General features: G+C 44.3%; 1 long non-coding RNA gene across 2 annotated transcripts; it reads left to right on the forward strand.

Moving 5' to 3' along the window:
- Positions 1 to 94,288: 94,288 nt before the first annotated feature.
- On the forward strand, positions 94,289 to 199,779 carry LOC144827790 (uncharacterized). Of its 2 annotated transcripts, XR_013610372.1 has the most exons (4): positions 94,289 to 94,367; positions 94,745 to 94,805; positions 180,260 to 180,366; positions 199,453 to 199,779. It is a non-coding gene; the product is annotated as an uncharacterized LOC144827790 (long non-coding RNA). The 2 variants fall into 2 exon arrangements; XR_013610373.1 differs by lacking the exon at positions 94,745 to 94,805 and having other exon boundaries at positions 94,311 to 94,367.
- The last annotated feature ends 88,579 nt before the right edge of the window (positions 199,780 to 288,358 follow it).

Consider the following 288,358-nt stretch of genomic DNA (forward strand, 5'->3'; position numbering starts at 1 on the left):
TAGGCTCAGTGGGAGGGTGTTCCATGTCTTGGCGGTGAGGTGAGAAATGGATCTCCCGCCGGTGGTTGTTCTTTGGATGCGTGGGATGGTGGCGAGTGAGAGGTCGGCGGAGCAGAGCTGGCGGTTGGGGGTGTAGAAGGAGAGCCTTCTGTTGAGGTAGGCTGGGCCGGTCTTGTGGAGTGCCTTGTGTGCGTGGATGAGGAGCTTGAAGGATATCCTCTTGTTGACGGGGAGCCAGTGTAGGTTTCTCAGGTGGGGGGGTGATGTGGCCGTGTCATGGTACTTTGAGGATCAGTCGTGCCGAGGCATTTTGGATGTGTTGTAGTCGATTAATGAGCTTGTTCGGGGCTCCCGCGTAGAGGGCATTTCCATAGTCGAGTCTGTTGCTGACGAGGCCGCTGCAATGCGGCATTGGGATTGATCCTTGGTGCCGGGACGAGGCGTTCGGGCAGGGGCTGGAGGTGTGGGCATGTTCTCCATGCAGGCTGTAATGCAGCCTGCATCGCAAACAGGACAGAGCGCATGGCAGATTTGTGTGGCCTGAATGGGCCGACCAAACAGTCACTGCACACTTGACTGGCCAGGCCACTCAGCCCCTGCCCTGCTCCGTGAGTGGAGCAGCCCTACCCACACTCCTGCCCACAAAGGAAACATGGCACGATTACATCAGGAAGTTATCATCAAGTGATGATTGTTCCTCTTCTTACACTGCTTGAAAGCAGTGGGGCGACGCTCTTCCGCTATAGCGGATGAGCCGACACTGGGAGTGCGTCATCTACAGGTGCTAGACCTGGGCCACTCAACCCCCGGGCCTCCTTCGCTACGTGTGCCACCTTCTCCTTACCTGGACATTGACACTGTGGTGCAATCGCTAAACTCTCACCAAATCTGTGACTCAGCCAGCAGGAGCCTCAGCCAGGTGGGATTACACAAGCCTGCCAAGTCCACTGGTAAACCTCCTGATGCAGTTGATGCAGCAGGGCCCCCAGCAGGGCCCCCTTAGGCATGAACTTGCAGCACTCCTGCAGGACAAGTTTGTCGCAGCTCAGGAGCCTCACCCTCCACAGCGTCCAGCCAGCGCAACCTTATCCTGCCTGTGATGCAGCGAGGTGCCGTCCACAATTGGTAATCCCCTCCATACACCCCGGTGTAGTGGTGGATTGTGGTATGCGATGCAGACCTCCCTACATTGGTGCGCAGGAGAGCCTTTACCATTCACAACTCCAAGGCGGTCTTTTTATACAGGTCAGCAATGTGTCTCCATGCGACCGGCCAGATTACGATCTCCGCACCTCAATGTCTACCGCCACGGCTCATCAACTCCACAGCTCCTCCGTATCCCACTCCTGGCTCCAGGCGCAGGTCCAGTGAGGCATCCAGGCTCCAAACGCAGATCCAGTGAGGCCTCCATGCTCCAGACACAGGTCCAGTGATGCATCCAGGCTCCAGACACAGGTCCAGTGATGCATCCAGGCTCCAGACACAGGTCCAGTGAGGCATCCAGGCTCCAGAGGCAGGTCCAGCAAGGCATCCAGGCTCTAGACACAGGTCCAGAGAGGCATCAAGGTTCCAGAAGCACGTTCAGCAACGCATACAGGCTCCAGATGCAGGTCCAGCGAGGCATCCAGGCTCCAGGCGCCGGTCCTGTGAGGCATCCAGGCTCTCATCCAGGTCATCCTGGATGATGGGTGACTTGAGGGAGTTATTGATGTGTATTGCACTTGGCCCTGGTTGCTCCATTCTGCATTTCATTGTTTTATTTGCATATTTTTTATTGGAGGTCGGCTGATGGGCTATTTTTTCCAATAGATGCAAAAAAACTCATGTTGGGCTGACTAACTTGCTTTTTTTTGCCGCTAATGGGCCTTTCGTTGGTTTTTGCCCGCTAACGCCGGAATTGTAATTGCCATCACGCTAATGTTAGCAGCAGTTTTCACAGCTGATCCATGAAGCTCTCACCATGTAGCAACGTCTTGTACATACGTTTCTAATGAGGCAATAGTTTTCAGCGGTACACAGCGGTAAGAAAACTGCTGCTAACTAGCGTTAGCAGTAGTTTTCGCCAGTCCTTGTACATATGGCCCTATGCATGCCAATCAGATGTAGGCCAATTTTACTGTGTTAAGGAGAGAGCACAATCACTTTAGCACTGGTTAACAGTGATAAAGTACACGGAGTCCGAATGCCAACAAAAATGAATTTGGAAAAATAGGGTTGAAGGTGAAAAGTTTCGGGGAATACCAAGTCAAAGATGCCAGGTCTAACAAATGCTCAGTATTATTTGATGTTAACTCTGGTAACCAGAATATCTTACTCCAAGCATCACTTTTGTAGGACTTGATATTTGGGGGTGTAGACTAGCCATCAAGGTGTAAGTAAGTGTTTGCTGTGAGCTACAGAGCTCCGGCCACAGAATAATTAAAAAACCCACTGATTGCACCATTATACTGCCGCAGTGCACTGCAGTCATCTTCATTGAGCTCTGTCCCAAGTAATGACAGCATTTCCCATTGCTGATGCTCTAGGCTCAACTACCGGTGAGTGGGTTGCCCAAAGCTGTCTCAGTCTGCGAGGCTGGAGAGAGGTGCGAGGAGACACCTGCAGTGCAAAGTCAATGCGCTCCCCTCTGCTGTACTGCGGTGGTGACCAGCTTTGGGTCTGTTGCCCAGCGCTGCTGCGTGTGGCGATACTAATACTATGGGATTCACTAAGGAGGCCCGGTGGATCTGCAGAGGAGGCCTCGATTGGGGCATGGGTTGCACTTTGGCACCTTGAACCAGAGGTGAGCGTACCCGCGACATATGCTGGCCTAAGAGAGGCAAGCCCACCTGGACTCGAAGCCTCTCTTTCTGCTCCCCTACTAAAAGTTGACGCCCCCGTTCAGGGACAAACAAGCAAATGCGCCTGATTAATTGTTGTGTAGGCGGGGCGCCCTTACAACCTGGTGCACACAGACATGGCAGGGGCTCCTCCGGGATGGCGCGACCCACTATGCAACCCAAGGAACACACCAAGTGGACAGGGGGCAAGATGGGGATTGGACCTAGGGCCCCATCAGCACAAGACACCTGACCAGCAGTAGTGGGGACATCATTAGTGCCACCCTCTGGCTTCCTGGGAGAGGCATATCCTCCCCTTTGAAGGTGACTGACTGTGAGGCTGGTGTGGTGGGGCATCGGGGTTATGCCACCCAATGACTGCTCCCTGTGTTTAAGAAATGTAAACAGGGAGCAAGCATCAGCTAAATTGCCTCTTCCATGGGATATGCACCTTGTGCCTCCCTTCCATGGTGGCCCTGGCTCAGCGAGTTTTTCACGTTCGGCAGCGGTGACCATGGTGACAGGCAAAGGACAGTGGGGGGTGGTGGCCGAGTACCAAATAGACAAATGCACCTGCCTGCTAAAGCAAATGGACCCTCATGTGAGATTGAAAGCCAGAATGTAATTGCCCCTATGCTGATAGATGTACTGAAGAGGTCCAAGATACCAGGGCTTCACTAGAGCATAAAGTGGACTTGTTGGAAATAAACTTGAACCTGGTAAGGGCAGACCTATGCAAAGTCGCCGATCGGGTTGCTCAGATGGAACAGCAGATTACTAAAATGTCCAGGGAACAGCGACATAAAAAGGATCACTGCGGAACTGCAACACAGAACGACACTGTTGGAATCCTGTGCCGAGGACTCGGAGGGGATAATTTGCATTAAATGGAATTGCTGGAATGTTAAGAGGGCAAGAGTCTGGAACTCTACTTCGAGAAATGGATCCTAAGGCACTGGCAGCCCAAAGGCCTCGCCCAATACTTTTCAATAAAAAGAGCCCACATAATGCCATCCAATGCGGCCCAGCAAAAAACTCTCACACTCAGTTTTAAAGACCAAAATATGCTACAGGTGCTGCAACACAGTGGAGAACCCCACATTGGGGAGGCATGGATTATGCTGTTCTTGTATTATGGGCAGCAGATTAAAAAACTCTGGTGCTCTTTTGAGGCAGTAATAAGCCGTTGTAGGGAACTAAACATGAAGTACATGATGTTTTACCGGGATCACTGATACAACTCTCTTAACATCGAACTACAAAATTATCGAGTCAACAATACCAAAAACTAAAATATCAACACACAATACACAAAAAAGAAATAACACTAATACCGTTAAAAAAATCTCGATTACAAAAATATTGACGACAAAAATATACAGCACAAAAATATTGATAACATTAAAATAGATTGAAACACATCACAAATATCAATGCAAACAATATTGACAACACAAACATCGATACAATACATATTAACTACATTGAAAATAAAATTTTAACAAAAAAATATACTATTTAAGAAAATAAATAAAATAAAATATACTAATTAAATTAAACAAACAATAAAATGAATAACAGATTAACCACATTAATTTAAACAAATAAATTAAATGTACAAAAACAAATTAATAAACAAACAATATACCATAAAAATAAATCAAAAGTAACGAAAATAAACAAACATAAATATATATAATATATTGCAAAATATAAAACATTTATCTAAATATAAAATTAAATAACAACAATAAACAAATTGAAAACAAACAATAAATAATCATAATACACATTAAATTACAAGGCAGCCTGCCACGTAGTGCTGTGAAATGCACAACATGGCATTTTAATATCACTGTCAGCAGCACCAACCGCAATGTTAAACTGCAGAATGCGTCCACCATGGTGGTGGACGCATCCTGATTTGTGGTGCGGGACTGCCGCGTGTATCGCGGATGGTCCCAGTTTACACCAGGATCAGTCCGCCATCCTAATAAACCCCTAAATGCATTACCAAAGCTTGAAAAATAATATATTAGAATTTCCTTAATATATAACAGTTTCAACATCACTAAAATTGCATCAAGAAAATTCAACACAAAGATTTACGTGCACAACAACAACACAATATAACACAAAGTAACTATATGACTAAACTGAATAAAATAGAAAAACATAGCTAACAAATGCTCTTTTATTTTTAACAGCTTCTCCAAAAATCAAGAAAACCAAAACATCTACCAAAGACACTCCATCAACTAAAAAGAGTAAGTATATTTATTTAATTACAAATGAATAAATATATACTCTTAATAATATAAATAATCATATTAACTAAAATTACAATGCAATGTTTCATTTTTCACTGATTATAATTCACAACAACTCCACTCAAAAACCCCAAAACAAACATTAGGGGGCTCATTAGGATGGCGGACGGACCTGCGTCTGTCCGCCACCCTAGAGGAGGAGGGACCGTCCGCAGGGGCAGCGGCGGTCCCTCCAGTGCAATTAGGATGTGACCGCCAGCCTGGCGGTCACATCCTCAATATTTAACATTGCGGCTGGTGCTGCTTGAAGCAGCACCCACCGCAAGGTTAAATATGCATGCTTAGCATTTGCATGCACAAAGCGGCAGGCACCGTGCGGTGCCTGCCGCTTCCTGCACGCAAATGCAGGGGGGTACCATAGGTACCCCCCATGTGCACCCCCCACCCCCCCAATCACCCTGGGGGCCTGCAATGGGCCCCCAAAGAAATCACCGTATGCCTTTCCACGGTGGAGAATCCACCACGGAAAGGCATCTGTTTTCCACCATCCTAATATGGCTGGCGGTGTCTGATAGACACCGCCAGCCATGTTAGAGCTTTTCCGCCGCGGTCGGAAGGCGACCGCGGCGGAAAAGCTGCGAACCGATTTTGAGACCCACCGCCATCCTAATTTGGCGGTGGGTCTTTTGTGCCTCCCCAGCGGTTTTCCCGCATCCTCCGGGCCGGCGGTGGCTTCCGCCGGCCCGGAGGATGCGGGAAAACCGCGATCCTAATGAGCCCCTAGGTTTGAAAAAAAATACAAATTCCAAATAATAGAAATGTGTAATACAAAGTAAGTATATAAAATAACCAACAATAAGACCTAACTATTAAAAAAAGAAAGATTTTGTAAAAAACAACGTATTACTAACTAATACTTTTCTCTTAACAGATTCTACAAAATTCACAAAAAACGACATCAGCGAAAGAAACTTCACCAACTGCATTCAGTAAGTATTTTTATTTCTCCAATAAAATAAATAGACTAAAAAAGCAAAACAAACAAATAAACTAAAACTATAATCTTCTATTTTATATTTCACAGATCACACTTCAGTAAAAGTCCACCTTGAAACAACAAAGCAAAAATTAACTTCAAAATCGGAAACAAAACCAATATTACAGAAAAGGATAAAATTAAGTAAGTATATAAATTAACTAAAAAAATACAACTAATTAACAATATTAAAATAAATTAAAAAGCAAATATAACTAACAAATATTTTTCCCTTGCCAGCTTCTACAAATTCCAACCTACAACAAATTCATCCCCTATAACTTAACAACCCGCTCCTAAAACTTCATTAAAGAAAAAAAACGTTTAAACATATATTTTTTTACCTATAAAACATATAATAAATAATAATAAATTCATAATAATAAAATACTAACACTAAAGAAAATCAAAATCGATATTATTCACAACAGTATTTTTGACATTGAAATTTACAAAATTTATATTTTTGCATGTTCTTCATGGAACCCACCCAGGCATGGAACTGGCTGGAACAGGATTGTCCTGCTCTACGGCGGGCCAAACAGGCATGGAGACACCCCACTACCTGTGGACCTAACACACTGGAGGCTGAGAACTCACAATAGGACCAGCCAACCTAAGTCGCCACGATCCCTCCAGATGCTGAGGAGCAAAACTGTTTAATGTTAATACCACAAGCTGGCAGGACATCAGTAGGGAGCAGTTGGACATGGCATCACCACTTTGAGACTTGCGGAGGTGCGCCTTGCTTCCCTCAACATGTTGAAGGCTTGTCTCTTGTGGCGCAACTTCATATTAAAGCCCACACACCCTGGATAGGCAAGTCACAATAAGCATAAAAGTTATTCACTTGATAGTAGTGCTTGCTATTGTACTTTGTGCAACAGATACATGGACCACTGCTTTATATTTGTTCAGTATATTGTTACTGTTACTATTTTTGTTGTTAATGACACCATCCACAGTAGCATCTATGGGAAGGAGTGGAAGACATTCTTAATAACCTTGCAGTAGAGGCTTGGGAATCAAAATGTGTGCCTCCTGCTGGCAACATGAGAAACGACACACAGAACAAACACATGGCAGCACGATGCATCTGACTACAGGGGCACATAGCATGGGACTTAGGAAGCTGCACCCATAAAGACACAGATCATGGGGGTGATTAAAATGTTTTCATGGAACATATGGGGTCTTAATTATGTGAAGCATGCTTTGGTTGAAGCATACCTATGCATACCTATGCAGGTATGACATATGAACCACACTTTCTGCTATCAGAGTCCACAAAGCTCGAGCATAATGGGTCAGTCGCTTTTACAATGCGAGCTACGGTACACACGTGAGAGGGCTCAGACCAGCATTGGTTCCCTACTTTGGCAGCCCAATGCTACAAATGGGCAATCTAAACTGCTCATTTAAATGGCAGTGTGATTGGGTCCCCCACACCTTACATACAAACAGAAAATGGCAACCTTCCTACGTCAAGTGATTGCAGAATTGGAGCTATTGAATTTTTGTAGAGAGGGGAATCCTAGCAGGCAGGAATTCACATAGTATGCACCCACATCTACTCCAGGATAGACTATATCCTGGTGGACAAGAAAGACTCAGGTGCAATATGTGTTGACAGTGACTCACTTGAGCAGGACATTGTCTGATCATTCACCGGTAAAAATAGATCACTTGATTTTGAAGAACAGTGCTGTTGTAAACACACAAGATGAAATCAACGCAGTCTTTTTTCATATTACAAGACCCTCTATAGAGACACACAACCTATCATGGGCATATTGCATTACCCAATACTAGCAGTGTAGGAACGGTGATGACTGATGCAGGACCAGTGCAATCAGCTGGAAGAACCACTGACTGTAGACAATTGAAGAAACCATAAAAGACCTGAACATGAAAACAAAACTTCAGGGCCAGATACCCTTCTGGTGGAAATGATACTGAGCTTATAATGATCGATTAGCGGAGGAACTGCTGCAGGTCTACCAAGAGGCACTTCAAGAGAGTCCATAGCTGTGAGAGTTAGGGGGAACCTGGTAACAATATATGTGGATGACATGCTCCTTTACCAGAGCAGACAAGAAGAGGCACTTCTGTGCAACCTCAAAATCCTTGACAGTTTTGGACAACAGTCTGACTCATGGATAAACAAGCACAAGTAGTTACTGTGTCCTATTGTGGAACTATCACACGTGCCAAAACAGCTACTACCCAATGTGGAGATACCGTGGAAAAGGGAGACCTTTTATTATTTGTGAGTCATGGCGACCTCCTCAATGCAGATATAGCATGCCCTGAATACTGACAGACTCATAAAAAATATCAAGGTATCAAAAAACCTTTGGAACTCTTTGCCCTAGTCGCTGGCCTACTGAATGGCAATTTGTTCATTTATTTGAGTATATATAGCGCAAAGGTGATCCAGTGGTATCCGAGCAATTACAGAGTAAGCACCACAACAAAAATGATAGCGCGTACTTGACCCAAAGGTATCATATCGCCTCGCAGAGTAAGCATGGGAACATGACATGAGGTACATATAGAAAAGATTAAATATAAAGTAATGGTAACCAGTGGGATATGTCAGTAAATAGTAGCAAATAGCCAAGTTACATAAAGCGTAAATAAAAATACCAAACGTGTAGAGGGAAAGTACAGAGGTAGTTAAGTTGGGGAGTTGCCATGGTGGGGAGAGTAGGTTCATAGTTCATAGGCTAGTACTCAAGAGGTACAGATGTACCCAGAATAATAATATATTGGAAAAATAATATAGAGGAAAAATCCAATCGAAACATAAAAAAATATTCATATGAACGTAACACGATGTAAAACTAATAGTAGAAATAGGACTATCAATGGGTCAAATTCAACCCATCATAAAATATAGTATTTCGATAGAAATAAATGCCGCATATGCTATGACACATGGGAAGTACTGTGCGATTGTGTAATAAAACATATTGCCTCTAAATTAGCATCTTAAGACTACACATATAACTAAAAGGATAATAGGTACCCAGATCAGACCAATATTACCACCTTACCCCATGGGTGAGTGATAGAAAATTACTGTGCAATAATCATGAATGCTACAAAGACTACAAGAGGGACCAAGCACTATGCTGTAAAAGACATAAGATATTCCAGTCAATGCTTGGTCATGAAATTTGACCCATTTCAATGGGAAATATGAAATATTAACCGTGAAGCCTGCTGATTCAATGCTCAAGAGCTGGAATCCTAAAGTGCAATAAAGTGCAACATCTGTGCACTACCCGTCACCAGTGATATAAAAATTGCTATACTGAAGATCAAAGTACTGTGTTGTTATGTTTACAGGATAAGTGTTAAAAACAAAAAACATCACATCACCATTATAGAAAACAACTCATATCTAAACAGTCATTTAAACCTGTGGGAATCATGGTGTTCAAGAACTTGATCCAATAAATTTCACCCCGCAGTAGTTTCTTTGTATTGTCAATCCCTGGTTGGGATATCACCTTTTCAACTATCTGAAACCTAAGTTGTGACATGGTATGCTTTGCCTTATGCCAATGGACTGCCAAAGTGGAACCGGAGCTTTTAGTTCTAATTTTACTTTTGCGCTCTGTAATCCGTAACTTTATTTTACGCTCCATCTTCCCTACATAAGAGTACTGCAAGGGCACTTAATACAGTAGACCACATTGTTTGTGTTTCTATCACCGGTGTGTCATAATTGCACCTTTTTACCCATACATGGATGTGTTAAATCATTGCCAGTGATGACATTGTTGCAATGTATGCAGGTATTGCATTTTTTAGTACCTTGAGTTGTCTCCATGTTAACTGTTTGTTCCGGTGTAGATAAACTGTGCGTAAGTTTCTGCCCCGGGTGTAGGCATATAATGGTTTCTGTTGAAAAATACCATTAAAATCTTCTTCACTCTCCAAAAGTTCCCAGCTGTTGTTAATAATCTGAGCCATAAAGGTATTGACATACCATAAATGATTGTTCTGGCGACATCTGTACCTCTTGAGTACTAGCCTCAGTTCACATATTTTTGTTAAGATGGCGGCGATGGATTTTATCCCATAGTCCCATTTCTATTGTGATGATTATGAGGTTAAACTGCCTCATACACGTTACGGAGCTTCAACATTACACGGACTGGTGGCGTTCATCTACAGCGTGACTGTCTCATCAGTAAATTAATACAAAGCAGAGAGTTTTTGCCTTTAACCCGCTGCATATTAGGTTTAGATATGTTTACATTAGAACTTTTATTCTTAGTAGGAATTCTTTTTCTATACGCGTTGGTTATACGAGAACCACCTTCGTTTACGTTTTGAGGTAAGCGCGACTTACAGTGCATTAGCATCACTGCAGCAAGGTATACTGCCACATCAAAATACTCAGACAAGTTGTTCTTCGTGTTATAGGCACTGGTTCTAGCTAAATGGAAGGCGCAGCCAATTAATACTCATGATCTGCATTTCACTGAGAAGCTGAGTGTTGTTTGGGACAGTAAACTCATTGTCATATGAGCTTATAGAATATTATTATAAAATAGTTGCTTCTTTTTAGGATAAAGCAGCGATAGTTTGTTTGAGCATAACGATACCTACCAATCAGGTATTCACTTATTAATATTATAATCTTTAGTTTTGTTTTAGGGGCTAGGGGCCCGATTCACAGAACTAACTTAGGACAAAATCCTAAACTTGCTACTTTTGGTATTCACAGAAGTTAGGATTTTGTCTTAAGTTTGTCTTAAGACAGACTTAAGACAGACTTAAGTTAGGATTTTGTCTTAAATCTGTCTTAAGTCTGTCTTAAGACAAAATCCTAACTTCTGTGAATACCAAAAGTAGTAAGTTTAGGATTTTGTCTTAAGTTAGTTCTGTGAATCGGGCCCTAGGTGTCTATCCGTCGCACTGGGTGTTTCTGCACTTTTTTCTACCACGTCTTGAAAATGTGTTGCCACGCTACTAACTTGTTTAGTTTTTTATTAAACTCCAACAGTCAGTATAATCTTTTGGCCTGGGGATATAAGGATGCTCCATATTAATTTGTTTATGAATCAAAATATGAGCAACTGGGGATTGTAGCTAATGTGTGATCAGCAAAGTTGATGTTCTTGTAAGCATTTTATTATTTTTTGTTTCCTATTAGATTTTCCCCTGAGGAAGGGACTAAAATGTCCTGAAATGCATCAGACAACGATAAAATATGAATCTGATTTATAAACTGTGATGTCATTAGTAGAATTGTTAATATGGAAAACATAATCTTGTGGTAATTATATACCTATTGTTTGTGGTTATGTCATGGTTATGATTATGACCATGTTTTGACAATATGTTTAGACAATAAGAATATAATTGTTGAATGACAAATATTGTTGAACTATCTTTAAGGTTAAAACTTTGATAAAATTCAGGGGTTCGAATGAACCCAGTGTATAGTGCACAGTGCAATCAAGCTTTCATACTTGTTATAGTCCCTTCGAGGCAAAACATATTCAGTATGGTGTTGATGCAGGATATCATTTACATTACTGCACCATAAAAGAGGTGATGTACACATTTTGGGGTAACATGCGGTCACCCACCCAAGAGATCCACAATGCTGTAACTGCTGGTGCAAGCAGTCAATGGTTGGAACAGCAGAACTAGTCTATAAGTTGCTATTAGGGATGACACATGCAAACCACCACTGCATACCCATAAAAAGAGGGGGACGGATTGTAATCCAACCACGTTGGAGGAGGACTCGCCATTGCACACAAAAACTCTCTCCGCCTCTCCACCTCAAGAGACACCTCCCCTGCCGCAGAACACCTTCACTTCAAGGTCCAGACCAGCCTCAAATCCACACTCTGTACAGAACCCCTGGCCCCCATACTTCCTTTGCCTCCACCATCACTGACTTCATCGCACCCCATGCCATCGCCTCCATGGACTACATACTCATCGGAGACCTGAATTTCCACCTCGACAACCCCAGCAACCACAACTCCACTACCCTCCTTGATAACCTCACCAACATCGGACTGAAACAACTCGTCACCACACCCACTCACAAGGCAGGAGACACCCTTGACCCTATCTTCGCAGGGGGGAACAGAACCCACTTCAGCCACACCACGTAACCCCCATAGACTGACCACCACTGTGCACACTTCTTTGTCTACAAACCCAAGCCACCCAGATCTGCTCCGCGCGTACCGCGAAGAAACTGGAACAGAGTCACCGAGGAGAAACGCAATTCCACCCTCAACAGTCACACCCCCACTACCACAACCAACGCCAATGCCACAGCCAGGGGACTTCACACTTGTATCTCCAGCTGTGCAGACAAGCTCAGGCCACTACGCAACTCCGACAGACAGCACGACAGAAAAACCAACTGGTTCACCGCCGAGCTCCAAGAGATACCAAAGGGGATGATGGCCGGAACGCTAGAGCAAATCAAACACTGAACCCCAGTCAACTGATCCGGGTTTAATCCATCATCATTCTTTATCTCACTCCACCACTCCAGTCCAGACATGGCCATATGCAAATCAGTCTGACCCTGTGCCTCATGGGAACAGTCCAGCCCGAACTGCCAAGCCATGTCTTCCCTTGACCACAAACAAGCATCCTGGGACCGGTTTCGGGTTCATAACCCTCACCAGCCAGGCTATCTTGAATCCAGTGGCAAAGTGAGCAAGGGACCCACGTCCAGGCATACCATGCCAACTTAGGGTGAACAAAGTGATACCGAAGGGGATGATGGACAGAGCGCTTGAGCAAATCAAACACTCACCCCCAGTCAACTGATCTTGGTTTAATCCATCATCATTCTTTAGCTCACTCCACCACCCCAGTTCAGACATGGCCATATGGAAATCAATCTGACCCTGTGCCTCATGGGAACAGTCCAGCCCGAACTGCCAAGCCATGTCTTCCCTGGACCGGAAACAAGCATCCTGGGACCGGTTTTGGGTTCATAACCCTCATCAGCCAGGCTATCTTGAATCCAGTGGCAAAGTGAGCTAGGGACCCACGTCTGGGCATACCCTGCCAACTTATTGTGAACAAAGCGATACCAAAGGGGATGATGGACGGAGAGCTTGAGCAAATCACACTCAACCCCAGTGAACTGATCTGGGTTCAATCCATCATCATTCTTTAGCTCACTCCACCACCCCAGTTCAGACAAGGCCATATGCAAATCAGTCTGACCCTGTGCCTCATGGGAACAGTTCAACCCGAACTGCGAAGCCATGTTTTCCCTGGACCGGAAGCAAGCATCCCGAAACTGGTCCTAGGATGCCTGTTTCCAGTCCAGGGAGGAACTGGCTTGGCAGTTCGGGCTGGACTGTTCCCATGGGGCACAGGGTCAAGACTGATTTGCATATGGCTGGAGTCAAACTGGAATGGCATGGTGAGCAAATAAACGATGGATTTAGACCATGATCTCTGTACTGGAGTGAATGTATGACATTGTTCTGCATTCTGTCCATGAACTGTTGTTTTTGCATTGAGCTCCAAGAAGCAAGACGCTCAGGCAGATGCCTCAAGAAGAACCGGCGAAATAAAACGACACCGTAAAACAACACCACCTACAAAAACTCCATGTCGGAATACCACCAAGATATTAGAACGACCAAAAGAACCTTCATCCACAACAAAATCCTCGCCAACACCATTAAATCCAAGGATCTCTTCAGCATCATCCAGGAATTCACCAAACCCGTCAGCAAAACCACATTCATCACCCCCTCCCAGGACCTCTGCGACAAGCTCGGAATGTACTTCCACCTGAAAATCAACAACCTCTCCTACAACTTCAACAACAAAACACCTGACTCTGCAACCACAGTGCCCACTAGCAACACAACCAGCCCACCATCACCTACTAGACACCGGTCATGACCAAAGAGACTACCTCAACCATGAAAAGGATCCATTAGGGGCCCCCACAGACCCCTGCCCACCGCACATCTACCACAGAGCCACCACCACCATTGAACAAGAATTACGAATCACCTTCAACGCCACCTTCAGGACTGCCATCTTCCCCAATGACTGGAAACGAGCTGAAGTCAGACTCCTGCTTAAGAAACCCTCAGCAGATCCCAAGGACCTCAAGAACTACTGGCCCATCTCTCTCCTCCCCTTCACAGCCAGTCGCTGAGAAGACCGTCAACGCACAGCTAACAAACATTACTGAAGACAACTCCATCCATGACCCCTCCCAATCCAGATTCTGCAGCAATCACAGCACTGAGACTGCCCTATTCGCCGCCACAGCTGACATCGCATCCTCCTCGACCAAGGCCACACCGTAGCCCTGATACTACTCGAACTGTCAGCAACATTCAACACTGTCTCCCACCTCACATTTGCCACCAGACTACACGACGCCCGCATACAAGGCACCGAATCAGACCGTCACCCTTCCTCTCTGAACCAATGGAAATCAACTATGGAGTACCCATACCATTGTCAGATAGCACGGCCTCAGCATAGCATCCTACGCCGATAACACCAAACTCATCCTCTCCCTCACCAAGGACCCCATTACCACCAGACTCAACTTCCAGAAAGGAATGCAGGACGTTGCATCCTAGATGAGCAACAGCTGCCTGCAGCTCAACTCAGAGAAGACAGAAGTCCTCGTACTAGGAACCACCCCGTCAGCATGGAATACAGTCATACATGCACTCATAAGCAGCAGATTGGACGATGGAAACGCCCTCTATGCCGGCATCAACAAGTCTCTACTCCACAAGCTCCAGATGATACAGAACACCGCAGCCAGACTCATCCTCGTCATCCCCCGACAAAAACACATCCACAAACACCTACAGAAGCTCCACTGGCTTCCTGTCAAGAAAAGAGTTGGTTTCAAGATACTCACCCATGCCTGCAAATGCCACCACAACACAGGACCCCAATACCTCAACCAGAGAATCACTTTCTACGTACCCAAAAGAAACCTCTGCTCCACCAACCTCACTCTCGCCGAAATCCTGCGCATCCGCAGAGACAGACTAGGGGGAAGAACCTTCTCCTACATCAGAGCCAAGACCTGGAACGAGCTCCCTATCGACATCAGACGCGCCCCCTCCCTGAACACCTTCAGGAAACCCCTCAAGACCTGGCTCTTCGGCTGAACTGAGCTGCTACCCACCACCCAGTGCCTTGAGACCCTCACATGATTGATTGATTGATTGAGTATTACAGATACACAGTGGAAACAAACACTATTGTTAATTGAATAAGCCTCTAGTAATGCCAGATTCAGACTGCTACATTTTAATTATGTCCACAACACATATATGACACCCGCAATGTTGCACTACATAAACAGCAATAACCTGGGGCATTTCCCCAAACTCATAGACCTGGAGGTCGCATACTATCGCCTGGTATGGGTCTGCCCAAGTGTAGCAGCATACTGGAGGGAGGTGGTGGACCAATACTCGTCACATACATCACTCAAGGTGCAATTGACATCGTATACTTCTTTACTGGGTATTGATGTCAAAACCACAAAGCACAAAATTAAGAGAAAGTCTGTAGATTGCACTCTTGCTGGCACAAATATGATTAGTCGTATACTCGCCGAGCAAAAGATAGTCAGAGACACAACAATGGATTCCAGATGTGTTGGAATGGATGCCAGCAGAAGAAATAAAAATCCAACCCACTAAAACCGACAACAAACTGCAAAATGGTCTTGACCTGTGGAAAGCGCTGTCACACTCCCTGATCCACCCTCCAGATAATAGACCCCCTTGAAGGCCGTACACGCATAACGAACTATGCTTATGTTACATTGTGTATTTCTGTGTTCTCATAATTGCTGTCTATGGCAGTGTGTAACTTCCATCACCAACTTGCTGCAAGGACTAAGTGCACTCTAGTCACTGTATGTGCCAGATCTCCTCCCACAATGTTAGGCTGTGTAATACAAATACATTTTTAAAAACTTCGATAACATTTCATTAAAAATAGACTTGAAATTTCATATACTGTAGCAGTAACTGTAGTTGACGTGGGCTACTGAAATATTGTATTCATTCATCTGACTACCCTCAGTAATTATGTAACCCAAACATTCTACAGTAGTATTAACCCAATTAATCACTTCAACAAAAAAAGATGATATATTAGCCTTTGTAAAACTACCTTTAAGTGTTGCATGTGTGCATAAAGATTCACAATAACTCAAAATATACTCCAGACTATGTATAAAACATCCAAAAATTCTCTCATCACTATGTAAATTAACTATTTAAATGCGTTAGGAGCATTGCAGAGACCAGAATGTATGACACGATAGTGAAACAACCCAAACCTAGTGCACACACAGTTTCCACTTTGTCACCCTCTTCCTCCTTGTCTAAATTGTAGGCTACTTTAAGATTTCATTTAGTAAATAGTTTTAGCATTTCTGTTCTACTTTAATAAACCAGATAGCCATATCAACACATGTATATATACAGGAGAAAAACACCAGATAAAGACCAATGACAAATTATCCATGTCAAATATGAGCATTACACGCCTATTCATGGGAAAACAATCTGAAAGAACAGTGCGAAAGTCATTGTAAAAACCGTTAATGTATATAGCAAGTATTGAACAATGTTTCAAACCTAATTTATATTCACATTTTAGAAGAGAGCTATCATATTAACACATTGTGACTACATTTATTGTATACAAAACAAATTCCTTATCAAGTTTCTTTATAGAACAGAGCTTCTTGTAAATCTTCAAACATGCTATATTACAGGGCAAATTATGGCTGTTTCTTAAGACATTGACTAATATAACAACGATTATTCCGTTTAAAAGCAAGCTCGAGAGCAGAACACTCAGTGTACTAGCATCTGATCTAGTCTGTAAATACAGTGATTTTCAATTTAGAGAAGTATATATGATGCTCGTTTTTCTCTTCGTATGCATTTTTGACTAGGCTAAGATGGCCGCCAGTTTAATTAAGTAAGAGTCACGTTACGTGAGTGAATGTTAAGAGGACTTTAATACGCTCTATATATGATATCAGCTCGAACGTATGTATTATTCATATGGGGCTTTTATCTGACAACTCAAAGGGGTAGAAGTTTGGGATTATACCACGCTAATAAAATATGATTATTGATATAGGTTAGACTGTACGTGACATATATATGGCGTGATCTATGGGATAGACATATATTTTGGGGATAGATACATGCCCTAACTAACGACAAAAAAGCGGTTTGGGTAAATACCCCTTATGTTGTGCATAGACTTTATATAAATGACTGAGTATGTCTTGATACTATTATTTGCTGCTACCTAGGTAATCATGCCCTGCAACATTACATATATATGTTCTCTTTTGATTAAAGGCCTCGATAAATATATGCCAAACACACATCCATTTTTTGGGTTTCTTACTTCCCTTTTTCGTTTAGGCCTTTACTCTTCGGCCTGATTTATCAAAATTTGAAACCTTCGCGTCATGGGACCATGACTAGTGTCGTTCCGTGAAGTAAGTAATAGAAGTAGATATGCCTGTTATACATAATTTTGGTAATTTGAGATGGCTAGTTGCCAGTACTGACAGGCTAAACAAGTAGGCAATTGATATTCATTGACCAGGAGTTTTTTTATTAAGAAATTTAGAGGAAAGAAGACTTTTCACAGGCCATGTTTTTATGATTGCTGTCCAAACATTGGACCATACTGGGTTCCTCAGAATAATTCTGATTTGATAGTATGGGCTGTGACCAAATTGTCTTGGATATGATATAGGAAGGATTAATGTTTGATTTTTAAAGCAACTGCAAAATATATTGAAATATAAACCACATAAACGAAAGTGTCAATCATATATTGTCTTGCTTGCAGTTTACCTGAACTTCTGTGTTTGAAGATTTACAAGAAGCTCTGTTCTATAAAGAAACTTGATAAGGTATTTGTTTTGTATATGATAAATGTAGTCACAATGTGTTAATATGATAGCTCTCTTCTAAAATGTGAATATAAATTAGGTTTGAAACATTGCTCAATACTTGCTATACACATTAACGGTTTTTACAATGACTTTCGCACTGTTTTTTCAGATTGTTTTCCCATGAATAGGCGTGTAATGCTCATATTTGACATGGATAATGTGTCATTGGTCTTTATCTGGTGTTTTTCTTCTGTATATATACATGTGTTGATATGTGCACTGAATCTTTGTAAATAGCACAAAAATATCTATATAAAAATGTTTTATGTTTTGTATTTCTTATATAGCCCTGAAGAAGTCCGGTCACGGACGAAAAACTTGGCTATTGATTTTAATCATCTTTGTGAATATAAGAACCCTTTTCAAACTGAAGAACCTGACTTTGAAATTCTTGGGAGAACGTTCAGAAACATTATTGAAATTTGTAGAAAATATTGCTGAAATGGAACAAACATTGTAATAATAAGTGAAGGGTGCGGGGTCACTATTTGTGCAGTTTATTTGAAAGTTAAGTTTCTTAGCTTTCGACCAATGGAACCTAGGGGATTGTGTCCTAGACCATCTGCTCATTCAGGATACTAACTTTTAGGACTTTAAAACCAGTGCGGGCAGAGTAGCCTTAATGTCCTTTCTTGCTGTGATTACAGGTAGCAATATCTGCTGGCAATGCGTATTACAATGATTCCATTGAAACTTTTATATTCCATACATTTTTATACCTTATCTCCTTTCTTTGCATGAAAAAAGGAGGAGGAGAAGACAGGCTAATGTGAGAGCTTGATAAACCCATAAGCCAGACGGTCATCTAAATGCTGCTTATGAGATTCTGTTTCTGATTCAGTCAGTACTAACACTCTCCTATTAGGTACTCATTCACCAGGTTTTCAGATCAATTTTTCAATCATAACTTCTATGTGTAAATGACACATTTGTTTCATTTTTCTTTTCAAATACATCACTTAAAATGTCATAACAGTAAGGTAAAGAAGTTGCTGTAGACACAAATTTCCTGCTTGAACATTAGAATGACTTCTCTTAAAAGTTTCACCTGCTGTCAAACAACTCGTCTGACAATAGCTGGAATGCAATTGTACTGTTTTAGTTAATCAGGTCATCCTACAGTTTTGTAAAGTCAACTGAAGCATATACAATTCACGTTTACAGTAGAAGCATCTGTAAATGCCAAAGGTCAGCATAAGAAGTGCAATTGACACTGATTGAAAAATAATTCAATTTGCTTGCATCCAAATAAATCTCTCAGGAGGTGCTAAGCCATAAAAGAAATTACCACTGAAAAGGCAAGTGAAATAGACAATGTGTCTGGTACTGGAGATGGTCATGCCCAATAGTCTAATAACCCATCACTTTGCTGGTTGACAACGTGGGCTAGGCAATCTGCCACAAAGCACTAAACTTCCACTGTAAATCCAATGGCAGTGATGCACTATTCTGCCCCTCATCATAGCCACCATCAACCAAATACAAAAAGAATATGTTTGCCAATAGTACCTGGTGGGTACTGACATCTGGAGATTTAAAAAGAAATCCAAATGTATGATGAGACTTCATAATGTAGGGTAGTGCATCTAAGCTTAACAGTTAAAAATGATATACCTTCAGAGTAGTTCTATGTAGCAAACGCTCTGTACTTCGGTGTGAAGCTGGTGTTCAATAAACAGAGTCATTACAATATTTAAACACCTTTATATATTAACTAAACCTCTTTCTCTATTGAGAAGATAACTACCTTATGCCTTGTAAATATGCACTGCCCGATTCTGATAAGTTTGATATCTAGGTAATCTTTTGCGCCACTGAACTATAATAAAAACAATCTCTATTCTATAGTTCTTGGTATAAATACGTTTCCTAAATAGCACGTGCCACAACACATATGTGAACTTATCATGAACACTAAAAGTAAGCCCGGTACAACAGAAGTTAAAATGCATGTAATTTGGGTGTCTCTGAGGGCAGACAGGCATGGAAAATTGCATCTATCTGTTTATGTGTTACAAAACTGTGAGATTATTTTGCAGCAGCGAAGGAAGGAAACCGTCTGAAATAAAAGAGTAACCCCCCCACAAAACATTTAAATTGTATGCAAAGTTTAAGTATAAATATAATTTAATCCCCTAACATAATAAACTATTGTAAAAAATACCACAACACCTGACCCACCCCTTCCCTAACCCCAACCAGTCTCCAAAAAGTCAAAAGATAGAGTCCAAACAATGTCCCTGGTGTTGAATTCCGAATTTGTGCATAATAAATATTAAATATAAACCCCAACTTTTTCCCAACATAGCCCAATGCCCACCCACCAAAAAAAAAAAAAAAGGGGCAATCCTACAGGATCGCAGTCTATCGGCGTGCTCACTGTCTCTGAAGGATCTTCTTTAGTTGCTCCTCTAGGCGTGCAATTCGGAGGGGCACACAGCGCTTAAATGCTCAGCAATTGCATCCACGGGGGCAGCAGTGCTGGATGTAGTGTGGCAGGATGCTGCCAGACCATGGCACCGTACCACTCGAGGGCCAGGGGCCTGGCTGGGGCCCGGGGCAATGCAGGAGGCTGAAGCTTCTGCTGCCTCCTCCTCCGTCACAGCCAGCAGCCTCCGATACTCATTCCGAATGGCCTTGAGCTTCCGGCAACGGGCCATGGCTGCCAACTCCTTCCTGTCTCAACTTTTTGGTTGGGAAGGAGTACCTATATCAAAAGAGAAAGAAGACTATTGTAATACTGTTAGCAAAACAGTAACACAAAATTAAATCTACAAATAGTGGCACAGTAGCACTAGCAAGTACATGGCATAACATTTGTGTTAGTATGGACTCGAGTACACCAGTTTTCTTCTTTTCTGTTGCTTAGCTAAATTAAGTAACTTTGTTGCTGTCGGCATGCCAGCTCAGTCAGCTTGCGCTCAAGACAAACATTATACTCGTGACGCAGACTCACATTATTTGTATTTACTATTGTCTGCACTCTGCATGTGACAGAACTGACTAGACAATCATATTTCTTTTCTATTATGGGTGGCTCTGGCCATACTCTCTCTTACATTAAGGCAAGGGCAACTGCTCAATTTCACTTTCACCCTGCCTACTACAACAAGGCAGATGATATCATATCCAAATGATCACTGCTTATATATATGTAAGGGACGACATGAGGGACTTTGTTTTGATTGATTGGTTAGTAACCGATCCATGCAGCCTATAGGCCAGTGAAGGCCACCCATGGCAGGCTGAAACAGTCAAAAATAAATTCACACAGTGGGCATTGGAGTCGGAGGGAGGCGCTACATAACATACATACACAAAATATATGCTGTGCTTGCAAACTACTGTGAGTCAAGGGAGTATTCTGAACATACAACTTCTATTCTCCTTGGCTTTGCTTGCTACTCTGGCATGGTTCCTTTTACATTCTTTTCATAGACTCCTCATCCAGTGACTGTCTCCGCCTATGCTATGAATATGATGTGATGAATACCATCTAGCCATCATCTATTCAAAGTAAACATGTCTATCATTCTTCTTAACCTCTGAACAAACCTTAGTTTGTTTTAACAACAACAAACATTTTTTGTTAAACCACCACCCATGTCTCCTTCCTTCCTTGCTTGCCTTTGAGTTTGACCCATCAAACACCTCGGAGGATTCTTGCTATCACCCATACAGTTTCACCCACTCAGGCAGGCATCTTTTCTTGTTTTACCTTCCACCCATCCTTCAACCACCCATGCATCTGATTCCTTCCTATCAGCCACCTATGCATGCATCCCACATGGCACTTATCCTTCTCTGCCAGTCATATATATTTACATCTCTCTCATCCTTCTGCCTTCCATCCTCCTTTCCCTTTTCAATCACCCATCCAGATAGGTTGTCTGACTCTTAGTCTTCTCCATAAAACTTTCCCAGCTGAGTTGAAGTCAGATTAAAGAGGCCATTAGTTACTCAACTTTTCCCAATGCTAATGCTATTGCCCACCTCTAATGCTAAGTAAAGGGTGTCTTCTTCGTCAAACGTTGTTTACAACATACAGTGTACACCCTTGCAGCGAGTGTGTAACTATTGTCAATAAGTAAGGAATATAAGTATAACTTATCACCGCCCGGAAGTGCAGCTGCCCCAACCACCCCTGTGGCAGCTGCCGCATCCGCTGCTCCTTCCTGGCTGGCTTTGCCTGACCCGCCGCTGGCCCCTGCACTGGTGGTCGGTACGCCTTGAAAAAACATTACACATTTTTTAGATGCCATACACTCCTCCCCCTATTTATTCTTTTTCACTAGAAAGACTGAAAAAATAGTTAAAATACATCTGTATTCCACATACATCACCGGGTACTAGAGTAGAGAATGGACACTAGTAGGGGTATGTCCTATCCTAACAAACATAGTAAAATATCTTTTACAAAAAAGATTGGTGGTAGTGTTTCTCTAATAAAAGAGAAAACATCCGCACATAATGCTAGTACATATCTCAACAAGGACTGTTCTACGTGAAGTATGTTATACACTGTTATGTCAGTGTAATCCAACGAGGTGATATTATGGCCTGATGTACACCCACCACCTGGGGTGTCAAACAGCACAGAGTGCCAATATCAAGGAAAAGAGAAACAGGTCAATGCAGCACTACTCAAGGCCTATTATGTTAAATCTATTAGTATAGAATGTCATGGACTAGTATCGTGGATCTATCAATCAAAAATCATGTATTATGGATTAGTTCCCACTCATCGATATAAAATGTTCAATTATTAGCAGCAGACTCCAAATTATGGATCCAGACCAGGTATTGTACTTCCAATTCTTTATTTTCATAGACATAAAAAACTTTCCAGCTCACACCGCCGACACGTGTTTCGTCTCATGGAGACTGGATATTCAGGCTTCATGTAAGAAAAGGGAGTTCAATAATCTCCATTTTAGTAAGTGAAAAAGTATTACTGCGTGGAGGTTGTTCTGTTTAACTTCAATATTCCAGGACCCTGATAAGTTTCTCCTGATAAACCGACCGTCACGGACCTCCACTGCCTGAATATCCAGTAGGTGACTTGTGGTAGCCGGATTCGACTACAATATCTTCCTATAATTGTGGAAATCTACCTAGGAGGTTGATGAGACTACTGGAACCGATTCACTTATCATTGAGAGACACAGGTCGTCTGACCAGAATACCTAAGATCGCGTCTCCACAGCTAATACGTTTGCCTTGAAAAAGTCTCCATGAGACAAAACACGTGTCGGCGGTGTGAGCTGGAAAGTTTTTTATGTCTATGAAAATAAAGAATTGGAAGTACAATACCTGGTCTGGATCCATAATTTGGAGTCTGCAGCTAATAATTGAACATTTTATATCGATGAGTGGGAACTAATCCATAATACATGATTTTTGATTGATAGATCCACGATACTAGTCCAGGACATTCTATACTAATAGATTTAACATAATAGGCCTTGCGTAGTGCTGCATTGACCTGTTTCTCTTTTCCTTGATAGTAAAATATCTGTTTGGGCATTTTGTTGGTGGGATTTGTCAAAGCCTATCAAGATTAAGAAGACTAGAAGAGGACAAACCAAAGGACTGGACTAGAGCTATTGGTGAATCTGAGTTTTAATAAAACAAGAGAGGCCAACTGGGCAAGCTTAGCTACAGACAGACAAATAATAGTAGTTTTACAGAGAGTCATATTAGCAGAAGTGCTGCATGGACATGCGAAGCAGGGCCAGCATCAAGTACCGGGACATCAGGAGTGTGTCCTCCCAACTGCATTTATAATGGCCCGCATGAGCCTAATGTAGAGGAGGGCCCTGAAGAGAGCCTTACTGACCACCCGTGATTAGCTGGAGGAATTTGCATAGCAGAGAACTGTTAAGTGCATGAACTGCATTGACTGCATTATGTGTCTTGAAGTATGATGTAAGTGGTGAGAGAGATCTACCATCACATGTTGTTTGTCAACTTTCACTCTATGTGAGTAAATAAATAAATACCAGCATTTCTAAAGCGCACAGCTACCTCTGGAGAGGTGTCCCGGCACTGTGGGCCCTCAGAAAATTAAGTGACCTATTGCCCAGAGTCAGATGGTGCTGGGCTAACCTGCCGCTGATGCCGGTTATCGAATCGTGAACCCCATGGTCCGGAGTCAGACACTCTGGCTGCTGCGCTACACTTCTTCCAGTAATGGCTGCAATAATTATAAGGCCTAGGCATCAGTGGATTGCTGTTTTCTGAGGGCAATCTTGGACTTGTAGTGTTGAAAACACAGCTGGGTAGATTTCCATTACAGCTGCGTTTTTTAGATAAAATGCACTTGCATAATCATGACTAGTAAATTAAGGCCCTATAACTGTTGTATGATACAGTGACTGAAAGGCTTGGACAATGTCTATTATTGGTATGTGAGTTGTAGTGTGTTGCATGTTGTATCTGGTGTATCATGCATGATAGTTGGGTGTTTTGTTTGGCACCTTTCACTTTATCTTAGCAATGGCTACAATAGTTATAAGACCTAAGCATTAGTGGAGCTATTGAAATGCTGTTTCCTGGGGGCATTCTGGGACTTGTAGTGTTGGAAACACAGCTGGGTAGATTTCCATTAAAATTGCATTTTTGAGGTAAAATGCACTTGTATAATTTTTATAAATTGGGATTAGGGTCGGCAGACGTATGCACCCTGTCCAAGCAGGAACCGCATTCCTACCCAGGGTAAGTAAGCTACATACCCAAAATTAACCTGCACTTACCCTCTGGTGTCTTGGCACAGAGCTGTCAGACTTAACTTAAGAGGCCCAATTATGTTGATTCCCACCCTTTCAAAGGGGGAGCCAATGACAGGGAACAGTCTCCTGACTTGCTACTCAACTGGCAGATAGAAAAAGGACCTGATTAATGTATCTGCGGTATTTCTCATTTGAGCACAATAAAAGTAGGTGACAAGCCTGTCAAAGGTCTTGTTTTGCCCCAATTACCTGCCAGAGGTATATCATGAGCCAGCCCCAGTAGGAAGGTCCTGTAGCACTGGGGGACTACCAACAGATTGGTTGCACCTGGCTCAGGAGCCTTAGACTCATAATACAGCCGACCATTCTCCTAGTATATCAGTCCTCCCTGGTGGTACCCCTTCATGCTGCCAGTTGGCCAGCTCAGGCGTGTTCCCCAGTTTGGCCAAAACCTCCTCTGTAGGTTCCGCGGCATCCCCCTCAGGGTCAGCCCCCTTCCAGACCATGGGAGTTTCAGCAGAGGGTTGCCCGTGCCCCTTGTAGCTCCTTTCCAAGGCAGGCCCATGGGCCATTCTTCCAGGATCCAGTTCCTCTTGACTACCCAATCGAGCTGCCTTGGATCTAACATCTCCATGTGGGATCTGAGCTCCAACTCATTCCAAGCATATTGCTCCAGGTCATTGTCAAGCAAACAATCCAGAGGCATGGACATACTCACAGCTACCCTCAAGGAACCTGAGACCTCACCCCATTCAAAGGGAACCAGAGACACTGGGTAGTGACTCTGACAGTTGTCAGCTGCAACAACTTGGTGCAACACATAAGGGAATACTTGCTCTCCACTGATTGCACTTCCTAGCTTTACAAGGCATGTGGGTTTTCTGCATCATTTCTCTGTTACCCATGGATACTAGAGTAACCTCAACTCTATCCCCCACACTATCTGGGACCATCTCCTCTCAAAGCACTATGCTAGCAAACACCAGTGACTTCCCACGGGTAGGGGGCTGCGTCCGCTTGGGACATTTGGGATTTCCCTCGAAGTGCCCTTCCTGTTGGCATTCATACCACTTAGGGGTGCCTTCCCTGCAGACCTACTATCAGGGAAACATCTCCTTTTCTTTTTAGTAAGGGAAACGGAGTCCTGACCTGAAGTACTATTTGTTTTGCAAAAAGAATCAACACAATCCACCCAGGTCTGGAGGGATAGCTTCTGACTGTTCTTGAATTTCTGCCTATACGTCACTGGTGTCAAACCATACTTTTTGATCAGGGCTTCTTTCATGGGGTGATAACTCATCCTGTACTTCCTTTCTTGGGCCAGTAGGGTGTTCTTCACCTCATTAGGGACGTGCCTCCACAGACTTGCCCCCCCAAACTCCTTCAGGGATCTTGTGCACCTGTAGGGAATATTCATTAGCCTCAAACTGTCTATCTATGTCTCCCACCAGAAAGTCGGGCACAAGACCTTTGGGAATGTGGACCCTCTTGACAGAATGCACTGAAGAAATTCTGCCACCATCACTGCTGGACTCAGCCTGTCTGGCCTTAATATCCAACAAATCAACATTAGTTTCCTTTTCTCTATGGCCAATTTCTTTGTATTCTCCAGCAAGGCTTTCTCCTAGCTCCAAATTAAACTTCCTCTCTTCCTTCCTGTCTTCAGTTCCTCTAGGACAGACCGCTGGAAGATACTCTGCTCCTTGCCCTGAGAGAGATATCCAATCCACGTCGCAGTCCAAGCCCCTCCTGGGGCTCCTAGTCTAAATCTGCATCCTTCAGCTTCTCTTCATCATCAAACTCTTTCTCTTCATCTGCGTGGGTCTCGTGGGCATCTGCCTATGCTCTCAAGACTTTTTGGAGCTCTGCTTTTTTAGCTTTCCTCCTAGCAGGCAACCCCTTGTCCCAACAAAACCCCATATTGACCGTCTTAAACTCTACCTTTGTAGGTAAGGGTCACAAACACAACAGCCAGGTATAGTAAAAATGAAAAAGCAAAAAGGCCAATCAGGAAGAATTAACTTAAATTGGTCTTAGATGTGGAACTGTAGTGTACACTAAGTCACTTTATGGCACAGCACAAACACAGTTCTGATCCTAACCACTGATCACCAATGTTAAAAATTGGGATTCTGGTTGGAAGAGATAAGAACTCTGTCCAAGTAGGAACCACAATCCTAGTCAGGGTAAGTCAGATACAAACACCTAAATTAACCTGTTCTCACCCTCTGGTAGCTTGGCACAGAGAAGTCAGGCTTTACTGAAGCAGCAATGTGTAAAGTATTTGTGCAACACTTCATAGAGTAAAACAGTGGAAACACCACATAAAAGGATAACAAAACTAGTTAGAAAAAAAGAGCGTCATTTATGAATAAAAAAAGACCAGAACCACAAAAATCCAATAAGCATAAACGGAGTTATAAACTGTAGTGCTTAAAAGCATCAAACTCTAACTCGGGCTATCTGGTCACGGTAGAATGGGTCAAATCTAAATGTTCAGGCCGATTAGGATGGAGTGCACGTCGATTCAGGGTCCAGCCTTGGCCCACTCAAACTACCTTAGTTCACTGTTGCGTTGACATCGAGTACGAGGTATGAGGAGCAAAGAAGGATTCGCATTGCAGTAATTCTTAGGATGCAGTCGATGCGTTGGCTTCAATCTGCAAAAAGTTGGAAATGCGTCGGGATTGGAGGCGATGCACCACACCATCGACGATTCGATGTCCATGATCTTGCAGCAGTGGTGATGCATCGATAAAGGTGTGCTACACTCGATCCTTGCAGCAGCGGCGAGGCAACATCGTTGGACCTCACAGCAGCCGAGAAGCATCTCCTTAGAAGGAGACGTGCCAGTTCCAAATGGCGCAACAATATTGATGCGTGGGATTTTACTGGAGCAGAACTTTCTACCCATTTCAAAAGGTCCAGGAATGGGTTAGCACCATTTGGCAGGGCAAGAACTTCAGATGGCAGAGTCCAGGTGCTGTAGCAGGTGAATTGGAAGTCTTTTATCTCCTTGAGATTTCAGCCAGGAGACAAGCCAGCAAGCCTTTAGAGTAATTTTGGTTCTGGCTGGAGAGATGCACGTTCAGTACTTCACACTCCCAGGCAAAAGGTCAGCAGGTCAGCATATCAAAGCAGGAGTCCAGCAGAGTGGAAGTCCTTGTAGCAGCCCACCAGTCATTATTCCTTGCAGAGTATCCACAGGTCCAGAAGTTTAGTCAGTTGGTGGTGTCAGAGGTCCATTACTTATACCCAGTTGTGCCTTTAAAATGCACAGAGCCCATTCCCTTCCTGCCCTGATTCCAGGCTCACTACAGGTGGCTATGAAGCCCTCTGTGTGGGGACAAAACACAGTCTACTCTGGTGTGAGCTCCGCCCTCCTATCCTGCCTAGGATGTCCCATCAGGATGTGGATGGCCCATCAGTCAGACCTAAGCTCTGTTTGTGTGTGGCAGTCTAGGGGGAATCCAGAAACCCCCGCTGTCACCCACCCCATATGTGTATTCAGAGACTGGCAGGAAGTAAGTAAATGCCAAATTTCTAAAAGTGGCATTTTTATGATTACAATTTGAAATCTAACTTCACCATCAGTTAGGATTGTGGTTCCAGCAACAGCAAACATGGGATTCTCATCTCGTCCCAATTGGAAATTACACTTATAAGATGTAATAAGGTAATCTCAACTTTAGCCTATCGGAGAGATAGGCCTTGCACTAGTGAAAAATATATAATTTTTTATTATTCCAACACTCTTCCCACTCACGGCTGTCGCACACCAATCAGTCTCCCTCCTGGTGGAGGATGATGAACCCCTGGAGAATGGGACACTCAGGTGCCAAGACCCGATGATGATTCATCCCCTTGATCTAATAAGCCGAGATCCGAGATATACCACTGCCGTGACTGTGTAGCTGAGGGTCCTCATCATTTCCAAGAGACTCTGGAAAACGACCTAAGTGATTCATTCTTTTTGATTATTTAAGTACTGGCTTGGGAAGCTGAATGAATCTCTGCTTCTCTCCCCATCTTCCTGTTTTTTGGCATTACAGTGACAGCAAATCTACTTTTGGTTTCAAACCACACATTATTGGTTTGAAAGATCAAGGGAGTACAATGTCAGCACTTGTTTTATATTGTCTCAACTTTATTATATATTGTAAACCAACTACATAATGGTTTGTCTTGTTTTTCAGTAAACCGGGCTGGCAAAGAAACATCTGCACAAGACCTGGGGCAGAACAGGACATCCTCGGCTCTTTGGCGGGCATGTCCTCTGGACACCACCAGTGAAGAGGAGATTCAGGGAGAGCAACCAACAGGCAGTGGAAGAGCGCCCACCCGGACTGACCCATTACCAGCTACTTTCACAGCCCGGGTGGAGGCTGAGGAATCTGTAGAGTAGGGGTACATTGAGAGAGATACCACCAACCAGGGTAAAGATTAATGTGTGTCTCGCCCTGGCTAACAGGAAGTTAAAATGGAAATGGAGCTCCCTTGGCAGGCCCCAACATCATCAATCCCTCCCTAACTCTTGAGGTCCCATTCCATCAGGCATCCAGCTGCAGCCCCACCACTAATCCCCCTCCAAGTGCCTGCCCAGAAGAGCTGAGGGAGACATCTGCACCAATTCCCCACAGTCCTCATGTTCTACCCAAACCCGTCCATGTGGTGTTTCTCCTGTGGCTGCATCCCAGGAAGTGATGGTGCCAGCTAATGACTGAGGTCTCTCTGGGCTTTAAGGAGGTGTCGAATGAGTATAATATGTTCTGAGAGTCACAGTCAAGGCAATTAGAGAGCATTAATGCCTCCATCACTTCCTTAGGTGCAACCATATTGCCTGATTTGTCCCATAGACCCACCCAGACCACTGTTATTGTGTCTTCAATCCTGTCTTGCTTCTCTGCTTCCCCTGTTACCTCTTGTAACCCTCGTGTTATCCACTCCTGTGGACTTTCTGGTCCTACACCAGCAAGCCGCAGTGAGTCCACAGGTGCGGATGATTTGTACATTGTCATCAGGGAGGACAGCGAGGATGATGAAAGGCTGTGTTCCCCCAAGCCTGGACACACTTTTTTGTATTTGCTTTATTTAACAGAAATACCCAACATATTAAAGTTGTAAAAAAAAGACTGACAAGAAAAAATAGAGATAAACATTAGATGACAAAAACAATCTTGATGTGACAAAGTACATACTTCTGATAATCTTAATAAACAGAATGAGTACATATATCCAAACTGTAAAATGAATCTGGTTTCAAAAGCAGTATTAAATATTACAAGGTCCTTCTAATACTCACCCTAGTTATCACAATCAAAAAGGGTAAAGGTTCATATAGAAAACATTGCTAATGACCACTTGGAAATTAATACCAGCTCATCATATCTTTAGTGCAGCGATAAGCCTACAAGTAAAGCATGTGTAGTGATCAAAAACAATGGCATATTCATTAATCCATTAATCACCTCTAGGAGATTAACATTATCCCCATTTCATTTATGGCGAGAAAAAATTAAACTTGAAGCTTGTGTCATGATCCAATTCATTAGCAGTGAGCTGAATAAAAGTCCAACGGAGGCAAAACAAACATACCCTTCCGTCTTGATTGAATTTCAATTTCTTCATCATAATTTGAGAAAAATACAATAATAAAATCGGAGAGCATGACAAAATGTATGCCGCTGTATCCATTAATCTGTTAATTCTCCTTTGAAAATAAACATTAGCTCATTGTTATCGTTCATAAATGTAGTAAGCCTTGACAAATGTGCATGAAATGGACCTTATCATGAACAACCAACAAATAAAAAGTGCAAAGGTGCAACATTTTATAGAAGCAATGAAACAAAAAAATTCCAGGAGATACACCCTATCAAACGCAGCAGACCAATTTAAAATGCAAAGATGCAAATGTTAACATAACCTTTAGTGTATTGTGCAAAGACAGTTATCTGTTCATATGTTTTAGCATAAAGTCAAGCTAAAAATAAGAGAAGAAAATACCAGTGCCTTGTCCTAGATATAACTAAAAAATACCGGGTCCATGAGATAGCAGCATGTGTCTGGTTGACTAGAAAGTGCAAAACATTGCAAATATTATACATTTAGTCATTTATATCAAAAATAAGATTATCTTTATTTAAAAATGCCATATCCTAGATGTTTTTGAAGAGCTTTAATTGATGCCAAGTGGCTATGAACCTCTTGAGAATACCAACTCGTTTCGCACATACTTCTTCAAAAGTATTCACACTTTAAAAAAAATCACATCAACCTTGTATGGTTGGAATCTGCCATGATCTCCAATTTTGCAGAATTAATGAGCAGAGGCGATAGAGCTATCAAGATAAAATACTGCCCATGCTTATTTATTTGCCGGCTCTCTTTAGAGGCATTAAATAGCACTAAGCTCGCCACAGGAGCTACCTTGGTCTGAAAACCTTTACTAATGACTGTAAATAGCCCCTCCAAAAACTGGGAAAGTTTTGGGCATGTAATAGAATATGTGAAGCCAATCCCTCCTACTTTGCCTTTGACAACAAAAGCATTTGTCTTGAACAAATGGAAACATTTTATGGAGGGCTTTAGGAGTGTAATATGACATCTACCATGACAAATAGGACATTCTTTTAAAGTGTACCGCTCACAGCGATGTGTGGCTGAGCTCTGAGATAATCTGCCAGTCACCTTCACATATCCTGCATTGCGTCGTCGACCCCCTACATTCCCAAAAGCAAGTGATTACTTCCTGGGCCAACTGATTGCGTAATAGCCTAAACCAGTTACCAATACCTCTGAGCTTACTCGTAACAAGTGTAAGCATAACTAATTGGGCTTCGTGACTCATTGCCTGAATATTGGAGGCTATAAATTGAGTCATCTGCCTAAAGGTTACAAAAACAGGTTACTGGGCACTCCGTACAGTGAGATGAGCTCATCCCATTTGACGAGGTTGTCCCTTATTACAAATTCACCTAACCCTCAGAATTCCAGAATCTTATGACTGCTCTAGATAAATTCAGACCAACATAATTGCAATCCAGTACCTTCAGGTAGCTATACCCAACTGGGTTCTGTTATGATCTATACAGGACACCAATCTTATATCTGGTTTTCTTTAGCAATTTCATAGTTTTAATAAAGTTTGATAAATTAGTTTCAGATTCATGCACCATTTCACTTAAAACGAAAACATCTAATACTCCCCTGCCTTCCAATAATCTTGCCATAATATCCAACAATGTCGCCTGCTAATATGTCTACATATGGGGGAGCGCTAAACCATCCTGGGTCTTATCTAATTGCAGGATAGAGTATTTAATGGTGGGGACTTTCTTATTCCAAACGAAACTTCTGATGAGAAAATCACGTTCCTGAAAATAAAAGCTGCTTATTTGTATGCGTACATTGTTAAAAAATAAATACAAATAACGGTAAAATAGAATCAGTGCAACCCTTCCGAACAACATCACAGGAAGAAGAGACTATCTTTCCAACATCGCCTCAAATTTTCCACAGCATTGTCATGTAGTTTAATTGAAATAAATGAGAATAGTTATTAGACACATTTTTCCCCATATAACGTATTGGAATCTGTGAGCTGCTCTGTAGCTGAAGAGCCATGGGAAGATCACTAATAAATGCTTTAAAAAGCAAGAGCTCCATTTTAGTTTGATTGATCTTATAACTAAGGGGTTGATTACGATGGCGGTGAATCCGTATCCTCCGGGCCGGTGGAAGCCACCGCCGGCCCAGAGGATGCGGATTCACCGCCGCGGCATAGAAAACACCCACTACCAGATTATGATAGCGGTGGGATCAGCGGCGCACAGCAGGTCGATCCGCCGCTGATCCGCGGGGTGTGGACCGCAATATGGTGGCGGTGTCTGCAAGACACCGCCAGCCACATTAGGATGGGTGCGGAAACATGGTTTTCCGCGGCGGCTTTTCCGCCATGGAAAAGCATGTGGACCTTTGCTTCTGGGGGCCCCTTGCGGGCCGCCAGGGTGTAAGGGGGTGGGGGCCGCTTTGTGCATGCACTTTTATACAGGATGTGACCGCCAGGGTGGCGGTCACATCCTAATTGCAATGGAGGGAACGCCGCTGCCCCTGCGGACGGTCCCTCCACCTCGGTCCGTCCGTCCGCCATCGTAATCGACCCCTATGTTAGTGAATTCTTTCATCCATTCAAATGCCCTCATTATGTTTGCCTTATCCAGCTTCAGATACAAAATGATATAATCGGCAAATAACTTTATTGTAGGCATCCCCTCAACTAGGGTACAGATCCCTCCCATTGCGCGGATCTTTACTGCTAGAGGCTTAATGAAAAAAGTGAATAACATTGGGGAAAGGGGTACCCCTGCTGGGCGCCTCTTTTGATTTTCATCCTGCCCACGACTTTAGAGTTGACAATTATCTTGGCCTGTGCCCCTTGATATAGATTCATGAGCATAGTTATCCAAGAAAAGAGGACATGTAACAGCCTACTTGATGAAAATCTTCAAGACCGGCATCAATTGCTACCGGCCCCTCTCTAATTTTTTGAACAACAGGGCGTGTAGTGCCCCCTGCTTCATGTCTATGGGCCAGCTGTAGGTAGCCCTTTACGGGTCGGTAACGGCCGAAAATCGGTATTTTCGGCCGTTACCGACCGGTATTGAGCAATCGGGATGTAGGAGACCGAAAATCGTCCGATTCGGTAAATTTACCGAATCGGTAAAATACCGATTCGGATAATTTACCGAATCGGTAAATTTACCGAATCGCAACAGTTTGCGAATCGGTAAATTTACCGAATCGGTAAAGTTACCGAATCGGTATTTTACCGATTCGGTAAATAAGAAGTGGTAAAATTGAATATTGAGATGTAGGTAAGCTCTTAAATACCGAATTTGCATGAAATTCAGTATTTAAGAGTCAGTATTTACCATGGATTGAAATCAGGTGGTAACCAGGTGCAGCCTATAAAAAAGGACCCAAAATGCAATTCTTTTGGCACAATGGCGGCATTTTATGTCATTGCAAGACGGCTACGGCTACAGGAGGAAGGAGAGAGGGAATGGCAGAGAGAGGAGCAGGTCTACAGACAGAGGGTCACCTTGTTCATGCTCACAGAGGCAGAGATACTCCAGAGGTACAGGTTGGCCCCAGACACCATCTTGGACCTCATCAGGGACCTCCAACCACTGTTGGAGCACACCACCACAAGGGCACACGCTATTCCACCCCACGTGCAGGTGCTGTGCAGCCTACACCTGCTTGCGTCTGGGAGCTACCAGAGCGTGGTTGCTGCGGTAGGTGGGGTGACCCAGAGCAGACTGTCAAGGTTTTTCCACAAATTCCTTGACGCCATGTTACAGAGGATGGACCATTACATATCTTTTCCTGCAACCCATGCTGAACTGGTCCAAACAAAATCCGACTTTTACCAGATGGCTCGATTCCCCAATGTAATTGGCTGCATAGATAGCACACACATTCCCATTTGTCCCCCTGCTGCCACTGAATATATATACAGGAATAGGAAGTCCACCCACACCATCAATGTGCAGGTGATTTGCAATGCAAAGTGCGCCATCACTGACCTTGTGGCAAAATTCCCTGGGAGTACCCAAGACTCCTATATATTTCAAAACAGCGGCATCTATGCATGGCTGACTGCAGGGGAATTTGGTGAAGGATACCTCCTAGGTAAGACACAGTGTCTGACCCCCATAACACCTATTGCAGTAAGAAGTACATGTATGCATGTGAGTAATGTATTCCCATTTCCTTTTAGGAGACAGTGCATATGCCCTCCGCTCCTTCATACTCACCCCCTACCTCAACCCCTCAACACACAGCCAAAGGAGATAGAACCGGGTCCACAAGAGCACAAGGAATGTCGTTGAACGAACATTTGGCATCTGGAAAAGCAGAATCAGATGCCTGCACAAGAGCGGAGGTGCAAGGCAGTATACCCCCATCCCCTGCTGTAAGATCATTGCTGCCTGTGCTATGTTGCACAACCTTGCTGTGAAGAAGGGTACTGAGGTGAAGTTGTCAGACTACGAGGATCATGACGACGACATTGCTGTGCCTGAAACACAACCTGCTGGAGTGTCAACACCAAGTGATGGCAGATACAGACGTGAGGAGATTACAAGCAACTACTTCTGAGTAAGTAATGAGACACAGACAGGTTGTGTGGGGGACCAATGTATTTTAATGTAGCCACAACGTTCAAGCACTTAAGTGAAACAAAATTAACATCATGAACGTGGGGACTGTATGTCCCGGGTTACTTCACCCATGACCGGTAATGTCACTTGCGCCTGCGCTTCCCTGAGCCACTAGGATGTTGGTCGCTGTGTTCAGCGTGCCCTGCAGCCTCAGCTGGGCGCCTGCTACTCCTCTGTGTCTCCACAACTGCGCTTTATATGCTGCTCCGGCTACTAGTGTCCTCAGCCTCTGCCACGTCCAGGGCAGGATTCTGTCTGTTTGGGAAATCAGCATTGCCTCTAGTGCACTTGTAATTCTGGCCATGCCCCTGGTGACCTCAGCTGTGTTCTGTGTCAATGCCTCCTGCATATGTATGCCCCTCCTGCATAGCAGGGATGTGGCAGTGGCCAAACGATTGATGGCCGCATTGTGGACACAGGCCTCCCTGCGCCTTGTGTGTTCCTGACTGTTTAGTTTGGTGCATAGCTGCATAGCTGTGTTATAGAGTTGCTCATCTGCTGCATCCCTGCTGCAATGTCTGTATTTGTTTTGGCAACCTCTTTATTTACCTCCACAAGGTCTCTCATGCCCTTCCCCATGTCTCCTATTTGTTCATTCAGGGCTCTGAATTGGCGTTGGCAGGCTTGGATGGATTTGCCCTGCATCCTTTGAATGCGCACCATGCTCCCCTCCAGCCCACGGAACACAGTGCCATCACCACGTCCACCTGCACTGCTGGGTCCGGGTTGTCCTCTGCGAGCTGCGACTGTATCATTTTTGGACTGCAGTGCTGCTGTACTCACATCTACGGTGACTTGTGCCTCACCCTCACCCTCTGCTGCCTCCATTACAGGTAGTGGGGCCACGACACGCCTCCTGGCTGGTGGGGTTGCAGGAGTGGACAGGAACAGTGATGCTGAGGTTTCTGGTGAGAATACCAAGGGAGGGGATTGTGAAAGCTGTGGGGAGTGCGGCAACTCTGGGGTCTGTACAGTGTCATCATCATGGGCGCTGCCTGTCGTGTCGCCTTCTTCCTGCGAGGCTTGTACTTGGCTTGGCCCTGCTTCCTCACTCTCCTCCCTCGCTGGTGCAGTCCCTTCTGTGTCTGTGGGTCGACTGCCTTATTTTGGCCCTAGGTATAAATAAGCGTATATCAATTGAGTGCTACTGTGTCACAGTCACTACAATAAATGCTTTCCACATTCACTTCAATTTATCTGAATTACTTTCACTAACTTGCTGATGTCTGCGCTGTTACACATGGTCTTACATTAGCTGACTACATTTCCCATAACGCATTGCTCCTGTATAGTGCTAGCAGTACTGGACCTAGCTTGTCCACAAAGGGTAAAGGGAAGCAGGTTGGTATGGGGTGTCATGCTGCGCATGCGTCTTACCTTTTTTCCTTGCAGCTCGGGCTGAACTATCCACATCTCCAAGTCCCAAGACGCTGTCTGCCTCAATGGTTGAGGCCACCAACTCCTCCAGGTCAGTCAGGGGGGGCGCTGGGTTCCTGCCTCCTCCGGTTACGCCAGCCTGCTTGTGGATTTCAGCCATCTTTTTCTTGGTGAGGCTCCTGATGTCATAAAATCTTTTTTTCAGATCCTCTGTATTACTGGGTGTGACTCCCACTGCATTCACTTTTTCAGCAATTGCCAGCCAGATTTTTCGTTTGGCAGACTCAGGCACAGTGAGGGATTGCCTGCCAAAAAGTTAGGTGTGCACTCTCACTACCTCCTCCTCAAGTACCTGCAGCTCCATGCTGCTGAACTTTATTTTTCTCTTTCTGTCTGCATTCTGGCTTTCACTGCTGCTTGCCATTTTTCTGTTTGTAAAGTTTCAATGAAACTCTCCCTGCTGCTCTGTGTCTCTGCTCTGCTGTGACTGCCTCTCCAGAACCTGCTAATTAGTTGCAGCTGCCTGGGTAGCCACTTCCTGCTAGGGAGGGGGAGGGTGGTAGCACCTGATTGGCTGTTTTCTTAAGTTTCACTTTTGCTTGCTTTCCGATTCTGAATTTACCGAATCGGTATTTACCGATTCGGTAAATACCGATTCGGTATTTCCCATTCATTCCTATGGGCCTTTTGGCCCATAGGAATGAATGGGAAATACCGATTTGGTATTTACCGATTCGGTGAATACCGATTCGGTAAATTCCGAATGTCCGATACCGACTTTTACCGATTCGGTAAATTATACCGATTTTTTATCTACATTTCAATTACCGATTCTTGAATACCGATTTGGTAAAAATCGGTATTTAAGAATCGGTAAATGTGATTTACCTACATCTGGCCCTATGTCCCTTGTAAACAGAGTCCTCCAGACACTACATGCCCATTGCGGTTACATCGGAGTAGATGCGGGGTGGGAGGACGGCAAGGAGCAGCTGCTGCGGAGAAGTTCAGGAGGTGCCTATGATGTGCCTGTGAGCTACCACCAGGTGAGATTTGTGTGGCCAAGGAAAGGACTCAGACAGAAGCAGAGGTCACTGAGGAGTGAGAGGGGCTGGCCGGACTCAGACCTGGGTGGGCGGGACTTCGGTGCTGCTGTGCAGCAATCCAACGTCCTATTCAAGGCCTGAGACACCGTAATTGGAACCACCAATGGAGGCGGGCCGGGCCTGTTTAACTCAAACCAGTCCACCCCTCAGGATCTCAACAGGGGCAGAGGAGCCTGATGTGCTGGAGAGCTAACCCATAAGGGGAATCAATACCACAGCCACTGCTGCTGAGAACAGTACCAGAGCTCCTACCAAGCAGTGGTAACGCAGGCATAAAAGAGGCTCAAAGACAACTTAAGTGAACCAGCAGACCCACCTCAGCGAACAGCAATTTAGTGGCCAGCCCAAACTACTCTGGCAATCAACACTAGAGGCGGGAAGAAGGTGGCAGGGGGGCTTTGAAGTGTTGCCTAATACAAATGAGATGTGCTGGGAACCAGGTGAGTTTGATTGGCCTGTTAGCCCCACCTGGAGAAACCCACAGGCTGCGTGGAGAACCACCATATTCGCGGGCAGGAGACGATGATTACCCTGGTGGGGCACTGATTAGTGAACTCCCTGCAGCCTCCCTTCCATTCACTTATAACAATGGGTGGGAAGGGAGCCCAAGGCTCCCACCAAACCAAGCTAGATAAATTTGCATGGCACAAGAGCTCCTAGGGCTCTCCGCAGTTTACCACCCAAACTGCCTCTACTAAGGATGACATTACCTTGCAGGACATTATGACAGCCCTGAATAGAGTACATGCTTTGCTTGAAACACAAATGGACTCAATGACAACGGAGTTCTCACTCGTCAGAGCAGATCTAAGAAACTTAAGAGTGAGAGTCACAGAAGTGGAAGAAGAAGAGGCAGCAACGAATCTGCGGGCTAACACCGAAATACTTAAACGTCAAGTTCATGAACTCCATGCCACTAGCAGGTCACTTGAGGCCAAACTCGACGATATGAGGGAAGATCCAGATGCAATAAGGTAAGAATTGTTAGGATGCCGGGACAAGCAGTATGGCCTTCAGTGGATCTATGCGTAGAGGACCTCATCCAGAAGCACCTCCAAACCAGAGGCCTCTGAAATAATTTCTCAGTGGAATGGTCCCACAAGGTACAAAGTGGACCGCCTATACAAGGGGCGCCCCAAACCGTTCTTGGTCCGCATTTTTAACTTTCAAGATCGAGACGTTATAAGACGGTATAAGAGAAGTGGCCTGCAGTGAGCCCCCAGTGCAATATGAGAACAGTACAGTTACGTTCATTCCAGACTTCACAATCGAAGTTCAGAAACAGGCAAAGTTTCATGGAAGGTAAAAGGCCCTGAGAGAAAAGGAGATGAAATATGCAATGCTCCTCCCGCTAAGCTGCGAGTGGAGGCAGAGAGAAAGATCTGTGACTTCTCCAGCCCGGAAGAAACGTGTAAGTGGCGGAAGGGATGGAAACAAGTAGGAGGCTCCACCTCCAACGTGAAAGGAGACAACTGACCAAGGTAAGCACCAAGAAACGTTGAGTCCACCAAAGAAAGCACTGACCCCAATGGCTAGGGGGCAACTGATGATGTATCGGCCTTGAAGACAGAGCTTTACCCAAGTGCCTAAGGGGGAGGGGGGGTGACATGGCGCTATTTGAAACTCACAATGGAACTACTATTGGATGGCTGGAGTGCCCAAAACTGATTGGAGTGATCAGCGATATGTGGCAGTACTCTATGAAGGGAAGTACCATGGTCACTGATGGCGATTCTGATACCTTACGTATTATTGGTTCCATTTAAGATTTACTATTCTGAGGTGGGAGGGCGGGTGGGGGGGAGGTCACCACACCGTTTTCAGAGTTCAGGGTGGGAAGGGATGACAGGCACCCTGCAGAGTTGGGGAGGTGGGTAGCCCTGAATTTGCCCTGCAGGGAGAGGGGTAGGATTTTCTTTAGTTAGAGGGAATAATTATTTAGTGTTCACAGTAGTAAATGAGAGATGTAGGATGGAACAGCTGCCAAACTTTCGGGCCAACCTGCCACATGAAGTAGAGCAGCACCCGCAGCTGTGTATGATACACAACAGTTATATATTGTCTCCATGATCACCCTACTGAAGCAAATCACACTGGGAGGGGGAACAAGAATGCACTCCTTGTCCACAGCAAACAACTCCGTGCTACAATTGCTTTCTTCAAATTTTAATGGCCTGGGAGACAAACTGAAAATGGGATTGGTAATACAATACATTAAACAACATTTACCAGATGTAGCCTTCTTACAGGAACTCCTGCAAGGCTCTGGACAGATGGGGCTATAAGCTGGTGGCACATTCTGGCTTCACCTCCGGGTCAAGGGGGGTGGGAATTCTTTTACGGACACAATTTCTCTTTATGGTCAAATGGTCCTGGAGAGATGACCAGGGCAGATGCATAGCAAATAATGGTTTGTGGCAGGGGAAAAGAGTAAATATTGTCTCGGTGCATATGCCACCGGCGTTGCATAAGCTAGCCATGCCTGACCTGAGCGAATTCCTCCTGAATGGGCCGGAGGGAGAGCTCCTAACAGGAGATTTCAATATGACCCTCTGTGATCTTCGAGATTGCTGCCCCGAGGAATCATCTGTGCAACCACTCCCAAATGGCGGATTTCCTGATGGCTCTTGGGCTCTTAGATGTCTGACCCATAACCCACAGGCGTGGCAATACACATTCTTTTCAGGGGCACTTAATAGTCACTCACAAATAGACTTTGTTCTCACCCTGGCCGACCGCATTCCTAATTTCAGTGATATGCATGTTCTGACGTGAGGAATCTTGGATCACTCCCCTCTGTGGGCCTGCTATGCTGCGGAGACGCACGGCGCCCAACGGACAATATCACTGCAAGCCCGGTACCTAAAGGTTCTGCAAATAAGGACTGGGCTGGTACAAGCCACAGAATCCTACTTCAAGGAAAACGAGAAGTCAGTAGAGTCATCACTGGTCTTGTAGGAAGCCTATAAAACAGTGATAAGTGGACACAGACTCTCCCTAATGGCAGGATACAAAAAGATAAGAGAGCGGCGATAGAGGCGTTAGAGGATGCTATATTAGACTGAGAGCATCGTCTGGCGAGCCATTGCCCTGAAACCGCCAGACAGGCCCTAAACCGTAAGAAACAAGAATATAGAGACCTAGCATTGGAGGCGGCTAGGGCCAAACAGTTGGTGACGCAATATGGAATCTATGAAATTGGAGATAAGCCTGGGAAATTGTTGGCCTGGCTTGAGAGGCAAGACCATGCGAGCCGGTGGGTCTGCTTGCTCTCTACAGAGACTGGTGATACCTTGAGTGATCCGCAAGATATCTCTGAGTTGTTTGCAAAGTATTACGCGCACCTCTACTCCTCCACAGTCATGGCCACAGCTGAAGACTCAAGAGCCTTTTTGATTGATCTCTCACTCCCCATGCTCTCTCCCGAAGATTCGGCATTCATGGAAATCGACACCACAGTCGAGGATATATTCTTGGCTATTCGTAGTATTCAGTCAGGAAAGGCTATGGGACAAACAGCCTCCCAATAGAAATTTATACACTAACTGCCTCCCATGTGGCACCTCATTTACTCAAATTGTATTTGGAGATTAGACTGGTGGGTGAGCTACCAGAAGACCAGCATCTGGCCTTGATTGTAGTGATTCACAAACTGGGTAAACCGGCAGATCATTGAACTTCATATCAACATTTCGTTGCTTAACTGTGGAGACCATGATATTGGCCAAATTATTGGCCTCCAGACTGATCCAACATATCTCCAAATTAGTGCATCTGTATCAATATGGCTTTATTTAAGGGAGAAACACAGCCCTTGATCTACGTTGCCTCAATGGGTGTTGGGCAGAATGGATACTAAAGAAGAAGATGCAGTAATACTTTTCCTGGATGCCCGCATGGCCTTCTGTTGAATGGCCATATTTATTTGCAGTCTTAGAGCGAATGAGGCTATGCCCCAAGTTTTTGCGAAGATTCACCTCTTATACATGGGACCCATGGCACAGTTTGTGGTGAACGGAAGAGCCTTGGGCATTTCTCTCCTCCTGGGCATGGACCGCAGCAGGGATGCCCCCTGTTGCCCTATTCCTGGACCAGCTGGCAACTTGGGTCAGAGGTGACCCACTGATTTGGGTACTGCAATGGGTAGAGGGATGAGAAGACAAGATATCCCTATATGCTGATGATATTTAATTATGTTGCCACACAACGCTGCTCCATAGCTAGAATTATGAATGTTTTCACCAATGTTGTTAAATACTCAGGCTAGTCCATATATTGGTTTATATCCACAATATTTATACTACATGGCCCACGCCCAATCTTGCCGACAGAGTGTCGGGCGGCAGTAGCGGCGGAGGGCTTCCCCCACCGTGGGATATTTGTAACAGCTGATACAGACTTGTTTTACACTCATAACCTTCTGGCCCCTCTGACGCGACTCAGGAGTGATGTTCACCATTCGAGAGCACTACCACTATCCTTATTAGGATGTGCAGTACTATTCAAAATGATAGCGCTCCCACAATTTCTCTACGCCTTACAAAACACGCCATATGTGGTTCAGCAATCCTACTTCTGAGCTATTGATAGTGAATTGCGAACTCTGCTCTGGGATGAGAATCCTCCCCGAATTGCTATGCAGAAGTTGGTGAGAGGTTGGTACAATGGAGGAATCGCATTGCCAAACATCCAGACATATTACAGGGCAGCTCCACTGGCTGTCATCAGGCACATGATGAACAGGCACATGATGGACAGATTCATCCAGGGGGTTACACACTCGCACTACACACTAATCCAAGGGGAAATAAACTCACGGGTCCCACTGAACAAACTGTCAGACTGTGGCACATAGTACACTAGAAGCTGAGATGGCATAATAAAATGACACAAGCTACACCACTTTGGGAGACAGAGAGACTGGACCGGTTACAAGTGGGACCTCATAGGAATCTCAAAAGTGGCAGATCTGTAGACTAAGGGAGCAGTGTCTCATTTGCTGACCTACAACAGGAATATGATCTAGCCGCCAATGAAACTTCCAGGTAGCTGCAGGTTAGAAATGCCTTAATGGCAGCCGCACCACCCTCCCAGAAAGCCTCCCCACTGGAGGACAGGCTCCTCACCAATCTCATGGATCGCCGGGCAATCTATCTGGCCTATCAAAAATAAATTCATAATTCCTTTGACCCCCCCTCCCCACGGCTCAGAAAGCATTGGCATTGGGACTTGGGGGAACTGAAGGACGAAGACTGGCAAGAAGCCCTTCCTTCCTCTAAGGAAGTGGCTATCTTAGCTACATAAGAGCACTGCATACACCTCAAGTAGAGATCTTTTCAAAACAGTTATTTCCCTGTCTAAACCGTACACTGGGTGCTCTGGTAGTCCTGATGATGCATTTTGCAATAAGCTTGCAACCTTTTTCTACTCTAAAGTCAACTCTATCTATCAAGATTTCTCGCCTACACTTAACTCATTAGGTGTAGATGATGTTCTAATGCACATGCAGGAATCTGACTTGCAAGATATTGTTACCTCTCCAGAACCTCCTCAATTTAGTTTTTTTCCACTTTTACTAAGGAGAAAGTTATTAAGTTAATGAATGTGAAATGAAATGAAATGAAATGAAAAAAGATTTATAAAGCGCATGGCTGCCCGGGAGCATCCCAGCGCTTGGGGTGCAGTGGAAATCTGAGGGGAAACTCAGGGGGTTGACAGGTGAACTTATGGTTTTTGTGGGAAGAGATGTGTCTTCAGGAGTTTAAGAAACTTCATGTAGGTCGGTTCGGATCGAAGGCTAGTCGGCAAGGAATTCCACAAGGTTGCTGCAGTGACCGAAAAATGTCGCCCTCCAGTTCGGGCCTTCCCCCCTCTGTGAACAGTGGCCAGGTAACCTTGGGAGGAGCGCAGGGACCTGGAAGTTTTGTAGGGATAAAGCATTTTTTCAAGAATAGGGGGCCATTTACCCTGAACGGATCTGTGGGTGATACACAGAGCCTTAAATTTGATCCTTTCCCGGATAGGCAACCACTGAAGGGTTCTGAGTGCTGGTTTAGCCGGTGTTCTCCGAGAGGTGCCTGTCAGCAGCCTCGCTGCTGCGTTTTGGATGCGCTGAAGGATATTGATGGTGGATTCTGGCGCTGCCATAAAAAGGGCATTGCTGTAGCCTAATCTAGATAAGATAAGACCCTGAATGAGCAACTTTCGGGATTGTGTCGGAAGTAAGGGGAGAATCTTCCGGGCTGAACGGAGTAGGCCCACACAGGTGCCAGCAGTCTTTTTGGCCTGCGTTTTAAGGGGGAGGTCTTGCTCAAGCCATACCCCTAGGCTTTTGAGTTCTTTCTTAGGTGGCGGGAGATCCCCTAAGCATAAGGGCCAGGTGGAGGTGGGAAGGGATGTCATTCGCTGGCCCAAAAGCATGAGCTCTGTTTTTGTGCCATTTAATTTAAGTCGCGAGTCGCACATCCAATTATAGATGTCGGAGAGGCAGTTATGTAGTTTTTTGAAGTTGTCCTTTTCCAGGGAGAGTGAGACGACCAGTTGGGTGTCATCAGCGTATGTAACAACATTAATCCCAAAGGGAGTGACAACGTCCTCCAGGGGGGCCATATAAGTGTTAAATAAAGTAGGGCTCAATGAGGAGCTCTGTGGCACCCCACACTGGAGGGGAAAAGGCTTGGAGCGCGCATTCCCTTCCCAAACCTGGAAGGTTTTGTCCTTTAGAAAGGATGTAAGCCATCGCAGTGCGGTGCCTCTTACCCCTCAGTTGAAGAGGCGCTGGACTAAGATCTTATGGTCTACGGTATCGAATGCTGCGCTTAGATCCAGGAGGATCAGCAAAGCCGATCCTCCTGAATCCAGGATGCACCTTGCTTCCTCGACCACTGTTAGGAGGGCGGTCTCCGTCCCCTGGCCTGGTCGGAACCCGGTTTGAGAGGAGCGGAGCAATCTGTTGGTTTCTAAGAAGGCTGAGAGTTGTTGGTTTGCAGTTTTCTCTGCGATCTTACTAAGCCCTGGCAGCAGGGAAATTGGTCGGAGGTTTGCAAAGTCCTGGGGATCAAGTTCTGGTTTCTTAAGTAGTGCCTTTACAACTGCCTGTTTCCAACCAGGGGGAACCACTCCTTGATCAAACGAGGCATTAATAAGGTCTGTGGCCAAAGGGAAGATGGTAGGTCCCACATGTTGAAGGATATACATGGGAGCTGGATCATTAGGGGATCCACTTTTCATGGTGGTCAGAGCAGTTTGAAAGCCTTCTATGGATATCTGGGTGAAGGAGTCCAGGGTGGGGCCTTTGTTTGCGGCAGTAAGATCCGCAGGGGCAGACGTATGTGACTTTAGCGGTAGGGATTGTAGGATGTTTTTTATTTTGCTCTCAAAGAAGGCTGCTAATTGATTGCATCTGGTGTCCGGGGTGTCCTGCACCAACGGGGGGTTGGGTGTTTTGAGCAGCTCTTTTACTATTTTGTATGTCTCTCGAGACGAGTTGGAGGCCGTTCTAATTTTCTGATTTGGAATGTGTTTTCGCGCCGCTGCGCCTCTGAATCACCTCAGCACCCGCAGATGAATGCGTCCACTCTGAAGCCGTGTCCTTCATGCAATATGGGAACGTCTGTGTCCGCTCCAGCCGCAAACGTGTTTGTCCGCTCCACCTGACGCCACTGCAACATGCGAACTGTGTCCGCTCCAGCCGCGAACGTGTTTGTCCGCTCCAGCCGATGCCACTTAGACGCCCCACATCGCGTCAACGGCCAACGCCCACAACAATGCTAAATGCAACACCCACTCGTATTGGAACGCTAGTCCCACCCAGAACGCTTCTCACAAGCGTTATAATCCAGCAGGCTTTTGCCGAATATCGCGCACATCGCTCAATGCACACGCCCACAACGGACTACTTTGCCCCTAACGTTCTTTTACCCTTCTAATGTATATGGTGGGCTGCTGTATAGCCTATGTCCATCTGCTGATACTGTCTTTTGCAACGCTTTATTGGGTGTTCCGATTGGCGCTGTGGTTCCGGAGCTTACCCGCCTCAAAAGTTTGGGTTCTCTCTTTATAATATTAGTATGGAAAGGTTATACATAAACATGGGCCGAAATGAGAAAACTCCAAAGCACTTATTCTGAAGCCCAAAGGCACACTAGCTCCTCCCAGGGAAAAGCGTCACCGCCTTTAGCTTCTTTCCACAGGGTGACTTCATCATTCCGAGTTTAAATGAGTGTGATTTCAGTTTGAATGCATATAAAAAACTATGTTTCCTCTCAGCCCAAGACCCAAACCTTAGAATAGAGATTTTTCTATGGTGTACTACCATTAATGACATGGTAGCCAGTACATTGGTTGCCATTACAGTGAAAGTAAATGTTGCTACATTTACAGTCAATCAACATATTGGCGGAAATAAGCCACCAGCGAACGATTCTAGAAGGGATTTTTCAAGCATAAGCATAAGGAGACACTCCCACAGATTAGTTCAGCAGGACTTTAATTTTTCAGTGATCGTTGAAGCGATTCTTGCAACAAGGCCTTTCTCCCTGTGCATCCTCCGTTGAGCGGAGGGCGCACAGGCAGAGCCAGAGACACTTCCGCCTCACGAGCGGTTAGCGCTTTAGCTCATACAACAGTTAGGACTATAAAGGCAGCGAGGAGCAGCGGCGCATGGCGGTAAGGGGTGGACAGTGGCAGAGTCTTTCCCCGACTCGCTTTGATGCTAGCCAGCGTTTGTTCAGCAAAATCTTGAGGAGATATTTTAATTAACTGCAAAGTGACATTTAAGAGTTTATAAACGGATACTTTTTTAAAATTGAAAATTGCATGTTTAATACGTTTTTAAGGCGATTTTAATACCTTGTTTACACTGACCCTCAGGGACGCTCTGTGCTCGATCACTCGCCTGCACGCCTCGGTCCGACTCGGTGATTAACACCGTTGAGCGGAGGGCGCACAGGCAGAGCCAGAGACACTTCCGCCTCACGAGCGGTTAGCGCTCTAGCTCATACAACAGTGAGGACTATAAAGTCCTCCACCCCTATCGAGCGCGCAGCGGTCGCGCGCAGGGGTGTGCCTAAGAAGTCGCCTAAGAGGAGCCAAAGAGGAGCCCGTCTGTGCCCGTCCGTGACAGGACGGGACCAGGGGCCATGCCTCTTATAGGCGGCACTCATGATGTGCCCTCCACCTACCGGGTAAGCTACACATCACAAGATTTGTTTAATATGTGGACGCCCGCACAGTTGGGATGTTCAGGGGAGGTGGGATATCCCCCAGTAGGCCCGTTTTCCTGTCGCACTTGCCAATTTCAGGCCAATGTTGAGGACAAAGATCACGGACTTTGTCTTTCCATTGTAGGGAAGACAGAACCTGAACCAAGACTTGGTGATAAGAACATACTGTGTAATATTAGATCACTGCCCAAGCACCATGCGGAAGTTTGGGAGCTCATCTCATCTACACAACCAGACCTATGTTTTCTTACAGAAACATGGCTAAAGCCCCACAGGACTATCATATAGTCAGATTAGATCGCCCAGTTAAAACGGGCGGAGGCATCGCTATTGTGTATAAAAAAGAGATACGATTATCCATTCTAGAGGAACGGAGTACTGCTGAGCTGGAAATATTAATTTTTAAGATTGAAATTTCACGCACTATGAGTCGGAAAGGGGCATTAGTCTATCGCCCTCCGGGCTCATGTGCCAACTTCTCCACCATATTGCTGGAAGTGTTGGCCAGCCATGTTAACCCCGGAAGCTATTTTTTACTCCTTGGCGATTTTAATGTCCATAGTGAAATCACACAATGTGCTGAGGCGCAATCCTTGCTCTCTGACTTGGCGCTATTGGGTCTTACACAGATTAATAGCGGACCAACGCACTTGGCAGGGCATACCCTGGACCTTATCTTTTCGACTACACCACATGTTATTAACTGTTCCCCCCCCCCCATACAAGTGAGCTGGACTGATCACTACATTATGGAATTTTATACTTCTAGGCCAGAGAAACCCCAAAAACTAAAAATGACACTACCATTACACGAAGACCATGGCATAAGATAAACTCGGAAATTTTCCAGCAAGGGTTTTTTGAGCCAGCTGCTTGCTCCACGGATGGAGTTGATAATGCCCTAGCCAAATTTGATCAAGCTATGCAGACAGCAGTGGATAAAGTTGCCCCAATGAAAACTTTCAAAACTCGCCCAGCTCAGAAGCAGGAAGTGTGGTTTTTGGAGCATTTACATTCTTTAAAACGGGCAGCAAGGAAATTGGAAAAAGTATGGAGAACATCCCACAAAGAAGATGATAGGAATCTTTATTGGTCGGCCCTTTCCATTTACCATAAAGCTATTCGATTGGCACGCAAGACTCACATTGCGTCCCTCCTATCATCTGCAGGAAATGCCCCTAGAAAGCTGTACCAAGTCCTACAGTCATTCGTTAAGCCTGCAGCCTGTGAAAGTCCTGAATTGACATCTCAGCAACTATGTGACGACGTAGCACCGTTTTTCACGAGTAAGATCGACAAGATCTATAATAACATCACTAATGCCAATATATCTGCCACAGTGGAAATGCCACACATCCCAACTAACTCTCCCTTAAGCTTCCTTAGCATTTTTCTCCCAATCTCTGCAGATGAGGTAGATGGCTACATTAATCAAATAAAAAGTGGAAGCCCATTGGACATCATTCCAGCAAGAATAATGCCAATTGTTGGGAATATACTGGGCCCAGGCATCTAGAGAATTGTGAACCTCTCACTGACAAATGGTCAGGTGCCTAGAGAATGGAAGAGAGCATCGATTAGACCGATCAGGAAAAATTCTACCATCCCATGGACAGATCTGTCTAATCTAAGACCGATATCTCTACTCCCTTTTATGGGAAAATTAGCTGAAAAGCACGTTAATAGGCACCTATCTAATTTTCTGGAGCAGGCCAACTGCTTGGATCACTCGCAGTTTGGCTTCAGGCCCAAACATGGCACGGAGACTGCGTTACTATCAGTAACGGATGATCTTTATAGATATCAAGATAGAGGCTTTTCCGTTGTTCTAGTGCTACTAGATCTGTCAGCAGCGTTCGATACTGTTTCTCACGGTATCTTACTCGAACGATCTGCTGACATTGGGCTGAAGGACACGGCTCTAGCATGGCTAAAAAGCTTTCTGTCTAACCGGACCCAGACGGTCAGCATGGGTACGTTTCGTTCAGCTGAAATGGAAATTGCCAAGGGGGTGCCACAGGGCTCATGTTTGAGCCCGACTCTTTTTAACATCTATGTGGCCCCCCTGGCAAACATTCTGTGAGAGTTTGGTTTCATCCCCCTATCTTACGCGGATGATACACAGCTATTATATCCTTTTAAGCAGCTTACGAACGAAATGAAGGCCTCTTTCTCCAATGGCATGAAGGCAGTGCCAAATGGATGTCATCAAACTGCCTTCAATGCAATGTGGAGAAGCCAAGATTTTATGGACCCCAGATTGGTGGCCGCAGGATCTTGGGCCAGTACCTGAACCCAAACTGGTCGTGAAAAACTTGGGGGTGCGCCTGGATCGAGATCTTTCCATGAAACAATATGCCAACTCAGTGGTGGGCACTTGTTTTCATGTGATCGGCCTCCTACGAAAAGTTTTTCCTTTACTACCGGATGTTACAAGAAAGACTTTAGTGCAGGCCCTGATCCTTAGTCGATTAGACTACTGTAATGGGCTCCTGCTGTCAGCCAACGAGGGAGTCAAAGCTAAACTTCAGGTTGTGCAGAACACAGCAGCAAGGCTGGTTCTAAATGTTCCTCCAAGAACTCCATCTAAACCACTCCTGACTAAATTACACTGGCTCCCCATTCGGAAAAGGGTGGTATTTAAAATCTGTTGCCTCATTCACAAGAGTCTAAATGAATTAGGGCCATTGCATTGGGCAGACAAATTTGTACCGTACATTCCGATGCGATCTCTCAGATCCAGTAACCAGCTGCTTCTAACAGTGCCAGCTGTAAAAAAAAGTAAGGCAGGGTGGTAGAGCTCTGTCCGTAGTTGGTCCGACCTTGTGGAATGGATTACCTTCGGCACTTAGGAAATGTACAGAACACCTGAGTTTCAGGAAACAACTTAAAACCTTTTTGTTTCAATCATAAAACCTTTCCTCTGGACTTGCAGAAAGCGCTCTCTAGGTCACAGGCGCAGAGATACTCCTCTGGGAGTCGATTCCTAGCGCGTTACAAACGTATAAATAAATAAAATAAATAAAGGGAGATTAGGCCGTGTGACTTTTTAAAGTTAGCCTTACCTGTTGCTTCAATAAACCTTAACAACAATCAAACCTAACACACAGTATGTGTTACACAGTGCATATGGACAGTGAATACACTTACACTTTCCTCTGTAAGTTGACAAGTCAACATGACAGGCTGCAGCAGGACATTTAAACTTTGTAACTACTTGTGCAAAATTGTGTATATAGAACTATTGATCACAAATGTGGATATTAGGACGATGCATTCTTTAAATATGACAACATTAATTTGCAGTGTGTGTGGGGTGCGGGTGTGTGTGAGAGAGCGAGATAAGGATCTTATTTCAAAATCAAAACAACCCTTTTGTGTGATTATCTCAACTGCTGTTATGTTATCACTTTTATATCCATTCCATCATCATTTTCTTTTCTATATAGATCATCAGAGCTAATTCAACTAATATAATTCATCTGCCATGGATCATTCAGCCCTCAAAGGCAGGATACTCCAAAAGATGTCCATCTTAATCACTGCTGTACCCATACCGTGATATGTTTGTGAAATCGATATACTTGTTAATCATGCGATAATTGAAATTATTGTGACATACTAAGGACTTGACACGTATGGGGTGGATGAATATTTAAGCAATACTGTACACCATTGTTTAATGGTCAGAGTGCTCCTGGATGAATAGGTCTTCCACACATGCCTGCTTTGATACTGATTGTGCGTATAACATTATACATCTGTTATTCACAATAGTTCTTATGTTCTTATATGGATTTAAACGTGTCACAGCTTTACTCTCCAGCAATATAATATAGCAGGGTTCCACTGTCCTCAAAGTCAATGTTCCATCGCCTCCCCTTGGATACCTTTTCACAATATCAGTGACAAACAAGTTAAGGAGTTGCAATTGACTTGCAAGACGTTATTTAAAATGCCTGTGGATGTGTGGACAATTCACAATATTGTTGGATTTTTTTAAATGGTTCCTGGAAACAGACAATAATTATAATTATGGTGAAAATATAAGTACAAGGGAAAATTGTTTAAAACACACCCTCGAGACTTCTGAATAAGTATGGGCGTCAAACAATGAAAAATAAAAAAGTAAATGATCACACTCAAATAAGTCCATGGCTTTAAACTTTCATTGAGTGAAGTGCCATGGTGCAAACTCTTTCTTGGTGTGTTTATACCAGCATCATCCGCAAGGAGTCATGCTTGTACATGAGACATTCAGGATCCCTGTATTTAATCATTGCTCAGGTTTACGTAAGTCAAATCTAATGACGAGCTAATGATTCTGCGTTGACTTCATAATTAATACAATACCGTGCCCTTAAATGAATGTTGTATGCATTTATGTCACTCCTCGGATGTGTGAAGGAAATCGGTGTTTGTAAAAGTTCACTATGTGTTATGTATGCCAAAGCGTCTGCAGGACCTGCCCAGTTATTTTATAATCATTGTTGGTGGAGTCTGTGAGCCATTCTTTTCATGATGTCTGAATACTCCAAAGCACTGTCAATGTTCATAGTGAGAAGACTTCCATCTTCAAAGATTTTAAGCCTACCGTACCTTTGTAATTTCATTAGAGCCTCGAAGAAAGCAATTTAATTAAACACTGTCTCTTGGACTTGCGAAGAAAAAATAAAAATAGTTATAAAGTCATTCAAGAGCAATCATCAAAGAACTAAGGACCGTAAAAGCACAGATAATCTATATTGGATGTTCGACTCAATACAATTCTCCTTAGTAACTTAACTTCAAAGGGATTGATGTAAAATGAAAGAAGGCGACACTAAAATTATAGCAATCCTGATGATATGAAATTGCAATTTTAAATGATTAATTAAAGCACCAACAGAGAATGTGAAAGGGACCCTTTGAGGTTTTTTCTACGAAACATTTATTTTGTAAGAACTAAACAGGAATTAAAAAGATATGTCTCTATATTTGTTTTTACAAAGTGTATATTTAGAGCAGCTGTGTTTTTACATTACAAAATTATCATAATGTTAATTTATGTTATGGGGGACCGATGGTGAAATAACATAGGCCAACAGCTGAGTATAACTATCATTTATTGCTCATCAGCCTAGTGCTCATATGCTATCGAGCTAGGTGTACAATTCTACACTTTTTTAGAAAATCTGCCAACTATTTGTGACAGTAAACGTAGTGCACAGTTATCGCGTATCAACAGGCAGTTACTATGTGGTTGGCACTCATTCTCTTGTGTTATTTCTGCGATTCGGATCCTTTTGGCGTGCAATGTACCGCATATTCCATGGTACTCCACATTATGTTACTCCACATTATGTATGGGCTAAAGTACCCTCTGCCAGCATTATACAGGTAATAATAAGTTTAATAAATTCTAAGACCATATATATAAGAACGTGGCCGAGGGCTCCACTCTATTGGTTATAAAACGCATAGGTGACTTGCAATAGTCTTTTAACTTATAACAAAAAGTAATTCCTTATAATGCATGCTCAGTCCACGGCCGTTCTCCCAAAGAGCATAAATCTTTGGTCTCCTGCTCCACCCTATGAATGAATATTGTTGAAAATACAATGACAACATGAAATTAAAGTCACTAACATGCACATAGTGATCTGTATAAAAAAATAGTATATGCTGTCAAATGCTTGTTTGTAAACAAGACAAACTCCTTATTTCTGATTTTTTAAATTAACTTTGTTTGTAAATAGTAAATATGATGCAGCTCTGCGTTTCTAAAGTGGCAAAGCATGTTGTTAGCCTTTTCAGCTTAACGACATGCTTCGCAACTTTATTGTAAATATGTCCCACAGTGTGAACATGTGTGTGCCCTTCCTATCCGTGTTGGGAAGTGGGACTGATTCAACGTTCTGAAACACAAGCCGATCTGTCATTGTGGTGGGTGCACACTGGCATCTATCGTGAGTAAACTCTTGAGCAGCGTGCCATTGTAGGCTGCTGTAAGTGTGCACCTGTACCAATGGTGGTCGGGATTATGGGTGCCGCCTGCAGGATTGTGCATGTGCACAGACACACAAATTAGTTAAACCTGTGTCCAGTCAGCTGTGCAGACTCAGGAAGGCACACTTGCATGCCTGGAGGTGGGAACTATTTTTCCCACCTGCCATCACAGGTTGGTGTGTGCACAGGTAGTGAGAAATACCTATTTGTGTTTTCACTGTCTGTGAGGCCTGCTCTTCCCATAGGATAACATGGGGATGTGGTTGATATTACTTCAGACTGCAATAAGGGATTACAGTGGAGCAGCCTCATGATGTTTCATGTCAACGTATTTACAGTGGCAAACCCTTTCCCCATTGGGGAAGGGGTTTTGGTAAACCTCACTTAGAAATGTCACTTATGTAATGTGGACATTTCTATGCTCCAAGAGTCTTGGGGACCATGGTGCCTGTCTCCAGTGGATGCTAGTGGTCAGGGGAGCACACCTGTGCATTCCCCAAGATACAGCCATAAACCATGGGAATCCCACAGGAAAGGCAGACCTCTGCCATTTGATGGCCAAATCGGATAGATTGAAGATAGTGGTTTTGACACATAGCCTCTAGCGGCCAGATCATAATCCGATCAAAGATTAAGATCTGCATTCCAGAGCTCTATTTAAGACAGGTCTGCAATTTAGGGGAGGCGTCTGTGGTTCAAAGAGAAACTCCCCAAACATCCACAAACTTTAAAGACACACAACAGGATACATACGGGTGCCATCATTCAGCAAGGGGTGAGATCAAACGCTTGTGGGGATGGGAGACCAGAGAACCCAGTCTGCATGGTGCACATGGAGGCTAACTGTTCAAATAGTGGCTGGCCTGGGCCCAGGACCTGCTAAAATGTGGTGCCCTGAAGTGTGCTCTCCAAGGGCTTGACCACAGACCTCCAGTTCTCCTGGAGATTTCAGGGACATCAAAGATCTCTTGCAAGGGACCTACACAGTCTACCTGTGCCATATAGAGAGTGGTGCCCTCTCAAGTGTCCACCTCAGCTACTGAATCCCAACTGGTAGTGTGACGTGAGCATGGAACTAAGACTTTTGTCTGGAGATAAGATTGCCTAATGTGGATCCCCAGAAATCTTGCCCGCATCTAAGACGTCACTGACGATGATGGATTTTGTGCACTACCTGAATATCCAAGTGATAATAATGAAGCTCAATCAGTTTCTTTGTTTCAAAAGTCTTTATGTGATATAATTCCAAAATATAAAAGCAACAGCCAACGCGTTTCGTTCTTAGAACTTCGTCAGGGCTCTAGATAAAAACATAAACAAAAAAACATAAGGGTCCAAACTCATATAGTACAGACCACTAAGTGAATAAAAACATTACAATCATTAAAAAAGAAGGCCAACACGAATGTGTAAGGACCTATCTGGAGTAGCCACTCCTAAGTTTTGTGCTGTGCTTACAACTGGAAAACAAAAATTACATGATGTACAATTGTGATGGGACCAATATTTAGTGACAAAATTCCATTAACGTACATACATGCGAGGTGGGAGAACATCAGAAAAGTGGTGTCAAGTTACTAAGAAATTTTATTATTATATCGCATCTAAGACGTGTTGCTCCTGTACTGTGGGGATCATGGCACTCATAAGTGTCTAGTAGATGGTGAGCGGATTCACCGTTTAACAGGACCCCATGTGGCCTTTTTCATTGCTCGAGCAGCACCTATCTCATACAACATGCCAAATGCATGCTCATTGCCTGCGGTGTCCGATTCCCAGGGTGCAACCCTCATAGGTGGGGGTGTACCCGTAGTAGTTTCTTATTCCACCACATGTGGCTCTGCTGAACTTGACCCTGTGTGTGTGACTGGACTGGTCTGGTGAAACCTGTATCATCATGTACAGGGTGTTGTGCCACATTTCCAGGGATGTACTAGATTGCACATCTTTGCTTTGTGTGTGACCTGAATTTCCTGGTGCAACCCATTTCAACATGCAGTGGTCATTGGGCTTTCTTTTCAGAAACAACTCATCGTGTTTGAAATCAGAAGTGCTTGGGGAGACTCAAACCAATGTGCATCAGGTGCTGTGTCCAAATTGCTTTGACACGACCCGGATCATTGTGTATTATCATGGCACCTCATTCTATCGAGAGGCTTTCCTATGTTACTCAGCATTCTTTGGTTGTTTCTACTCATCATTCTGAAGTAATGTTTCTAAGGCAGTTCGAAAGTGGTTCAAGAGACTGCGGAACTCCTTTGTGTTTTGAGACCTGTTGGTGAACTTCCAGAGTGGCTGCTAAACTCTCCCTGGTTTACGTCTACCTCCTTGTTAAAACTGAACTTATTCCCACCTACTTCCCGAGGACCCATACTAAGTGTGACTTCTGCCGAGTGTGGCCCAGTGTCTGGGAGGCAGAGTAGGTACAGTGGAGTGGCGTGCTATAGACTGGAGTAGCATGTCATACATTTGGGTGTCATGTCAAAGAGTAAAGTGGCATGTCGTGGAGTGGTGTGTCATAGAGTATCATATAGTGGAGGGGTATTTAGTGGAGAAGAGTGACATAGAGTGGGGTGGAGTGGCATGTCTTAGAGTGTTGTAGAGTGGAGTTGAGTAGCACAGAGTAGAGTAAAGTCTTGTAGAGTAGAGTGGGATAGACAGGAGTGGCATAGAGTAGAGCTGTTTAGAGTAGAGTGTCATTGAGTGCAGTGTCATATAGTGGAGTGTTGTAGCGTCGAGTGTCATAAAGTGGAGTGGCATAAAGTGCAGGAGAATGTGGCAGAGTGGAGTGGAGTAGAGTGTCATAGAGTATGGCATAGTGATGTGGCATAGAGTGTCATAGAGTTGAGTGGCATAGAGGGGCGTAGAGTTGAGTTGCGCAGAGTTGAGTAGTGAAGTAGATTGTAGTAGTATGTCATAGAGTAGAGTGGACTAAAGTAAGGTGGAGATGCATAGAGTGTTGTAGAATAGAGTAGGGAGTAACAGAGTGGCAAAGAGTGGAATAGAGTGTTGTAGAGTGAAGTGACAAAGAATGGAACCGAGTGTGGAAGAATGGAGGGAGTGTCGTAGAGTGGATTATAATGTTGGAAAGTGGAGTGGTATGTCGTAGTGTATCTTTAGCATTTTGTTTATTTCAAATAAGTACAATGGAGTGGAGTGTCATGTTGTAAAGTAGAGTTGAGTGTCGTAGAGTTGAGTGAAGTCACCTGGAGTGATAAAGAGTGGAGTGGAGTGTCATATAGTGGAGTGATGTAGGATGTCATAGAGTTTAAGTGGCATGTTATAGAATAGAGTGGAGTGTCATAGCGTGGAGTGGAGTGGGGTGGCGTACAGTGTCTTTTGAAATACTTTTCCCATACTGTACAGACTTTGCTAGAGTGTCTCATTTCTTTCTATGAATTATCAAACAAGTAATAGGCTATCAGCCTGATTCATGTAGCTAAAAGCGCTCGCAAAAGGGCCAGATTCTGAGAATCTGGCCCTTTGCGAGTGCGATTTTTGCATTTGGTATTCATCATCCCAATTGCAAAAATCGCTATTTAAGAATTCGCATATTTGCGAGGAATGGCATTTAAGGAATCTCTAATAGAGATTCCTCAAATGCTATTCATGACACAAAAAAAAATTGCGATTTAGCACTTTTGGGCCGCTATTTACCGAGAGGTCAGACCTCTCGGTAAATAGCAAAAACTCAGAAAAATGCTTTTAAAAGCATTTTTCTAAGTTGCATGTTGCACACACACATGTCCTTTGGACATGTGTGTGCGCAACACCTGTTCAATTGTGCATTTTAGGGGTGCTACAGGGTGTCCTTTGGACACCCCTGGCACCCTTAAAATCGCTATCTGATTTGCGAGTAGCAAATTGCTACTCGCAAATGAGGGATACTCCCCATTCATTCCTATGGGCCTTTTGGCCCATAGGAATGAATGGGGAGTTATTCCTTTTTTTGCGAGTAGCAAATTGCTACTCGCAAATAGAGAACATGTAGGAATCGCTATTGATTTAGCAATTCCTACATGAATGCCGTTTTGCGTGTCCTCAATAGCGAGTCGCTATGATTCGCTATTAGGGCCACGCAAAACGGCCCGTACATGAATCAGGCTGTATATTTTACGTTTAAACCCAGAACAAAATTCAAGGTGTGGTCTAAACAATATGGCTTCCTTTTTATTTTTTAAGTGACTTCATTAACCAATAGTATTCTATTTCCCCATCGCCATGTATTGCAGAATACCATGGCCCAATATATCACTAAGTTTTTGGTCCTTCTAACTTTAAAAATACTGAACCAATTCAAATCAAATAACAAAAGAGCTATTTTCCACAACATATTCTACATTTCTGCCAAATTTGATGTGAAACAGTTCAGTCATTTTGTCACTACTTATGAGTAAAAAGTCTAAGGAAAATGCATTGGTGGAAACACGTGTTTTGGGACCTCCTGTTTTGTCTTTGCACTCTCTTAACTAATCACCACAAAACTTTGCATCACCAGCCAATCTGGAAAATTGAATAACTCTGTAAACTTTCGTGGAGATTTGTTAAACTGTGGCAAAGTTTATAACAATAAAAAAATCAAGGAATTCCTAGCTCCCGGAATCCTAACTACAAACTACAGCCGCGGTCGCCAGTAGGTATATATAGTTAGGATTTTTTCTCTATGGGATTTTTGAAAATTCTATGTCTAATAACTTTGGCGTTTGTGGACGGAATTGGCTGAAATTTTCAGGAAAATGGCACATTTTGTTTCTGAGCAGCCCTTGAAAATTTGGGGGGGGTTCGTCAAGGGGGGGCTAAGAAAAAAGGGGGGTCCCAAAACGTGTTTTTAACATTGAGTTTTCCATAGGGCGGTTGGCCTCACTTTTAGCCCGAACGGCTGAATGGATTTGCACGAAACTTGGCAAAATTGTAGGGACTGGTAGCCCGATGTACCTTTTGTAGGTCTCAATATATGTGCTACAGTGGATTTTGAGAAATTAACGTTTAAAAAAAGATACATATCTGTAACAGCGGACCGGGCAGCGCTCCAGGACGCGTACTTTTCGCGCAACGGAGCTTTGTGAAGCGAAGCTGATTGGTTCTCCGGCGTCTGTCAACATTCCAAACAGTCCGTAGCGGCCGCCATCTTGTCTCTCGGTAGGATCGAGAGACAAGAGGAGGCCAAAGCGAAGGGGCAAATGACCATAAGGGGGAATAGTAGATCCTCGCTGACCTCCTACGTTTGATGTGGAGGTTTTAAAAGGGCCCCGCGGGGCAAAAAAAAAAATAATAATAATAATCGAACGGCTGAATGGATTTGCACGAAACTTGGCAAAATATTAGGGACTGGTAGCCCGATGTGCCTTTGCTAGGTCTCAATATATGTGCTCCAGTGGATTTTGAGAAATTAACGTTCAAAAAAAGATATATATCTGTAACAGCGCTCCGCTTCGCGTACTTTTCGCGTTACGGAGCTTTGCGAAGCTGATTGGTTCTCCGGCGTCTGTCAACATTCCAAACAGTCCGTAGCGGCCGCCATCTTGTCTCTCGGTAGGATTGAGAGACAAGAGGAGGCCAAAGCGAAGGGGGAAATGACCATAAGGGGGCATAGTAGATCCTTCCTGACCTCTTAGGTTTGATGTACCATTTTGCCAAGTTTGGTGTAATTCCGTTCAGCCATTCAGGCTGTAGACGTATGTAAATGTCCTATGGAAAATTGCATGGGGAAAACACATTTGAAAGTGTTGAAATTTAGAACCAATTAAAATGTTAGTTTGGTTTTGTATTTGTGTGTGATGAAAGTTAATTGGTTATGTATATATTTCAAATGAGAGGAAACCACAGCCATTTTGTGATACTACTGTCTGAGGTACATTTGTGAGGAATTTTTGGTGGTGAATTTCTGGTGTTTGATTTACACAGTACTAACACTTCTCCTACTTTTAAAAAGGTGAGTTGTTAATTTGTAAGGGGAACTATGTTGTACACTTGAAGATAATTTGAAAAATGTTTTCTGTTATTTATTTGCAGTCCTTCTGTTATACTAAATACTTGATAAAGTTAGTTTTATATTATGTATTACTAAAAACGATAAATGAAAGTGATTATTTTTTTCTGCAATTTACAGCAAGCAATTTCAAAATAAAATGGCTCACAATGAAGAGACCGTGGCAATTTCTTTTGAATTGTCCACTACATTGATTGAAATTGAGAGCACCAATAATGAAATATTGTCACAAGGAGGAGATGACTTGTATGATTCCATTAGATTGATTGAAATGGACAGCACCAATAATGAAATATTGGCACAAGGAGATGACTTGAATGATTCCACTACATTGATTGAAATTGAGAGCACCAATAATGAAATATTGTCACAAGGAGGAGATGACTTGTATGATTCCATTAGATTGATTGAAATGGACAGCACCAATAATGAAATATTGTCACAAGGAGGAGATGACTTGAATGATTCCACTACATTGATTGAAATTGAGAGCACCAATAATGAAATATTGTCACGAGGAGATGACTTGAATGATTCCACTACATTGATTGAAATTGACAGCACCAATAATGAAATATTGTCACAAGGAGGAGATGACTTGAATGATTTTTTGATCAATCTCTTGATGGCGAATTTATCGAATGTTTGGAGACCATAGAGTTACAAGAATCATCATTGCAGACTTTTCATGAGGACATTGCTGATGAGGACATGTTACTAGTTCTTTCAAATTTAGAAAATTCTGAAGAATAAATTTATATTTAGAAATCAAAAATTGTTTGAGACATTATTCATTTTTATTTTTAATTTATGAGGTTGTAGCGAAGTGATTGTAGTATAAAATGAGACTTATAGTATAGAGTGCAACATTTTTATGTTACATGGTAAGTTTACTCATATTTACTTCCCTTCTGCCACTATATTATCTCCAATGTGTATTTGACATCTCTTCTTCATCTCCGGCCTCCTTTCTCTCACTGTGGGGCATATTATCAAGGGGGTTTATCTCCGCTTTTTTGGCTTTAAAAGCCAAGAAAGCGGAGATAAAATTATCTCCCTATTACCAAGCTGTCGCTAACACCAGTTAGTGACAGCTAATAGGAGATAGCGACCATCTTGGGCCCGCTTTGCATGTCAGTGATATTTATCACTAATGACATGCAAAGTGGGCGTGCCAAGATGTTAGCGACTGGAAACAGTCGCTAACATCGCTATCTCCTATTACCAACTTTTGGAGATATTCGCGCTAAGCGCGAATATCTCCAAAAGCTAACACCTGCCCTGAGCAGTTCTTCACCATGTTATCCAATGGGAGGTGGATAACATGGCTAAGAGCATTTGCTCGATAATGCATGAATATCGCTGACTTTTCAGCGATATTCATGCATTGCGGCCGTTTTTTATCGCATTTGCGATAAACCTTGCTAATAGCAAGGTTTATCTGCGATAAAAATCGTCGATGTGCGGCGATAATTTTTGTCTCTAAACATGTTAGAGACAAACATTTTCGCTAGTTGTTGGTAATATGCCCCTGTGTGTCTCCGATGCATCTTATAGCTGCTATTTTGTGTAATTACAGAAGAGAGTAAAATAAAATAGTTCGGAACGTGAAAAGGGGGCAAAGTAGAGTACTCCTCACCCCCTAGGCCTTTTTAGGCGGTCACAAAAGGATCAGTTTCTGCTTTCCTGAGAGATTATGGTATGAGTTCCATATACCACAATAACTTGCATTACAACATGCAAGATATCTATCTCCTTTTGGAGATATTCGCGCTAAGCGCGAATATCTCCAAAAAGTAACACCTGCCCTGAGCAGTTCTTAGCCATGTTATCCAATGGGAGGTGGATAACATGGCTAAGAGCATTAGCTCGGTAATGCATGAATATCGCTGAGTTTTTAGCGATATTGATGCATTGCGGCCGTTTATTATCGCATTTGCGATAAACCTTGATAATAGCAAGGTTTATCTTCGATAATTTCTGACGATGCTTAGCGGTAAAAAATTCGTTGGTAAGCATCGTTAGCGATAAATATCGCTTAACTTTGGTAATATGCCCCAACGTCTGTTAACGTTCGATTTGAAGGAAATGAGGAAGTGTTGAAAAACATTGTTTGCGCCATCTTGCCTTTTTTGAAATGCCACACTTTTGTGGTGCACGGCAGCCATTTTAGATGTCTTGACCAGACCCACTCTCTGCACGCTGTCGATTCGTAGCATGGCTCCTCACCCTCGCAAGCATCTTCCCCAGGCACTGGTCACCCCCGCTCTCTGTCTTATGCATGGGCAATAAACCTCCCCCCATCTGCGCTGCTCTTCCCTGAGAATCACACTCTGTGCCCGCCCGACACCTCCCTTTCGCCCTATTCACTACCGCACCCTCTGACACTCCTCTTCCTCTGTGTCCGATTGTCCAGGCTATCAGCTAGCCCTGCAGATGTAGTTTATGGCCCCAGCTGTAAAGAATCACCCCTCTTCAAAGGAGTTATAGTAGATCAAGGCCCACACCCGATGAGATCCGTCACACCACACGTGTTCCTACTATCTGAAAACCATCCTGTATTGTGATTGGGGAGGGGACCGAGCCTGAAGCGGAAGATTCCAGGAATGACTCTTGGTACATCAAAGTTTTTACAATTATGTGTCACATTAAAAATATGTAGCACTCCAACAAAGTAGTAGGAATATAAAACTTTAATAACATATAAATATATACAACAAAACAAAAACAGTAAAAACATTTAAACAACGAAGAGACCGTGGCAATTTCTTTTGAATTATCCAATAGATTTATTGAAATTGACAGCACCAATAATGAAATATTCTTGTCAGTAGCGGTCTGTTGTGCGAATAGTTCCAAGGCAGCAGAACGCGCTGAAATCTAGATGGCACGAAAGTGATGTCTAGTAAGTTGCCGCCCAGCAAATAACGGCGTGGGGCGCCGCGGGGGTGAGTGAGTCCAGTAGGCACCACAGCTATTCTTACCGGCATCGCAGAATTACTGCTGGGGACAATGCCTGTGCTGTAGCAGGGTCACAGCAGAAACAAAAAGGATTTTGTTGAAGATGTTGTTGGTTTTAAATTTGAAAACAGTTCTGGTGTCAACTGCTATGCTAATGTAGTGGTTAATGTTTTGTTTTCTCTAGAAAATGTAAAAGAGGGGGAGGCAGTCCAAAGTTCCGTTAAAAGGGCAAAGGAAAGGATTGGTGGTTTGAACTATCAGTGAAAAAGGGGAGGGGGTGCAACAATTTTTCCTACCGGGTCACACTGTGCTTTCACCGGAACTGAGGTCTGCAGGATTCTAGTAATTCAAAGTGAGGCTGGCGCCAGCATGGGAGCGCCGACGTCCCGCGGATACAGTTTCGTCACTCCACAGGCGATCATGGCAGTCATTCCCCATCGGGGGTCGGAGACTCCCGCGGCTCCTCTAGAATCTTCAAGGTCGTGGAGGACTACGGTGGTGGAGTCAAGCAGTGACCGGGCCATTTCTTTATGCTGGGCCCGCTCTTGCCAGGTCGACCGCCATTTTGAGAGTTCGGTAGCTACTGGCGATCGCGGGGTCAAATGAGCGGACGGGCTCCACCCTGCCGGGCGAGACGTTGCAGCATGGCCACAGTGGAAGAACCCTTTTCCGGGCGCCTGGAGCGCTGAGGGTGCAGCTGGGAAGCCTCCACCTGGGGAGGCGGGAGAGGCCTGTTCGCACCGTCTCTCCCTCCCAGTGCACCCCACGGCGTCTCGCTTGAGATTTGTTATGGCCGGACCAGGCGATGAGGACGAGGGGGGGGGGGGGGTCGGAGGCATGTGCAAGACATCCCCCCCCAGTGTTGTCGCAGCCATTATTCAAGAAAGAAGAAGTGTCCCGTCCGTCTTCGGGCCGGGCTTCCGGTAGATGTCGGCCGGACGCCCCTGGCTCTGGCCCCATGAACGGGTTTCTTGGTTTATCGGCTGCAGCCGGATCCCGTCGTCCTCGGCCCCCCGACCGTTGGTGGCCGGACCGGAAGAGCATGTGGCGGGAGTACCTGCAACTCTCAAGGGCCACCGCGGCCGGACTGGGAGAGAGAGGGGAGGGTCGAGGAGACATTCCCCCCCCCTGCAACTGTTCAGCGTTGTAAAGGCAATCCCCTGGCCGGGTCCCGCTGGCCTCGGCCTCTCCTCCGGCTACACCCTACGTTAGGATCTCCTGGCCGAGGCGTGGCAGCAGGACCTGCCTTATATGGGCTGCTCCCGGCTGGGCGTAGCCGCAACCCTGCCCCACCTTGGAAGTTTCCAGAGTGGGGGCGGATGTTCTACTGACTTGCATTTTCCCTAGTCTATCGATTTTTTTGGCGTGGCAGGCGGTGGGACAGCGAGGGGTGATTTGGTTTCTCTTACTGTTTTTCTGGTCTCTCACCACTGGCATATTTTAACGTTTTCTTGTTTCTAGGACATTAATAGGTTTTATCATTACGTTATGTTATCGTTTCTTTGTTCGTTGTTTAATAAAAGTTCATGTTCATCAGTGGCCTACTGATTTTCGTTTTCCTATTCTTTTCTTTCCAGGTTGTTTCATGCTAAAGTTTCTGTTAACAGGATACAGTGATCACTTCGTTATTATTGCATATGTCCTTTTCACTAGGGGTGCTCTCTGGTCGGGCCAGATGACGTATCTCTAGTAAATGGTCCGGGTGAAACAGGTGCATCAATCAGTGGGGAGTAGATAGGCATGACAGATTACAACGGGGGAGAAAGGTCCGCATTACGTACCCTTTCACTACTTGCAAAGATTTTCCTACGTTTATTTGCAAACAGGGAATACCTCCAAAAAGAACTAATTCCCAAACAGTCAATGTTCGGACAATCAATCAATCAATGAGGAATGAAATAGGTACGACGTGTTAAAGGCTTGCGTTACCTACCCTTCACTATCTGCAAAGGGAGAGAGAATATTCCTATTCTTCCTCGTTTGCAGGCAGAGAAGATCCTTAAGAGAACCAACTTCGAACAATTCAATGCTCGATTGAAACAATCAACAAGGGGTACTGTGAACACAAATGAACGCCGCTTATGTACATACGCATTGCTATTTTCAACAGGTTGTTCCTAATGTTTCTATTTTAGCGAGGACAAAAAGAGATCCCATTAGTGGCCTACTGATTTTGTTCGATTCCTTTTGTTTTTTTACACGATTTTTCGCTATCTGCAAAGACTAAACAGAGTATTGCGACTCTGTGCTTGTTTGTAAATAGAGAATGAACCAAAGAGAACAATCAATCAAATGGAGAGAGAAGCAGGCACGACGGATTACAAAGGGGGCAAAGGGCTGCGTTAACTACCCTTCACTATCTGCAAAGAGAGAGTACTTCTAATAGAAATGAGGGGTGGGGGGCAGCATTCAAAGCAGATCAGTGTGCATAAACACGAAAATGTTTTTACTTACCACGTACTTGACATTCGACAGCTTATGATATTTGCTATTAAAAAAACATTGAAATTCACTGAAAAAACCATAGGTTATAGACCATATATAGTTAGGAATTAGCATTTACAAAACCTTGAAAATTCACTGAAAAAACCATAGGTTATAGACCATATATAGTTAGGAATTAGCATTTACAAAACCTTGAAAATTCACTGCAAAAACCATAGGTTAGAGACCATATATAGTTAGCTGGACATTTTATTGACATAAAACCAATGAAATTCCATATATAGTTAGTTGCACTAACTATATATCGCGCACCCGCAATCCACTGCTGATGATGTCACATATTACATCATTCATGACATGGTCAGTGACATCACTGATGACATCACTGATGACATCTCAAATGACATCACTGATGACATCACTGATGACATCTCATTTGACATCAATGACCACATCACTGATGATATCATTCATGTGACAATACAATGCATCTCCTCACATTTTAATATAACCTCTGTTTCACCCAGTGTTAAAAAGAGTATAATTTTTGAAACCATTGACACACCAATACTAGTTACTACATACGCACTCACTGATTGCTACGTCTACACACACCTTCACTCATTCACCCATACAATCATTCATACATACAATCACTCATCTTTACAACACTATCATATGCACTCATACACCTATACAGACACTCACAGTCTGCCACTCATCCATGGAGTTACTCACACACCTAGTCAGTCCTGTAAAGAATCAATGAGACTTCCATTTTCTTGTCTATACAGTTAAACATAGAGCACCTTACATTTTCAAACATATACTAACACATACTTACCTTCTTATACAATCATTGATACAAGTACAGATTGATCTGCACAGAGTCACACACCTCCCAGCTAGCCACACACACACTCAGTCTCCCATACAAATACTTGGGCAATCAATCAATAACCCATATAGTTACTCATATAGCTACTGATCAACACATGCAGCAGTTTACAGAACAACAGACATAATGATGCACAAATTAAGACAGTTTAGTCACTAACCCATGCACTCAGTGAGACACATTTAATCACTCACTCATACAGTCAGTCATGCACCTACTAAATCCTTCATCCAGACACTTACACATCCACTCATTCTTCAATATGTAAGACATATTTAAACTTTATAGAAACAAAAAATCACTGGATGTTGTTATCAGTCATGTCATCAGTGATGTCATTTGAGATGTCATCAGTGATGTCATCAGTGATGTCACTGACCGTCATGAATGATGTAATATGTGACATCATCAGCAGTGGATTGCGGGTGCGCGATATATAGTTAGTGCAACTAACTATATATGGAATTTCATTGGTTTTATGTCAATAAAATGTCCAGCTAACTATAAATGGTCTCTAACCTATGGTTTTTGCAGTGAATTTTCAAGGTTTTGTAAATGCTAATTCCTAACTATATATGGTCTATAACCTATGGTTTTTTCAGTGAATATATATATATATATATATATATATATATATATATATATACACGCACACATTACCTACTGGCGGTCGCCAGTAGTTAGTTATAGTAAGGACCTATTTTCCATAGGAAATCCGCAACATTCTATTTGGAATAACTTTGGCGCCGGTTGATGAATCTTCGTGACATTTTTAAAACTGGTGAGGCGCTCCGGTTCGCTCCTATCCTAAAGGTCTTGGGGTGATTTGTGAAGCGGATGCTGAAAAAAAGGGGGGTCCCAAAAGGTGTTCTCCCCATGCAATTTTTCCATAGGGATCTTTAGCCACAGCTACAGCCCGAACTGCTGAACGGAAATACACCAAATTTGGCAAAGCGGTAGTCCTTAGTTCAGACCTGTGCCTTTTGCTGAAATGGTGTAAATCCGTTTAGTAAATCCTAAAAAAATGACATTTAAAAGTACACATATATTTAGGGCCGCGGTGGATCCACGCACCCTGAGCGCACCCTGAGCGCACCCTTCCGATCACGCGCTGAATGCTAATTGGCTGTCAAGTGGTTGTCAAAATTTAAAACCAGGAACTGTTGGCAGCCATTTTGTACCTCTGTAGAAGTGAGGCTGAATAAGTCAGTAGAACAAGTGTGCACAACATACAAAGGAGACAGGGTATACATATCCTAACCCTCTAGACTTGTTTAGGGGGTCCCACAAGGACCCCCAGGGCCCAAAAATATTCTTCATTAAAAAAAATATTTATAACGGTGCTTCTTTTTTACTTAGGCCCTGGGGGGGCCAAATTCCGGGGGCAAATTTTAAAAATGTACGGGGGCCCAGAGGAGCCCCCTAGCCCTGGGGACCGCCACCCCCTGGGGCTTCAAAATAAATGGTTGAGTGGGCTCCAAGGCTCCGCCCCAGCAAAATTCGTAGTTGGCCGGTCTCTACGACCCCCCATAAGCCCCAGGGACCACCACCCCTGGGGCTTTGTGTATTGTTGGATGGGGCCATGAGGCCCCCCTCCTGGAGCCTTGTTGTGGCCCAGGGGACGGTCACCCCCCAGGGCTGTCTCCTGCAGTGTCTTGCAGCTCCCGCCCTCCCATAGCAAACTTGGTTTGGATTTTGAAAGAGAGAGCAGGGAAACCTGCTCTCTCTTTCAAAATGTAAACCAGATTGCTTTTCCACACGGGGAGCTGCATGTTAGCAGCTCCCCATGTGGAAAAGCAATGCTGGCTCCCGAAGGACTCGAGGAGCCGGCGGGACCATGGGGGCATTGGGGCTCCCCCCACGGTCCCCATCAATTTATAAAAGCCCTGGGGATATTAGAAATTAGTGAAAGGGGCTATTTTTTGTTACTGTAAAATTCAGAGTCGCGTACCCAGCGCGTTGGTCAGTGCGGCCTCTTGGTGTGAACGAGTTGGATGCATGACGCATAAGCTGTAGGGTGCGCGACTCCAAAGCGTTTGGGGCACGACTTCTACGCGTTTGATGCACGACTCTGATGCGTTGGGAGCGCGACTCCAAGCAAAAAAAAAAATATAATATTTTTCAGATATACATCAAGCTTATGTGTTTAACTCTTAGAAGGCTCTAGAAAGAGCCCTTGTGTTTATTGAGCGATTTTGATACATACAAGTAAGTACCTATGCAGAGTCTAAATTTCTTGAGGAAGACTTTGTTACCCTCATCTGTAAAATGTACACCATCTTTCCTATAGATGCCATCCATATTGAAACGCAGATTGTTATGGTAAATGGAACCCATTCTATAATGTCGGAGAAAAGCAGAAACAGATTTATTGACATGTTTCCTAGCTTTCTCAATCTGTGGACAAAATTGATTGGACCAGTTCCATTTCTGCCTTTGGCATATGTTAGAATAGACAAAGGCAGTTTAGGGGGTTAGTGACATCAATTCTGTAAAGGTGTCCTTTATAAGCATTTCCAGACCTACCCCAGTGAAAGTGCCTAGGTCATTGCCACCACAGTGCACAATTATGAGGTCAGGGTGTTGGAGATGCAAAAAGGATTTAACCAATGACATCAATTGAGCCACTTTAACCCTCTCTGTCCAATCCATGTAATGTCTACATTTGGTAAAGCTAGGTCTTTGTCCATGATTCTGTTTTCTGCATACCTTTGGCTCCAGAAAATATAGCTGTGTCCCACAATCCATACTCTAAGCATCTTGAAGGGAGGTCTGTATGCACTAAGATGATCTCTGTATGTGAAATGGCAGTTTGAGAAGTGAGATTCTTCTAAAATGTGGATACGATGTAGTTTTGAAAAAAGAAAATAAATGATTGGGTGTTTGAGATCATTTTAGTCTCAAAAGTAGGGTGCATGTTTCCGTTTTTGAAAGCATGTTTTGTATTTGTTTAGAAATATTATTTGAAAGGAACATTACATAGGATACACTGATATTTTGAATAGTCAAGCAAACTTGCTGTTTGGAGTAACAACATTGTGTGCTGAACTTCTGACCTATGAGTTCAGTTAAGTGTTCCATGAACTGTTTTTATGGTAACAGGCAGTGAGCAGATTGGGGGTAGGGTTCAAATGTATGTCACTTGGAAAGGTCTGAAATGTGTAACCAATAGAAATGTGTGTTAGCTTTTGAATTATTGTGGGAAGCAATTTGATTTGCTATTTACATGTATATCTGTGGAGAATGAGAGGGATAGCTCGCCATTTTTTTGGTGTTGCTAACAGGTTCACAGAACAGAGATTCTGAATAAGAAAATCTGGTGTATGACTGGCATACTTCTTAATCTACAAATCAATTACAAGGGTCATTTTTTCTTTTGTGAGAGGTTGTATTTGGTATATTTGTTTTTAATAAGATTAATGTGTTTCTCTTAGTAAAGTACATGGAGTAGTGTTGCTTGTCTAGATTCAGCTTGTGAGACTGTGTATTAAAATATGTGGAATGTGTGCAGTCATGTTTCCTGTTCCAGACTACTAAATGTTTTGTGGTAAAGTGCAAGGGGTACTGTTATTTGCCTAGAATCACACAGTGAGTCAGTGTGCATTTGGGAAAATTGTGAGAGAAGCATTTGCTTGCTTGATGTGTTTGTAGACACATAAGTACACGTACTAATGCAGTGAACCAGGCTTTAGGGCACGTGGTGCTACAAACTCCTATAGACTATGCATGTAGTGATCTAACCACCTTCACACTTGTGTTTCAGGCCTACATTTCCCCAGTTAGTATCCATACACTCCAGGAAACACCCTGTGACTGCTCTTGCAAACCCATAGTGACTCTTTCAGTAGCATGTAGTAATCCTTTCAGTAAAGTGCAATGGATACTGTTATTTGTCTAGAATCACACTGTGAGTCAGTGTGCATTTGGGAAAATTGAGAGAGAATCATTTGCTAGCTTGATGTGTTTGTAGATATATAAGTACATGTACTCATGCAGTGAGCCAGGCTTTAGGGCACACAGTGCTTCAAACTCCTATGGATTATGCATGTAGTGATCTACCACCTTCACACTTGTGTTTCGTTTCAGGCCTACAATTCCCCAGTTAGTATCCATACACTCCAGGAAACATCCTGTGATTGCTCTTGCAAACCCATAGTGACTCTTTCAGTAGCATGTAGTAATCCTTTCAGTAAAGTTCAAGGGATACTGTTATTTGTCTAGAATCAGACTGGGAGTCAGTGTGCATTTGGAAAAATTGAGAGAGAATCATTTGGCTGCTTGCTGTGTTTGTAGACACATAAGTACATGTACTCATGCAGTGAGCCAGGCTTTAGGGCACGCAGGGCTTCAAATTGCTATGTACTATGCATGTAGTCGTCTAAGCACCTTCATACTTTTGTTTCAGGCCTACAATCTCCCAGTTAGTATCCATACACTCCAGGAAACACCCTGTGACTGTTCTTGCTAACCCATAGTGACTCTTTCAGTAGCATGTAGTAATCCTTTCAGTAAAGTTCAAGGGGTACTGTTATTTGTCTAGAATCACACTGTGAGTCAGTGTGCACTTGGGAAAATTGAGAGAGAATCATTTGCTTGCTTGATATGTTTTATAGACACATAAGTATATGTACTCATGCAGGGAGCTAGCCTTTAGGGCACGCAGTGCTTCAAACTCCTATGGACTATGCATCAAGTGATCTAACCACCTTCACACTTGTGTTTCAGGCCTACATGTCCCCAGTTAGTATCCATACACTCCAGGAAACACCCTGTGACTGCTCTTGTAAACCCATAGAGACTCTTTCAGTAGCATGTAGTAATCCTTTCAGTAAAGTGCAAGGGATACTGTTATTTGTCTAGAATCACACTGTGAGTCAGTGTGCATTTGGGAAAATTGAGAGAGAATCATTTGCTTGCTTGATGTGTTTGTAGATATATAAGCACATGTACTCATGCAGTGAGCCAGTCTTTAGGGCAGACAGTGCTTCAAACTCCTATGGATTATGCATGTATTGATCTAACCACCTTCACACTTGTGTTTCGTTTCAGGCCTACAATTCCCCAGTTAGTATCCATACACTCCAGGAAACATCCTGTGATTGCTCTTGCAATCCCATAGTGACTCTTTCAGTAGCATGTAGTAATCCTTTCAAAAAAGTTCAAGGGATACTGTTATTTGTCTAGAATCAGACTGTGAGTCAGTGTGCATTTGGGAAAATTGAGAGAGAATCATTTGGCTGCTTGATGTGTTTGTAGACACATAAGTACATGTACTCATGCAGTGAGCCAGGCTTTAGGGCACGCAGTGCTTCAAATTGCTATGTACTATGCATGTACTCGTCTAAGCACCTTCATACTTTTGTTTCAGGTCTACAATCCCCCAGTTAGTATCCATACACTCCAGGAAAAACACCCTGTGACTGCTCTTGCAAACCCATAGTGACTCGTTCAGTAGCATGTAGTAATCCTTTCAGTAAAGTGCAAGGGATACTGGTATTTGTCTAGAATCACACTTGTAGTCAGTGTGCATTTGGGAAAATCGAAAAAGAATCATTTGCTTGCTTGATGTGTTTGTAGACACATAAGTACACGTACTCATGCAGTGAGCCAAGCTTTAGGGCACGCAGTGCTTCAAACTCCTATGGATTATGCATGTAGTGATCTAACCACCTTCACACTTGTGTTTCGTTTCAGGCCTACACTTCCCCAGTTAGTATCCATACACTCCAGGAAACATCCTGTGATTGCTCTTGCAAACCCATAGTGACTCTTTCAGTAGCATGTAGTAATCCTTTCAGTAAAGTTCAAGGCATACTGTTATTTGTCTAGAATCAGACTGGGAGTCAGTGTGCATTTGGGAAAATTGAGAGAGAATAATTTGCTTGCTTGATATGTTTTATAGACACATAAGTATATGTACTCATGCAGGGAGCTAGCCTTTAGGGCACCCAGTGCTTCAAACTCCTATGGACTATGCATGAAGTGATCTAACCACCTTCACACTTGTGTTTCAGGCCTACATTTCCCCAGTTAGTATCCATACACTCCAGGAAACACCCTGTGACTGCTCTTGCAAACCCATAGTGACTCTTTCAGTAGCATGTAGTAATCCTTTCAGTAAAGTGCAAGGGATACTGTTATTTGTCTAGAATCAGACTGGGAGTCAGTGTGCATTTGGGAAAATTGAGAGAGAATCATTTGCTTGCTTGATGTGTTTGTAGACACATAAGTACACGTACTCATGCAGTGAGCCAGTCTTTAGGGCACACAGTGCTTCAAACTCCTATGGATTATGCATGTAGTGATCTAACCACCTTCACACTTGTGTTTCGTTTCAGGCCTACAATTCCCCAGTTAGTATCCATACACTCCAGGAAACATCCTGTGATTGCTCTTGCAAACCCATAGTGACTCTTTCAGTTGCATGTAGTAATCCTTTCAATAAAGTTCAAGGGATACTGTTATTTGTCTAGAATCAGACTGTGAGTCAGTGTGCATTTGGGAAAATTGAGAGAGAATCATTTGGCTGCTTGATGTGTTTGTAGACACATAAGTACATGTACTCATGCAGTGAGCCAGGCTTTAGGGCACGCAGTGCTTCAAATTGCTATGTATTATGCATGTACTTGTCTAAGCACCTTCATACTTTTGTTTCAGGTCTACAATCCCCCAGTTAGTATCCATACACTCCAGGAAAAACACCCTGTGACTGCTCTTGCAAACCCATAGTGACTCGTTCAGTAGCATGTAGTAATCCTTTTAGTAAAGTGCAAGGGATACTGTTATTTGTCTAGAATCACACTTTGAGCCAGTGTGCATTTGGGAAAATCGAAAAAGAATCATTTGCTTGCTTGATGTGTTTGTAGACACATAAGTACACACACTCATGCAGTGAGCCAAGCTTTAGGGCACGCAGTGCTTCAAACTCCTATGGACTATGCATGTAGTGATCTAACCACCTTCACACTTGTGTTTCAGGCCTACAATTCCCCAGTTAGTATCCATACACTCCAGGAAACACCCTGTGACTGCTCTTGAAAACCCATAGTGACTCTTTCAGTAGCATGTAGTAATCCTTTCTCTAAAGTGCAAGGGCTACTGTTATTTGTCTAGAATCACACTTTGAGTCAGTGTGCATTTGGGAAGATTGAGAGAGAATCATTTGCTTGTTTGATGTGTTTGTAGACACATAAGTACATGTACTCATGCAGTGAGCCAGGCTTTAGGGCATGCAGTGCTTCAAACTCCTATGGACTATGCATGTAGTGATCAAACCACCTTTACACTTGCGTTTCAGGCCTACAATTCCCCTTAGACATACACTCCAGGAAACACCATGTGACTGCTATTGCAAACCTATAGTGACTCTTTCAGTAGCATGTAGTCATTCTTTCAGTAAAGTGCAAGGGATACTGTTATTTGTCTAGAATCACATTGTGAGTCAGTGTGCATTTGGGAAAATTGAGAGAGTATCATGTGGTTGCTTGATGTGTTTGCAAACACATAAGTACATGTACTCATGCAGTGAGCCAGGCTTTAGGGCACGCAGTGCTTCAAATTAATATGTACTATTCATGTACTGGTCTAAGCACCTTCACACTTGTGTTTCAGGCCTACAATTCCCTAGTTAGTATCCATACACTCCAGGAAACACCCTGTGACTTCTCTTGCAAACCCATAGTGACTCTTTCAGTGCATTAAGTAATTGTTTAACTAAAGTAAAATTCAAAGAATTATGAATTCACCCACTGACTCTCCTTATTGTAGAGTAATCATTCAGTCAGTATGCATTTACTCATGCAGTGAGCCAGGATTTAATACACAGAGTGGTTTAAACTCCTATGCACTATGGATGTAGTAGTCTATCCAACTTCACACTTGTGTTTCAGGCCTACAATTCCCCAGTTAGTATTCATACACTTCAGCAATCACCCTGACACATAAGTACATGTACTCATGCAGTGAGCCAGCTTTAGTGCACGCAGTGCGTCCAATTGCTATGTATTATGCATGTACTGGTCTAAACACCTTCACACTTTTGTTTCAGGCCTACAATTCCCCAGTTAGTATCCATAAACTCCAGCAAACTCCCTGTGAGTGCTCTTGCAAACCCATAGTGACTCTTTCAGTAGCATGTAGTAATCCTTTCAGTAAAGTGCAAGGAATACTGTTATTTGTCTAGAATCACACTGTGAGTCAGTGTGCAATTGGGAAAATTGGAGAGAATCATTTGGTTGCTTGATGTGTTTTATAGACACATAAGTATATGTACTTATGCAGTGAGCCTGGCTTTAGAGCATCCAGTGCTTAAAGCTCCTATGTACTATGTATGTACAGGTCTAACCACCTTCACACTGTGTTTCAGGCCTACAATTCCCCAGTCAGTATCCATACACTCCAACAAACATCCTGTGAGTTGTCTTACAATGCTATAGTGACTCTTTTAGTACCATGTAGTAATCTTTTTAGTAAAGTAAATCTGAATCAAGCAAGGCTTTACGGTATGGAATGCCATACACATGTAGTGCTCTAACCACCTTTACACTTGTATTTAAGATCTACAATTTCTTAGTCCGTATTCATATAAAATGTGTTTGTATAGAAATAGAAAAGTATAATTTATAAAGTTATTAATATACATTTATTCATGATTATTTTTTACAGATAGTTTATCATCATAAAAATAAAGTTATCATACCGGACAAAGAAAGAAAAAGAAAAGGACAGAAAAAGAATAGTTACTTGAAGAAAACTCAATCATAAGTATTGGATGACCAACATAATGTGGCTAAAAAGAGAAACATTTCTGGTAAGACCACAAAGGACTTTATTAAAAATATTACTAGACTCAGAAAGAATATTAAAAATGTGTAAAGCACTGAAAATGTTCTAAGCACAAAAAAGTGCAAAAAATAGGAAAGGAAAAAAAGGCAATGTACATACAAAGGATACAACTTATAGCAAAAAAAGAGAAAATCAATATAAAGAAATTCGTAAAAAAATATTTTATAATAGAGTAGTACATAATTTGCTGAAAGATATGAATAAATATAAAAAAGAGAGCACTTTTTTTATAAAAAGAAGAAGCACATTGAATCCTATTGTTGAAAAGGCTTTTGAAGTAAAGAGGACATTATTTATTTTAGTTTTAAACAGAGTTCGATCACTATATAAACAAATCCATTTAATGAAGGCCAAAAGTAAGGGAAAAAGAGAAATTAACAGAACTCATTTTTGTGTTTTTTTTTTTAGGGGAATGGAAACACAGTTCAAGTTCTGAACCTTTCTTTAATGAAGAGAGACAGTTCAAGTTCTGAGCCTTTCTTTAATGCAGAGAGTTATTTTCAGACCAATGATTTGTTGTATGCAGTTGACACCAGTGGTCGAGCTTATGAGGTTAGAAATGGTTATCCAATTGAGGAAGAGAAAATGGTTCCTAGAAATGCAGAAGAAGTGATAGCTGATGAAGTTCTAGGCCGATGTCCTAAAGCTCCAGTGTTTACTTGGGATTGCAGTAGTATTTGTAGTGTACGACAAGAATCTATTGATCTTTTACATAATTTCTTTCGAGAATATACTAAAAAAGTGTTAAACAAAAGATTAAGATGTTGCAAGGCCTAGACCCTTGTAGAGTAAGAAAAAATACTGGTTTGCAAGGTCATTCATTGGCTTGTCTTTCTAGGAAAGTTTATCAAAGTTGTTTCCCCTTTTCAGGGTGTTAGCAGTAAATCATACTCAAATGAGGTGGTTAGTCAGAAGATTGTATTATGCAAAAAGTCCAGCACTAAAGTTAAATGAGTTGAACAGTGCTCTTTTGCGTGGGTCAGTTTCAGATGTGAAGAAGATTTGTGATGACATTGAGTTTTGTTACTTTGGTCCTGAACAAGAGAGTGCAGAAACTGAGATATTAATAGAAGAAAATGTTGAACATAGTTGTACAAAATATTTTGAAGGTGAAATTACAAAGTTTAAGGTGATTTCATGTGAAAGGCCACATTTTTCTTGTATTTGTTGTCGGCGAACTCACTATAAAAATCAGACTAGAAGTGTTGATCTGTATTTAAAAAGTGATAAACAAAATAATGATAAGTGGAAGGAATTTGCAACTTATTTGTTGGTAGAGAATTGTTTTGATTTGGGTTCTGATCAGCGTATTTGTAAATATTGTTATAACAAATTAGATGAGAATAAAATGCCCGCTACAGCTGTGCATAATAATTTAGGGTTAGTTGCTATTCCTCCAGAACTGATAGATTTAAATACCTATAAGTCTATTCTCATTCAATGTGTGCACCTGTTTCAGGCTATTGTTTGTTTAGAGCCTAAAACAGGTAAAGTGCCTCCTTCAGATTTACAAAGAGGATTAAAAGGAAGAGTTGTGTATTTTCCATTAGATTTAAAGAAAGATATTGAAACTTTTGGTGTAGAGAGTGTAGAAAGTGAACCACTAGTTATTCTTGTTAATAATGTGCCGACTAAGAATAAGAAAATCTGGCAGGAGTTAGTAGATTAGGGGAAAGTACAAAAGGCAACTTTGTTTTTGATAAAAAACAATACGTACTATAAACATGTTTATATGGGAGAAGAAGAAATACTTTTAGCAGAACATACTGAAACGTCAAGTGGACAAATTGAAAAAGTGGACATGTTAAGATGTGAAGAAATCTATGAACAATGCAGTGTGCATCCACTTCATTCAAAAGAAGTGATGGGGAACACTATTGAGTTGTTCCAAATGAAAAAAGCAAAAGGAAGTCCCATGAGTGTATGGGAAGAGAGCTTGGAAGCTCATTGTTTTCCACAGTTGTTTCCAACAGGAAAAGGTGGACGATATGTGCAGATTTCTGTATCTGAATATAGGACAACAAGATTATATGCAGAAGATCCAAGATTTTGACAATGTATCCCTTATATATTTCATCTTTTGTTTGAAAGTGACATTTCTGGACTTTCATATGGAGTCAATCACATTTTAAAAACTGGAATACATCTGCAAAAAGTATCTGCAAAGGATTTTATGGATTAAGTGCACCAGCGAGATGATAATTTAGAATCTCAGTTTAATCTGATGGCATGTCAGTGTGGGACTAATGAATATTGGTACCGTTGTCATGGAGAACTGAAATGTATGCTACGGAACTTAGGAACTCCTACATGTTTCCGTACCCTAAGCTGTGCTGAGTACGCTTGGGATGATTTACTTGAATATCTTTGAGAAGCAAATTCCAATATAAAAAATATTGAATAAAAAACACCTGGGGAATTGTGCTCTTTGGATCCTGTTAATGTATGCAGGTATTTCAATCATAGATCTGAAGCTATGATGTCTTTTATCTGCAATAAAAAAATTCCTCGTCTTGGAGAAGTTGTGGATTTTTTTGGGAGAAAGGAGTATCAAGCAAGAAGTGCTCCATATATACATATGCTGTTATGGATCAAGGACGCCCCCAAATTTGGAACAGATGCGGAGGATACTGTTTGTCTTTTATTGAAGAATATGCCACATGTGCTGTACCCAAAAGCACAGAAGAAAACAAGTTAAGAGAACAAGTCTTACGATTCCAAAGCCACCGATGTGGAAAATACTGTCGACTGATGTACAAGTCTAAGTATAAGTTCTACACCAAATGTCGTTTTGCATTTCCACGTCCTGTAATATCCAAAGGAATAGTGAACAGTTTTATCTCATCTTTGCGACATACCATCACAGAAAGTCTCCAAAAAATACCTACAACTTAAGAAGAAGCAAAGAGTCAAAATAAATCAATGACTACAATCCTATTATTCTGTCCATGTGGAATGCTAACATATATATTCAATATGTTGCGGACAATTCCATTGCTGTTGCTCGATATATAACGTCCTACATTACAAAATCGGAAAAGACAGAATTGAAAGAAATGTGGGAAGAGAATTCTCACGAGAAGACTCTAAGTAAGAAATTATACAGTTTCAGTTTGAAGATGTTATTGCATTGAGAAATTGGAGCATATGAATGCTCAGATCGGGTTTCATCTGCCAGTGTTTACTCAAATACTAGAAGAATAATTTGGGTGAGTCTAGGTCTTGCAGCAATGAGAAACCTGGTACTGAAAACTCTTCAAGAAATTGAATATTTAGCAGAAAAAGATCCAGAAAGTACAGATATTTTAAAAATGAATATGTTGGACACATATTACCCAAACAGAAGTCATCACTTTGAGAACATGTGTCTCTATGAAGTGCTGCAAAACTACACTTTTAAAAAGAATATTACAGAGAACATCAATGATGGAAAATATGGAGTCCTTGTTTCCGAAAGATGTCTAGTGAAACAAACGAAAGGAAATTTGATTAATCATAGGAAGCTGAGCTGCGACACTGCTGATAAACGGTAATTTTACTATTTAGCCCTTTTGCAACTGTTCAAACCGTGGCGTTCAGAACTGGACTTACTTGGAGATTCCCAGAGCTATGAAGATTCCTCCAATGCTTGTAAAGATAGCATAGAATGCAGTGCTTTTGCAAATATGTGAAAATGTTGAACGATGAAATTGATCAAGAAGCTACAATTGCAGCTGAGATTGCTAGAGACAGTTCTCAAGACAGTCAAGGTTCTGCAGTGCTGAGTCAGGATCCACTAGGACAACCAATTGTTGAAAATGAAGCAGCCATCGCCATGAATGAGGTGAAAACAGCAATGCATCAAGCTCAAGAAGATGTAATAGACTTAGCAAACTTGGAACAACAATTAAATGTTGAACAGAAAGAAATATATCAGCAAGTGAGACAATAGATTGACCATGGATTTCTTCATGAAAAGAAAGAATGTACATGTACATCATTTCAACCTATCCGAATGTATGTGAGTGTACAAGCTGGAACAGGAAAAAAGCTTCTTAATTAAAGTAATCACAAGTTATCTACAGAAAACAATGGAGTCATATTTGTTATGTGTTGTAACTGCTCCAACTGGGTTGGCAGCACACAACATCAAAGAAATCAGATTACATCGTTTACTAATGCTACCTGTGGAGCATGAAAACAAATTGGAATATCACAAGCTATCTGGAGAAGCTTGTTGTGGAGTTTCAAGAGTGCTGAAGAAAATGAAACTTCTGATTATTGATGAGGTAAGCATGGTCTCAAACTTAATGCTTGCTTCTATGCATTTAAAAATGCAGCAAATTCTTAAAACAGAGTATGACGTGTTATTTAGAGGAAAACATGTCATAGTTTTCGGAGATCCACTGCAACTTACTCCCGTAAAAGAACAACCAGTATTTAAAACACTAGCACATGAGGACACCAGAAAGTCTCTGGGTAGTGTTAGAAACGTGAACATTTGGTAATTGTTTTAATACAAAGAGCTCATTACAAATATGCGACAGGCAAATTATGTTGATTACGGAACTATTCTTCAAGATATAAGAATTGGACTACTGACAGAACATGGTAAACAAGCTTTGAAGAGTCGATTACTTTCCAAATTGTTTCCATATGAAAATATAGTTCCTGAGAAAATTTGTACATGAAAATTGCAGAAAACAATTCTGTAATCTGCTTAATGCCAACACTGTGTAAGTGCTGTATATTCAACGACCAACTTTTGAAACTAGAAAATGAAGAAATACTAAAAATGGAAGCCATTGATAAAATTGAGCATGAGGAATAACTATTATTTTGACAAAAAAATTGAAGACAAAATTGGATTCTTTAGAAAAATCGATATCGAAAACTGCTGGTTTAGAAAAGAATCTATATACATGTAGGAACTGTCAATTCATTGTAAGGCATAATTTGGATGTAGAAAAAGGTTTAGTTAATGGAGCAATGGACAAAGTTGTGGATTTTGTTAATTATCCAAATAAAGATGCTATAGAGTTTTTAAAAATTACATTTGATCAGATTGAAGGACAGATTAAACAAATTGGTTGTTGTTCAGTTCGTGTTTTGCTTGTTAAAGATTGATATGTCTGTAGAAAACAGTTTCCACTTTCTCTGGTATATGCAGTGACCATGCATACATCTCAAGGTTTAAATGTTGACAGTGCTTTGGTGAACATTGGAAATACTGTGTGTAAAGAGGTTATGGCATATGTTGCTTTGTCACGAGTCAGAACATTATCTGGTTTATTTTTGATTGATTTTCATGACACAAAGGTTACTGCAGATGCAAACCGTGTCAAAGAGTATAATAGGTGAAGAAGAACATATGCTCCTAATTTAGGTCAATACCCTGTATTTGAAAAGCTTGTAGTAGGTCGAAAAAGAAGGTATGTGAATATCTGTAGTAAAGGTATGGAGAAGGAAAAAAAACAAGATAATGTTGTCATTGCAAGCAAAAAGAAAAAGGACACTGTTGAAGAGATTGTTGGTTATCAGTTTGAAAATAGTTCAGGTGTCAACTGCTATGCTAACGTAGTGGTCAATGTTGTTTTCTTTCTTGAGGTTTTGCTACAGCAAATTATGGAGAATCGGGAAAAAAAATTGTTATTTGTTGCATTCCATTTATGAAAAATTGAGAACTGATACAAGTGAAATACAAAGTGTTTGTGATGTTCGTAATCTTTTGGATGTATGTTCTGGTTCTACACAATTTACGCAAAATATCCAACAAGATGCTCATGACTTACTAATGTATATGCTCACTGTATTGGAAAATGAAGGTGTAGATATAGAGAATATTTTTGGCCTTTGTTATAAAGGGGAACATCATTGTGAAAAATGCATGTATACATGTACCACTAATGTAGACACTGAAAGATTTCTATATTTGACATTACCGGACTGTAAATTAGTGTCTTTCAATAAATTAGTTAAAGCTGCAAATCAAAACATCGAGTGTAGCCAATGCAAATCAGAAATGTTATCAACATTATTTATACAAAGATATGGACAATATATAATTTTAACGATGCAACGTTGTACAACTGATGGGACAAAATTGGACACTTTAATAAAACATTTTGTTGCAAGTCAACTATCAATATCAGGAAGGACTCTTGTAGCAGTAGCAATAATTTTCCTTGATGGTCCTTCCACAACATGTGGACATTACACTGCCTATCTAAAATGTGACAAAGGGTGGACACTTTGTAATGATGCTCAGTAGGTTTTCAATCAACATTTGCCTGGCGAATTACAAAACTCCTACCTAATATTTTTAAAGCCAAAGTTTTAGGAAGATAATTCAGCCTCTGAGGAATTCATTATTATGATTGAACAGGATTACCATTGGACAATTTACAAAAAAATGGGTGCAAAAATACCATTCAGCCTCATGGAAAGGTATATGTTTGAATTATGGACTTTTTCTTGCACATTGTCTCGGTGTATACTTTTAAGCAACAACATTTACAGTGTTTATAAATTTAAGTAATAACATTTTCTTAGCAGTAAGGATTTTATACATGTGTGATTTGTATTATAAGGTATATTTTTGAGGATGGCTTCTTATTTTTTTTTAAACAATCTTATTGATTGTTTTTTTTTTGCCCGCTGTTATGTGTTGAGTGCGATTGAAATCACTGTTTTTAGTGAAATTCAATATATTCTGAGAACAGCAAAAAAGGCAAATAAATTACTTTGTAAAATGTTTAAATTATGCTGTGTTGTTAAAAATATATTATTACATTTTATAACTATTTTTCCCTTTCTTTCACTGATCCTAATTCTAAAATAAGCAGTTTACCACACTTTATATTATAAAAAACAACTGAATTAAATGTGTAGCATTTTTTAGATGTATTAAGCTGAGGTAAGCATAAGTAAGTCTTAAAATGCACTATGGCGTGTGTTTGCACACAGTTAAAAAAAGGGAAGAGGGATGGAATGGATTTGTGCCAGAGAATTCCATTGTGAACAGGTATCAACTAGGACACAGCTTCAGAGCACCTGTTTGCAAGACACATGGTATAGTAGAAAATAGAGAGATATGGTGGACTTGTAGGGCCTGGTAATTTCAGAATTAAAAGAAATAAAGCTCTTTAACTTAAAGAACATCACTGAGTCTTTTTGCACATGTCACATTAGGCCTCATCTCTTCCCTTCAGTAATATATAAACATGTCCTATAAGTTTCCTAAATCGTCAGTACTTATAAATGTATCTTGTTCTCTGTTAGCAGTACAGAAATGTACTCCTATAATAATAATTGGCCTAGCCATTAACTCTCTTTCATATTTATAAGGAGAGGAAAAGGCACTCTGTATACCTTTTGTTTTCCATGTAAATACAATCTCATCATACACACCACTTTGCGTTAAAAAGGTGTTCTATAGGTGTTGCTGTGCGTGTTTGCACTAGGGGTGGGCGGAATTTGCATAATCGTGTTATGCAAATCTCCACAAAATGGTAAAAAATCTCAGAATTGCTTGTTCGCGATGCTTTTTTACTGTTCTCAATCGCAGTTTGCGTGCTCGGGGCGAACACGCTTTTGAGAACGCAAACAAGCAAAAAATTTCGCGAAGTTGCAGAACGCATCATTTTGGGCAATTTTGCGTTCTCCCCGGAACGCGAAATTCCGCAAATTCTGAAAATTCCGCAAACGGAACGGAATTTCCCGCCCAGGCCTAGTTTGCACAGAACACTCCTAGAACAAGACACATCTCCAGTTTTATCAAAAATCATGAATCTGGACAAGTGTGTGAATGCTGCACCATCCTCAATTTGGTGTAGCAAGGCACAACAAGGAGAATTATTTTCACTTCTCCTTTTTTCTCTATGAATACATGCTACAATGCACAGCATATATAGAAGGAGAAAAATGCCTTTACTGATTGTTTTTGTTTAGGAAGGTGTGCCTTCCTGCACTAAGACAATGTTCGCAAAACACAGACATCCTTGCACCATGTCATTTGAAATGTCATCAGTGATGTCATCAGTGATGTCACTGACCATGTCATGAATGATGTAATATGTGACATCATCAGCAGTGGATTGTGGGTGCGCAAGTTATAGTTAGTACAACTAACTATAACAGTGGAATTTCAATGGTTTTGTACGAATGAAATGTCCAGCTAACTATAACACCCCTAAAACCTATGTTTTTTTCTGTGAATTTCTTAGGTTTCTTAAATGCTAATTACTAACTATAACATGTCTGAAACCTACGGTTTTTTCAGTGATATATATGCACACACACAGATATCATGCCAAACATAGACTTGCAAAAAATAACCAGAGAGTATGTCATTGAATGAAAAATAAGCAATTGCCCCTCTAAGAATAACTGCATTAATATAGGAAAAGTCACACTAGAAGCCAATGAGTGGTGCATACATTGGTTATAGCCTTTCATTACCCTGCTCTCCACTGTTGTTTGGTGTGACTTGCACAGAACTAGGATGTGATAAAACAGAAAATCTGAAAAAACCCATTAAAGAAGGCTGTAAGAAATATCATTTAAATAGTCATCTACATAGCTTCAAATGTGTTCGTTTTAAGGGAATAGTGAAAGCGATAACAAGCTTTTATTAAGAAGCAACATTTCAGTATGATGGCATAGTTCATACAGCAGAGTTCACTCCTTGTGAACTTAGCTGCAGTTAAAATGCATTGCCTGCTTCAATGTAACATTCAATACAGGATCCCATATGGTCTATCATGTTCTCCTTCAACGATGAATGGTGCTGTGTATAAAAAGCAAAAATATAATAGTCATTAAGAAATTCTCTTATCAATACGCCTTTCATCTCAGTGCTTACTAAATCAGCCGCTCCCTGAGAATACTTGTCGTTTTGCATGCAGTTTTCTTTCCTTATTCATCAGATTTTATTATTTTTCTAAACGACATTGCTATTTTCAGCCTCAAGTAGAGACTGCGATGTAATCCTTTTCATTCCCATTATGGTATTTGCATGTTGCTTTGTAATGTAAGTATTAAGTGTTGAGGCTCTTCAGCTTAATGCCTGGGGGTCCCAATGGCTGTGCTTGAGGCAGGGTGGTCCATAGTCTCAGAAGACGATTTTCTCTTCTGTGGGATCTTCAGGATAATAATGTAGATATGGCTGTAAAATATACATTGTTGCAATGCATTATCCAGTGAAAGTATGCATGTGTTTCACCATCACTGTAGATTCAGGGATTTTCAGTCATTAATAGATGCTTTGAACACCATAAATAACTATATATCCCCTATAGATCACTAGCTGATTCTTTCTGCACAATTACCAACATATTTGGATGTAATCCTTTATAGTAGAACAAGCTCAAAATAACTTTCATTACCAGGTTGCAATGCCTATGAATTACAAAATTGAATGGCAAGAGCAGTATGTCAATAATTTCCAAAATCCTTAAAGGGAACAGTCGTTTTCTCATAGCATGCGTGAGGCTGCAAATACACTCCTTGAGTTTCTTGAAGTAGCACTCAGTGGGGAGCGTTTGAGTGCCTGGGCACAAGATGGCTGCACTAATGTGTGGCTCCTGGTTCTGGGACAAGATCAGTCCACATACTAGCAGCGCAAGGCACCAATCTGCCGCAGATCCACGAAACTCACTTGTGTGGGCCACATGAGCCGCTCATACCCATGTGCAAACCTGAGAAGGTAATTTCATGGCACATTCAGCCAATGGGAAATCCAACAGGAAATCTTGTTCTAGGCAGACCTTAAAGGCAACCATGAACTAGGCAGCTGGACTTGCTCTGTGTCTGGATTGCTGAGCGGGGGCATCTGCTAGACCGCTGTGCTTGTTGGGCTGGGTGCAAAAAGTGAAGCAGCACCATTAGGAAACTGTTGGGAACTGTGGTGAGCGGGGATGAGAAGTGTGTCTGCCAAGTGAGACGACCTGCCTGAATGAGCGAGCACAGCACCACTAAACAAGCCAGAGGTGGTGGATTGATGTAGCATGAGGTCTACCCACCTGACCATATCTTGACAGCCTTTGAGCATTGCTCTGCTGACCAGACACTTGTTGGAATGGTAGGGTGGATGAATGTGGCAGCCAATGCACCTGGGAGGCTTACCTAAGCATAGCATGGCAGCTGGTCGATAGGCCGACCCCAACAGGGAATCCTCCATGTTTTCTGGATAGACCTGCCATACACAGCCGAATTATGATTCACCTTCCAATAGATCTGCCCTTCCCAAAATGACCTTGGTGTGGCAGGCCTTTGACTCGCTATAATTTCAATTACATGCTGGAGATTTTCAGGCAGCTTGCTAATATATGTTAGACTATTACAGTCTTGCTGAGGCTTGATAACACTGCACAGACTTGCTGGGTGACAACCAATTACTGTGAGTGGGCCCCTCTACACAGCATCATAGAGACTGCTCCCCACTGCCAACACTGCTAGTGCCTGGCTGGCCTGGTGGGAAAAACAGCATCTTGTGATTGTGTGCATCAATACCATGGAGCTCAGAAGCAAGCTAAGCTACCAGTAGAAGCAAGATGCACTAAGAGCCTTCCATTATCTGTAGGCCTGGGTGGAACACAAGAGACAGCAGACCCAGAGCTTAAATCCCTTTTTCTCCACATGCAAAAGAGCCTCACATCCATTGATGGTAAGTTAGATGCACTCACAGCGAGACTGGATAAGAAATCAGCCAAGCTTGACAAAGAAGAGAAGAGATGATCAGATGCCTTTTTGAGGATATCATTCCTTGAAGATGATTCTTTGGAGCACATTAATAAACTACAGGATATAGCTAAGGTCTTGTAGGTTATCCAGGCAAAGACTGAAGACAGGGAGGCTCGGTCAAGATGTAACAATTTGCATGTGGTGGGCCTGCCTGAGACCACAAACACAGGTAACATGGCTGACTACATGGGATCCCTCCTCAAAACTTTTTTTGGAGTGAACAGCTTCTCCCCCATTTCACTGTGGAGCAGGTGCATCGATCCCTGGGCATGAGACCTCTGCTGGGAGCCTAGCCATGTCCCATCATAGCTCCACTTGTCTACTTAAAAGATTGGGACACTATACTCCAGCTGGAGAGAGAAGTGAACACTACGCCATGAAGGCAACACCCTCTCTATTTTTCCGGACTTCACCCTGGCAGTACAGGAGGCGCAGCATCAGAACCTGCCAATGAAGCGTAAGCTACAACCAGCTGGCATTTCCTATGCAATTTTCTTTCCTGTCTGCTTGAAGACTACCTCACCATAATAGGTCTCCTTTTTTTCAGAACCCTTAAAATTCAGAATTGCCCATTAAATAAACCCTCTATGGGTTCGCCAGAGCAAGATGGACGTTGCCTTCCTCACGGAGACCTGGATGAACGCCTCTTCAGCGCCCGACATCGCCATCGCCATCCCGGACGGCTACAAGATCATCCGGAGGGACCGCACCGCCAACCAGATGGGAGGAAGCATCGCCATCATCCACAGGGACACCATCCGCATCACGACCCACACCGACGACATCCTGACTACCGCCGAACACCTACACTTCCAGATCCACACCGACCCGAAGACCACCCTCAGAGGCACCCTGATCTACCGACCCCCGGGACCACGCACACAATTCAGCGAGGACATCGCCGACTTCGTCAGCCCGCATGCCCTCCCCTCCGCTGACTACATCCTCCTGGGGGACCTCAACTTCCACCTGGAGAACAACAACGACCGCAACACCACCACCCTGCTCGACAACCTCGCCAACCTCGGACTCAAGCAGCTGGTGACCACCCCCACCCACCTCGCCGGACACACACTCGACGCCGTCTTCTCATCCTGCAAAGACATCGCCTTCAGCCACGCCACAGGACTCCACTGGACGGACCACAGCTGCGTCCACTTCACCTTCAGAAGAACGACGATCCACCACCACCAGCAACAGGTCGCCCGCAGAAACTGGAGCAAGATCACAGTCGACCAGCTCGCCGCTTCCCTGAGCCAGCACCCTCCCGCCAGCTCAGCGAACCCCAGCCAGGCCGCCGACAACCTCACGAAGTGGATCAGCAACTGCGCGGACGAACTCGCCCCACTGAAGACCCCGCCCAGCAGACCCGGCAGCAAGAAGGCCCCATGGTTCACCGACGAACTCAAGAGCTCCAAGAAGAACTGCCGAGCCCTCGAGAAAGCCTGGAGAAGGGAGCCAACACCGGACAACATGACCACCCTCAAGCTTGCCACCCGGAAGCACCACCAGCTGATCCGCGACACCAAGAAAACTGCATTCAAGGACCGACTGGACAACAACGCACACAACTGCAAGGAACTCTTCAACATCGTGAAAGAGCTCTCCAACCCCAACGCCGGAAACAACGACATCACCCCATCGCAAGAACTCTGCAACTCCCTCGCCTCCTACTTCCACAACAAGATCGCGGACATACACAACAGCTTCAACACCCAACCGACGAACGCCACGTCCGACTCAACCGAACCACCGCCCCCCACCACCAGCCTCCGCGCCTGGACTACTATCAGCACCGAAGACACCGTCCGCACGATGAACTCCATCCACTCCGGATCTCCGACCGACCCTTGCCCTCACCACGTCTTCAACAAGGCCGACGCTGTCATCGCACCCCACCTGCGGGACATCATCAACACCTCATTCGACACCGCCACCTTCCCTGAGAGCTGGAAGCACGCCGAACTCAGCGCTCTACTCAAGAAACCAACAGCGGACCCCACCGAACTGAAGAATTACCGCCCCATCTCGCTCCTCCCGTTTCCAGCCAAAGTCATCGAGAAGACCGTCAACAAGCAACTGGCCGTCTTCCTCGAGACGAACGGATCCCTCGACCCCTCACAGTCTGGCTTCCGAGCCAACCACAGCACCGAGACCGCCCTCATCGCGGCCACCGATGACATCCGAACCCTGATGGATAACGGAGAAACAGCGGCCCTCATCCTCCTAGACCTCTCCGCGGCCTTCGACACCGTCTGCCACCGCACCCTAGTGCAGCGCCTCTACAACGTCGGAATCCAGGAGAAGGCACTGGAATGGATCATCTCCTTCCTCGACGGAAGAACCCAGAGAGTCCACCTACCTCCGTACAAATCAAAGGCCACCGAAGTCATCTGCGGCGTACCCCAAGGATCCTCGCTGAGCCCAACCCTCTTCAACGTCTACATGAGCCCCCTCGCGGCCATCGCACGCCAACACAACCTGAACATCATCTCCTACGCCGACGATACCCAGCTGATCCTCTCCCTTACCAACGACCCCGCCGCCGCCAGAGCCAACCTTCACGAAGGAATGAAAGAAGTAGCCGAGTGGATGTCGACCAGCCGCCTGAAGCTGAACTCGGACAAGACGGAAGTCCTCATCCTGGGATCCTCGCCCTCCACCTGGGACGACTCCTGGTGGCCCCCCGCCCTGGGAACTGCACCCAAACCGACAGACCACGCACTCAACCTGGGCTTCATCCTGGACTCCTCCCTCTCCATGACCAAGCAAGTCAACGCAGTCTCCTCGTCGTGCTTCAACATCCTGCGCATGCTACGGAAAATCTTCCGGTGGATCCCCACCGAGACCAGGAAGACTGTCACCCAGGCCCTCGTCACCAGCCGACTGGACTACGGCAACGCCCTCTACGCCGGAACCACCGCCAAGCTCCAGAAGAGACTCCAACGGATCCAGAACGCCTCGGCCAGACTCATCCTCGACATCCCACGACACAGCCACATCTCCGGACACCTAAGAGACCTGCACTGGCTCCCGGTCAACAAGAGAATCACCTTCCGTCTCCTCACCCACGCACACAAAGCCCTACACGATCAAGGCCCGAGCTACCTCAACAACCGCATCAACTTCTACGCTCCCAAACGACACCTCCGATCAGCCAGTCACGCCCTCGCCGCCGTCCCCCGCATCCGAAGAACGACAACAGGAGGAAGGTCCTTCTCCTACCTGGCTGCCAAGACCTGGAACTCCCTCCCGACCGACCTGCGCCTGACCCAAGACCACCTCGCCTTCAGGAAGAAGCTCAAGACCTGGCTGTTCGGGCAGTAGCAGCACCCCCCCCAGCGCCTTGAGACCCTCCGGGTAAGTAGAGCGCTCTATAAATGTCTATGATTGATTGATTGATTGAACCCCAGTGAGGTGGAGTAGAATTTTTGCCTCATAGGGTGAGAGAGGAAATCCCCCACAATTCCTAATTGGTACTACTCAGGAAGGCTAACAGATCAGGCCATCATGCAGCTTCTTTTGTTGCTCCCTTGATGTGGCCCCCTTTTGCTTGGACACCATCAAGAACTGGATGAAGCATGACTCTCTTACCTACACTGTTGTTCCCACGTCGTGCAAATCTAATTCATAATAGGTGCCCTTGAATACTGCTAATATTCCACACAATTAGATAACTGTTGCCTAGTTGCTTTCTCATCAAACTATACTTCCTCGACAAACACCCCCTAAACTGAGGCATTGGATTTCTGGCACTCCAGTCTCCCCCTGGGACTAGCTACTTTATAATTTTGAATTTTTGCCTGACAAATGTCTGTGCTAAGTTGGAATGGATTTGGTGGGTGGGGAGGTTTGCCACTAGTTTGTTGAGGTGGCTAGTGTGGGTGGGGAAGGTGGGGTTGTTAAGGTTGACCACTGCTACATATATAGAAACAAACATTTCTCAGACAGCATGAGGCACACTGATCCAAAGTTATTCTAGTGTACATGGAGATGGAATGTAAACTCTCCCCGACCACTGAGTCACACACTAAACACAAGTAGAATCAGTAGCGTCTCTCATCAATAGGCGCAGCACTTCACTATGTTGTCTCCTGAACTGGAATATTCAAGGACTGAACAAACCTACAGAAACCAGACTGGTACTTTAGTACTTAGACAGGCACCAGATAGACATTGCAGTCCTACTGGAGACACACTTGGCTGATATGCAAAGCCCTTGCCCGGCTTTTAAATGATGTGGTTACGGAGCTCTTGCAGCATATTTCTCCTAAGAGACAGATGCTGCACTCCTAGTCCGGGGCGGGTCCTAATTTTGGCTATTACATGAGGTTATCAATTCAAAAGCAATAAAATATGATTCAGACCAACATTAATGGCCAGCTCATGATGGTACTCAATACATTCAGCCCAAATACGTACACGGCTGAATTTCTTAGGTTGAGCAGCCTAAAATGTGCTAGCTTCTCCCTTAGACAGTACTTTGGGGTGGATATTTCGATGTTGTCCTTAATAGTTCCCCAGTTGCTTGAAATCGGCATTCCATATGCATAACATGGCTGCAACTGCATTAAAGGACATTATGTAGACAGAGGGAATGGTTGATACATTGCCTTCGAGGCATCCACTGGCCAGGGAGGACACACACATTTCCAATGCACATGCTACTTGGACATCATTGGATTGCTGACTGGGCACATGAGAAGTTTGCACATGGGTGTGGAGTAAGGATCACCTTCTGTTTACGTTGACAGATCATGTTCCCGTCAAGCTGGAACTAGAGATGCCAGCTTCCAAACATTGCGCATTCACTTAGTGCATTTTCCCAGCAGCCGTACAGGACAGCGCTGATCAGGGGAAACACAAGCCAATTTCTTTTTTTCCCAGTTGAATGAGAGTATGGTTGATTTGACGGGCCCCATGTGGGAGGCCTTGAAGGCATATTAGAGGAGCATTTGCATTGCTAGCCTAGGCAGAAATCTGTGCTCCCTGTTGGATAAACTGGAGTCTGGAATAACGGCTCTTGAGGTATGCCCAGCACAGGGTCCTGACGAACAGGGGATTTTTGGATGGTACACTAAGCTGGTAGAGTTCAAAGAGCTGGCATGCCAGGAGCAGAAACACTTATATTAACATTTGGGCACCAGGGCGTATGGGGAAGCTGAGGGGTTAAGCAGGACAATGGCTAGGTAGATGAGTGGGCATATAGTGACCCAGCCAATAGCCCGAGTTGAAGGCGGTACTGGCCTGCCCCTCCCTACATGTGGCAGACGTCATACTGGAAGAATTTATCATTTATTTTTTATTATTTTTGGAGTTTTATATAGCACTTACAAGACCCGGGGGTATCAGAGTGCTTTACAACATACATGAATAGAAAACATAAGCAATATAGTACAGTGAGTATCATCTGGAATATTGGGGGCCACAAAGATGGAGGTCATTGGCCAGATGCATAGAGATGGCGGTTGAGGAGAAGTTCTTTTAGTTGTCTCTTGAAGTCCTGATGTGGGTAGGGCGAGAGTTCCAGATTTTTGGGGCATTCCCAGAGAAGGAGCGGGAGAGGGCTTTTTGTTTATGTCTTTTTGGGGGGATTAAGAGAAGGGAATTGGAGCTTCTTAGGTTTCTTGATTGTCCAGCTTTGTGAGTTTGGTAGCGAGGTAGTCTGGTTTGCCTGTGTGCAAGAATTATGGGTGAGACAGGCAGTTTTGAAGGCGCAGCGTGCTTCGATGGGTAGCCATTTTAGGGCCTGTAAAGAAGGGGTAATGTGGTCGTATTTCTTTTTGTTTATATTTTAGTTATTCCTCTGGGTCTAAGCACCATGACTGACAATACGGGCTTAGCGTTCGATGAGGAAACGGTTCAAGCTATACTGCAGACACCCAGCATGATTCATACTCAGATCACTCAAACACTTGCACTCACATAAGAATGGAACAAACTAACTAACTTAAAGAGACAACAGATACAAACAGCACAACATGCAGCAATTCTAACCGAATACTTGAGAGCTAACATAGAACCCCAGGGTTTAATAGTTACGAATGCTCCAAAACTGTTTCTTGATAATAAAACTTTTAAAATAAACTGGTCGAAGATAGCCTGGAAGTGCTCAAGAGACTGGCTGATTTTGCTGATTACCACCGCAAAAGAAACAGCAGATCTGCTGCTAATTGAGATCCAGACAATAGAAAATCAATTGAAATTTTCGGTACAGATCACGCTGTACAAGAAGCGTCTTGAAGAACTCACGAAGACCTTGAATGAAACGAAGGATGATCTAATAAAATAAAAGGTGAACAAATTGAAAAAGGATATGGAAAGATTTACACAAGAAAAGATCTACCCCTATATTAATGATGATTACCAACTCTACCTATGAAAAGGAATAATCGGAAGGGGACAAGCAGATGGCGTCAAAACAATGAAGAGTGGACCTCCAATTCAGATGATGCGAGCTTTTCGAGTGACTCAGCCTCCAATGATTCAGATTTTGCCCAGTATTCGGGACCCATGAGAGGACGGGGCAAATTCCAGCATGGACCACCAATGGATGCCTGGTGGCCACCACAACCTTGGCAGTTCCAACCACCCCAGTTCCAACCGTTTCCATATCAAGGAGCTGGTTTCCAGGGTCCTTTTTTAGGACGGGACAGAGGTCGCAAAGGAAGAAGAAGATCCTTCAGAGATCGTCGACCAGAAGCGGGCCCAGAATAGCAGAGACCTTAGGCACATTGGGATCCCTCATTGGAGCAATGGATCACACGGAGCATGTCAGGTGCATACTTAACAAAGGGCTAGGTTTCGTCCCGACTTTCATGGGAGACGACTTTAATACCTACCAAGAATTGTTCACCTTTTTTCGTAAAATTAGATTATCCTTCTTCTTTTTAGACAAAACTGATGATACGAGACCTGAAACTTTCACAAATACTGGGCTAAGAAATAAATCAACATTTTTACCTACGCTACAACAAGTACCATCTGAGGTAGATACCTTTGAGAAAGCAGTTATCCAGTCGTTTAATGTGAGAAAAGGGAGAGCACTCAAACCTTTCTTTAATATGAGCAAAGCAGAGGAACAATGTGCTTTTGCACTGGGAACAGATGTGTCGATTGTTATTAAACAAGCTGACAAAGGTGGAGCTACTGTTGTGATGGATGCTACATCATATCACACGGAGTGTTTGCGACAACTTCAAAATACAAAGTATTACAAACCCATTATGCGTGATCCCACCTCCAGACTACAGACCTCCATTCACACAATGGTCAAGGAAGCTTTAGAATCCGGATGGATTACTAAAAATTAAGCAGAATTTTTTATACCGTCCTATCCCAAGACACCGTGTTTTTATATGTTGCCGAAGATACATAAATCTACTTGTCCGCCTTTCTGGTAGGCCGATAGTATCAAGGATCGGATCTATCTTGGAACTGCTATCACAGGTCGTTGATTGGTTCCTTCGACCTCTAGTGGTTAAGATGCCGTCATATTTACAAGATACTAAACATCTTCTATTTTTTTCTTACCACCATTGAGTTTGATCCTCAGATACATCTAATGGCCTCATTTGATGTTGAGGCATTGTATACGAACATTCCGCAAGAAGACACTCTCCAAACTATTCAAGACCTGCTACAAGAGATTCCACGTAGTGATCAGACACCCACTTCCTTCGTGATGAGATGTGCCAATTTGGCGATGAGAGAAAACTTTTTTTCCTATGATGCCCAATTATATTGGCAAATCATGGGTGCTTCCATGGGCAGCACTTGTGCCCCTAGTATGGCTAAACTCTTCATGCATTGGTTTGAAGTGTCTCATATATACCCAGAAGACAATCCGTTCCACAGCAAACTTTTGCTGTGGAAACGTTATATTGATGAGATCTTAGTCATCTGGGAAGGAGATAATAAGTCACTTCAAGATTTTGCGACCTGGTTGAACACCCTCAACGTACATCTTAAATTCACCGGAGAAAAGAGCGATGAGAGTTTGTCCTTCCTGGATCTTAGATTATATCCGAAAGATGGGAAGATATTTACAGAACTATATCAGAAACCCATGGCATGTAATGCACTCCTGAATTACAAGAGCTATTATCCACGTGCATTACGTGATAACCTCCCTGTAGGACAGTTTTTATGATTGAGGAGAAACTGTACAGAATTAAGCGCTTGTCACAAACATGTAAACAAATTGGATACACATCTAAAGGGTTGCGAATATCCTATGAAGATTATTCAGAATGCGAAGAAGAGAGCGAAGAATAATAACCGCGAGGCATTACTTGAGACTTATGAAAAACCTTCCAACAAGCGCATGGTGTGTGTTAGCACCTTCAGCCATCTCAGCACTACGATTAAGAGAGCCATTAATTCTAATTGGCATATCTTAAACAAGGGTACAAGCACTAACAAAAGGCCTCTTTTTGCTTTTAAACGGAGCAGAAATGTAGGCACTATTTTGGTACACTCTCGGCCGAGAGTGGTACACAATACCAACCAGTTACCAACCAGTTACGAAGCATAAAGACTGGAGCACTATTTCAAGGGCATTTTCCCTGTGGGTCGTGGGTGTTATGCCACCTCACCAGTCGCACGACCCAACTAGAACTTGGTCTTAAGACTCCCTGGGTACTTATGAACCATACTAACTGTAACACGGAAGGTGTTGTGTATTTGATACAATGCCAGTGCAAATAGTACTATGTAGGGATGACGAACAGGAAGGTGAAAACGAGGATGATTGAACATAAGAGTTCTATTAAACGCAAAAAAACTAACACTAAGTTGACTAGACACTTCCTGGACATGGGACACACTGAAATAGATCTTAAGTGGGTGGTATTAGATAAACCCCATTACCACAGAGACATGGGACCCCTTGAATCCGTACTATTCCGGAGAGAGTGGGTGTTCAGATTGGGGAGACATCTTGAGGGACTTAATGATGATATACCCTGGAGTGCTGTGAGTGCTCATCCTGCTTAGTCCATCTAGTACGAATTAACTTCCATTCTAGTTGTGATACTTGAGGTTATTCACTACATGACCACTATTACTATTTTTATGACATAGTTTCAAGACACATTTAGTTCCCCTTCTTCCCTTTTTCCTATGTTGAGATCGGTAGTGAGATATTTCTCAACTAGTTTAGAATTGAATATTGGGCACTTATTTTTCTCTGGATTCCTGCTTCTAGCATAGTGCCCATATACCAGAGATTATATTGGATTAATAAATTCCTTAATTGATCCTGGGAGTGTACTAATAATTATAAACGTTCATCTTATCCAGCCACCCCCCTTTTAACATTGAAATGAGCTTAAGTTTAGTACCGAGCGCACTGTTTATTTTGTCACCACAACAATGGATGACTCACATCACGTGACACCCGTAGTTCGTTCCTGCGCAGATTCACCCGTCTTATTTTATGATATATAGTTAGTCTGTGGTGTACTTATTACACATAAATTAGAGTTCATTACATGGTGTCAGGGTGCCGTAATATTTAAACATCTTTTACTCCGTGCCACCTCCGGTTAACTATGGAGTGTGGTGTTTATACGTTCCCATGGTAACGAAGGACCCCGATCACATGATACACGCTGTGCGTGCTCTGGGTACTTCCGCTTTTTCAATCTTTTGATAAATGGCGGAGAGCTCACAAACGGCAACTCCCACTCGAGCTGTCGGTTCGTATGCCTAGCGTTATAAAGAGGTAAGCACTGTTTGGTGCTGGTTATGTTTTCATACGGCTGCATAGGAATTTAAAGACCGCATGAGTTGCTTTAAGGACCGCCTGATAATTTGATTGATGGAGCATATTAGCCTACGCTGCATCTTTATTTGAGCACATCTGACTATTGTTGGGGCGGGTTGCATCATTGGGTCAGTTTACATCTTAAATGTTACATGAGCCAAATACATTTTATCTGTTTAGTATCTGAGACAAGAGGCTACACTACATGTTAGATTGGGATGCCACTCATGACATAAGTGATAAGCAAGAATATGATGAGATATTAGTGTGCAAAGGTATCTGCAGTAATCTTTTTTGGAGGCTTCAGCTTATACAACTGATTTTAATTTCACTAGAGTAACGACCTAGCGTGATACTCGACAGATGGTTGAAGATGACATTCACATGTTCACTTAGGTAAGAACAAAAACTTCAAGACTGTCTGAATCAGGAGGTATTGGGTATTTACTTACAAATGGGTGTAATAATTACTAAGTTATAGCGTGCTTGTTTTTTGTTTTACAGAGCCCCCTGACTGATCTTGTTGCTCAAATTTAATGTGTGACAGTCAAGGAATAGAGGCCTAAGTATCACGTTTTTCATTTATATATATTTCACAGCGTAGCAGAGTGACTATGTTTTGATCCTGATGAATGCCCGGAACTTCTTGTCCATATGGCAGAAACATGTCGATCGATAGTGAGGGTACACATCCATAACCCTATAATCACTCTATTTTTAATCACTACCATTTAGCATGGAAGAATAAAGTTAGAACCACTAAATAGGTCGTTTTTAATACACACACGTTTTCATTTACTTTGCACTCTGCCCCTCCTTACCATTTACGAGTTGGTAGTACCAACCAGTGCTTCGCACTACAGCTACTTCCCTCTCGGGTAAAGTCGTAGCCCACACAGGGTACCTTGCGGTCCCTGTGTGTTGGAGAAACCCAATGATTAAGCATGTCAACCTCGGGTGAGTGAGGGTTTTCGTCCATAACGGCGTTGTGCCCCCTTATTGTTCCACCCACTACCTATTTTTTAGCTTCACTAACTTTTTTAGCTACCCTATAATTTGTGTGAGATTAGTCATATTTCTTGGTGCATGAGACCATTCTTGCTGCTGCGTTTAGGGTGGCTCTAATGGGGGCTGTGTGTGTTTTTGCTGTCCCGGTTAGTGTGGCCTTATCATATTCAAGTCTGGACAGAACTAGAGATTGGGTTGCAGTTTTTAGGTCATTGGGGGTATGAAAGGCTCGATTTTGTTAAGGAGTTTTAGGTTGTAGAGGGCACCTTTTGTTGTGGATTTGATGTGGGAGCTCATGTTGAGGCTTGGGTCTAGAGAGATCCCTAGTGATTTGACTGAGTTTGCTGGAGTGAGTTTGCAGTTTAGGGAGTCAAGGTTGTTTATCCATTCTTGGATTTGAGGGGGTTGTTCGTGATTGGAGAAGACAAGGATTTTGTTTTTTTCTTAGTTGAGTTTGAGATGGTTGAGGGTTAGCCAATTTTCTACTTTTGAAATAGTGGAGTTGTGGTGGAGGATGAGGTGGAGGATGTCATTGAGGGAGGAGATCTCGAGGTACAGCTGGGTGTCATCAGCATAGAGGTGGTAGGGGATGCTTGCTTGTTTTAGAATGGTAGTGAGCGGTTCCATGTAAATGTTGAAGAGTGTGAGGGAGAGGACTGAGCCTTGATGGACACCTCGAGATGGGGGGGAGGTGTCAGACATTGAGTTTTTGATTTTTATGAGTTGGGAGCGTTTGTGTAGAAATGAGAACCATTTTAGGACATTGCCATCTGCTCTGACACGTTTTTGCAGGCCATCTAAGAGTAGGTTGTGATCGACCCTGTCAAAAGCAGCTGATAGGTCAAGGAGGACCAGTAGGCAGCATCTGTTGGAGTCAAGGGAGTTGTGAATGTCATCCGTAATGCTCAGTATAGTGGTTTCTGTGCTGCATCCCTTCCTGAACCCGGATTGGTGGGAGTCAAGTAGGTTGTTAGATTCCAGGTGTTCAATTGGGAGAGAACACATTTCTCCAGGATTTTGGCTAGGAAAGGAAGGTTGGTGATGGGCCTGAAGTTTTAAAGGTCATTTGGGTCAGCATTAGAAGGGGAGTGACTTGGCCTTGTTTGAGGCAGTTGGGCATCAGTCCGTTGTTTAGTGAGCTGTTGATAATCTATGTCCACAGTAGGGTTAGGGTAAGGTTGAGGTTCTTAGTTAATGAGGCGGGTAGAGGGTCTGCGTAATGGTTGGAGGGTTTGGAGTTAGCAATCACATTAGAAATGAGGGGATTGAAGTCTTTCCACCGCTTTGGAGGGAATTGGGAACTAGGGTGAGGGGTGACTTTGGGGGTCGACAGAGGAGCGGTCTCAGCTTCGGGGAGCATGTTGTGAGCTGGGGATGGGTGAGGTTTCATTAGGGGCGAGGATTTGCCGTGTTGGGATTGAGGGTGGTGGTCTAGGGAGAGCTCAATATTGGAGATTTTGTCATTGAATAATTTTGCCAGGATGTTACACTGAAGTTTGGAGGCAGGGGGGTTAGCTTTGGTGGGCTTGGGGTTCTGTTTTTGGATGATGTTGACAAGTTCTTTGGGGCGCTTTTTTGCATTGTCTAGTGCGTTCCGGAAGAAGGAGGCATTCTACTTGATTATGTGTTTTTTGTAGTTACTGCGTTCTTTCCTGAGTTGGGAGAGATTGATTGGGGGTGGGTTCGCTCTCCAGAGTCGCTCAGCGACTCTTACTTTTCTTCATTCGGAGTTGAGGTCATTATTGAACCAGGCTTGGGAGGGGATGTATCTGACTCTTTTAGGTTTTAGGGGGGCTAGTTGGTCAAGGGCAGTTGTCATTGTCCTGTTGTATAGTGTAGTGAGCTCTACCGTGTTGAGGTTGTCTGTACAGGTTGGGAGCAGTGATGTTATGGTTTCTTGAAGGGCAGGGAGGGGGATGTCTTTAAAATTTCTGGTCCATTGCTGGGTGATTTGAGTTTTGATTGGTGGAGCTACTGTTTGATTGAAGCGGAATATAATGATGTGGTGGTCTGACCAGTCAATTGGGAGGATTTTATTCATGGGTATAGTTTCGCTTTTGGCTATGATAGCATCTAAGGTAGAGCCCTTGTTGTGGGTTTGTCCCTTGCAGTGTTGGAGGAGCTCATTTGTGAGAAGGAGTACATTATGGGACTGTATAATAGTGTCCTTATCATTGTTCCAAGGGAGGTTGAAGTCACCCAGGATGATGTTGTCAGAGTTTGCTAGGGAGCACTGAGTTAGTAGGTCCGAGATTTGATCACTATATGCCTTGCGTAGTAGTTCCTCCCGGCCCCATGCAACATACTATGATCATATTGTTCTGGCCCGGCTGGAGGACCCAAGACAGCAATTCCTGAAAGGGCCCATAGCTGTGTAAGCGATCACAGTGGTGATTTTGGGTCTGCCCACATCGTGGAAGCGATGGTTTATGGTAGAGCTATATAAAGCTAATTCACACCTACTGGCATTTGAAAAAGAACTGCCCCCTCCCCTCCCCTCCTTCAGAGAAGCCACAGCTAACTTAATAATCCACTCTCACAATGCCAATCATATGACCATGTGTCCCTTTTAAATGCTGCCACAAAAATTCTGGCTGCAGTCTGATCGGGTTCTACTTGACCAGGAGGGTTTCATTTAGTAAGGTCCACCACCTATATTCTCTGGTCCGTTTTCACTCTGATGCATCAGTTGAACCAATCTTCCTAGAGAGCACCAAGGTGTTCAACTTAGAAGAGTGTAACTTCCTACTCACAGTCCTTGCTAGAATAGGTTTTAATATAAGCTACATACATTAGATTACATTTCTATCCATGCACTCCACTGCTCTTGTGCAGCTGTATGACCTGCTTTCTGATACATTACTGTTAGACCTGGCATTTTTGGCGTGGTTTCCCCTGACTTTTTGCTTCTGCCTCCTGTATTTTTGACGCTGTGCTGTATTTCGTTTTTGCTGGTTTAGATGCTTTGGGCACTTTGCCACTGTCAAAGTGCAAGTGCTCCCTGGGTAAATTGTTATTGTGATTGGTTATCCATGATTGGCATATTCGTTTTACCAGTATGTCCTTAGTAAAGTGCACTGAGTGTGCCAGGGCTGGTGATTCAAATGCTACTAGTGGGCCTGCAGCACTGATTGTGCCACCCACAATGCCCTAAAATGGTGTCTCAGGCCTGCCACCAAAGTGCCTGTGGGCAGCTGCTAACTGCCATACTGACCTGACCAGTGTCCCCACTGTCCAGGCCTAACCCTTCCCTTTCTGTACACATTGGACACCCCTATGGAAGGCCCAGGGTACCACCCTGGGCAGGGTGCAGTGTTTGTGAAAGGTAGAGCACGTACTAGTGTGGGAGACATGCTCTGATAGTGAAATAATACAATTTCGTTTTTCACTATTGAAAGGCCATCTTGCCCATAGGATAGAATGGGGAATGCTGTGTATATTGTTTACCTGCATATCTTCCCATAGGAGCAAGATCGAAAATTAAAGTCTGGTATCCCTGAACTCAGAATTTAATGACCCATCTTTTAGGAAGGATGGTTTTTATATCCTGTGTTTGTAAACAGTACTTTTAGAAAGTGTCTCTTTTCTTGTCTGATGTTTCTGTGTGAATTGACCGTCTAGTTTGTGAGTGACAGGGGCCGGGGTCGCTCTAGGAGGCTGGGTGAGTCAGCACTAGGCTGAATAGCTTCATCTGCATCTTGAGTGGTGTGAAGGAATAGCACCTGGGCCTGAATAGGGTTGTGCCTGCTTTCCACAATACTGGCTCCACCTCCTGCTGGGCAGCTGAAGGCCCTTCCCCTCTTTCTCAAAGGAAAGAAGGAGTCATGTAAACAGAGTGCTCCAGGACTGACCAGAACTGGTTTGGACTAGGCCAAGGCCTCTCTGCTTTCAGAGAACAAAGAGAATATTGGTGTAAAAAGGGATACCCAGACCTCTGAACTTTAGATCATCCTGGAATCAAGAAGGAACCTCTGCCAAGGAGAAAAGCTGGAAGACTGAAGAGGAAGGATTGTCCTGCTGTGTGTTGTAGGCTGACCTGCAGTTGCTATTCTGCCAAGGAGAGGGGAAGGACTTTGCTGTTGCTGTGTCCCCTGCTTTAAGAGATCTCCAAGGGCCTGAGAAAAGCTGGCCTCCTGTTAAGAAGTCCGAGGAACAAAAGGACTTCACCCCTAGCTTCTCTCTGGACTCTGCTGTGTGAATTCTGACCTGCCTAGAGTACTTGATCTAATTGTGGGGCCTCTGGAGGTTGTTTTCTGCTGTTTGGGAAGCTGGAAATGAATAAAAGAAGATCCACAATTTGTACGCATCGCTCGCTAGTGGAGCACATCGTCGACAGTGGGAGAGAATTGCTGTAGCCGCGAAGATCGACGCAGCGCCTGTTGCTACTGCAAGAACTAACGCATCGTTCGCTTGTGGAGCGCATCACCCCGGTGTGGGTCGATTCCTGTCACTGCAAACCGGACCGCATCCCGTCGCTGCGAACATTGTTGCAGAGTCCAGCACCAACGAGGACGTGGCAGAAGAGGATCAACACTGCGCCGCACATCGCCGCTGCACCGAAGATCGTCGCCGTCCCAAAGATCGTCGCCGTCCCGAAGATCGTTGCATCGTGCCTATGCGAGATGCTTCTACCAGAGAACCTGTACCCCAAGATCCACACAAGGTATCGCATCACTCCTCATACAGATCGGATTTGTTACAACACGGCCGTTGTGTGCAGCGGGGTTGTCGCATCGCCTCCTTAGGGTATCAGGAGTGACGCATCGCTTGTTTTTCGACGCTGCAGTTGCCGCTAGGAACTTTTGTCGCATCTACAGGTGCTTTAGGCTAAAAGTGACACAACTGTGGATTATTTTTACTCAAACCCTAGAACTCTTTTAAAATCATATTCTTGAACTGTGTATGTTGGATTTTTGTCGTTTTGGTCATGTGTAGTTCAGATAAAGATACTTTATTTTTCTAAACTGGTGTAGAGTCAATTTGTGGTGTTTCCACTGTGTTACTGTGAGTGTTGGTACAAATACTTTACATATTGCCTTTGATAAGCCTGTCTCCTTGCACCAAGCTATCAAGGGGGTGAGCAGGTGTTATCAAAAGAGTGTATCCCCCTTACCCTGACAGGAAGCAAAGGTCCCTATTTGGACATTAGTACCTACCTCTGCCAACTAGAGACCCCCAGATCTCGCAATTACCATTGAGGAGAGACACCAGACAAGGCCACCCACTGTCTCCTCTACTGTACACCCTGGCCTCCCAACCATTGGCCTGTGTGATTCGACAATTGCATGCCCAGCGTGGTTTGAACTTCACCCCCACAATGTCATTCTGTCATTATACAAGGACGATCTTACAATATATCTATGAAGCCCAGCTTGCAGCCTCTGTCCAGTCATTAAGAATTCACACTATTTAAAGCAGCAGCCGGCATCACCATCAATTGGAATTAATGTACTGTGACCCACAATACTATAGAGTTCAGGCTTTAATACCCTATTTCTTTGTGCACTACTTTGACAAATTATCTGGGCATCCGGGTAAGCCTGGACAAGAAAGTGGTCTTGTCTGAAAACTATGGGGTGGCTATGGTTAAGGTCGAGGATCAGGTCAACAAATGGTGACAATTACCCCTCATTCTGATATGAACCCTTTACCTTGATGAAGAAGGTCATAATGCCTTTACTACTATACCTCTTTTATAATATCCCCAACATCCTGACCAAATAGTTTTTCATAACACTACGCTCAAACTCGGCTTTCCTGGCATGGGCAAGCAGCCAACCAAGAGTTTGCTGAGAGATTCTTCCACTACTGTAGGTACAGCATAGTCTGGCATAGTCTGGCAGCGCCTGAATTTGAGCTATACTAATCCTGGGTACATGCGCAATATGCCCATTCATTGTTAACCCTCTGCCATATATGACACATGCAGCAATTGAACACAACATTGAGTTACCTCATTCACTGAGGATGCTTATTGGCCAACGAACATCTTGCTGCTGCACCGAGATTAGGTCAGTGGCCTACACTCAAAAAGCCTGGGATAGTATTTGGTGTAGATTAAAACTGTCAACACTACATGACACTTCACTGCATCTGGCGCACTATCCACTAATACAGCTCACTTAGGAAGCGAGGACTGGCCACGTATTCGGAGACTAAGGGATATATTGCCAGAGGTGCACTTCCTCAACTACAGATCCATTGTGTCTACCAGAGACTGCACTGCACTTGACAGGCTCACATATCTCAGGCTGAGACCACTCAGTAAAACGCATTAGGCATCTTTTCCACATGAACCACTACAGTGCAGGGCCCTGGAAACAATCATCACTAATCCGTCCAATACGTACTTAGTTACTCTGCTGTGTACAACTCTGTATTCCGGGGCACACGTTTTGCCCCCTCAGGCCTGGCTTACATTGGATACCAAAGGGGATGATGGACAGAGCGCTTGAGAAAATCAAACACTCACCCCCAGTCAACTGATCTGGGTTTAATCATCCATCATCATTCTTTAGCTCACTCCACCACCCCAGTTCAGACATGGCCATATGCAAATCAGTCTGACCCTGTGCCTCGTGGGAACAGTCCAGCCCAAACTTCCAAGCCATGTCTTCCCTGGATCGGAAACAAGCATCCTGGGACTGGTTTCGGGTTCATAACACTCATCAGCCAGGCTATCTTGAATCCAGTGGCAAAGTGAGCAAGGGACCCGCGTATGGGCATTCCCTGCCAACTTAGGGCGAACAAAGTGATACCAAAGGGTTTGATGGACGGAGCACTTGAGCAAATAAAACACTCACCGCCAGTCAACTGATCTGGGTTCAATCCATCATCATTCTTTAGCTCACTCCACCACCCCAGTTCAGACATGGCCATATGCAAATCAGTCTGACCCTGTGCCTCATCGGAACAGTTCAGCCCGAACTGCCAAGCAATGACTTCCCTGGACCGGAAACAAACATCCTGGGACCGATTTCAGGTTCATAACCCTCATCAGCCAGGCTATCTTGAATCCAGTGGCAGAGTGAGCAAGGGACCCACGCCTGGGCATTCCCTGCCAACTTAGGACGTACAAAGCAATACCAAAGGGGTCAATACTGATTTGCATATGGCTAAGTTTAAACTCTGAGTGGCATGGTGAGCAAAAAATCTATGGATTTAGGCCAAGGTCTCTGTATTGAGGTGAATGTATGACATTGTTCTGCATTCTGTCCATCAACTGTTGTTTTTGCATTTGTCACTCCGAGTGGGACAGGTATGCTCAGACGTGAGTCCTGGCTCTCCATGCCGCTGGAATCAAGCCATCCTGGCTGATGAGGGCTGAAACTCCGAAACCGGTCATAGGATGCTTGTTTCCAGTCCAGGGACGACCTGGCTTGGCAGTTCGGGCTGGACTGTGCCCATGGGGCAGAGGGTCAAGACTGATTTGAATATGGCTAGATTCAAACTGGAATGGCATGGTGAGCAAAACAATGATGGATTTAGGCCCAGATCTCTGTACTGGGGTGAATATATGACATTGTTCTCCATTCTGTCCATCAACTGTTGCTGTTGCATTTGTCACCCCGAGTGGGACGGGTATACTCAGATGAGAATCCTGTGCTCGCCATGCCACTGGAATCAACCCATCCTGGCTGATGAGGGCTGAAAGCCCTAAACTGGTCCTAGGATGCTTGCTTCCAGTCCAGGGAGGACTTGGCTAGGCAGTTCGGGTTGGACTGTTCCCATGAGGCACAGGGTCAAGGCTGATTTGCATATGGCCATGTCTGAACTGGGGTGGTGTGGAGTGCAAAAAAACTATGGATTTAGGCCCAGATCTCTGTACTGGGGTGAATGTATGACATTGTTCCTCATTCTGTCCATCAGCTGTTGTTTTTGCATTTGTCACCCTGAGTGGGACGGGTATCCTCAGACGTGAGTCCCGTGCTCTCCATGCCACTGGGATCAAGCTATCCTGGCTGATGAGGGCTGAAAGCCCGAAACCGATGCTAGGATGCTTGTTTGCAGCCCAGGGAAGACCTGGCTTGGCAGTTCAGGCTGGACTGTTCCCATGGGGCACAGGGTCAAGACTGATTTGCATATAGCTAGGTTAAAGCTGGAATGGCATGGTGAGCAAAAAAATGATAGATTTAGGTGCAGATCTCTGTACTAGGGTGTATATGTGACATTGTTGTGCATTCTCTCCTTCAACTGTTGTTTTTGCATATGCTACCCCGAGTGTAACGGGTATGCTCAGACATGAGTCCTGTGCTCTCCATGCCACTGGAATCAAGCCATCCTGGCTGATGAGGGCTGAAAGCCCAAACCCGGTCCTAGGATGCTTGATTCCAGTGCAGGGAGGACCTGGCTAGGCAGTTCGGGCTGGACTGTTCAATGGGGCAAAGGGTCAAGACTGATTTGCTTATTGCTAGGTTCAAACTGGATTGGCATGGTGAGCAAAAAAACTGTGGATTTAGGCCCAGATCTCTGTACTGGGGTGAATGTATGTCATTGTTCTGCATTCTGTCCATCAACTGTTGCATTTGTCATCGCTAGTGGGACGGGTATGCTCAGACGTGAGTCCCGTGCTCTCCATGCCACTGGAATCAAGCCATCCTGGCTGGTGAGGACAGAAAGCCCAAAACCGGTACTAAGATGCTTGTTTCCAGTCCAGGGAGGACCTGGCTAGGAAGTTCTGGCTGTACTGTTCCATGGGGCACAGGGTCAAGACTGATGTGCATATGGCTAGCTTCAAACTGAATTGGCATGGGGAACAAAAAAACTGTGGATTTAGGCCCAGAACTCTGTACTTGGGTGAACGTATGACATTGTTCTGCATTCTGTCCATCAACTGTTGTTTTTGAATTTGTCAACCTGAGAGGGACGGGTATGCTCAGACGTGAGTCCTGTGCTCTCCATGCCGCTGGTATCAAGCTATCCTGGCTGATGAGGGCTGAAACCCCGAAAACGGTCCTAGGATGCTGTTTCCAGTTCAGGGAAGACCTGGCTTGGCAGTTCGGGCGGGACTGTTCCCATGGCGTACAGGGTCCAGACTGATTTGCATATGGCTAGGTTCAAACTGGAATGGCATAGTGAGCAAAACAACTATGGATTTATACCCAGATCCTTGTACTGGGGTGAATGAATGACATTGTTCTGCATTCTGTCCATCAACTGTTGTTTTTGCATTTGTCACTAAGTGTTAGCCAAAAATCCGTTCCGATCGCGGAATTTTCAGATTTTCGGCAATTTCGCAATCCACAAATCTTGCGAAATTGCCGAAAAATCTGCAAATCTGCTTGCGGCCTTATTTTTTTTTGGGCCCACAGGAGGCACTCACAATTAAGGCAGGTGCTCGAGTTGAAGCTAACTTTGCAACCATTTTAAAATGGCACCGGCAAGCTGCCAGAGTTGAAGTTGCAACTTTAACTCTGGCAGCTTGCCGGCGCCATTCTAAAATGGTTACAAAGTTAGCTTCAACTCGGGCACCTGCCTTAACTCTGTAAGTGTTTCCTGTGGGCCAAAAAATAAACCTCAACAGGAAGCACTTACAGATATAAATTTAGCAGGTGCCCGAGTTGAAGCTCAAATTCAGTAACGTTTTAATCAGCCCAAAACATTAGTGAGCACGGTCGAGGCTGGGCAAGTGTGCTTTAACCCCATATCTGCCGTCGAAAATTAGCTGTAATACTTGAGGGAGGTCTTTGCATCCATGAGTTTCTCGAGCGCAACCCCGTGTAGTTCCTGTGACTAGGAGGCTGCTTTCTCCTCATCTGCTGCCCTGCTCGCTCTCTGACCCTTTATACGCAAGAGGCATATTGACACACATAGAAGCCCCGCACCACACACTAGCGATATCAAACGTCTTCCCGCCCTGTCCCAACTATGATGGACAGCTCACTCAAGGGACCTCGTTGCCTTTCGGCGCGGTGGCAAAGTTACAGGCACACATGGTCAATGGAGGCAAATCTTCTGGCCCTTTACGCAGCTGCAGTGTAGGAAAAGCACTATACATTTACCCAACGAGGTAGCACTTACTGATTAGCCAGTAGAAAGTACTCCAGTTGAGTAGAGGTATTGCACAAAACTGTGGCATCTTCGTGGATAACTATGCAGGGCAGGATTCAATCTGGCACGAGTCTCCTGTCACAAAAATTAAAACTCAACAGGAAGCACTTACAGATATAAAGCAGGTGCCCGAGTTGAAGCTCAAATACAGTAACGTTTTAATCAGCCCAAAACATTAGTGAGCACGGTCGAGGTTGGGCAAGTGTGCTTTAACCCCATATCTGCCGTCAAAAATTTGCTGTAATACTCGAGGGAGGTCTTTGCATCCATGAGTTTCTCGAGCGCAATCCCCGTGTAGTTACTGTGACCAGGAGACTGCTTTCTCCTCACCTGCTGTCCTGCTCGCTCTCTGACCCTTTATACACAAGAGGCATGTTGACACACATAGAAGCCCCGCACCACACACTAGCGGTATCAAACGTCTTCCCGCCCTTTCCCAACTATGATGAACAGCTCACTCAAGGGACCTCGGCGCCTTTTGGCGCGGTAGCAAAGTTACATGCACACATGGTCACTGGAGACAAATCTTCTGGCCCTTTACGCAGCTGCAGTGTAGGAAAAGCACTATATATTTACCCAATGAGGTAGCACTTATTGATTTGCCAGTAGAGTACTCCAGTTGAGTAGAGTGCACATCGGAAAAAAATCCGAGAGTTCGCGGGAAAAGCCGCAAATTCAGGTTTTTTTTCGATTTCGAGCGAATTTTGCAGACTGCAGATCCGCAAAATTCGCCCATACTTTTTTGTCACCCCGAGTGGGATGGGTATGCTCAGACGTGAGTCCCCTGCTCTCAATGCCACTGGAATCAAGCTATCATGGCCTTATGAGGGCTAAAAGCCCTAAACCGGTCTAAGCATGCTTGTTTCCAGCCTAGGGAGGACCTGGCTTGGCAGTTCGGGCTGGACTGTTCCCATGGGGCACAGGGTCAAGACTGATTTGCATATGGCTAGGTTCAAACTGGAATGGCATGGTGAGCAAAAAAATGATGCATTTAAGCCCAGATCTCTGTACTGGGGTAAATGTATGACATTGCTATGCATTCTGTCCATCAACTGTTGTTTTTGCATTTGTCACCCCGAGTGGGACGGCTATGCGCAGACGTGAGTCATGTGCTCTCCATGCCACTGGAATCAAGCTATACCAGTTAATGAGGGCTGAAATCCCAAAACTGTTCCTAGGATGCTTGTTTCTGGTCCAGGGAGGACCTGGCTTGGCAGTTCGGGCTGCACTGTTCCCATGGGGCACAGGGTCAAGCATATGGCTAGGTTCAAACTGAAATGGCATGGTGAGCAAAAAAGACGATGGATTTAGGCCCAGATCTCTGAAGTGGAGTGAATGTAAGACATTGTTATGCATTCTGTTCATCAACTGTTGTTTTTGTGTTTGTCACCCAGAGTGGGACGGGTATGCTCAGACGTGAGTCCTGTGCTCTCCATGCCACTGGAATCAAGCTATCCTGGCTGATGAGGGCTGAAAGCCTGAAACCAGTCCTAGGATGCTTGTTTCCAGTCCAGGGAGGACCTGGCTTGGCAGTTCAGGCTGGACTGTTCCCATGGGGCACAGGGTCCAGACTCATTTGCCTATGGCTGGGTTCAAACTGGAATGGCATGGTGAGCAAAAACACAATGGATTTAGGCCCAGATCTCTATACTGGGTTGAATGTATGACATTGTTTTTCATTCTGTCCTTCAACTGTTGTTTTTGCATTTGTCACCCCGAGTGGGAAGGGTATGCTCAGACGTGAGTCCCGTGCTCTCCATTCCACTGGAATCAAGCTCTCCTGGCTAATGAGGGCTGAAAGCCGAAACCGGTCCTAAGATGCTTGTTTCCCGTCCAGGGAGGACATGGCTTGGCAGTTCAGGCTGGACTGTTCCCATGGGGCACAGGGTCAAGACTGATTTGCCTATAGCTAGGTTCAAGCTGGAATGGCATGGTAAGCAACAAAACGATGGATTTAGGCCCAGATCTCTGTACTTCGGTGAATGTATGACATTGTTCTGTATTCTGTCCATCAAGTGTTGTATTTGCATTTGTCACCCTGAGTGGGATGGGTATGCTGAGATGTGAGTCCCGTACACTCCATGCCACTGGAATCAAGCAATCCTGGCTGATGAGGGCTCAAAACCCGAAACCGTTCTTAGGATGCTTGTTTCCAGTCCAGGGACGACCTGGCTTGGCAGTTCAGGCTGGACTGTTCCCATGGGGCACAGGGTCAAGACTGATTTGCATTAGGCTAGGTTCAAACTGGAATGGCATGGTGAGCAAAAAAATTATGGATTTAGGCCCAGATCTCTGTACTGGGCTGAATGTATGACATTGCTCTGCATTCTGTCCATCAACTGTTGTTTTTGCATTTGTCACCCGGAGTGGGACAGGTATGCGCAGACGTGAGTCCTGTGCTCTCCATTCCACTGGAATCAAGCTTTACCGGCTAATGAGGGCTGAAAGCCCGAAACCGTTCCTAGGATGCTTGTTTCCAGTCCAGGGAGGAACTGGCTTGGCAGTTCGGGCTGCACTGTTCCCATGGGGCACAGGGTCAAGACTGATTTGCATATGGCTAGGTTCAAACTGAAATGGAATGGTGAGCAAAAAATGATGGATTTAGGCCCAGCTCTCTGTAGTGGGGTGAATGTATGACATTATTCTGCATTCTGTCCATCAACTGTTGTTTTTGCATTTGTCACCCGGAGTGGACTGGTATGCTCAGACATGAGTCCTGTGCTCTCTATGACACTGGAATCAAGCTATCCTGACTTATGAGGGCTGAAAGCTCGAACCGGTCCTAGGATGCTTGTTCCAGTCCAGGGAGGACCTGGCTTGGCAATTCGGGCTGGACTGTACCCATGGGGCTCAGGGTCCAGACTCATATGCCTACGGCTAGGTTCAAACTGGAATGGCATGGTGATCAAAAACACAATGGATTTAGGCCCAGATCTCTGTACAGGGGTGAATGTATGACATTGTTTTGCATTCTGTCCATCAACTGTTGTTTTTGAATTTGTCACCCCGAGTGAGGAGGGTATGCTCAGACGTGAGTCCCGTGCTTTCCATGCCACTGGAATCAAGCGATCCTGGCTAATGAGGGCTGAAAGCCCGAAACTGGCCCTAAGATGCTTGTTTCCAGTCCAGGGAGGACCTGGTTTGGCAGTTGGGGGTGGACTGTTTCTATGGGGCACAGGGTCAATACTGATTACCATATGGCTAGGTTCAAACTGGAATGGCATGGTGAGCGAAAAAGACGTGGGATTTAGGCCCAGATCTCTGTATTGGGGTGAATGTATGACATTGTTCTGCATTCTGGCCATCACCTGTTGTTTTTGCATTTGTCAACCTGAGTGGGGCGGGTATGCTCAGACGTGAGTCCCGTGCTCTCTATGCCACTGGATTCAAGCTATCCTGGCTGATGAGGGCTGAAAGCCCGAAACCGGTCCTAGGATCCTTGTTTTCAGTCCAGGAAGGACCTGGTTTGGCAGTTCGGACTGGACTGTTCCCTTGGGGCACAGGGTCAAGACTGATTTGCAAATGGCTAGGTTCAAACTGGAATGGCATGGTGAGCGAAAAAGACGAGGGATTTAGGCCCAGATCTCTGTACTGGGGTGAATGTATGATATTGTTCTGCATTCTGTCCATCACCTGTTGTTTTTGCATTTGTCAACCTGAGTGGGACGGGTATGCTCAGAAGTGAGTCCTGTGCTCTCCATGTCACTGGAATCAAGCTATCCTGGCTGATGAGGGCTGAAAGCCCGAAACCGGTCCGAGGATGCTTGGTTCCAGACCAGGGTATACAGCTAAAGTGCAAGCTGGCACACAGCACTTTGGCTAAATAGCCCTCCTGCTAGCCAAAAAACAATTGACATGTAACTAGGGTAGGGACAACACATCCACCATTAAACAAGGACTGCTTTGCATGGTCCACTGTAATGCACAATTAGAACTTTGCTACTCTACAATGCCTCCCTCCAGCAGATCTAAAGACTTCTGGAGTCCCTTACCATCTTCTCTGCTGCAGACCGGATGGATCGTTGATGGACTGATTATGTCTGGACCTAGCCAGAGGCCTCGGTTTTGCTACTGATGTGCTACCCCATCTGACACAGTGCCTGGGGCCGGTGCATGGTGGCAGGGATGAGCTGCCTCGTTTCACTACTGCTACCATAACATTGTCCTTTGCTTGGGTTGGATGTGTATCCCGATGTGTGTCATAGAGGTACCAATAACATACAAACTATATAACAGATGTGGGTTATATTGTCTGCTGCATAAACTCTGTTTAAACTGTAGTGTCTAGAAATCTTTATAAGTATCTACAGTGATTGGAATATGGCTGTTGTAGGTGCTCATCTACTGATACATAGATATATTGGAACATGTTGGCAGATGTTTTAGGGAGTATAAGTAACCCACCTTTTTTGTGTGGTCACCCCAGATATTTCACCTTTTTCTTGACACTTTGTGTGATGGCCTTAGGAATCTGTGCATTGTTACCACTACTATACAGAAGTAAAGTGGCTGTGCTTCCCCTTTAACCCCTTCCATGCGGGGCTGTTTCCCTCGCTGTGCTGGGGGGTGGGGGGCGCGTACAGCGCCCCGGTGCTCATGACGAAGTGAGCTCATCATGAGCTACGGCGCTCCAGTGCTCATGACGAGCTGAGGTCGTCATGGCCACACCCGTTCCCATGGAAAGTTCAGCACAGCAGGGGAATCAGCCCAGCGTGCGAGCGTTCCACGAAACGGGCGCGGTCATGACGAGCTCACACCGAAGCGCCGTAGCTAATGTCGAGCTGACCTCATCATGGGCACCCAAGGTAATAGATATGGTTACATTGGCTTCACCCTGATTGACAGAGTTATCTTCTAGTAAAGTGTATATTCTAGTATATGGTTTAGAAAGGATACCCAGGGCCTGGAAGTTAAATGTCACTCGTAGACTGCAGCACCTATTGTACCATCAACAAAGTGGGCCCACGCACATGGCTTTAGGCTTACTATTATGGCCAGACTACTGCAGTATATTTTAAATATTAATAAGTCCCGCTTATGAAGGCCTTATAGCCCACAAGGTAGGGTGCTTGGTTTTTAAAAATGGGACATGTAGAAAATGTAGATGATCATGATATGATGAAGTGTTAAAATCTGCACTGAGACTGTGGCTCACAGTGAGACGGTCAAATTGGTTATTTTTCAGAATTTTCCCCAATTGGGAATTCCGAGGAATGCCGGAGTGCATGAAAGATGCTTTGAGTCTGCCTTTAAAGCAGTCAGGGATAATGAAATGGGGGGACCTGTTAACAAGAGAAGGAATGATTCCCTGGGATGTATTAAACATCAGGACAGGTAATAATCTATCCAGGTTTAAGTACCTGCAGCTCACCTCATGGTCTTCAACTGTGGTAGAGGAGGTGGGGGGTACATGGGACTTAGATGCATCATTCCACGACACTAGTCCTAGTGCCAAAGAAGTGGCAAAATGGAATGGGCAGTTTTTGGAGGCAAAAGAAGAGAAACTGAAGGCCCCCTCTGACATCTGGACAAATATACTGCAGGAAGACAACATACAATCTTTGTGGACAGATTCCCTGAAATTCCTTGATGCCATAGTATCTCCCGCTAACTTTAAACGTCATCATTTCTTTGTCATTCACAGGCTGTATTGTACCCCGCAAAGATTGGCCAAGTTCGTACAACAACCGGTTCCCCGTTGTAAGAGGTGCAGTCTTTTAAGGGCTAATGACATCCATGTTTTCTTTATGTGTCCAGTGATTAAAGAATTTTGTAAGAATGTAGAAGCCACCATAAGGGCTATCTTAGTAGAGAACCTAGTTTTGTCTGAAACACTGGTGCTTCTTGGGGTGGACAGTGCCTCTCAACAGCCTGGTTAAGCTGAGTAAAATGGACATGTAGCATAGACATCAAATGCAACCCACACAGGTCAGAGGCATTTTGGGGGGATTATCTGAAGTGGTTAGGACAGGGCTCTAATACATTGCTTTTGGTTAGTCATAGACATCGATATTTGGTCCAATGATTACATCAGGCCATGGATTTGGTGGTGGTGGATTCTGTTCCCTTCCCCATAAGACCAGTGCTGTGGAGGCTATGAGTCTGAATCTACATGGACCACAGACTGATCGAGGGTGTACGCATACGGCCCAGAGTGCAGTAGCCATGGTGAAATGAGGACTAAAAAAAAATGATATGATGCGATTGGACAAGGCTCCAAAAGCTATTCTCACTGTGGCAGGCCTAAATGTCTTATGCAGAAAATCAGAGGACATATTGAATTTTTTTTTCCATATCTTAGGTTTGGGACCAGCTTTAAAAACAATTCAACCACTCTTTTTAATATTCCATAAAGCCCAATTCAACGTTGAAGTTAGATTTTTAATAAATACTTGGGATAATGAAGTTTAGAAAGTTTCTTTTTCTGTACCTGAAGCTCCTAAAGGCTAATTGTTAGACCTGTCATCTGTAGGGTGGTCTTCCGCCAAGCATTTTGTCTGCTTACCTCCTCTTTTTGCTATATCGTTTCGTTCTGCCCCAGGATTGCAGGGCCTGTGTGCGCACTTTACTGCACTTTGACTTGGTATTTAAACCTACTTTCCAAGCGTTAAAGCCCTCCCTTTTATTACACACAAGTCAGCCCTAAGGTAGGCCCTGGGTAGTCCATAGGGCAGGGTGCTGTGCAAGTGACAGGTAGGGCACGTACTGCTAAGTTTTACCTGTTCTGGTAGTGATAAACATCCAGTGGCCTACTCCTCTCATAGATTAACTTTGGGAATTCCTAAATACACTTTTAAGCTGTAATTCCTGATTTGAAATTAGTAGCTGCATCATCTTTTATATCTTTGGAATGGTTTTTAATTAAAAAAAAAGGCATTTCTCTAATCTTAGTGCTCTGTGTGCTTTGCAGCCTGTCTCCAATACATGTCTGGGGTGGGTGACAGCTACCTTTTGTGCAGTCCCTCTAAACAGCCATACAAACACCGGAACGCTAGGTTTGTCTGCATACTCATATGCATTCTGGTGGTTCCTCCTAAGTAGGAAGAGAAGGTGGAGCTGACAATTTCACCTGAAAAAAAGTGTCCTCTTCTCATACAAAGGGCAGACTGCCCCCTACTGATAGTCTGGAGCCAGGGCTGGGAAGGAGGAACCTGTGTGCAATTCAAAGACCCTTCTTTGATATCACCCCCACTTTAAAGGCACCACTGGCTATTAGTACTAGGTATCTGACCCCACCAAAACAGACACTCTGTACCTACAATTGGCCACTGTTAGAAGAACTGAGGTGCTGCATCTAGGATTGAGACTCTGTTGAACTGCTGACCTGGAAGGCTTTCTGCTATGCTGCCTTGCTGCTCTCTGACCCTGCTGGAGAGAGCTGGACTTTGCCTTACAATTGAAGTGATCTCCAAGGGCTTGTTGGCTTGCCTCCTGTTGATTAAGACTCAGGGCTATCAAAAGCTCTACTCCTGCTCCAGTGCCTGGTTCAATGGAAGTAGACCCAGATACGTGCACCAGAGAAATCGACGAATCTCCAGTCTGTGTGTAGCAGAACCAGTGTAACAACCCTGTTGCAGGAATAGAACTTGCTCATCACACACGGAACAGCTGCATAACATCCAAAGCCACTGCTTTGGAACCAACGCATTGCCACCACTGTCTGTAGAAGATCAAGTTATCGCTCTTCTAGCATGGATTAACCAAGCGCATCGCCTTCGGAACTGCTGCACTCGGAACTGGTGCTTCGCCCAATGAGCCTGACTCATCACTGCAACTGGGTGGAGAAAATCTACGCATCACCTCAACTGTGGGCTCGATATCGATGCATCGCTCGTCGGCACCCCGCATCTCGGTGTTGCAATCAGGATTAAGGTACTCTATTCACCTGGGTAGCGTGACTCTTGCCTCTGAAGTTGGCTTAAACTGTTGATTTTGCCCCGGTCCACCGTGACCTGATAAACCTCATAGGCACTTATTGCTTCTAAGTGCTAGATCTCTTTTTCCTACTTAAAAATGCATATCTCAGCATCTACTTTTTGGATTTGTGTTGGTTTTGATCTTGATTTATTTATGAAAGTATTGCCTATTTTTTTAAACCTGTGTGGAGTCTTTTGTAGTGGTTTCATATTCACAACAATACAGAGCATTCCTGTATTTTCCTCCAGCGTTGGTGCTAAAAATAGCTGCCTATTGCGAACAGAGACACCCATGCACCATAGTGCAAGGGTGCCTGCATTGCAGGGAACAATTGTTTATGTGCAGGAAGGTGTCCCTTCCTGCACATAAACAATGAACAACGGTGATTTCAATCAATCAATCAATCATACCATTTGTATAGCGCACTACTCACCCGGGAGGGTCTCAAGGCGCTTGGGGAAGGGGTATGCTACTGCTCGAACAGCCAGGTCTTGAGTTGTTTCCTGAAGGCGAGATGGTCCTGGGTCAGCCGAAGGTGGATGGGGAGGGAGTTCCATGTCTTGGCAGCCAGGTAAGAGAAGGATCTTCCTCCGGCGGTGGCTCTTCGGATGCGTGGTACGGCTGCGAGGGCGAGGCTGGGGTGGACCGTAGCTGGCGGGTGGGCGTGTAGAAGGTCAGGCAGTCGTTGAGGTACTTGGGGCCCAGGTGGCTGAGAGACTTGTGTGCGTGGGTGAGGAGCCGGAACGTGATCCTCTTGTCGACGGGGAGCCAGTGCTGGTTCCTCAGGTGGCTTGAGATATGGCTGCGTCGGGGGACATCCAGGATGAGTCGGGCGGAGGTGTTCTGGATGTGCTGGAGTCTTTTCTGTAGCTTGGCTGTAGTTCCGGCGTAGAGGGCGTTTCCGTAGTCCAGTCGGCTGGTGACGAGTGCTTGGGTGACAGTCTTCCTGGTCTCGGTCGGGATCCAGCGGAAGATCTTGCGAAGCATACGCAGGGTGTTGAAGCACGATGAGGAGACGGCGTTGACTTGTCTGGTCATGGAGAGGGAGGAGTCCATTTGCTACATCTATGTGTGCTGCACAAAAACGCAAAAATGACGAGAAAAAAAGTTGCCTGCTATTGTAAGACTGTTGGACTTGGCCCTTTTTGCAGGGTCATCCCTGAACTTTTTACCTTCCTCCTATATTTTTTCTGACATGTTGTTGGCTATTTTACGACTCTGGGCACTTTACCGCTGCTGATCAGTGCTAAAGTACATATGCTCTCCCTATTGTAAATTGAAGTATGGTTTAGTGATTCCATGATTGGCTTGTTTGGTTTACTTGTCAGACCCTAGTACAATGCACTGAGTGTGCCTAGAGCTTGTAAATCCAAATGCTGCTGGTGGGCTTGCAGCACTGGTTTTGCCACCCACAGAAGCAACCTTGTAATATGTGTATAAGGCCTGCCATTGCAGAGCCTGTGTGCAGTCTGATACTGTCATGCTGACTGGGCAAGTGCACCCACTTGCCAGTCCCTAAACCTTCCCTTTTCTTCATATCAGACACCCCTATGGTAGGCCCAAGGGCAAGGTGTATTATAAGTATAAGGCAGGACATGCCCTGGTGTGTGTGGCATGTCCTAATAGTGAATTACAGCCATTTTCATGCTTTCACTATTGCAAGGCTACCTGTTCTTCATTGGCCATAATGGGCAGTTAGATTATTACATTTTATAATCCTAACTGACACAGGAAACATTGTAGAAATTCGAGTTTAGTATGCCTGAACTCAGAATGATAAAATACATATTTTAGTGAAGTTGGTTTTAACATTATGTGTTTGAAAATAGCACTTTTAGAAAGTAGTTATTTTCTTGCCTAACTATCCAGGCCTGCCTCTGCTAGGTTGTGTATTACTTGTCTGGAGTTTGAGTGACAGGGCTGGAGGATTCCAGGAGACAGAATGAATCCACCCAGTGGTGAATAGAGCAATCTGCATCTAGATGGGAGGGGGGAGTTGCATCTGGAAACTGAATAGGACTGTGCCTGCCCCCCACAGTGCTGGCTCCATCCCCTGTGTTGCGTCTGATGTCTCTTCCCTGCACTGAAAGAAGAGAAGGAATCATGCAAACAGAGTGCTCCAGAACTGGTTTGGATTAGGCAAAGGCCTCTCCGCCCTCAGAGGACAAAGAATTTTGGGTATAAATATTGGGACCCTGATCCCAAGAAATTAGATCACTTTTGGACTACAAGAAGAAACCTCTGCTGAGGAGAGGAACCTGAAGAAACTGAGGAGAGACTATTCCTATGCTGAAGTGCTGCTTTGGCGATTGGCCTGCAGTGGTTGCCTTGTCGTAATTTAGCAGCGATTAGATTAAGCATTAGCAGAAGACATCCTGTATTTAGAGACTATCTTGTCTTTTTATGGAATCCATTTTGTATTTGGCAGCCATTTTAGATGGCCATGTGCTCACCATGTACTCAGTCCTATCTTGCTGTTCTCTGCTCGGTATATTTAGCCTCTTCCTCCTACTTTGCACATGCTCAGTTGTGCTTGCAGCTGCTAATATTCTGTAACTGTCAGGATGTGCTTGCTAGCATTGGCAAAACTGTTAGCTCCTCCTACTTGTCGACTGTGCATTTTCTGTATGACCATCTATGTGTGTAACTCTTCTTATGTGCACTTGTACTGCCCTTTTTTAGCCCCTGTGAGGGTATATAAGAGATACTGTGGCCTTCAGTCCTCAGACCATCTCATACAGAGTGCTGCGGCTTCTGTGTGACATGGCCTCACTTGTTGTAATTTAATAAATATGTTTCTCTTGATTACAGATTCTGTGCCAACTTTTTTCATGCTGCTTTAAAGGATCAGGTGTTAGTGCAAACCCCTGAGATGGGATTTTTGATTTCCATCATTTGGCGCGCCAACTTGGGGCTCATCAGAGCGGTGACTATCTGAAGGAGTGAACTTATCAGGAGTCAGACATTTACTGAGGAAGACAAGGCAGGATTCTACTAAAGGAGGTACCAATTCTGGGGGTTCTTAGTCTCTGTAGCCCAGTCTACTTCTGATCTTACTGATTTTTGATCCTCCACATGATGGCACCCCTGACTGAGAACATTTCTGGCGTGAATATTTTAAAAGAAAAGACTGTTAGGTCATTCAAAACTTGGCAGATAGAATCTGGACGCTCGTGCTTGGTAAGAACCATTGTATGGTAATTACTGTGAGCTTATGGTAGCCAGTGACTCGCAAGGCAGTTTTAGGATACGCTTGCTGTGGCTTATGGATATGGATATGGATATGTATGGATGATCGATCATATTTATGATATGGATTATGTGATATATGCGTTGCAACACATGTAGGCAGGTAATGTGGAGATGTTTCTCCATTTATGGTTATGAGCGGCGCAATGATTAAGTGCCATTTTAGATTATGATAATGCATATTTTGCATTATGTTTGTTTGCATGCCTGTTCCAAACTCACATGTAAAATGTGTAGTTTTATGAGAGGTACCATAGTGAGATATGAATTGAATTAGCCGGCTTCCCCTAGAGGGAAAACTTAAAATAGGTTTTAGGTATGAAAACATATTTCTTCCTTGGTGAAATTTTTCCCCAGGGAATTTAAATATGCCCATAATACATATGAGGATCCTCTGTTCTGTCGAATTTTATGTATGAAGATATGCAGAGCGGTTTTTGGTGTTCTGCCAGCCTGAATTAGTGAATTGAAAGTATTTCTACTTCAGTTTTTAGAATACTGTTGAGAATAGGGTTTCTCCTTGTAAATATGACTTACCACTGGTATTTACACAGGTGGTTTGGATGCAGTCTGTTTTGTTTCTGGCTTTAGTGTTGACCCATGGTTTAAAAGGTGTGTTTAAATGTCTAGCTGGTTTGTGGGTTTTTCCCATTCATGTAACTTTTGCTTGTACATTGCGTCGTCGCTATTTACGAAACATGGCTAAAGCGCGCTGTAATGTGTGTCTTTTCTGTTTTACCCCTTTCTGTTTATGTCTGAACTGAGCTCATATGTATTTTTGTGGTTATTTTTGATGTTTTCAGTCTGTTAAACATAATGTTAGATTAATTAATATTAGGGAAAAATTCGATAGAAATTCAGGAATGACCTATGTGATGTGCTAAACATAACTATATGTTTCTCCTTAAAGTTATAGGGTAAGGAATAGCGCACATGTACAATTGTTAAATGTTTAAGGGATAAACTTAAAATTCTTATTCACTAGGAATATTAAAGGCCTATAGCAGAAAAATGAAATTGTGTGTTTTTGTAGACAACACACTCATAGCGTGTTTACTTAATATACATTGCATTAAGATGCTTACAGGCAAAACAGTTTAGCTGGAGTGAGTTTTTCAGAACTTAAAATATGTATTCTTAAACACGCATTTCAAAGCTTGGAATGTCTGTTTTTAGTAAGGCTGCCTCCAGGAAATTTAACACTGGGTAGGGCCTGCCGTCAAGGGCACAGCTGTTATTTTCGCAGGCCTCGTTTATTTAGCCAGGACTTCTTCCTTAGTTAAACGTGCAACTTTGCATCTCAGAGTGTTATTTTGAAAGCAAGGTTTACAAAAATAAGGTTAATTATTTGTATCACAGACAGACATTTCAATTTCGGTTTTCCTTCTCTTTTAGCATTTTTCTCGTCAGCACATGTCTGGCTCTGTTGCTAAAATCATTGTCCTTTTCAAACAAAAGTGGCGCGAAGTTGTCGTATATTTAAAATTGAGCTTATGTACTTAGGCTTGTGAATAGTTGCTCTAAAAACATAGGCAAGGGGCAGATTTATAATAGGGATGCAGCTTGGTTTTAAGATATAGGATTATTACAAAAACGAAATATGGAGAGTAATTTTTTTAATTATGACATAAAAAAAAAATATTTTGAAAAAAAAAATAAGGGCTTTTTAAAATCGTTTTTTGATATTCATAAAGCTTAATACTCATACTGTGACCTCCTAGCATTATAATTTAATTTAAGTTGTGCAGTACTGCATAATGAGGACATTTATGTATGGGACCTTCACTTGGCGCAGGCGTAAGAAGTCATTTTTTTTTAAAGATTTACATGAGATATGTCTCAGTCCGATTTCTGCAATCTCTAAAGAACATTTTGAGGATGATTAATATGTAACACAATTGTAGGTTATTTATTTCTAAGTACCTCAAATTGCAAAAACGATATTGAGTTAAATAGACCATTTTAAAAGGCTTTCTTGCCATTTAAACTAGTTTTATAATGCCTTAGGCTTCAGTGAATGCATACATTCAAGTATAATACAAATGTGCACGTTTGCTTTTTCATAGCTTAGTGAGTTAATGTGCCCAGCGCAGAGGCTTATGTTTAATATCAGGGTTGAAAGTTTTTGACTTCAGCGGGGCCTACTGAGCCATTTATTTATTTAAGGTTGATACAATATTGCATGGGATAGTGACACACATTTATTATGAAGCTGGTATGGTGTGTTGTTATGTTCCATAAATTATTCACAGGCTCTGAGAATAAATAAATTGTAGTTCTCTAAAAGAAGTAATATATTTAAAATGTCTTTTTTTAAATAGGGTTGATTATTGCACAGACTTGCAGAGACTTATTGTCTTTGTCAGTTTCACAGGGGGGTTACAAGAAAGCTTGGTGCTCCAGCCAGATTTTGACCTTTAAGTCAGTGTGGTGGGGGCTTAGGAGTATGTGACAACAAATGGTGAAATGATTGCTTGGAAAAGCGTCACGCAAAGGAGCCATTCACGTCGACTTTTGAAGAGTGCATTCCTGACACGGCTTTTTATAAACAGCAGGGCCTAAACTGGGGGGTTGGTGTAAGGGACATGCAGAGGCTGTGAAAGAGTTATTGCTTAAGATATTTTGTACATTTACAAAAGCTGGGTGGTTCCACTTGAGATTTTGCGTGTTATGTGAAGTATTGGCTGTATGATGAAACAAAGATGTGTTTTTATGACTTCTTTGAAATGAATTATTTGTGCATTTTCATGTTTTTTGCATTTCTTCCATGAATTTTCCCTGCTTTTCTTGTGTGTCTGATGCGACACAGTAAGTTATATTTGACAAGCTGATCTTCACTGACTGCTTGATCTGCTGTCAAAGGGGTGAGGATGGATTAAAAGAAGGTGTTATTTAGGTATAAGTCTGACAAAATTAAAATGGGCCTGAATGTTTTTTTTTTTATGTTATTGGAGGGTTTATTGTGCAGAAAGTGCATGAAATGGTGTTGCATGCTATTGTGTTTTTTCTGTGCTTCGGTATATAGCAAAGTATATCTGATGGCTTGGCATGAAATGTCCTATATTATGTATGTTTGTGATCCATGTTGGTGCTTTTGTAAGTTTTGCTGTGTTGTGAAGGGATGACATGACGATGTATATCCTTTGAGCAACAGTGGTTAAAACTTGTTAAGTGGTAAAACTTGCTGATACTAAATTATGATATATGATATTGTTATATTGTGAGCAAGAACAGACAGCACTTCACCAAGTGCATGCCTATGTGGTTATAATATATACAGCAAAGTGTGCCACCTTTAGTCGTTACTGCTCTTTTCCCTTAAGGAAAAGGCAGCCTCACATTTATATTTCCTTGATTGGACCTAAGGAAGCAATTATAGATCTGTGACTCTTATGCAAGGTGACCTAATTTCTATATAGTATTAGTTAAATGATGTTCTGTCTTAAAAGGAAACCAGGTTTCATTTTCCCCGAGAAAGGAAGGAATGGGATCACTAGCTGAGATTACCGTAGATGGTGTAGTGGCCAGCGGTAGAGTTATAATATGTGTACTATTTTTGACTTTTTTGTATCACCCATGCTCTTGGCATTATGTCACAAACTTGACTATCACCCAAGTACTTTTTGTCCTTCCTATAGATTTTTCTTTTGCTGCTTCTCCCCTGATTGATGTCACATTGTGCCTAGTATTTGGGGGTTTTAGCTGTGTTCTAGTCCTATTTTCTTTTTTGTTTTTCTTTCACCATTTAGAGGTTTACATTTCCAGACTACAGTGATGTATCAGGTTCCTCTATAATATGTGTAATTCCCTTTTGTATGACCAAACTGGTTTTCAAAATTTTTCTTTAGGCCTACTCGGATGTTTTCTAGTCTGACTGTTAGGGTAGTGATAGATTATAGTAAGATCAGTTGTCCACCTCAATAGGAGATACTTTCACGTGTATTTAGTATGACAAATTCAAATGCCTATTCTAATTTGGTTTTTAGTTCTTTTTCCCTGCTGCTTTAATTTTTGGTGGGATCAGATGTGTCCTAATCATAGAAATACCAGGACTCTAGTTCTTGTCTGTTGTTTCTACATTGCTATTAGCTTTTGTATTGTATAGTCCACCTGACGCACAATTAGTCTACATGTCCCTGATAATCTGTATTATGTGATTTCTCTTTTTGAGGTGTTCTAGATAAGGAATTTAGGAACACCTACACTTAATAATTGAGGAAAGTGTGCTTACCCCCTTAGACAATGCCACTATGTGTGAAGACATCCATTATGTAGCTGTCTACCTTTAGATGGTAGAGGGTATGCTCTCACATGGAAACCCAATTGAAGAGGCTAGAGGTGCTGTTTTACCTACTACCTTTTGTCTTTGTACTCTATGACAATTACAGTATTTTGTTTTCGATCACTATAGTCCCCTGGTGTATGGCCACTCCTTTGAAGATTGCAGGCCACCTGCTTGCAAATCCCCTGCAATGAATTGTTTTTTGTATACTTGCCAATAGGTCCAGCCTGTGTTTTTCTTTACTCTCACATAGATAGATGGAAGTGGTTCTTGGGTGCCTTGCTAATATATGGGGCATCCCAAGACTAGGAAGTATTTTCTAACACTCTGTTGATAGACTGTTTCTGTGCCTTGTCTAAAGACAATTTGTTCTGTCCACCAATAGATATTTGCTGCTGTACAAACCACTACCAGAGGGGCCTGGACATCAGATTCAGCCTGGGGAGTCAGCGTCAGCACCAGTGCAGCTTGAAGCCAAAGTTAAGGTAACCAGCAAAGGCATTGCTGGCAACTAGGACCTCAGTGAAGGCGGAAGCCCTGTGATTAAGTGTGTACCCCTGCCACTGTTTTGAGTGAAAGACGGGGTCACAAATCAGAAAGGAGAAATCGTGGATCATGCCCAGCTGAGAGTCACAGACCGACCAGAATGGCAAGGAGGTTTTGCTTGAGGCGACCCCTTCTGAAATAAGGGTTGCTTCAGAGATCCTAGAATAAGGCCTCTGATTTCTGGTCCTAAAGTGAATACAAGTTTGCACCTTTGTTTGTTGGTCAAGAGATACCTGGGTACACTGGATGCAAATGTGTAGCCCCAACGAATGAGCAGTGCGCCAGCAGAGCAATATAGGAGATAGGGAAGGACTTGAGATTAGGGTTCAAGTGCTGTGTCTCTGGTGCCTGTTAGATTGAAGTGAAGAAAAGTGGTGCACTGTTTGAGACACTGGACAGGATCGCTAAGAGCATTTGCCTGTTGGGTGACTGCCCTATCCTGAAAGAAGAGACTTTTTTCCTTGAAACTGGACTGTGATTCTTGAGTTGCGAGTTATGCAGCTCCACCGTGGAAACAACAAGAGCCTGCCTGTGAGGCTCAAACGGACACAGGGAGAAGACTCCCCCTCTGGTTGGTTGTACAACGGCTTCAATTTCCCAAAGGACTTCTTATTTTTGTCAATAATGTATCCCTTTTAGTTGTCCCATTTTTGAAGAGCAGTCCTTTGCAGCTCTTGGTCCTAATTCCTATGGCCCTGTGTGGTCCTCCTGGTCCCAGATATGCTTGATGTTCTAGCCATCATAAAAGGAAAATGTAACAGTCAATTGGAAAATGTTTTTATTAGATATGAGCTGTTAGCTATTCTGAAATTTAAAATGAATAGTCACTAAAATGCATAGGAGCCCTGAAAATGTCTACTAGATGATTTTAGGATTTGCTTTAGCTAAGGCCAAGAAAAATGATAATTCTGTTTATAATAGTGGCCATTGCTTTCTCCTACTGTCTGTATGTTTATTATGATCCAATGCCCGTTTTTCTTGGATTCCTGCTGATACCCTTAGTGAAATGTTTAGACTGGAAAATGCTCCCCTAGGAATAAATTAGGATATTGATAAATTGTGAAATTGAATGTACAAATATTTTCTATGTTCTTACTGGATCATGGGAATGTCTTCAGCTAATGCTGAAAGGGTCGTCTGTCGTAATTTAGCAGCGATTAGATTAAGCATTAGCAGAAGACATCCTGTATTTAGAGACTATCTTGTCTTTTTATGGAATCCATTTTGTATTTGGCAGCCATTTTAGATGGCCATGTGCTCACCATGTACTCAGTCCTATCTTGCTGTTCTCTGCTCGGTATATTTAGCCTCTTCCTCCTACTTTGCACATGCTCAGTTGTGCTTGCAGCTGCTAATATTCTGTAACTGTCAGGATGTGCTTGCTAGCATTGGCAAAACTGTTAGCTCCTCCTACTTGTCGACTGTGCATTTTCTGTATGACCATCTATGTGTGTAACTCTTCTTATGTGCACTTGTACTGCCCTTTTTTAGCCCCTGTGAGGGTATATAAGAGATACTGTGGCCTTCAGTCCTCAGACCATCTCATACAGAGTGCTGCGGCTTCTGTGTGACATGGCCTCACTTGTTGTAATTTAATAAATATGTTTCTCTTGATTACAGATTCTGTGCCAACTTTTTTCATGCTGCTTTAAAGGATCAGGTGTTAGTGCAAACCCCTGAGATGGGATTTTTGATTTCCATCAGCCTGACTGCCAAAGAGAGGAGAAAGAACTTTGTGTGCTTTACTTTCAACTTGTGAAGGATCTCAAAGGGCTTGGAAAAGAGCTTGCCTCCTGCTGAAGTTTCAGGGACAACAGACTTCACCCCCCAGCTCCCCAGAGGTATTTGGAAGTGCCTGCTGCTGTTTTGGGCTTTCTGCGGTACTGCGGGTCGCAAGGAGCTGGAAGCGCGACTCTACAAGGAAGAAGCGGTCACCGTCGCAGCTGCTGCCATCGCATCTCTGAACAAGGGTGTCGCCGCTGTAGCTGTCGTATTGCACCGCATCGAGAGAAGTGTCTCGCAACTAGGAAGAAGCGTGTCACCGCCGCTGATGCTGCCGTCGCATTTTGTATGTCGACACTGTAGCTGTCGTATTGCACCGCATCGAGGAAAGCGCCTTGCATCCCCAGAGAAGCGCGCCGCCGTCAGAGCTGCTGCTGTCACATCTTGGATGTGGCCCCTGTAGTTGTCGCATCATGCGGAAGCTTCTCGCAACGTCGGAGAAGAGTGTCACAGCCGAAGCTGTTGCTGTCACATAGCGGAACAAGGATGTCGCCGCTGCAGCTGACGCATCGAACAGAGACTTCTCGCATCATCGGAGAAGCATGCCGCATCTGGAAGATCTCCACTTCTCTATTTCTTTGCACCGGAAATTTGCTGCATTTCTATCGCTGCAACACTTTTGTTGTGGAAGCGTCACACATCGTAAGGTACATTGACTTAAAGTGTCGCATTTTAAGAACTGAACATAACTAAGGTAAAACTACCATTTTAAATATAGTATTGTGGATTTTTGTTGTTTGTGGTCTTGTGTTAAGTCTATATAAAGAATAAAACCTGTGTGGTGTCCATCTGTAGTGTTGTCACTTGATTAATGTATGTGGTCACAAATGCTTTACACTCTGCCTCTGATATAAGCAAGTCTGCTTGTGCCAAGCTTCCAAGGGGGTGAGCAGCAGTTATTTTAGGAGTGTACCCCCTTATCCTGACTAGAGGCAAGGGTCCCTATTTGTCACAAGTACCAACCTGTGCCAACTAGAGACCTCCAAATCTAACAATGACGTTTCTTTCTGCCACTTCCTCAGATTTACACATCCTTGTAAATCTGGGGTAGAGTCAAAAAGCAATGGATGTTGCTGTGCAACGCCCACAGCAACCACCATTGCTCACACCTTTCATGCAGACACCTGTGTGAAAGGGTACCATATTTGCAAAGCAGTGTTGAGCCACAAAAAGTGGCTTAATATCACTTTGTAAATATGGTGCAGGGCATTGCACCACCGGAAACGTCAAAAAAGTGATGCTCCGGTGGTGCAATCCCCTTGAAAATGTGCTCCAACCTAGGGTTTTTTGCATTCTGCCTGAAATGGAGCACCTGTCCTGGTCTATCTCTCCATAGTCCATTATTGGCACTAAATGCTCTTAGGTACTATTTTTAGTTTACTTTAATGATTCATATCTCTCGATCCTTTCATTGTATTTTGTTTTTCATTTTGGAGTCATTATATTTATTACATTTTAATGTATTTTTCAAACGTGGTTTGGTATTTTCCAGAAACACATATGTCTAGAGATTCACAGTACTAACCAGCATCAATGTTGGTGAAATACTTCAACAAAAATTCAAGTAAGCATTAGAAATGAACTACATTTGCCATAATGCTAAGGGGTGAACTTTGTTGGGAGGTGAAGCAGTGTGCTCCACTCCTCCTTCTGTTTGGCATTTAAAATGTTGATGTTTTGACTTCATTGCTGCTTTGGCCCGTGTGCTGAACTCCGCTAATTTCACGAGAGGGAAAAACCCACCAGCGTCAAGTTGGCGAGCGGGAGTGAGAAAAATTCACCTCCCGGCTAGATTTCTCAAAGCGGGCGGTCAAATATCCCAGTGCGAGCAAACAGATGTCTCAATGCGGGAGGGTGTGGTGGTTGCTACAGCTCCTGTTGAGAAACCTTCTGTTCGCGTTAAGTTGCAGCTCAAGTAAAATCTACTTGAGTGGCAGCAAAGAAGCAGCGCCCTCTTGCCCTGCAGATGGTGCCGTTTGCATTGATTTTTCAAGTGCAGGACAAACACTCTACCACTTGTGGAACTCAACGTACTGCGGCAGAGTTTTTTGGTCACTTCGAGAAGTGCCCAGGCTTGGTATTGTGTAAATACATTGCTCTAAATCCAGACTGTCTGTGTTTTGCCAAAACTACCAGGGAGTTGAGCTCAGGTTAATTTAATGGCTTTTGGGGTTCACCATGACCAGTGTTATTATTCCTTGAGGTGGGAGGTTTCCACCCCAAAAAATAATCCTATTTCTTATTGGGTACCTAAAAAATCACATGGGTGGAGTGACCAGAATATTGCTAGAGAGAAGCTACAAAAGGTGAGGAAAATGGTTAGTTATTTTCTTTTCCTGTAACTTACAGAGTATGCAAACCTCCAAGAATACTACTGTGTAGATTGTATTTCCCACCATAAACACAAGCTATACTTCCTGTTTGACAAAGACAGAATGAACTGATGTGCATGTATTCACTACCCTCGGTGATACAGGCTTCCAACTTGATCTTGATTGTTATAATGATGTTCTTCTAAAAATGACCAGCTAACTCCTTTCATAGTGACCCTGCCTACATCTGAGTCAATATAAGCCCAGTTCTGCCTCCTTACATCCTACGGTGTTACTGGGCGGGTAATATTTTCACACCTATCATATTTTCAACTCCATCATGAAGCTGCATTTTGTCAATAAATTCGCATTTGTTTTTGTGGGGGAAGGTCTGCATCCTATTTTTACATCACAAATTTGATGCCATTAGTTTGCATACCATTCAGGGAAAGTTATGTTATGAGTATTTATGCAGCGTTTATGCACCACAACTTAAGGGCTAAATCTATATATATAAAAACGTATGTATGTCTGTCTGTCTGTTTGTCTGTCTGTCTGTCTTTTATGCATTACTACACCATTCATCCGATCACCATGAAACTTTGGGAAGTTGTTGAGTACACTCCCGCGAAGTTTTCTGGCATACATTTGTTTTAAATATCGGCCCCCCAGGGCCCTCATAATCTTTCGAATACTGATGTACGCACCGGACAGAAAAACAACAAATCATGTATCCACAAGCACTCGAATAAATAAATAGAATTAAAACACCATTCATCTGATCGCCATGACACTTTGGGAAGTTGTTGAGTACACTCCCAGGAAGGTTTCTGGCATACATTTTTTTTAAATATCAGCCCCCAGGGCCCTTATAATCTTTTGAATACTGACACGCCATCGAACTCTGGAACCTCCTAGACGCCACAGCCCCTGACGTTGCCTTCCTCACGGAGACCTGGATGAACACCTCTTCAGCTCCCGACATCGCCATCGCTATCCCAGAGGGCTACAAGATCGTCCGGAGGGACCGTAACGCCAACCAGATGGGAGGAGGCATCGCCATCGTCCACAGGAGCACCATCCATCTCACGACCAGCACCGACAACACCCTGACCAGCGCCGAACACCTGCATTTCCAGATCCACACCAACCCGAACACCACCCTCAGAGGCACCCTGATCTACCGACCCCCTGGACCACGCACACAATTCAGCGAGGACATCGCCGACTTCGTCAGCCCGCATGCCCTCCCCTCCGCAGATTACATCCTCCTGGGGGATCTCAACTTCCACCTGGAGAACAACAACGACCGCAACACCAGCACCCTGCTCGACAACCTCGCCAACCTGGGACTCAAGCAACTGGTGTCCACCCCCACCCACCTCGCCGGACACACACTCGACGCAGTCTTCTCATCCAGCACAGACATCGACTTCAGCCACGCCACTGAGCTTCAATGGACGGACCACAGCTGCGTCCACTTCACCTTCAAGAGAACGACGACCCACCACCACCAGCAACAGGCCGCCCGCAGAAGCTGGAACAAGATCACAGCACACCAGCTCGCCACCTCCCTGAGCCAGCACCCTCCTGCCAGCTCAGCGAACCCCAGCCAGGCCGCCGACAACCTCACGAAGTGGATCAGCAACTGCGCGGACGAACTCGCCCCACTGAGGACCCCGCCTAGCAGACCCGGCAGCAAGAAGGCCCCATGGTTCACCGACGAACTCAAGAGCTCCAAGAAGAACTGCCGAGCCCTCGAGAAAGTCTGGAGAAGGGAACCGACACCGGACAACAGGACCTCCCTCAAACTTGCCACCCGGAAACACCACCAGCTGATCCGCGCCGCCAAGAGAACAGCATTCAAGGACCGGTTGGACAACAACGCACACAACTGCAAGGAACTCTTCAACATCGTGAAAGAGCTTTCCAACCCCAGCGCAGGAAACAACGACATCACCCCATCGCAAGACCTCTGCAACTCCCTCGCGTCATACTTCCACAACAAGATCGCGGACATACACAACAGTTTCAACAACCAACCAACGCACACCATGACCGAACAACCACCCCCCACCACCACCCTCCACGCCTGGACCCCGATCAGCACCGAAGACACCATCCGCACGATGAACTCCATCCACTCCGGATCACCGACCGACCCCTGCCCTCACCACGTCTTCAACAAGGCCGACGCTGTCATCGCACCCCACCTGCGAGACATCATCAACACATCCTTCGACACCACCATCTTCCCGGAGAGCTGGAAACACGCCGAACTCAGCGCTCTACTCAAGAAACCAACAGCGGACCCCACCGACCTCAAGAATTACCGCCCCATCTCGCTCCTCCCGTTTCCAGCCAAAGTCATCGAGAAGACCGTCAACAAGCAGATGGCCGCCTTCCTCGAGACAAACGGAGCCCTCGACCCCTCACAGTCCGGCTTCCGAGCCAACCACAGCACCGAGACCGCCCTCATCGCCGCCACCGATGACATCCGAGCCCTGATGGACAATGGAGAAACAGCGGCCCTCATCCTCCTAGACCTCTCCGCGGCATTCGACACGGTCTGCCACCGCACCCTAGTACGGCGCCTCAGCAACATCGGAATCCAGGACAAGGCGCTGGAATGGATCATCTCCTTCCTCGACGGAAGAACACAGAGAGTCCGCCTACCACCGTACAAGTCAGAGGCCTCCGAAGTCATCTGCGGCGTCCCCCAAGGATCATCTCTGAGCCCCACCCTCTTCAACGTCTACATGAGCCCCCTCGTGGCCATCGTACGCAAACACAACCTCAGCATAATCTCCTACGCCGACGACACCCAGCTGATCCTCTCCCTGACCAACGACCCGGCCGCCGCCAGAGCCAACCTGCACGAAGGGATGAAAGAGGTAGCCGAGTGGATGACGACCAGCCGCCTGAAACTGAACTCGGACAAGACGGAGGTCCTCATCCTGGGCTCCTCACCCTCCGCCTGGGATGACTCCTGGTGGCCTCCCGCCCTGGGCACCGCACCCAAACCGACAGACCATGCACGAAACCTGGGCTTCATCCTGGACTCCTCCCTCTCCATGACCAGGCAAGTCAACAACGTCTCCTCGGCGTGCTTCAACATCCTACGCATGCTACGGAAGATCTTCTGGTGGATCCCCACCGAGACCAGGAAGACCGTCACCCAGGCCCTCGTCACCAGCCGACTGGACTACGGCAACGCCCTCTACGCCGGTACCACCGCCAAGCTCCAGAAGAGACTCCAGCGGATCCAGAATGCCTCAGCCAGACTCATCCTCGACATCCCACGAACCAGCCACATCTCCGGACCTCTGAGAGACCTTCACTGGCTCCCCGTCAACAAAAGAATCACCTTCCGCCTCCTCACCCACGCACACAAAGCCCTACACGACCAAGGCCCGAGCTACCTCAACAGCCGAGTCAACTTCTACGCTCCGAAACGCCACCTCCGATCAGCCAACCACTCCCTCGCCGCCGTCCCCCGCATCCGAAGAGCGACTACAGGAGGAAGGTCCTTCTCCTACCTGGCCGCCAAGACCTGGAACTCCCTCCCTCCCGACCTGCGCCTGACCCAAGACCACCTCTCCTTCAGGAAGAAGCTGAAGACCTGGCTGTTCGAGCAGTAGCGGCACCCCCCCCCCCCCCCCCCCCCAGCGCCTTGAGACCCTACGGGTATGTAGCGCGCTCTATAAGTGCCACTGATTGATTGATTGATTGATTGATGTACGCACAAGACGGAAAACCAAAAAATTGTGGGGCATATTATCAAGGGGGTTTATCTCCGCTTTTTTGGCTTTAAAAGCCAAGAAAGCAGAGATACAATTATCTCCCTAATACCTAGCTGTCGCTAACACCAGTTAGCGACAGCTAGTAGGAGATAGCGACCATCTTGGGCCCCGCTTTGCATGTCAGTGATATTTATCACTAATGACATGCAAAGTGGGCGTGCCAAGATGTTAGCGACTGGAAACAGTCTCTAACATCGCTATCTCCTATTACCAACTTTTGGAGATATTCGCGCTAAGCGACAAAACGACACTTTGAAATGTTTTCCATATTAAAATGAATATGTTTCAATAAAAATGACACAATGTAAATTGAATGTTATCATAACGAGTTTCCTTGAATTTTCTTTCTTCCGAGATCGCAGCAACGCGCGACGGGTAAGCTAGTATATCTATAAGGCTGTAGTTAAAACTGCAAGGCTGTAATGTAAAGAGAATTGTTTACAAATGCTGACTGACGCTTGACATTGAAGATTCTGCATGGAAAGAAAGAGATAATAATATTCCACATGTTTGGAGTAGTAAGACAGGAAAATATTCTAGTTCTGGGAATATTTAGCAGAAATATCTTGCAAGATCTTAGCTCAGAGGAAACTTTATGCCACTCAAATTGTGCGGCTCTGCAGCCAGTTGACTGTTGATAGATTTCCCGATGGAGAATCGTTATGGCTTTGAAAGTAATCCTTCGTCGTACTGTGAGCCAGTGGAATTTGTCTCGGAATTCATCTGCACAGTGCTCTGCCTGTTTGAAATGAGTGACAAGTGTTTGTTGATTGCACGCTTATGGAACGGGCATCGCAGTTGTTTTTCTGGTAAGGTCTCCTGGAGGGCTCTTGGAAGGTGTGTAAAGTAAAATGGAGCAAATCTTTTTTCTATATGTTTTGTACATATTTTGTTCCTAGTGCAACGTGGAAAATAGTTTCAGGCAAAAGAAATTACATTTTCAATGGGCCTAAATACATATGAATCTTGAGTGATGATCACATTGGTTAGAGGCTTAAAGTTCTAATTTGGGGTGATTACTTTTACAAAATTCGTAACATTTTTTCATCTGCTTTGTTAAGTGGTGCACATATTAATTGTTTTTACCAAAGATGTATTCTTTAACAAAGATCAGGGTAGATTTGGCCTCCATAAAAGCCCCCTAAAAACATAAAAAGAGAAAAAAGTTCAAATTTATGAGGTTTAACCGCTCCACTTCATTGCAATTTTATTGCGAGTATCTTAGAGTGAATGTGATTTATGTTCAGACTAGCAAGTCCTCTGAGCAAATGATTGTTGACTTTACAGAGTTTACTTCGACTGGCATTTCCAGTTGCTTTTCGATTGTGTCAAAAATATGGGGCCAGCAACCCAAAAAAATAATAAAGCGTGTGCGAAAAAACGACCCCCCCCACACCCTCCCACCCCGCATAAATGACAACAAAATGAAGAGTACGATTGAACTCTTTTTGAAATAATTGTGTAAGACACAGAATGATCTATGTTCAGGACATACCAAGTCAATGGGCCACAATATAACTCACCAGCAAAGCTCTATAATAATGGTTTGACAAAAAATCAGTAGATAAGAGCCAGCTTTTAAATCTGAGATAGGTGGGACATGCCAACCACTGCACATAAGTAGTGAGTGACACATTCCTGTTGAAAACGAGGGAGCTGTTTACAAAAATGCTATTAAAATGTTTTCTAGACATCTCCACCTACACCTGATCTATGTCTCTTGTATGCTAGTATAGTGAATGGTGATTGACAGTGAATCATTTGTATGCAGATTTATTTCGCCAGAGGGGCATGTAGAATGTTAATGTTTCCATTCTTCTGAGGGGCATGGTTTGATACTATTATCTGGTGAATAAAACACCCTTCCACTTTTTCTTCCAACTTGTATTTTAGTCCTCAGCATGACATTTTGATCGTGTTTATATTCTCCCTTCATTGTATTCCTTTTTCTTTTTTTATGCCAATGATGCTTGTCTAAGGGGTGTCATCAATATGGACAATGTGTCCCCTGTGTCACTTTGAACATACACGTATTTGATAAAAGAAAGTATGTATTTACTTTTCCAACCCTTAGCTCCCTATTGGCAATAGACTACATTTTCACATCTAAAGCCCTAACACAAATAATAGCCGGTGAGAAATTGTTTCAACAGTGATGAGTGAGCATGCGGCTGCTTCCTCCTTTTTTTATGGGTGATTTGTCTCCACACATTACCAGGTGAAGGTTTTAATCTGCACATCACCCGCCCGGGTCTTGATTAGGATCACCTTCCCTCCTGGAGGCATACTACATATTACCCGTGCAGCTATATCTTCTAGGAAACAAATAACTCCAACAGGTTCCAGTGTCAGGGTACACATTATTCATTTTTTTTAAGTACTCATAGAGAATACATTACGATTATCCCATCTGTATTACCCGTCTTACACTGCACTTCTATACACCCCTTGTGACCGACATTGTATTGGCCCCTTGTCTCATATCCATTTGCCTCTGAAGAAGCTTCCTATCTGTCCTTTAATGGTGTACCAGCTGTCAACTGCTACAAATGACCACCGCCATGTATCACTCCAACTACCTATACCTCTGTGTGAACACAAAAAATCACATTTGTACTGTTTTCAACAAAACAAAACAAAGAGTATGGACTTTGCCAGTACTTTCTTTTACAAGTGTTTTCTTGAATCTCAAACTTATTAGGCCTATCATGGGCTTGTTTGTGTATTATTCTTTCCTTATTAACAAATATTTTCTTAAAGTTCTTAAAAAGAGGAATTTTGACAACTGAATACTGTGGTGAATTTTGTAGCACAAGTTTCCCATATGGGGGCTGATTATAATGGTGGGACCTATGGCTCATCGGTTGCAGTCCGACCACTATCTGCTGATGTGGCCTGATCAGCGCATTACAATGCGTGTGCTCAGAGGCAGCAGCGGAGGGACCATCTGATGCTTTCCAACGGGCTGAAAGAGCCGGTCCGTGCATAAGAAACCCTTCATAATCCCTTACTTACGGAGGCTCCGCTGTGGGGATTATAAATCGCTTTCTGACAGCCATTTCATGTCGGCATTTCTGACATGGAAAGGCTGTTGGAAAGGGGCATTGGGGGCCCCTGTAAGGGCCCACTTCTCTCCTGGCCCTCCGCTGTGGGGCCTGGGTGGCACCCATGGTTCCCCCTTAAACAACCCTGCACCGTGTGGCAGCCACCATGAGGTGCCTGCCATACGGTGCAGGGATGTTTGAAAACATTAATTTCTCAATGGAAGCTTGTGCTGCAGGCCTTCTCCGCCCACTTTATAGGCTTCCATTGAAAAATTGATGTTTCTGACCGCCCAAGGTCGGTCGCATCCAAATACTGTGGTTGGTACCACTGACGTAGAGTCGGGCGGTTCCTAATCCGCAACGGTGTCCCGCCTGACATCGTAATAAGCCCCAAAGTGTCTGAATATCAATTGGTTCAAAAGAGGCAGGAGTGGAATATTCCATCTTCTCCAAAAAATGATATTGTGGCAAAAGAGTATTTGTTTTCGAGTAAAATCTCCATGAAAGTTAGGTTTAGAGATACATACACTAGAGACAGTTCACCCAGTTTGGGTCTGAGATGAGCCAGCTGGCAGGGCACTTCATCATGCTTCAAATGGTAACCTCCCTAAGATGAACAGTTGTGCAGCTGTACAGTCTTAAAAGGGAGAACGCTGACATTCTGCCATTAGTCCGAACTGCCAGGACTAGTAATGCCATATGAGATGTACAATTAGTGCATGTTTCCTATCACAGAAAAGGACACCTCAACAGTTGGTCCTGATAGGGTGAAGCAAGGCTCTCACTCAACATGCAGTTCTTTTTATTTTTTAATATGCTGAATTGAAAATATGTCTCAGAGACAGTCAATATCTACTTCAAACACACATCAAAATCACAAGCCTGTGGGCAATCTTGGGAACTCTGGAGCTTATTTAGAAGCCCATTGCGCCATCAGTGCATCACTTTTTTTGATGCACTGGTGGCGCAGTATGCTTTATCATATTTACAAGACCGCGTAAGGTCACCCTGCGTGGATTTTCTGGCATTGCAAATATGGGTCCCTTTCAACCATTACTCTCTGTGAAAGAGGCGTTTCATGGGTGGTGCTGTGGGTGCTTACTGGCGGTGCAATAGGCTTGTAAATAAGCCCCACCAGAGGAGGTTTAGGAGTTGTGCATCGTGGGGAAATACTTCTATTTCTTCTTGTTTTTTGCTCTTTAAATGTGTGCTGCAGTTTGCAGCACACATAGAAAGGAGCAACATGCCATTAATGCCCAGAAGATGGAATATTTCACTCCTGCCTCTTTTGAACCAATTGATATTCAGACACTTTGGGGCTTATTAGGATGTCCTACCTGTTTTTTTTTCTCCTAGCCACATAACTCAAGTTTAAATCCTGTTCCTTCCCACAGCTTTTTAGTACTTCATTTTAACTTGCTGTCTTTTTTCCAATTACTCTGTGCTTTTATTCTTCACCTTTTCATACGTATGTGCTTTATTTGTTGTTTTAGCACATCCCACCCTATGATCCTTTCTGACAAGATGGTGAACACCAAATGTAAGAGCAGTCACAAAATCCTGCACTGCAGCAAGCTCAAATTTCTACTTTGCTCGAACCTCCGGAAGATCAGGTATAGCAGTCTATTGTTGAGTTTCCTTAGCAGATTCAGTTTGCTCAGAAAAATTCAATTTTGGACTCCACGCCTGGACCGCGCCCAGTGCCAGAACCCCTGGACCCCGCCAGAGCCAGCCAACCCGACTGAGCTACGACGACGCCACCCTCCACGCATCCACAGGCACGCCGGCGAACTATGGGACCTCCTGGACAATACGGCATCAGACGTCGCCTTCTTCACTGAAACCTGGATGAACGCCTCCTCAGCCCCCGACATCGCCATTGCCATCCCGGACGGCTAAAAGATCATCCGGAGGGACTGTTTTAACCAGACCGGAGGAGGCATCGCCATCGCCCACAGAAACACTATCCGCATCACGACCAACATCGACGACACCCTCGCCACCGCAGAGCACCTGCACTTCCAGATTCACACCAAACCCAAGACCACCCTCAGAGGAACCCTCATCTACAGACCCCCGGGACCACGCTCACACTTCAGCGAGGCCATCGCAGACTTCATCAGCCCGCTCGCCCTCGCCTCCCCCGACTACATCCTCCTAGGAGACCTCAACTTCCACCTGGAGAACGACCAGGACAACAACACCACCGCCCTACTAGACAACCTCGCCAACCTCGGATTCAAGCAACTGGTCAACACCCCCACCCATTACGCCGGCCACACGCTCGACCCCGTCTTCTCCTCCAGCAACCACATCTCCTTCAGCCACACCACCGAGCTCCACTGGACCGACCACAGCTGTGTGCACTTCAACTTCAGGAAAATAACGACCCACAACCGCCCTCAACAAACCCCCCGAAGATGCTGGAGCAAGATCACCACTGACCGACTCACCACCTCCTTGAGCCTAAATCCTCCCACCAACACCACGGACCCCAACGACGGAGCCCGCAACCTCACACAGTGGATCACCGACTGCGCCGACACCCTTGCTCCACTGAAAAACCCTCCCAGCAACCTCAACAGCAAGAAATCCGTGTGGTTCACCAACGATCTCAAAGACTCCAAGAAATCCTGCCGTGACCCCGAGAAAGCCTGGTGCCACAACCAGTCAATGGATAACATGACAGCCCTCAAGAACGCCACCCGCAAACACCACCAGCTGATCCGCACCACCAAAAGGTCATCCTTCAGAGAACGACAGGACAACAACACCCACAACAGCAAGGAACTCTTCAGCGTCATGAAAGAGCTCCCCAACCCCAACACCAGCAACAATGACATCACGCATTCTCAAGACCTCTGCAACTCTCTGGCCACCTTTTTTCACCGTAAGATCGTCAACATACACGACAGCTTCGGCGCTCAGAACTCGTACCCCACCACCGTACCTACACTCCCCACCACCCTGTGCGCCTGGACTCAGGTCAGCACGGAAGATACCACCCACATGATGAACACCATCCACTCGGGCTCCCCAGCCGATCCCTGCCCACACCACATCTTCAACAAAGCCGACTCCATCATCGCACCCAAACTTCGGGACATCATCAACAACTCCTTCATATCCGCCACCGTCCCGGAGAGCTGGAAGCACGCAGAGATCAGCGCCCTCCTGAAGAACCCCACCGCAGACCCCTCAGACCTCAAGAACGTCCGCCACATCTCGCTCCTCCCCTTCCCTGCAAAAGTCATTGGGAAAACCGTCAAGAAACAGCTGACAGCCTTCCTGGAGACGAACGGCTCCCTCGACCCATCGCAGTCCGGATTCCGAGCGAACCACAGCATCGAGACCGTCCTCATCACGACCACCGACGACATCCGGACCCTGCTGGACAACGGAGAAACCGGCGCCCTCATCCTGCTCGACCTTTCGGCTGCGTTCGACACGGTCTGCCACCGCACGCTGACAACCCGCCTCCGCCACTCCGGGATCCAAGGAAAGGCCCTGGAATGGATCACCTCATTCCTCTCCGACAGAACCCAAAGAGTCCGTCTCCCGCCCTTCCTCGCAGAAGCCACCAAGATCATCTGCGGCGTACCTCAAGGCTCCTCGCTCAGCCCCACCCTCTTCAACGTCTACATGAGCCCCCTCGCAGCCATCGCACGCAAGCACAACCTCAACATCATCTCCTACGCCGACGATACCCAACTGATCCTCTCCCTCACCAACGGCCCCACCTCCACCAGAGCCAGCTTCCAGGACGGAATGAAAGACATCGCAGACTGGATGAAGCTCAGCCGCCTGAAACTGAACTCAGACAAGACGGAAGTCCTCATTCTCGGCCCATCCATCTCCGCCTGGGACGACTCCTGGTGGCCCCCTGCTCTGGGCCCCCCACCCAAGCCCACGGACCATGCCGGCAACCCGGGCTTCATCCTTGACTCCTCACGATGGCCAGGCAAGTTAATGCCGTTACCTCCTCCTGCTTCAACACACTCCGCATGCTCCGTAAGATCTTCCGCTCGATCCCCACTGGAACCAGGAAAACGGTCACCCAGGCCCTCGTCACCAGCCTGGACTACGGGAACGCCCTCTACGCTGGGACCACCGCCATACTACAGAAAAGACTCCAGCGCATCCAGAACTTCTCAGCACGACTCGTCTTGGACATCCCACGACACAGCCACATCTTCGCCCACCTGAGGGACCTACACTGGCTCCCCGTCAGCAAGATGATCACGTTCAGACTCCTCACCCACGCACACAAGGCTCTCCACGACTTGGGCCCCGAATACCTCAACAACCGCCTCACGTTCTACACGCCAACCCGCAAGCTCTGCTCCCCAAGCCTCGCCCTTGCCACCGTCCCACGGATCCGCAGAGCCACCACCAGAGGAAGATCCTTCACCTACCTGGCGGCCAAGCCCTAGAACACCCTCCCCACCCACCTACGACTCACCCAGGACCATCTCTCCTTCAGGAAGCGACTCGAGACCTGGCTTTTTGAGCAGTAGCAGTCCCCCCCACCCCAGCGCCTTGAGAGCCTAGCGGGTGAGTAGCGCGCTTTACAAATACTCTTGATTGATTGATTAGTGGTATCGTCCATATCTGGAATCACTGAAGCAATGAGAAGCAAAGATGTTCCTCACACATCGTGCACTCAATAGAAAAAGATGAGATTTGATGCCAATGGTGGCAACTGACTTCTTCACCTCAATGGCTTCTTTCTTGGTGTGAACCTATTTCTTCAGTGCCATCTTCTTCACTTACTTTTTGTCAGCAGCAATAGCACTTAGCAGAGAGGTCTTTAGACTTCGATATCAGCCAACTAACATAATTCTTTGTCATAGTCCTAGTCTTGTCAACCCGCAGGCAATATAATAGAAGGAACCATCAATCAATCAAAGATTTATGAAGCGCAGCAAATCACCTATGAAGGTCTCAAGGTGCTGGAGTTAGTTGCTAACTGCTTCCTGTGATCTGTTGATTCAGTTGCATTGAGGGGAAATCAAGGAGAAAGCATTAAAAACGAGGGAAAAGCAAGGGGAAGGCACTCCAAAAAATGGGGTAAACAAACAAAGAGAAGACTGGAGAAAGAGCGGCGTAGCAGCAGGGGGAGAGCTGGGCCGGTGGTTCAGACTACCCGGATCTCCAGAGCCCCACTGAAGTCCGCCTCCCAGGCTCTCACGAACCCCTTCAGAAGCCGCTTCTGAGGATCTTGCAAGCCCCTTCGCAGGCTCCGCCGGATCTCCTGAGCTCCTCCAGAGGCCGCCCGAGCTCCTGGTATACCTCAGGCTGTCTAGCCCCGCCCCCCCTAGGGGCTCCTCTGCCCTCGGCCTCTCCTGTGCACACCTTCCGGGGACTCCCCTGCCCCTGACCTCTCCCTTATCTGCCTCTCTGCTTACTATTTTGAAGCAGGCTGACTCCACGAACGGTTGTCTATTATAGAGGTGTTGCCAGTGCCCACCAAAAAAGAAATTTGACGGACATACAGGTATCCACTGCAGGTTTAAAGCCTTTGACACAAAGTGGGTACCACAGACGACTTTGTACAAGTTAGTTTCAGAGTTCATCTCTTAGAAACATAGCATCGTGATCAAACCATTAAGGACGACGATCTTTCAAAATTATGCGACAGTCCTGTCATGAAACTCTTTTTAAGGACCTGTTGGGCACCTGTTCCATTAATTGGACAAATCAACTGCTACGCATCGTACAGGGGTCTTCTTGTATATCCTTTCTGTCCTGAAGATGGTCTCGGCAATTCATTTATAGAGACCGAAACGTCGAGCTACGCTCTTTCTTCTCAGATTTAAGATATCAAATTTCATTTTAGAAGAAAAGCGTGTACAACGGTTATAATTAAGTTGTTTGATTTCTGATATATGCACTTCTTGTATTCCTGTTGATATACTTTCAGTACCCTATTTATGATACATATAAAATATAATTTTTTACATACATCCGTGTTCTTCCTTTTGTTTTTGATATTCGGATCACATAGTGTGACCACATTGAGTCATTTAACAAATGTTACTTTAATTAAATACAGACTATCATTTGTGTGGGTCTTAGATTTAAATCATTAAAAAGATGTAAATTCCACAATCAAAATCCCTTGAAGGTATTTTTACCCTTTTATCTCTGGGTCCCGCACACTGCAAGCAGGCACAGCCTGTGGTTACCAGTCTTAAAGCCTAGGATAGCAGCTCACGTCAGGCTGAACACAGACAGATTTGGACATTCTAGTCAAGAGACAGAAATCATCATCACAGCAATAATATATTCATAACTAAAATGTGTTAGACTAGGTACTACTTTAACAAAATCAGTAAAGCTGCATATTAACACCTGATGACCTTCCAGAGCCCAAAAAATCTCTGGGGGAAGCAAAAATGATTATGGTCTTTAAATTAAATAATTATAACTGTTGGACCTGGTATCTTTGGCGTGGTTCCCCCTGTCTTTTTGCCTCTGCCTCCTGTATTTTCTGACGCTGTGCTGGATTTAATTTTTGCTGGTTTAGATGCTTTGGGCACTTTGCCACTGCTGATCACTGTCAAAGTGCAAGTGCTCCCTGTGTAAATTGTTATTGTGATTGGTTATCCATGACTGGCATATTTGTGTCACCAAAAATCCCTAGTAAAGTGCACTGAGTGTGCCAGGGCTGGTGATAACAAATCCTACTAGTGAGCCTGTAGCACTGATTGTGCCACCCACATGAGTAGCCCTAAGATGGTGTCTCAGGCCTGGCACCGCAGTGTCTGTGTGCAGTCTGTGAACTGCCATGTCCTCCTGGTCAGTGTCCCCACTGACCAGGCCTAACCCTTCCCTTTCTGTGCACATTAGTCACCCCTATGGAAGGTACCTCCTTGGGCAGGGTGCAGTGTATGTGAAAGGTAGAGCATGTACTAGTGCAGGTGACATGCTCTGGTAGTGAATGACAGCCATTTTCGTTTTTCACTATTGTAAGGCTACCTTGCCTATAGTAAAGAGAAGGGGTCCCAGTAGCCATGGAACATAAAAACACACAAATGCAAAATAATCAAGAACACATAAATTGAAACCACATTGTTTACTTCACAATGGGAATGCTTATCGAATATGCAAGGATAAATACACACAATAATAGAACACTCGTTTCGGTGGTGCCCCAAGGAGGGAGAAGGGGAAAACATAAATTGCATAAGGGTCCCCGTACCTTCTAATGGGTAAAACCCCCCCTATTAACAATTTACCTTGCCTATAGGCTATCATGGGGAATGCTGGCTACAGTGGCTACCAGCATAACTTCCCATAGGAGCAAGGTAGGACATAAAAGTCTGATATCCTTGAACTCAGAATTTAATAACACATCTTTTAGGAAATGTGTTTTTAAATCCTGAATTTGAGAACAGCACTTTTAGAAAGTGGCTGTTCCCTTGTCTGACCTTGGCCTGTTTGTGAATTGACTGTCTGGTTTGTGAGTGACAGGGGCTGAGTGGCTCCCAGAGGCTGAGTGGGCCATCCCTGGGATGAATAGCCCCATCTGCATCTAGAGTGGTGGGAGGGGGGTAGCACCTGGGCCTGAAAAGTACTGTGGCTGCCTTTCTCAATGTTGGCTCCACCTCCTGCTGGGCGGCTGACGACCCTGCCCCTCTCTCTGAAAGGAAAGGAGAGGCCAGGAAAACTCTTTGCTCAAGGAACACCCAGAAATGGTTCAGACCGGGCTCAGAGCCCTCCTGCACAAAGGGAACAAAGACTTTTTGGGGTATAAGTATAGGACCCCAGACAACAGAAAATTAGATTATCCTGGAATCAAGATGGAACCTCTGCCAAGGAGAAAGCTGGAAGACTGAATAAGGAAGACTGTCCTGCTGTTGCTTTGCTGGACTGACCTGCAGTTGCTTTGCTGCCTAGGAGAGGGGAGGGACTTTGCTTTGTGCTGTGTCCCCTTGCTTGAAGGAATCTCCAAGGGCCTGAAGTAGAGCTGGCTCCCTTTAAAAGCTCCCAGAAACAAAAGGACTTCACCTCCAACTTCCCTGACCTCTGCTGAGAGAGTTCTGTCCTTCCTAGAGTGCTTGGGCCCAATTGTGGTGCCTCTGAAAGTTGTACCTGTTTTGGGAAGCTGGAAACCAAGATTTTAAAGACTTTCTGCAAGTTTTATCGTCGCATCCTTCGTTTGTGGGCCGCACCAGTCCGGTGAGGGAACAATTGCTGCGAGTATTGTCACAGAGCCCGTCGTCACTGGGTGAGATCGTCGCACCGCTTGCTTGCGGACCGCATCACGTCACTGCGAGAGTCGTCGCAGAGACATCGCATCGAGGGGCCGCGAGAGAAGATCAACGCTGAGCCGCGCATCGTCATTGCACCGGTGATCGCCGCATCGTACTTTTTGCGAGCCGCTTCCACCAAAACCTGTGCACCGGAATCCACGCAAGGTACGGCATTCCTCCCCATACAGACCGGAGTCACCGCATCACACCCGCTGCGTCCAGCTGGGTTGTCGCATCACCTCCCCAGGGTCTCAAGAGTGATGCACCGCTTGCTTTTCACCGCTACAGCTTTCACTTTCGCATCTAAAGGTACTGTCGGCTAAAACGTGACGCAACTATGGATTATTTAACGCAACCTTAAGAACTCTTTTGAAACCATATTCTTGAACTGTGTATGTTGAATTTTTGTCATTTTGATCTTGTGTAGTTTAGATTAAATACCTTTATTTTTCTAAACTGTTGTGGAGTCAGTTTGTGGTGTTTTCACTGTGTTACTGTGAGTGATGGTACAAATACTTAGCACATTGCCTTTGATAAACCTGACTACTTGTGCCAAGCTACCAAGGGGGTGAGCAGGGGTTATCTAAAGAGTGGTTCCTCCTTACCCTGACTAGAAGCAAGGGTCCCTATTTGGACAGTGGTACCTACCTCTGCCAACTAGAGACCCCCAGTTCTAACATTGTTGGTCAGCGGTGGGATTTTGAACTTGTATTTGTACTAGACCCACAGTGACTGGTGTACATCACTAGTGAGTGCAGTCCACTACTCCACTGCATACTACGGTTGAGTTTTTTTTAATTGGTTCTGTTTTTGAATAACTCTTCAAAAGCATCATGTCTCTTAATGGAAAGGCACCCAGAGTGTAAGCAGCAGAATTGGAGTTTGTCATTGAGGATTTCTATTCCTACAAAGTTGCAGAGCTTCAGCAATTCTGTCACAAGTCTGAGTGCCCCATTAAAAGCAGCTTCAGGAAGGATGAGCTACAGAGAATCTTGAAGGCCTGGTGGGGAGCCCAAGATGGAAATAATGCAAATGGAAGGGAGGGGTTCCAACCGCATGAATTGCCAGTGGACAATCGAGGCTCAAGACCTGCCAGCAACCATTACAGCCGGGGTCTGACACCAGAGGAAATAGAAGAAGAGAACCAAAAAGTGAGAGCCCATGAACTTGAAGTCATAAGAATGAAAATGAAGCAATTGGAAGTAGAGAAAGAAAAGGTGGCAGAGGAGAGTAAAAATGCCCGTGCCCTGGAGGAAAATAAATTGCTTTTGGCTCATGAGTTGAGCATGAGAGAACTGGATATTTGTTTAAGTTTAGTTTAATAGTTTATAAAGCGCTCACCTCACCCTGGGGCATCGCGGCGCTATCCAGTCAAAAACAACCTCCCTAAAGCTGAGAACGAGAATACTCTAGGTTAAAATAAATAGGCTTTTAAGTGTTTTCTAAAACTGTTGTAGCTGGTCATAGTATGCAGACCCAACGGGAGTTGATTCCAGTACTTGGGTGCCAGGTACGAGAAGGCTTTCCCTCCCGTCCAGACCAGTCAAATGTGCGGGGACTGTACCACCTGTAGCTTGGCCATAAGCGCCTCCCCGACTTCCTCCAATAGAGCATTCCCGTAGTCCAATCGTGAGGTGACCATTGCTTGGACTAGGGTTCTCCGATGGTGGAGCGGAATGTAAGGTAATATTTTCCTTACAAGTCGGAGGGCATAATAACATGAGCTTGTGATTGCCCAGACTTGAGCTTTCATATTTAAAGCTTGATCAAGCTTTAGTCCCAGACTTTTCACTACCTCTTTGGGTGATGGAGCAGTCCCTAACTCTTGTGGCCACCAATCATCTGACCAGATTTCAGTAGCTTTACCTAGTAGCATCAATTCGGTCTTATCCGGATTCAACTGGAGATAGTTTGCAGTCATCCAGTTCGCAATGGTAAGCATTCCTTTGGCAAAACGTCTTCTGCTTCCATGAATCTCTCCACCAGCCTATGGTGCGAGATGGTATCAAAGGCTGTGGAGAGATCCATTTGAACTAGGATTGCTGACCCTCCTGCATCGACAGTAAGTCTTAGCAAATCGGATACCTCTAGAGTCGCAATCTTGGTACTGAACCCAGGTCTAAAACCTGACTGCAAAGGGTCCAAGAGCTGGTTTGCTTTGAGATAAGAACTTAACTGCCGGTTGATAAACCCTTCAAGGATCTTACTGAGAAGAGGCAGGAGGGAAATAGGTCTGTAATTTCCTAGGGAGGTTGTGTCCACCTAGGTTTTTTTTTTAAATCGGGCGTACATTGGCTTCCTTCCATATTGGAGGGATCATGCCCGTGAGGATTGACAGGTTGAAAATATCTGCAATTGATTGGACACAGCTGGAAGCCAGCAGCGTCATGATCCTGGGGTGACAGATGTCACTCAAAGAGCCAGATTTGGCTGTCCTTAAGCCTTTCATGACCTCCTCACTTGTTATTAGTGAGAAGCTGCATAAGGAGCAAGTTGCAGTTTCAATCGTCCTTTCTAACAAATTTTGCACTCCCTCATGGGGAGGGACAGGCATGGGGAAATTCTCATAGATTTTAGAATTTTTTGGGTGAAAGAAGTATGCTAGGGAGTCACAGAGCTCCTGTGACTCCGCTGTGGCCCGGCTACATACTGTAGGGGCTACAAACTCCTTCACTATCCCTAACAGAGCTTTGGAGGTGTTGGGAGCGCTCTCCATATGGGTCTTAATAAACACACTCCTGGCCTCTTTCATATTTAAATGATATTTGGAAAGCGCCTGTCTATATGAGGTTTTATTATCTTTAGACTTGTTTGCTCTCCATTTTCTTTCCAAATCTCTGCAGCGAGCTCTGTCGTGTTTTAATTCCCTTGTGTACCAGGGGGCCGAGACCCTCCTAGTTAGGATATTTTGTTTCTGTAAGGGAATGGTTGTATCCAATGCCGATTCCAAAGCCAAGTTGCAGGCCTCCAATTTGGCCCCTACCTCACGAGCAGTGGGGGCGAGTTCAGTGGGAAAGACCTCTTCAAAGGCTTCTGCCGTGAGCTTATGCCAGTTCCTCCCCTGCCTGAAACCTGTCTTCATAGGTCGATTAGCTACATATGGTTTCACAAGCTGCATCCTGGTCTCGATCAGGGAAGGATCGGTCCAGAGGAGGGGTGTGGGAGTCTTACACACAAGCTGGTCTATATTAGAAAAAACAAGGTCCAATTGATGGCCCGCTATATGTGTAGCCCCTTCTCCTCTTGGCGAAAGACCTATTAAATCTAATGCCGATAAAGGTTTATTTACTTCTGGGTTGGATCGGTTTTCCCCGTGGAAGTTAAAATCTCCCAACAAAATGAATCTGTTGGTGGCTAACACATGTAGAGCAATGTGTTCCATCAGGCGATCAGTGAACTTGGCTTTTGGTCCAGGGGGCCGGTAGATTAAAGCACCATACCTACCCTCGGAGACTGACACTGTGACTTTAAAAATTCCTAATTCTAGACAGTCATCACTCATTGTTGAGATCCAGTCCACAGTCAGGTGATTTTTGAACGCAATCGCGATCCCTCCTCCCGTTTTTGTGACTCTATCAAAGTGAATAAACTTATAATTCTCCGGTATGGCTAAAGTAATGGCTGGTAGACTCGCCTGACTTAGCCAGATCTCTGTGAGAAAGCACAGGTCGGGGTCATGAGTGTCTAACATGTCCCAAATCTCACATGGATGTCTCACCAGGGATCTAACATTACACAACAGGAGACTCTGTGAGTTCTCTCTCCTGGTGTGAGGGTCTGATGTTCCTTCCCCTCTTATAAAGCACTCGGCCGATGCGTTCATTTGAAGCTGGCACGAGCTACAGTCTACTGTACCTTCCAGCCCTGGCGATGCCTTCAACATACAGTCTATCCGTCCCTTCGCCATCTGGGCTTGTATAGCCCTCAAAGACTCAGGGGAATAGGTACGAGACTGCAAGCCTCGAGCGGTCATTGTACCAGTGACACAATTCCCGGGTACTGGGTGCGGTCTGGCGCGGCCGGGCGCAGACGGGCTCGCCTTTGGCGAGCCTTCGGCAAGCCGTCGGCGCGCCCGCTGCGCACGTCCGCTGCGCTTCCGTACAATCATTTCTTTTATCCTGCCCCCTGTGTCTGCCACTAGAGCGCTAACCGCCCTGTGACCCCCAAGATGGCTGCCCGCGAATTGTGTGGGAGCCTTTTCAAGTTCAGCACCGACTGTGGAGATGCCGCAATTAACTTTCAGTGCACCCCACCGTTATGTCAGGCAACAGAAAAGAATGGTACAGGTAAAACAATCCTAATCCGATTTTAACTAAATTTTACTAAACCATAATATAAGGTAGCAACAATATGTGATAAGATAAAAACAATCCTCGATCGTATTTTTAAAACTGTTAGCTTAAAAGAAACCACTCCCGGCTTCCACCTCAGGAGAGTTGTCTAGACTGGAAACCTGAGCCCCGGTGCGTTCGCTCTTTTTTCCTGCCCCCTGTGTCTGCCACTAGAGCGCTAACTGCCCTGTGACCCCCAAGATGGCTGCCCGCGAAGTGTGTGGGAGCCCTTTCGTGTTCAGCACCGACTGTGGAGACGCAGCAGTTAACTCTCAGTGCGCCCCACCGTTATGCCAGGCAACAGAAAAGAAGGGTACAGGTAAAACAATCCTAATCCGATTTTAACGAAATTTTACTAAACCGTAATATCAGGTAGCAACAATATGTGATAAGATAAAAACAATCCTCGATCGTATTTTTAAAACTGTTAGCTTAAAAGAAACCACTCCTGGATTCCGCCTCAGGTGAGTTGTCTAGACTGGACATCAAGGCCAAGCAGGTGGATGCCAGTTCAAATGGTGGCAGCGCACAGCCAGTGCCGGGGGTAAAGTATATATTCCCAAGGATTTGGTACAGAACTATAATAGGAGTGAGGATATTTATGCCTGGTTTACTTCTTATGATATTGCATTAAAAATGAATGGTGTGCCTGAACTGCATTGGGGGGCAGGCCTGTGGAAACATTTTGAGGCTTCTGGGAGGAGTGCTCTAGAGCCCTTAGAATTAGCAGGTGCCATGATCTACCCCAATATGAAGGAAGCCCTATGTCTCAGGTGTGGACTTACTCCAGAGCAGGACAGACTGCAGTTTAGAAACTCTAAGAAGAAAAAGTCTGAGAATTTGTACTCGCATGCACTTCAAGGTTGGATGAAGGGCAGCAAAGTAACCGATTATAAGGGGTTGTTGCATTTAATTAGTTGGGAGCACTTGAGTAGTCTTTGTGTTCCAGAGCTGTGCCAGCATATTTTAGACATCAAGCTGACAGACCCCATTGAGCTTGCTAAGGAGGCGGACAGCTGGACCAGTACCAGGGTTCACAGAGGAATTGTGGGACCAAAGGTGGGCAGGGTCCCAAGCAGAAGAGTGGGGGGACAAGGGTGACCAAAAGGAGTTCTCTCAAGGGCCCCAAAATAGTTCCCAGGGAAAAGAGTCCCAACCCCCCAAACCCAAGCAACCATGGCCCCCTAGGGTCAGGAGAGATAACCAAGGGCCCCCTACCAGCTATCACTGCATGGAGAGGGGACATGATATCAATAGGTGCCCCAGGAAATCTCCCACACCCACTGATGCTCCAGCCCTAGGGTTAGCAAGTGTAGCTTTGGGAGGGGACTTGATTTCCAGTGGGGAGGAGGGATTAGCAGTCATGACCCTTGTCTCTCTAGGAGACCAAGAGATGGTCCAGGATACCTCTCTGCCCCTTAACACTAAGAAATACGGGCAGAAGGTGACCATCAATGGGAGGGAGGTAGATGCTCTCAGAGACACAGGAGCCAGTGTGACATCCATGATGTGTCATTGGGTGTCTGGAGAGCAGGTCATTTGCAATGTGCTCCACCTAGTAGTTGCAGTTGACAGCTCAGTGCGCTTCTGCAAAGTGGCGCGTGTACCCTTTGAGTGGAGGGGGGTCTCTTGTCTCTTGGAAGTTGTTGTAAGTGAAGCCTTGTCTGTAGACTGTCTGCTAGGTAATGACCTGGAGAGTTCCCCATGGAAGGATGTGGAACACCAGACTCATCTGGAGATGTTGGGTTTAACTGCATGGATCTGCATGGATCTGCATGACCACGCGGGCTATGGCAGCCAGTAAGGGTGATTCAGCAGAACTGGAGCCTGAAACAGTGGCCCAGGAACCTGCCAGGAGAGAAGGAGGCAGGGGGCCTGGGAAACCTGCCCCAGCTAATTCCACGGCCCAGGAAGGAGCAGAACCTGAGGGGGATGCCCTGGAGCCTACTGGGGAACAGGTAGCCGAACCAGGGGACCACCTGAGCTGACGTATTGGCAGCAAGAAGGTGGCACCTCCAGGGAAGAATTCTGCAAGGCGCAGAAGGAGTGCCCTTCCCTCATTGGTGTGCGGCAACAGGCTGCAGACCAGGCAGCAAGAGGAGAGTCCAAGGATCATCTAATTTATTGGGAAGATGAGTTGTTGTACAGTGAGCCTATGTTCGCTGAGCCTGGTGCAGCCCGTGTGCTGGTGGTATCCGAGCGCTTCAGGAACTTCCTAATGGGTCTGGCTCATTACGTGCCTCTCACAGGCCATCTGGGGCAAGACACGACCTTCCAAAGGCTTGTCACCCACTTCTACTGGCCCCAGATGAAGAAGCATGTTGGTACCTTTTGTAGATCTTGCCAAACATGTCAGGCCAGTGGCAAGAGTGGAGGGAGGTGCAAAGCACCCCTCCAACCCTTTCCTGTGGTGAGCACCCCTTTCGAGCGGGTTGGCATCGACATTGTGGAGCCCCTGGATCCCAAGACAGCCTTAGGCAACAGGTTCATCCTGGTCTTGGTGGACCATGCTACCCGGTACCCGGAAGCTGTCCCTCTCAGGACAATCACAGTCCCTGTGGTGGGCCGTGCATTGATGGGCATTGAGGTGGTCTCCGACCGGGATACCAACTTCATCTCTAGGTACATGAAGTCTCTGTGGGAGGAGTGTAGGTTAACTTATAAGTTAACCACTCCTTAACATCCTCAAGAAAATGGGTTGGTTGAAAGGTTCAACCGCACCGTGAAGGTATGATTATGGGCCGAGCGGAGTCCATGAGACGGAAGTGGGACGTCTTTCTACCATGCCTGTTGTTTGCCTACAGGGAGGTGCCTCAGTAGTCCTTAGGGTTCAGTCCCTTTGAACTCCTGTATGGCCACCCTGTTAGAGGACCTCTCACACTGGTGAAGCGGGGGTGGGAGTAATCCCATGGGAAAACCCCCCAGGATGTATTCAGCTATGTGCTGGCCTTCCGCAACCAGACAAAATGCTTCAGGAAGCTCGCACAGGAGAACCTAGAAGCTAGCGAGGAAGAAATGAAAAGATGGTACGACCAGAATACCACTCTGGTCAAATTTCAACCTGGGCAGAAAGTGTGGATGATGGCGCCAGTTACTTGTGCGCTCCAAGACAAGTGGACGGGGCCAAATGAGGTGGGGGAGCCCAAGAGCGGAATAACCTACCTGGATAACTTGAAGTCCCCCAGGCAGCCCCTGAGAGTCTTGCATGTGAACCGCCTCAAACCCCACTTTGAGAGGTCTGAAGTGACAATGCTCATGGCTACAGATGCTGGAATGGAAGAGGAAAGTGACCCTCTTCCTGACTTCCTGGCAGCCAAGGAGCAGGATGGGTCAGTGGATGGGGTGGTTCTTTCGCCCACCCTGACCCCAGAGCAGCCGAGAGACTCTCGCCAAGTGTTGGGTCAGTTTGCCTCCCTGTTCTACCTGACCCCAGGTGTCACCAATTGGTGCGTCCATGATGTGGACACTGGATATATTTTACCTGTGTAACAGAAATTTCATAGGGTAGCTGACAAGGTCAGGGCCAGCATCAAGGAAGAGGTTTCCAAGATGTTGGTGCTAGGGGTACTTGACCCCTCCAGCAGCCCCTAGACTAGCCCAGTAGTCTTAGTGCCAAAAGCTGCTGCGACCGGTGTCACCCCAGAACTTCGGTTTTGTTTGGACTACTGTGGGCTCAATGCGGTCACCAAGACTGACGCACCACCCTTCCCCAGAGCTGATGAGCTCTTGGATCGGTTGGGAGCTGCCCAGAACCTCAGTACATTTGATTTAACTTCTGGGTACTGGCAGATTGCCTTAACTGAGGGAGCCAAAGAGAGGTATGCGTTCTCAATGCCAGAGGGGCACTTCCAGTTCCGAGTCATGCCCTTTGGGTTGAAGAACGCCCCAGCCATATTCCAGAACCTGGTCAACCAGGTACTGACCGGGCTGGAGGAATTCAGCGCCGCCTACCTGGATGACATTACTGTGTTCAGCTCCACGTGGGAGGAACACTTGCAAGACCTCTGTGAAGTGTTGAAGGTTCTGCAAAGGGCAGGTCTCACTATCAAGGCCAGCAAGTGCCATGAAAGGGCAGAGATCTGTGGTGCATTTGGGACACCAAGTGGGGAGCGGCCAGGAGGCGCTCCTACAGGCGAAGATTGATACCATTCTGGCTTGGGAGCCCCCCAGGACCCAGACAGAAGTGAGAGCCTTTTTAGGTCTCACCGGGTATTACAGATGATTTGTCAAGGGGGATGGCACCATTGTTGCCCTCTTGACAGAGCTGACTTCAAAGAAACAGCCCAGGAGAGTGAATTGGACCGATGCCTGTCAAACTGCTTTTGATGCCCTGAAAACTGCCATGTGTACAGCACCAGTGCTCAAGGCACCTGATTTCTCCAGTGAGTTTGTAGTGCAGACAGATGTTTCGGAGCATGGTGTGGGATCAGTACTCTCACAGATCAATGACGAGGGCTGGGACCAACCTGTAGCTTTCATTAGGAGGAGGCTACTACCCAGGGAACAGAGGTGGAGTGCAATTGAAAGGGAAGCTTTTGCTGTGGTCTGGGCTCTGAAGAAGCTGAGGCTCTACTTGTTTGGAACTCACTTCTGGGTTAAGACAGACCACAGACCCCTCAGATGGCTAATGCAGATGAGGGGTGAGAACCCAAAACTGTTGAGGTGGTCCATCTCCCTCCAGGGAATGGACTTTACGGTGGAACACTGCCCTGGTACAGAGCACACCAACGCTGATGGTATGTCCAGATTCTTGCGCCTTAGTGAAGAGAACTCCCAAGAGGGTGGGCAGTTCTCCCCACTTTCAGCTGGAGGGACATGTGTTAGACCTCGCATGTTTGGCGTGGTTTTCCATGTCTTTTTTGCCTCTGCCTCCTGTATTTTTGACACTGTGCTGGATTTCGTTTTTGCTTGTTTAGATGCTTTGGGTACTTTGCCAGTGCTAATCAATGTGAAAGTGCAAGTGCTCCTTGTGTAAATTGTTATTGTGATTGGTTATCCATGATTGGCATAGTTGTGTCACCAAGAAGTCCCTAGTAAAGTGCACTGAGTGTGCCAGGGCTGGTGATAACAAATGCTACTAGTGGGCCTACAGTACTGATTTTGCCTCCCACATGAGTAGTCCTAAGATGGTGTCTAATGCCTGCCACCGCAGTGCCTGTGTGCAATCTGTGAACTGCCATGTCCTCCTGGTCAATGTCCCCACTGACCAGGCCTAACCCTTCCCTTTCTGTGCACATTGGTCACCACTATAGAAGGCCCAAGGTACCCCTTTGGGCAGGGTGCAGAGTATGTGAAAGGTCGAGCATTTACTAGTACAGGTGACATGCTCTGGTAGTGAATGACAGCCATTTTCGTTTTTCACTATTGTAAGGCTACCTTGCCCATAGGCTTTCATGGGAAATGCAGGCTACATTGGCTACCAGCATATTTTCCCATAGGAGCAAGGTAGGACATAACAGTCTGGTATCCCTGAACTCAGAATTTAATAACACATATTTTAGGAAAGGTGGTTTTTAAATCCTGAGTTTGAGAACAGCACTTTTAAAAAGTGGCTGTTTTCTTGTCTGACCTTTCTGTGTCCTTTGGCCTGTTTGTGAATTGACTGTCTGGTTTGTGAGTGACAGGGGCTGGGTGGCTCCCAGAGGCTGAGTGGGCCATCATAGGGCTGAATAGCTCCATCGGCATCTAAAGTGTTGGGAGGGCTTATCACCTGTGCCTGAATAGGACTGTGCCTGCCTTCCACAATGCTGGCTCCACCTCCTGCTGGGCGACTGACGACCCTGCCCCTCTCTCTGAAAGGAAAGGAGAGGCCAGGAAAACTAATTGCTCAAGGAACACCCAGAAATGGTTCAGACCGGGCTCAGAGCCCTCCTGCACAAAGGGAACAAAGACTTTTAGGGGTATAAGTATAGGACCCCAGACTACAGAAAATTAGATAATCCTGGAATCAAGAAGGAACCTCTGCCAAGGAGAAAGCTGGAAGACTGAAGAAGGAAGACGGTCCTGCTGTTGCTTTGCTGGACTGAACTGCAGTTCCTTTACTGCCAAGGAGTGGGGAGGTACTTTGCTTTGTGCTGTGTCCGATTGCTTGAAGGAATCTCCAAGGGCCTGAAGAAGAGCTGGCTCCCTGTTAAGAAGTCCCAGGAACTAAAGGACTTCACCCCCAGCTTCCCAGACCTCTGCTGAGAGAGTTCTGTCCTTCCTAAAGTGCTTGGGCCAGTTTTGGTGCCTCTGGAAGTTGTACCTGTGTTGGGAAGCTGGAAACCAAGGTCTTAAAGACTTTCTGCAAGTTTTATCGTATTGCTTGCTAGCAGAGCACATACCCGTCAGTGCGAGGAAATTTCCGCCGCTACGAAGGCTGAGATCATCGCAGCGCCTGTGGCCGCTGCCAGAGTCGTTGCATCCTTCGTTTGCGGGCCGCACCAGTCCGGTACGGGAAGATTACCATCACTGCGAATATCATCGCAGAGACTGTCGTCACTGGGTGAGATCGTCGCACCGCTTGCTTGCGGACCGCATCACGTCGCTGCGAGAGTCGTCGTAGAGCCATCGCATCGAGGGGCCGCGAGATTAGAAGATCGATGCTGAGCCACGCATCGTCGCCGCACCGGGGATCGTCGCCGCCCCGAAGATCATCGCATCGTAACTTTTGCGAGCCGCTACCACCGAAACCTGTTCACCAGAATCCACGCAAGGTGTCGCATCCCTCCTCATACAGACCGGAGTCACCGCAACACGCCCGCTGCGTCCAGCGGGGTTGTCACATCGCCTCCCCATATTCTCAGGAGTGACACATCACTTGCTTTTTATGGCTACAGCTTTCACTTGGAACTTTTGTCGCATCTGAATGTACTGTCGGCTAAAACGTGACGCAACTGTGGATTATTTTAATGCAACCTTAAAAACTCTTTTGAAACCATATTCTTGAACTGTATATGTTGGATTTTTGTTGTTTTGTTCTTGTGTAGTTTAGATTTAAATAACTTTAATTTTCTAAACTGTTGTGGAGTCAGTTTGTGGTGTTTTCACTGTGTTACTGTGAGTGTTGGTACAAATACTTAGCACATTGCCTTTGATACGCCTGACTGCTTGTGCCAAGCTACCAAGGGGGTGAGCAGGGGTTATCTAAAGAGTGGTTCCTCCTTACCCTGACTAGAAGCAAGGGTCCCTATTTGGACAGTGGTACCTACCTCTGCCAACTAGAGACCCCCAGTTCTAACAATAACCATGGGCTAAGAATCCTAATCTATGTAGAAAAACATATGAAGCCTTTGCACATTGGCTGCATCAACAAAGCTAAGGCTTTAGAAATAGTTACAAAGCTACACAATGAGTGAATTGTACTGCCTTTTGTGGCTTTGTAAAAAAATGCAGTGCAAGGCAGCTACATGTGCTGTGTTGCATTACATTTCAACTTGGGAAGAGTTCCCTGGGTGGGGGATGTGTGTTTCCATGCATATACACATGAATTGTGGCATATTCCCAGATTTACCAAAGCTAGTAAACCTATATATATTCTCCTTGTTATTTACTCTTTGCACGTGTGCTCCATTCTGCAGCACACAAAGAATGATGATAATGCCTCTAAGGATTATTTCTGTGCAGTAAGGTGTGCCTTCCAGCACAAAAACAATACTGCCTCTAATGTAGGCATCTTGCTATGATGGGGCAATTGTGCCTGCATTGGCTTTAGGCAGCACACAGTGTGGCAGGACAGTGAGAGAGCAAAAATGCTTCATATCTTTGTGAATATGGAAAATGTTTGCTGCCTCCCTATCATGCAAAGCAGAGCAGCAACTTTTCTTGCTTACTTGCATTGCTTGAGTTATTAGTATATGTGCCCATTGGTATCTCTGCTGGGCCACCCAGCCCTTATTGAAGAAAAGGGAGCCTGGCAAAAAAGTAGAAATAAAAATAGCCATGGCCTACAGAGTCCTACAAAAAGACAATAAAATATCATAAAAAGATGTTGAAAAGGGAAAATTACAAACCTACCGTGTGGGCTTCATGATAAATGGGGTTGCTGGTTCACTGGGGATGTAAACCGTAGTCAAGCAATAGCCACAGTCCATTGGAGGGTGAACCACTAAATGTCACTAGATTAAACTGTGCTTAACCCTAGGTTGCTTGGCAAACAAACAGTTAGGTTTATCTTAGAGGCAATGTGTGAAGCGTTTATGAACCCCACAAGCAGTATTAAAGTGAAAAGAAGACACAAGAAAAATTCCAAACCTAAATAGGAATATTAGGTTATATTTTAATACATTATTTGACACCAAAATGACAAAAATCCAATCAGTAGAAATGGATATATTGATTATAAAAGAATTAAGTTTAAAAAGCGTGAAAAAGCACTAAGCTCCAACAAGGGATACCTGGCCATTCTGGTCTTGGGACAATGTCAAACCTTCAGGCTGATCACGATGGAGTGTGGGCAGGCTACAGGGAGCAGATTGGGCCAGCTGGGCAAAAGTACCTCAGTCCAGGCTGCTTAGACATCAAAAATCATGTCGACAGAGAGGCTGCAGCGGGCAGAGGGTGCGATGAGCCGATGTTAATCCATGTGTTCGGCAGCGATGCACTGGTCCTGACAGTGTAATATCGGTGATGCTTTTGAAACAATGTGGTGTGGGGTTTCACGTTTATGCTGTCATCAAGAGAGATGCAAGGACTTTCCTTGAAGAGCGTCGCACAGTGGTGGTTCAAAAAGTGGAGCAGAGGCTCCGATCCATGCAGATGCAGCGATTCTTCAGTTCTGGTCTACCCAATGTCAATGTCAATGTCAAATGTTCTTGTTAAGCGCACATATCACCGGCGAGGTCTCATGGCGCTGGGCAACAACAACAGCAAAAAGAACAACAACAAGAACAGTGAAGGCAGGCTTACTGGGGAAAGAGCCAGGTTTTCAGTTCTCTGCGAAAGCATCTATGGTCAACAATGGACAGGATGTCTGATGGTAGCTTATTCCAAAGCAAGGGGGCCAAATAGGAAAATGATTAGCCACCATTTCAAGAAGTTCGAATGCGAGGCTGAACAAAGTGCAATTTGGTACCAGACCTTAAAGATCTTATGGGCGTGTACCATGGAAGTTTTTTTAATAGATATCTTGGGCCAGTGTCATACATTGTCCTGTATGTGAACCATAGAATTTTTAAAATGGCCTCTTTGTCGCACCAGAAGCCAATGAAGAGTTTTAAGATTTGGGCGGAAGGTGATCTGGACGGGAGACTGAGAATAAGTCTGGCAGCAGTGTTCTGAAGAATATGGAACTTGGAAATCAGATCCTCATTAAGAGCCACCAGCAAAGCATTCCCGTAATCCAGTCAGCTGATAACAAGACCTTGCACCAATGGTTTCCTGGCTTCAATGGGAAGCCACTTGAAGATTTGTGAAGATTACGTATGATACCATGACAGGCACCAAGAACCTGGTTGACATGGGTTTTCATGGACAATGAACTGTCGATGGTAACTCCAAGGTTGCAAACTGCTAGCTTGGGGTAAGGACAATGGCCCAATTCCAGGGGCCACCAATCATGTGCCCAGAATTCCTCTGCTTTGTCAAACAGGATAATCTCGATCTTGCTACCATTTAGTTGTAGTTTATTTCTGCCCATCCAATCGATCACCTATACCATACAGTTTTTGAAATGAGATTTTGTGTCAACTTAATCAGAACCAAAGGTGACAAGCAATTGAGTGTCGTCAGCATACAACACATCTTCAAACCCATATGATCTGATGATAGCAGCTAAATGTGTTAAATAAAGACTAACCAACATGGGGCTAAGAATAGACCCCTGTGGGACACCTTCGCTGACTGGTCAACTGCACAAAGCTATAGAGTCAACGAGAACAGTGGTAGAGTGGTTAGTTAAATAGTTCTCAAACCAATCTAGGGCCTTCTCTCTGATTCCTAACTCCCACAGTCGATGTTTCAGGATACTATGGGAAATGGTATCAAAGGCTGCAGATAGGTCCAAGAGAACCAACATTGCTGATTCCCTTTTATCCAGTGCAAGCCTGATGTTATCGGTAATCTCAACAACCGCGGTTTCCGTGCTATGAGCGGCGCGGAAAGCTGATTGTGAGGGATCCAGAAGACCATGGTTCTCTAGATGGGCAGTGAGGCATTTATTAATTAGCTGTTCTAACACCTTCCCAAAGTAAGGTAACAATGATATGGGATGATAATTAGCTGTTAGGTTGGGGTCGGCCAAAAGTTTTTAAGAATAGGCTTGACTTGGGCATTTGTCCATCTAGTGGGGACTTTAGCTTGCTGTAATGACATATTAAATATTACAGTTAATATCTTTGCAAGTTGGGCCATTATTTTTAAACATGAGCGGGGCGGGAGGTGATCAACCGGGGAACCTGATTTAATCTTAGCTAGACCTCCCAACACTTCAGTGATGGTTAGGGGTTCAAATTCCAACAGCAGGGGCACATCATTTATTTCAGATGGTGGGGATGACATGGACATGCTACTAATTTGCTGATGATAGTCTGTGTCATATTGGGGGAAAGATGAGTAAATAGGTCTGATTTTACTGTCAAAGATATTGAATCTACCCATTCTTGGGTGGGAAGGATGGAAGACTGCTCAACCTGAGTTCCTTGCTGGAGTGCATTGCATTATTTATCCGCTGAGTCAGGTACGACTTTTTTGCCAGTTTAATGTTTTTTATATAATTGAGGTGAGACTGTCTGTAGTTACTTCGATCTATTTGAGATTTAGTTTTCCTCCACTGGCGTTTGTTTATCAGTTTTAAGTGTTGTCGTAAACCAGGACAAAGCTTTTCTTTTTATTTTAATCCTGGCTAAAGGGGCAATCATATCCGATGCGGATATAATGGAGTCTTCTAAAATAATTGCGCCCTGTTCCACAGTGTCGGTATGGCATATCTGCTGTGGTTTGAAATGGGCTGAAAAGGCATCTGGTGTTGATTTATGCCAAGGCTGAATCAAAGTGGTTTTATTTAGTCCAGATTTCCTACAGAAATTAATGGGCATACAGAAATTTAAAAGATGATGATCGGTCCATAATAATGGAGAGGATGGCTCAATTGTCAATTTTGAGGAATTGCTAAATATTACATCTAAAGTATGCCCGGCTAAATGTGTAGGGCCAACTACCTTCTGGGCAATTCCCAATGTTTCCATTGTTCCAACTAGATAGCTAGTGTCCGGGTCAAACAATTGCTCGGCATGATAGTTAAAATCACAAATTAGGATAAAATTATCAGTGGCTAGTACATGTGGCACTATCAATTCCAATAGGTTATTTACAATTTTCACTTTAGGACCTAGGGGTCTGTAAACTAAGGCTCCTCTCCAGGTTTCAGAGTCAGGGGTACTGATCTTAAAGATTAATATCCCGAGCGTTGTGGTGGTGAAGGATTCTAGTACAGTGATATCAAGGGGGGGCTTAGAAGCAACTGCGATACCTCTACCTCTACCGACTTCCCTGTCCAGTCTAGTTAGATGGTAATGAAGGGGACATCAGAAGAAGCATGGCTTTGAAGCCATGTTTCAGTTATAAAACAGATATCAGGGTCTTCGACCTCCAGAAGGCTTCAAAGTTCTAATGCATGTTTGGGTATGGACCTAGCATTGAGATATAAAGCAGTGACTGATTTTTGAGCTAACTTTATATCAGTGACACATGTGTCTGTTATGTCAGGGATCAGTGCAGGTGTCTTTTTACCTCTATAAGTAACAGACTGATAGTTGGCAGGGGATTCTACCATGTGAGCGGACTATTCATGATTTTGAGGGGTGAGAGGATTCAGAGATCTCAACTCTGCACTGGAGTAGTACAACATGATATTAGAAAAACCTTATCAACCATACGATGTAAAAGACGCAGGGGTCCTGGTGGCTGGCGGCGGTCAGGTGCAGACGGAGGCAGACGAGCTTGCCTTTGGCGCGCCCTTGGCATGCAGACGGCGCGCTACTGCGCGTCTGCCCCCTGGTAGGCTTAAATAGGCAGGGGGGGCAGTGCCAGCGGCTAGTCTGCCGACCAGCCCAGAAGCTACTCCTTCTCGGTAATGGCATCAGCGGAAGAGAGCCTGTAGTCCCTCCGCTCAACCGGCACAAGCCGTGACGAACCGGGGACAGGCAAATCGAGTGCCAGAAGCAGGTAAAAGAAAAATTAAGCTAACGACGCTGAGTGCACAGGATCGAGATACAATTCAAAGTATGTTCACTCAAAAATACAACAGTAGAAGGAACATGAAGTTAACAGCTCCATAGTGAATCCTGACAACAACTAAAACCTCGAGGAGGCGATTAAAAACCATACCCAACCAGGGCCATTGTGCTGGTTCTAATCCATGCAGTGGCGAAGATGTGTCGGTGCTAACCACTCAGTAGTAGTGATGCACTGGTTCAGTCTCTGCAATGGCAGTGAAGTGTTGAACGAGCACATGGCACAGTATAAGTGCAAAAGCAGGATAGTTGGATGTACGTTATGGCCCTGAGACCTCAGATCAGGAGGCTAGCCAACTAATCCTTGGAGTCACTCTGGGTTCTGGGAGTCAAGTGACACAGGTCCAGTCATTCTCACCCAGACCAAAAGGGCAGCAGGCAACAGGTCGGCATACAAGAAAGCAGTTCTTCCAGAGCAGCAACCCAGCAGAGTGGCAGTCTTTCAGCAGCACAGCAGTCCTTCTTCCTGGCACAGTATCTGAGATCCAGTTCTTAGTCTGGGAGACTTCAAAGAAGTGTCTTTGAAGCGTACAGAGGTCCTCTCTCCCTGTCCTGACTCCAGGCTCACTACAGGTGAGTTTGCAGCCTTGTGTGTGGAGACAGGACTCACCTATTCAGGTGTGTGAGGCTGTGCACAGCTGTACCCTTCCATCCTCCCCAGATTGCCAATAAAGTCACACCTAAGCTGCCATGTGTGTGGCTGTCTAGGAGGAATACGCAAAATCCAGCTGTCACCCTCCCCCGACCTTGTCTCAGAGAAATGCTGCAGAAACACAGGGCTAAGAGCAGAAAAATTGCATCTTTCTAAAAGTGCAGCAATAATATAACATTGTTGCTGATAATTATTTAGTCAACACTAGTTTTGATGAAGATTGAGAAATTTAAATAACTTGACATTATTTTTTGATTCACTGTACTTTTGGTTCATTCAAAATCATTTTACATTTTCAAAATTAATATTCATTGGGTAACATAACCAAAAAGTTGTAAAGACTATTTTAGCCAAAAAAACTTACAACATACCTATTAGACATACATAAACATTCTTTCATTAACAAAACACGAACAAAAGTATTTAACAATTAGCAGAAACTACGGTTTGTAGCTACCAATTATTTCAACCAAAACATAGGTATCCAATGCTCCTTTTAGGGTTGCCTGAATTAAGTTGAAAAGTTCCACCAACTCCCTAATGCTTAAATGTCGACGCATTTCTAAACACTTGATTTTGGATTTTCCTCAGGACCAAGACTGGGTACAACTATAAGAAATACATGAAGTTTTTTTAAAACCTTTCTATACATGGGCAGATAATTCCATGCCTCTCATTGCTTTTTACCAAATTTACCTCTCTACTAGTGTAGGTGAAGAAAACACTAAAAAAGAATTGACTGAAAAAAAGACATCAACTCATTGCTACAATCAGTGCTTATAAATTGGATATATTTTGATAATTTTTTTTGCTGTTAGTCATGTGACTTACAGATTTAGGGGCCGATTATGATGGAGGATTTTCCGCATTCTCCGGGCCGGCAGATGCCACCGCCGGCCCGGAGGATGCGGAAAATCCTCTGCGGAGCCTCAGAAGACCCACCGCCACATTAGGATGGCGGTGGGTCTAGAAATCTGTCCGCAGCTTTTCCGCCGCGGTCGCCTTCCGACCGCGGCGGAAAAGCTTTAACATGGCTGGCGGTATCTATCAGACACCGCCAGCCATATTAGGATGGTGTAGAAAGTATGCTTTTCCACGGCGGCTTTTCCGCCGTGGAAAAGCATACGGACCTTCACTTCGGGGGACGGTTGCGGGCCCCCTGGGTAAGGGGGGAGTGGGGGGTGCACATGGGGGGTACCTATGGTACCCCCCTGCATTTGCGTGCACAAAGCAGCAGGCACCGCGCGGTGCCTGCCGCTTTGTGCATGCAAATGCACAACTTACATTTTTAACATTGTGCCGGGGGCTGCTTCAAACAGCACCCGCCACAATGTTAAAAATACAGGATGTGACCGCCAGGGTGGCGGTCACATCCTAATTTGCACGAAGGGACCGCCGCTGCCCCTGTGGACGGTCCCTCCTACTCTATGGTGGCAGACGGACTCAGGTCCGTCCGCCATCATAATCGGCCCCTTAGTTCCCAATTTTGAGCTTCGGCAGTGCGGGGGGCAGCCGGTGCTCCACTGCCACATCCTGGCACAGCCAAGACTCGCCGCCGCCCACCAGAATACAAGTTATTTGGAATCTGGCAGGTGGTGTGGCATTCCCAGGGCAGTGCCTCTTTCAAAGGCCTAGGTGCCTTTGAAAAAGGCACTGCAATGGGAATTCCTCACAAGGTTCTTGCACGGCATGGCCTGAGAAGTCCATGCTATGCATGACCTTTTGTGCATGCAGAAAGGGGGTCACAGGTTAATGCCTCCCTGTGTGCATGCACAATTAGAGGAGGCACAGGGGGGTCTCTAGGGCCCCCTTTTTTTTTCTCTCTGCCAGGGTTGACATGGGTCGACATGGAGTAGAAACGTCCATGTCACCGCCAATGGAGAAGAAGTTCATAATATGCTTGGCGTGACCTTGGCATTGCTGCCAAGCATATTGTGGCCTCTGACCTCCATGCCACCTCCAGGGAATGTCGGTGGGTGAGAGCTTTATAAGGAAAACAATGTTTCTTCCCTTTACCCAGCCCTTTCCTTCACAAATGCCCTAATTGCTCTTTCTCTCTACACCCTGCATGGACGTGTCCTCGCAATCCGCCCATACTAAATCTCCTCCCACCAAAACCTACTCCATGGGGCTAGTAAACTGCCGCTCACTACCCGGTCACGCCAATGACATCTGGCTTTTACTGTCCTCCACATCCTGGGACACTTTATTTTTAACTGAGACCTGGATCAAAGACTCCTCCAACCCGGACATCGCCCTAGCAATTCCCACTGGTTACAGCTTTTCCGGTCTTAACCGTGTTGGCTCCAAACCAGGTGGTGGAATCGCTGTGATTCTAAAAAATCACCTGAAAATTACTACCAGGAAAATTGCAAATATCAAGCCTATAGAAGCCCTATACTTCTCAATAACAGATTCCTCAACTGCCATCTCCTCTGGAATTTTGACCTACATCCCCCCTAACACCCCTCAGCCTGCCATCCTAGAATTACTGGCAGTCACTGCAGATCTCTCCCTCAAACACCCCCATTTCATGGTACTAGGAGACTTCAACCATCATGTGGATGTTAGCAACTGCAACCGCGCCGCTCAACTCCTGGAATCTATGCAAAATCTAAATCTATCACAAAAGGTGACTGGCCCAACTCATACTGCGGGGCATACCCTCGACCTTATATTTTCAAACCACGAGAAACTCACAATCCTCCCCCTTCTACCTCTGACATGGTCAGACCACTACTTAATTCCTTTCGAGGTTTCCCTAACCCAAATCACCAAACAAGAGTCTGCCATCAGAACTCAAGGCAGAAAATGGCACACACTCTCTCTAACTGCCCTAGAGCAAACATACCTCAATAGCCTCAACCCGCTACCTGATGACCTAGACGCGGCGGTATGTACTCTTAACACGGACCTCACAACTGCAATAGAGAAAATTGCCCCACTACACACCCTTACCTCCCATAGACTAAAACCATCCGCCCCTTGGTTCACTCAAGAACTCAGGGCACACAGGAGCAAGTGCAAAAAATTGGAACGACACTGGAGACAGAACTACGACCCAGGAGTCAAGGCTCTCTACAAACAATGCCTTAAAGAGTTTCGTAAACTCAAACACCACTCCATGAGCACTTACTTCTCTGACACCATTGCCAAAGCACAGAATTCCACCAAGACTCTCTTCAATATAGTGAAAGACTTCACCCAACCCAAGGCACTAACCGTACCAGTACCCATGTCTCAATCCTTGAGTGATAATCTCTCAAACTTCTTTGAAGAGAAAATTATCAACATTGCAGCAACCATCCGCCAGAACGCCCCAACCAGCACTGAAGACCAGGACACGAACTACAAATATGCTTTTACAGCATTCCAACCACTCACTAAGGAACTTGCCATGAAACTATTTCTGGAATGCAAATCAGGCTCACCTCTGGATCCTGCCCCAGCCCTAATTTTGAATGAAATTGCCCCCTTAATTCTGAACCCCCTCCTTGAAATCTGGAACTCCTCCTTATCTTCCAGTGTTGTACCCGCTGGCTGGAAACATGCATTGCTTATCCCAATTCAAAAAAAAGCTGGCATAGACCCTCTTTGTCTAAACAACTACCGTCCGATCTCACTTCTACCCAAACCCGCAAAAGTACTCGAGAAAGCTGTCCAAATACAACTATCTAGCTACCTGGAAACAAACTCCTTGTTCCACGATACCCAATCAGGCTTCAGGCCGGACTATAGTACCGAGTCGGCGCTACTCGAAGTATCCGAGTCAATCCGAGAATGCACGGATAAGGGAGAGGAGGCCATGCTGGTCCTCCTCGACCTATCCGCTGCATTCGATACCATCTCGCATGACAAACTTCTGACTCGTCTACAAGAGATAGGGATCGGCGGGCCCCCCCTCGCATGGGTAAAATCATTCCTCACAAACAGAACCCAACAAGTGATGCTGGGACACTTTCTCTCTGCCAAAAAACCGCTGATCTGGGGAGTCCCACAGGGCTCTGCCCTTAGCCCTCTCCTCTTCAATGTGTACCTCAAGCCATTGGCAAAAGTTGTCGAATCCTGTGGCGTCAAAGTTACCTTCTACGCCGACGACACCCAACTGGTGTTCTCTTTCAAAGACCACACTGAAAAATCTTTCGACAACTTTCGCCGGTGCATGTTGAAGATCGCCTCATGGATGTCTGAGAACAATTTAAAGCTCAACACTGATAAGACTGACGTCCTATTTTTTAATCAGAAAACACCTCTATCGCCCACCATCTGGTGGCCGACCAAACTCTACCCCCCCCCCCCCCAGAACCAGTCTATGCTGCCCGAAACCTAGGATTCCAATTCGACACTTCCCTCTCCTGTAGAACCCAAATCAGCAAAGTTACCTCTGCCTGCTTCGGGAAGCTAAGAATGTTAAAAAAAATGATTCCCTACTTACCGCTAGACTCCCGAAAAACAGTAGTCCATGCCCTGATAACCTCTCACCTTGACTACGCTAACAGCCTGTATGTAGGTGCCCCATCTTACCTCATTAACCAGCTACAGAGAGTTCAGAACGCTGCAGCCAGGATGATTAATAACATTCCTTATCGCCACTCCATCTCACCCCACCTTATCAAACTCCATTGGCTCCCAATAAAACTGCGGATCCAATTCAAAGCCTTAACCCTGGCTTTCAGAGCCCTTAATGACCGAGGCCCTTCTTACCTACGGCGCAGACTTAAGTTCTCACAATCACAGCGCAACCTCAGATCCAATCATCTCCGCCTCATGACCTGCCCCCGATTCCGTCTTGCTCGCACGGGAGGAAGAGCACTTGCAGTTGTCACCTCCAAACTCTGGAATCAGCTCCCCACAGAGTTAAGATTCACGACCTCAGAACCCCTGTTCCGGAAAAAATTAAAAACCTGGTTCTTCTCCCAGATCTAACTCACTTCATCCTTTCTCCCCGCCCCTTCTGAGATAATGTCTTCAGCGCCGGGACACCTCCGTCGGAGGTAGCTGCGCGCTCTACAAATCACTAAATAAATAAATTTGACGTACTGCTCTGAGTCTCCTACTTCTCTTAAACCTTAGCTAGTCCTTATTGATACATACAGATTCCCTGTGGATGTCAGCTGTCCCAGGGCCGTCTGACTGACCAACTCAGAATGGGCGGTCGGATCGTAGGTGCGGCAGTGGCTGAACCGCCACCGTTGTGCCATCACAGGTCTGGCATTTCTCAGACCACCAGACTTGTAATTTGGCCCTAAATGTCCAACTGATCAGATATAGGGCATTATATTCACTGTAACGTACACCGATTGCTTCAAGTGTAGATCTATGGAATTATTCTGGCTGTTGAAGAATACATTCTGTTACTGTATTCTTTGCTCTGGTTTGTGATTAGCATTTAACGTGAAACAAATGTCTTTTAAAGACTTACTTAAGTCCTTGGGCGCATTCCTTATTAACCGCAATCAGCTTTTTTCTATTGTTTTTCATCCAAATTCCCCTTAAAGCATGTCTTTTAAAAAAAGATAAAGAAGGCAACCTTCAAAATGTAATGTTACTACTAAACGTGTTTTTTTTTTCTCTCCATATTTTCTATAGACTTCAATAATTCTTCCACACTATTGCACCAGTTAATATTTTTTTTAGAAACAAGAGCGTACTGAAAACAGTGTTTACAAAATCCGACTTAGGCAGTCAGTCATTTAAGAAACGTTATTTAGCATTAATTAAAAAGGCATAAAAGTATAATAAATACATAAAACAGAACATATTTACTCAAGAATCTGGTCAGTAAAATGAACACGGCTCCCAAGGATGTGCAATGAATAAACAATGCCGTAAGCAAAAAGCCTATAACAGTCAAAAATATAATTAATCTTTATCCTATCTCATAAGGATTCAGATCTTATAAAATAGTATAAACATCTAAGCCCAGCATTTACTCTTAGACAGTTAAAACTGTACACCTTCCCATTATAGTCGGCTATTTCCAAGACTGACAGGGCTAGAAAATACATGTACTAGTGAGAATCATCGGGGGCATATTATCAAGCAGGGCGATGGGCAATTATCCCCGCTTTAGTGGCCGTTTTCGGCCGCTAAGCGGCGATAATTCTATCGCCCTATTAGCAAGCTGTCGCTAACTGATGTTAGCGACAGCTTTTAGGCGATAGCGAGGGGTTTGGGGCCCGCTTTGCATGTCAGCGATGTTTATCGCTAATGACATGCAAAGGGGGTGTACCGAACCAGTTAGCGACTGAAAGCAGTCGCTAACGCCTATTAGCAAGGTAGGCGTAGGGATGGAAATATTCGCGCTAAGCGCGAATATCTCCAAATACTAACACCTGCCCAGACCATTTCTTAGCCATGTTATCCAATTGGAGGTGGATAACATGGCTGAGAGCATTTCGTCGCTAATGCGTGAATATCGCTGTATTCTCAGCGATATTCACGCATTTCGCCGCTATCGCTGGATATTTAAGCACAATGGAGAAAAACGTTGCTAATAGCATGTTTTCTCCGCTAGCATATCCAGCGATGGGCAGCTATAAAAAAAATCGTCGCTAAGCCTATTTATCGATAATTATCGCTACTTGTTAGTAATATGCCCCATCATGACTATAAAAATCGTCAGCGTCTAATAACTGCCCATGGAAAATGAGCATTGATGTAACAAACATAAGCATTGTCTAGTTGCTAAATAAAAGATACAGATGGCACACACTGTCTAAAACCATATTTGCTTAGAAAGGGATCAATATATTTTTTGTCCCGAAAGTATATAAAGAGCAAAAGAATAAAGCTGCAGCAGGCAGTCAAATTTGGACGATGAGGCTGGGACGCGCCATAGATCATCAGTTGGCTTGATTTTTCTTTACAGTTATACTTGCAACATTGTTGCCTGCTCAACTGCAAAGGGAGATGAAAGAAAGGAAACAAAGTTCTGATTTTAGAGACAGCCGAAGTTACCAAGTAGCTTTAGCAATTTGCCTTAACTTGTTTGGGCATAGTAAACTATCCGTTCACTTTCTTTTTTTTTAAGTTTGAAAAGCTTTATTGAATTAAATAAAACAATGTAAAACATCAGTACAACAGCATAAATAAAGAGCAGCAGGAAACAAAATAGTTATGGAGAATAATGTGCCATCATTACAAGAAAAGCCCCAAGGGGGAATGCACTATACATATGCAAGAATGCTTTTATAACTTTTCATTTTGTGGGGGGAAGAGAGAGAGAGAGAAGGAAAGAAGGGGGAGGGAAGGGGGACAGCAATGAAAAATAAATGATAAACAGAGTGAAGATGTATAAAATAATAAAAGTATATAAAAATTGTAATAACAGTAATACTAATAATAACAATAACAGGTGATCATGAGGCACTTTTAGATAAATAGTCTGTTAAAGGGGACCAAAGTAAGTCACGTTTAATCAACATTGGAATAGAAGAAGCACATGCACGATCTAATCTGTGATGATGGCAGAGTAAATTCCACCAAGCATTATAAACCACATTTTTGGTATCTTTCCAGTTAGTTGTTATGATTTGAAAAGCAACAGCAATACAGAGATCAATAAATTTACGAATATGAAGCGGGACATCCCAAACAGGGGCCAAACCACCCAGAAATACAGAAGAAAGAAGAAAAGGAACATTAGTGGACAAAATCTTGTTAAGTGTACACCAAATGTGGGACCACATAAGGTGGACCTTAGGACAAAGAAAGAACATGTGAACCAAATCACCAGAAGTGCATGAACAAGACCAACACTTCTTAGCATCTAACAATTTAAATTTGAACAAGTCACAGGGAGTATAAAATAATCTATTATAAAAAAAGTAAAGGGTTTGTTGTGGTACTAGAGGACCGGGAGGTGGAATGAAGTTTGGACCAAATGGAGTCCCATGTAAGTGAGGGAAAAGTTTGATTAAGGTCTGATTCCCAGAGAAGTTCGAGGTTAGTTTTAGGCCTATCAGAAGGTGAGGGAGAAAGTAGTTTATAAATAGCAGAGGCCTTAAGGGGAGCCTGAAAGTTTGGTGGAGAGGCAAGAAGGGGAGGTGAAGAGGGAGAAGGGATGTGTTGCAAGATAATAGTGGATAGTTTAGGTAGCAGTTCGTGAAAATGTGCACAGTATTTGTTAGAGATACCAAAGGAGTCACGAAGTGCTGAAAAGGTTAATAAGGAATTGTTAGAAATGAGTTGACTATAAGTGAGAATTCCTTTATCAAATCCATTCCTTCCAAAAGAGCGCCCGATTGCGTAGTTTAAGAGATTTATTATACCAGAGTGGGGTATTCAAATGAAGAGTAGATGGGACAGAGAAGGAGCGGAAAAGGGCGAGTGTTAAAGCTTTGGAGTGTTTAAAAATAGGTGAAAGCAGCTTAGGAGGTGGTTGAGTGAGATTGGAGGCAAGAAGAAAGGAGAAGGGGTGAAGTTGAGCCAATTCCAGAGAGCTCCAAGCCGTAGTAGGAGGAGATGAGGTGTCGAGAAGGAAAGGCCAAATTTGCTTGAGAGAAAAAGCAGAGTGAAAGCGTGAGATGTTGGGGAAGTTAACACCACCAAGATGTTTAGTTTGTTGAAGACGGAGAAGAGAGACTCTGGCCTTACGCTTATTCCACAGGAATTTGGAAAAAAGACTATTGATGGACTTAAAAAAGAAATGGGGGAGAGAGATAGGAAGCATGGAAAGACAGAAGTTCACGATAGGAAGGAGCATCATTTTAATAGTGGAAAGACGACCCCACCAGGAAAGAAAAAGAGGGGACCAACGCTCTATAAGAGAAGAGAGCTTTTTAAGTATATCGGAATGATTGAGTCTGATAGTTTCTCTAATGGTGTTAGCATATAAGATACCAAGGCATTTAATAGAGGAAGAATTCCATTGGAAACCAGAGCCCTGAAACATGTGAGGAAGACAAAATTTATTGAGGGGAAGGACTTCTGTTTTATCGATGTTTAATTTATAACCAGAAACTGAGGAGTAATCATGTAGTAAAGAAAAGAAAGCAGGGAGAGCAGTAGCAGGGTTGGAAATGTAAAGCAGAATATCGTCGGCATAAGCAGTAAACTTAATCTCCACATCTTTGTAAAGAAAGCCAGAATAGGAAGGGGATTGCCGAATTTTCTCAAGGAAAGGTTCGAGAGCCAAAATAAAGAGGAGGGGGGAGAGTGGACAGCCTTGTCTGGTACCCCTATGAAGGGGAAAATAATCAGATTGCATACCATTAATCCATATAGAAGTAGAAGGAGCAGAATAAAGCAAATGAACTAATTTAAGAAAAGTGGGACTGAAACCGTGCCAATGCAGGGCATCAAACATAAAATCCCAATGGACACGGTCAAATGCCTTCTCGGCGTCTAGAGTAATGGCCGCCAAAGGACTATCCATTTTAGCAGAGAGATGAATGATATTGAGAAGGGTCCTAGAATTGTCTGTAATGGATCTTCCCTTAACAAATCTGGATTGATTAATGTTGACCAAATCGAGGATGATGGAATTAATCCGTAGAGCCAGAAGTTTCGCATATAATTTACAATCAGTATTAATGAGAGAGATGGGTCGATAGTTTTTACACAGGGAAGGGTCCTTATCTTTTTTGGGGAGAAGAACAAGCATAGCTTGCGTGAAAGAGCCTTTGGATTCACCAGAGGAGAGAAAGTGATTAATTAGCTGAAGCAAGTGAGGAACCAGTACGGATTTAAATTGTAGAAAGAAACGAACAGTAAAGCCATCAGGGCCAGGTGTTTTATCTTTGGGGAGAAGAGAGAGGGCAGCAAGAATTTCTTTTTCTGAAATCGGGGCATCAAGAGAAGAGAGATCCCCCAAAGGAGTAGGAGGTTTAGGGACAGAACTAAAGAAAGAATCTACTTGCTCTACTGAAGGGGAAGACTCAGGGGTATAAAGAGAAGAATAAAATCGAACAAAGCAATCCAGAATTTTGGCATCAGAAGTTTGGGGCGAGCCTTGTGAATCTGTAATCGAGACTATTTTAGATTTCTGTTTTTTAATTTTGAGGTAATTTGCCAGAGCCCTGCCAGCTTTATTACGACCACCATATATCTTTGCATTAAATTGAAGAAGCTGATTGGAGGCCGATTCCCAAGAATGTTTATTAAATTGCATTTTAGCAGTAATGAGAGAGGATAAAGAATCCTGAGAATTGGAAGTGTAATAAAGATGCTCAAGTTCTTTGATGCGTTTTAGATAGGAAGAAGCCTGGGAAAGCGCTTTCTTTTTTTTACGTGACACAAAATCAATAATAGAACCCCGAGCAGTGGCCTTAAAAGCATCCCAGAGAAAATGAAAGTCAGAGGAAGAGTGAGAGTTAGTAGTAAAAAAGTCATCCATGAAGTGAGTAAAATGTTCAATGAAAGTGGGATCAAGTAAAAGGGAGTTATTAAAGCGCCATCTACGGGCCTGAGGCAAGGGAGAGGGGTAGTCCATATCTAAAATAACCGGGGCATGATCTGAGATGAGGATAGAGCCTATTTCTGAGTTGGTCATAAATTGGAAAGCATGGTGGGAGAGAAAAATATAATCAATACGGGAGAGGGAGTTATGCACAGGAGAAAAAAAGGAAAATTCCAGAGAGTCAGGGTGGGACAACCGCCATGAATCTATGAGGCCTCTGGAGGAGATGGATCTATGGAAGGACTTTTGCATTTTATTGGGAATGTAACGAGCTTGTGATTTGCGGTCCAAAAAGAGGTCCATCAATTGATTACAATCCCCCCCAACAATCAAATCTTCATTGGCATTAGAAGAGAGAAGGGAGGAGAAATCATTCCAAAAGGAGGAATCAATGCCATTCGGATCATAGACATTACAAAGAGAGAGATGAACATTATTTACAGTACAATCAAGGAGCAACCATCTACAGTTAGTATCAACAGTTTCATTTAGAATTTGAACAGACAATGCTTTATGAAATAAAATAACAACACCATTTTTGTGATTAGTAGCAGGAGAGCTGAAAACATCCCCAACCCATTGTTTACGTAACAACGATAACTCCTGTGTAGAAAGATGTGTTTCTTGTAAAAAGGCAATTTGACATTTTAAACGAGCAAGATGAGATAAAACACGTTGTTTCTTGATAGGGTTGCGAAGACCCTTAACATTCCAGGAAATTAATCGAAAACCTTTCATAGGAGGAGATTAAGGGAAAAGGAAAAAGAGAGAGTAATACAGGTAAAAAGAGGGAATATATAGAGAGATTGGCAAGGAGAGATGGGGACAAGCTAAATATAATAAAAAGAGGAACGATGGAAATAGGAAAGAAACCCAGGTAGAGAGAGCGAAAGAAAAAGGAGCAATGCCAACAGGGGAAGGTGAGATGAGAAGAAATGAAAAGATAGAAACGGAGGAGAAAAAGAAGAAATGATTAAAAACGCAGTGCCAAAAGGAAGGTGGAGAGAAGTAACTCACAACAAACAAGATGAAATAGAAAAAGGAGCAGAATAAACCCCAAATATAAAAGGAAAGAGAAATCAAAGAAAGACGATACAATACCATCATAAGGAGGTACAAAGGGGGAATGAGAGAAAATGAGAAGAAGGGATTAGAGGAACTAGTACCATTGCATCGGAGAAGAGGAGAGAAGAGTAATAGGGGAAGGATGAGTGAAATAAAAAATGTTGAGAGAAACCAAAAAGGAAAGGGAAGTAAGTAAGAAGGAAGAAGGGAGCCATAAGCAACCCTAGAGAAGACAGCAAGAAGAAGGATGGCAAGAAGAACCAAAACGGTTCCAGCCATACAGAACACGTAACAAAAAAAGACAATGAAGTGAGAGCGGGAGCAGCGAGAAAAGACGACCGCACAGAAAGAAAAATATAAAGGTCGAGAACACAGTCCGAGGAACCAGAAGAAGAAAAGACTAGAAAAGGAAAGAAATAGAAAGAGAACCAAGGACCGAGCACGACATAAGAACAAATGAAGGAGACTTACCGAACAAGTATGCAGGGAATCAGCGTACTGGGATGACGGAAACGAACGATGACACAATACAATGGAGAGGATGGCAAACGGAACAACAGGAAACGGACCTAAGGAACGATAAAAACAAAAGAGTGAGGTGATATGAAAAGAGACAACAAGTCAACACATGGTAGACAAAAAAAATAAACACAGAGACAGAGACATTGTAAGCTAAGAGCCGCTTTGTTCCATGGAATCGTCTCTGTGGGAATGGGTGAACCTGCGGAGATCAGCCGGATCCTCAAAGCTGTAAGACCGTTCCTTGTATGTAACCTTGAAGAAGCAAGGATGAATTAGACCATATCTAGCGTTCATGGAACGAAGCATAGGCCGCAGGTCCAGAAATTCTTTTCGACGCATCGCAGTCGGTTTGGAGACATCCTGAGAAAAAAATAGTTTGTGGCCTGACCATAACAGTTGCTTGTGTTGTTTGGCTGAGTGGAGAATAGTCATGAGGTCAGAATAGAGAAGAAAATAAGCAATAATGCCTCTAGGTTTTGAAGAGGAGGAGGAGTTTTTAGGACCCAGACGGTGTGCTCGTTGAATATTGACATCCGCATGTTTAGGCATACCAACAATTGGTAAGACTTGAGTCTTCAAAAAAAGGATGATGTCAGACCCTTCAGAATTCTCCGGAACACCATAAATATGTAGGTTGTTGCGTCTATTTCAATTTTCCAAATCTTCAGACGTTTTCTTGAGGACCTGAACCTCCTTGGTGAGATTGTCCAGTTTGGCGGCAATATCTTGGGCGTCACTGATTTTTTGCTCAACATCAGTAACCCTTTTGTCAAGATTAGACCACTTGTCATCCAGCCTTTGCAGGGTAGCAGTAGTGTCTGCAATAAAAGGGCGAATTAAGCGAAGTTCGTCCATAAGGTCCTCAAGAGTGACAGGAGGCGGAGACTTGGAAGGAGATGGTGGGTCCTTTTTGAGGCGTTTGCCCACAGGTGTAGAATCCTTACGTGTGGTGGAAGCAGCATTGGAAGCTTTTGTAGTATGTCCGTGCTCCATATTGGCAAATCCAAGAAAAGAGAAAAATTAAAGGCGTAAGTTAAAGTATGAGCAGCGTATCGTAGGATGAGGGCTGCAAAATACCAAAAGGAGCAACGAAATGCTGAAGTAATGTGCCACCGGGAGTCTGCAGAGCACAAAAAGGAAGTTGGAATGGGCCCAAAAGATGCAAAACCCCAACAGAACAATGTCAAGGCAAGTGTTGAGGTAAATAGTAGAGGCCAAGGTCCGACGACGAAGGGAAAGCCAAGAAAAGTCACCAAATGCCACAAGAGAGTTCAAATGCCCTTAAAAACCATTATAATAGTAAAAAAAACAAGGCCATTGGACGATATTACTGAAGTGGGAACATTCTGGGTGGTTTAGAAGCAAAAAATTTAAAAAACGGTGAAAAAGAAAAAACAAAATGGCGGCCGTTTCCGAGGTAATTGCATTTACGCAAAACAAATGCCCAAAACGAACAGGAAAGCGTGCAGAAACATACCCATGTGTTGGGGGGCAGTTCCGACGCTGGAAACGGCCGTTTCCGCCGAGAAACGCCTTCTATGAACGGGACCTTCGCAGCAGAAGTGCCGCCGAAATCGCGGAGCTCAGGGGGGAGCGGCCATCTTGATCGCCGCGTCGCGTGCCCTCCCATCCGTTCACTTTCTTAATTTTGAAATAGTTTATGAGTAATCTCCGTCCACACTTCCACAGCCGTGTCTACAGTTGCCAACATTCACGCATGTCGTAATGTGATTATAGCCACCTGGTTTTCCAATTTAAATGACGTTTGCATGCATTTAGTTTTTTCTGGGATATGGCCAGACCTAGCAGTTGACTGCAAAATTAACCAGCATATTCTTGGTCATCGTAGTTCACTTCTCCTTCGTTACTGGTATATCCCTTAAAAATAAATCTTCTGATAATTACAATGGTCATCAGAGACAGAGATTAAAAAGTATAATATTAATGAAATGCAATTTATAAAAAAACATTTCCCTGAAAAAAAAGCTCTTCATTTATTTTGTATCTTTGCAATCTAAATGTCATCGATAAAAGATTTTATTTTTTTGTGTTTTTGTTGTTTAAGGTCAAAACATTGAGGCCTTTAACATTTATTTTAACTGAACAAAATCCAGATTGTTTTCTTCTGATGGACTGTACATGCTGGTAACATTCAGTGTGGTTTGTACGAATTGCATGTGTATACTAGAGTCGTTGTAATTCTGACTTTCCATTCAAGCTGATTACAGTTGTGTTGAAGCGCAGAATTAAATAGGCCTCTTTGTGTGACAAAACCTCTCAGATTAGGCTGGAAAGCCATTTGCACTGTCCTTTTAAATCCTTTTTCATATATGTTCCATTGTACGAAAATGATCCACCACTGGTGCAGAAGCTACTTTAGTTCCGATACAAGATTTGTGGTGTATAAACCTTTGTTTTATTTCCCTGTTGGTTTAGCCCACATATAGTTTCTGGCAAGGCCAGGTTATGCCATTGACTACTTCTTTTGTTAGGCAATTAGAGAAAGCACTATGTCTCCATTTGATATTCTCTAATTGAAATTATGTCCCATCTAGTGTTTGAATACATGTCATTCATGTATCGCATTATGATGTCCTTCAAGCAGGGTTAGATTCCAATGTTGTCCAAGATTACTTTTTACAGGCTCTCACGGAATGTATGCCCGGATGAGATGTTTTCCTATGCTAGCATTTTTCTTTAATGCAAAAAATCGACGTTTAAACCCGTACTCTGAATTTAAGAGTTAATGCCAATATAGCATCATGATTTTTTTAAGTTGTTTGTTTGAGGCCAATATGTGGAAGCACATACCAATCGGTCTGACATCTTTTTATTTCTCTTTTCCAAAAGGCAGTCCCTGGGGGTGTACCAAGCTTGCTTGAGTGAATGTTTTAGAAGCTTGTGGGGTTATCTCTGTTTCTATAGCTTATAGAATAGCAGCGTTCTGGAAATAAACATCTTTCTATGTACAGTTTCCCCATATCTTTTAAAAGTACCTTAAGGGTACATTTTCTTTGAGATTTTGAGGGTGGAAACTTGTGAATTGTAGCGCATTCTTTTTATCTGTTGTTTTTTCCTTAATGTGGCATTTTTAAAATTGGAACAATAAATTTGACGTAGTCATTAAAGAGGATTTATCATTACAGTTCCAAAGGTACTAAACATGAGACATCCGCCTCCTTCCAATAGGGAATTACATCTTATTGGATGTAACGAGGAACCCCCAATGTTAACCTATGGGAGAGGTAGGCCTCACTGTCGAGAAAAACGAATTTCTGAGTTTTTCACTACCAGGACAAGTAAAAATTAAAACTACATGTCCTACCTTTTAATTGCACAGCACACTGCCCTATGGGCTACCTAGGGCCTACTCTAGAGATGACATATGTAATATAAGGGGAGTTTAAGACTTAGCAAGGGGTTTTAAATGCCAAGTCGACATGGCAGTGTAAACTGCACATACAGACTCTGCAGTGGCAGGCCTGAGACACATTTAAAGGCTACTTAACTGGATGGCATAGTCTGTGCTGCTGGCCCACTAGTAGCATTTAATTTACAAGCCCTAGAGACATGTAGTGCACTTTACTGGGAACTTGTAGGTGAATTACATATGTTTAGGGGAGTGAGCACAAACACTCCGTTACCCTCTGATAACCAGTGCTAGAGTCCAAAGGCCATCAAAAATGAATTCAGCAAAATTGGAAGCAAACAGTCGAAATGTTTTGGGGGAGACTACCATAAAACTGACAGGTCTAACAGGCTTCAGTCCCAAAAGACCATAAACAAGAATCACTACTGACAGCTTTACACGGAGGCACAACGTGGCTAATAATCAATGATCACACATACACACTGGTTACACAATATGGTGGATGAGACTATAGCTTGACAATGAAGAAGGCATGGAGAATACAGACATGATTGAAGCTTACGTTGCACACATTGCTTTGACAAAATGGTTGACAAACATCACAAGCCAAGGAAGGAGAAGGCATGGAAAGTGAAGGCAAAATGGCTTCCTATGAAACACATTATTTCAAAAAGTGGTGGTTGACCACATGACAAGGAAGGAGAAGGTCTAGAAAACAAAGATTAAGTAGCCACAAGTAACCAACAGACTGTTTCTACAAAATGATGGCTAAGAACACAGTAAAGAAGGAGGAGACATGGAAGACAAAATGAAAATAACTGCCCCTTCTTCCCCCTGCTACCAACAAACACATGACGCATTGCTGGGAAATGATTTCATAATTATATACCCAAAATAGGCCTGGACCCATCCATGGGTCAATAAACCATCAGTAAAGCAACAATATTGATTGTAAAAAAACAACCATGAAAGAAAATGTAACATCACAGAAGCATAAACCACGAATAGCCCAATGCAAAATTCCCAAAGTTGCAGAAATGCACATTATTCACACACAAACACCCACTCAAACACGCATACATAAGCACACACACACACACACACACACATGCACACACACACACGCACACCCGCACAAACACACACACATTTGGCAGGATTTCAAGGCCATCCCTCAAATTTCTCAAGCAAAGCAGCAGTGAGAATTTGAAAAATACAGTAATAAATAACATCAGACTAGACCCCTAACAGCGTTGGTATAATCACACATCTGCACAAAAGCACAGAGAAAGGGAGGAACTATATATTACACCAGACCTCTGCCATTCCAAAATGTCAACTTTCTTTATACTTTTATCACACATAGGCCTGCCCTAAACTCTCTATTTAAAACTCAAGGCCATTCAGTAACAAACAGAAAAAATGAAGAAAAAAAGCACGTTACTAATAGTGGTGCCTTGAGCCTCTTCCTTCCCCCACCAACCAACAAACACATGCTGCATAGGGAAGGATTGCACACATGAATATACAAAAAAGACCTAGGCCCATCCATGGATCTATACACCACCAGTAAAGCAAGAACATTGATTGTAAAAAATCAACCGTGAAAAAATGGAACATCATAAACAAATGGCCCTTCGCAAAATTACCCCAGCCAAAGACTTTCAAAAGTTGCAGAAATGCACATTTATCACACAAGCATGTATGCACACTGTCACACATACAAACACACACACACACACACACACACACACATTTATACACATACCCATCAAACAATGGAGGGTAAGAATGTATAAGGTGGCTGAGAACAAAGCATAATGTCTAGCTACATCTGCCTGGACTCCAGGAACTGCCAAACCCCAGCCAGCAGCAGACAAATGCGACAACAAAAAACTACATTTAGCAGGAATTGAAGGCCATCTCTCAAATATTCTACAAAGAACTGCACTGAAATTCCTTGATTTTCCCCAAAAAAGAGTGCAAAGATCCATCAGGATTCAATTAATTTGCATTATTCCTAAGTTTATGCAATAGGATTTTTATGTAAATCTAATATATGTGACGTGGCATAAGGGCACAATCTCAGGCATTATGACTCACATCTGTAATGTGAAAGGCCGGAAATGTATCAATACTACATCAGTGTAAACGAAATTCACCTAGGCTTATCTGCCACCAGTAAGTTAAAGTAGCATGGCTGCACACTGTTTGCTCCTACCTGGGCCTCTTCATCGGTTCCCCTGTAATACTCATGGGGTAGATAATGAACCCGCAAGTGTTTCCCCAACACTATATTGGATCTCCTGAACACTCCAGTGGCCTTGAATGTTAGTACACAAAGGTTGAATAACGTCATGGTACTCAAAGTAGTCCCTTAGTGTTTTCCTTCTCTCTCAGAGTTACTGGTAGCCCCAAAAGTATTAACACTGGCATGGGGAAATACCAGGACAAACACAGCACCTTCAAGATGAATCCAAATATTCTAGAAATTCAAACAGCCACTCATCGTAATGGGCTAAGGGACCATGCCCTCTCATCTTATCCCCAAACTGAGCAAAGGACAGCCTGACAAACACTCTATATTTTCAGGCCAGGCAACCAGGAGCTAGACATGCTCTAATTATCAGGCTCCTGGCTGCCTGAGCTGAACTTTGCTGCGCTGGAGAAGTCCTAGTTCCTGTGGGCAGCACCTCTTCGGCCTTGCAAAGCACCCCAAGGCTTCTCCCACTCATGATGAGGGGGAATGTCTCTGATTGCCTCGGATCTGGTCACTTCAGTTGTAAGGCTTGAAGTTCCCAAGGCTGAGTGTCAACTGTTATAATCTACTACTGCATTTCCCTTCTCTATGGTCCCCCTATCATCCGGTCTCTAAGGACTATCCTATTTATAATACTGGCGACGAGGTAAAAGGAACTATGTGTTGGTGAAGGATTACCCTACATTACCCTGGATTACCCTAAAGCTAAGGTCTTGAGAAACTACAGGAATTTTAAAGAAAGAAGATTACATAAGCTACGCTCTGGTAAGCCCACCAGTGTTCTTAGTCAACAGGACAGCCTGCAGCCAGAGCGTTTAAAGTATGTTGGTTTTCCTAGGAATTAAGGATTTGTACTTACCAGCCTGCAGCCAGAGCATTTAAAGTTTGTTGGTTTTCCTAGGAATTAAGGATTTGGACTTACCAGACTTGCATTTAGATTTATCAGCCTTGCATTTAGATTTACCAGCCCTGCACTTTACTATTAATATGACTTTCACATGCTGTATGTGCCAGTGTACTGTGGAGATTACTTTGGATGGCAGTTTCCTTGTCCTACTGCCGCTTTAAATCTTTATTTTGGTGCGCTTTCCTGCTGCCCATTGGATTTGACCTGGGACCAAAGGCGGCGTTCGTGTGTGAAGCGGACTGTGAAGATTTGACCTGACAGGCTGCAGCTGATGAGTTTTCACTTCGCGCTGCAAATGAGTGAAGCGATCTGGCTGTGACTGTGGAGGCGAGTCGGTGGCTGAGTGTCTTCTCACAGCGTGTTTTGGGACATTTTAATTAGACTAATGAATTTTACAATGTTCATCAACTCACCGTATGCTGCGCCTGTGACGGTTGTGACGGTTGGTCAGCAGAGCTCTTTCCAGTTCCCCTGCTAGCGTCCATCTGATGACGTTGTGGGAATTCTTCTGCGTGTTGGTGATTCTTGTGACGTGTAATTACGAGGGTGTTCCGAAGTGTCATCACGCTAAAGGAGAAAACGTGGCCCATCTCCCTTGGAAAATGACGCTGAACGACGCTGTGGCGGCCATCTTTACACTTTGGGAAAGATCTTTTTGCTTTACTGAGGATCACGACGTTTGGGATTACTATTCTATGGACGTCATCGAGTCATTGGGTATTTCAAATTTATCCATGATGTCTTTCAGTCCCTTGTTATTTGACAGTGGATTTATCGTGTCCTTGTTGATACCGTTACTTGACACTGGACTTTATGGGCTTCTACCTTGTGGGCTAATAGGAGCCATTTGTATAAACTTTATGATGGGAGATCTCGAGTTCATCCAAAGAAGGTTATTGGAAGTCACTCAAACGATAGATGTTTATTGGAATGTTGCTGTCAAGACTTGGACTGTGGTACTGGTGGCGCAATTGCGTGGAAACACTGGTTCTAACCTGTACCACATGGACTTCGGGTGAGAGGTTACAAGAATTTCGGGTGAGAAATCGCTCATTGTTCATAGACAACGGTGACTATGTTTTTTGTTTTAATTTGTTGTGTTACTGTTGTTTTACCTATTTACAACGATGTGTTTGCAGTATTGTATGGAGGCATGTTGCACTTGTCACAGGTTCTTTCCGTTTGTTTTTGTGAATTTATATGGAATGAGAGGAGGTTGTGTGTATGGTCTTAGTTGTCTTTGCCTTCATATTAAGGTTGCTGTGGTTTTCCGTTATGGGATGCCCTGAGTTTGGGGCGTAGTGCTCATCACTGTTTTTTTCCTGTATTCACATTTTGTGTGTTCCTTTGATATCAACCACTTATTGTGGGTATGGTTTCACATTTTTCTGTGTTACTTGAATGACTTTTGGTTTGCCAATCTACTTCACTTTTAGTTTGGATGGATGATTGTCTTTCTGTTCTGGTCTGCGTGGAGTAAATATCTTCACATGAAGTTCTCTGCGTTTACACTTACTGTTTGATTGGTGGGTGAATGGTTTTCCTGATTGGTTATTGTGGTTTGGTCTGCGTGGAGTAAATGCCTTCTCTTGAGGTTACTTTGCGTGTACACTCACTGTTTGGTTTGTGGGTGAATGGTTTTCCTGATTGGTTATTGTGGTTTGGTCTGCGTAGAGTAAACACTTCCACATGAAGTTTCTCTGCGTGTACACTCACTGTGTGGTTGGTGGGTGAATGGTTTTTCCTGTACTTTCTTTAAGTGCTATCTTGGGTTAGATTGTGTTTTAGATGACACATTCTTGTGGGTTTTCACTGCTTCTTACCTATTAAATGTTTGTTGAAGCAATCTTGGGTTTTACCTGGTTATGAATCTTTTTTTACTTACGTTGTGTTGGATTGATTACATTAATACTGTTTAAATTTAATGCTTTCCGGGAACTCTTTTATTGTGATTCAAGGTGTATGATTTCATTGGCATTTGAATTGGCTTACATCTCATCTTTGTTATATGTATTTGATTCAATTGTTCAATGTATTTTCATGCATCTTTATTTATCCTCAATAGTGTTTGGTTTCCTTAGGGAGGGGGATGTGTTATAATCTACTACTGCATTTCCCTTCTCTATGGTTCCCCTATCTACTGCTCAGCCAGTGTGTGTGTGGATGTGCCTGAAGATATCTAGAATGTTGAGAATATGATGTAGTCGTGGAACATTGAGTGCTTGTGGAGCTAAGGAGTGTCAGTTGGTGGCAGGCTGAGCAGGACAGAGGCTGCTCCTGGTGGGGCGTCATATGGACTTACCATCTTCCTATGAATATTGATGTTATTATCTTATCAATAAATCTAATGAATGTATCTACTCATCATCCGGTCTCTAAGAACTATCATATTTATAATATCAACCAGAGACACATCATCACAGAGTGGGTTCAGTAGACCCTATCTCACTCTGTGACGAGCGAGGGACTGCTGCCTTCTCGCATTGGCTGAAATGACATCAGCCAATCATGGAAGGCAGAAGTGCCAACCTTCCTAGGACCTCTGAGGCAACACAGAGTGAGGTGGTTCCTTTTCCTATCGGCTGAAATGATGATAGCCAATGAGGGAAGTCAGAACTGCCAACCCTCCTTGGACCTCCGAGGCAGAGCTGTGTAGGTAAGGGTGATCTTTTTTTATGTTTGGTGCATGTATGAGTGTATGTATGATTATTTGGGAGTGTGTGCAGGGAATGGATGTCTGTGTGTGTGTGCGCCCTAGTGTTAATGCATGGGAGTGAGTCAGTGTTTATGTGTTCGTTTGTGTACCACCTGCCCCCCTACCTGATAATCCTACCTATCCCCAATGAATGTAAACCTGCACTGCTGATAGGCTAAGGCCCAGGTTTGCAAATGCCTACTGGTCCTGTGCATGCATGCCTTCAAACATCAGCTTTTTGAAAGGTCAGAATGTTGTTAAAAACATAAACCTTTGCTAAAGTCATGTCTGTCAAGCTGGGAGATTGTGAAACGTTACAGTAGTCCTGACATTAAAAGCTGTGTCATAAGCTTCCTTCCAGTGCAATACGCTGCACAGGATTGCTGAACGCGTGAATGGGGTTTAGGCTGAGTGATTGACACTTGGCAGGTATGAAAAGGGCGCATGCTACGTTCCATTATTCATGCCATCCACCACACTGTGGACTGAGTCTGGATGCCTACTCTTATCAAATATTTGCTTTGCGAGGAATTGACGAGCGCCCTTACTCAAGTACAGCATTCACGAGTGTCATCAAAAGCGGCACAGACAATAAACTAATAAGAAAACTCAGAGAGCGGCTCATACTAGATTTCATGATAAACTGTATTAAAAGTACATTTGCTTGAATGAATACATATTTAATAATTCCTAGAAACTCTTTTAAGGCCGCACAAATCAGTATTTGCACAGATTTGCATACAACCGCTGGATTGCTGCCCGCACCGTCTCTGAATTTCTATTGTGTTTTATTAATTATTATTTATTTTTGTATTGCAAACTAGGCTCGCAGGGTCTGAGTACTGGATTGTATTTATAAGCAAGTTAATGTGTAAAGAAACTTTAAAGTAAGTTACAATGCTGCCAAAAACTGGGAAGAAGCACTATATTTATACAGAATTTAAGCGCAAGCTGATTAGTGAAACCACTTGGGCAGAGTAATGCTACTAATAGAGACAAACAATGACAAAGCTAATGGTCTCGCCAGTCCTGACCGTTTGGCGTTGTCAATTATTGATGCCAATGTTGTAATTAAAAATAAGAGATCCAAAATGGCATGTCCAGCCCAATGACATTTAGGCATTGATGCAGCGGTAGCTTCACGGTAATTTCTCAATGCAAAACCTCATCTTCCTCTATTTTCCAGCGGAAAAGGTGTTAGGACCTTGACACCATGTATTACCTTCAGGAGAATTTACATGAACATGAACAGTCAAAAATGCAATTATTATTTTAAGCCAATAAAGAGAGTCGGTGAGTATTTTAAAGGGTTTTATTTTCTAGTTAAAAGTTAAAGTTCTCTGACTCTTTATTCATTAGTCAAATATCAATCAGGTTACAAAATTGAAAATTAGGAAAAATAGCATTAATACAGAACATACTACAGTCTGCATATAAAGCATCACATGTAAGAAGGGAAATGTGGTCAAAATGTCAGTCAAAACTCTTAAAGAATTTCTAAGAAAAGAGTGAGCCTTGCCAGGCTAATTAATAATTAATAAATGTCAAAAATCTTCCATAAAGAGAAATAAATGCATAAGACAAATACATCTTTTAAAAACTAGTCAAAGCATGAACTTAAAAGTTTCAGCATCTAAATTCCAAACTTTATCTATCTGTTGCTCCCTCTGCCCTGGTCTGATCAATCTGCCGGTCTGTGCATAGGAGCAAATAGCCCACCCTTCACAAGTCCACAGAGGAATGTGATCTGCCTTGCCAAAAATATGACGTGCAAGGACTTCTCTAAAAAAAAAGGTGAGCAAGAAACCCTCACCTGCCTCTCCTCGGACTCAATCAGGCTGCAACTGCGACGATCATGTACCCCAACCCATATGATGTCTGGTCTAAACTGCTCCCTCTCAAAAGCTCACCCCCCCTAAAGCCTAAGACGCCTCCAAAGCGGTCATCATTTATACTGTAATTCTTGGCAGACAACAATAATAATGTTACAGATTCAGAAAAGCTTGTACCTGATTGGTTACCATATGTGACATGAGGGTCTCACCATTCTGTTCTCATTGCAAATTCCAAACCATACCAGTATTAACAAAAGAAGCGTTTGTGATTAATCCATTTATATTTTTTAGCAACATTTACTCTGAAAAATGTTTCAGTCTATTTCTCCTTCCTATCACATCGCACGAAGGATGGGTCACATTCCAAAAACACTGATGCATTGGCAGGATAACAAGAATGTATAGTTTATGGTAGCCTTGACTCCTTCAGGCTTTAGTTGAGGCACTTGGTAGTTCTGCACATGCTCTCTCCTTCAATACAATTCACAGCCTTGCTGGATTCACAGGCAACCATTTTATCTTAGGCCCAAAAACGAAACAAACACAAAAATAGTATTACTTTATGAAATAAATCCCATTATGTTTTTTGCCACACCATACTAGTACCCTATATAAATGATTACCTAGCACAAGCTTTTAGTTTAAACAAGCTTTTCTTATTATTTGTGCACAAAATGCAAAAATGTGCAATGTGAAACTTAGTATAAAACTGCACCACTGTAAATTTTCAAAGCGCACATAGGTAATAGGCTCTAATGTTTTAGATAGCTTTTCGTGCAATATGCGTTTGTCCTGCGTGTAGTGTTTGGAGCATAGTTAATTAACACACATTATAAGATGTGTTATGAACTGAATGTATATGTCTAAATATGCAACAAAGACAAAGTCTCTTAAGACAGGAACAGGGGTGTACATTACAAGAAAAATTAGATAGGAAGAGAGAACACATTCCATGATTATCTTCAAAGCTAAGGCCTCTGGAATAAAAGGTTTTTCTCTACACTGCAAAAACACATAGTAAATCAGCACAAGCATTTCAGACTGACTAGGCCTCATTTCATGCCTCATGTGCCATGTGTTTTCACTTGCATCAAAATGTGCGTGTCGAGTTAAATACAGTCTGTCTGAAGCACAAAAATAAAGCAATGCCTGACTCCAGATGAAATCTGAGCTCCACCAGCATACCTGCGTCAACACACATTCACACGCATGAAACATGATGCACCAACACCCATGTTTTTTACTGCATGGCTGCCCCAGCATGATGACCCATAGGAGCATGTGAGTCCCCACTTATGTGTCATGATGCAGCAGCAGCTATTTTAATCACTTTAAATGTACAATTCCAAATGGAGCGTGCTCATCTTGCAGTTGTAAATTGAATACTAAAAATTGCATGAAAGCTTATCCTCTAAAATGAAGCAACACAGCAGCAAATTGAAACTGAAGGGACAGGTCGGGGCAGGGGAGCAATGGATGAGCAAGAGAGTGAGGGAGCAACTGGCACAGCTCGGAGAAATGTGAACAGGGAGCAACTGTGGAGCTGCAGGGAGCTAAAAAAGCAGACTGGGATGGGGATGGGCAACAGAAGCAACGGAGGAGCTGTGGGAAAAAAATGAAGAGCACAGGGAGATGGGACTGTGAGTGGGAAGCAGCAAATAAGAGAAAGAGCAAGAAAACAAATGTGCACTCGCATGGAGTGATGAAAGCAAAAGGAAAAAGTAGTTCCCTGAACATAAGCTGTGGAGGGATACAAGTTATCCAAAACAATGGTAAAAAATCTATACTCCAGGGGAGGGTCAACACAGGAAGAGAAAGGCAAGCATCATATAGAAAAACAAAACAACATGAGATTGACAGGAAAGCCAACCAATATTTATCAATGGGAGGTCTCAAATTCACTTTTAATGCTTGTATTGTACACTCCCCAAGACAACTCAACACATATGCTTACACATATTTTTTCTGATGTGTAAGTCATACCTGAGTGCAGAAATAAGGTTGTAAATTACCTAAACAAGTCTAACCTATGATTACAGAGGAGTGTATCTGTTACAAATTGAGTATCTGGTTGGCTAGGGTACGCACCTAATCCTGTCAGGACCCAACACTCTAGTAAGGGCAGGTCAGATGCACACCAAGATAACAAGTGCTCACCCTTTGGTAGCTTGGTAAAGAGCAGGCAGGTTTATCATCAGAAGCAATGTGTAAAGCGTGTGTGCAACACACTCACACATCAGAACAATTACTACTTTGCAAAAGAGACTCCACAGGATTACGTAAAAATGGATCTCTATGTTATAAATCACAACTGACCAAAATGACATGATTCAATAAAAAACTTGTGAATTATGCAATTGTAAAGAATCACAGTGAATGCACTTTTAACCCCTTCCACGCTCATGACGAGCTCAGCTCGTCATGCAGTACAGTGCTCCTGTCATGAACAATGGAAAACATGGATCTGCAGCACAGCAGGGGAAACTCTGCAGCAGCCATGTGGTTAAATATCTCCCTCATTGTAAGGTCAGAATTATAGCAATACTGAAAACACCTTCCTAAATATGTAGACTTGAAACAGATCATATTACGCTCATTCATCATTAAATAACAGGCTTAATAGCCCCTGTGCCTATATTCAAATCTTTAGAGCACATTTTTGTGAGATACCCCTTGACAGAGATTAACCCAGAGGCCTTCACTCACTTCAGAGCAGGGAAAGAACAATGCTCCTGGGCCCTCCATTGGAAATGGATTGTCACCATGGTAGGATTCAATCCAGTCATCTACAAGCAAGGCTATAATTAGCTACTTTGCATTTCTTGGGTGGGGAGTGATTTCTTCGCCGTCGCCCATGAGTGCAGTGAAGCTATCCTGGGCACAGAGTCCTATTTCAGGTGCGGCGAGCCCAGATGGCCGCTGGGGGGAATATCAGCCACAGACTTCGGAGGTGATGTCCCCCTCCCTGGGAGTCATGCAGGAGCTGCTTTGCACTCTATATGGGTGGAGCTGCAGTGGCCTCTCGTCGGGGGAAGGCGGGGTGCAGAATCGTGCTCGTAACCCCTCTGTGTTGGACAGCTATGATTGACAACACAGTGTGCTGTCATCACTCGGGTCCTGCAGCATTCGGCCAGTGAAGCACAGATCCCTTATTAGTGAGAAAAAAAACGGAAGCTCTTGAGCCCGGCTGGTGATCAGGCAGCGCTTTTTCCCAACACTCGTAGTTCTGCGTATTCACAGAGTGAACTGCGCGGGCAAATTTTCTTTAGTGCGGCAACGTCTAACTTTACTACCCTGGATATCCAGTCTGGGTGGAAGCACCAATGCCTTAGTGCTTTTCTTGAACACATGTGTATTTAGGCAGGAGAGTCAATCCGTCTCTGGGCAGCCCATAGCACTGCGCTGGAACCAAGTCAAGCATGAATGTGTTTTGCAGGCTGCAATTGCCAGACTCAGAGTCCCATGGCAATGAAGCTGAGGCAGAGTCTTTATGACCCTGAGATCTGATTGAACGGGGGCAAGCCAACAAGCCCTTGGAGAACACTTGGGGGGACAAAGGAAGGTAGCAGGCTGCATGCCAGCACATAAAGGCAGGATGAAAAGTTGCAGTTCCTCCTGCAACCCAGTAATCAGCAGGCCAACATGCAAAGCAGTCAGCAAAAATGGCGGCCCATCCTGGCAGCACAGCAGTCCTCTGGCAATGTGCGCATGTAGAGTCAGAGTGTCTGTTTACAAGTTCCATGCAGTACCTATAAATGTGGGGTCAGAGACCCAGTTCTTATACTCACAAATGCCCTATGCTGTAGAGTGTGAATTCAGAAGAACCCTCAAAAATGCACAACAATCCCTTTCAGCCCAGCCCTGGCTCCAGGTGATCAGTGGGGGAACCAGTCCTTAGTGTGAGGGCAGTACACAACCTGTTCAAATTTAAGTGTGACCCACCTCTCCCTCTCCCAGACCAGGAAACTATCAGTATCCAGATAAATGCTGATGTATCCCCTGTCAAACCCATCTCCCTGTGTTGTTGCTGCCTAGAGGGTATGCACAAAGTGTAGCTGTCACCCTGCCCAGATGTGTATTGAGGCAGGCTGCAAAGCACACAGAGTCATAGGCACAAAGAAATATCCACTTTCTAAAAGTGGCATTTCTAAAATAGTAAGAGGTAAGTAAGCAGGATTTATCACTACCATTCTAAGCATACCTAACATGGTAACACCACTCCTTTCTGAGGAGTAATTACCACTTAAAAGTATAAAAGGGAATTCCCAATGATGGCCTGAGAGGAGCCGGCCTCACAGCAGTGAAAAACTAAATAGGCTGTTTTTCACTACCAGGACATCCAAAACATAAAGGTACCTTACCTTTTACTTGAACAGCACCCTGCCCATAGGGCTTCCTAGGGCCTAATGTAGGGGTAACCTGTGTTTAATAAAATGAGAGTTTAAGGCTTGGCAAGCAGTTTTAAATGCCAGGTTGAAGTGACAGTAAACTGTGCACATAGGCGCGGCAGTGGCAGGCCTGAAACAGGATTTAAAGACTACTTCTGTGAGTAGCACAATCAGTGCTGCAGGCCTAGTAATACCATTTAATTGACAAGCCCTGGGTATGTGGTATACCAACTTACAAGGGTCTTATCAATAAATCAAATATTGCAAACAGGTGTAAACTAGTCATACCATGTTTTAGGGGAGAGTGTGCATGCACTTGAGCTCTGGTTAGCAGCAGTAAACTACCTAGAGTCATAAAGCTAACAAAAAGAAGGTCAGAAAATAGACGGAGGAAGGCAAAAAGGTTGGGGCTAACCCTGCAGAAAGGCCTAGGTCCAACAGTTTCCCAAACATTTCTGAATTGTGAAATGTAGAAAAAACGTTTTCAAATCCAGCCCCATAAAGCCCAAATCTTCTCTTATCATTCTTTGACCCCACCCAAAACCCAGACTACGCCTATTGGTATGTGGTGGAGGCCATGTGGCTTACTGATAACATAAGCTGCCTGTCTTTCCTGCAATGTAGATAGCAGAGTCTTTGCATTATACAATATTTTTTTTGTATAGTGAGTTTCCCTAGTGGAAAAGCTGCGATGCCTGGTGGTGTTGCAGCTCAGATGCTTACAAATATTGTTGCTCTGCGATCCCCTTTGATTGCTAATGTGGTAAGGTCTACCTCAACGTCCTCAATTCCTGCCAGCTGGCTGGAGGCCATAATGGTCCAAAATACAAAAAGTTAATAGGAAAAACACAGACTGTTATCAATCTATATCACTGTTGAACTTAGCAGTTAAAATCCTAGTTAGAGTCCTTCTGTCTAGATTAGAAATTGAACAAAATTATTTCAGATGTTCTGTGTCACTTTCAGCATGGTTTGGGGACTGTGGAACAGTCCTTGAACTTTTATTTACTATTTGCAAAATATACTAAATCTAAGTAAGTAAGTAATTTTTTATTATGCATGACTAATTAAAACCGTTGCATACATTAAATAATCTTTAAAATCAATATCCACTATTGTAAACTTTTGACCTGTTTTTAAAATAATTCACAGTTACAATAAAAAATAACCAGCTTTAAAATGATCCACGCTTTATCTTACACTATTCTATACAAATTTTAAATAATTTTCTAGTCAGGAGAAAAGTCCGTCTCATTAAGGTTATATTATTGAGCAATTCGCCCTCAGGTTGTCGAGAGTTTTTCATGCAGTATGTTAATGTCTTTCTCCATGGAGTTCCCTTACCACTCTGGTTATTCCAGGCAACAAAAACAGCTTCAAGGTGTGACTGCTGGAGTGGTCCTAATGCTATGCTTAATTTATTAAGGTTAGCTTTCCTCGGCGGATTGAATTAGTCCTGAGGACCATCATGTAGGACTCGGCTGAGGCTAGTAAAGATATGTTTTTCAGTCTCTGTTCAGTGAGATCAAGGAATTTTGTAAGGCGGTACTTCAGCTGTGTTAAGGTTGAATTGAAGCACAGTATTACCGCCTGCCTGCAGGACCTGATGCCATGCTGGTTGAAGAATGGCTTCAATAAAGTTTTCCTTATATCTTTTAATTTGTCGCAGATACAAATGATGTGGATGAGGTTCTCGACTCCACGAGCACCTAGCCTACATAGCTGTTCTCCTCCTCTACTTTTCCAAGGGGGTAACAATGGATTAATTGAACCAACTCCCAGGCGAAGCTTCAACATTTTTTCTTTAGTTTTTATCTTTAAACCTGCATTTAGGTAGGGTTGAGACTTAACGGCTTCGTAATTATTGAGCACAACCCAGCCACGAGCTTGTTTTGACAGTGCCTTCTTGTCCTCTACAGTAGATTTAAGTCTTGTTGACTTTGTGACTAGTTTTTTGAACACACAATGAGCCGTTGAGGTATTCAAAAGGTCTGTTAGACCCAGAGATTGGATGGAATCCAAGAGGTATTTGTTAGCTGGTGATTTCCCTGTGTGTGTTAGTTCTACCCAAAGGTGGTTGTTTAGGGAACCCTTTTCCGCAGCTCTGATTTTATGCCAGCATTTTGCATAGGCTCCCACTCTCTCTGCCACTTGATTTTGTAGCCCGAATTCCAGACGTAAGAGGTTGTTAATATGCTGTTTAAAGTTGCAGCGTCTCTTCCTCTCATTGGCTCACTTCCGTAGGCGATCATGGGTAGCAATTTGGCTTGCAAAACGTTTAAGAAAGGCTCGAATGACATGTCTGGAAACATTTTTTTCAAGGGTTTAAGTGCCAGATAGGCCATAGCACCCTTCCTTTGCAAAGATTCAAGCTGCGGCTTGAAGGAGTGGTTTTGATCTAAGAGTATCCCCAGATACTTGTAGCTTGTCATTTTGTGTAGGCATTTCCCGTCAAGATACCAGCTTGGACTTGTCTTCTTATGGTAGTCTACTGTCATAGTTTTGGTTTTAGTGAGATTTATTTTTAAGCCGTTCCGTTGAGAAAAGTTGCTAGTTACGTCCAGGAGATGTTGAAGACCAATTGGGGTCCAACTGATCAGAACTAGATCGTCAGCGTATAACAAATTTGTCAGTGTCATGCCTCCTAACTTTCGGGCATAAGATGAGCAACTGTCAAATTCCCCCGGTAAGTCTGCTAGGAAGATGTTAAACAGCAGTGGGGCTAGGACGCACCCTTGTTTTAGACCCTTAGTTGTGGTAATTCTGCTAGAAATGTGCGTCCCGCCACCTAATTTTATTCTGATCCACGTGTTGGTGTACAAGTGCATAAGTTGGTCTAAAAGAGAAGTTGGTATCCCCCAGCTGGCCGACTTGTGCCAGAGCTTAGTGCGGCCAACGTGGTCAAACGCTGCTGTGTAATCAATGAAGCAGAGATACAGGGGGTGTTTGCCCACTTTTGCCTCGTCCATTAGCACGGTGAAGGCCATGGTGATAGTTGTTGTTCCTTGGCCTTGGCTGAATCCTGTTTGTGTTGTGGGGATAATTTTGTTCTCTAAGGCCCAGTTGGCTATTTCTTCCAAGATGATCCCTGCGTAATATTTAGCTTCAGTGTGTATAATGGCTATCAGCCGGTAGTTGTTTGGAATAAATCTCTCACCTTGTTTATACATAGGGCTGATAATTTAGCCTCTCCATGATTCTGGGAGTATAGGAGTTCTTAAAGCATGTCTGAAAACTGCTACCAGTGCGTTGCTCCAGAACTCAGGATCCTGCTTGAACAGCATTGGTGGAATGCTGTGTGCGCCGGGAGCTTCCGCCTGTCTGCCTTTAACTATTTGCTTCTTCATAGCTAGAGCCGCAGGAATGTTATGCTCTTCTTCTGGAATGGGTGAGCAGTTTTGGTTTGATAAGTCTTTATCCCGCTGCATCGGCCAAAAGCAGCTAATATTCTCCTTGCTGGGATAATGTAGAGTAGTTGATTCTTTTTTTGGACTGAATATGGTAACCTTACCCTGGTGAGTGAGAGTATTATCAAATTTTTTAATCGAGTCATTGAAGTGATTAAATAGATATTCATTCCAAACCGCTTTTGCGATGTTAGAGCCAATTCCAAGATGATGAGGCCTCTGTAATCTATTCACTGATTATCAGAATTTGGCGCGGTTTTTCTGTTTTGCGTCATGGAGATGTTTCACCCATGCTTCATTGTTCTTTGCTCTTTTGATTGCCCATCTCCTCTTGTTTAAGGACTTTTTACCTTCGCGGAGGGAGCTTTGTAGTCTTGAATTGTTTGGAAATTTGCTGAGCTGTCTTAGTGTACGATTTATAAGTTGCTTCAGTTTTGTAGATAATGGACTTTTTGCTATTTTACTAGAAATATGTGAAGCATTCCTCTGTTTCAAACCTTGCCTGTTTAAAAATGCTTCTCCAAGTAACTTGACAAAGTTTTCCCAGTGTTCCAAAGGCTGAGCTGCCAGTTCTCCCCATTGTTTGTACAAATCTTTAGCAATATTTGTTATTTCCTCTAAATTCGAGGAATTACACCTTATTCTTTTAAGATTGCTGGTTTCATTTTGCACAATTGTTTTGCTGACAAGCAATGTCTGGCTAGAGCTTGCTTTAAGATGTAATTCTTGTGGCATGTGGTCGCTAAGATCGTTATTGCCAATCTCAAAAGTGTCTATGTAGTTAAAGAGTGTCAGAGTTGCGAAGGTATAGTCCAAATGAGACGTGCTGTGGCTGAGTGATACATGGCAGCTGATGGATTCTCGTCCTTAAAGCGGCCATTTACAGCTCTCATATTCAAGTGCTCCAGCTCCTCAAGCAGATATCTTGCGCTTCGAACTGGCTTGGAGGCTGTGAATTGGGCTTGCGTCGGAATTCCCCATGCATCAGATAGATCCTGAATTTGGTCGTCATCTTGAGTGTTTCCTAAGAGATGCATGTTGAAGTCTCCAGCAAGGATAATATAATTTGTTGCTTCCTCTTCCTTCAGTCTTGTTAATTCCATTGACAACTCCTTTGCTGCTTTTAGCTTTTGTTTTGGGTGTACATAGATGTTTACTATTATTACTTCCTGTGGGTTCTGGTTAATTTTAAGCGCTACTTTTATTGCCTGAATGCAACTTGGAGATGATAATTGAATGTTCATTGGATCAGTCTTACCTACTTCTGTTATAGAGGTTAAGAGCAATAAGCCACCCGAGTGGCGGCCAAAAACAGATCCCTTGGTTGCCAGAAGTGGATGAGAAATGTAGCCCTGCAGTTCAATGGACTGGTCTTTCCGAGTCTCCTGGAGCAGGATTATATCATAGGATTTCAGGTAGTTTAGAAATTCTTGGTCGCTTGTTTTGGAAGCTAAGCCATTATTATTCCAGACACATATTTTGAGACCGTCTTCCTCAGTTTCAGGTAGTTGTTTCACGGCCAACTCTTGTCAATTAGTGCGTACTGATGTAGTTACACGATGTATACCCGACCAATTGTTGTTTGCTGGGGATTGTGTTAGTGTGCGTTGGGTCTCAGTTGGCAATACTGCAATTGATAAATTTGCCTCAATCTTTGTGCCTGGAGTTCTGCTCCTTGCTCCTTTCAAGAATGAGAGCGTTGTCGAACTTGTGCTTTTTATATCGTTGTTTAGGAAAGGAGTTGGATATAATGGTTTTGGGACTGGTTTCATAATTATCCTCCAATTTTGAAGGCTGTCACCTTCCTGTAAGATTATGCCTGCGACCTCAGAATTTATCCATCTAGTTCTGGTAGCTTCTGGGTTTTGGCTATTATTGTTTGACAAGAATTCAATTGACAACAAGTCAGCCGATGTAATATCAGTTAAAGTTGGGGTAGAGTGTAAGAGCCGTAGCACGTTTTGTCGATTTACTATGTCCATTCGTCCTCTTGATTGATATTGAGGAAGTAGTATAACAGTATCAATCTCTACCACTTTTGGCAGTTTTGGGTTGTGAGGAGATGTTTTATCACAATCAGTTACTATGTTTGCAGAACATCCCTGATTTGGGGCGTAGGTGCCTATATTGCTGATAACTGTACCGGTAGAGGGGCCCAATAGAGAGTCGTTGGCCGTTTTTGTTTCCCGGCTAGTATTATTATGAGCGGGTACTAGTTGAACAAATGAAACTCGAGTGGTTTCTTGCTTAGTTGGTGCTTGCTCGAGGGCTTGGCTCTACGATAAGCTTAAGCCTATGCAATTCTCTTGAAGGCTTAAACCCTGATTCCGCCTTGTGACTTGTGTCCTCTCTGTTAGGGTCTTGCTTTTTAAAGGTGTAATAAGTGGTTGTTTGATAAGACTATTTTTTATAGAGTTACTTTCATTGGTAGAGGGGGTTAGTATGAGATTACGGGCAGGCGGGCGCCGGGCTAAGCCCAGGCAAAGGTCGGGCCGTCTGTGGCCGTCAGGGGCCAGAGGAGGCCGGGCTGGGCTATCCCCCTGAGATTTTGGTTTGTCCACCATACTGTCACTACCTTGGTTTATTAGTCGTTTTGCAAAGTACTAGGGGCTAATCTGTATTGTGCATACTATTAGGCTATATGTTAACTGATCCACCGGAGTCTTGTCCCTTTAATATGGCCGCTCAGTCGGACAAAGGGGGCAAGACTGCACTTATATCGACCAGTGGAATTCTAATGGGAACCTTAGACAATTATATTACTTGTGTTGCAGCCGCTCTGGATCAAGAAATAGTCGACGCTGAAAAAAGATTGTCGACCGAAATATTTTATAAACGCTCCTCTCTGGGTCCAATCCAGCATTATATCACTCCTGAGAACCGTATTAGTCAAAGTTTAAGTGACTTGGGATTGCCACAAATCAGCATAGAGCTAGATTCGCTGAGTAATATCTCTTTGGGGAATAGCTCACAGAGTTCACAGATAGGTAGTGATATTCAGGTGTTAACTGTCCCCTGTGTAACCCCACCCCCGATTATTCCTGTTTGTCATATAGTTGATTCTAACTTACCTACAGGCAAAAGAAAGCGGGGGGGAGGTGGACAGAAAGGTAAAAGAGCAAAAATCCCAAAGGTAGTGCATAAAGGAGCCAAACCTCTGGGTACTTCGAACCCTACTCAGCCTGTTTCATCGGGACAATTTCACCTAATGTTTAAGCCAATTGCTGCTGTACAAGGAGATGGGGCTCTGTTGGGGCAGTTAGAACACATAATTAGATCTTTGATACTCCCCCTTATAGAGCGATTGAAAATAATCACTGCTAGTTTAGGCAAGCTGGAACAAGTTACAACCAACAACTCCAAGATGTTACACTCCTTATCTACCAACAAGAAGGTGGGAGCTGATTCTACACAAGTAGGTGGACGGGAAGTTAACAACGATTCCCAATTAACATCTCCATGCAAATCAGCATCCCAAACATCAAAAGGGCCTGTGATAAACAGTGAGAATAGAGTAATTGTCTCGGCTGGTAGAGGTCCAGGCATTGAGGTAAACCAGTGCCCCACAGGGGGTCTGCAGTCACAGCAGGAAGCTGGCGTTCAGTCATCTAAACCAGCTATGGGCCCCATTTATTCTAATAAGACGGTCGAAGGTATAGGCAACCGATCTACCCTAGACTTACTCCCACAAAGTACCCCTTTAGTGGTGGTTTTGGCCAAAGTCCCTCCTCTCCGTCAAGGATAAAGAGAGGACTATTTCCAATTAAAGAACAAGGTCACATACTGGCTCTCACAAAATATTGAAGGTGGGCATATGGTAGGTCGTAACATGATTATGGCCCGCCGAGTTGGATGGTTGGGAAGCTCTAGGAAAAACAGAGAGGGCGATTGTATAGTCCTAAATTTTAATAGCCCGATAACAGTAGCTAGGATCTTTAGGGAGTCAGTGCAAAGTATAAATGGTCAAGGCATTGAAATATTGCCATTGGGGTTCTTTTATAGACCAGGTATTCATGGGAAATTTAGCCACTGGAATCCCATAAATAAGATGCCCACAAATAATTTTCATTTTCCAACAGGAACAGGAGGGTGGAATACAATACCTACGAAATCAAATAAAGCTTGGCACAGAGGAGACCCAGGATATATCACAGATGGTGAGGTCACAAACAGATTTAATGTCCTCTCTGGCCTCAACGACAGTGACTGACTCTGTAGTAATCGAGCTAGTCGTGGTTTGCAGGAAGACTCTAACCCCCCTCATGTTTACCCCTTATGTCGGGTGGATATGATAAATGGAAATACTGATCCTGTTGCAGTTATCTGCAATGCCACTGTTCTTTCTACTCCCCCATTAGACATTCCCCCAGTACTGTCTTATGGCGAGAGACATGGTGTAGGAAAGCTAGTTTCATGGAACATAGCTGGCATGTGCCTTAAACAGGAATTACAGGATTGGCTAGACTTTGTTAACACCTTTGACGTGTGCATTTTTCAGGAGAACCCTCTTTTGCCCTAGGGTATCTGAATTACTCGGTTCCAGCAATTAAAGGTCCTAAGGGCCGTCCTATGGGTGGCCTGACTATATTGGTTCGGCAAAGCATGTCGCTAACTGTAAAGGTGGTCGAAACTGGAAGTAAAGATATTCAATATATTAAAATGGATCTGGGCCCCCCGATCTGGGCCTGTCCGATTGACATTTATAATGTTTATGCCAGGGGCAACAAGGGTGGGAGGTCAGAAGTTTTAGCGACTTTGGCCTCCCTCCTTGAAACCCATTCGCAGGACAACAATATTATTATAGCCGGTGATTTGAACCGCACTTTTGAACCTTTGGCTATTTGTGACGACTTTGCCGGGGAGGAAGAGGATAAGCAATGGGGGGGTCCCCAAATTAGAACTGAATCCTGTCACTTGATGGTCGGAAGACATTGTTTGTTTAAATGCTTTTTGCCTCAAAAGGGGCTTAAGGGCATTAAACGGGAGGACCACGAGTGACAGGGGGGGGGGCATGTACCTTTGATAATGGGCGATACAGGAGTAGAATAGATTATGTTTTGTGTAGCTTGAAACTTTGGAGATTAGTCTGCGACATGGAAGTTAAATGGAGGATCGAAAGCGATCACAACCCGTTGTGTGTTGAGCACAAATGGTAGACACCTGACGATGAGACCCAGACTACAGAAAGGGGTGGTGTCCCCTTGGTTGTTCCTACAAATGATATGCATAGGTTAAAATGGTCAAATGTTTTGTCCAGTCAAAGGTCTATGGATATCATTAAGGCTGAGGCGGCTAAAGCAATAACGGCCATGGAGCAGGCTAATCCAACTATATCATGCCCAAATACATTAACAGAAATCCATGATCATCTTTTTTCCATTATCAGGAATCATTTTGTGAAACCAAAAAAGAGGACTAGTATGGTAATTATTAAACCAGTAAAGTGGTACAATACCCAGTGTAGGAGTGCCCGCTTGGCTTTAGGCTCCGCAATTAAGAGGAGAGAACCGATTGCTATCCGCATTGCTAGAAAGGCCTATAAGGTTAGTATACTTACAGCCAAGAAAATGTGGGATGAATTCCATTGGAATGAGTTAAAGGACGCGAGTGGGAAAAAGGACTGCAGGCTCTTCTGGAATATCGTAAAATGGGGTAGGGGGTGTTCCTGACCCTCCTGACAATAATGTATCCGAGGAGGACTGGGTCAAATACTTTAAGCCCCAGTTTGTGGAAACGCAACCTGGTAGAGAGATGGCTGGGTTTAGGCCTGTTTATTTTAAAGACAACTCTTTTAGCAATAAAGAGGTAATGATGGCCCTTACCTCAGTGACTGGTGGTAGAGCCCCAGGCTCAGATGGGGTCCCGGCGGATCTCTTTACTAATGATAAAGAGTTGTGGGGTAAATATATTTTTCTTCTTGTTAATGCAGTGGCGCAGGGTGCCTCTGTACCGTCATCCTGGCAAGGTGCAATTATAATACCTGTATTCAAGAAGGGAGATCGATCCAATCCCGGGAATTACAGACCTATAAGCTTAATTGACACCATCCAAAAGGTGGTGGGGAGGATGGTTGTCAATAAGCTTTTAATCTGGGTTGAGGAGAACAACGCCATGTCTCCATTTCGAGCTGGGTTTCGGGAGTCCACCAGCACGATGGACCAGGTATTCCGATTTACCTTACTGCAGTGGCGAACTGTGGTGCTGGGCGAGGGCAGCCTGTACGCGGCCTTTGTCGATTTGCGAGCTGCCTTCGACCTGGTACCGAGGACTAAGCTGTGGTCAGTACTGAGGCACCTGGGTCTACCAGAAGAATTATTGACAATGATAATGCGGCTGCATGAAGCAAACTTTGCCAAGATCCAGTGGGGGGGGGGGGGGGGGGGGGGGTCCAGGGAGTTGTCACCGTAGACTTTCCGGTGGAGCGGGGAGTCCAGCAAGGATGTTCAATGGCCCCCACACTTTTCTCCCTTTTTATTAACGGAGTAGTGGCTCGCATGTTATCTGCTTATGTGGACGCTCCCTCATTGGCGGGTATTAAGATACCGATTTTAATGTTTGCAGATGATACCCTGATTTTATCTAAGACTCCGAGTGGTTTACAGCGAGGATTACTCATTTTTGATAACTTCTGTGGGGAGCATGGCTTAGAAGTCAATGTAACTAAAACTAAGCTAATGGCTTTTAATCCCCATCGAGGTTTTAGATCTAAACTGAGTATGAATGACCGCCATCTAGAGATAGTCAAAGCTTTTATGTATCTGGCTATTCATGTAACAGATGATTTTAGATGGTCCCAGCACATAGATATTGCAGTTCTAAGGCATAGACATTTGGCTGGTCCTCCTGGTTTGGAGCATAGAAAATCCAGGACCAAACCGATTAAGCCAGTACTGCAGGTTTACGAGGCCAAGGCCCTTGGCTCTGCACTATATGGAGCCGAGCTGTGGGGCTTTGAGAAGCTTGAGTCATTACAAACATCAGAAAACAAGTTTCTCAGGGCAATCACTGGTCTCCCTAAAAACACTCCTTTACTCACACTAAGGTATGATCTGGGCAGAAGGCTGTAGTAGACATAACTAGGCTTCGTCCAATTTTATTTTGGAGGAGGCTCTGGACTACCCCCGAGCTTTATCATTATGCCGAGGGATTTCTAGCTATAATTAATGCGGATGTGTTTCATAAAATAGGTTGGTTAAAGGTCCTTAGAACTATGCTGGGTGATCTTGGCCTCCAATTGCTCTGGGATGATCCTATAGGTTCCCCATTCCCAAGCAAAAAAGTTTTAAAGGAAATTTATTGGGAACATGTGGCAACCCGGAATTGGAGAGTCACTAAGGCTGGCTCTATGGCTGGAGGTTATTTAGAAGCCAAACTGTATCCCAGCTTAGAACTCTACTGGGATGCTATTACCTGGCCTAGGGAAAGGAAGCTCCTTTTTCAAATTAGAGCTGGTGCTCTCCCCCTTAGGTCCTTAACAGGCAGGTGGGGGGGGGGGGGGGGGTTATCTAATAGCAATTGTCCAGCCTGTGGAGCACATAAGGAAACTATTGGTCACTTCTTATTTGCTTGTAGACCCTATGCTGAACCCAGGCGCATTTGGCTAACACCTGTGTGCAAAAACTTAGGTACCACTAGTAGTGATGTAGCTTTAAGAATAATTTGCACTAGCACTTTTCTGCCCCTAGTTATAGCTACTGCTAAATATCTTGGATGGGCATGGACTATCAGACAGAGGGTTTAATGCAGCTGACTGTTTTTATAGTATTCAGAGATCATCTGTATTTTATTTTACTCGCATACTCTATTTGCAACTTTTAACAATGAATTAATGTCTTTTCAAATGTAATGGTGCTTTTTTATTGATGTTTTTATATTTGTGATTGTATGTGCTTTTATGAGAAAATCTCGAATAAAGCATCTTTGACAAAAATAAAAATCAAGCAATCTCCTGGTCGGTTCTTGATTGCCTGGCTTGACACTGGCTGTGGGTCTTGGGCCTCTTTGCTGGGCCTCTTTCCTGGCTTCTGCCGAAGATGATGCTGGAGGAGCTGGTGGATTTGGTGTTCCCTTGGCTGTGTGGTCTAGTGTAATAGGGACGACTAGACATAGGAACTGGAGATGCATTCTCTTCTTTCTTCATTTCCTTTTTTGCTTGCATCCAGTTTTTACTGGACAAGCGACTTCTTCCAAGGAGTCTGGCTTGCTGTTCTGCCGGCATCCACCACCTTCTGTTGGTGGTGCACTGTTTGATGGGGATGTCTTAATGAGGGATGTGGCCGATATAGTTTTTTCCTCTAAGGATTTGTCGTTGCCTACATTTTTCTGCTTAGTAACATTTGTTTTCAGGACAGACAGTAGGTCGCCTAATATTTCTGGAAGAGTTTGTAGCTTGTCCACTATTGGGGCACAGAAACATTCTAGTTGCGATTGCTGTACATTGTAGGTTGCTTCGCCCTCTCTTTATTAAGCCATTCAGGTCGGCTAATTTCCTGTCAAACCCCGAGGTAAAGTCAGCTAAAGTTTGGAGGACTGTCAGCTGGAGATCCATTTTGTGTGACTGATATTGTAAAGCTGTTGTTAAATATTGCATTGTACTTAGTAATGATTCCCAGATTAAATTTTTATTTTGGTTGCCTCTTTCCAAGGGAGTGGTTTTTGAAGGTTTAAGATCATGGTTGTAAGAGGCGACTAATTCCTCCCACTCTTGGGAGGCTAAAAAGGTCATTTCACCATTACTGTTGGGTAAATCTTCATAAATGGGCGGCTGATTGTGCTGTGGTGTGAATTTTTCAAAGAGTGCATCCGGTGGCGAAAGGATCACAGGAGATGTTGTTAATCCTGGATCTGTAGTTAATTAAGAATGAAGGAAATAATTATTTAAAGGAGATGATACAAGTTCATTTGTTTTATGTTCTTTTATTTTCTGTTCTTCCGGCTGAGCTGCTTTGGACAGTTGGCCATATTGGTGCTTTAATGCAAGCTCCGGATTTGATTTTGCTTGTGGTAGGGTACATCTGTACTAGGAATAGTCACCGGTAATTGAGGGGTGGCTTGATGATGCTTGGGGTTTGGTCTAAGCATTTCCTCCTCTTGCTTACAGGGCGTTGAATTAGTTGTCTCTAATAGACTCTCAAGTCCTTCCGCAGACGCGTTTAAGGTCAGAGGAAATTTCTGAATGCTGTGTTCTATGCATAAACTATACGGTGAAGTGTTTTGATGAGTTGGAGAAGTGATTTGAGAATTTTTCTTTTGGGCGATGATGTTGTCCTACTGGTGAGCAAACTGTTGATCATAGTGGGCCTCTTGTGGAACTGGAGTAATGTTTCCTAAGTTAGCCTTTTGGACGTTTTGCTGCCCTTCTGATAAGTGAGTTGATGGTCTTGGTGGTCCTCTTGTATACTAGCATGTTTCTCATCAAGACATGTTACGTTTATTTATTCCGCTGTTTGTACCAGTTCGCAGTTTTTCTGAAGGAGCAGCATCTCTGCTTTTGTGCTCCTATTGTTTTTTTCTGGGGGGCAATCGTTAGAATGAACTAATTCAACTGTTTGTGAGGTCGTTATAGTTTGCGAGATTTGATTGGTGCTGCCTAGTTCTAAAGGCAGGAGAGGGGATTGCAGTCGTTCTATTGAGCCACTTTTGGTGGCAGCAAGACCCCAATACATTGAGGTACATGCTACAGCCGGGTCCGATAGGGGCCATGCAAAGGGATTCTGGGAATTGTAGTACCCGGGTCTATAGATCGTAGTGAAGAATCCCGGTCATTCAAATTACCGAACCTAATGCGGGTGGTTGTTGTTTTAATTGTCTGAACAACCCTGAATTTGTGCCATAAGAAAACAACAACAGAGAAGATGCTACGCAAGACGATAGGTGGCTATCAAAAACATTCCCAGCCAGAACATGTCTCTTCACAAATAAAAGATAAATGAGGTAAGCACGGGTACATTTTATACGTGATAGAAGAGAGAGACATGTGAAAGTAGAAAATTGATAAAAATAAATGTATATAGACATAATTTATAGATAGATCGAGTGGGGAGCAAAGAACCATATCAAGTGCCTGGCAGAAGGGTTAAGCGCTGCAAACAAGATTTATAAAGCAGATCCGCTAAATCGAGCAATTAAATACGAATGCTACCACGTAATACGCTACAGGTGAGAAATCACACATGGAAAACTGATTGCATCACGAAGAGTCAGTTTCCAGCTTTAATGACAAGAGTATGTGTCCCCATATGATAAAAAGGGCTTGTACTCTTTCTTATTTCCCCAGAAAGTATACCTCAACTGAATCTCGATTAGAAATCATACCATTGAAATAAAAGATGATCCCTTAAAATTAAGGTAAAAATGTGATTATAAGTATAAAAGAGAGCCACCCAAGGGGGCGGGAGAAGTGGGAGCAGGACAAATTCATTATCAAGAAAGGATCCCCACTAGATAATAATAAAGGAGGGATTAAATGAACCTCCTCAGAATATAATATACTGGGGAAAACAAGATGTGAAATTGTGAATGTGAGCTTGCGGATGCACATGAACAATAGAATTTGGAACTTTTCAATATATGTATATATTTTAGGCATTAAGTATGATGATTAGTAATTTCTCTTTATTAGAATAGGACATTGGCAAATAATGAAGCCTATATATAGGGAAATTGTATAGGGGAATTGCAGAGGTTTTTATATCTGTTTACATTAGGGTCTACTATGATGCACTGACTTTGTGATATATTTTCTGTTAGATATATGAACTGAATGAGGAAGGAAATTTATGACACTTTGTCCTGATGAAGGTGAAAGAGAATAATCTTACTCCACCGAAACGCATCGGCGCCTTGGTCTATGTTAAATCTGAAGCAGGACACAGAGCCTAATAACCGCATACCCGGCTATAGCTGTGTCTGTAGCACGGAACATATTAACAACGTTGAGGGCTGATACATAGGGCCCCGGTTTTTGGTTTCCTTTCATATATTGTTTTTTTTAATCCTTTATTTTTGAAATACTGTGTCTTTTCAAAATATTTTAAAGAATATATGTTTTAATATGTATACATTTGTAATGTATTTCAAAATGCACTATTATATCGAGTGACTAGATATAGGAGAAATGTTTTTAACTATTTTGTATTGAATAAATTTTATTAGATACATATTTAATTTGATTTTGATCTGTTTCAAATCCGTAAAAGAGTGATGTGCATGAGGTACAATTATAGCGATCTAGTCCATAGGGAAACATATTTTAACTCAATCAGGTATTATGTAAGGCCAAGGTGAAGGAATTGTATATAGCATATCTCGAAGATGCCAGCCTAAGGTTAAAGATAAGCACACCTACAATACTATCCCATATAGATTTACTCACAGAGGAAGGTCTGGAAACTTATCTCTTGATGGTATCAAACCCCCAGGACAAATACTACCTAATGCGTTTTAGATTGAAAATTGAGCAGATTTGGTCACGTTTCCACATTGTGGTAATTGATTTAAAAGCCTCAGTGAACGTCCTTGTGAGAACCAGCCTCGTCAGAACACTCTGCACTTTATCCTACTTTATAATTATATTCATATCCTATGAAATGTTATTTATTACCAATAGTGCATACTGTTAAGCTAAGAAGGGCCAGTCAGGTACTGTTTGCTTTACAACTACCTACCAAAACCAGTTGTTTGCTTGTAATTAAGTGTCCTCAAAATAGGGAAACATAGCTGATCACTTACCAATGTGAATATTGTTAACAGCTCCATAATGTTGTTTTAGGATCATTGATTTAGATATCTAGATATTTTTATTGAATTAAGAAAAGGGCCGATTACGATGTCGGGCAGACTTGCGTCTGCCCACACAGTCTCATAAACGGGACCCACCAACCTCTGGTCAGTGGTCCCAATTGCCTGATTTGGATACAACCAAAGACTGTTCGGTCGCATTCCGACATTTCCCTATGGAAGCATGTGTTACGGCCGTAAACCAGCCGCAGTACATGCTCCAATCGGGTAATGGGAGGTGGTGTTGATCCCTTGACGCTGCGGCCAGCACCTCAAGGTGCCTGCCACTGGGTGCAGGGATTAACAAGGGGGCACATTAGGTGCCCACTCGGCCCCCAACCGGAGGTCCCGCACACTAGGGGGCTCTGCTAGGGACCCCCATGCACGCTTTCCATCAGGGTTTCCATGTCGGAAAGGTCTGCATGGAAACCCTGCCGGAAACCATATCGTAATCTCAAGGGTGGAAAGGATGCCCTTTAGGATTACTGGCCGGCTTCCGACTGACCGACAGACTCCTTGAGCTCATCAGAAGCCAACCGGAATGACCGGATGGTTTCAATTCTAACCGGCTGATTCATAGTCAGCCAGTAGGAACTGAAACCATCAATAGAAGTCGGTAAGCCTCCAACCAAAGGTCGGAGGCTTTCCAACCACGATTGTAATAAGCGCCACAGCATTTATGTACAAATGGTGTTTTTATGGCTCTTGTTGGGCTGAATAAAGTTATTAAGACTGTCTGACTGACAGAGAAAGTCAGATGCATGATCCCAAGTGGTATTTTCCCTACAAACCTTAAAATTCATTTGTAAGTCTAAGAAGCTGAATTTTATTCAAGAATAGTGCAGATTGATCATTGGTTATTCTATTTCATAGCAAAGCAAGTGCCTGGTGTGAAGCGTGATGGGGCTGTCTAATGCAATCCATGACTTCTGATTAGGTTTTCCTCATTCCCGTTTTTGCTAAAGTTGCTAGTGTTTTTAGTGTCATCCATTTCACAAATACATCAGGTGTAACCTGTTGGAAGCCTTTCCTGGTAGCCTATTTTCACTCTCTCGTATCTTTTTTCCTGTACTCCCCAACCATGACCACTGGTTACCAAGAAGCGCCACAAATATGCAATCTTTCTTCTCGGTTGCATTGCTACACTTCTCTCCATTTGAATAAAAATAGCCCTGTATCCCTGAATGTTACATCCCAATTTTGTTCCATAGCAGTAGGATAATTTAAAATCTGTTTTTGTTTCTCTAGAGAACGTATCACTGGAAATACAACATTGCTAAATTCAAGGAATTGTAATAATTTACAGTCCTAAACTTATCCCTGAATCTATTTATGTTCTTTAACTGTCCTTACCTGTTCTGGCTTTAGGAATGTTAGAAGAAAAAGATTAATCGGATCTTAGCTCAGAATTCTTTGACGGATGCTTTATTGGGAGCAAGGTTTGCCTTATCTTCACCCTCTATAGGAGAACATTGATATTCTCATTTGGCATTTGAGTCTAGATACCTCCTAGACCTGTTTCCCTGCAGTGAGTCAGCCATTGTGTAATTTTGCTAATCCCTGTTTTTCTTTCCTATTCCACTCATTCCCCATTTAGTCAGCCAGTCCACTTCAGCCGTATTTGTTAATCTATTTTTGTACTTGTCATTTCTTAAACCCTTGCTTCCTTTCCTGTAACTCTGACAATTTTTGAGTCACGCTGACAGCTCCCTGCCAGCCTGTTTTGCTGCTTCCGCCACTCAGTACCCCACCCAACTCCCAGGACCTATTTAATAGAGGCTGCTTGCAGCAGGAGCGCCACTAGTGCACCAAAGGCAAGTTTGTCTGCGCCCATCCGCACCTGGACCGCACTCAGAGACAGAAACCCTGGTTCTTCCACCCCGCACAGGCACACGCCGAAGGACTCCAAGCCCTGGATTCTAGGTACATCGATAACAACTGCTGCCACACATCTCCATGCACCACCATAGGACTACTCACCTGTCAGAACTGCCACTTCAACTGCAACACCGAAACAACTAACACCAGAGACACTGCAAACACAACTGTGTCCACCACATGGCAGAGACCATCACAGTACACCTTTAGTGCATTCTTCTCAACACACGATCACACAGGAAGCACACCACAGAGATCTGGGACACAATCTCATCCCTCACCATGGACATCATCTTACTCACAGAGACCTGGCTGAACCCCGCCTCTGTGCCAGACATCGCCACTCCCGAAGGCTACAAAATAACACACCGGGACTGAAACAACAAATACAGAGGTGAAATTGCCATCATCCACAAGGACACCATCCACTGCACGTTCGCCTCAGATGATTCAACCCTGCTAATGGAGCACCTCAACTTCATACAGATGGAAAAAGCACCATCATAGGCACCCTCATTTACAGACAGCCAGGACCATGGTTTAGCTCTGAAGTACAATCCCTGATTTCATTGCCCTTATCGCCATTGACTCCAACCACTGCATCTTCCTAGGGGATCTTAACTTCCACCTTGACGAACCCAGCATCAACAACACAACCGACCTCCAGGAAAGCATGAGCAAAATCGGCCTCAAGCAATTTATGACTAAGCATGGGCGTACAATCCGTTCCGCTCGCGGATTTTGCGGATTTTCAGTAAATTCGCAATCCGCGAACTCTCGCGAACTTACCGAAAATTCGTAAATCCGTGCGAAGCGGATTTTTTTGCTTGGTCGCACTTGCCAACTAGAATACTATGCAATTTCGAGGGAGTAAATACTTGCGAAAACGTAGATGCGGCGGGCAGCGACAATCTCGCAATTGCGAGATTGCAAAATTTGCAATTTCGCACAAGAAATCCACCAGCAGGCAGCATAAACCTTGAAAATTATGATTTTTATCAGAATAACTCCTCAGGTTGACATTTGCCTGCACTTTTTTTTGCAAGGAGTCCATTTTGGGGGGGGAGGAAAGAAGTGCCCCACAGTCTCCAACTTCCTGTTCCTGTCCAGCAGGCTCCTCTCAGTGCTTTCTTCATGTGCTGGTCACTTTGATTTGGATCTTGACCTGGAAGCACTCAGCAAGTGCAAAAGTTCAATCTTATCATTAGTAACCATTCCCTGTACTGCCTGGAAGGATTACTTTTTGTGGATGCTGCTGGATATTTGGATTTTTGCAAAACTGAAAGCACTCAGCAGGTGCAAAAGTTCAATCTTATCATTAGTAACCAGTCCCTGTAGTGCTTCCTGAGGGGCCCCTTCAGAGTTCAGTTGCCTACTTGCAACTATTCTATGACCCTGCTCTGACCCTCACAGCAGGCTCAGAGAAAGCAATTACAGATAAGGAAGCAGGTTGCAGCCAGGAAGTTCAAATTCAGTAACACATTAATCAGCCCCTAATTCATTTATGTCAGTTGAGGCAGGGCAGGTGTGCTTTTCCACCCATAATCTACAGTGATGAACTAGAGGGTGGCATGGGTGAGCCAGAGGGTGGCATGGGTGAGCCAGAGGGTGGCAGTGGTGAAACAGAGGGTGGCAGTGGTGAAACAGAGGGTGCTGTGATGAACCAGATGTAGAAACAACATGTTCGCGACCGTTGCTACCCGAAAAGTAAGTTCGCGTTTGCGAACTGGTACAAAATCCTCGCGAACTGGCAGAAATCCTTGCGAACACAAAAAAAAATTAAAAATCCGCAAATTCGCGAGAGTTCGCGGATTTTGCGGATTGCGAATCCGTAAATACGCAATTTCGCGGATTGCCAATTCGCAAAATCCGCCCATGCTTATTTATGACTGACCCTACCCACATCATTGGACACACCCCTCACCCCATCTTCATGTCCAGTGGCAAAATCAAGCACAACCACATCTCCCAGCTCACCTGGACCGACCACTACAGCATCCACTTCACCATCTAAGGACCTACCAACATGAAACCATGCCCGCCAGATCCACACGTAGAAACTGGAAAAAGATATCAGAATACCAGTGGAACAATGCTCTCAACTCCCACCACCCAGACACAACATCCAACCCAGAACAGGCTACAAAGAGCATCTCTCAGTGTGTCAAAGAATGCTATGACACAAGAGCCTCCCCCAAGTCAGCCAAACTCAAAGGACCTGCCAGAAGAGTCAGCTAGTTCACAGCAGATCTGAAATTAACCAAACACAACTGAAAGCAACTAGAAAGGAAATGGCACATCAGCAAAGAGACTGGAGAGCATACCACCTTCAAGACAGCACTCAGCCAGTAACACTGCCTCCTGAAAGAAACAAAGCAGTGCACCCTAGCAGCAGGGGCGGCCTTAGGCATGTGCAAGCTGTGCACCTGCACAGGGCCACCAAACCCTAGGGGCCACCACGCCAAATATATCCTTAATATAATAATCCTCTGAGGATGGATACATATTTGCGTGGCGGCCCCTGTCAGGGATTTTGCGGCCTCCGACTCTATTCCACTTCCAAACACCCTGAACCTCCCCTCTTCACAGGCCTCCGCGCTCCACTCCACCCGGACTCCCTCTTCCGGGGCCCCCTACCTACGCTCCCTGCCCAGGGCCACCATGAGCTTAGAGCCGCCCCTGCTAGCAGACAGCATAGAAGCCAGTACAAACAGCAGCAAAGAGCTCTTCACCATCGTGAAGGAGTTTACCAACACTGCAGCTGTCAAGAATGACGAAAGCCCATCCCAAGAACTGTGTTACACCCTGGCGGACATCTTCCATAACAAGAACTCAATCCTCTACAAAAACTTCGAAACCCAACCACCCACTGCCAACAGCATCAGCCTTTTCACACCCACGAACAGAGACCCCGAACAACTGCTCACCCATTGGGTCATTCTCACAACTCAAGCCACAACCTCCATCATGAACTACATGCAGGCTGGAGTACCATGGACCCATGTCGCCAACACATCTTGAACCTCGAAAGCAAGATGATTGGTGATGAGCACAAGTAAGTCCTTAACAACTTCATCACCATGGCCTCCTTCCGTGAGGACTGGAAACAAGCTGAAGTAAGAACCCTCCTGAAGAAACCATACGCCAACCCAAAAGAACCAAAGAACTACCAGCCCTTATCACTGTTCCCCTTTCCAACTTACCTGGAACACAACAACCTCCTGGACCCCTCTCAAACAGGATTACATGCCAACCACAGCTCCGAGACAGCCCTGATCACAGCCACCGATGACATCAGGGCCCTCCTGCACCCAATGGTGGCTGGTTGCTTTAAAGAATAATGGGGCGTAAAGGTTGCTATACAAACCACATCAGCCCTAAAGTTAAGCAAGCCAGTGTAGTCTGTAATAAGATGTCTGGCTCGAGCTCAGCTTGTAGCCCCAAAGGAGCTGAATCTTCAGGTGGCTTCTCCCTCACACTCTGCCCCTATAATGCTTTACCAATGATTGCCAATAATAATAATTGAAGACACAGCAGTAACATTTGAGGTGGGATAGAAAGAAATATCTAACTAGTGACTGAATTGCACAATGTGAGATAGGAAAACCTAGGATCCATTGAACCAAAATATGTGATTCTATGCAAAACAAAAATATTTCATTTTCTTCCTTATTTCAGTACTCCATATTAAAGCACCTTCACACACGGGAGTTCTAGTAGTGTGCTGTACAAACACCTCTTGTATTTGATTTAATGCACTGTGGGTTGCTCAATGTATAATTACCTAGGCCACATAGAGGGATCAAATAACTGACTTGCCTCTTGTATTACTAATGGCATCTGCATGCATGTGTAGGAAGAGGGGAGAGTGTGCCTGCTTCTAAGTTGATTTTTTAAAACTACCCCTTCAATAAAAAACTTCCTCGCAGTAATTTGATAGAATGTTTCTGCATGTTAAAGAAACATGCTTCTGAACTTTGAAAAGTCTGTTTGATGTGTGATTTAGATGACAACCATTTTTATAGTTAGGATCATGTTGGGGCTGTTAGAGCTATGCAAGACAATTGCCATGGCTTTTCATGTTAATTTTCTAGATCGCTCATGCTCACCCTTAGCAGACACATACAGACTACTACGAGCAGTCTCTCTCATGTGACAGATAAACACACATGGAGACTTACACATATAGTTTTACACAAACACACACACACAAACATGAGACAAACGTACACAGGCACACAGACATATCAGCGCCTGTCTTCCACATTACTTTAGAGCCACTAGGATCTCTGATCCCAAAAGACTGCAGCACGGAGCAAGATATCAGCGGTGACACTACTCTGCAACTATGGCAGCTCACAGCAGAGTCACCCCTGGTGTTGCACTCCATGCCGTAGTCTATTAGAAGCAAAGGACGTGATTAAGCACAGTGATGGATGGTTGACTGGCAGATGCCAAATGTAAATCTCACTGGAGTAAAACAAATTTTGGAGAATGAGCACTCACCACTGCATGAGTGACTCCAGCCTGGAACTGATAGATCAATTTTACTACCATAAAGTGTGACCATTAGCAGGCCGGAAGGCTGGATGGGAAGCAGTTCCTCACAACTCTATTTACTTTAAAATGGCAATGGAGGAAAACATGGGATGGGTGGAGCACCCTGCCCATGCCCAAACTGCAAGAGCAAACCTCTCCCACCTTGACTGTCAGCTCGTCCTGCCCCGCCCATAGCTACTTGACAGTAGATTGAATACTTGTGACCATGCCCTGGGCCACAAAAAGAATGCCAGTAGGCTCACAATATTAAAATTTCTAGCTTGAGGACATGCCCCGTACATGACAAAATAACAATGGTTTGTGCCTCAAGAGCGAGAGAGACTGCTGCCACTTGGCACTTGTGTGGCGAGAATCCCACAAAAACCTATTTTAAGTTGGAGCAGCGAGCCCTTATGCTGCAGTGGTGCTTGTATATTCCCACCTCGTTTTTTTCTGTCTTCCTGTGAATGGTTGTGCACCACCCATCTCGCCCATATACATCAGCTGCGACTGCCTGGACCATGGTGAAACCGATGCACCCTCATCCTCCTGGACCTAAGAGCCACCTTTGACACCATCTTCCACCACATCTTCATCAATAGATTCCACCACATGAAAATCCGGTGAGACACCCTCAAATAAATTGCCTTATACCTCACCGGAAGAACCCTGAGAATCTGAAAAACATTTTTCACCTCGGAATACAAGAAGATCATCTGTGGTGTCTCCAAAGGATCATTCCTCAGCCCCACCTTCTTCAATGCATATTTGACGCGCCCTGGCCAATACCGACAGATATCACAGACTCAACATCATCTCATATGCCGACGACACCCAGCTCATCCACTTGCTGGCAGAAGACCCCTCCACCATCAGAGACAACTTCCACAGATGTATGCTGAACATTGCAAACTGGATGAAGTGCAACTGTAACAAGCTCAACAAGGGCAAGACGTAAGTCCTTATCTCTGGAAACACCACCTCACCATGGGATGACACATGGAGACCTGCTACCCATCCCCCGCCAGACAGACCACGCCTACAACCTTGGCATCTACTTGGACAGAAGCTATTTATGAAGAAACACGTAAACACAGTCTCATCTGCCTGCTTCCACACCCTATGCATGCTCCGCAATATTTTCAGGAGGCTCACAGTCAACACCAGAAGGACCGTTACGCAGGTCCTCATCACCAGCAGGTTGTACTGCGGGAACACAATCTATGTTGGAATCACTGTACACCTCCTGAATAGACTACAGACAATACAAAACTAATTAGCACAACTCCGCCGTGACCTCTCCAGATGAACCCATATCACTCCGCACCTCAAGAAGCTTCACTGGACGCTGATTCAAGATGTTGACCCACGTATACAAAGTCCTGTACAACGAAAGACCAGCATACATCAACAAATGAATGACCTTCCACTAACTGGTAATACACCTAAGACCTGCCTCCCTCTTCCTCCGGATCTGCCGAACCAACAGAGCAGAACGCTCCTTCTCTCACCTGGCGGCCAAAGCCTGGAATGACCTTCCCCTGCACCTCAGGTCCATCTCATTCCTCTGAGAATTCAGGAAAGGACTCAAGACCTGGCTATCTGAATGAGCAGATCGTCAGCAAATCCAACATTGTGAGATGCTCACAGGTGATTTGCCCTGCTATACACATCCTTGAATGATTGATTGAAATTACTGCACAGATATGTCTTCCTGTGGCTACAACTGTGAGAAAACCTCTAGAAACAAGGAAATTGCGTCTAATTGTGAATCACAATTTGCGACTCGCAAAAGGGAATGTACAACAGCGTCTCAGACACCGTTAATGATTTCCAATGGGGTCGCGAATTGCATGCCTCATTAATATTCATCTGGCAAGTGCAATTTACGACCCCTATTGGGAATGGCTAGCACTCCCAGGGATGGTGGCCTCCTGTGGTCAGCATACCACCATTTCTGGGACTGCTTTTTAAATAAAGCATTTTTATTTTAAATGCACCCCGTATTCCTTAAGGGAAAACAGGATGCATATAAAAAAAGAAAAATGTAACTTTTCACAATGGGGAAGCATCTCCAGTAGACCCCTTCCTATTTACGAGTAGTTTACCACCTACTTGAAGTAGGTGGTAAACTGTGAGTGCAGGGTGAACAACACTTACAACGTAACATTTACATCGCAGAGCCTTTACAACGCAACCATTACAATGCAAAATATTACAACGCATTGCTCTGGGGGGCGCTCTAGGATAGGGAATAGGTTAATTTACTATCCAATAACCTTCCCTAGTGTCCACGGGGACTGGAGTTGGAATAGAACATTAAACTATTCACTATCCAGCACCCCAAAGCACTATGCGTTGTAATGGACTGCGTTGTAATACTTACGTTGTAAAGGCATGCGATGTAAATGCATGCATTGTAATGTCATACATCCCAAAATGCAGTCGCAAAATAATAGTAAATGACATTGAGTCTCGCTCTTAGGAAGGGATGCACCTTCCTCATTGTGAGAGTCAAAAACGCTATTTTGCGAGTCAGTGTCTCACAAAATAGCATGTGTGCACGCCATGACGATTTTTGCAGTCAGAAACGGGCCAATCTCCCGTTTGCAAGCGCAAAAAAGGGTCGTACATCTGGCCCAACATTCCATATGCATCTGCAAATTTGTTCTGATATGTTGTTTTACTTTATAACAAGTACAAATCACCCCAGAAAGGGTATCTCAGCGTGATGTCAGGACAGAGGCAAAAAGAAAACAACGCTATTAGAATAAAGCTGTCTTAAGTACTTTACTGATTTGAAAATAATCCATGCAGGTGCAGATTTGAAGAGGCAGCTTATTTCAATAAAGATGGGCTAGGTACAAAATGGCCTGCCACCTGAATGAGACTTTCTGACCCTTGCAACAGTGGCCCAAGGCTTTGTCACTTGATCTTAGAAGTCTTGAAGGGGAATAACGAATAAGCTTTGAAGACAAATAGCTTGCACCTTTCCCTATCAGAGGCTTATGGGATGAACACCAGATCTTAAAGAAGATTCTGCTTTGTACCAGTAACCATTGTAATGCACACAGGAGGAGGGTAGATGCCGCTTCTAATGGGAGATTACTGATGTGGTGATCTGCTGTGTCTTGCACCACTTATAATTTTGATAGCATCGTCTCATTTACTGAGGCCAAAAGGGCATCGCCATAATCCAAACGGCTCATGACCAGAGCCTGGACCAAAGTTTTCCTCAATGTAAGTGGTAGGAAAGGAAAGGCTCTTCTCAGCAAACGCATCATATGGAAGCAGGAGCCAAAAATGGACGAACCCTGCTCTTGGGAGGACCAAACGTCTAAGCCTTTAAGATACAGATCTTTCAGGACCCATTACTACCTGATGAACATATGCATTTATAAGATACTGATATGATACACCTTAAACTGTAGTCAGAAATCCAAAGTAATTTCTAGTATACTCCTGTAAGAGTTCAAGAAGATGCAAATTGAATTACAACAGGCTGTGTTTCCAAATAGAAGAATGCCAAACCTTGATATAATTATAATAACATAGTAAAGTGGCAAGCAGAGGGTCAAAAGTCTCCTCAGTACTATATTGGGCCTCTTCAACACCCTCCTGGCCATGAATGTTGTACACAATGGGTCAATAATGTCATAGGAGTCTGCAAGACGTTCTACAAAGCAGTGTGTGTGTGTGTGTTCAGTCTTCTGCACAGTGTGCTGTGATACTAAAGCATATGGTACTTTGTCTTTATATCTACACTTATGACATTAAAGCAGGATATCTGTCTGTCTGTGGTGAGCTGAAAACAAAGTTGCTTTGCTGCGTCGCATCACAGGGAAAAAGCAGAAATGCAATAAATTCTATTAAGATATGGTGCAGTTTCTCTCTCTGCTCTGATTCATCTTTGACTGCCTTGCGCTATGTACACACTAGTGTAAGGGCGTGTGTATAACGTCTAGTATAACTTTCGTATTGTAAGGGCACCATTCCATTTCAATATACAATGCCAATACATAGTTAACCACTTCCATGCTAATGACAAGGGTAACTCGTCATGGAGTGCCAATTCATTTCAATGGAAATATACAGTAAATTGCTCCACATACCCTAGCATCCAAGTGAGTTTTCTAACATTGTATGCATGATGCACACCACAGCACATTTGCAAACTTAGAAAGTTTTTGAGAAAAATAGAATTTATCACATGTTACTTACACCTGCTTCGAGAAAGTATGATATTTGACACTTGACATCCTTTTCGTAGGTAACGATTTGTGTAAAAAATCCTGGGTGGTTGCATGGGAATTCCCATGTCCCACCCATTGTATGCCCCCTTAAATTGCATAATTACTGCAAACTACTGCAATACCATGCAAACCCGGCACAAATGTTGATAAACTAGGATCTTTGCAGAGTGCATACGTGGTTGGTATGTTAGAAAGACTGACTGTAGGAACTCTTGCTTTGCTTTTCCCTTGAGCCCCTGGGCTGAGAGTAAGGTTGAAACAGCATGGATCACTCAAAAGCGGATGTAGAATGGTACCAAACCCCTTGCACTTTGACTGGTTCTTTAGATCATGAATTAGTGCAGAGAGCAACCAGGTGGGATAGTGTGTCACAAGAGTCTATGCCGCCTCTTAAGACGGCTATTCTGAGCAAAAAGATAGAGGCAGAATGATGAGCTGTGATGCACTGGTGATGTGCCTGCTCTCATCTGTTGCTTCGAGGACTGCTCTGGTATCTGCAGTATGAGACATGAGGTGTGTGTAACTTTAAAGCATATGAAACCAGTGGGTTTGGGGGTGGTTGGTGACAGATAGTGAGGTAAGTTTGTAGTGTAGTTCCTATTATCCCAATAGGCTCTGCGCATTGGAATAATATCTTCAATAGTATAGACCTAGGGCAGAGGTTAACTAGGTCGTCTACCGACGATATTAGACTTAAAGTTTAATGTTTGTGCCAGCTAGCTCAGAGTTCACTAGAAACTTTCTCGAATAGGCAGGGAGGATTTTAACCTCCCTGGATAGACAAGAAGGGATTTAGTTTCTGACAACCATAGAACATGACAACTTTGCTCTCCCCTAATCAAGAGTGTATCTCTAGAGTCGTGTGAAAACAAAAGACAACTTATTTTACTCAGTCAGTTTAGTGCATTCTTAGTTTCACCCGATTGTAGAGAAAAGGAAGAGACGGGCGTGTTCAATAAAAGATGTTATTTATTGATCAGTCTCTTTTCTCATACAAGAGAAATGAATCGCTATTATTGCAATACTTGTAGTTAAGTAAAGTGCATACAGTAAAGACAGAATTATAAAACAATACTGTAAAAGCATTGATATGGTTTCTGAGCCATATGATACTTTAAAATGGATAAAATATATACATACATATATACATTTGACTAATCGTACTCAACTGGTGCTTCTAACCACGCCTACCCCAGTGTACCTGACCTAAGCCTAATACGTGGGCGGGAGTAGATAAGTAGCAGTTTAAGTTAAGTTTGTTTTGCCAAGGGACTGACTCGAGAATTCTCTGCAAGGGGTTATTCAGTTCTGTACCTGAGATCTAGAATGATGGAGGGCTGGTATCTCTTATCCCAGGTCTTGATATTCCAGCTGCCTGCGAGGGCTGCTTGGAAGCGCCGGAGCTGGATTTCTCAGCAGGAGAAAGGCAGCGTCTCGTTCTCAGCGCGTCAGGAAGGCGGGGCAGCGCCTGTGGGCTTCGCTCTCTGCTGGGCTCCTCGGCACGTCTCGCTGCTCCGATCTCGTCACCACCGCATGTGTTTGCTTAAGGCAATGTCGGTAATATTTATACCTGAAAGGTGCCAAGATTGACGTAAGGATGGACATATATACGTCAATAAGGATGTCATATGAACGGGCTCGTTCGCACATTCTTTTGCTGAAGTTCTCGGTGAAATCAAAACAATGGTTATGGGAATTTCCCAGGTCGCTGTAGGTTTGATTTGTTTTGAGAACTCCGTATGCCTTATCAGGGGCTGGAGGAATATCGCTTGTCTAATTAGATGGCATGCGTTATGATCTAAGCAGATAACGCGCTTTTGTGCCGTGGTGTGGCTTAATCAGATAACGGTTTTTGCACCGTTGGATGGCTGCTAGTTAATTATTAACCAGACCAGGGTCAGGAATAGGGGAATCGATACAGTACCTATAGGAATACATCACACCCACTCCACGTAGACTATGTCCATATTTACAAATCTAGGCATAGTGAAACCAGTAGCGTTTGTGTATATCGTACCACCCCAAAATACATTCATATGTATCCTGAAAATTTTGAAACATAATCACATATACTATATGCACAAGCAGTCTAATAATGCTAAACATATAACGCATATTTCTAAATTCAGCATGAATAAATGCGAAAACCACACATGAAATGGCTCTTAATACAGAAAAAAAGTGCGAGACCATTTCATCACAATCATAAAGTTATGTATAATAGTGCTAGACGTTAGCGAATGTCTCGTGACTACCTAAAATAGAAATTTTGTTCTCTAAGAATAATGTCTACTTTAAGCAGAAGATAAGTGTCCCAAAAATCGTAAATATTTTTGAATTGGGAAAAAAGGTTCTTGCAGTCTGAAAAACTGATGAGAAGAAAAAAAAACTTTTCATATTGCTTTTTTTTTTTAAAGTTGAAGGCCAAATTCAGGATGTAGGGAACTCCGAGTTCTAGTTTGCTCAAAGTTATTCCTGCTGCTCTGGTGAAAACATCATATCATTTAGACTGTTGAAAAAACTGTCAACAGCTTCTTGGGTAAATTCCACTAATTCGGAAAAGGTTGTTACCATGCATTCATGAGCCTGAGCATGATTGCCTCCATTGATGTTTTGATCAGCATAGCTGACTGAACGTCGTACCTGATCGATGCTGCTTTCATCTTGTGCTTCACTACCCCTCAATCGTAGTGGTGAAGTCTCCACGAATGCCGTCATCAGGATTGGTAGCCGCTGGGGACAGCACAATGCATGAGCCGTTACCGGACCCAACAAGGTATCTGCGTCCATTGGCACATCCGATTGTAGTGCCAGACAGGTGTCCAACACGCATTCTTCGCCGCATAGCAAGCACCTTAATACAGGCATAACACAACTTTGCTACATTGGTCTAAATGAAAGAGACCAAGTCATGTTCAGGTCTCTAAGCCGGGATAGTCCAAGGATTTTAGTTACCCGGTCCCGGTAGCCAATGGCTAGGGTCATTTCTTCCCTTGTCGCCGGTGTTTTGTCTGTGACATGGTTTGCCATAGCGAAATAACAGGATCAAAAATAGAATACCCGCTACTAGTCCCAAAAGGAGTGGAAGTCCGCCAAAAATGGAATGGACAAAGTCTGGAAAAATACCCAGGATGGCTTTGAATGGAGTTAAAGCACCCGAAAACACTGCTTTAAATACACTGGAGATAACAGTAGTATCAGAAATATTTAAGATTTCGTTCAGTATTTCTGCGAAATGTATGGGGGAATTAGTTGATAATAAAGAATGAATCTCTTCTGTTGTCCTTGCAACTTGGAGATCATACGTTTCTTTTGATGACGTGAGCCTGGTCGGCGTCTGTAGGAGCACAGTCTTCATTCTGCTTAAAGTATCTATTCGAATAGAAGCAATTTTCAAATCGGGCCATAACCTTGCCTCCCTGTCTGGAGAATCGTTCGGGAACAAAACTCGTTCACAGCACATGACCTTCCTAGTCACGGTTATGAGATAAGGTTTTCCGGGCAGCAAACTACAACATCTGCGATCTACTATTAGAATGTAACTCCCGTTCGAGAGTCTCCTAAAGAATGGTTCTATTCGTGTTGCAGGTGTGCCTAGCTGATAACATGAAAGGTTATTTGAAGTCCCTTCACAGGCTCCATGCAAGCTAATACCCTGACACAAAAGTGTACCACTTAGTGATCTTGCACAATTAATGCCACTGAGAAACACTTTCTGGCCTTTATTACTGACACATTCATGTGTATAGGGCAAGTTCCATATTGACTTAATGTATCCTTTACCCAACCTTTCATACTGGCCTGCCTGTATATATTTTTGGCAGAATTGAAACTGGAAAGTAGTTATCGGAATATTTATTATTCCATGTATTATCCATTCAATGACAGGTCGTTCTGACATTGTCAATGGTAATCTCTCAAGTTTTTCAATGCTCAGAATTGTATAGTCAGCACCCTTCTGTGCCAAACTGATTTGTTTATCAGTAAGGTTAAAGATATTAAATAATGACGTTGTGTTGATTAAACGCCAAGGCACATAGCCAGAACGCAGATTTTGTAACGTCCAGCCAAGCTGTACAATAGAACGCAATTGGGACTGACCGTGTTGTAACATCAGTAAGTCTTGCGATATTATATCGATTGCTGAAGACACAATGCTGTCCAGAGAATATATTCTGGAGGACAGAGTCATTAACCCATTGTCCACCACAGAAAGTGATTTTTCCAAATTAATACGGTCAATTTCCCGTATTTATTCTGCTGTCTCAATTTGAGTTACTTTCCAAACTTCGTTATAAGCTGCATATATAGAGGCCGCTATGAAACGTTTTTGACGCTGTTTGCGTGGTCCCAATATGAAATCACGCAAGTCAGCACCTTCTGTAAGTAAAGTTAGGTGTTGCTTAATTTCAGCCAGTGTGGACGTTTGTAGCCATTGAAGGCAGAGCTTGTCCACGCTGTAGGTGGTTACTATCCCTGGATGTTGTCTTTGGGAATATCTAGGGTCTGGCCTAGTCAATGTGAACCCCTGTTTTTTGTTCAGGAATCTGTCTTGACAGTTATTTGTATCTGTGGGCCAGATCAACCATTTTTTCCATTCAGGATGTGTTCTGTTTTGGTTTAATATATGGTTTACGTCTATCTCATCATCTATAGAGCTATTACTGTTCATTGTTGGCTTTGGAATAGACGGTTTGTTCAAATCTTTGATTTTGGCTAAGCCAAGACAGGTAGTTTGTTGAATAGTGTCATTCAAGAATATAATTTGTTCTGTGATCATGCAGGCTCTAAACAATGATTCAATACCTTGTACTTGCCAATCTCTTGTACCCCAAACAGTTTTTGCTTCAATATTATTGTTCCAGAAATCAAACCCAAATGTATTCATTTGTTCAAAGAATATATCAATTTTGTGTTTGTAAGCATGGTCTTCATACCTGTCTTATTTGACAATTTGAAATAAAATGTTTCTGCATTACTTGTGTTAAACTCTGAAAAGTAGGAATATTTATCATAAAATGTTTTTGAGCTGTCTTTTGGAGGAGTAGCACAATGTTCCCATTGGTTATAATTTATAACCAATGGGAACCAATAAGGGGTGCCGCTCGCCTTGAGGTTTCCAGACAGACCCTTGAACTTTCTTCGTGGCTACAGGCGTAGCTTTTGCCAGTGTTCCAGCCCTTTGCGTGCCTTCGGTGAGAGGAGGATACCAGCTGCGAGGCCGCAGAGGAGGTGAGAGGCGCGGCCCCGGGACTGCGAGGATCAGCGTCTAATACCATCAGCTGTTTCCTCTTCCCGCGTGAGCCGCGCCCCCTCCCAGTAACCTGCCCCCTCTCACTCTAAAGGAACTTAAGCAAGGCCACTGACGCGCATCGCGGGACGCGCGCGGGCCGCAGCCCGGGCGAAGGGCGGGCCCGTTGTTGCCCGTTAGTGCCCAGTAGAGACCGGACCGGGCCATCTCTCCTGGTTCTTCTTTCTGCTTATAAATTCACTTTACTCCATTTTAGAAAGTTTTTATATACGGTTGTCATGCCTGGAAGAACCAGAAGCAAAACTAAATCAGCGATGGCCGTATCCCAAATCACTGGGCCTATAGACCAATTTATTTCCCGGGTTAACGAGACAATTGATCATAGCATCTCTATACTGGAACGAAGAGTATCTTTGGACCTTATGAACGCTAAACGCTCGTCCTTGGGCCTTTTAGCAACTGCATGCTCACCTGCCCAGCAAATTTTAACTAATCGCTCCCTTCCTATACCTCAGCCTGTTGCTGATACACTCACAGTACCAAACTCAGTAGACTTATCAGTGTCTCAATTAGAGTCTGATCCATCCTTTGTTGACCTAGAGGCTACTCCAGACCTTGAAGCTTGCCAAACACTCGAAAGGTCAGAGTCTACCATAGATAAATGTTCTCGAGGATCAGGGGAAGGAAGCATTCCTGTATTGCCAGAGCCAAGGAATATACCTAAGATCAAGAAAAAACCTAAAACTACCACTAGGAATCACAATCTTGTGTCACCAGCCCCAAATTCTGCATCAGGCATACCTTGTTGGGTTGAAAATATGGTAGCAGATCTAAAATTGGATCTTGAGGCTACAATAACGGCTCAAATTAAGCCCCTAATGTCCAAAATTGACAGACTTACATCTTTAATCAATACTAAATGGTCCAATAAGGCAAGTGGAAATGTGTCCACACAGATACAAGGGAACACAAAAGAAGCGCCCCTGGTAAATAACACCAATAGCAATTTATCAAAAGAACTTAACGCAAAAGCTAATTCCTTACCAGACAAATCAGGAGCAGCAACACAACATTTGCCACAAAGGGGGGAAAAAGCTGCTGTGCCTCTACCATCTTCTAGTGGTATAGATCTCACTACAAAGCCCCAGACACCTTCTGGTTCTAAAAAAGTGCTTAATCAATCTGCAAAGGGCTCTAAAAGTTCAGCCACCAATTTGACAGCAACTACTTCCCCCAATAAGATTCAAGATCCAAAAATAAGGCCGGCTCGCTTTAAGTCAATCAACTTACCGCCAGAAGTTTCACCCTTTGTGGTTGTACTGACGGGTGTGCCACCACTGAAGGAGGGTAAAAGAGAAACCCTTGTTGAACTAAAAAATAAATGTGCCCAGTGGCTCCAATTGCACAAGCCACTACCCATTAACATGTGTGGGGATATACACGCAGTTAGAAGAGGAGATTAGGTGGGCAGAAATACTAAGACCATAGCAGGAGATGTTATAACTATTAACTTTAGGGATACAGGGGTAGTGAATTACATATGCAATACACCAAGTAGTGGGCCGGCTACTCAAATTCACCCATTTCCCTTGTCTTATTTTCTACCCATGCCCCAAAGACAATATCCCCCTCGATTCAGCTTCCCAATAAATAGAGGGTACACACATGCTCCACATCATACTATGCACCAGTGGCAGCAACCATGGCAAGGTCCACCTCCTCCTTTTGACCCCTTTGTATCTCAGTTTGCCCACTGGAATAGATTCAGTGCGTTGGAAGAGGTAGACTGACTCAATTCTGACGAAGTTTCCTCTATTCATTCTGCCACCAATAGGGGCGAGGAGGAGGGTTCTCCATGCACGTCCTTCCTGTTATGCTCTAATTCTTCAACTGTGGCAGCCATCAGCCTGACTAAGTCACCACTTTCTGTTTTAGAGAGGGAATGTTTAGCACCCCTAAGCCTTAGAGACACTGATGGTATTAGAGGAGAAACCACTAAGGATAAAATAAAAATCCTTAGTTGGAATCTTGCGGGCATTCATAGGAAACTGGGCCTGCCTGAGTGGAGTGATCTGGTTGAAGCCCATAAGATCTGTATGTTCCAAGAGACCTGGAGTACAGAACCACTCCACCGGGTTGGGTTTGTTACCTTTTTTGTCCCAGCAGAGAAACCCATGCATGGGAAGGGGCGTCCCTCTGGGGGCCTTATTACTTGGGTAAGCATCTCCCTAAACTGCCGAATAACATCTAAGCAGATAAATAATCCAGATATCTTAGGCATTTCACTATGTAATCCCTGCAGAGGTCTGACTCTAGCTCTTTACAATGTTTATGCTAGAGGCACAAAAAATGGGTGCACCTCACCTGTAGTTTCCGATCTTGAGGTGCAACTTAGGGATTGCAAAGAAGCTGATCACACCCTAGTAGCAGGTGATTTTAATTGCACCTATGAGCCACTTCCTCTGGATGGCATCCCTGATCTGGGTGAAGAAGACAGTAGATGGGGTATCCCTTCACTTTCCATCCCCCCGATAAAGCGCTGGACCCGCAGTGCAGTGCAGTTAAATGCACTGACTCTGGAGTTTGGGCTAAGAGCCACCAATGGTCGTACATCTTCTGACCGGATGGGTGCCTCGACGTTCAACAGGGTTGGTCACACCTCGAGAATTGACTACATCCTGTTGGACTTGGGGCTTTGGAGCAGGGTCGAAGACATGACAGTCATACCGACTGTTGAGAGCGATCATAATTCGCTTTACCTAATTATCACGAATCCCTGGTCTAATGAAGCATTGGTAGAACCTTCCAAATGCTTGCACAAGGTCACTGTCTCCTCCTGTGGAAGGCGATTAAAGTGGAATAAAGTTGCCAGTAACCCTGACAAACTTTCCAGTATTGAGGCGGTACTTGTGGCCTCACAAACAGAACTTGATACCATTGATTTAGCCACGACAGCGGGCAGGGTAACACCCATTTTTGAAGCGGCTGTCAAGACTATAGGGGATGTTTTTTGGGTTAAGGGGAATGTAGGGAAGGCCATGTCCCAGAATAAAACCAAGGGGATGCACGGCTGGTATACAGTAGCATGTAGGAAAGCTAAGTCTTGGCTAATTGAGGCCGTTAAGGGTAAATCTCATTCCCAAATACAGTTAGCTAGGAAAGAATATAAGAAAATACTGGGGCTAGCAAAAAAGGAGTGGGAAGAGGCCTACTGGTCTATCCTTAAAGAAGCTAGCTCTAAGAAAGATTCAAAATGTTTTTGGGATACCATTAGAGCTCATAATAGGCCTGATAGTGATTTAATAACCTGTAATATCCCAAGCCAGGCGTGGGTTAAACATTTTTCAAAGCTCTACACCCGCCAAGTTGACCAACCGCTGTTGAGCGACCCCCAAGGGGGGGTCGTGTCCCCATCATTCCTCCCTCCAATTTGGAACATCCAGCCTAGCGATTTCGACTTTACCATTAAGGAGGTCAAATATGCAATAGGCACTATTATTCCCCACAAAGCGGCTGGCCCGTACGGTATCCCTGGCGACCTCTTAAGATCAGACACCTCAAAGTGGGGAAAATTGATCCATTCCCTACTTGTCGCTATCTGTAGGGGCGCCCCTGTCCCCTCCTCGTGGAAAGGGGCGGAGGTGGTCCCTATTTATAAAAAAGGCCCCAGAGAAGACCCGTCAAATTATAGGCCCATTAGCCTGTTAGATATCAGCCAAAAAGTAGTCGGCAAGGTTCTACTGGTAAGAATCCTAAACTGGGTAGAAGAAAACAAAATCCTTACTGACTACCAGGCGGGCTTTAGAGTGGAAACTGGGACAATTGAGCAAGCTTTTAGGCTCATGATGGTCTACTGGAAAATTGTGGTCATTGGCAAGGGCAGTCTTTATCTCGCGTTCATCGATTTAAAGACTGCCTTTGACCTTGTACCTAGGGAGACCCTGTGGAGCATATTGGCCGATATGGGGTTGCCGCACTATTTGCTCGCACTACTTGTTAGGTTGCACGAAAATAGTTTTGCCCAGATTAGGTGGGGCCCAGGAGGGGAAAAAACTAATAGTATCCCGGTTGAGAGAGGAGTCCGCCAGGGATGCGTGTTAGCTCCCACCCTGTTCTCAACTATGGCAGCTCACAGCAGAGTCACCCCTGGTGTTGCACTCCATGCCGTAGTCTATTAGAAGCAAAGGACGTGATTAAGCACAGTGATGGATGGTTGACTGGCAGATGCCAAATGTAAATCTCACTGGAGTAAAACAAATTTTGGAGAATGAGCACTCACCACTGCATGAGTGACTCCAGCCTGGAACTGATAGATCAATTTTACTACCATAAAGTGTGACCATTAGCAGGCCGGAAGGCTGGATGGGAAGCAGTTCCTCACAACTCTATTTACTTTAAAATGGCAATGGAGGAAAACATGGGATGGGTGGAGCACCCTGCCCATGCCCAAACTGCAAGAGCAAACCTCTCCCACCTTGACTGTCAGCTCGTCCTGCCCCGCCCATAGCTACTTGACAGTAGATTGAATACTTGTGACCATGCCCTGGGCCACAAAAAGAATGCCAGTAGGCTCACAATATTAAAATTTCTAGCTTGAGGACATGCCCCGTACATGACAAAATAACAATGGTTTGTGCCTCAAGAGCGAGAGAGACTGCTGCCACTTGGCACTTGTGTGGCGAGAATCCCACAAAAACCTATTTTAAGTTGGAGCAGCGAGCCCTTATGCTGCAGTGGTGCTTGTATATTCCCACCTCGTTTTTTTCTGTCTTCCTGTGAATGGTTGTGCACCACCCATCTCGCCCATATACATCAGCTGCGACTGCCTGGACCATGGTGAAACCGATGCACCCTCATCCTCCTGGACCTAAGAGCCACCTTTGACACCATCTTCCACCACATCTTCATCAATAGATTCCACCACATGAAAATCCGGTGAGACACCCTCAAATAAATTGCCTTATACCTCACCGGAAGAACCCTGAGAATCTGAAAAACATTTTTCACCTCGGAATACAAGAAGATCATCTGTGGTGTCTCCAAAGGATCATTCCTCAGCCCCACCTTCTTCAATGCATATTTGACGCGCCCTGGCCAATACCGACAGATATCACAGACTCAACATCATCTCATATGCCGACGACACCCAGCTCATCCACTTGCTGGCAGAAGACCCCTCCACCATCAGAGACAACTTCCACAGATGTATGCTGAACATTGCAAACTGGATGAAGTGCAACTGTAACAAGCTCAACAAGGGCAAGACGTAAGTCCTTATCTCTGGAAACACCACCTCACCATGGGATGACACATGGAGACCTGCTACCCATCCCCCGCCAGACAGACCACGCCTACAACCTTGGCATCTACTTGGACAGAAGCTATTTATGAAGAAACACGTAAACACAGTCTCATCTGCCTGCTTCCACACCCTATGCATGCTCCGCAATATTTTCAGGAGGCTCACAGTCAACACCAGAAGGACCGTTACGCAGGTCCTCATCACCAGCAGGTTGTACTGCGGGAACACAATCTATGTTGGAATCACTGTACACCTCCTGAATAGACTACAGACAATACAAAACTAATTAGCACAACTCCGCCGTGACCTCTCCAGATGAACCCATATCACTCCGCACCTCAAGAAGCTTCACTGGACGCTGATTCAAGATGTTGACCCACGTATACAAAGTCCTGTACAACGAAAGACCAGCATACATCAACAAATGAATGACCTTCCACTAACTGGTAATACACCTAAGACCTGCCTCCCTCTTCCTCCGGATCTGCCGAACCAACAGAGCAGAACGCTCCTTCTCTCACCTGGCGGCCAAAGCCTGGAATGACCTTCCCCTGCACCTCAGGTCCATCTCATTCCTCTGAGAATTCAGGAAAGGACTCAAGACCTGGCTATCTGAATGAGCAGATCGTCAGCAAATCCAACATTGTGAGATGCTCACAGGTGATTTGCCCTGCTATACACATCCTTGAATGATTGATTGAAATTACTGCACAGATATGTCTTCCTGTGGCTACAACTGTGAGAAAACCTCTAGAAACAAGGAAATTGCGTCTAATTGTGAATCACAATTTGCGACTCGCAAAAGGGAATGTACAACAGCGTCTCAGACACCGTTAATGATTTCCAATGGGGTCGCGAATTGCATGCCTCATTAATATTCATCTGGCAAGTGCAATTTACGACCCCTATTGGGAATGGCTAGCACTCCCAGGGATGGTGGCCTCCTGTGGTCAGCATACCACCATTTCTGGGACTGCTTTTTAAATAAAGCATTTTTATTTTAAATGCACCCCGTATTCCTTAAGGGAAAACAGGATGCATATAAAAAAAGAAAAATGTAACTTTTCACAATGGGGAAGCATCTCCAGTAGACCCCTTCCTATTTACGAGTAGTTTACCACCTACTTGAAGTAGGTGGTAAACTGTGAGTGCAGGGTGAACAACACTTACAACGTAACATTTACATCGCAGAGCCTTTACAACGCAACCATTACAATGCAAAATATTACAACGCATTGCTCTGGGGGGCGCTCTAGGATAGGGAATAGGTTAATTTACTATCCAATAACCTTCCCTAGTGTCCACGGGGACTGGAGTTGGAATAGAACATTAAACTATTCACTATCCAGCACCCCAAAGCACTATGCGTTGTAATGGACTGCGTTGTAATACTTACGTTGTAAAGGCATGCGATGTAAATGCATGCATTGTAATGTCATACATCCCAAAATGCAGTCGCAAAATAATAGTAAATGACATTGAGTCTCGCTCTTAGGAAGGGATGCACCTTCCTCATTGTGAGAGTCAAAAACGCTATTTTGCGAGTCAGTGTCTCACAAAATAGCATGTGTGCACGCCATGACGATTTTTTGCAGTCAGAAACGGGCCAATCTCCCGCTTGCAAGCGCAAAAAAGGGTCGTACATCTGGCCCAACATTCCATATGCATCTGCAAATTTGTTCTGATATGTTGTTTTACTTTATAACAAGTACAAATCACCCCAGAAAGGGTATCTCAGCGTGATGTCAGGACAGAGGCAAAAAGAAAACAACGCTATTAGAATAAAGCTGTCTTAAGTACTTTACTGATTTGAAAATAATCCATGCAGGTGCAGATTTGAAGAGGCAGCTTATTTCAATAAAGATGGGCTAGGTACAAAATGGCCTGCCACCTGAATGAGACTTTCTGACCCTTGCAACAGTGGCCCAAGGCTTTGTCACTTGATCTTAGAAGTCTTGAAGGGGAATAACGAATAAGCTTTGAAGACAAATAGCTTGCACCTTTCCCTATCAGAGGCTTATGGGATGAACACCAGATCTTAAAGAAGATTCTGCTTTGTACCAGTAACCATTGTAATGCACACAGGAGGAGGGTAGATGCCGCTTCTAATGGGAGATTACTGATGTGGTGATCTGCTGTGTCTTGCACCACTTATAATTTTGATAGCATCGTCTCATTTACTGAGGCCAAAAGGGCATCGCCATAATCCAAACGGCTCATGACCAGAGCCTGGACCAAAGTTTTCCTCAATGTAAGTGGTAGGAAAGGAAAGGCTCTTCTCAGCAAACGCATCATATGGAAGCAGGAGCCAAAAATGGACGAACCCTGCTCTTGGGAGGACCAAACGTCTAAGCCTTTAAGATACAGATCTTTCAGGACCCATTACTACCTGATGAACATATGCATTTATAAGATACTGATATGATACACCTTAAACTGTAGTCAGAAATCCAAAGTAATTTCTAGTATACTCCTGTAAGAGTTCAAGAAGATGCAAATTGAATTACAACAGGCTGTGTTTCCAAATAGAAGAATGCCAAACCTTGATATAATTATAATAACATAGTAAAGTGGCAAGCAGAGGGTCAAAAGTCTCCTCAGTACTATATTGGGCCTCTTCAACACCCTCCTGGCCATGAATGTTGTACACAATGGGTCAATAATGTCATAGGAGTCTGCAAGACGTTCTACAAAGCAGTGTGTGTGTGTGTGTTCAGTCTTCTGCACAGTGTGCTGTGATACTAAAGCATATGGTACTTTGTCTTTATATCTACACTTATGACATTAAAGCAGGATATCTGTCTGTCTGTGGTGAGCTGAAAACAAAGTTGCTTTGCTGCGTCGCATCACAGGGAAAAAGCAGAAATGCAATAAATTCTATTAAGATATGGTGCAGTTTCTCTCTCTGCTCTGATTCATCTTTGACTGCCTTGCGCTATGTACACACTAGTGTAAGGGCGTGTGTATAACGTCTAGTATAACTTTCGTATTGTAAGGGCACCATTCCATTTCAATATACAATGCCAATACATAGTTAACCACTCCCATGCTAATGACAAGGGTAACTCGTCATGGAGTGCCCATTCATTTCAATGGAAATATACAGTAAATTGCTCCACATACCCTAGCATCCAAGTGAGTTTTCTAACATTGTATGCATGATGCACACCACAGCACATTTGCAAACTTAGAAAGTTTTTGAGAAAAATAGAATTTATCACATGTTACTTACACCTGCTTCGAGAAAGTATGATATTTGACACTTGACATCCTTTTCGTAGGTAACGATTTGTGTAAAAAATCCTGGGTGGTTGCATGGGAATTCCCATGTCCCACCCATTGTATGCCCCCTTAAATTGCATAATTACTGCAAACTACTGCAATACCATGCAAACCCGGCACAAATGTTGATAAACTAGGATCTTTGCAGAGTGCATACGTGGTTGGTATGTTAGAAAGACTGACTGTAGGAACTCTTGCTTTGCTTTTCCCTTGAGCCCCTGGGCTGAGAGTAAGGTTGAAACAGCATGGATCACTCAAAAGCGGATGTAGAATGGTACCAAACCCCTTGCACTTTGACTGGTTCTTTAGATCATGAATTAGTGCAGAGAGCAACCAGGTGGGATAGTGTGTCACAAGAGTCTATGCCGCCTCTTAAGACGGCTATTCTGAGCAAAAAGATAGAGGCAGAATGATGAGCTGTGATGCACTGGTGATGTGCCTGCTCTCATCTGTTGCTTCGAGGACTGCTCTGGTATCTGCAGTATGAGACATGAGGTGTGTGTAACTTTAAAGCATATGAAACCAGTGGGTTTGGGGGTGGTTGGTGACAGATAGTGAGGTAAGTTTGTAGTGTAGTTCCTATTATCCCAAAATGCTCTGCGCATTGGAATAATATCTTCAATAGTATAGACCTAGGGCAGAGGTTAACTAGGTCGTCTACCGACGATATTAGACTTAAAGTTTAATGTTTGTGCCAGCTAGCTCAGAGTTCACTAGAAACTTTCTCGAATAGGCAGGGAGGATTTTAACCTCCCTGGATAGACAAGAAGGGATTTAGTTTCTGACAACCATAGAACATGACAACTTTGCTCTCCCCTAATCAAGAGTGTATCTCTAGAGTCGTGTGAAAACAAAAGACAACTTATTTTACTCAGTCAGTTTAGTGCATTCTTAGTTTCACCAGATTGTAGAGAAAAGGAAGAGACGGGCGTGTTCAATAAAAGATGTTATTTATTGATCAGTCTCTTTTCTCATACAAGAGAAATGAATCGCTATTATTGCAATACTTGTAGTTAAGTAAAGTGCATACAGTAAAGACAGAATTATAAAACAATACTGTAAAAGCATTGATATGGTTTCTGAGCCATATGATACTTTAAAATGGATAAAATATATACATACATATATACATTTGACTAATCGTACTCAACTGGTGCTTCTAACCACGCCTACCCCAGTGTACCTGACCTAAGCCTAATACGTGGGCGGGAGTAGATAAGTAGCAGTTTAAGTTAAGTTTGTTTTGCCAAGGGACTGACTCGAGAATTCTCTGCAAGGGGTTATTCAGTTCTGTACCTGAGATCTAGAATGATGGAGGGCTGGTATCTCTTATCCCAGGTCTTGATATTCCAGCTGCCTGCGAGGGCTGCTTGGAAGCGCCGGAGCTGGATTTCTCAGCAGGAGAAAGGCAGCGTCTCGTTCTCAGCGCGTCAGGAAGGCGGGGCAGCGCCTGTGGGCTTCGCTCTCTGCTGGGCTCCTCGGCACGTCTCGCTGCTCCGATCTCGTCACCACCGCATGTGTTTGCTTAAGGCAATGTCGGTAATATTTATACCTGAAAGGTGCCGAGATTGACGTAAGGATGGACATATATACGTCAATAAGGATGTCATATGAACGGGCTCGTTCGCACATTCTTTTGCTGAAGTTCTCGGTGAAATCAAAACAATGGTTATGGGAATTTCCCAGGTCGCTGTAGGTTTGATTTGTTTTGAGAACTCCGTATGCCTTATCAGGGGCTGGAGGAATATCGCTTGTCTAATTAGATGGCATGCGTTATGACCTAAGCAGATAACGCGCTTTTGTGCCGTGGTGTGGCTTAATCAGATAACGGTTTTTGCACCGTTGGATGGCTGCTAGTTAATTATTAACCAGACCAGGGTCAGGAATAGGGGAATCGATACAGTACCTATAGGAATACATCACACCCACTCCACGTAGACTATGTCCATATTTACAAATCTAGGCATAGTGAAACCAGTAGCGTTTGTGTATATCGTACCACCCCAAAATACATTCATATGTATCCTGAAAATTTTGAAACATAATCACATATACTATATGCACAAGCAGTCTAATAATGCTAAACATATAACGCATATTTCTAAATTCAGCATGAATAAATGCGAAAACCACACATGAAATGGCTCTTAATACAGAAAAAAAGTGCGAGACCATTTCATCACAATCATAAAGTTATGTATAATAGTGCTAGAGGTTAGCGAATGTCTCGTGACTACCTAAAATAGAAATTTTGTTCTCTAAGAATAATGTCTACTTTAAGCAGAAGATAAGTGTCCCAAAAATCGTAAATATTTTTGAATTGGGAAAAAAGGTTCTTGCAGTCTGAAAAACTGATGAGAAGAAAAAAAAACTTTTCATATTGCTTTTTTTTTTTAAAGTTGAAGGCCAAATTCAGGATGTAGGGAACTCCGAGTTCTAGTTTGCTCAAAGTTATTCCTGCTGCTCTGGTGAAAACATCATATCATTTAGACTGTTGAAAAAACTGTCAACAGCTTCTTGGGTAAATTCCACTAATTCGGAAAAGGTTGTTACCATGCATTCATGAGCCTGAGCATGATTGCCTCCATTGATGTTTTGATCAGCATAGCTGACTGAAGGTCGTACCTGATCGATGCTGCTTTCATCTTGTGCTTCACTACCCCTCAATCGTAGTGGTGAAGTCTCCACGAATGCCGTCATCAGGATTGGTAGCCGCTGGGGACAGCACAATGCATGAGCCGTTACCGGACCCAACAAGGTATCTGCGTCCATTGGCACATCCGATTGTAGTGCCAGACAGGTGTCCAACACGCATTCTTCGCCGCATAGCAAGCACCTTAATACAGGCATAACACAACTTTGCTACATTGGTCTAAATGAAAGAGACCAAGTCATGTTCAGGTCTCTAAGCCGGGATAGTCCAAGGATTTTAGTTACCCGGTCCCGGTAGCCAATGGCTAGGGTCATTTCTTCCCTTGTCGCCGGTGTTTTGTCTGTGACATGGTTTGCCATAGCGAAATAACAGGATCAAAAATAGAATACCCGCTACTAGTCCCAAAAGGAGTGGAAGTCCGCCAAAAATGGAATGGACAAAGTCTGGAAAAATACCCAGGATGGCTTTGAATGGAGTTAAAGCACCCGAAAACACTGCTTTAAATACACTGGAGATAACAGTAGTATCAGAAATATTTAAGATTTCGTTCAGTATTTCTGCGAAATGTATGGGGGAATTAGTTGATAATAATGAATCAATCTCTTCTGTTGTCCTTGCAACTTGGAGATCATACGTTTCTTTTGATGACGTGAGCCTGGTCGGCGTCTGTAGGAGCACAGTCTTCATTCTGCTTAAAGTATCTATTCGAATAGAAGCAATTTTCAAATCGGGCCATAACCTTGCCTCCCTGTCTGGAGAATCGTTCGGGAACAAAACTCGTTCACAGCACATGACCTTCCTAGTCACGGTTATGAGATAAGGTTTTCCGGGCAGCAAACTACAACATCTGCGATCTACTATTAGAATGTAACTCCCGTTCGAGAGTCTCCTAAAGAATGGTTCTATTCGTGTTGCAGGTGTGCCTAGCTGATAACATGAAAGGTTATTTGAAGTCCCTTCACAGGCTCCATGCAAGCTAATACCCTGACACAAAAGTGTACCACTTAGTGATCTTGCACAATTAATGCCACTGAGAAACACTTTCTGGCCTTTATTACTGACACATTCATGTGTATAGGGCAAGTTCCATATTGACTTAATGTATCCTTTACCCAACCTTTCATACTGGCCTGCCTGTATATATTTTTGGCAGAATTGAAACTGGAAAGTAGTTATCGGAATATTTATTATTCCATGTATTATCCATTCAATGACAGGTCGTTCTGACATTGTCAATGGTAATCTCTCAAGTTTTTCAATGCTCAGAATTGTATAGTCAGCACCCTTCTGTGCCAAACTGATTTGTTTATCAGTAAGGTTAAAGATATTAAATAATGACGTTGTGTTGATTAAACGCCAAGGCACATAGCCAGAACGCAGATTTTGTAACGTCCAGCCAAGCTGTACAATAGAACGCAATTGGGACTGACCGTGTTGTAACATCAGTAAGTCTTGCGATATTATATCGATTGCTGAAGACACAATGCTGTCCAGAGAATATATTCAGACAGAGTCATTAACCCATTGTCCACCACAGAAAGTGATTTTTCCAAATTAATACGGTCAATTTCCCGTATTTATTCTGCTGTCTCAATTTGAGTTACTTTCCAAAACTTCGTTATAAGCTGCATATATAGAGGCCGCTATGAAACGTTTTTGACGCTGTTTGCGTGGTCCCAATATGAAATCACGCAAGTCAGCACCTTCTGTAAGTAAAGTTAGGTGTTGCTTAATTTCAGCCAGTGTGGACGTTTGTAGCCATTGAAGGCAGAGCTTGTCCACGCTGTAGGTGGTTACTATCCCTGGATGTTGTCTTTGGGAATATCTAGGGTCTGGCCTAGTCAATGTGAACCCCTGTTTTTTGTTCAGGAATCTGTCTTGACAGTTATTTGTATCTGTGGGCCAGATCAACCATTTTTTCCATTCAGGATGTGTTCTGTTTTGGTTTAATATATGGTTTACGTCTATCTCATCATCTATAGAGCTATTACTGTTCATTGTTGGCTTTGGAATAGACGGTTTGTTCAAATCTTTGATTTTGGCTAAGCCAAGACAGGTAGTTTGTTGAATAGTGTCATTCAAGAATATAATTTGTTCTGTGATCATGCAGGCTCTAAACAATGATTCAATACCTTGTACTTGCCAATCTCTTGTACCCCAAACAGTTTTTGCTTCAATATTATTGTTCCAGAAATCAAACCCAAATGTATTCATTTGTTCAAAGAATATATCAATTTTGTGTTTGTAAGCATGGTCTTCATACCTGTCTTATTTGACAATTTGAAATAAAATGTTTCTGCATTACTTGTGTTAAACTCTGAAAAGTAGGAATATTTATCATAAAATGTTTTTGAGCTGTCTTTTGGAGGAGTAGCACAATGTTCCCATTGGTTATAATTTATAACCAATGGGAACCAATAAGGGGTGCCGCTCGCCTTGAGGTTTCCAGACAGACCCTTGAACTTTCTTCGTGGCTACAGGCGTAGCTTTTGCCAGTGTTCCAGCCCTTTGCGTGCCTTCGGTGAGAGGAGGATACCAGCTGCGAGGCCGCAGAGGAGGTGAGAGGCGCGGCCCCGGGACTGCGAGGATCAGCGTCTAATACCATCAGCTGTTTCCTCTTCCCGCGTGAGCCGCGCCCCCTCCCAGTAACCTGCCCCCTCTCACTCTAAAGGAACTTAAGCAAGGCCACTGACGCGCATCGCGGGACGCGCGCGGGCCGCAGCCCGGGCGAAGGGCGGGCCCGTTGTTGCCCGTTAGTGCCCAGTAGAGACCGGACCGGGCCATCTCTCCTGGTTCTTCTTTCTGCTTATAAATTCACTTTACTCCATTTTAGAAAGTTTTTATATATGGTTGTCATGCCTGGAAGAACCAGAAGCAAAACTAAATCAGCGATGGCCGTATCCCAAATCACTGGGCCTATAGACCAATTTATTTCCCGGGTTAACGAGACAATTGATCATAGCATCTCTATACTGGAACGAAGAGTATCTTTGGACCTTATGAACGCTAAACGCTCGTCCTTGGGCCTTTTAGCAACTGCATGCTCACCTGCCCAGCAAATTTTAACTAATCGCTCCCTTCCTATACCTCAGCCTGTTGCTGATACACTCACAGTACCAAACTCAGTAGACTTATCAGTGTCTCAATTAGAGTCTGATCCATCCTTTGTTGACCTAGAGGCTACTCCAGACCTTGAAGCTTGCCAAACACTCGAAAGGTCAGAGTCTACCATAGATAAATGTTCTCGAGGATCAGGGGAAGGAAGCATTCCTGTATTGCCAGAGCCAAGGAATATACCTAAGATCAAGAAAAAACCTAAAACTACCACTAGGAATCACAATCTTGTGTCACCAGCCCCAAATTCTGCATCAGGCATACCTTGTTGGGTTGAAAATATGGTAGCAGATCTAAAATTGGATCTTGAGGCTACAATAACGGCTCAAATTAAGCCCCTAATGTCCAAAATTGACAGACTTACATCTTTAATCAATACTAAATGGTCCAATAAGGCAAGTGGAAATGTGTCCACACAGATACAAGGGAACACAAAAGAAGCGCCCCTGGTAAATAACACCAATAGCAATTTATCAAAAGAACTTAACGCAAAAGCTAATTCCTTACCAGACAAATCAGGAGCAGCAACACAACATTTGCCACAAAGGGGGGAAAAAGCTGCTGTGCCTCTACCATCTTCTAGTGGTATAGATCTCACTACAAAGCCCCAGACACCTTCTGGTTCTAAAAAAGTGCTTAATCAATCTGCAAAGGGCTCTAAAAGTTCAGCCACCAATTTGACAGCAACTACTTCCCCCAATAAGATTCAAGATCCAAAAATAAGGCCGGCTCGCTTTAAGTCAATCAACTTACCGCCAGAAGTTTCACCCTTTGTGGTTGTACTGACGGGTGTGCCACCACTGAAGGAGGGTAAAAGAGAAACCCTTGTTGAACTAAAAAATAAATGTGCCCAGTGGCTCCAATTGCACAAGCCACTACCCATTAACATGTGTGGGGATATACACGCAGTTAGAAGAGGAGATTAGGTGGGCAGAAATACTAAGACCATAGCAGGAGATGTTATAACTATTAACTTTAGGGATACAGGGGTAGTGAATTACATATGCAATACACCAAGTAGTGGGCCGGCTACTCAAATTCACCCATTTCCCTTGTCTTATTTTCTACCCATGCCCCAAAGACAATATCCCCCTCGATTCAGCTTCCCAATAAATAGAGGGTACACACATGCTCCACATCATACTATGCACCAGTGGCAGCAACCATGGCAAGGTCCACCTCCTCCTTTTGACCCCTTTGTATCTCAGTTTGCCCACTGGAATAGATTCAGTGCGTTGGAAGAGGTAGACTGACTCAATTCTGACGAAGTTTCCTCTATTCATTCTGCCACCAATAGGGGCGAGGAGGAGGGTTCTCCATGCACGTCCTTCCTGTTATGCTCTAATTCTTCAACTGTGGCAGCCATCAGCCTGACTAAGTCACCACTTTCTGTTTTAGAGAGGGAATGTTTAGCACCCCTAAGCCTTAGAGACACTGATGGTATTAGAGGAGAAACCACTAAGGATAAAATAAAAATCCTTAGTTGGAATCTTGCGGGCATTCATAGGAAACTGGGCCTGCCTGAGTGGAGTGATCTGGTTGAAGCCCATAAGATCTGTATGTTCCAAGAGACCTGGAGTACAGAACCACTCCACCGGGTTGGGTTTGTTACCTTTTTTGTCCCAGCAGAGAAACCCATGCATGGGAAGGGGCGTCCCTCTGGGGGCCTTATTACTTGGGTAAGCATCTCCCTAAACTGCCGAATAACATCTAAGCAGATAAATAATCCAGATATCTTAGGCATTTCACTATGTAATCCCTGCAGAGGTCTGACTCTAGCTCTTTACAATGTTTATGCTAGAGGCACAAAAAATGGGTGCACCTCACCTGTAGTTTCCGATCTTGAGGTGCAACTTAGGGATTGCAAAGAAGCTGATCACACCCTAGTAGCAGGTGATTTTAATTGCACCTATGAGCCACTTCCTCTGGATGGCATCCCTGATCTGGGTGAAGAAGACAGTAGATGGGGTATCCCTTCACTTTCCATCCCCCCGATAAAGCGCTGGACCCGCAGTGCAGTGCAGTTAAATGCACTGACTCTGGAGTTTGGGCTAAGAGCCACCAATGGTCGTACATCTTCTGACCGGATGGGTGCCTCGACGTTCAACAGGGTTGGTCACACCTCGAGAATTGACTACATCCTGTTGGACTTGGGGCTTTGGAGCAGGGTCGAAGACATGACAGTCATACCGACTGTTGAGAGCGATCATAATTCGCTTTACCTAATTATCACGAATCCCTGGTCTAATGAAGCATTGGTAGCACCTTCCAAATGCTTGCACAAGGTCACTGTCTCCTCCTGTGGAAGGCGATTAAAGTGGAATAAAGTTGCCAGTAACCCTGACAAACTTTCCAGTATTGAGGCGGTACTTGTGGCCTCACAAACAGAACTTGATACCATTGATTTAGCCACGACAGCGGGCAGGGTAACACCCATTTTTGAAGCGGCTGTCAAGACTATAGGGGACGTTTTTTGGGTTAAGGGGAATGTAGGGAAGGCCATGTCCCAGAATAAAACCAAGGGGATGCACGGCTGGTATACAGTAGCATGTAGGAAAGCTAAGTCTCGGCTAATTGAGGCCGTTAAGGGTAAATCTCATTCCCAAATACAGTTAGCTAGGAAAGAATATAAGCAAATACTGGGGCTAGCAAAAAAGGAGTGGGAAGAGGCCTACTGGTCTATCCTTAAAGAAGCTAGCTCTAAGAAAGATTCAAAATGTTTTTGGGATACCATTAGAGCTCATAATAGGCCTGATAGTGATTTAATAACCTGTAATATCCCAAGCCAGGCGTGGGTTAAACATTTTTCAAAGCTCTACACCCGCCAAGTTGACCAACCGCTGTTGAGCGACCCCCAAGGGGGGGTCGTGTCCCCATCATTCCTCCCTCCAATTTGGAACATCCAGCCTAGCGATTTCGACTTTACCATTAAGGAGGTCAAATATGCAATAGGCACTATTATTCCCCACAAAGCGGCTGGCCCGTACGGTATCCCTGGCGACCTCTTAAGATCAGACACCTCAAAGTGGGGAAAATTGATCCATTCCCTACTTGTCGCTATCTGTAGGGGCGCCCCTGTCCCCTCCTCGTGGAAAGGGGCGGAGGTGGTCCCTATTTATAAAAAAGGCCCCAGAGAAGACCCGTCAAATTATAGGCCCATTAGCCTGTTAGATATCAGCCAAAAAGTAGTCGGCAAGGTTCTACTGGTAAGAATCCTAAACTGGGTAGAAGAAAACAAAATCCTTACTGACTACCAGGCGGGCTTTAGAGTGGAAACTGGGACAATTGAGCAAGCTTTTAGGCTCATGATGGTCTACTGGAAAATTGTGGTCATTGGCAAGGGCAGTCTTTATCTCGCGTTCATCGATTTAAAGACTGCCTTTGACCTTGTACCTAGGGAGACCCTGTGGAGCATATTGGCCGATATGGGGTTGCCGCACTATTTGCTCGCACTACTTGTTAGGTTGCACGAAAATAGTTTTGCCCAGATTAGGTGGGGCCCAGGAGGGGAAAAAACTAATAGTATCCCGGTTGAGAGAGGAGTCCGCCAGGGATGCGTGTTAGCTCCCACCCTGTTCTCCCTTTACATCAATGGGGTGGTTGAGCACCTTCGAAAACACCCCTCAGATGAACCATCCCTGGCTGGTGAGCGTATACCAACCCTCCTCTTCGCGGATGATACGCTTTTAATATCCAAAACCCCAATAGGCCTCCAAAGACTCCTAAATAACTTTCAATCTTTTTGCGCTAATCGAGGCCTGGCAATCAACACAAGTAAAACAAAATATCTTGTACTGAATCCTCCGAAAAAACCAGTCCGCCCTCCTACCCTGAATGCTGAACCCCTGGAGAGGGTAGATGTCTTTGATTATCTTGAAATACGCCTTTCACATAAAATGGAATGGTCACCACACTTGGACAAAATGCTCCTAACCCATAAGAGAATAACAGGAGCTCTCTTGAAAGAACAACGCTCCTGTATAATAAGACCAATAGCTACAGTCTTGGAGATCTACTCGGCCAAGGGTGTTAGCTCTGCTCTCTATGGGGCCGAACTCTGGGGGTCATCCATTTCCGATGCTCTAGTAAGATCTGAGATGAAATTTTGTAGAGCGATTATGTCTTTACCGCAGGGCACTCCCACGGTCCCGCTAATGTTGGACTTAGGTTGTCGGCCAATTGATGACCTCGCAAAGTTTCGTCCACTTTTGCTATGGGCGCGTCTGTGGCGTGTGGAGGAACTCAGCAAATATGCCCAAGGCCTTGCAGAAATCATGTCACTTCCAGGGTGGCATAAAGTTAAATGGTTGAGAGACATGAAGTCGCTGCTATTGAATCTGGGCTTAAATGAAGCTTGGATAAATAGAACTTCACCCCCGAAGCTAACCCTCAAGAAACTCTACTGGGACTGGATCTCCACACAAAGAAACTCTAGTACCACTATGGGCAGACTTACGGAGGATTTCTTGAAGTTTAAAAATCAACCTAAACGGGAAGTTTACCTTGATATTATTGAAAAACCCTTCGATAGGGCTCTATATTTTAAATTTAGAGTAGGAACCCTTCCCCTTTATTCTTTTACTTCGAGTTGGAAATCCAGTGCACAATCTACAGAGCTTTGCCCAGCGTGTTTTGCTAAACCAGAGTCATTGGCACATTTTATGTTTGAGTGTAGAGAGTACGTAACACCAAGGAGGGTTTGGCTTAAAAACTTATGCCGGCAGTTGGGTACCAAGAGTCATGTGAATGCAATCAGGATATTAATGTCTGATAGTCGTGCCACTTATGCTTGTGTCTTAGCCAAATTTTTAGCATGGGCTTGGTCCATTCGAACAAAAAGGCTAAAATTGACTGTTTAATTCTTCTTTAAAAATAAGCCGATTGCTTAACGAACTGTTTGTAAATTTGTAAAAAGGTTTACATATGCTTCTCTGATTTTATAAATTGTCCTATTGTGATTTATGTGTTGCTTTTATGATAATTTTTTTTATCGAAATAAAGCCTTTTTGACTTTGACTTTGACTTTGAATTTAAAACATTTCTAGGTTGAGCAGATTTATGTAGATAATGGTTACCATAGTGGTTATAGCAGAACATCTGATCATAATTAGACGAACCCTGCAAATAATCATGTTCTGTAAATTTAGCAGACATCACAAGATCAGACATCATATCATTAATACTTTCAAAGTCCCAATCATCAGCAAATGAGCTTAGTTTTTAAAAGTCACTCAATGAGATCTTGAATTGGTGTGGATACTTCAGGATTTCAACCGGACCATAGATTTCATAATCAGTTTTGTCCCATGCTACACCGCTTGGTATAGGATTGGCTGTGAAGTTCACTGAAGAAAGTTCTCTTTTCTCGATGTGTGAAGATGTGTGTGGTTTAAGGACCAAGTTGATTTTCTGGCTTGCTGTGTCCATTTTAGCATATTTTCCTTCAATGAAATGTCCCAAGCATAGTACCATGATGAGCCAAAGAATGAGGATAAATGCACCGAAGGCCACCCAAAATTCAATCCATGGAGAAATCAGATTTCTTTCAGCTGTTGAAAAAGTTCCTTAGCTTTGTCTTTAAAAGTTTTTGTTGATGGCTGTTTCTTTTGCTTCACTCAGGTCTTCAGATGAATCATCGAAGTTGATGAAGTAGCCGGATGCTGTTCTGTCAATTGTTCCAATTGTTTTTGGATTTTGCTTTGTTTCATTAGCAAAGTCTGCAGTTACATCATCATAGGTTGTTGTTTCTTGATGAAAAGTTTTAATTTGGGTTTTAAGAGGTTCAAGTTCCATTGCTTTGTTGCATAGTCCTTGTTGATTCACTGTAGATTTTCCAAATGTGATCAGTCTTCCAGTTTGAGCCTCTGTATTCGTAGCAAACATTGGTGTTCTGCTACTTCTTGGGAGTCCACTTGGCCTACTGTTTGTTAACGGCCACATGATTGTGGTTTAACCAGGTCGATGGATACAACTCGGTTCTCCTTTTTACCAGCAAGGGGCGGTAGTACTATTGATCTTGTCCCGTTGACAGACAAGACAGGAACTGCTTTTCTGTAAGAAGGCCCAAATTCCTTCTTTACCGCGATCTTCTCTCTGACTAGATCCCCGACTTTTGGAATCCAGACAGGCCTTGCTGGGACAGGTGGTTTCTCTTCAGTGGTTGTTGGCTGTTGTTTCAACTTTATGTTGCTCAGGTCTTTTCTTGTTTCATTTAAGTCCTGTAAAATAGCCAAACGATCTTTGATATCAAAGCTTTTGTCTTTAACCACTGAAGTCTGACTATCAAGATCTTGGATCATCATTCTAGGCCCGAACAATAGTTCGTACGGACTGAACCCTTTCAGAGAATTCCTTGGCAGGTTATTTAGACTACGTTGGACACTTATTAAATGTTTGACCCACCCAGCACCCAAACCTAATACCTTTTCCGTTATAGATTGCTTTATGTCTTGGTTTTTTCTTTACACCATCCCGTATCCCTCAGGAAGGAAGTGAGAAGAGTCCCGCTATGCTATTCTCATTTGGTCATGCTTTCCCACAAGCTTGAGGGCTTAAGGGAATACATTAGTCAAAACATAGCATGCTCCTAGCGTATATGCCATTATAGACTCGCAAATCTTTTTATAACAGTACAGACGTCAGCCGAGCGCTGGGGTCTACATCATATGAATCTCGTGCATGAATCCACTGCGACCAAGTATATTTATAGTTACCATCCCTTTGTAAGGGACCACAGTGGTCCAGGTAAACACAGGCTAATGGTTTATCTGAGATTAGAAGAGGCGTCTGTGCTGGTCGTTTCACTGTTGATACTTTCATTCTTTGACATGTTTCACATTCTAGAACATAGTTCCTTGTTTGTCTTCTCATTTGTGGCCACCAGTATCTCTGTTTTAATAATGATACTGTGGCTGAAACGCCAGCATGTATAGAAGCAAGCCCTTCGTGTGCCGCTATGATGAGTCCTAACCTATTGTTCCATGTTTGGAATTGCCCTATCCCCCACTCCAGGGATTCGAGCAAACGGAACATTATTTGCATCAGTTATGTATGAGTACTTTACTGGAAAGCCTTTCGGGGGTGTTTCTATCGCATCTTTTACTGTAGCGCTGACAGCCTGTAATATTTCGCTGTCTATTTTTGTTTTTGACCGGGTGATAGCAGCTACGGAAGCCGTTTGCACTGCTGCCTTCGCTGCTTCGTCAGCCAATGAATTCCCTGCAACGTGAACGCCATCACGTTGATGAATGAGTGTATGTATCACGTGAGTCTTTTGTAGTTCCTTTTGCAAAAGAACTACTTGTTCCCAAAGCATTTTATGTTTGATTGTGCCACCTTTTGCATCTTTAAAACCATTCTGAACCCAGATCTGCAAGTATTCATTGTAAGATTGGATGCAGTAATACGAATCGCACACAATAAGTGTGGGGAATTCTCGATCGGTATTTTCAAGCGCCATCTTGAATGCTAGTAGTTCTGCTCTTTGAGCTGTACAGTCTCCTAGAGATTGCGTTTTAGTGACCACAGGTTTAAATTTTCCTTCGTGCCAGCGACCTTTAACAATCGCGCACGCAGCACTGTAGGCTTGCTTACCCCCCACTGCGGGTTGTGCTGATCCGTCTGTATATATTATACAGCCGTAGTGTTCTAGAGGCAGAATTTCGGTCGGCGGAGGACATTCAAATTCATGTTGGAGAAATTCTTGTGTTTTTAAATTGGGATCAAATTTGTATACCACGTCTGTTGCAGCAAGAGAGTTAGCCCACTGTATCCATTCTGGATTTAGTGCAGTTGTCGGTAAATTACATGGTGTTGTTAATGCCTCAAAAGCTGATTCTGCTGTTCTGACTGTAACCTGTCTACCGTCTGCTTGGCATTTTTCTTTTGATACAGCTGTTTGAACCGCATGAACAATGCTTTCTTTAATGCTGAACCTTTTTTCAGCTTCTGTGTACAAATGTGATTTGTATGCTATTGGTACCTTCTCTCCCTCATTAGAGGTCAGGTATGTGAATCCGCATCTTCCTGGGATGACTCAAATCACAAGGTTGCGTGTGTTGTCACGTGTTTGTAGTTTTGTTTTAACTAACATATCTATTTGTAAAGATCTCAACATTTCTGTGTGTTTTTGAGTCCAATTGATTCTTTTGAAATCTGGTTTTATTAGATCATAGAGAGGTTTAATTCTCTCTGCATAATTTATAATGTAAGTTCTTCCGAAGTTTAGGAAGCCTAGAATTGATTGTAAGTTTTTCAGTGTTCTAGGTGCTTGGATTACAGCACATTTATCTAGGAAATTGTCGGCCAGGCTTTTGCCTTCACTTGATAGTTCATATCCTAAAAACAGGACTGTTAGATGGGCAATTCTTGACTTTTTAAAGTTGAATTTGTAACCCTCTGCTGCGAACCCAAGTATTATGGTGTTCACTCTCTTCAAGTGAGTATCCAAGTCATCGTCTGTTAGATAGATGTCGTCGACATAAGATAATGCCTCGTCATCATATGTTTGTAGTAATTCTGTTACTCTCGCTGAGAATAATCCTGGGCTGTTCTTGAACCCCTGGGGCAAACGACAGAATTTTTTTTGCGTGCCATTTATTGAGAACGCCGTCAAATATCTGCTCTCTGGTGCTATATTTTGACAAAAGAATCCATTAGAAATGTCTAAGGTTGTTTTGTATTTTTTGCGCACTATGTTATTCATTAGTGCAGCACTATGCGAGTTTTGTACCGCAAATGTTTTGCAACATGAGTTAAGGTGTCTGTAGTCCAAAACAAGACGATATGAATTGTCTGGTTTGGAGACAGGAAACAAAGGGTTGTTCATTTGTGAGGTGCAAGTTTCAATCACCCCCTGGTATTCAAGTTGATCTAGGATCTCTTTTACCTGTTTTTTAGCTTCTTGCTTAATCGGGTACTGCCTCTGTGCAGTAGGTTGTGATTTTAACTGGATTTTGTGAGGAGGAGAGTCCTCATCCCATCCCACATGATTTTTATATAAGGCAGGGGCTTGAGCTACTGCCCACTTTCTTGCAAGTGTATATTTTTTATGAATTGGAATATGGTTTGAGAAGGCAGGCATAATTATTTCTTTGCCATGTGGGCACTCCCTGACAAACTCTGGAGGCCAGTCTTGTTCAGCTAGAAGGATGTCATAGCCCTTGGAGAGATTATCCCAAAATAGACCCCTTATTTTTCTAGTCTTATCCCCCTCTATACGCAATGTTATTTCATATATTTTATGAGGTTTGCTAACTCTGGTATCTGCAGTTTCCACCTGAATGTATTCATTCGTGTCCACTGTCTCCAGATGATTCATAAGGACTTTGCGAGCTATGCTCACTTCTGCTGCGCTGTCTAGCATTGTCTGAGCCCATTCTCCGTTTTTCAGCTGTGTCCTCAGTATTCTGGGCATTGTTGATTACTTTAATACTGGCTACCTTCTTTTTTGGAAATTGTAATTTTTTATTCTGATGAGCAGGTTCTTTGTCTTTGGACTTGACGTGCTCTTCCCTGTGTTCTGATCGTCCTCTTCTTTCCGATTTCTGCGAGGAAGTCTGAAAAGATTGAGAGGGACGTGTATCAATATCTTGATATCTATCAGTTTTTTTTATATTATCCCTATTTCTAAGGTTGTATTTTTTCACAGAGGGCTCCCTTTGGGGAGACTTGCATCCTTGATCAGGAGATCTTTCTCTCCGCCGAGGAGACCTTCCTCTGGACTGGAATCTTTTTTCTTTAGAATTGGATTGTTTATTTCCATCCCAGCTCTTTTTTTGAGTGTTTAAGTTATTTTTTATAAATACCTTTTCAGGACTTTCAACTAGTTGAGGTTTCACTGGTATTCCACCCAAACTATCTCTTCCTAGTTCTTCATAGGATTTTTCTATGATTCTGGCAATTTCAGATGGTTGGTCTGCTATATTTGTCTCTTTTAACCTCTGGCGAATCGCCACATTTGCTGCTTCTCCCTTTATGTTGGCTAATAATATTGCAGAGACCTGCTTGAAATCTTTCAGTAGTTTCATACCGAGAGTTAAAGCGGGTTCTGGACCGTATTCGTCTTGAATCTGTTTTAGCACATCTGGTATTACTGACATGGATGGTACACCATGTGTTTTTGTGTAAATGGAGGCAAAGACTGTTCCCCAAGTGTCACAGTCCTCCACATGTGGTGCGATTCCCATTGGGAGACAGATAGTCAGAATCCTATGTTTCTCAACAGGGGTGGTATCTGGAAACACCGCCTCTATTTGAGTGATTTTTTGTGCTAGCCAGAAAGGAATTTGTTCCCGTTTTGCGGGTACTTTACCTAGACAGGACTGTATGTTCTGAGGTGTAATTTTATTTGTGTTCCCCTGATGAGTGGTCAGCTGTGGAATTTTAATTGCTGGTTGGATTGTTGAAGTCCGCATTACATATTGGACTAATTGTCTATGTATTTTTATTAATTGTTTTAGCTGTGCTAAAAGCTCTGGTGCAGTCATTTCTTCAATGTCTGGATGTGGTGTATATCCGGCTAGGACCGGGCTACGTTGCTCCTGGTCTACCTAGTGGACCGAGCCTGGTGATGTGATTATTATGTTTTAGGGCGCCATGAAACAAGAGCAGGTGCTCTTGGAATTTGAGTGGTATTTCCACCTCCTCGAAAGGAGTGTACTCACTAGGAGGTTCCTCTATTTTGTAATAGTAGAAGTCCTTTGTTACAGCGTTTGCTGCTGGAAAGTTTATCCATGAATAGAATACCTCTGTCTGCCGATATTCGTGTGCCTCAATTACGACTATGACTGTACCACCTCTTGGTGTCAGTCCATTTTCTATAAGTTTTAGGTTTATAGATTTCCTTATGTTGACCGGGATGAGTATTGCATCTGGGTCATTTTCCAGCAGAGTATTGTCTGCTACTAGGAGTTCAGCTGCTAGTCTAACTGTCTCCCTTTCTTCTTCACTTTCTGTCATTTTACTGACAGGAAGGTTATTCTGTTTGTTTGCAGATCAGGTTTCTATGGAAACTAAGATTTAGATGCACAATATTTTGGAACAGTGTATCCTTCAACGTTGAATTAACCAAGAACCATACATAGGAGTCTCCTCCTGCGAGGTTTGGCGGATATGACCTTTCACCCACTCCAGACGTCTTTGGAGTATTATGGGAAAATAGGGGTTCTGTGTGAAAAAGCACGACTGAGTTACTCTAATGTCTTGCGTTAGTTTTATCGCCTATCCAAACGTTGGGCGCCATGTAGTGTAGTTCCTATTATCCCAATAGGCTCTGCGCATTTGAATAATATCTTCAATAGTATAGACCTAGGGCAGAGGTTAACTAGGTCTTCTACCGACGATATTAGACTTAAAGTTTAATGTTTGTGCCAGCTAGCTCAGAGTTCACTAGAAACTTTCTCGAATAGGCAGGGAGGATTTTAACCTCCCTGGATAGACAAGAAGGGATTTAGTTTCTGACAACCATAGAACATGACAACTTTGCTCTCCCCTAATCAAGAGTGTATCTCTAGAGTCGTGTGAAAACAAAAGACAACTTATTTTACTCAGTCAGTTTAGTGCATTCTTAGTTTCACCAGATTGTAGAGAAAAGGAAGAGACGGGCGTGTTCAATAAAAGATGTTATTTATTGATCAGTCTCTTTTCTCATACAAGAGAAATGAATCGCTATTATTGCAATACTTGTAGTTAAGTAAAGTGCATACAGTAAAGACAGAATTATAAAATAATACTGTAAAAGCATTGATATGGTTTCTGAGCCATATGATACTTTAAAATGAATAAAATATATACATACATATATACATTTGACTAATCGTACTCAACTGGTGCTTCTAACCACGCCTACCCCAGTGTACCTGACCTAAGCCTAATACGTGGGCGGGAGTAGATAAGTAGCAGTTTAAGTTAAGTTTGTTTTGCCAAGGGACTGACTCGAGAATTCTCTGCAAGGGGTTATTCAGTTCTGTACCTGAGATCTAGAATGATGGAGGGCTGGTATCTCTTATCCCAGGTCTTGATATTCCAGCTGCCTGCGAGGGCTGCTTGGAAGCGCCGGAGCTGGATTTCTCAGCAGGAGAAAGGCAGCGTCTCGTTCTCAGCGCATCAGGAAGGCGGGGCAGCGCCTGTGGGCTTCGCTCTCTGCTGGGCTCCTCGGCACGTCTCGCTGCTCCGATCTCGTCACCACCGCATGTGTTTGCTTAAGGCAATGTCGGTAATATTTATACCTGAAAGGTGCCGAGATTGACGTAAGGATGGACATATATACGTCAATAAGGATGTCATATGAACGGGCTCGTTCGCACATTCTTTTGCTGAAGTTCTCGGTGAAATCAAAACAATGGTTATGGGAATTTCCCAGGTCGCTGTAGGTTTGATTTGTTTTGAGAACTCCGTATGCCTTATCAGGGGCTGGAGGAATATCGCTTGTCTAATTAGATGGCATGCGTTATGACCTAATCAGATAACGCGCTTTTGTGCCGTGGTGTGGCTTAATCAGATAACGTTTTTTGCACCGTTGGATGGCTGCTAGTTAATTATTAACCAGACCAGGGTCAGGAATAGGGGAATCGATACAGTACCTATAGGAATACATCACAAGTTCTTAATGGCACATGCTTCATTGGTGTTCGGGCAGTAGACAGCCGTATTTAGCCAGTGCTCAGGCAAATGTTCTGTATATTATTCCTATCATTCGTTTAGTTTTACATGTTAAGGATCCCTGGTGCTAGGATTAATTAGGTGTTCCACCAGAGGGTGCACATCATGAGATAAATAATCAAATGTTCCAAGAACATGGTAAAACGAGGTGTGGCTGATAATATTTGAGCGGGAGTTTCATGTTTTCATTACCAGATATGAAAACGATTGACCTTTTTTGCCAGTCCTGCACATGTTGGTAACTATGAGAAAGTGGTTTAATTGCAGTGGATAGTAGTCCACCACTTTTGACAATGGCCCTCTTATTTTTAGATCCATGAAAACGTTCAGTAATTTAAAACGGAGCTACCACACCCTCTGCCTACTCCGAAAGACCTTCAACTGGATCCCCCTGAACACAGGAAAACCATCACACACGCCCTCATCAGCAGCAGACAAGACAACGGCAATGCACTCTACACCGGGATCAACGAGAACCTCGCCCGCAAACTCCAGAACATCCAAAATGCCACAGCCAGACTAGTCCTCAACATACTGAGCCACTGCAACATCAGCCAACATCTAGGAACACTACACTGGCTCCCCGTCAAGAAGGAAATCCCCTTCAAACTCCTCACCCACACTCACAAGGTCCTTCACAACACCAGACCCACGGACAAGAACCACCGCCTCACGTTCCATGCTTCCCAACGTTGCCTCGGCCCGGCTCATCTCTCCCTCGCAAGGGTACCTCGCATCAAGAAAATCAACGCAGGAGGATGCTCCTTCTCCCTCCTCGCTGCCAAGGCATGGAACTCCCTCCCTCCCTCCCTCTTCACCTCCAACAGACTCCATTGCTCCCCAAGTTCTTAAAGAACCTCAAGACCTGGCTCTTTGATGGAGCTCCGTGAATTTCTGGGAACTGTGCCCCCCTTTTTCCCCGTCCCTCACCACTTTGAGACCCGTTTGGGTGTGTAGCTTGTGCTTCACAAACCCCTGATTGATTGAATGGCAGAAAAACACTGAACACCAACACCCAATGTTTTTGAGATATCCCAACAGTGCCAGCAATGGGGAGGGAGTAAGCTCAGCGTTAACCTTCAGAGCAAAATATTGAAAGACTATCTCCCAGTATGCCCGGTGGGCAATTCCATGCTAAGTGTATGAAGTCGGCATACTCAGCTGCGCACCTAGGGCAGTCATGAGATTAAGAGGGGTCTATCTTGGCAAGTAGTTTCGCTGTAATGTAGGCACTATGCAAGTGTTTGAACTAGAGGAGTTTATGCCTACACTTGTTAGATACAAAACAGGTCTGCTCACAACAATATGACCATATCTTGTCTGAAAGGGATTTTCCCAAGTCTCTCTCCTATGCCGTATGTGCCCCCGCTTACCGGTGGTCCAAGCGTCTGAGCTAAGTGGTATAAACGGGAGATCATGTGAGCGCTACTGGCAGATGTAATACCAAGGGAGAGAGGGGGAAGCCATTTGGCTCTGCTGTCGAGGAATGTAGTGCCACATATGTGGAAACGTGCGTTCTATGTAGAAGAAATCTGTCCATGGAGGGCATTGTGTCCATCTGCAAGATCTGACACGGATCGAGGTTGGGTATCTGTGGGAAAGTGGGTTATTGGTAGGGGCACATGTAGGTCTGCCACTGGCAATAAGGCCACTATGACATGTTAGGACCCAGCTTAGGTCTTAGAAAATTATTCCTATGCTCAACCCTTGGTAATGTGGCTGCGAGCAGACAGGCTTAACTTCAAAGACAGGTATGTAAAGCATTTAAAAACACCATTTCAGGAAATAATTAAGACACAACACATAATAAAAATCCAACACAAATTTATAAAAATAGACAATATTGTTATCTTTAAAATGACACCAAAACGACATAAATCCAATATAGGTTACAAGAGATATGAATTTTCAAAGATTTAGTAAAATATAGCCCTTAGAAGATTATAGCACCATATTGTGATACCTGCTCGCGATAGACCGGGGCAAAATCAAAGTTTCAGGCCCGGCGCGATGGAGCCCTGAGCGGTTACAGCCCCTGGCAGGGCCTGGTATCAGTTTCTACCTTCACACTTAAAAACTTTTCTGGAGCTTTTTCTCTCAAGGCCCCTTGAAGCTCCCAGCCAGTCCGGATTCGGTGAGGGTTTGTCGGCTTGACTTGTGACGAGGTCCCGGTGAAATTCCCTGGAGCGGACTCCAGTGGGACAACCCAGGAACCCAGGCCCACACACGATGGATGGCAGGCAGTTTGGCTCTTGCGGTTGCTCCCGGTCGACTTTTCTACGAGCGGACTTAGAAACTTTTCTGGAGCTTTTTCTCGCAGAGTCTCTCGATGCTCCTCATGTAGCCGGATCCGGTGAGGGTACGCCGGCTACAGATTTTCTCTAGTCCTTGTCAATCTCTGGAAGTTCGAGCTATGGAGCTTTTAGCTGGACAGACCTGGGGAGCTTGACTGGCTTGCGGTTGATGGCAGGTGGCCTGGCTGGCCAGGTTCAGTCGGTCCCTCTATGGAGCTTTTCTTCAAGGTTGGTCCAAACTTCTTGAACTGCTTCCTGGAGTTCCTCAAGGGGTCCCAAAGTGTCTCAAACCTACGCCAAGGGTCTGGAAGCTCCAGGTTGGTCCTTGAAAGTTGAAGACTTCAGTTCCCACAATCCACTGGTACAAAACCATTACAAATCCACTGATGGGTCTCCAGGGTGTAGATTTAGTTGGTGATGTTCCAGTTGAGCTTCTTTTAACCTGTAGTTTTCAGGGAGTCCACTCTTTAGTTTTTTTTCCAGCAAGATAATCCACAGGGCTATAGTTTCAGATGGACAGGCCTTAGAATTCTATGCACACCAAAATCTTCTCAGCAGGGCATTCAGTTTCAAGCAGCAGATCTGGAGGGCTCTGCCCCTCTCAGATACGTATTTAAAATTCTCTGGGTCAAGCAACAGGTCACTTCTGACCAATGAGAGCAGGGTAACTCCTCATAGTTATGACCACATCCTGTAGAGTGTGGCATTATTTTGTCCCGGATTGCATCAACCAGCATCAGTCAGCAAAAAGTTGGGGGTGCCCAAGGCACAGGGTGACTTTGCAACAGGATCACGAAACAGGTGTCCTATAGTATGAAGCTCACAGCAGGACAGGGTTTGTCTAGTCAACGTTTCAGTTGTGAGTGATAGCCATGGGTGTCTGGAAGTGGCAAATGTGGGGAATAAATGCTTTCAGCATGTAGGTAGCGATGTAGTTTCACCCAGGCCCAGTATGTCGATTGTAGTGTTTGTATATCTGTGATTGCTCTCGTAAGGCTGTGAGGGATGATGTTCAGGAGAGAATAAGGGTAAGCTTGGGACCACTTGCATTTCAGGTATTGTAGCCTCACATCTGGATGGTACCAATATTATGCATAATGTGCTTGTGCAACTAAATAATACAAAAAGAAGTCCGGGACACCAAATCTTCCAGATTCAAAAGGCATTGTTAGTTTTTGCCAACTAATACATGCCTGCCTGCCTGCCTGCTAGCACAGATCAATCTAGTGAGCATGCTCCAAAGTGTATTGAAGAATTTAGAAGTAATCGGGATGGGGATATTAAGGAAAATATATGAAAAGCGAAGCACTACCACCATTTTGATAGTAGCAAGGCTGCCTGAAATTGATAGCAGAAACATTATTCACCCGTAACTTTGGGATGATAGCCGATCAATAGCAGGACCGTAATTGTTGCGGATGACATCTGTTGCAGTACGACGTAAAATAGTACCAAGGTAGCGGCAGGGTCGTCACACCAGCACAGGGGAAAGTCCAGAAAAAAGTGAAGCGTGGCATGGGTCAATGGAAATATTTGAGATTTAGTCCAATTTATAACCAGCCAAGAGAAAAAGCCAAACCGCACAACTTCCCGGAGAAGTGGAGGAAGGTTAGTTTCGGGTTCACGGACGAACAATCAACGTCATTTGCAGTGAGGCAAGTAGAGGGCCACAGTAAAATCTGAGCCCCTGCTTCAAGTGGAGTTCCTGAATATGGTGCACAAGGGGATCCATGGCAATAATGAAAAATAGGGTGAAAGGGGGCATCCCTGTCTTGTACCCTGCGATAAAGTGAATTGATGCCTGAGCTCGCCATTCAACTAAAGCTGGGCCACCAGATTTGGATGTAAGAGGTGAATGAGATCACAGAAACCACGGGGTAAGCCCAGTTTGCACACTGGTCCATGTAGAAAGGGCCAATCTAGTGAGCTGAATGCCTTTTCGGCATCTTGTAGTATCGCTGCAGCAGGGAGGTCCGGCTTTATTTGGTTGATAATTACAAACATCTTACAAAGATTCACAGATGTAGATCGGTTCAGGGCAAGCCCAGTTTGGAGTGGGGATATATCTTTGATCTACTAGGAGTGATATGCATGTCGCAAGAATCTTGGCCAGGATTTTATAGTCCTGATTTAGCAAAGATAGGTGCCTGTAAGAGGCTCATCGGCTGGAAGTTTTACCCAGCTTGAGGAGCAAGGAAATTACGCCCTCCCATATTGTAGAAGGAAGCAACCCAGACCTGAGCCATTCCACGTACCCCTCAAAAAGATGGCGAACTAGTAATGCATCATTGTTTTGTAGAATGTGCCAATGAGGCAATTCATATCTGGAGTGCGTACCAGGATCTGTTGAGGTTGTCATGGCCTGTGAGATCTTGTCTGCGGTAATAGGTGAGGCCAGGAATTGACAATGAACTTCCTTGATCCAAACCATCACCACCTCAGCCAAATAATCAGTGAGAGCGGCCTCATCCGGAGGAGATCGAGTGGCATGTAAGCCAGAATAGTAGGAGAGTAAGGTGGAGGTACTATCAGTTGCCCCGGTGATCGACGTGCCATCGTCCAGTTGCAATTGTGTAACAAACAAGGATTGATATTGGGGCAAAGCAGCCTAGCCAATGTTCGGCCCTCCCTCTTACCTTCCCCATACATCCTTGCATGTGCATATTTGCCTAGGTAAGTGGCCTCGCTGATTGCGAGCTCTAGGAACTCTGTAAAGAGGGTCACTTGCAAAAGAGTGTGCATCAAGCTCTCTTGTGACTTTAAAAGCTTCCCATAGAGTAGTGTAGTGAGGCACTGAGCAAGAGATAAACCGAAAATAGTCAATTATAGTGTCTTTAACCTCGCTCCCGAAAACGCTGTCAAGAAGGGTTTCCATTGGAAAGCGCCAGGGTCTGATGTTGGTGACAGTGAAGAACAGCAGCCCTGGCGAATGACCCGATAGGGTAGGGGCAAGATATTCAACAGTGAGTGTGTGGATCAAAAGATTAGGAGATAAGTACCAATGATCTATACGAGACCATGTGCCACAAGGCTTCCAAATTTTCTGCCTTGGTTGCCGTTGTCATAAGAAGCAGTTCAGTGCACTCCAGTCTCTAGACATGAACGTTGAGGTAGAGAAGATGAGGATGTAGACTCTTAAATTCAGTCCCAAAAGTCTACTTTCATCCAGTGTTCAAGCCCGCTCACAGTGCGAATGAAGTCAGGCAAAGCTTGTTGCAGCTTCCCTCGGATAGCCGCAATGGTGCTCAGTTCATCAATGATATCAAATAGTGCCACCGGTGAAGCCCTGGGGGAGAATGTTCCCTCGCATGGTGCACCTTCAAGACATCCAGTGCATAGGCCCAGCAGCAGCCCCAGTCTCAAGCCCAGTTCAGGCAAGGGCCTACGGAGGCAGCCAGAGTTCGAGAAACAGCAAGAGAAGGCGGGAAGAAAGAGAGAAGGCACTCACTGCCACATCTGGTCCATGTAGGAAAGCGGGTTTCTGTTGTTAGAAAATATAAAGTCACTGTAGTCAAGGGTAGTGGGGTTAGAACTTTCTTTGTTAGGATGTTAGGATGTCTCAAAATAAGAACCCAGCTACTATTGAAGATAACCGTAATGGCATACAGGACATGGTTGAGGAGCTGGACCTCACCCCTTACCTTCACTTGTCTTTCAAGGAAGTAACGTTCTTATGTAAAATTAAAAACATACCAATGCGCCCCCATCCAACCAAACAAAAACTCCCGGAGCTATTGGCTGATTATGCAAAAGCCCACCACTCTGAACATGGTGATGACCAGTCAGAGGGAGAAGGAGGTGAGGAGGTTAGAGATAGGTGCCCATCTCAACTACTTCCGAGGGAAGAAAGGGAACCTGTACCCTTAATTCCAAGAATCAACCTCTGGGGACCTAGAGGCAACACATGTGGCCCAGGCTCTGTTGAGGACATTGAGGGCAGCCTCAATGAGGAGGACAGCCTTTAGCAAGGCTGACCAAATGACTGGATCTAGAGACCAGACTCCTGGCTCTCGAGAGAGAAAGAAAGGAGATGGGTTTAGCACCCATCAATGGTGGCAGCAATCAAAATAATAAGGATAAAGATCAATCTTATGATCCTAAAATCCCCAAAGGGAGTATCCCTAAATATGAGGAGGGTGATGATATCACCAAGTTGTTCGCCACCTTTCAGAGGGCTTGTGAAGCCAGTAGGGTGAAGAAGACTTTCTGGTGGGAATTCCTTTGGGAACTGTACTCTGGTAACTGCAGAGACAGACTCCTGACCCTTTATGGGGCAGATGCTGGGCCCTATGACCTCATGAAGAGAACTCTGATTGAGGGATTTGGACTCACACCTAAGGAGTACAGAATTAGATGCGGGGGGGCTCACAAAACCAATCCTGGAATGATTTTGTAGACTACTCAGTAAAAACACTAGGTGGCTGGTTAACTGGAAACAATGTGCATGGCTTTAATGGAATTTATGATGGAACACATATTAAGTAAATGCATTGATGAAATATTGCATCACTACCTGGTAGACCTAGGTCCACTTTCTCCCCAACAATTGGAAAAGAAGGCTGACCACTGGGTCAAAACAAGGATAACTAGAACGTCCACTGGGGGTGACCAAAAGAAAGGGGTTACAAAACCTCTCCAGAGGAAATATAGTGAACCCCTTAAAGATAAAAATCAGGAGTCCCAGGTAGCCCCCCAAAAACCTGTCTAGGAGGGTGGGCCTAAAGACACCGCACAAACTAAAACAGGGTACTAAGTTAAGAAGTGGGATCCCAACAGAGTATGGTGTCACAACTGTCAAAAGGTAGCACACCACACCAAGGACCCTGGCTATCCTAAAAACAACATCCCTAGTGCAGCTCCAGGGGTTACTGGTGTAGCTCCAGGGGTTGCCAGTGTAGCATTGGAGGATGGTTCCTCAGATGAGGTAGTCCTCCTAGCCTTTAACTGGAAAATGGGCCCAAAAGATGAGCTTGAAACTTCAGAGGGGAGTAGACACTTCCACCACCTACTGGTGAATGGAATCCCAGCCACTGCCCTGAAAGATACCTGTGCCAGTCACACTGTGGTGCATGACAGGTTGGTACTCCCATATCAGTATGTCCCAGTGTAAGGGCTGTCCCAGGGGGTGTCATTGTTAGGCCTGTTGCTGTAGTGCCCTTAGAAATAGCTGGGTCCCTTAGATGGAGAAAGGTGGTAGTCAGTGCAGAACTCCCCCTTGATTGTCTCCTGGGAATAACCACTCAGCGGTTGGTCTGATCCAAAGAGAGATACTGGTCCAATGCCAGACCTCACCCAACAAACCTGCGGGGGCTCAACCTGCAGTTAGTACAGCTAAGCCCCAAAAGAAAAAGTAAAAACAGTGTAGGAAAGGTGGGCAACTGTTAGCCACAGTTCCAGTGGGCCAGGGAGATTCTACCCCAGTAAGGGAGAACTCAAAAATTGTCACTGGTGAAGTTCCCCCATAGCCAACAAAAAGACCTGACTAGTCATGCAACTGTCCAGCCTGAGTTGGTGGCTCCTTAGCTGGCGGAGAAGAGGGTGGAAGAAGGGTGTTCACTGCCAAGTGTAGTGTCTCCCCACCCTAAAACAGCAGACAGGCAACCAGAACGCAAAGAAGCATGTAAGGTAGCCCCTTCACTTGCCAGTAAGGAGCTAAATGTGTGAGTTTGGGTAATGACAGCTGTTGGTAGCCTCTGCTGGGTGTTAGCCTTCATGGCAGCATTGTCCTTGGCATGGTGGCCTAGCCCAATAACAAAAAGCAAGTTAGGCCCCCTGACCCTATTGGTCAAGGTAGGGTTGCTCAAGCTGTGGGTGACCTCTGTGGGTAAGCTGGGCTTTGCCCTGGTTAAGTTAGATGTTGCAGAGGTGAGCACCTCTGAACCCAAACTAAAAAGATGGTGTGAAGGCACTAAAGAGCTCGGAAAGGAGCATTGGGAATTAGGTCCTGAAACTGTTGAGGTAGGCCAGCTCCCCAAAGGGACTGACCTGGACAGAAGGATGTAAGACAGAGTAGGTCCTGCAACTTTCAAACCACTTCCACTACTCTTTCTCGCCTGAAAGACTAGGAAGACTCTCCCAGCTTTGGCAGAGTCTCTTGGCCTTTGGACTGGGGGGGGCTTGCATAGGAAAGTTGGTTTCTGTTGCGGATGTATGTCATTACCACTCAGAAAGTGGTAGTGATCCCTAAAGTGATGGGGAGCACACAGTGTTGTTTAAATGCCCCTCACACACCAACAGGCCCCTTGGTGTCATGCTTCATCATCGGGGCCTTCGCACCCCTCTACGGGATGCGGCGTGCTATGACTCACGGATACGTAGGAGCACTTGATAGTGAACTATGTGTTTGTGTGTGGTAGGGAAGGAGTGTGAGTAGTGAGGTGAGGTGAAAAAGTGAAGGTTAAAAAATACCTGGCTCGTAGGAAAAAACTATTTATTATGTCCTCGGCTGGTATTGTTAAAAGGGTGCAAAGTGAGGTTGACAAATATACGTATTAGGGTATATCAACCTCTGAAAAGCGTCGACATGTTTCGGAGTACAGCGACTCCTTCTTCAGGACGAGGATCTGCACGTTAATCCTCACCTTACTCACATGGATGTAGAATGTAAAAGGGTATTTTACCAAAAAACTAAGTGAAATGTACCTATCAGTGTTTTTTGTAGATATCGTCAGAGCCGCGTTGAGGGGAAGGCAGTCTACTAGACCGTGCAGTAACCGTTGCTATACTGAGCAGTGAGGAAGGAACCCCCCCAATACCAGGCTTAGGCTCATGAGGTCAGACAATCTTGAACTATAAGTTCTTCTCACGCCAATTGGGTGCAACAGAGCTTATCTACAAAAAACACTGATAGATACATTTCACCTTTATTTTTTAACCTTCACTTTCTCACCTCACCTCACTACTCACACTCCTTCCCTACCACACACAAACATATAGTTCACTATCAAGTGCTCCTACGTATCCGTGAGTCGTAGCACGCCGCATCCCAAAGAGGGGTGCGAAGACCCCGATGATGAAGCATGACACCAAGGGGCCTGTTGGTGTGTGAGGGGCATTTAAACAACACTGTGTGCTCCCCATCACTTTAGGGATCACTACCACTTTCTGAGTGGATTCCAATTTGTTTAAACGAATTACCAGGGGAGACTGAATCCACTTATCTCTCTCCCTCCCTCCTTTTGTTATGTGTATGTCATTACCATGCATGCTTTTACAACGCATGCCTTTACCACGCAACTTTCACAACGCAAGTCGTTACAACGACTTGCGTTGGGGGGTGCTAGATAGTGAATAGTTTAATTTACTATTCAAGCTCCAGTCCCCGTGGATAGTAGGGAAGGTTTTGGATAGTAAAAGAAGTATTCCCTATACTAGAGCGCCCCCCAGCGCAAGTCGTTGTAACGACTTGCGTTGTAAAAGTTGCGTGGTAAAGGTACTACGTTGTAAAAGTTGCGTTGTAAACGCTGGTCCCCTTCTGTTGCAGTAACCTCCCACTTTTTGCCAGACTACTGATGCACTTTCACTTGGTGTGCCCTGAGTCCATGCCAATCAGGTTATCAGGGCCTGTGTTCTTTCCCCAAAACAAACCCAATTGACATCTCTGGCCACAGGTCGGCCTCTGGTAAATGGTACCACAGGTACCCAGGACACTGTGACCAAAGAAGGCCTCTAAGGGCTGCAGCACTTATTGTGCCACCATTAGAGGTTATGTACCACTACACCCATATACAGCCTTTGCAAGCTGCATGTTCAGGTGCAGAAAAAAGTGAAGAGTTGACATGGCACACATCCCTGGGTGCCATGCCTATAACCCACTGCCCTTGCATAGATCAGCCACCCCTCTAGGTGGGTGCACAATACCAGTGGTGAGGGTAGAGCTGCATGAGCCCTGAACCCCTACAGTGTCTAAGTCAAGTCAAGTCAAGTCATAAGCTTTTATTCGATTTGAAAGATACAAATCATACAAGCAATAACTAAAAAAAAAACAATTCATTACATGTATAATGACAATTCTAAAAATGACTTAAAATGTACACATAAATAACACATGCGGGTACCTATGTTGGCATACACCGGACAACAGTATATAATAAGGCATATAACATGACTAAAAATTTTATATTAAAAGGAATCATAAAAGTACAGACAGGAATAGTTGTTATTATTGCATCAAGTGCTATTCCTGGCAGCTGTACAATATAGCTGGAAATATGATATAACCGGACATTTATATACAATAAACATAAAACAACATGGGCAAAAACATTAATGTACAGACAGGAATTATAAGTTATGGCAGCACTATGCTCTTCCTGGCAGCTGTACATTTCAAGATATAAGTAGCAACAAAAAAACAAATATCCACATTTTCTAGAGAGGATAATAATACTAGGGCTCTCTTAGTAGATCTAATGTTATATTTTAAAAAGATGGGTTTAAGATATTTTACCCTTAAAAAGTAATAAAATTTACAAAAAAGCAAAAAATGGCAGCAACTCTGGCGGGAAGTATTGTCGCAAGGGCAGGGCATTTCAGATCTCATTTTCTGATTTGGAAAAGCGACAAGATGGTGTACAATACCCAATCTTACTCGAGTTAACACAAATTGATGGGATGGACGAGACACATGCGCAAGATAGGTTTGAAGCCCCTGGGGTAAGTTCAGTTCCTTGTAAAACTTCACGGTAGCTAGCTTTCCATACACCTTATCTCGCTCATTCCTTTTGAAATCAAAAAAAGTTTGTTTGATTTCCTTTTTGGAAATTGCTACTACCTGTTCAGGGTCTAAAAGGATATCAATTTCAAATAAGGTTTTATACCAGAAATGAATATATTTCAACCACTGGATTCGTGATGAGTGGTCCAGGCCTATACAATCAAGAATAATTTCTTGAGTGAATCGTGTCTCAGGCTTAGCCCAAATAGAATGCCACAATAAGAGTGGCCGAACGGCTGCTAAGTCAGAGATATGCACGATCCCAACCTCATCATGAATTAGTTGTACACAGGCAGAAGGAGGGGTACATAACAGTCTCTTTAAAAACTTATTTTCATCCTTAAGGAGTGAAGGGCCTTCGATATGGCCCCACACGCCCGCCCCATATAATGCCGAGGAAACACAGCGGATGTTGTATATCTTGATCATATCTGGGATACTTCTTGAACCAAGCTTGGATGCAAAACGGAATATACTATTGGTAGTCCGCAGCATCTTCAGTCTGATATTGTCAAACTCGGCAGACCATGACCCATCAAAGTTATATGTGATTCCCAAATAACAAAAAGATTTCACATGAGTCATTTTATTGCTATCCAGATAGAAATTGTGCTTTGGTTTATTTGCAGCCTGCCCGCACGACATTACATATGTCTTGGTTTTATTCACACGGAGCCTCCTATTTTGAATAAAAAGCTGAAAACTATCGATTAATCGTTGTAACCCAAGCTGGGTGCGGGATAGGAGAACAGCGTCATCCGCATATAATAGGATTGGGACAGGTTTACTTGTTATCAGGGGAGCATCGGCTGGAATATCAGCCAATAAACGATCAATACAATTGATAAAAAGGGAAAATAAAAGGGGAGCCAGTACGCATCCTTGGCGAATTCCCCTTGAGACTTGAGAAACGGGGTGCATTCGCCAAGGGTGCCATAGCGAACCTTACAAGAAAGTTTCTCATAAAGCCTGGCCAAAAAATGAATAATTTCCTTCGGTGCCCCTGACTTTATCAGAACCTCCCAAAGAATAGCGTGGTCAACTAAATCAAATGCGCTGCTCAGGTCAGCAAAACATAAAAAAAGGTTGCCCTTCTTGACAACGGTATATTTGTTCAAAATAAGGTCCAAATTAACACATTGCTCCAGTGTGCCCATGCCTTTCCTGAAGCCATATTGCACCTTTGTTAAAATATTCGAGTCTGTTGCCCAGGTTTCAAGCCTTTTGAGCAGAATTCTGCTCATGACCTTTACCGAGGCATCCAACAAAGAAATAGGACGGTAATTGGAGGCCTCAGATTTGCTACCTTTTTTAAAGAGGGGGATGATAATAGATTGACCCCAAGAGGGGGGGATGTTACCTTCTGCTGCACAGTTAAAGGTCCTTACCAGGATAGGAACCCACAAGTTTGGTTCTGCTTTCAGCAAATCAATGGGTACCCCGTCCGGGCCCGGGGCTTTCCTACCCTTGCTGTTGGAGAGTCCTTCAAAACCCTCCTCCAGGGTTATTCCCAGGGGTAGAGGTATCCAAGAAGAGGCCTCTGTGGCTGGATCAACTAAGGGATACCCGTCAGGGTTAAAAATACTGGTAAAATAAATAATCCAGTGTCTAAGTCAATTCTTAGACATTGTAATTGCAGTGCTGCCATTAAGAGTATATGGTGCTGGGAGTTTGTCATTTCGAACTCCACAGCACCATAAAGGCTACACTGAAAACTGAGTAGTTTGGTATCAAACTTCTCAGCACATTAAACCCACACTGATGTCAGTGTGGGATTTTATGGAATATGCACACAGAGGACATCTCAGAGAAGCTCCCTGAAAACTAACCCACCTCTAGTGTCCTGACTGAGTGGCTGCTTAGGCTGCCATCAACAGACATGTTTCGGGACCCCTGGGTTGAGAGCCTGCTGCTCTCGGCCTGAAACAATGCACATCCTGGAACAAGGTGCCAAGTCTCCTTCCCCAGGATGGGCAGGGTTCATTAAGGGGAAGCTTCAAAGGCATGCCGCCTTTGTGAGCTTCCCCAGACCACTTGCTGCTTTCAGCAACTGGTCCCCACTGGTTCTGCCCCACACTTTGGACTGGAGAACCGGCAGGAAAAACAAGAGAGGAAGAGAGGTGTGCCCACCTATGCCAACTCCACCCCTCAGGTGGGGGCGGCAAGGTCAAGCACAACTCTGAGTACCCGCTATCTTGAGAAGGGGGGGACCCAACCAACCAGGGACAGGCTTGTGCCCCCTACCACTGAAGGGTGACACAATAGGGGGTGTACCCACCCCAGGGAAGGGACTCTTTGGTCCCTGCCCTCTACCTACCTGTAACACCCTTAAAACTAGTATTTAGGGAGCACCCTGAACCTTGCTTTTTCATATCCAGGAACGACAAGAAGAAAAGAAGAAGAAGGACCGAAGAGCCGTGCTGAGCTAATAAGAGGACGACACCCACTGACTTGGCCCTAGCCCTAGAAGCCTGTCTCCCTTCAAACCTGTTCCTGCAAAATCCTGGTGTGTCCTGCAACCTCACAAACCCCAGAGGACCTACCTGCTTTCACTTCCAAAGACTGTTTCTCCCATGAACACCAGATTTGTTCAAATGCAACCTCTAGCAGCAGCCAGAAAACGCAAATCCAGCCCACTCTGCACCCGCTGAACCCGGCCCAAGCTCAAGTGGCTCAAGTGGAGGTCTCCTTGGAAATCCTGTACTGAAAACCAGCGACCCCTGACCTGTCTCAAGCCTCCAGCCGACGCCTGCAGTCTAAATCCAGAAGGCCCCCAGAGCAGGTAAGAAGATCCGACCTCAATGGCACTCCTTCATCCGACACCCCACATCCTTGTCTGCCCAAACCAACAGTGCCTAACCAACCCTTAACTTCCCAACTTACCACTCGAAGTGATAGTTGCACCCAGAAGTCCTGGTTTTGCAAACCGGAGGTTCTCCATTGAAAACAACAGGGCGCCCAACGTTGAAACAGCACTCTCCACCCAGCCGCCCCAATGCCGCTGAGGGTGCACCTTTTTGTGCTATTTTGTTTCCCCATTTGCCCTGACCTTATGCCTAGGAGCTTTGCTCCCACAACCCAGAAGCCTGCTTGCCAGCAGCCACCAACCGGAGGCCCCCATCCCCCATTGGATAATATTTGGCCTCAAAACTCTGCACCCGGCCACCCTAGTGCCACTGAGAGTGTAACAAGAGTGCATCACTGACCCTGGGGGACCCCTGTGTCTAACCCCAGAGCCTTAACTCCCACATTTGATAACTTACCTGTGAACCGATAACCTGTTTTTCCTCCATAGGATAATATTGACAATTTTCTTCCAAAAAGTTGTGGAGTTTTGAAATCTAAAAATATTCTTTAAAAATCACACGAATAACCAAAATGTATTTACGTACCTGTTTACAGGAAATGTCCCAGCGCTGAATCTAGGTATCCAACACTGAGTTACAAAAGTAACGTAAAAAAGTAACTTACCTGTAATTTACCGAAAAAGCCTATTCATTTCACTGTACTGTATTCGCTATGTATTGCAACCTACTGCATCCCCTGTAAATCAAATAAAGTACAAGTCCTATTGCATTTTCAAACTGTTCTACATTCAGCAACTTATTACTGTAAAGTATTTAATGCTTACCTGTGCCAGACTTGCTTGGTTCTAAAAATAAAACAACAGTATATATGTTTTTGTACAAAAACAAATGGCCTAGAGTTCAGTTCTTGAGTGTGTGAATTCATTTGCTGACTGAGTGTGTACATCAAATGTTTAACACTGTCCTCTGATACTGCCTTACCGCTCAACCATTCTACCACAAATAGAGAGTAAGATCCTTTCTAACTTTAACCTCTGCCTACCTCTGGGGTCACCTGGACTCTATACACACTACTTTCCTACAGCCCATGAATGTTAGTACACGGCGACAAGATGACCTCTGTGCCGCCGCACATCAGAGATTCCCCTCCACCATGGCCTCGATTGCAGCATGGCCGCTCAGTTTGACAGTGGCCCGGCCCTCATGCTCGCCCGCCACCCCTGTCATAGCAGGGCCTCAGAGGGTGCGTCAGGCAGCAAGTGGTGATAACCAGCCCGTATCCAACGAGCCAACAAATTTTACCACCGAAGGGCCTGGGCCACTCTACAGGTCAGCGGGCATCTGCGGATCCGGTCAGCTGCCGCAAGGACACCGGTGAATTGGAGCATAGCAAGGCTGGATTCCAAGACAAGTTAGTTGACAAATAGTTGGGAATAGTTCAGAGCATGGTTTCACACCCAGAAAGTTGGTGACATCGATTGGATGCTTTTCGGCATTGAGACTGTTGAACATTACTACCTTCAGATTTATAGTCATTCCTGGAAGGCAGATTCCTTTAGCAAGGCAAGGCTGTAGTTAGTAGCCTAAGAAAGTTTGCTGGTAAGTGTTGTGCCTGTTGAATTTGCTGCTGCAGAGAGGAACACAATACGCACTATGCCAAAGTGAGGCCCACTAGCGATGCATCCTTGATGGATTGGTTTGGCAGGTTGGTACTGGTCTTCTATTGATTCTGAAGGCAAAACGCCTTGAAAATTGTAAATTCCAAGTTTTACGTTTTTGTCAGGAAATGTACATTCCGGCACCAGTCAGGAGTTCCAAGATGGCAGGAACAGCACTTGGAGATTAGACCTCATTCTGGACAAAAGCAGGGTCCAGAGCAGGTCCAGTTATTACTGGTTAGCTGGGCTTTTTCAGGAAACTGCAGGTGTAGTTCTACTTCTGTCTTCCCCAGGCCCAGTAGTGTTCTGAAGGGGGTGCCTAGGAGTGCCACATTTATGCCTGTCAAAAGCGTGTGGCTGGAGGTGTCTATTGCCCCCTCTCTAACCAATAGCAAAAAGCTCCCAGGAATAACCCTACTCACTTTTGCAGCATTTCTTCTGTGTCCTACTGCAAACATTTCCATTGTGTCCCTGAATACCTAAACCCAAAACTTCAGAAGTTTTCTTCCTACATGCCGAACTGTTGTGCCCATCCTTGAGGTATAACAAGGAGAATGAGCAATGCTTCCTCTGTGGTCACGCAACACTGGTTCTGGAGGCTGCTCCACTCCCTCTGGGATTGGTGCTTGGCTGGCTACAAGGACAGACAAGGTTTCAGGCCCAGGTGTTAGCTACATCTACTTGTGACAGGAACGCCTCTTTGGAGAGATGTAAGTTCCTCTGTAAGTTCCTGGGTACTGCCTTGATGATCATGCAAAAAGAACAAATGATGAATGGAATGCTGAACAATGTAAACATTCACCCCTAGTCACAGATCTGGGTTTAAGCCATCATTTGTTTGCTCACCACACCACCCCAGTTTGGACACAGACATATGCAAAACAGGCTTGACCCTGCTCCTCAAGGGAAGAGTCCAGCCTGAACTGAATCCAGTCCCACAGTAAGCACATGACCCATGCCTGGGGCATACACTTCTCACTTAGGTTGACACAAGAAAAAGAACTGATGACAAACGTAATGCGGATCTGGGTTTAATCCACTGCCACCCCAGTTTGGACTGAACACAAGCCCAGGTAGCCAAAATCGGTGCATTTCTATACTCGGATACTGGACGCTGGAGATGCCAGGAAGAATGTATCCTGCGTAAGTATGGGCGTATCTAGCGGATCTCGCGAACGCGAATTTGCGTATTTACGGATTTGCAATCCGCAAAATCCGCGAACTCTCGCGGATTTGTGGATTTTTGTGTTTTTTGTGTTCGCGAGCGTTCGCGAGGATTTGTGGACCATTTCGCAATTGCGAACTTACTTTTCGGCTCGCAACGGCCGCGACTACGTTGTTTCTACGTCTGCTTTATTATCACAGGTTCACAGCACCCTCTGTTTCACCACTGTCACCCTCTGGTACACCCATGCCACCCTCTGGTACATCCTCACTGCCACCCATTAGGTTTGTTTATAACTGTAGATTATGGGGGTGAAAAAAACAAGCACACCTGCCCTGCTTCAACTGCCATGAATTAATGTGGGGTTGATTAATGTGTCAGTGATTTTGAAACTTCCAGTCTGGCTGGCACCTGCTTCCTTCCTTATCTGTAATTTGCTTTCTGTTGCAGTGAAAGCAAGCACACCTGCCCTTCTTCAACTGTCATGAATTAATTTGGGGGTCATTAATGTGTCAGTAATTTTGAAACTTCCAGTCTGGCTGGCACCTGCTTCCTTCCTTATTTGTAATTTCCTTTCTGTTGCAGTGAATTTTTTTTTCACAGGACCTTTATGGTCTACTTGTAGCTATTCTATGAGCCTGCTGTTTGGGTCATAGCAGGGTCATAGAATAGTTGCAAATAGGCAACTGAACTCTGGAGGGGCCCCATAGGAAGCACTAGAGTGAATGGTTACTAATGTTAAGTTTGAACTTTTGCACCTGCTGATTGCTTTCAGTTTAGCAAAAATCGTTTTTCTGCAATTTCGCGCCATTTGCGGGGCGCGAATCCGTGCGAGATCGATTTCGGAAGCCGCGAATACGTGCGAATACACTATTTTTTTTTTGCGGCGTGTATGTTCGCGTGATTTTTTGCATGTTCGCAAGGCGCTTGTAGGGATACGTTTGCGGAGTTACCCTAGCGGTCGTACACGGGCGCGTCCATCTTGTATGCGTGGCGTAATTCCGTTTCCGGCCGCTATGTGTAATCTCGCAAAGTGTGCTGCTCGCTAGTACAATTTCGCGCGTGATCGCGAGGAAAATCTCGTGCGAACTTACCCACGCGGTCATGAACGGGCGCGGCCATCTTGTTTCTCATTCATTGCTATGGTTCTGGGCATGCTTTCTGTATCCTCTCTGAATCTCTGCCATCCTTTGCTTGTTTGAAGTTTTTTTGATCTACTTTTACTTATTATCTATCCCTCTATTTTTCTAGCTCTATATTTTTGTGTTTTCTGCTACTTTTTGTTAATTTTAAACTACTTTTTTAAACTCTTTCCTTTTCTTCTTCCCTATTCTATTTCTTCTTTATTATTTAACTTCATTTCTGCCCAGACCATGGTAAAGGGAGCCGGGAAGCACCCTGAGAAGGGGAAGGGTCCCGCACCCCGTGCCCGGCTCCCGTGCGGGCGTTTGAGGGGGGAGCTAGTGATGCCACGGGAGATCTTTAGCGCGGAGGAGGTGGCCGCACTCATATTCCACGTCCAGCACCGCCTCCCCAAGACCATCCTGGGAGGCGGCAAGATCGCAACCGGCTATGGCATCCGGGAGCGCCGGAAGCGGTGGGAGAAGGTGTGCCGGGCCATGTTTAAGCTCTCTGGGGTCCGGCGAACCTATAACCAGGCCACCCACCGCTGGAGGATGTCATGGACCGGGAACGCGACTTGCTGGACGCGTTTGGCGTAGAGGTCCCCGGGCTTGGTGAGTAGTAGTAGCTATTTCTAGCTATTTCATCACTACTCAGTTTTATCCGGCTCTGTTATTTGCAAATCTTTGTTCTTTACCAAGAGCAATAATGCTGCCAATTACATTGTAGGTAAATTATATTTCAAAATCTTCTATGCATTTCAGGTGCACTGCTCTCCTTCTCAGTAGCCTTGCTTGCTACTATGCTTATTTGTTTTGTATTTTGTGTTCATTTCATTGGCCTGAGAAATTATGTATGAGTGTAGTGTAAAGAACTGCGTAATGCTAGACACTAAGGGTCATATTTTCAATTGCCGGCGCATCCCTGCAAAGTAGCAGGGATGCGGCAGTAATTGTGCGCCATGCCACCACCACCACCCATGGGCCCAAAACGTCACAGAAGCCTTAAGCATCTGTGCCGTAAAGGCGGCGCATTGCTGGAGTTGCGTGCCAACGATGGCGTAGCTCCAGCAATGCTCTGGGGTACCCTATCTCCCCAATGCTGCATCAAGCCGTACGTCGGCTTCAAGCAGGCGCAGTGTTTCAGTCACGCATCATTGTCCTAAAAGTGACTGATTGACATCTTGTAGATTTCCCTCAGCCACTTTTATCATTCGTTCCTGCGCAGGAACGCCCTCCCTTGCGCCGGAACGCCCCCTGATGGCGCAGGGCTTTACAACGTGATGCATCTCCCATATGCGTCATTTTTTTTATATATATACGCCGCACCATGGCGCCTCTTTTGTTCTGCCGCTGCGTCACAAAAGTCACGCAACAATGGAGGAAAATGAGCCGCAAGGGACTTCTAAATCAGCCCCAACAGACTGAAGTCCAGTACTTCCTTTAGACACATGGCTATAAGAAGAAATAGTGGTGGTGGTCGGTGGATTGATAGTTTGAGTATTCACTGATCTGCAAGCACGATGGACTTTGTCTGTCACTTCGCGTGCTGCGGACTGCTGCCTGCCAGGCCTAGGCAAACCTTTTTAGTAGTCTGTTTAGTGAGTTACATAGGAACTTTCAAAGTCAACGGTCCGCAAATCAGGCAATACGAATAACGTAGTATACCATATGAGATTGGTCAATATATCCTGTGGAATAGTTGTCTATCTATTTGCTATTTCTCCAAAATATTTTGTTATTGTTCTTTTGAAATGTTTGATTTGGTTGACAAATCTCATCCATGTTTTCTGGTCTTTCTTTCTTTCATGTTGTACATCAGCTCCCCCCAAGGGCAAGAGGACACAGGAGGAGGAGGAGGGTGCTGTTCAGGAGGATGCAGGCCAGGATCATGCAGGCGAGGGCTCCTTTGCTGGCCCCAGTAAGTTTTAATTTTAATATAGAGTACCTATTTTTTCCTAGCGTTCCTCATTCGATTTTTTCTAAATCGTCTTTGAACTTCTTGTAGACTGGATCTAAATTCTTATCCTGCCTCGACTATGACTCCCTGTGGTCTTACTAGATTATTCTTATTAGTCTGTCTGTGTAGCTAACTAAGATTGCACATTTGGCAATTCCATTGGACTCCCATTCTAGTCAGCAATAGCTCTATGCACTGAGTGCAGTCCTCTGGGATTGTCCATAATGTCTTTTCAAGTCTTCTAAATGTTTATGCTTTGACAATTGCCAACAATAAAAAGGTGAATGACCACCAAGAAAGAATAAGATACTACTTTATTTTTGGTTTGGATAGGAGGACAATCCATTCTACTACTGTTGCAGGGACAAATCTGCACAAACCGAACTATGAACACTAAATAGTGCATTGTTTATCAATTATAATAGGCGCAGGTAGACTTTCTTTCCACATACCTCAGTGATATCAGACTTTGAAGAACCCCCAATCTCCTTACTGACTAGATAGTGTGGCAGAGTCATTTAGCTCCCAAAGTCACCGATGATTGATCCCCAATGATGATTAGATTATCCAACGCAGGACAAGAGTACGGAGTCACAGTCAAGAAGTGTCAGAGGCACTCATGTTTGCAAAAATTCCAAAACCTTTAGCTCATCCACTCTAGTCTGGAGGACCAAAAACCACAGTCTATTTAAGTTTAAAAGCTTTATTAAAACTAAACACATTTATTAAAATCAACTTTGTCATAAAAGTAAACGTTTAACTGAAAATGGAAAAGTGCTTAGTGCTAACGATTAATTGGACACATTTCTTGTGGTCGAGCTGAGCTCTCACCTGGTTTGAACTTGAGCTTGACCCTGATCGTGTTCTTATAAGTCAAGCTTCTGTTAGGAGAAAAAGTGGTGTGTGTTAAAAATAAAAAGCAAGCATTCATCAGTTGTGCCAAAAAGTGCATCAAGACAACAGCCTTCCTTGGAAAAAGGGACATTTTTACTTTAGAGTAGACAGTTACAAATTACTACATTGTATTTTGTTTTTTTAACATTTCTTTATTCCTCCTAGACCAAATATTATATAGTAGTGAGTGGTGTATTCTAACATTCTTAAATGTACTTTGTAGGGGGAACATCTGGTGGCGGGGCCAGCGCGGAGGTGGTGGTGTTGGACGCGGACTCTGGGGAGGAGGCGGTGCAAGTGCCGGACGTTCCTGTGAGGGTTCGCATGGTGGTGGCGGGAAGAGGTATGCTATATATTCCTTACTCATTGAGATTGAAGACTGCATAGTGTGCTTTCTGCACGGGTGTATTATAAATCAACCAGGTAGTAGCCTCCTCTAAATGTACTTCGACTTAGCTGTGATATATCCGGTTATTACGGTGGACACTCCTTACCTCTCTTAATAACTTTAGTTTAGTAGTAGTACGTCATTCATGTGTGGGTGTATCACTGTTCACTCAATAATAAGCAAAGCACCTAAAGTCATCCCATATGTCATCAAATACATCCCGTGTGAAGTGATAGATAATCAAATTATTTAGCTTCTTCATTTTCCTTTTCTAGTACTCATTTGCACTGTAGGGTGAAAGGTAAATTAATTAAGCAGTAGCCCTTGTAACAGAGTATTCTCTGTGCCACCCGTAATAGAAAAGTAATAGCTTCACCACCTGCATGTACTGGACCGGTACAGTAACGCAAGTCTGTCTCACTCATCATGGTGTGCGTCTGTTTTTCTCGGGTGCAAGTTCACTGCGCTGGCATTCTGCCGGCTTGCATAAGATAACGTACCAATTTTCCTAAACAAGAGAGAAGAAGAAGAAGAATAAGACTGGTGTACTGTCATAGTCGACTGTAATGGAAGTCCATAGTGGTCGTAGAATTTGTTCATTAAACTCCCACTAATGTTAGAGCAAGGATGCAGAAGTGGGAGGTTAGATAGATACTGTCCTCAATAGTTATGTACTGTGCTTTCAATTTGCTACTTGTACTGTGACACAACTTTCGGCTCAATTACTTTGTGTTATTAATGTTAAGGAGCATTGGTTACAGACTATGTCTTTCTTTCTTCATATAGTTGCTCCTTCCAAATCGACATCACGGAGGGAGCAGGCTCGAATGGCCCGGCAACGGAGGCTGGATGACACTGTCGCCGAATATCGGCGGCTGGTGGCCCTGGAGGAGGAGGACACACAGTCAACCGGTGGAACCACAACATCCTCCACTGGGACAGCTGCATCCTCCTCCGTGCCCCCACGGGCTGCCAGCCAGCGCAGTGCTCCAGCGGTACGGAGCCGGGCTACCAAAGCCAACCGCCACCGCCAAGCAGCAAAAACACCAGCTGCCCCCCACAGGAGTTGCAAGGCACGCCAGCGCCGCTTAGGACTCAGAGTGTCGTACCTGGAGCAGGAGGTCCATAACTATAAGAACTTGGTGGAGGGCCTCCGCTTCGACCATGCCACCCTCCGCAAGGAGTATGATGCCCTGGCCGCAAAATTCACCAGCACCCTCCAGTAGTGGAGTGTCCCTTGCCCTTTTTTTAGAGACTTTTGGGGGGTGGGATTTGGGAGTTGGGTTCTTTTTGGGACTTTTGAAAGACAATCGTTGGGGTTAGGGAGGGTCTTGAGGGAGATTATTTTGTTAGGGCTACATAAATATACTTTTTTAAACTTTATCTGACCATACCTGTTTTTTACTGCTTTTGAGTCTGGTGGGTGGGGGTTTAACAGTACGTTTGTTTTCCTGAAGAGTCCTAGGACTTTAGTAGTACTACCGTCAATCTCTCGTCTAGTCCTAATACTTCATTATACTACCTCCCACCAAAGGCTTATCTTACCTGTAATTTGTGTTTGAAATTAGGGCTAGGCCCAGGGCTGGCTCCACGGGAAATGGAGATTAAGGTTGGCAATCCTGGGCGGATGAAATGTCCTCATTGCGGTGGTACTAGTGGTGTGACACAGTGGCAGTTGCATGCCTATGGAAAAAAAGAAAACGAAACCTGGTTTGTCCTTACTGTAGCATTACAACGGTTACGGTACGATAGAGAATATAGCAGGTGACAGTACACTAGAACAGTGCCACAATGTAGCCTAAGAAATGGTAAAGTATTGCAAGTATAACTAGTACTTGCGTTGAATTTATTTGACATTGGCTCCTACTACTACAAGAAATAGTACTGAAGCTGAGTAAGTCTAGAATATATCCTCGTATTCCTTCACCAGCCTGTTGCTATGACCTTATCCTCCCCAGCAAGTGTGTGGAATTATTGATGTCATTTAGTCAGACATCAAGCAAAACCACACAGCCCGGGGGAAGAGGGTTAGGGTTTGGAAAATGGATGGGAACGGGGGTTTCTTTTTGGGTAGGTTTTGTTGAGAGAAGAAAAAAAAAGCACAGCATGGACAAACAATAATTGAAGATAAAGAAATCTTTGGGTACAAACTAAAGCTAACCACATGCAGTCACACTCATAGAAGAAAACAATGGATACTGTATCTGTATGTTGTTGGAGTTGTCCTGTTGAATTTGGTAAGTAAGTTGCATGCAGCAAACAATTCCTCTTATTAGCGGCACTCCTCCATTCCAGCTGACGCTTCGTCCATCAATGTTGGTGACCACTGACAGAAGACACCCTGTCCACTGCCTGCCTGGCGGATGTTGACTGAAACCCGGCCTGTAATTATTGAACGGAAAACAGGAAGTGCTTTTACAATACCACTGATAAATAAATATAAGGTATGTACGCTGTGTGGTGCAAAAAGTCACACTTTGATTTTCCTAATAGACAGTACAATATTTTTGAAATTGCGTACTCTGTCTGAGTCACCTTTTGAAGAATAAATAAGTATGGCCAAATTAATTTAGCGGATCTTTCCCCTCAAGCTAGGTGTACTGTAAACTGTGTTTTAGAACAAAATTAGACCTTCCCAGCAATGCTCCCACCAAGACCCTTACTAAAGCCAGTCGCAAAAATGTAGAAGACCCCAATCAGATCTCAAAAAACGAGGCCTAGCAGAAAAATGGTGACATAACGTACTTTGAAAGTAAAAGTAGGCCCAAATACCCCCTTACCCACCGTGGATTGTATTCAAACCACTTGCAAGCAAGCAAAAGTATCCATAGCCAGCATCGCTCCAAGAGTGCTCTAAGACCCCAGAACTCAGTTGCAAAAATCTAGAACACCCCGAAACACATGCAATCCTGCTGCTAGGGCTAACCCTAACGAACCCTAAGTTACAAAAAGTGCCAAAAGGCTTTTCATTATGGATTTTGTCCAAACCACTTCTATCCGGTATTAGACCTTCCCAGGAATGCCCCAAGAGACCCGCCAATCCACCCGCAAAAAAGCACGCGACAACACCCCCAAACAGCCAAAAAGCAAAATCTCATACTTACAATATCTCTCGGCCTTCGGTCCAAACGCGCTGTGCAGCTAGGTCATCATCATAACTCCTGTTTTCCACCACGCATTTCCTTAAAAGCAAATGCAATCAGGATTAGACTGTCGCAGCAGTGCTCCGACAGAGACACCAAAACCCACCCACAAACACCAGGAAGCCCCCCAAACAGGCCCCCGAAAACGCTACATTGAGCAAGATGTCAGAAGAAATAGCCCAAAAAAATTTTGCATGGATTTTGTCCAAACCACTTCTATCCGGTATTAGACCTTCCCAGGAATGCCCGAAGAGACCCGCCAACCCACCCGCAAAAAAGCACGCGACAACACCCCCAAACAGCCAAAAAGCAAAATCTCATACTTACAATATCTCTCGGGCTTCGGTCCAAACGCGCTGTGCAGCTAGGTCATCATCATAACTCCTGTTTTCCACCACGCATTTCCTGAAAAGCAAATGCAATCAGGATTAGACTGTCGCAGCAGTGCTCCGACAGAGACACCAAAACCCACCCACAAACACCAGGAAGCCCCCCAAACAGGCCCCCGAAAACGCTACATTGAGCAAGATGTCAGAAGAAATAGCCCAAAAAAATTCTGCATGGATTTTGTCCAAACCACTTCTATGCGGTATTAGACCTTCCCAGGAATGCCCCAAGAGACCCGCCAACCCACCCGCAAAAAAGCACGCGACAACACCCCCAAACAGCCAAAAAGCAAAATCTCATACTTACAATATCTCTCGGCCTTCGGTCCAAACGCGCTGTGCAGCTAGGTCATCAATAATCATAACTCCTGTTTTACACCATCGATTTCCTGAAAAGCAAATGCAATCAAGATTAGACTATCGCAGCAGTGCTCCCAGACCCCAAACGTCACCCACAAACACCCAGAACCCCGCCAAAGAGCACCTCAAAGGCAAGCAAGTCAGCAAAAACTGCAAGAAATTTCCGCCTCATATTTGGTCCAAAACACTTTTATCCGTTATTAGAGCTTCACAGCAATGGGCCCAGAGCCGTCAACTCACCCGCAAAGAAGTAGAACACCTCCACAAGTGCCTAGTCTTTCTTCATTGGGCGTAATCCAGCCCTCTGCTTTGAGGGAAATAGGAGTCTGGAGGAGGAGCATAGAGGAGCATGTTCTTCTGAACTTGTGAACCTGAGGAATGTAGACTGCGGCACCTTCAAATCAATAAGCAAACAAGTGAAGACAGTTCTGCTGATGGGCTTGTTTTTGTGATTAGGTGATTAAAGTTTGAATTAAATTAACTGTGCAAAACAAAGAAAGACAGACACACAGGAATAAAAGTGAATAAGGACGAAAAAGAAAGTTATTGATTCATTGTCTCATTTTCAGGGCTCGGTGTCAGGGAATAAGAATAAGAGTTCGTCATCATACCCTGCGAATTCAGGCAGGATGAGGTCAGCGTCACCGAACAGAGAACAAATTCCCTCATCTACGTTGCTGTCCTCCTCGTCTTCATGCGGCTTGCTTTCTCGTACTTTGTAATCTGGTGGTATGAGGTGCTGATTCATCTTAATCATTGTTAGCCTCTCCACATTTTTGGGCGAGAGGCGGCTCCGTTTGGGAGTTACAATGCCACCAGCAGCACTGAAAACACGTTCAGAAGACACACTTGCGAGTGGGCAAGACAAGTAGTTTATAGCCAGGTTGGAGAGCTGTGGCCACAATTTTTTTTCCCATGCCAATACTCCAATGGCTCATCATTAAGAAAGACCTCTGTTGAGTCATCCAGATAGTCCTGCACCATCGACTCAAGGTCCTCAACGGTTCCTCCACTTTGCTTACTTTTTGCTGTGCCTGTGACCTTTTTTCGAGAACCATACCCAAGCCAAGATGGCCAATCCTCTTCAGCAGCCAATGTTACTCTTGTGTGTGGTGCAGATGATCCGGTTGCCGGTGTCTTTAACGGCTGAGAGGTCACTTGTGCCACAGCCACAGGTGCAGAAGTGGATTCTTTTGACTGGGGATGGCCTGCTGATGCTGATGCTGATGTACTGCCTTCTCCTTCAATATCCTGCCGTTCTTTTTCAAACCTCTTGGCTGACCAGGCTAGCCAACGTTTGTACTTTTTAACATCTTCATCAGCAAAAGGAAAGAATGCTTGGCCTGCCAGCGCCTTTTTGTAGCGTGGATCCAGAATAGTAGCACAAATGTAATGCTTTTCTGAGTTGATCATTTTAGGACGTTCATCACCACGTAGGCGCTCTAATAATTTCTCTGACAAAACAAAAGGGTCTTTGTTTTTTTCATATTTTTCTAACTCAGAAGACACCGCCTTCAGTTGGTGCTCCAGCATGCACAACAATGGGATAGCTTTTCCCAAATTACAGTCCTCCTTGCTGACTGCACGCGTGAAGACCTCAAAAGGACGAAGCATTTCTGTCAGGCTTTTAACTATTTCCCAGTGCGCCGCATCCATCCTCAGGTCCTTCTGAGCTGTACCCAGTGTTAAGAAATAGTGATCGAGTACCGTATACTGCTCATACAGACGCTCAAGCATGTAGAAGGTTGAGTTCCAACGTGTTGCCACCTCCTGGATGAGTGCTTTCACTGGCATTCGACGTTCATGTAGCAGGCTCCTCAGATGCTTCCGGGCCTTAAAAGAATGGCTGAAATGGTTGCACATTTTTCGGCAGGTGGCCATTACCTCGCACGCTGGACTGTCTTTATCACTCAAGAATTTTTGAACTACCAGGTTGATACAGTGCGCCAAACACGGCACTCTGAAATAGTCACCCAGCGCCATGGCCTTAACTACATTGGCGCCATTATCCGTGGAAACATAACCAATCTGGCGTTTTTTTGGGGACAGCCAGTGAAAGACCTTTTTGTTAAACTCGTCCAAAATGTTTCGTGCTGTGTGACTTTTCTCCAAGCCAAACATGGCTAGTGTTGCATGTTTCCGAGCAGCTTTAAAAACTTGGTCCGGGTCAACACCTGCGTTTAGCTTTGCTTTAACCCCTGAAAAAGAGACCCGGTGTGCAGTGATGCACATGTAATCAGCGCCTGCGCCACTGGTCCACATGTCTGTTGTCAGATATATAGTGTGAACAGCACTCTTCTGCAAAGCTGCCCCAATCACCTCCAGCACATCTTCATGTAGTGCTGGAACCGCAACTCTGGCAAAATAGAACCGGCTAGGAACCTTCCATTTAGGGCAGAGCGCTGCCACTAATTCTAGAAAACCTACCGCTTCTACAAAAGAAATAGGGAGAAGGTCCACAGCTAGCATTTTAGCCAGCTTAGTGTTATACAGACGCGTCAGTGGGTTGTTGCGTTCATATGGCGCGTCTGAACAAAACATGGTTCTAATGTTGCCCTGGACCAAGCATTTACGGGATGATAATGACTTCTTTGACCCAATTATGCTTGCTGGTGAACTTTTTCGCGTTGGTGTCTCACTCGCTCCAACACTCTTAGTGTGCCTCACATGGGGTGTGCTGCTGACAGGGGTACTGGGTGTAAGTGAAGTGTTTGACACGTCTTCTTCCTCCTCGTCATCATCAGATGAAACATCAACGTTTTTTTGACTTCCAATTCGGGCTTCCTTGATCGCCTTTAGGTGCGCAAACCATTGGACAGTGTGCTGTCTCTCAAGATGACCTCTCTGGCCTCCGGTACCATAGTTGGTACCTGACTTACCACGACTAACTGCAAGCTTACAAAGGGTACAAATGGCGAACTTTTCCCTTTTTGGGCAAACAGTAAAGAAGTCCCAAACTGGGGACTTGAAGTGTCTGTGGGGCCTGGAGGAGGCGGCGATACTGGTGGTGGTGGTCATGCTGCTAATGCCAGATGAAGTGGAGGATCTGGATTGCCCAACTTTTGTACGTTGTGCACTTTCACCGCCACTAATTAAGGTCGAGGTGGATGGAGGTCCCTTCTTGTGAGAAAGAAATATGGAAGCGGTACGAGTTGGTGTACTACTTAACTCCAATGATTGTGGTGTTTCCACTGCCTCCTCGTCGACAACATCATCATCATCACGCTCAGCAGCTTTTCGGGCTAGGGTCAAAATGTCTGTTTGCTGCATGCCCGCTGGGGCTGCAGTGACCTTTATGATGACTGGGTCGTCGTTGTCAGAGTCTTCATCAGCAGCAGTATCCGCCACTTCTTGTTGAGCCTCATCATCACACTCCATAACTCTGAGACTTTGGACGAGCTTCCTTTTACGCTTAACTACCTTTGTCAGATCATGTGCCTCACTCTCAGACGGCAGTGGTGCTGGTTCCCAATTTTGATCCGTATCATCAGAAGGAGGTGTGCTTGAAGAAGATGTAGACACCACCCTTGATCTCTTCCTTGCTAGGGGTATGGAAGACAATGAATGATCATCAGGAGGAGTGTCTTCCTCAAATGATACCTCGCCTTGATTGTCGATTTCCTGATGTGCCCCTACTTCGGGAGGAACAACTATTGTGGGCACTTGTGACCCTCCATGCACCTCTGCTTGCGCATCTCCTTGCGCTGCCTCTCCTTCCACATGTACTTGGGCTTGTACTTGCACATGTGGTTTTTGTTGCGGCTGTGGTTGTTCAACACTCGTCAGATGAGTTACAACAACCTGTGTTGATTGAGGGACATTGCTGCTACTTTCTTGCGATGAGCCAACATCACTGGTCGATGGTGATTGAACAGCTAGACTAAGTGCCTCTGCAGCAGTGAAGGGCTTGGACTTAAGTTGGCGTGGTGGTGGTGGTGGCACTGAGTCCAATGGAGCGGGGGTGCTGCTCCCAGCTTGGTCCCCAGCAGATCCCGCTGCGGCTGCAGGCATACTTTTTTTTTTACTCCCAAAAAAAGGGGCGGCCGGCACACCATTCTCCTTGGTAACCTGCTTCTTCTGCTCCTTACTGGCAACTTTCTTGCTAGAGGAGCTACGGGTAACTTTTTTTGGGGCCATCTTCTTCAGAGCAGGTCAGAACAGCAGGCAGCAGTTGCACGAGTTACAGAGTTATCTGCGTCCAGACGTGATGCCGCGTGACGTTATGCTGCACACACACACCGCTGCAGGACTTCTTCCTGGCACTGGTGGTTCTCTTGAGTCTTGTGCACCTAAAAGCAATGGAAGACAGAGGAACATCAGTTCAGTTATACACCCCAAAAAATCGAAAAACACGGAAAAAACAGCACAATCCCATGCCATCCATGATGTTTACATTCAAGACACCCCACAGAAACACTAGGCCCATGCAACACTCACTACCCCTGGGCATAATGGATGAAAAGTAGGCAAAATAAGTGCAGGCCTCAGACACTGCCTCTCTTCAAAATGGCCCCTTGCACCCCAAGCACATGTTGCCTGTACCAGCCAGCACTCAAGATGGCCACCACCACCACCCACATGGCCAGTCCACATCAACAGTACACCCCAAAAAAAATGAAAAACACCCAAAAATCACCACAATCCAATGCCATCCAGGATGTTTACATTAAAGAGAGTGAGACCCCACAGGCACACTCAGTCCATGCACCACTACCCCTGGGCAAAAGGCCACACCAGCAGCCCCAAAAAAACGACAAAAAACACAAAAAACAGCACAATCCCAGCCCATCCATGGCCTCAATGGTGTTTAAATTCAAGAGGACACCCCACAGAAAGACTAGGCCCATGCAACACTCACCACCCCTGGGCAAAGGGCCCCACCAGCAGCCCCAAAAAACGACAAATACCACAAAATTCAGCACAATCCCAGCCCATCCATGGCCTCAATGGTGTTTAAATTCAAGAAGACACCCCACAGAAAGACTAGGCCCATGCAACACTCACTACCCCTGGGGATAATGGATGAAAAGTAGGCAAAATAAGTGCAGGCCTCAGACACTGCCTCTCTTCAAAATGGCACCTTGCACCCCAAGCACATGTTGCCTGTACCAGCCAGCACTCAAGATGGCCACCACCACCACCACCCACATGGCCAGTCCACATCAACAGTACACCCCAAAAAAACAGAAAAACACCCAAAAATCACCACAATCCAATGCCATCCAGGATGTTTACATTAAAGAGAGTGAGACCACACCACAGGCACACTCAGTCCATGCACCACTACCCCTGGGCAAAGGCCACACCAGCAGCCCCAAAAAACCGACAAAAAACAGCACAATCCCAGCCCATCCATGGCCTCAATGGTGTTTAAATTCAACAAGACACCCCACAGAAAGACTAGGCCCATGCAACACTCACCACCCCTGGGCAAAGGGCCCCACCAGCAGCCCCAAAAAACGACAAAAACCACAAAATTCAGCACAATCCCAGCCCATCCATGGCCTCAATGGTGTTTAAATTCAAGAAGACACCCCACAGAAAGACTAGGCCCATGCAACACTCACTACCCCTGGGCATAATGGATGAAAAGTAGGCAAAATAAGTGCAGGCTTCAGACACTGCCTCTCTTCAAAATGGCCCCTTGCACCCCAAGCACATGTTGCCTGTACCAGCCAGCACTCAAGATGGCCACCACCACCACCACCCACATGGCCAGTCCACATTAACAGTACACCCCAAAAAAACAGAAAAACACCCAAAAAATCACCACAATCCAATGCCATCCAGGATGTTTACATTAAAGAGAGTGAGACCACACCACAGGCACACTCAGTCCATGCACCACTACCCCTGGGCAAAAGGCCACACCAGCAGCACCAAAAAAACGACAAAAAACACAGAAATCAGCACAATCCCAGCCCATCCATGGCCTCAATGATGTTTAAATTCAAGAAGACACCCCACAGAAAGACTAGGCCCATGCAACACTCACTACCCCTGGGCATAATGGATGAAAAGTAGGCAAAATTAGTGCAGGCCTCAGACACTGCCTCTCTTCAAAATGGCCCCTTGCACCCCAAGCACATGTTGCCTGTACCAGCCAGCACTCAAGATGGCCACCACCACCACCACCCACATGGCCAGTCCACATCAACAGTACACCCCAAAAAAACAGAAAAAGACCCAAAAAATCACCGCAATCCAATGCCATCCAGGATGTTTACATTAAAGAGAGTGAGACCACACCACAGGCACACTCAGTCCATGCACCACTACCCCTGGGCAAAAGGCCACACCAGCAGCCCCAAAAAAACGACAAAAAATACAAAAATCAGCACAATCCCAGCCCATCCATGGCCTCAATGATGTTTAAATTCAAGAAGACACCCCACAGAAAGACTAGGCCCATGCAACACTCACTACCCCTGGGCATAATGGATGAAAAGTAGGCAAAATAAGTGCAGGCCTCAGACACTGCCTCTCTTCAAAATGGCCCCTTGCACCCCAAGCACATGTTGCATGTACCAGCCAGCACTCAAGATGGCCACCACCACCACCACCCACATGGCCAGTCCACATCAACAGTACACCCCAAAAAAACAGAAAAACACCCAAAAATTACCACAATCCAATGCCATCCAGGATGTTTACATTAAAGAGAGTGAGACCACACCACAGGCACACTCAGTCCATGCACCACTACCCCTGGGCAAAAGGCCACACCAGCAGCCCCAAAAAAACGACAAAAAACACAAAAATCAGCACAATCCCAGCCCATCCATGGCCTCAATGATGTTTAAATTCAAGAAGACACCCCACAGAAAGACTAGGCCCATGCAACACTCACCACCCCTGGGCAAAGGGCCCTACCAGCAGCCCCAAAAAAACGACAAAAACAACAAAAATCAGCACAATCCCAGCCCATCCATGGCCTCAATGGTGTTTAAATTCAACAAAACAGTTGTATCATGCACCCATAACCAAACCTGGGCCTACTGGATACTGTGGCTACCCACAATATATTTTATTTAATGTTCTGAAAAAGTTCCAAAATTGTAGTTGCAGCAACTGTAATGCCCCAAACAAACTTACTTGTGAAAGTTGATTTCTAATCCAAAAGTGATCCAAAGAAAGTCGAAAAGGCCTCAAATCCAAATATCCAGCAGCACCCACAAAAAGTAATCCTTCCAGGTCAAGGTCCAAATGAAAGTTACCAGCACATGAAGAAAGCACTGGGAGGAGCCTGCTGGACAGGAACAGGAAGTTGGAGACTGTGGGGCACTTCCTTCCCCCCCCCCAAAAATGGACTCCTTGCAAAAAAAAAGGCCATGCAAATGTCAACCTGAGGAGTGATTCTGATAAAAATCATCATTTTCTGAAGGTTTATCCAGTTTGCTGGTGGATTTCTTGTGCAGAATTGCAAAATCTCTATTTCGCGAGTGCGAGATTGTTCCTGTCCGCCGCAACTACGTGTTCGCAATTGCGAACTCTCGCGAGGCGTGCTGTGCAAGGTGGCAAGCCGCGATTACGTATTCGCGGGCGCCAAACTCCCGCGGGATCCCGCAGCAAGATCCAAAATGGCGCAGCACTCGCAAAATATGATCGAGAAAAACAACTCGCAAAACGCTTAATGACGGAAAGTGAACGCTGTGCACCACGCCGCGCGCCGCAATATTGTATCACCAAGCAAAAAATCCGCCATGAGCGAATTCACGGATTTTTGACAAATTCGCGAATTTGCCGAAAATCCGAAAAATCCGCGAGCGGAACGGATTTTACGCCCATGCTTAATCCTGCGTCACATACTATAGTCTTCCAGCACCTGGATACCCTCATGGGTGACAAGAAGGGCTCTAAAAATCTACTGATTGATTTATTGATGTCCTGCCCAACCATTTACACTAAATGGGTGGCAATATTGACATGCTCTCTTATCCTTTCAACTATCCACAAAATTAGCTATGGTGTACATTTTTACTGAAATTCCAGACATTCCACCCTCATGGAGGAGATGGAAGGCAGCTTCAATGGCAGTGGTGAAAATATGTATCCTCCAATCCTTGAGCACACAGATGCCACCACACACAAGGAATGGTTGACAGAACTTTTCCACTTGGCCATGTATCACCAACTGACATACCGGATAAAATATTCCAGGGATCATTTTTACAAAATTTGGGCACCATTATTTAACATGAGAGAGTTAAAATATAGGGGTCAGTAATTTAACAATGAAAAATGTCTGGTCAAGGAATCCACGTTGCTTATTATCTGTGATTACTATAACTAGATTATAAAGAAAATATGTAATTTCTTGTAACAACATGCTTGATTTAATTGACAAAATTGAATCGATTTGTGCTGAGATTGGTTACTCTTTCCCTCTTCCCCTCCTGTTCTTTCTCTCATCTCCTTCTTTCTATAAGTACACCCACTTCCTTCTGTTATATGATGTGCACAGGTTATACTCGTTTTAGGCCTATCAGAATCAGAATATTGTGTGTAGGAACTTGTATTTGATGCAATTAAAAAGCTCTATGTTGCATTATGTCATGCAAATTGTTGATATCCAAAAGAGAGAAAGAACAATTAACAGGATTCAGACACTTAATTTGGGAGGCAATCACTAATTATTTTTGGGATGATAAAGGCACACCATGAGCAGACCAGTAAAAAGGGAGGCCTTCATGTGCTAATGAGAGGGCATTGTATAAAATCGAGACAAGTATGAGGTCATCATTATTTGGGGAGAACAACAAGTGAGGATGGCTGTTAAAGGACAAAGAACTCAGGATATCTGTGTCATGCTACACAATCTGTTTGGGACTTCATGTGTTGAGATAATGGAGCAGGTCAAGACCTTACGGTTCTCCTTACACGTCTCAACAGCAGGTGCAGTTCTATTTCTGCTTTCCACAGGGCAGTAGTGTTCTGAAGAGGGTGCCTAGCGTGCCACATTTATGCCTGGCAACAGCTTGTGACTGGGGGTGACTATTATCCCTTCCCTAACCAATAGCAAAAAGTTTCAAGGAATAAGCCTACCTACATTTGCAGTGGTTACTGTATGTCCTCCTGCAAACAATTCCATAGTGCCCCTCTATACCTAAAATCAAGATGGCAGAATTGTTCTTTCCCTATGCAGAACTGTTGCATCCATCCTTGAGGTGTGACCAGGAAAATGAGCAACTCCTCCTCTCTGGTTACCAAAAACTGGCTCTAGAGGCTGCTCCTCTCCTACTGGGAATGGTGCCTTGATGGCTACAAGGAAAAAAGAGGGGACAGGCCAGGAGTTAGCTACTTATGTCTGATACTGGTACACCAATATAAAAAGGTGTAAGTTCCCAGGTACTGCCCAGATGGTCATGCAAAAAGAACAGATTATGGATGGAATGCCAAAAAATGCAAACATTCACCCCCAGTCACAGATCTTGGTTAAATCCTTTAATCCATAGTTTTCTTCCCCCCCCCACAGTTTCGAGCCAAATGTAAATCAGTTTTCTCTCTGCTCCTGAAGGAAACAGTCCAGCCTGAACTGCCAAGCCTGGTCCTCCCGGTACAGGAAACATGCATCCTGGGCTCGGTTTCTGTGTATCACCTCTAATCAGCCAGGCTAGCTTGAATCAAATTGCACAGTGAGCACTTGACCCATGTCTGGGCATACACTTTCCACTTCGTGTGACAGAGGCACAAAGAACACAGAATGGACTGAAAGCTGAACAATGTACAAATTCACCTCCAGTCGCAAACCTGGGGTTAATCTGTCATTTTTTGCTCACTACACCCCCAGTCTTGGACCCAGCCATATGCTAATCAGTCTTCACCCTGAGCCTCATGAGAATAGTATAGGCCAAACTGCCAAAACAAGTCCTCCCGGGACCCGAAACAAGCATCCTGGGACCAATTTTGTGGTATCACTGCTCATCAGCCTGGCTTGCTTGAATCCAGTGGCACAGTGAGCACGGTACCCACGTCTTGGTGTACCCTTCCCTCTTAGGGTGACAAAAGCAAAAAGAACAGATGAAACATGGAATGCTGAACAATGCAAACATTCCTCCCCAGTCACATGTTTGGGTTTAATCCATTGTTTGTTTGCTCACCTGCCACCCCAGTTTGGACCCAGCCATATGCAGATCAGTCTTGACCCTACTCCTCATGAAAACACTCAAGCCCAAACTGCTAAGCCAGATCCTCCCTGGACCCAAAACAAGCATCCTGAGATTGTTTTTGGGGTCCTACACCTCATCAGCCAGGCTAGTTTGATCCAGTGGCACTGTGAGAATGGGACCCACGCCTGGGCATACTCTTGCTACCTGAACGACAAAAGCAAAAAAAAAAACAGGTGACAAACACAATGCACAACAAAGCAAACATTCACCCCCCAGTCACAGATCTGGGAATAATCCATAGATTTTTTGCTCACCTTGCCACCCCAGTTTGGATCCAGCCACATGCAAATCAGTCGTGACCCTGCTCCAGATGGAAACAGTCAAACCCAAACTGCTAAGCCAGGTTGTCCATGGACCATAAACAAGCATCCTGGGATTGGTTATGGGGTCTTACCCCTAATCAGTCAGGCGAGATTGAATCCAGTGGCACCGTGAGCACAGGGCTCAAGTCTGGCCATACCATTGCCACTTAAGGCGACAAAAAAAAAAAGAACAGATGGCAAACCAAATGCTGAACAATTGAAACATTCACCTCCAATCAGATATCTGGGTTTAATCCATTGTTTGTTTGCTCACCATGCCACCCCAGTTTTGACCAAGCCATATGCAAATCCGTCTTCACCCTACTGCTCATGGTAACAGTCCAGTCCGAACTGCCAAGGATGGTTCTCCGTAGACTGGAAACATGCATCCTGGGTCTGGTTTCTGGCTATCACGCCTGATCAGCCAGGCTAGCTTCAATCCAGTGACACAGTGAGTATGGGACCCATGTCTTGGCACACACTTCCAACTTAGGGTGACAAAAGCAAAAAGAACAGATGATAGACAGAATGCTAAGCAATGCAAACATTCACCCCCAGTCACAGATCTGTTTTAAATAAAAAAAATTTTGCTCACCACGCCACCCCATCTTGGACCCAGCCAGATGCAAATCAGTCTTGACCCTGATCCTCATGAGAACAACACTCCCCAAATTGCCAAACCAGGTTCTCCCAGGACTGGAAACAAGCATCCAGGGACTGGTTTTGAGGTACAACCCCACATCAGCCAGGCTAGCTTGAATATATTTACAGAGGAGGAAGTAATGGAGGCGATTGTGTCTACATCAAACGGGAAAGCACCAGGCCCTGATGGGGTGCCGGCTGATTTTTATAGGGCAGACAGCGCTGTATGGGCGAGGATTTTAACTTTTGTTTTTAATGCTGCAGTTATAGCTGGTTTTCCAATGTCTTGGGCTAAAGCAGTCATAATTCCAATATTTAAAAAGGGCTCAAGAGAGGATCCGGCCTGTTATAGGCCAATTTCACTCTTGGACACTGCTGCCAAGATTATGGGGAAGGCCGTCCTAGCCCGCCTTACAGATTGGCTGGACAAGAACTGCATTGTCTCGGACCTCCATATGGATTCAGACAGGGAAAGGGCACGACGGGCCAATGTCTCAACCTACATCTTGTTATAGGGAACTACACGGTCGCTAAGCAGGGGGACATCCATCTAGCTTTTATGGATTTGTCCACTGCCTTTGACCTTGTAAATAGGCAAAAGCTTTGGGCTTCCCTTTGCAGTATTGGACTGGAACCTGCTCTGACATCTTTCCTGGCAGCTATCCATGAAAATACTTTGGCAGCGGTCCGTTATAATGAGAATGGTAGCCTAACAGAAGCATAGGCAGTCAAGCGAGGGGTGGGACAGGGGTGCATTCTTGACCCCCTGCTGTTTACGCTCTATATTAACAACCTGGGAGACGCTTTAATTTCATCTTGTAAGGACGTCCCAAGAGCTGGCTCAAAAATGATCCCTGCATTATTATATGCAGATGATGCAGTCTTGGTGGCAAGGACAGCACGAGGGCTACAATCTCTTTTAGATTGTTTTATTGATTTCATGGACTCTCTTGATTTAATAACTAATTCGGAAAAGTCACACTCCATGTCAATAGGTGGGGGACGGGTCAAAAAGACAAAGTTTTATTGTAAAGGTCTTGAGCTCTCGAAAGTCCCGGCCTTCCCATACCTAGGGGTTCTTTTTGACGAAAGAAGATCATGGTCACGCAGCGTGCGCATAAAAAGAATACCCTTGCCAGGTCGACCGGGGCTTTATTAGGGTTCGCAAGACGGTTAGGTTCTAAGCCACTCCCGGCCCTCATGAAAATTTATAACGCCAAGTGTGTCCCAATGGTGTTATATGGGAGTGAGGTATGGGGCTACACAGACGTTAATGACATTCAAACAGCAGAAAACGTTTTCTTTCGTTGTTGTTGCCGCTCCCAGCCTCTGCTGCAACTTTTAATATTCACGAGGACCTTGGTGCTGGTTTTTATTTCAGATCAGATTGCTGCGGTCCCACTACTATGTTGGTTAAGAATTTGGGCACAGCAGCCACCCAACCTAAACCAATTGATCATTCAGGACTGTATGTCTTTAGACAGAGCCCTCGACATTCCGTGGATCCGTTAGAGGGTGATGCTGATGAGGGAAGAAGGGGAACTGGCAAAACCTTCAGTCAGGTGTTTTGTAATGCTGAGTTTAGGTAGAGAAATTCAGCCATACCTGACTTATATAAACAAGCCATACCATCTGTTTGTGTTAATAAGGTTTAAGTATAACATGCTCCCATGGCTATTGTCGTTCCCAAAAGGCTTCTCTAAGGAGGGGTCTTTGGGGCCCTGTCCTTATGACACCCTCCATATGGTCTTTTTCTGCGACTTTTATGTTTCTCTACGTAAAAAATTTATTTTTCCATTGTTGAGGTTCTGTAACTTTGAGCAAGTTAGGCCAGCTCTAGCCTACTTGCAAACGCTTGGGTCCTCAGCTGTGTGTTTTGGGGTATCTAGTTATATCTCAGGAACAAAGCAAAGTTATAGCAATGACTGTCCTCTCCCTTTTTAATCATGTTATGAAACAATGATTTGTGAACCATAAAACCTGTGGTGTGACAATCTAGTTTATGATATATTGATCTTTTTAATGGTAAAATTATTGTGTGACAAACTTTTTTAATTTATTTATTTGAACGCCAAGTGCTTTTCGCGATGGAGGAATATGATATCTTTGGTTTATGAACTATACGAATTGTTTGCTTATTTGTATTGTGTTATTGACACCATGAAAGTTTGTCCTGTGCTTTAATGGTTTTAAATTTTAACCGAATAAAGCTAAATTTTGACTTTGACTTTGACAGTGACACAGTGCGCATGGGCCCCACATATGGGTGTACCCTTTACCCTTAGGCTGACAAAATCAAAAAGAACAGATGACAAATGGAAAGCTGAACAATGCAAACATTCACCTCCAGTCATAGATATGGGTTTAATCCATTGCTTTTTTGGTACCACGCCAGCCCAGTTTGGACCCAGCCACATGCAAATCAGTTTTCTCCTTTCTGCTAATTGGAACAGTCCAGCTCAAACTGCCAAGTCAGGTCCACCTTGGACCAGAAACAAGAATCCTGGGACTCATTTTAAAGTATCACCCCTCAGCCAGGCTAGCTTGAATCCAGTAGCACAGTGAGCATGGGACACACACCTGGACATGCCCATGTCACCTGGGCAACAAAAGCAAAAACAACAGATGATGGACGAAATGCAGAACAATGCAACCATTCACCCCCAGTCACAGATCTGAATTTAAGCCATCTTTTTTTGCTAACCACGCCACCCCATGTTGGACCCAGACATATGCAAATTAGTCCTGACCCTGCTCCTCATGGGACAAGGGCCAAGGGCCAAGTGCCAAGGCCTGTTCTGGACCGGAAACAAGCACCATGTGATCGGTTTCAAGGTATCACCCCCTCATCAGCCAGGTTAGGAAGAATCCAGTAGCACAGGAAGCACATGACCCACATCTGGGCACACCCTTGCCACCTGGCTGACAAAAGCAAAAAGAACAGATGACAAACAGAATGCTGAACAATATAAACATTCACCTGCAGTCACAGATCTGAGTTTATTCCATAGTTTGTTTGCTCACCACCCTGCTTTTCATGGAAACAGTCCATACCATATTGCAAAGCCAGGTCCTCCCTGGACCAGAAACAAGCCTCCTGTAATTGGTTTTGGGGTCTTACCCCTCACCTTCGAGGCTAGCAGGAATCCAGTGACTCAGTGAGCACGGGGCCCACGTCTGGCCACTCCTTTGCCACTTAGGGCGACAAAACAAAAAGAACTGATAACAAACAAAATTATGAACAATGCAAACATTCACCCCCAGTCACAGATCAGAGTTTAATCAATTGTTTTTTTGCTTACCATGCCACCCAGTTTTGACCCAGCCATATGCATATCGGTCTTGACTCTGCTCCTCATGGGAACAGTCCAGCCCGAACTGCCAAATCAGGTCCTCCCTGGAATGAAAACAATCATCCTGGGACCAGTTTCAGAGTATCACCCCTTATCAGCCAGGGCAGCTTCAATCCATTCGCACAGTAAGCACGGGTACCACATCTGTATTTAGCCTTTCCACTGAGGACAACAAAATCAGAAAAGAACCAATGGTAAACAGAATTCTGAACAATGAGAACATCCCCCCAGAGTCAGAGATCTTGTGTAAATCCATAATTTCTTTCCTCACCACGCCACCCCAGTTTGGAAAGAGCACTAGACCATTTAGCCAAAATTGGTGCAATTCTATACCCCGATACTGGATGCTGGAGATGCCAGGAAGAAGGTATGCTGTGTCGCATACTATAGTCTGCCAGCACCTCAATACCCTCGAAGGTGACAAGAACTAATTTAAAAAACTACTGATTGATGGATAGTCCTGCCCACCCATGTACGCTTACTGGGTGGCAATATGGACATGCTCTCTTACCCTCTCAACCATCCACTAAATTAGCTATGTTGCACATTTTTACTAAAATTCCAGACATTCCACCCTCATGAACGAGATGGATGGCAGCTTCACTGACAGTGCTGAAAGTATGCATCCTCCAACCCTGGAGCGCACTGATGCTGCCACACTCAAGGAGTGATTGACTGAACTTTTCCACTTGGCCATGCACCACCAACAGACATACAGGGTACAAGATTTTATGGATACTTTTGACAACATTTGGACACCATCATTTACAGTGAGATAATAACAATATAGGGGTCAGCAATTTAACAATGCTAAATGTCTGGACAAGAAATCCACATTGCTGATTATCTGAGATCACTATAACTAGATACTAATGAAAAGATTCAATTTCGTACAGTAACATGCTTGATTTAATTATGTAAATTTAATTGATTAGTGCTGAGAACATCCACTCTTTCCCTCTTCCCCTCCTGCTCTTCCTCTCATCTCCTTCTTTAAAAAGACCCTTCTCCTACAGTTATATGATGGGCACAGGTTTTACTTATTGTAGGCTTATCAGGACCAGAATATTGTGTGTAGAAACTTTAATTAAATGTAATGAAAAAGCTCTATGTTGCATTATGGTATGCAAATTGTTGAAATCCCAAAGAGAGAAACTAAAAGGATCAGGATTCAGACAACTCATTAGGGTGGCAATCCCTAATTATTTTTGGGATTATAGAGGCAGAGCATCAGCAATGCTAGTAAAATAGGAGGCCTTCAACGTGCTACTCAGAAGGCATTGTATAAAACCAAGAACAGTATTAGGCCATCATTACTTAGGGACAAAGATAAGTGAGGATGGTTGTTCAAGGACATAGAATTCAGGACACCTGTGTCACGCCACATGATCTGTTTGTAAGGATTTCATGTGTTGAGTTGTATATTTGACCCTGTTTACTCTGAATTGAGGCCTGAACTTACTAAAGAAAATGTAAAGACTAGATGCTTAGGGTAAAGGGTGGATGGGAATGTGAAAGCACCGGCCAATTCCAGTAGAGTTGGGCCCTTCTGGCAATGAACTGAGATGAACCTGATAAAACAGATAGAGATTAATGCTAATTGTTACTCTTGGCAGTTTGATATACTTAAACTGTTCTTTGTATATCTCTTATATTACTGGAGATTGTTTTACTACCTGTTTCTTTGTAACTTACATGATTTGCTGTACTAAAACATAAACAAAAGATGGAGCATTTAAATACAACTTATTCAACATATCTATTGTTGCAATTGGGTTTCACCCATTCAGTACACCTGGATTTGTTGATTTTTTGATCACCTGACTTTGTTTTTTTTACTGTGAGTGAGTCTTACTTCATGCGTCTCACCGACAGTAATCACATTGCAAATGGACTGAGAGAGTTTACTGCCCGTGTTCGCCTTTTAAGAAAAGGCCACTATGGTGCAGCAAGGGTAAGTGGCACTTGCTTATTTACACGTTAACACATGTTCACATGTGTGTGGACATGTGGGCTAGCTAAGTGTGGGAGACTACTGCTGTGCGCAGCCTGGTAACTGCGCATAGGTAGCTTGGTGCAGTGGGGGCTCTGTATGATAAGATATTGACCTGGGATAGGCTTTCAATTGTTAGTGTACACTAATATGGAAAGTCAGTGTGATTTACTGTGTTGTCTGTAGTGATACTTTATTATAAACATAGGAAAAAATCAGCCTTACAGTGTAGATTTGCATCCCTTTGGCTTACAGAGACCAGTGAAATATTGAATTGCGGTGTAACCTGTGCGGGAAAATCAATTCTGTACAACGTAGGGGTCATTAAGAATTGTCACATTTCTCTAGCTCAGCTCAGGATCAGGACCCAGTCCTTTTATCACCCTGCTGTGCCCAGCAGCAGAAACAAAGGCCTCTCCACAGAAAGGGAGCAATTAACAGTAACAGTACTTCACCCAGTTCCTGAGGAGGAAAGAGGTGGGGCGGAATAATCTGCATCAATCTATCAGTTGCCACACTATACCAGGGATGAGCCTGCTCAAGCCGACAGAAAAAAGGAGAGAGCCCAAACCTCTAAAGTCAGCGCAGGAGGGAGGTCCCCTTTAAAAACCTAGTGAGAAAGGCCCTGGCAGTGATGTCAGCGAGGTGCAGTGCTGAGGCCACGAGAAAAGATGTGACTAGTGAATCCTTGATGACTTCATCTTTAACTGTCATAGCATGCTAGGTAGAAGGGTTGGGACATGGGTGGAGAGGTGACATAGCAGCCTAGGATTGGCCAGGGGTGCCTGGCGTCTGAAACCTCCCTCTCCCCTTTAAAAACTCTTGCACAAGGGTAAGAATCTCTCTTGACTGGTGACTTTTCTGCAGTTCGCTTCTGGGCCCAGGGGCCTCAATGGATAACTGGAAGGAAGAATCCCCTGAAGCCAAAAAAGACTAAGGACTCCATTCAATTGACCCCTGGGCCAGTGGATCGACCCAAAGGGCCAATGAGGCTGCCCCCTTATGCATTTTGATGGCCAATTGGAGGAAAACCTTGGACTTCTGCACTCGGGAACAAAATCAGATGGAAGGCTGGTGCAGGGAGACTGGGAAACTAACTTTCCTGAGGACTGCACCACTTTGGAGGTGAATGAGAGATAAAAAATAGATTTCCCATGCATAAGGAGTAACTGACCTATATTATGTTAGCATGATGCATCTATACGTACCCTCTTTTGTTTAATAAAATATTTATATATCTACATGCGCTTGCAGGGGGGAAAACATTTATTCGCTCCTTGCGTATCTATTGCTAACAGAGCAGGCCGAGAACCATACAGACGCCATTTTCCGAACCTGTGCTCGAACACAGGCTGTGATCACGTGTTAGTCCCCAGTTCATCTGAATCACTGTGAGCAGCTGAATGTAGACTGTCTACTCGACTGTCCTGAGACTCAAGGTCGCATCTGGCTTTGGGTGCGATAAGCGCATTCCTGGAGGCGCCGTGCCTACACTCCCGGGAACCAAGACGAAAGGGAGTCACCCCTCCTGATCTTGCCAGTAATAAATAGTTAAGCTTTGAACTAATCATGTGTGCCATATATGGTCCTTCCCTGGAGCTCAAGGACCAACTGGTGTTTTTTCTTTTACTGTGATTATATGTGTTGAACCGAACAGTATATAACCTCATGTTTGAATACGAGCCAACAGTCTTCTCCACGCACCTGATGGGTGAGGGTTGGAGAGGCTCCTCTGTATAGTATTTTGCTTGATAAATGATTGAACTATTCTTCACTGCCAACCGACTGATTATCTGGTAATGGGATTGGGGCTAATGGTAGGTATAGCCCTTTATGTTATTTTTATAGTACTTCAGTGAAGAGGTCTGCTGCAACTGCCCCGGTAGCTAGAGCTAGCCAAGAGTAAAATGAGCCCATGATCTGCAAAATAGTCCAAAGGGGACTGAGTTATATCATTTTTCATATTGGTGACCTTTGACCTTATTCTCTCCCCCGTGAATCATGAATGGCCCACTGCTGCTCCTGAGTCAGCACACAATTTAATTAATCTGGGAGGGGGCATGTGCGGGCCCCACACTTGGACTTTCTATTGGCCTGGGGACCTCTTCCTCCAGGATCCCATCCCTGGCCTCCCACAAAGCAAAAGAGAATGGGTGAGCCCTGTTACTCCCCCCTATGGTGGTGGCCTCACCCTGCTCCCAATGCCCTTGTCTGGGGGAGCAGGGTGGCCATTGTACAAAATGAACCCTGCCTGCTCTGAAGAAAGAAAGACGCTGCGGCTCCCACAGCTGCACTCAGAGGGGCAAGCTGCACGAGAGCCAGCAGGTCAGTGAGAGGTGAGCTCATTCAGCTGCCCCTAGTATTTAGAAAAAGGTGGACGATGGGACCCTAAGTTTGCTAGTTCAATGAATCCATGACCCTTTGGGATTTCCATGCAATTTTATAAAGCATTCCCAAGGATGGAGCGTTTGCTACGCAGCTGGAAGTACAGCACACTCAAGGGGCTTGTATATAGATGAATGTATTGTGGCCTAAGTGTGTTTAAAACAATCATATGTCTACAGTGTTCTCTAGGGGCTAAGTCTATGATCACATATAAGGTGATCAAAATGTTATGAACTTTCTGGGCTTCCTTTTATATTGCATTTGAATGGATAGAAAGTTTATAATAAGTGCTAATTTTTAAATGCTTTATTAACGTAATAATGCTGGCAGTGATTGTGGTACACAGTAAATATGCTTTATTAATAGTAATAAGTACAGTTACACATGCTTGTTATCGACTATTGGTTTGTTGATCTTGAATATTTGACCAACCCAATAGACTTGCTTCATAGATTTGTGTGATTCAATTAGGGGGTCAAAGTTGATTCTGTAATACCATGTAGGGTATTTTCCATCTGCTAAGGTACATATTTGTAAATTACTGCATTGTATATAGTAGAGTTGTGTAATAAATGTGCTTCTTCCTTTTCTAAAGAAAAAGTACTGACTGCACAATCATTTATTGAGTGTTTTTTTTGCATGCAGGTGAATAATGATTACCAGCACACACCACCTCCTCCGAGTAGGCCTTGGACTGCTGTGCTTCGCTACCCTAAGAGAGTTAAGCACTACAATGGAGTGCTTGGTTCCCAGTAAGGAGAATTGTGGACCTATTGCTTGTGTGACATAACTAATATCTCAATTTCCTAAATCTATTCTCTGCTAGTGAATATAAAAAGTAAATGTCTTAATTACCTTTAGTTAAATAGTCTTCAAAGTTGAATGTTCTAAATAGTACTCTTTCCAAAAGCTTCCACAACTTTTCATTCAATTTAAGTAATTATATTTTCACCAGAGTCTAAGTCATAAATCATTCACATATCTGTCTGGGATAATAGCTTTGTTTTCTCCAAGTGAACTAAAACAAGATAAACAGTAGCAGAGCCTTTTCCTTAAAAGTTGCTGTGCAAAGCTCTTACAATTGCACTGGGCTTCAAAGGATATGGACAAACCAGTCCTTTTAAAAAAGATATACATATACTAGAGCAGCTCAAGAAAAGTATTTTTCCATATCTAACATGGCATTTACTGAAAGAGGATACTAGGAAA

This window comes from Lissotriton helveticus, chromosome 4_1 (genome assembly GCF_964261635.1).
Source record: "Lissotriton helveticus chromosome 4_1, aLisHel1.1, whole genome shotgun sequence".
NCBI lineage: Eukaryota > Metazoa > Chordata > Amphibia > Caudata > Salamandridae > Lissotriton > Lissotriton helveticus.